This window comes from Hyperolius riggenbachi, chromosome 7 (assembly GCF_040937935.1).
Source record: "Hyperolius riggenbachi isolate aHypRig1 chromosome 7, aHypRig1.pri, whole genome shotgun sequence".
NCBI lineage: Eukaryota > Metazoa > Chordata > Amphibia > Anura > Hyperoliidae > Hyperolius > Hyperolius riggenbachi.
In genome coordinates this window covers 216,539,724-216,806,127 of record NC_090652.1, presented here as the reverse complement: position 1 = coordinate 216,806,127, position 266,404 = coordinate 216,539,724, and the positions used below count along the sequence as shown (strand labels likewise).

General features: G+C 44.9%; 4 protein-coding genes across 5 annotated transcripts in view; 2 read left to right on the top strand and 2 right to left on the bottom strand.

Moving 5' to 3' along the window:
• The first annotated feature begins 22,501 nt into the window (after positions 1 to 22,501).
• On the top strand, positions 22,502 to 36,536 carry SUMO3 (small ubiquitin like modifier 3). The gene is made up of 4 exons (XM_068245221.1): positions 22,502 to 22,644; positions 26,326 to 26,454; positions 33,898 to 33,969; positions 34,973 to 36,536. The coding sequence occupies exons 1-4, from the start codon at positions 22,624 to 22,626 to the stop codon at positions 35,033 to 35,035; spliced, it is 285 nt and encodes a 94-aa protein (XP_068101322.1). The 5' UTR covers positions 22,502 to 22,623; the 3' UTR covers positions 35,036 to 36,536.
• A 27,028-nt stretch (positions 36,537 to 63,564) lies between these two features.
• Positions 63,565 to 166,509, bottom strand: PTTG1IP (PTTG1 interacting protein). The gene is made up of 7 exons (XM_068245220.1): positions 166,274 to 166,509; positions 112,187 to 112,239; positions 96,868 to 96,976; positions 76,570 to 76,675; positions 72,835 to 72,900; positions 71,282 to 71,328; positions 63,565 to 65,563 (listed from the first exon to the last, which is right to left on the bottom strand). Exons 1-7 carry the CDS (start codon positions 166,338 to 166,340, stop codon positions 65,520 to 65,522), a joined length of 492 nt encoding a protein of 163 aa, XP_068101321.1. The 5' UTR covers positions 166,341 to 166,509; the 3' UTR covers positions 63,565 to 65,519.
• A 2-nt stretch (positions 166,510 to 166,511) lies between these two features.
• On the top strand, positions 166,512 to 187,949 carry C7H2orf69 (chromosome 7 C2orf69 homolog). Its single transcript, XM_068245219.1, has 2 exons — positions 166,512 to 166,929; positions 181,044 to 187,949. The coding sequence occupies exons 1-2, from the start codon at positions 166,696 to 166,698 to the stop codon at positions 181,869 to 181,871; spliced, it is 1,062 nt and encodes a 353-aa protein (XP_068101320.1). The 5' UTR covers positions 166,512 to 166,695; the 3' UTR covers positions 181,872 to 187,949.
• Positions 187,950 to 213,869: 25,920 nt separating this feature from the next.
• ITGB2 (integrin subunit beta 2) overlaps positions 213,870 to 266,404 on the bottom strand; it is a 242,965-nt gene continuing 190,430 nt past the window's right edge. For both annotated transcript variants that reach the window (XM_068245216.1, XM_068245215.1), the window contains 11 exons: positions 265,725 to 265,966; positions 263,453 to 263,608; positions 262,733 to 262,828; positions 260,522 to 260,611; positions 257,254 to 257,388; positions 239,269 to 239,453; positions 235,189 to 235,433; positions 233,903 to 234,116; positions 230,242 to 230,450; positions 228,173 to 228,339; positions 213,870 to 217,773 (listed from right to left, as the gene is read on the bottom strand). In XM_068245216.1, the coding sequence (XP_068101317.1) occupies positions 217,702 to 217,773; positions 228,173 to 228,339; positions 230,242 to 230,450; positions 233,903 to 234,116; positions 235,189 to 235,433; positions 239,269 to 239,453; positions 257,254 to 257,388; positions 260,522 to 260,611; positions 262,733 to 262,828; positions 263,453 to 263,608; positions 265,725 to 265,966 (1,811 nt within the window). In that variant the 3' untranslated portion in view covers positions 213,870 to 217,701. The remainder of the gene's footprint in view (positions 217,774 to 228,172; positions 228,340 to 230,241; positions 230,451 to 233,902; positions 234,117 to 235,188; positions 235,434 to 239,268; positions 239,454 to 257,253; positions 257,389 to 260,521; positions 260,612 to 262,732; positions 262,829 to 263,452; positions 263,609 to 265,724; positions 265,967 to 266,404) is intronic.

Genomic DNA, 266,404 nt, shown 5'->3' with positions numbered 1-266,404 from the left:
TTCCAGATGGTTTCTCTGCAGAAATCCACCAATCAAGCCTGTATGGTAGAGTGGCCAGACGACAGGCACTCTTTAGTAAAAGGCACATAGCAGCCCGGCTGAAGTTTGCCAAAAGGCACATGAATGACTCCAAGACCATGATAAACAAAATGCTCTGGTCTGGTGAGATTGAGCTCTTTGGTGTGAATGCCTGGCGGCACCGCTCATCATGAGGCCAATATCATCCCTAGTGATGGGCCGAACCTCCGATTTTAGGTTCGCGAACTTCCACGGAAGGTTCGGTTAGCGAAAAAGTTCGCGAACCGCAATAGACTTCAATAGGGAGGCGAACTTTGAAGAATAGAAAAAATTATGCTGGCCACAAAAGTGATGGAAAAGATGTTTCAAGGGGTCTAACACCTGGAGGGGGGCATGGCGGAGTGGGATACACGTCAAAAGTGCCGGGGAAAAATCTGGATGTGACGCAAAACAGCATTTTAAGGGCAGAAGTCACATTGAATGCTTAATTGCAGGCCTAACGTGCTTTAAAACATCTTGCATGTGTATACATCAATCAGGTAGTGTAATTAGAGTACTGCTTCACACTGACGCACCAAACTAACTGTGTAACGCACCGCAAGTTACCAGCTGTTTGTGTAGTGACGGCCATGCTGGACTACTGCGCAACATGGCGAGATTGCTCTTCCTCACTCAGTGATGTCAGGTAATGTGTGACTGCCTTATCAACTTTCCATGGCATTGTTAAAAAGCTTACGTTTTGTTTTTAAATTACATTTTCTACGTGCTGTGTACTTGTTCAGTACCGCTACAATGAGAATCCTATGGAGGCGGGCAAGTCTGGCATTGTGACCCCGGGTAATGGCCGGGGAATGAGGGTTTGAATCCGTGTGGAGCCTGAGCAACGGCTACTACTACACATCCAAGGAAGGCAGCAGGCAGGCATGCACGCCCGCCCCGAGGTAGTGACCAAAAATAACAATACAGGAGGACTATCGAGGGCTTGCTGTATTTGAAATGAATGTACTTTAAATCCTTTAACGAGAACCAGTTATGGCGGGCAAAGATGACACCACATTCCTTTCACGAGAATCATATGGAGGCGGGCAAGTCTGCCATTTGTGACCCCGGGTAATGGCCGGGGAATGAGGGATGGAATCCGGTGTGGAGCCTGAGCAACGGCTACCACTACACACCCAAGGAGGACAGCAGGCAGGCATGCACGCCTGCCCCGAGGTAGTGACCAAAAATAACAATACAAGACTCAGGAGGACTTTTGAGGCCCTAATTGTAATGAATCAACTTTAAATCCTTTAACGGGAATCCGTTATGGAGGGCAAGTCTGCCATTGTCACTAAGGGTAATGGGCGGGGAATGAAGGTTGGATTCCGGCCCGAAAGCGGGAGCCTGCTGAGACCCATGCTGTAGCTGCCCTGACCGTGCTGTGCAGACCAGGCATCTGTGGTCAGATGGACCCTTGACCCAGCGGAAGAGAAACCAAGTCGAAAGCATTTGCCAAGAATGTTTTACAGAGGGCAAGTTTTTTGCCATTTTTTTTAATTGTTTGAAACTGTAGATGGTTGTATTTTTCAATTGTTTTAAAATGTAGATGGTTGTATTTTTAAATTGTTTGAAACTGTAGATGGTTGTATTTTTAAATTGTTTGAAACTGTAGATGGTTGTATTGCGTTCCGGAGTTGGAGCCTGAGCAACGGCTACCACCACACATCCAGGCAAGAAGGGCAGCAGGCAGGCATGCACGCCCGCCCGCCCCAAGGTAGTGACCAAAAATAACAATACAGGACTCAGGAGGACCTTTTGAGGCCCTAATTGTAATGAATCAACTTTAAATCCTTTAACGGGAATCTGTTATGGAGGGCAAGTCTGCCATCCATTCAAGTGCAAGTTATGCACTGACTGCCAGGTATAATGTGCAGCCACAGATGCAGTGAAAGGTATGCAGTGACTGCAAACAGCCGTTTGTGTAGTGACGGCCGTGCTGGACTGGTGCGCACCGTGGAAAGAGTGCAGGTGATGGTGGCTTTTCAGCCCATATGGTCGCCCGGCTGATGTAGCTGAATGACAGAACAGTGACTGTACAGCTGATCAATTTTGGTCTGACCACAATGAAACAACGACCTTATTATCTTTGGTGTGCCACCCCCACCCGAGGCACTCATATAGCCGGCGGTCATTGGTTAATTGTGATACGCAAGCCCCTTCACTGCGGCAAGGTAATGATCACGAAGGGGGATGGGCACATGTACATGCCTTTTGTTTTTTTGTTGCAGCCGCCTGCAGTTCAGCAGAAAAATTAGGCAGGCATGTGCACGCCCCAGAAAATTAGTATAGCGGCCGCTGCTAGCAGCGGCCTTAAAAATTCTGGAATCCGCCTAGAGTCCTGGGCCCTGGTGGTGGTGGCGGATAAGGCAGTCAAGCGGCCTGCAGGCAGAGATGCTGTGTGTGGGGACTGACTTAGTCTTCGGTCGTGCAATAGCCCTCAGGGATCCATGCCTCATTCATTTTGATAAAGGTCAGGTACTGAACACTGTCATGACTTAGGCGACTTCTCTTCTCAGTGACAATGCCTCCAGCTGCACTGAAGGTCCTTTCTGACAGGACGCTTGCGGCAGGGCAAGAGAGAAGTTGTATGGCAAATTGGGACAGCTCTGGCCACAGGTCAAGCATGCGCAACCAGTAGAGCAAGGGTTCATCCTCGCTGCTCGCAGTCGCAGTGTGTACATTCACACTTAAGGCCAGGTAGTCGGCTACCTGCCGGTCCAGGCGTTGGTGGATCCCGAAGGGCTACTGCGAGGCGTTGGACTAAAGAATGTCCGCATGTCCGACATCACCCCGAGATCGCTGGAGCGTCCTGTCCTTGCCTGCGTGGACTGGTGAGGAGGAGGAGGATTACTGCCAGTGGTACCTTTATTGCGTTGTACTGTCACATCACCCTTAAATGCATTGTAAAGCATCATTGACAGCTTGTTCTGCAAGTGCTGCATCCTTTCCGCCTTGTGTTGAGTTAGTAACAGGTCTGCCACTTTGTGCCTGTACCGAGGGTCTAGTAGCGTGGCCACCCAGTATAGATCATTCCCCTTGAGTTTTTTGATACGGGGGTCCCTCAACAGGCTGGACAACATGAAAGAGGCCATCTGCACAAAGTCGGATCCAGACGTACTCTCCATATCCTCTTGCTCTTCCACAGTGACGTCACGCAACTCCTCTTCCTCCCCCCAGCCATGAACAATACCACAGGAACGTGGAGCAGCAGAAGCCCCCTGTGATGGATGCTGCGGTTGTTCTTCTGCCGCCGCCGCCTTTTCCTCCTCCACAGAAACATCTTCCTCATAATCGTCATCCGAGTCTGACTCCTCTCCTTCCCCACACGACTCCTCTTCTTTCTCCTCCTCCCCCCTCTGTGGTGCCGCAGGTGTCGAGGAAACATGTGGTTCAGATGTAAATCGCTCCCACGAATCCTCCTGCCGTAGCTGTTTCTGTTCCCACTCCTCCACAGCTTCATCCACCACTCTACGCACGGCACGCTCCAGGAAGTAAGCGTAGGGGATCAAGTCGCTGATGGTGCCTTCAGCGCAACTCACCAGGTTGGTCACCTCCTCAAACGGGCGCATGGTCCTGATTGCATTTCGCATCAGTGTCCAGCTGTTGGGCCACAACATCCCCATCTTCCCAGATTGTGTCCTTCTACTGTAGTTGTACAGGTACTGGGTGACGGCTTTCTCCTGGTCTAGCAGGTGAGAGAACATGAGCAGGGTAGAATTCCAGCGAGTTGGGCTATCGCATATCAAGCGTCTCACCGGCAAGTTGTTTTTCCGCTGAATGTCCACAAAGCGTGCCATGGCCGTATAAGACCGCCTGAAATGCCCACACAACTTCCTGGTCTGCTTCAGGACGTCCTCTAAGCCTGGGTACTTTGAGACAAATCTTTGCACGACCAGATTCATCACATGTGCCATGCAGGATACATGTGTCAGCTTTCCTAAATTCAAAGCGGAAAGGAGATTGCTGCCATTGTCACACACCACATTGCCGATCTCCAGCTGGTGCGGGGTCAGCCATTGCTCCACCTGTTTGTTAAGAGCAGCCAGGAGAGCTGCTCCAGTGTGACTCTCCGCTTTGAGGCAAGACATGTCTAGAATTGCGTGACACCGTCGTACCTGGCATGCAGCGTAGGCTCTGGGGAGATGGGGCTGTGTAGCTGGAGAGGAAGAAGAGATGGCAGCCCCGCTAGAGTTCAACTGACACTCAGCCAAGGAGGAGGAGGAGGTTGACAGCGAAGAGGATGTAGGTGGAGGAGGAGAGGAGGTGGCTGGAGGCCTGCAAGCCGTGGAGGTGTGACAAGTCGGTCCGCTGCGCAGCCACGTACTCCCTGCTTGCTGCCATCGGTCACCAGGTTGACCCAATGGGCTGTGTACGTAATGTAGCGGCCCTGCCCGTGCTTGGCAGACCGGGCATCCGTGGTCAGGTGGATCCTTGACCCAATGCTCTTCGCAATAGATGACACCACTTGCCTCTGAACTGCACGGTACAGTTTGGGTATGGCCTTTCGTGAAAAATAAGTGCGGTCTGGTATCTTCCACTGTGGTGTCCCAATGGCCACAAATTTACGGAAAGCCTCTGACTCCACCAGCTTGAATGGTAATAGCTGGCGAGCTAATAGTTCCGCCACACCAGCTGTCAGACGCTGGGCAAGAGGGTGACTGGCCGAAATTGGCTTCTTCCGCTCAAAGACTACCTTCACGGACACCTGGCTACTGCTGTGGGCAGAGGAGCAGGAACCGCTCAAGGGCAGAGGCGGTGTGAAGGAGGGTGGCTGTGAAGGTTCAAGGGAGAAAGCGGATGAAGACGATGCACCTGAAGGAGGAAGAGGAGAAGGAGGGTGGCTTGTCTTTTGAGGGGTGCTGCTTTTCCTCAGGTGTTCTTCCCATAGCTGTTTGTGCCTTTTCTCCAGGTGCCTTCGTAAGGCACTTGTCCCTACGTGAGTGTTGGCCTTTCCACGGCTCAATTTTTGGAGGCAGAGAGAACAGATGGCTTTGCTCCTATCTGAGGCACACACCATAAAATATTTCCAAATCGCTGAGCCCCCCTGGGGTGATGGCACTATGGTGGCATCAACAGCTGACCTTGAAGGGCATGTTGGCTGGCTGGCCATAGCTGGCGATACATGGCGCCGGACACTGCCCCCAGCTGTTTCTGAGGACGAGCTCCCTCTGCTTCTATCATGGAGTCGTCTCCGCCTACTCCTCTCTGGCTCCACCCCTCAGAAGTGTCCCGCTTGTCATCTCCTCTATTGGGAACATACGTGACATCCGTATAATCGTCATCATAATCCTCCTGCCCAGCTTCGCTTTCCTCAGACAACTCCACAACTGCACCAACTTCAGGTGGTTCATCATGCCCCTCCTCACACGTTACGTCCATACTATCGCCACCTAACTCAGACGTATGAGGTGGTCTACCTGCGCCTTCTTCTTGTTGTTGCAGTAGTGGCTGTGAATCAGTGATTTCACCACCACCACCACCAAATAACTTCTGCGAAGTGTCAAATGCAGCGGATGTGGTGCTTGTTGTAGCGCTGGTGGCTGCGGGAGATGAGGTGTTCTGTGTTAAATACTCAAGCACGTCCTCACAATTTTGGGAAGTGATGGCACGTGCCTTCTTCTGAGCACTGTACTTTGGGCCAGGTCTGCACGAAATCACAGCAAAGGTGCATCAGCAAAGTATTGAGCAAAGGCTGTGAATACTTATATACAGTGGCTTGCAAAAGTATTCGGGCTCCCTTGAAGTTTTCCACATTTTGTCATATTACTGCCACAAACATGAATCAATTTTATTAGAATTCCACGTGAAAGACCAATACAAAGTGGTGTACATGTGCGAAGTGGAACGAAAATAATACAGGATTCCAAATTTTTTCTTACAAATAAATAACCTCAAAGTGGGGTGTGCGTAAATATTCAGCCCCCTTTGGTCTGAGTGCAGTGAGTTGCCCATAGACATTGCCTGATGAGTGCTAATGACTAAATAGAGTGCACCTGTGTGTAATCTAATGTCAGTACAAATACAGCTGCTTTGTGACAGACTCAGAGGTTGTCTAAGAGAATATTGGGAGCAACAACACCATGAAGTCCAAAGAACACACCAGACAGGTCAGGGATAAAGTTATTGAGAATTTAAAGCAGGCTTAGGCTACAAAAAGATTTCCAAAGCCTTGAACATCCCACAGAGCACTGTTCAAGTGATCATTCAGAAATGGAAGGAGTATGGCACAACTGTAAACCTACAGTGTAGACAAGGCCGTGTACCTAAACTCACAGGCCGAACAAGGAGAGCACTGATCAGAAATGCAGTCAAGAGGCCCATGATGACTCTGGACGAGCTGCAGAGATCTACAGCTCAGGTGGGGGAATATGTCCATAGGACAACTATTAGTTGTGCACTGCACAAAGTTGGCTCTTATGGAAGAGTGACAAGAAGAAAGCCATTGTTAACAGAAAAGCATAAGAAGTCCCGTTTGCAGTTTGCCACAAGCCATGTGGGGGACACAGCAAACATGTGGAAGAAGGTGCTCTGGTCAGATGAGACCAAAATTGAACTTTTTGGCCAAAACGCATAACACTATGGGCCTGATTCACAAAGCGGTGCAAACTTTTTTGCGGACTTTTGCGTGCGCAAAGTGCCGCGATTCGCGCGATTGCGGACTTTTGCAATTGCGCGCGCAAATGCCCGCGATCGCGCGAATCGCGGCGCTTTGCGCGCGCAAAAGTCTGCGAAAAAAGTTTGCACCGCTTTGTGAATCAGGCCCTATGTGTGCCAGAAAACTAACACTGCACATCTGTATGAACACACCGTCCCCACTGTCAAATATGGTGGTGGCAGCATCATGCTCTGGGGTGCTTCTCTTCAGCAGGGACAGGGAAGCTGGTCAAAGTTGATGGGAAGATGGATGGAGCCAAATACAGGGCAATCTTGGAAGAAAACGTCTTGGAGTCTGCAAAAGACTTGAGACTGGGGCTGAGGTTCACCTTCCAGCAGGACAACGACCCTAAACATAAAGCCAGGGAAACAATGGAATGGTTTAAAACAAAACATATCCATGTGTTAGAATTGCCCAGTCACCGCCAGATCTAAATCCAATCAAGAATCTGTGACAAGATCTGAAAACTGCTGTTTACAAACGCTGTCCATCTAATCTGACTGAGCTGGAGCTGTTTTGCAAAGAAGGATGGGCAAAGATTTCAGTCTCTAGATGTGCAAAGCTGGTAGAGACATACCCTAAAAGACTGGCAGCTGTAATTGCAGCAAAAGGTGGTTCTACAAAGTATTGACTCAGGGGGCTGAATAATTACGCACACCCCACTTTGCAGTTATTTATTTGTAAAAAATGTTTGGAATCACGTATGATTTTTGTTCCACTTCTCACGTGTACACCTTTGCATTGGTCTTTCACGTGGAATTCCAATAAAATTGATTCATGTTTGTGGCAGTAATGTGACAAAATGTGGAAAACTTCAAGGGGGCCGAATACATGTGATTTCTTAGTTTTTTTATTTTTAATACATTTGCCAAAACCTCAGGTAAGCTTTTTCAGGTTGTCATTATGTGATGTTATGTGTATAATTCTGAGGAAAAAAACACTAATTTGATTCATTAACCTCCCTGGCGGTATGATAAATGCGGCTGCGCGGCCGCGGGAGGTTTTTTTTCAAATTATTATTTTTTTTTTAGCATGTAGCTAGCCTAGCGCTAGCTACATGCTTCCCCCCTCCCTGCGGCGTCTTCCCCCGTACCCACCGATCGCCGCCGGCGCCGCTTGCCCATAAGGAAATCCCGTTCTGAACGGGATTTCCTTGAGGGCTTCCCCCGTCGTCATGGCGACGAACGGAGTGACATCATCGACGTCACTGACGTCGTGACGTCACAGAGGATCCCGATCCACCCCATAGCGCAGCCTGGCCGCGATTGGCCAGGCTGCGCAAGGGATATGCGGGGGGCCTGTATCGCGGCGGGTAGCGGCGCATCGGCGGCGGCGATCAGACCAAACACGCAGCTAGCAAAGTGCTAGCTGCGTGTTTGACAAAAAAATTATGTAAATCGGCCCAGCAGGTCCTGAGCGGCACCCTCCGGCGGCTTACCCCGTGTCACACACGGGGTTACTGCCAAGGAGGTTAAGGAATAAGGCTGTAACGTAACAAACATTTGGAAAAAGTGATGTGCTGTGAATACTCTTCGGATGCACTATGTACAGTATTTTGTAGATAATAGACAAAAACAATTAAAGGGAACCTGAAGGGACATGTAACATGATGAGATAAGCATGTGCAAATACAATATCAATCCTAATAAGAACTAGCATGTGTTCCTTTTTATAATGTAAGGCTTTTCTTACACTATACGCTGAAAAACGAATGAAATGTAAATTTCCATAGCAACACATTGTGAAAAAGCTTTGAGGCTAGGTTTACCGTGGTCAATTGTATAGTGCACACGTTATAATGAGACTGGACATAGACTGCAATACAAAGTCTGCATGCAGCAAGTTAGAAAAATGTGATCAGTTACAGCGCACTACTGTGATCAGGCCCATAGAATTGTATGGGCAGTGAACTGACATGCAGAATTATTCTGCAATGCAACCGAGCACTGTGTACTAGCCTTCAGTCAACTCTTGTATAATGTATTCCCAGAGGAAGTCGGCACACCATCAGTAGTTGTGGGTGCTTGACAAAAGTGGCATAGGCAGTGCCACACACAAGTACAATTCTCCAAAGATTGTCAGCACACCACTGGATTATAGCACACCCTTTATTGTGCAAGTTTCCACAAAAAGTCCAAGAATTGTTTCAGGGGGCCATGCAGGGTACCCCTTTATCAAGGCATGTGGTTACGAAACGACATGCCTTGATAAAGGGGGACCCTGTGTGGCCCCCGAAACAATTTTTTTGTGTGGAAACTGGCACAATAAAGGGTGTGCTATAATCCAGTGGTGTGCTGACAATCTTTGGAGAACTCTTGTATAATGTAAACTGAGCCAAAGGGAAATATGGACATTTGTCAGTTGTCCTTTCAGCTATAGCTGCAAGCAATGGACCTAGTGTAAAAGAAGCCTTAGGCTAGGTTCACAGTGGTCAGTTGAATAGTGCATGTGTTATAATGACTGTGAACTGCAATGGAGACTGGACATAGACTTTAATACAAATCCTACATGCAGCAAGTTAGAATAATGTGATCAGTTACAACGCAGTACTGTGAACAGACCCATAGAATTGTATGGACATTGAGATGACAATGCAGAATTATTCTGCAACACAACTGACCACTGTGAACAGGGCCTAAAGCTGCACTCACAGCGGTGTGTTTCAGGGCTGGTTCTAACCTTTTTGTCACCCCAGGCAAGAAATCCTGTGTCACCCCGCTAGCCCCCTCCCCCACACATACACAAAACACACACATACACACTAGAGAATATAGACCATGTACCGTAGGTGAATGCATAATACAGAAAGGCCCCAAGATACAAAAAACCCGCCAATCCTGTCGCATTAGCTTGCATATTCCTCCCGCCCAGTGTGTAAATGCAGCGCATAGTACAGCAGAAGCTGTGCTCTCAGCTTTCCACCAGAGTCCAGTTCTGTGTTTCCACCTGTCCCCTCAACGCTCAGCCAAGGGCCCAGCATCTCCTACTGCATGTATCGTGATTACACGCAACATGGAGAGTGAGATGCCGGCACTAAAGGGAGCAGTAGACGGACTGGATGGTTGCACAGGCACAGCACTGGGCTCTGGCAGGAAGGTAAAGGCACAGCTTCTGCTGCTCTATACATTTTCACACTGGGCTGGAGGTGTAGAAGAGGGGGGCAGAAAATGATACAAAGGGACAGAAAGAGGAACACATGGGGACAGGAGGAGGCACAAAGGGAGACACAGGGAGCGGAGGTGGCACAGAGGGACTGAAGGAGGCACATGTGGATAAAAAGTGGCACAGCGGGACAGAAGGAGGCGCATGAGAATAAAAGGAGGCACAAGGGGACAGATGGAGGTGTAGGGGAATAAAAGGAGGCACAAAGGGGTGCAGAAGGAGACACAGGGGGCTACAGATGGAGGAACATGGGGGTAGAGGGAGGCACAGGGGGACAAAAGAAAGCACAAATTTGTACCATGAGGGGGGGGGGGGGTAGTGTTTCAACCGGGAGGAGTTAAATTTAGGGTCACGGTTTAACCCAGTGCCTGTCGTCCTTAGGACCAATAGCACTTCAGGCAATGGCCTGGAATGCCTTTGCTTAAAGATGGCCCTGGACCAGACATAGACGTTATTACAAACCTGCATGCAACAAGTTAGAATAACGCAATCCAGTACAACGCCAATACTTAAACAGGCCAATAGATTTGTATGGGCAGTCAGTTGACTTGCAGATTTATTCTGCAATACAACTGATGATCTGTAAACTAGCTCTTACGCTAGATTCAGAGTTGACACACACGTTATAATGCATTATAATGATTGTGGACTGCAATGGAGACTAGACATAGACTTTAATACAAAGCCTGCTAGCAGCCAGTTAGAATAATGTGATCAGTTACAACGCAGTACTGTGAACAGGTCCATAGAGTTGTATGGGCAGTGAGCTGGCATGCAGAATTATTCTGCAACGCAACTGAGCACTGTGAACAGGGCTTCAGGGTTAAGAATCCAGTGCTCTAAGGCCTTTTTCCCATTGCGTTCCCTTCGTGTGGTCGTTTGCGTTGGCCGTTTTCTTGACACTTTGTTTTCCGATTGCTGTGCGTTAGACGTTTTTGTTAAGCATTTTTCTAAGCGCTTTTGCAGAGTGATTGCGTTTTTTTACTTCCTGACGTCAGTGCGCCTGACGTCAGTGAACTCTTTGATCCAGAAAATAATAAATGTACTGTATTTTCATAGAGAATCAATGCACAATCACTTTCAGGTGATTTTGAAAATCGCCAGTGCTTAAAAAATGTCAAAAACGCCCCTAGTGTGAACAAGCCCTGAATGACAGTTTCTCTGCAAGGCAGAGTGCATAATTCTCACTGATAAGAAGAGGTCATAAAACACCTCTGAGGCTGAGAAAAATACTTCTTACAGCAGGTAACAGATTAAGGCCCGGTTCACATTAGCATTCCCTGTTCGGATCCGCCTGATCGGATCCGGACCGTATACTGTACAAACGGAACGTACGTTCCGCATAGCAATGCAAAGGCTATGCGGACGTTCACACGCGTCCGTTCTGTACAGTACGGAGCCGGACCGGATCCGGAGGCTTTTCCAACATGCGCTATTTTTTGGGTCCGGCTCATGCGGCCCACGCACCCGGAACGGATCCTGACTGCACCATGCGGATGTGGAAACCTATGGGGAACGGAAAGCACAGAACACACAGGATGCAAACACCTGATGTTCTACCCCACTTCCTATGCGAATTCTAGCGGCCATTTCGGATGGGGACACATGGGCAGCAGTGGAGCAGCAGTGACTTACGTGCTGGAGCGTGCTGGAGCTGTTTGGCAGTATGTCGGAGGTGGAGGTGAGGCCTACAGCGGAGGACCTGATTCTACAGGTGCACCAGGTGCACCTTCTGCAGACCCCAACAAGTTTAGGTACTTTTGTTATTTTTAATTTTATTTTTTTCCCCGGATCTGCATGGCAGCCGCGCTCACACCGCAAGAAATACGCATGCAAACGGACCGGATCCGCATCGCATGCGGATAGGTGCCGTATGGCTCCCATGCGTATCAGGTCCGGCTCCGATGTGGATCCGGTCCGTTTGCGTGACAGAATGCAAGTGTGAATGGGGCCTAACAGTTCAATAGTTCAAGATTTGTCTGTATAAGCTGAATAAGCATGAAAAAACTGCAGTCATGTACCTGATATAGTCAAAACGTTAAACGTAAATGTTTAATTAAAACCAAAATAACACTTCCCAGGCTAGTCCTGTTCAGGATTAAGACTATAATTACAGTTGTTTATCTCATCACCAGTTTATTCTCCCTTCAGATTTGCTGTAGGCTTGGTTCACACTACAACCAAAAACATCCCATTTTCCACAATGGAACACAACGGATAAATCAACTTTATGTTAACTCTAGGATCTTTGGCGTCAGAATGCAAACTTACAACAGTTCACAACTTTTCCAGACACAAACCGGACATGTCATAATAGCATTGCTGTTATGACATGTCCAATCCAATGGAAACGTGTGAATATGTGTCACGTTCCGTGGACGGTGACAGCATATATGCTGTCACCATCTAGGCACTGCATTGTGTAGAGTAGACCTATCCTTAACAATGTGATCAGGATGACTGAAACTTATATTATGATCAATTTCTTGTATACTCCTTGTATAACCACTTTCCCCACTGCTACAGTATATCTACGTCAGCTGTGGCACCCTCCAAGCCACAGCCACGTAGATATACTGACCTGGTTGCAGCCCTGCTGTGCACGGTCGCATGCGCTGCAGAGCGCACCCACCGCCACTGTCAGCTGCATTACTAATTGGTGGAAGGGAACATGTTCCCTTTTGGCCAATTAGTCCACCCCCCTCCCATGAACGATCGCTGCAGTAGTGAACTGCAGCGATCCTTCATCTGTCCCCGTCGGCGCACAAATAGTTAAAAAAATGCACAACCAATCAGCCTCACTCACCTTACCTCGGTCCTGCGACTATCCTGAAGCCTGATCCTCCGATCACCGCTCCGCAGTCAGCCGCATATTGCCGGAAACCCGGGTCCCGGCTTAATGACGTCAACAAGCCGGGACCCGGGTTACCGGCAATATGCGGCTGACTGCAGAGCGGTGATCGGAGGATCAGGCTTCAGGATAGTCGCAGGACCGAGGTAAGGTGAGTGAGGCTGCTTGGTTGTGCATTTTTTTTTACTATTGCTGCACGGAGGGGGGGGGGGGGCATCTGTCTATGGATTCTTGGGGGGAGGGGGGGATATGCAAAGGGGGTATACAAAGTTACTGGGGGACATCTTAGTAACAAAGGGGAGGGGGGGTTACAAATTTTGCACATCTGGGCACCTGAAGGGGGGGGGGGCCATAACGTAATACTGGGGGCACATTTGGCTATAATGGGGGGCAGCACTAATCCTGGGGGTACATCTGGCTATAATGGGATAATCCTGATCCCGGGGACACATCTGGCTATAAAGAGGGGCACTATTCCTGGGTTTGCATCTGTCAATCTATTCTGGGGCTGGCAAACGCAGGGGACACATCTGGCTATGCTGGGGGGCTGATATTGGGGACACATCTGGCTGTACTGGGGGGGGGGGTGATACTGGGGACACATCTGGATATTCTATCTATACTGGGGCGACTTTAACTGGTGGCACAGTTTTTATGTCAATCAAAATTGAGAAATAATGCATTTTTTTATTTTTCCCCCCTTTTTCCCATTAAAATGCATAGAGAGGAACATTTTTTTGGGACCAAATACCTCCCAATGAAAGCTTAGTTTGTCTTGAAAAAAACGATATATAGATCATTTAAAGGGAAGGTTCAGGGACTATCCCAAAAAAATAAAAATCCCCATCCACTTACCTGGGGCTTCCTCCAGCCCGTGGCAGGCAGGAGGTGCCCTCGGCGCCGCTCCGCAGGCTCCCGGTGATCTCCGGTGGCGCGCCCGAACTGGCCAGGCCGGCGGCCAGGTCGGGCTTCTTGTGCGCTCCAAAATTCGCCTCATGGCAGCTCAGAACTGAGCCTGCACAGTACAGCCCGGAGGACGTCCGATGACGTCAGTGCGCCGCCGTGAGTCGCATTTTGGAGCGCACAAGAAGCCCGACCTGGCCGCCGGCCTGGCCAGGTCGGGCGCGCCACCGGAGAACACCGGGAGCCTGCGGAGCGGCGCCGATGGCACCTGCTGCCTGCCACGGGCTGGAGGAAGCCCCAGGTAAGTGGATGGGGATTTTTATTTTTTGGGATAGTCCCTGAATCTTCCCTTTAAGTGGCACGAGTACAGGTGAAGTTATTGGTGATTAAACAGGGACACCGCTAAAGCGTAAGAACTGCTCTGGTCAATAAGGGGAAAACAAGGTCTGGATGCGAAGTGGTTAAAGGATACCTGAAGAGACATGTGACATGATGAGATAGACATGTGTATGTACAGTGCCAAGCACACAAGTAACTATGCTGTGTTCCTTTTTTTTTCTCTGTCTGAAAGAGTTAAATATCAGGTATGTAAGTGGCTGACTCAGGCCTGACTCAGACAGGAAGTGACTACAATGTAACCCTCACTGATAAGAAATTTCCCTTTTTATCTCTTTCTTGCTCTCGGAAGCCATTTTCTGCTAGGAAAGTGTTTTATAGTTGGAATTTCTTATCAGTGAGGGTCACACTGTAGTCACTTCCTGTCTGAGTCAGGACTGAATCAGCCACTTACATACCTAATATGTAACTCTTTCAGACAGAGAAAGAAAAAAAAAGGAACACAGCATAGTTATTTGTGTGCTAGGCACTGTACATACACATGTCTATCTCATCACGTCACATGTCACTTCGGGTATCCTTTAACCTCCTTGGCGGTAACCCCGTGTGTGACACGGGGTAAGCCGCCGGAGGGTGCCGCTCAGGCCCTGCTGGGCCGATTTACATAATTTTTTTTTTGCTGGACGCAGCTAGCACTTTGCTAGCTGCGCCAGCACCCCGATCGCCGCCGCCGCGTGCCCGATCGCCGCTATCCGGTGCGGCACGCGGCCCCCCCCCAGACCCCGAGCGCTGCCTGGCCAATCAGTGCCAGGCAGCGCCGAGGGGTGGATCGGGTCTCCCAATGACGTCCCGACGTCGGTGACGTCATCCCGCCCCGTCGCCATGGCGACGGGGGAAGCCCTCCAGGAAATCCCGTTCTTTGAGGGGTTGCCCTCGGCTCGCTACATGATTAAAAAAAAATATTTTTTTTTAAAACTGCTGCGCTTCCCCCTGGCGGTATTTTTCATACCGCCAAGGGGGTTAACAAAATAGCTGTTCAAAAGAGACTGCAATTTTTAAGCTGTTCTTACTGATTTAAAGAGCATCTGAACTAAGAATATATCTGTGAACTACACACACCAGGGTGTGTAGTAAAGGGTGCTTATACTTACCTGTTCATCAGTTTGGTTAGGGTCCCCTCCTCGGCCCCATCCTCACCTCCATTCGTACAGAGTGGCACATGGTCTGTCTACTCACACTCCCTGTAATGTCATGCTACCTCCCAGCTGTGCTCAGCAGCGACAGGTGGGAATGCTTCTGGACCTGCGTATGAAAGTACAGAAGGTTCCCACTCATGGCTGCTGTGCAGTTCAGGAGGGAAATATTACAGGGAGTGCGAGTAGAAAGAGCATTCATCACTCTGAGACCAGCTCCAGTTTGAACCACGAAAAAGAGGGCAGAGCAGCGCAACAGAGTGGACCTCAACAAAACCGATGGAAGGGTAGGTAACAGCACTCCATTACTACACACATTGGCATGTGTAGTTTACAGATTTATTCTCAGTTTAGTGGCTCTTTAAAAACTTTTTTTTTGCCATCAATGTGGAGAAAATATATGCTTCCCTTTACTATCAATTCAGTCATATTACAATTCATTCATTTAGCTCAGGGGTACTTTTTCGGCTCGAAAACTATTTTAAAATTTGCTGAGTCCAGGAGATCTACCAACATTTAGGTAGCTAGGTTTAGGGGCCTTCAGTATAGGTAGCCAGGCATAGTATAGTTAGGTATAGGTGCATTCAGTACAGATAACTAGGTGTAAGGGCCCTCAGTATTGGTAGCCAGGTATAATGTAATTAGGTGTAGGTGCCTTCAGTATAGTTAGCCAGGTATAGTGTAGTTAGGTGTAGGTGCCTTCAGTATAGTTAGCCAGGTATAGTGTAGTTAGGTGTAGGTGCCTTCAGTATAGTTAGCCAGGTATAGTGTAGTTAGGTGTAGGTGCCTTCAGTATAGTTAGCCAGGTATAGTGTAGTTAGGTGCCTTCAGTATAGTTAGCCAGGTATAGTGTAGTTAGGTGTAGGTGCCTTCAGTATAGTTAGCCAAGTATAGTGTAGTTAGGTGTAGGTGCCTTCAGTATAGTTAGCCAGGTTTAGTGTAGTTAGGTGTAGGTGCCTTCAGTACAGATAACTAGTGGGCAGGGGCCTTCTGTATAGGTAGCCAGGTATAGTGTAGATAGGTGTAAGGGCCTGGGACACTTACCTCCCTCCAGTTCCAGTGGCATTGTCTGGGGCTCATCCTAGTCTCTCCTCCTTCAGCTGCACTGGCTGGAGTGCAGATGGGTGGCTGAATGAACACTCCGGCGGACGAAGGGGGCGGGCAGCGTTTGTGGATGCATTGTGCCCAGCACCACCCCCAGCTGTGACGTCACAGCTTCCTCCTCTCCCGCTGGACCGCCTCTTTCCTCCCCTGCCTTCCCATTGGCCAGCGGCCAGCAGCAGAATCTGATGAGATGACGTTATAAAGCTGCCGGCCGCAAAATTTATTGTGACGCTATTTGGTAGATCGCGATCTACCAAATAGGCAGTCACGATCTACTGGTAGATCGTGATCGACCTATTGGGCACCACTGGGCCCTGATTTAGCTGTTCTGTTGTTGAATTGTTTTTGGCTAGTGGCAGCGTAACCATAAAGCTACCCATACATAGGTTGATATTAGCCTGATCCATGCATGGGTTGCAGGGGTAAACCCAGGATTTTCAAAGGAGGGATTCCTGATAGGTCTGCCTCAGCCATGCACAATATAATAATATGGTAGGATATCATGCTAAATATACACAATGCAATTTACCATCCGATTGACGGGATCTGTTTATTATTTCCGACATGTGTGATCTGCTCCTGATCGACAACGGGCTCGATCGGCAGCAGTTTGGATACAGATAATAATGAGGACAGCCGACATCTGTAATGAAGGGGAAAGTGAAGCATTCTGCAAGGTCTCAACTTCTTTCTTTACTAGCAACACAACAGGGGCATAGGGCAGTGCTCATACCCGGCTCTGTGCTCTGTAAAGTTCCCCAGAGCTGCTCCATGCTCTGTACACACGCTGCTGCTCCATCCAAAGTCAACTGTAGCAGGGAAAGAAAGGGAGCAGAGCTGTGAGCTGCAGGATGCCTGCAGACATTCTGGTGTCTCAACTTGTGCCTGTCCCCAGACACTGCACCAGCCCTGGTCTGGATTTTGGGCAACAGTTATCTCCTCCTAAACTTGACTATGAGTTGATATGGCCTGATCCAGCAAGTGACTTATTACTCCCTGATCAGAAATTAAATGTGTAGTAGTAATTGATGTACCACCTTGTCTTATGTGACTTCAATTAAATTCTAGCATAAAATGTGATTCAGAAAAAATGAACAGTACAAAAGCATGCACATCTACTGTACAGTATAACACGACAATGAGTACGCCCTCATTTTTGTTAATATTTTATTATAAATTTCATGAGTAAAGAAAACGTGCACCAATATGTCCTTATGCGACTGCGGTTTATTGCATCCTCAATAACATACATATATCCTGTTGTTTACATCGCTTATAGTATTCGCTGTGAGTCCTGGCGACTATGGCAGAGGCAGACTGGTGAGTGGAGGGGGGGGGGGGGTGGCAGGCACTGACATCGTAGACGCTTGATCAGGCTGCGTTCCACAAACACCGCCCCTTCTGGGTGGCGCATGATGAACATATTCCGGTTGTCTGCATCTTGTGTTTGTGGAACGTAACGCAGCGGTACCAAGCACCCAGGAGGACGCAAAACTTCCGTCGCTTGCTCGCAATTAATGCCTGCCACCCCACCCTTACTCACTAGGCTGCCATAGTTGCCAGCACTTACGGTGAATACTATGAGCGATTCAAACATCAGGGTATATGTATTTTATTGAAGAAGCAATAAATCGCAGTTGCATAAGGATGAATTGGTGCATGTTTTCCTTTCTCTTCTCATAAAATTGTTTACACATCTTTCTTCCCATTGGTCTACATGGAGCACACGTCCGGTATTCGGGTCAGAAGTCACTACAGCAGTGGTGAGAGTATCGGTTTTCATTACTTATTCGCTTGATATTGTCTATACTAATGAGAGTGCCGCACATCTCTGATCCACTCCAATCTGCAATATTTTATTATTTTTTTCATGGGACAATACTGACAATATGACAGCATGCATGTTGCTATGGTAACCTGCATTGCCGCTCCGTAGTAGCGCACTACCATAGCAATGATTGTGCTATTTGAGTACCGTGGGTCGCGCTAATAGCAAAATTCACTGTTCAAGGCTGCCAGTAGTAACAGTGCTCTGTCTGCGCACAGCAGTCTCACCACACTTTTGTGCATCAACTCCTTTGATACTTTGTGATGCAGTCAGTGTACAGATTGTATAACAGTGTAAATTTGCTGTCCCATCAAAATAAACCAACACAGCAATTAAAGGAAATGTTTGAGTAAAATCGAACGTAGCCAGTTACTTACCTGGGTCCAAGAAAGTGCTCCTGGTTCCTCGCTGTTGTTCCTCCACTGTCCCCCTGAATGCTGCACACACAGCCCTGTGCTGTATTTGCACAGTAAGTAAAAATTGCTACTGCCCATGCGCACAACACTCCAGGCCACGGGAGTGTGGCCAAGGAGGCGCATGCACAGTAGCTGGTGACTCACTGAGTCATCCTGCTTGCAGAGGGAGACACCGGGGGAAACGAGTAGCATGGAATGAAGGCAAGGGTCCAGGAGAACTTCAGAAGGCTGGGAGAAGCTCAAGGTAACTAACTGGCTACTTTCAATTTGACTTTACATTATCTTTAATGTCTAGACTGCAAAAGTGATAGCACCTCAGTAGAGGGAAACCTCTGGATGCTTCACAGGTTTTCCCAATTCCCTTTGACCCCTTTTTGCTGGCCGCAACCCTCTTGTTCTTCAGGGCTGCACTCCCCTTCGTGTACAAGGAAGGCCATACTAGGCATGTACGAGTACGGGCTGTGCCTGAACAGTAGTACATAGCCGCTTGTGCATGGAGGAAAAAGCTGTGCATGAACAGCTTCATGCTACTGCACAGGCACGGATTGTATTCTCACATGTGCAGTCCAGCCACGCTCGTACAGAGAGGGGAGCGCAGCCACAAGCAACATATTTGACAATACTGTTGGTCATGTTTAGAACAACTTAGGTAAGTATATATATTTTTTTATCAGGTAGTCTTCAAAGTAAACCTGAGACCAATGCAACGCAAGGACTTATACCTACCTGGGGCGTCCTCCAGCTCAGTGTTGGACTGGAAGGTAAATTTTTACTGCGGCGGTTCGCACCGCACAAGTGGAAATGCAGCCTCAAGTGTGTGATTCAAGGAGACCTGAGGTGAGAGGGATTTGGAGGCTGCCATATTTATTTCCTTTTACACAATACACATTTTCTGGCTAACTTGCTGCTCCTCTGCCTCTTAATACGTTTAGCCATAGACCCTGAACAAGCATGCAGCAGATCAGGTGTTTCTGACATTATTGTCAGATCTGACAAGATTAGCCGCATGCTTGTTTCTGGTGTTATTTAGGCACTACTGCAGTCAAATAGATCAGCAGGGCTGCCAGGCAACTGGTATTGTTTAGAAGGAAATAAATATGGCAGCCTCCATATTCTTCTCACTTCAGTTGTCCTTTCAGCCACTACTGCAGCTTAATGCTGGGCATACAGAGTTTGTGTTCTGTATCAATCGAGCCGCTGATGGTTCGATTGATAATATCCGACAGGTCCGATGACCTGCCGGATAGATTCCCCGCTCGATCCCGGGTGAGAATTCCGGTAGATTTCAGCATGAAAACCTGCTTGGCCACCCCAAATGTAAAATGTCCCCCTTGGTGCCCATGCTCTGTAAATCCTCACCTGTTCCACTGGCGCGACTCCCCATGTCCACCATTACCACTAATGCCTGTACAATGTGGTGCATGTAACACATGGCGCATGACTTCACACATATACGACTGGTGCCACGTGGTACAGGCACCTGCTCTAACGGGGGAGTCAGCAAAGGACTGGGAGTTGCACCAGCCAGAAAGGTGATAATTTACAGAGCACGTGCGCCGTTTAGGACATGAAACACTTGGGGGTACCGCCGCATATGTTGGTCGCTGCTATATCAAGATATTGGGCTCTATTCACAAAACCATGTGCGGTAACTCTTTTTTTGGGTGAAAAATTACCTCCAGTGATAATTCACTAAAAATAGTGAAAATAGTGAGTATTCACTAAAAATGTACCAAGTGTGATAAATGTTTGATAAAAGTGTGGTAAAACAGGTGATAAACAGGTGACAAAACAAAACAGGTGATAAAACTGTCAGTAATATGTACGTAAATAAAGCTTTTTTTGACCACTGTAGGGCAGCCCATATACCGGTCACCCATTACACAGAGACCACCCAGGAAAGCCTGTCACATTTAAAGTGGGACCTCAACTCTTGCACAGGACAGAAGGAAAGCATATAGAAATGCACCCTGTATGTATATAATTTAGCCTGTCTAATTCATCCTCATCTGTGAATAATCACAACTGTAATTTGAGCTCTCAGCTGTGCCAGATGGCTGCCTCAGCAGAGCAGCTAATGTGTAAACACAGGATGTTAACCCTATGTCTGCTTCCATGAAAGCAGGAAGTACATACACTGGAGATTTTTTGCTAGATTTGTATCAGCTGTAACAAAGAAATGTTTTCTTTAAAGGTAATTATGCTGTTGCTTATCTTTTAGAGCAGAGAAGAATTTCCTCCTCGGCATCTATTAAATCATCTAAAAGACTGTACAAGGTCTGAAAGTGCGCCTTGAGATTAGACACACTCGTCTTTTCTGCTTTCTATGTAAAATTGACGTAAACTCGAGCAAACAAAGCTCAAAAGGCTCCATCCTGAAGGCCAAAAGCAGAGAAGTGATAATTATCACTTACCATTTGTAGGTGATAAAAAAAATCCTTAATTAACACCAACTTTTCAATTGAGAATCTCAAATTGGAGATACATTTTGAGGTAATTACCACACTTTTACCTCACTTTTACCGCATGAGGTAAAAAAAAAATTGTGAATTTCAAAATGAAGATATTTTGGTCGGTGTTTATCACTACCTAATTTAACTCATGCGGTAACTCATTGAGAATAGAGCCCATTGTGTCTGACCTACAAATCCGTCCACAAAACCTATCCAACCTACATTTCTGATCTTACTCAGAGATACACACCAAGCCGCTCACTCAGCTCCTCCAATGAACTTCGCCTGACCGTCCCCCGCATCACCCAGTCCCATGCACGCCTCCAAGACTTCTCAAGAGCTGCTCCAACACTATGGAACTCCCTACCTCCACCCATTAGTGCAGCCCCCTCCTTCAACACCTTCAAGAAGGCCCTCAAAACTCACCTTTTCACTCTGGCCTACCACCCCTCACAATTGCTCTAAACCCACAGCCGAACTCTGGTCCCCTACCTCTCCCTCTAGATTGTAAGCCTTTGGGCAGGGTCCTCCTCCTTTTGTGTCCTACCTGATCATGCACCTCCATTACTGTGCACCCATGCTATGCATCTGAGTGAACCTAACTCTCCTAATCTCCATGCTCCCATCCAGTGACTGACTAAGCATTACCTTTTACTCATACTGTGCTGTGTGATCCGGTTTTCTTGTATTCCTGTATTGTCATATTGCTGTTTGTCACCCCTAAATATTGTCTGTAACCTAAATCAATGTCCAGCGCTGCGTAATATGTTGGCGCTTTATAAATACAATAAATAATAATAATATTGGGCGCCATTACCGCTACATTCTATATCGAGCGGCATTACCGCTGCGCACTGTATCAAGCAGTTTCGACCAAGATTTTCCAGCATGTCCAATTCATGTTTTTGACCAATTTTTGCCCCCCCCCCCCCCTCCTCCCAAAAAAATCCACTGAATCATCGATTCGATAAAATTATCAAATTGTATTGTCAATTGGGCTGGTCACTAAAATAAGTCCAGTTGTGCCCTGTAAACTGAACATGGGATTTCTTCTATTGCTTTGAGCTAAAAACCAGAAGCTGGTCTAGGCTCTTTGACATGTAGTAAACTACCAATAGCTTACATTACACGCCACATCATGTAATGATGTGGTACATCATTTGATTTAAAATGTGTTCATTTACAGATATAGTGAACAATGGCGACCATGACAACCTGTCCTGTGATAACGTCACTTGTCACGTGGCTGGAACTGTTTAGAATCCTTTCTATGAAGGTACCAACGTCCCTTTTCTAAACAGGCGGCAGAAGCACATGGCTGCGCTTCCCACTCATTGTCCCAATGCCTCCTTTACCACGAGGACATCGCCCCTCCCGCCCCCATAATACTCCACAGCGGTTTCCTGCTCCCTTCCCCCACAGCCCCGAGCGCGCTCCCGCACCCAAAAAGATCTGGGAGGGACCTGAAATGTTGTCGAGACGCGCGCAAGGGGAGGAGAAAACGACATGTGCACGCGCATCGTGCACGCGCGTGGCACCACGTGATAAAGGATCGCCAATCGCGACGCGCTATAATGTGGGGGTGACGCGCGCACACGAGATATTAGCGAGCGAGAGAGTGCTAAACCCGACGGAGTGTAAAAGAGCGGGAGAGACGCCACCATGTCTGAGGAGAAGCCTAAGGTGAGGGGCGACCTGGGGTCACCCATAATGCGGGACACAGACGCGCTGTGTGCCGTGCCAAGGAAGCCGGCTAATTATAAATGGGCCGACAGCCAAACGGAACCAGCAGGCCGCAGCCCGGCCGCTGGAGGCCCCGCCGGCAGCCTGTGGCCGACAATAGGGAAGCAGCATCGGGGCTCACCGGCGAGCTAGGCTGGGGAGAAATGGGGAGGAACCGGTGTGGGGAGAGGGGAGGGTCGGGGGGGAGAAGGGGAGGCCCGAGCGTGTGATTCATAGCAGCCTCTCCTCCAGTGTCCCTCCCGGGAGATTGCGCGCCAAAGCCGGCTCCCCCCTCCCTCTCCAAACACGTGTGTGTGCTTCGCCTGCAGCGCTCATGGTACCGGCCAGAGACTGGCTATTCTTATTACTTCTCGGGGTACAGGGGCCTCTGGGCTATCTAGCATCTCTGTTCTTATTACTGCTAGCTGCTGGGGGTACAGGGAGCTCACTCCATCCTGGGCTGCTAGCATCTCTGTTACTGTTAGCGTGGCTGTTATTATTGCTGCTAGCTTCTGTCTGCTGGGGGTACAGGGGGGACGCTCCATCCTGGGCTGCTAGTGTGTTTATTACTGCTAGCTTCTGTCTGCTGGGGGTATGGGGGGCTTACTCCATCCTGGGCTGCTAGTATATCTGACTTTTATTACTGCTTGCTTCCGTCTGTGGGGTACAGGTTTACAGCAGACTTGCTCTATCTAGGCTGCGAGTCCATTACTACTGCTAACTTATGTTTGCTGGGGTTACAGGGGATTTCCTCCATCCTCGGCTGCTAGTATGTATATTCTTGTTATTCGTATGTAGTGTCTATTCTTATTGCTAGCTTGTGTCTTGGGTGTGCATAGGGCTCCACTCAATCATAGGCTGCTCAGCATAGTATGTAGTGTGCCTATTATTGCTAGCTTCTGTCCTTGGGGATACACAGGGCTTACTTCATCCTTGACTAGCATGAGCTATGTAGCGCCTGTTTTTATCACTGCTAGCTTATGTCTGGGTTACAGAGAGCTCACTCTATCCTGGACTACTAAGCAAAACATGTAGTGTGTCCATTTGTATGCTGGCTCCAGTCTGTTGGAGATGCAGAGGGCTCACTCCATGCTAGTACAATAGATGGGACTGCTAGGCCTAGTATGTGGTGGAGCTCATAGAAAAAAAGCAGCACTTGGGAAGGGAGCTTCCTACATTGGGAAGTGATTGTTTATATAAATCTTAACAGTTTCTGTAATTTTTTTTCTTTGATCAGATATCAGCCTTGCTTTCTTAATCTTTTTACTTATCCCTTATTCCTGGTACACACCATGCAATTTCCCATAATTTCCGACAGGTCTCATCGGATTTCAGATAATTTTTCTGATTGTGTATAGAAGTGATTGGAAAAACTATTGGACCTGTTGGAAATTGATTTGACCGGTCAATCTGACCAGGGTATTGCATGCTGTGTACCAGGCATACGATTCTGCCTCATCCTATGCAGATTCTTGTACAGTAAAAAGTTAATGTATGGTCAGATTTTAAGCTTATCCTTGCCTTTTTATTTTATCATTTTTCTCTGGGCTTCTGGATTTTTATATCAGTGTTTGAGCTATTGGAACACTGTGGGATCAGGGCCCATTCCAAGGATTTCAAAGTAAACAGCCTTGCACTGCCTTCATATATTAGATAGTAATTAACAGGCCTGGACAAATTGCAGTAACCAGGTAGCCGTGGCAGGGTACCAGTATTCTTTAGTTTATAAACCATGCAGGTTACCTGGTTTCATGCTGATCTTTTGGCTTAAGTTTTTGTCACTACCTGCTACAAGCATGCAGCTATTGGAGTCATACCAGAGTCAAAGTACCTGCTTTGCATTCTCATTCTAGTCCAGTGCTATGAGTCAGAGCATCAACACAGAAGTCAGGCAACTGGCATTGTTGGAGAATGAAGATGGTAGCTTCAGTATTCATCTCACTTTGGGTTCCCCTAAGATTGCATCTAGTGCTTAAAGTGTCCCGGAGATGAACTATATTAAAAGACTTATACATACCGTGTATGAGGCTTAATATTTATTACACTGCAGACATTGCCAAGTTTGTGTTGCTTTATACAATGTAAAGTTATGCACCACCAAACATACATTGCTCCTGCCCTTATTTGTTCTGAACCCGCTCTATTAAAAAGACTCCTTTAAGGAAACCAGATATGAACTATATTAAAAGATTTATACATACTTGGGGCTTCCTCCAGCCCCATCTGCTCGGATCGCTCCCACAATGCCTTCTTCCTGGGTTCGAATCTCTGCTCTGTCTGTTCAGTAAGCCAGCACCTATTCAGTAGGAGACCTTCGGCAAGTCTCCCTAACGCTGCTACTGCCTATAGAGCGCGTCCTAGTGGCTGCAGCTCTGGCGCTTTGAGTCCGCCAGGAGAAAAGCGCAATATAAATGTTATTTGTCTTGTCTTCATTCTTTTCCAGCTCAGGTACCGGGTCCTGTAACAACATCAGCCAGTCTGTGCAAGCACAGCGTGCGCTCTCCGGCGGAGAATAGTACTTACTATTCTGTCAGAGTGCACTGAGCACGCTCAGACTTCCTGTGACTGTCTGAAGTTACGGGACCCAGTACTGGAGCTGGAGAAGACTGAGGATGGTGGCGTGGGAGCAATCCGTGCGGATGGGGCTGGAGGAAGCCCCAGGTATGTATAAATCTTTTAATATAGTTAATCTCTGGTTGCCTTTAATGAGTCTTGTTAATAGAGTAGTTTCAGAACAAATGAGGGCAGGAGCAATGTATGTTTGGTGGTGTGTAACTTTGCACTTTATAAAGCAATACAAAATTGGCAATGTCTGCAGTGTAATAAATATTAAGCCTCATACACATGGTACAATTTACCATTAGATCAACTGGAGACCTGATAAATTGCATTGTGTGTAGACATCCAAATTGTTTCCGATTGATTTTGGGTACTTAACGCAAAATCGATCGGAAACAATTTGGATGTCTACACACAATGCAATTTATCAGGTCTCCAGTTGATCTAATGGAAAATTGTACCGTGTATGAGGCTTAATATTTATTACACTGCAGACATTGTCAAGTTTGTGTCTGATCAGACCTTTCAGAAACTATCTAATAGATCTGACAGAAAATTGTACTGTGTGTACCCAGCTTCATGGTAGACAGACATGGTTAGATTCAATACGACTATTATGCTAGGTACACACTGAGATTTGCTGGCATATTTACTGTCAGATCGATTATTTCCAACATGTCCGATCTGATTTATGACCTTTTTTCTGTTCACTTCTATTGGAAATCAGTTTGGACATGTTGGAAATAACCGACCAGACAGTAAATCTGCCAGAAAATCTTATAGTATGTACCTACATTTTAAGTATACAAAACAGTCATAAATAAAGCCACAACTTTCGCCAGATTAAGTATGTTCCTGTATCTGGCAATTTAAGTATCTTGCATTAGAACTTTCATTTCTGCAAGTGTAAGCTTAGCGTACAAGAGTGTTGGTTTGGCCACATCCCTTTGCAGGCACTGATTGATCTCTACCACCTAGTACAATTAAGCAATGCCATTTTCACAAGATGAGCACAGCTATGTTGTATGATTCAGAACAACAAATCTGTACTTGCATTTACCGGTTTTTGTTTTTTCACTGTAGGAAAGCGTGAAAACCGAGAACGATCACATCAACCTAAAGGTGGCAGGACAGGATGGATCGGTTGTCCAGTTCAAAATAAAACGACATACTCCTCTCAGCAAGTTAATGAAGGCATACTGTGACAGACAGGTATGAACTGGTGAATTATGCTCATGTAGTCTGGTTTTTATTTATTTTTATTTAAAGATGTCTGAGTGTAATGTCCCTGTTGTCAAAATTAAATATTGATTGTATAATGCGGCTGCACCAACCACAGTGCTATACCTTTTTTTTTTTTTTGGGGGGGGGGGGGGCTATGCACACCTCATCACACACATATGCGTCCATTTCAGAATTTAGTGAGTGCAAAGGTATCCTTTAACAAAAAAAATTGCTCTTGATTCCATCAGAGTATACTTTTGTTTGCTACAAATGCTTCTGCATCCATAAACTAGAGCTATTGATATTAAAAAAAAAATTAGTCTTTTGTGCATGTGTCATATCAACTGTGAAATGTCTTCATGCTCTGAAGGTGGCCGTACACAAATAGATTTTATTTTTTCCTGTTGATTTCCAGCTGTTTCTCATTCCACTGTAACTGCTAAAAATCAATACCCCAACATACAACCATTGCTCTCCTCCTTTTCAGCACTGAGTTCACGGATGCTACTGCCACCAACACCAGCTTGTCACTGACTCGCGAACTGTTGGACCACTATCACAATGGTCATATCGCGCCCGTGGGGCATTCATTGGTCTCTCACGCAGACTCTTTTCCACTCCTTAGTTCTTCCCAACAAATACTATAGAGTATATACTTCAGAATAACTTTCATTGCGCAACATGTATATTAAAATCAGAGTTTATTCAACAATTGCACTCACATCATTCTCAAGTTAAGTCATCATGTTTTTGTTTTTTCAATGCACTTTACTGGTTTTAGCATCAGTTTTAAAATACTGGCATGTGGCCTCTACAATGTACAGTAAAGTTTTGTGCCTATATCATAAACTACCATCTGTTAATCTCCATTTTTAGAAAATGTACTTTCAACATATTCCCTTCTGTCTTCACTACATATCATCCCTGTACAAATGTTACCAGCCCTTCCACACGCACAAAGTACTGGAGTATCAACCAATAAGTTACTTCTTAGTGTAAACAGTGTAATTCACATGACAATTAAAAATGGTGTACTTACACATGTTAAGAAACAGAAGCATTTGAAACCCCTTTCATGTGAGGTAAAAAGAAATAGATGTGCACAATCAATTGATCATAATGGCGTCCATTCACCAGAGATTACCGAACTATTTATCACAGTCGGTAATTTACCTCATGTGATAACTCAGAAAAGCAATTCTCCAGAAATATAGGCTGAAATACCGACAGGTTGAAATTCGTGTGATAGTCGGTGGTAGTTCGTTTTTTCTCAGTCACAAATCACCAGGGGAAAATGGGGGGTGTGGCCATTCAATTTTTTTTAGATCTATTTATCACCTAAATGTACCCGGCGATATGTGGTTTTTCGCACAGCTGCTGCAGCTCTCTGCAGCTAGTTTACTAGCAGCACACAGTAACAGCTTATACTGTACATATTTCAGAGAGCAGCCCATTTACAATATTAAGCATTTATAAGAAGTGGATGGGTGGAACGAAGGAGGAATTTGGATACGTTTTTCATCGGGAGGGAGTTCGAAAATGTAACCAAATACCTCCTCCGTTTCATCCATCCACTTCATTTTGGAAATGCCTAATATTAAGAACGGAGGGATTTGTAATGGAAGGAGAGGGTAAAAAAAACAGGGAGGGAAACCCTCTGCGGTCACGTGCTGGTAATAACCTCCTCCCCACAATCCTTTACTTCCATCATCCAGAGCAGCAAAGTATCGCTTGCAAATCATTAACGCCGCATAACTACCGACTGGTTTTTTTTTTTTTGCTCGGTTTTTGCATCTATATCGCTCCATTATCGCCTGCTACTGAACACTCTAACTATCCTCGCACAGTGGTGAATTGCAAAAAGATGTTAATACAGCATGAGGTAAAATACCGGCCATTTATCACTTACTAACTCTCCTCTGGTGAATTGAGGCCATTGTCTACAAGAGCAACTTTTCGTGCATTTAGATGCATTCTTTAATTATCTCTTAACTTTGTCAGGGGAGGCCAGATATGCTCTAAAAGAAACCTAAAGTGATTGAAAAAAGCCATTTTAACTTAACTGGGGCTTCTACCGGCCCACTGCAGCTGCCCTGTGCCCACCCCATAATAAACCAATCCTCTGGTCCCCTGCAGCGACCTGCTTTCGTTTTTGATGACGAGTTGATGGCCACTGCGCAGCCCTGACGGCACGCGTCCTTGTTAGCACTCCTGTCGCTGGGGGGGTCCTGTGCATGTGGAGTATGTGGAAAATCTCATACTGCACATGCGAAGGATGCTTCTGGCAATGGGAGAGCGATCAAGGACGTGCAGGCGCCATCAACTCACTGAATCTGCAGAAAAAAGTGGGTCACAGGGCTGTGAAGTCGGTACAAAAATCTTCTGACTCCTCCGTTAATGAAACCACGACTCCGACTCTGGGTGCGCAAAATGGCTTTGACTTCACAGCCCTGGCTGTGGAGGACCAGCATATAGGCTTGTCACCTAGGCACAGGGGGGCTGTAGAAGCCCCAGGTAAGTTAAACTGTTTGGGGGGGGGGGTCCCCTCAATAACTAGGTTTCCTTTATAACATGTGTGCTTTAAAACTTCCCCCTTTGTCAGCTATGAGTATTCTGCATTTCACATCTCCAGATAGTTTTGACAAAGTATATTAGAATGTTCCCACAACCCACACAAAATGTTTTTTGTTTTTGTTTTTTTTACTCATAATGCCCCCTTTAAAGCAGGGCTGTGGAGTCGGGGAAATTTTGGGTGCTCAGTCGGGGAAAATGCACCTGCTCTGACTCCTAATGAATTTAAACTGTAATTAAAATAGAAAATATGATAAAACGTTCTATTTCTGAAATAATGGTCATCAAATTTATACATACAGTAATAGCTGTGCTTAGTCCACACAAATTAAATAAACCAATCAAAATTAGTTACTTGTGCTGCTTCAATAAAGCAGTCCCCGTATTTGTAAAGTCAGATATACACATCTGATTGTGACTGTGTGTGTGTGTGTGTGTACACAGGAATTATATATAATTAGATAGTCATCTATGCTGTAAGCATAAAGGCCCATACACACGTCGGATTTTTGCGAACGACCCGTCGTTTGAACGTTCCGTCGTTCACACGTCAAATCCGGCGTGTGTACAGACTATCGTTCGGGTGATGAGACTGGTTTTCAGCGATCCGCCGCCCCTTTTCCCCACTAGGGGATGTCCTGCTGGGGGGGTCTGATCGCCGCCGCACTGATGTGCTTTGCGGGGGGGCTCCTCAAAGCCCCCCTCGGCAGCGCGATTTCCCCCCCCCTCCCTCTCCCTGGCTCCGTGGGTGGTACAGGACGGCGATGCGTCCTGTACCGCCTCTGATAGGCTTCAGCCTGTTAGATGGCGGTCATCCCCGGCCTATAAGAGGCCGGGGATCGCCGATCTCCTTTGCGGTGCTGCTGCAGCGCCGTGCAGTGTAAACACCGGGGATTTCTTCCCCACGTGTTTACATTTTGCCTGCGAGCTGCGATCGGAGGCTCGCAGGCAGTTCACGGAGACACCCTCCGTGAACTGACATGGAACGGCAGTTTCCATGGAAACCCACAGACAACCATTTTGCGCCAATCGGCGTTAGCTGGTCATCAAGAGGTTAATACATACCTGGGGCTTCTTCCAGCCCCCTTCAGGCTAATCAGTCCCTCGCTGTCCACCTCCACCACCTGGATCTTCTGCTAGGAGTCCTGGTAATTCAGCCAGTCAGCGCAGTCCGGCCGCATGCCGCTTCCACAGCCAGGAGCATTCTGCACCTGTGCAATAGTGCTGCGCAGGTGTAGTACGCTCCCGGCGGCTGAGTGTGTGCATTCGCACTACGCCAGACTGGCTTAAGCATCTGGACTCAGAGCAGAAGATCCAGGTGGCGGAGGACGACAGCGAGGGACTGATTAGCCTGAAGGAGACTGGAGGAAGCCCCATGTATGTATAAAACTTTAATTTCATCTGTCTCAGGTTTACTTTGTTACACAGTAGTACTATACTCTACATATGTCAAAAAATAGGAAAAAGGGCACCCACACAGCAAATAACCTCAAATAGGTGATTTACATCACCTATAAAGTAATCTATATCAGAAAGAAAAATATACGTTATAAATTCCCACATGCACCATGTCAGTAAATTTAAATAGTAAAATTGAGAGAGATCAACTGACTCTTGGGTGCATTTGGGAATGGCTTTATTAATGTCAATATCCAAATATCAAAACCAATAAAAGTACACATATAATACAATACAGTGCCCCAAACATCAACCCCCCCTTAAAACCTAGCAAAACCTTGAGAAGAGAACATTGCACTAACACCCTGAGTTGCACACAGAAAAGGAGCTTATGGAGGCTGCAGTCCTCCTAGCTCTCCAAAAAAATTGTATATGCGCCAGCTGGTTTCTAGAGTTTCTCCTTGTAAATTGGAAAAAGGGGGTTCATTACAGGTAACAAAACCAGCATAAATCCAGCTAGATCGTTTGGCTGTTATTCCAGCAACTGTCAGCCCTGGACCCAAAAGCGGAACAGGAATATCTAGGAAACATCATAGATCATCAAAACATCAGAGGACATCCATCTCTGGCTATTATGCACACTTTGCTACGCATTTATGTCAATGTTGGACTCAATCGCAGTCCTCCAGACGATCATGCAGATGTAATCACATTACAATATGGTCACTTAGATTGCTCCTCTAAATTCCAGCTTAGACGTGTTTGATCATACAAGATGCGTGAAGCGGGACAGAGGCATGCAGATTAGCATAAAGCAAGCACAAGGTTATGCAGATTGACTGTATATTAGTGTCCATATATGTAGCCAGCGTTCAACTTTGATGCAGCTGTTTAGCTTAGATAAGGTCAATGTCATAAGCCATGCAAATTGTGATTCGTGATGGCAAAGTTGATGATAGACTTGATGTCCGTGTGCATATAGCTACCTGTTGTGCTAGACATCAACGCATAGTCCGGATTAGGACAGAAGCATAGTTACCAGCCTGGCGCGTTGGTGCGTGCAAATTCCTGTGGGTGTAGTGGTTAGCCTCAGACGCTATACATCTGACATGTTTCGCCGTTCACTAACACGGCCTCTTCGGAGAAAAGCGTCTGTTTGTATGCCGCGCTATGCGGCGTGCTTTCAATGGCGTTCTGTAGAATCCGCCCATCTCCTCCATCCCCGCTCGGCCAATCACAGCACATCTCGTCACGGGGCCTAAGTTCCGCCCATGCCGCCCGACTGGCAGCGAGAGTGTGCGCCAAGCGCTCCACAGTGGGACGCAAACAGGAAGCGACCCACTGCGCATTAGAGGGGGAGAAAGGGCCGGATACAGAACATTCTACTTCGTTATAAGAGCTCAGAAGCGGCTTATCTAGCTATATCTGTAGAATACCTACATTAAGCTAACAAATTCCAATCATATATAATAACTAAAGACTGAATATCATTTTTACATGCCTAACAAAACCCTCCACAGAAAAAAATAATATATATATTCATGTAGCAATAAAAATTGCAAATACACTGAGGCAAAATCAAAACACACTTATATAAAAAAATCAAATGTGTGAAAGACCATATATATAAACGAAATTATTAACGAAATTATTATTATATATATGCATGTGTGTTCCCATACGCTACACAGATCTTAAATTGGGGACACAAGGGACGCATTACTGCGAAAAAACAGTTTTTTGTGAGAGACAAGTAAAGGAGAGACAGGACTGACAGTTGCTGGAATAACAGCCAAACGATCTAGCTGGATTCATGCTGGTTTTGTTACCTGTGATGAACCCCTTTTTCCTTATCTAATTTACAAGGAGAAACTCTAGAAACCAGCTGGCGCATATACAATTTTTTTGGAGAGCTAGGAGGACTGCAGCCTCCATAAGCTCCTTTTCTGTGTGCAACTCAGGGTGTTAGTGCAATGTTCTCTTCTCAAGGTTTTGCTAGGTTTTAAAGGGATACTGTAGGGGGGTCGGGGGGAAAATGAGTTGAAGTTACCTGGGGCTTCTAATGGTCCCCCACAGACGTCCTGTGCCCGCAGAGCCACTCACCGATGCTTCGGCCCCGCCTCTGGTTCACTATTGGAATTTCAGACTTTAAAGTCTGAAAACCACTGCGCCTGTGTTGCCGTGTCCTCGCTTCCCCTGATGTCACCAGGAGCGCACGGTGCAGGCACAGACCATACTGGGCTTGCACAGTACGCTCCTGGTGCCATCAGCAGGAGCGAGGACATGGCAACGCAGGCGCAGTGGTTTTCAGACTTTAAAGTCTGAAATTCCAGAAGTGAACCGGAGGCGGGGCCGGAGCATTGGGGAGCGGCTGCGTGGGCACAGGATGTCTGTGGGGGACCACTAGAAGCCCCAGGTAACTTCAACTCATTTTCCCACGACCCCCCTACAGTATCCCTTTAAGGGGGGGTTGATGTTTGGGGCACTGTATTGTATTATATGTGTACTTTTATTGGTTTTGATATTTGGATATTGACATTAATAAAGCTATTCCTACATGCACCCAAGAGTCAGTTGATCTCTCTCAATTTTACAATACTCTACATATGCACTCTCCAGAGCTGCAGGGAATACACTGAGAATGTTGTGCACAATGAATACAGGTGTTGTCTATCACCCATAAACCTGGTTCAGATTATGCGTGAAGAATGTGTAATAGAGGAAGAATCTCCTCCTTACTCCCCTGCAGAGTACCTGCACATCACTCTTACATGTACCCACAGTTACATTGCCTAGGGCCTGATAGCTGTTGGTTGTTCCGGTCTGTACCTTTTTACCAAGGACAAGTTTTAGTCTGACTAAAGGGAATAAATATGGCAGTCTCCATATCCTTCTCAGTTGTCTTTTAAAATTCCTAAGCGTTGGCAGTTGAGACGAATTTCATGTTGTATACTTTCAATCAACATTGTAATATGCAAATTAGAGGAGTCGGTGGAATCCTAAACTGAGGAGTCTGAGTCTGTGGATTTTTGTACCGACTCCACAGCCCTGCTTTAAAGTGCTATCTCCTTCAGACTTTCTCTGTTCCAATAGAGGTCACTGAATCAGTATTTTTATATTCCCAGTAATGACCTATTTCCACTACACACAGATTGGATGCAGAAAAATTGACTCCAATGAATGTCTATAGGCCTGTTTCCACTAAACGCTATTTTTCTGATGCAGATTTTCTCATAGGCATTCATTGGAGTCAGTTTTTCTGCATCCAATCTGCGTGTAGTGGAAACAGGCCTTTAAGCTATGTCTCTAGCAAATCAACCAATGTTATTGTCCTGAAAGGGTGTGTGGGTTGGTTTGTTTTTTCCAGGGTTATGGTTTGACTATTTATCTTGAGCTGGAGCTCTATTTCTATCAAGATTATTAATCATGCTGTTGATTGTGAACTGTTTTTTTTATTTTCAGGGCTTGTCAATGAGGCAAATACGGTTCAGGTTTGATGGCCAACCCATTAATGAAACGGACACTCCTGCACAGGTATGGTTGTTGTGTTTAGACAGTTTTTAACTACTTAAGGATGATACTAATTGAAATCTACGCCCTGTTTGTTGCTGATGTGGCTGCCAATTTCATTGGCTCTTGACAGTATCAATGTAAGCAACTCCTATTGGCTTACATTGATGCACTGCCAGGAGCCAATGAAAGTGGCTCCTGACCGGCTCACAGAGCTCTGCCGTCATAAGTGACTGCAGAGTTGGTGGCCTGAGTTTCCCGGTGTGGGGCGATTTGTCGGTGTTCCACTGTTTCTGGTACAGTGGTCTCTGAACCTTAAAGTCAATGGGAATTAAAAGCCAGATACTTAACTAGGACCCAGAGCCTTTCCTGGGGTGCCTGTTCCAGTGCTGTCTCCCCCATAGCAGTATTTGACTGCATTAGTCAAATGAAAATAAAATGAATTAAGCAGCACTACAATACCAGTATCCTCACCATGCCCTACCTATGAAAGCACTTCTAAGAGCAGTACATAACTCTAGTGACAGTTGTAGTGGTAGTGTGTGTATTCTCTCGCATATAAGCCACCCCCCCCCCTTTTTACCTCAGAAATCGGTGGGGGGGGGGGGGGGGGGATAATTGATGAGCATGTAAGCGGAGGGTAGGAAATGCAGTGGCTCCTAAGTTTCAATAATTAAAGTACCAATTATTACATAGCACACAGGACAGCCTGAGCATCACATTGCTCATACAGTACAGTTCTCCTGCCTACGTACTTTGCCCAGCCAATCGGCATTCACTGTGATAAATGGATGAATAATCTAGCCATTCAGAAGCTGCAACGAGTGGATCTGAACTCAGGACTTAATCTCTGCTCTAAAAGATACGCAACAGCATAATAAACTTTAAAGAGAAACATTTTTGTACAGCTCATACAAATCCTGCAAAAAATCTACAGTGTTTCTACTCCCTGCTTTCATGGAAGAAGACATGAGATTGTACTGAAGAAGTATTTGCTATATCATGTGTATTGTCCTTTCTCTTGTAGCTGGAGATGGAAGATGAAGATACGATTGACGTATTTCAACAACAGACAGGTGGCGTGTGCTAAGCTCCCTCACCAGAGTTTCTGGAGCCCAGCAAGCCTTTGTGCACCAAACTTCCCACTTCTTTCCTTCATAACAATGAACATGCTGATCACACAACATTTCTGAAAACGTTAGCGGACTCTCTAGAAAATGTTTGATTTACCTGTTTTCTTTTTGCTCTGTTTGCAAGCGTTGGCAGTTTTGTTGTTAAGAGGGCCAATATCAAGAATGATTTCCTGCATATAAAGTGGTTTTGTTTCTTGTATTTTATTATATTTTTGTGTGGCACTGTTCATTTTTTACAGCCATTTTTTTTTTTGTTTTCTCCATTTGTAAATATTTGAACTATATCCTTGCTCCAGTAAAATTGACCTCTTCTGTGCCAGAGCACTCTATTTCTGTAATGTCATAGAAATAGTCTTGTTAGACAAAATCTTTGCAGTTTGGGATAAATCTCGAGGTGTTAGAGGAAGGTTGTGGTTTTATTTCCAGTAATAATGAAAATTTAGTTTGTAAGATTAATGCAGTTTTAATGCCCAACCTCTGCTCAAAAGTTGTAGTTTGAAAATGTGTTAAAACCACTTTCAAAGCTTTTGCTGCTGTACTTGTTGCAGAGCAATTGTCAGTCTCTCCAATCTAGACAGAAAGGGGGTAATCTCACATAGACGAAGTAATCATGTGTAGACTGGGCAGAAAGAAACTAAGGCTGGTACAGCTGTCTCTTTCCTGGTGAAACCATGGCCTTAGATTTTAGCCTTTGAAATCACAGGGCGGGAAGTAATCGGAATTCTTTCCAACAGAGACACCGACAGCAGTAGCAGGCAATTTTTTTTCTTTTTCTTGAACACCTTCTCCCCCTTTCCCCAGAACAAATTTTGACCAGAGTTGGGACTTGTAGTTTTGGATGCTTAGTAACATCAGGCTGGCACTCACTTGTGCTCATTTTAGTGACTGAAGCTTCAAATTTGATACTGCCATTTCTTAAAAAATAAGTTCTTTCCATTGTTAATTTGCCCTGAGTTAGGTTTTAATGGAGCAAACTAGTTGAGTGCTAATGCTAAAGTATTCAAGCCTTGTTTATGAACATGTTGCTGTACAAAACATGCTAGTAAAGGTAAATTTGTTAGCATATTACATATGTGATGTAAAGTACTAGCAGGGACTGTATATGACCCCTTTAGGGACTTAATTTTTCCACTGGTGAAATGGAGTTTTATTCCAACTCAACTGTACAATTTAAAATAAGTTTTAAAATATACCTTCTGGCTACAAGGGCATTCAGTAAACATAATGTCTTATTTCAACATCTAAATGTTATCCCAGTTTGTCCTAAGTTACTCAAGTACTTCAGTACTGACTATACATGCCACCTGAGTAATTAAGAATCTTCCTCACAATAGGAATCTTGTTTGTAATGCTCATTAGTCTTTAGAGTGTGGCCTCTGGTTTCTTTTAATCCTTATATCTGCTGGATAAATGTATTATTTCAATTACAAAATAAAGAAACATCAAAATATTCTCTAACCGTTTAACTGGTCATTTTGTGTATCGTTATGTTCAGTTCTTCAAACTATCAAACCGCTACAAATGAGGGTGACTTTTTGGGATGCGTAATTTCACAAGCTTGTAGATTAACCACAGATCTCACGGTTTCGTGTAGAAAAGCCACACTTTCAAATTGAGAAAAAATGTCCCCTGGGGACTGTCTTAAAGTGTACTTGCCTTGGGAGGGGGAAGCCTCTGGGTCAAAAAGACTTCCTCCATCCTGGGCAAAAGGGATCTAGTCCTGGGATCTCAGCAAATATGCTTGTCGCAGTAGCAGCTTCCTCTTAGGGCCTGTTTCCACTACACACAGATTCTGCATGCAGAAAACTGACTCCAATGAATGCCTATGGGAAATCTGCATCAGAAAAATCGCATTCAGTGGAAACAGGCCCATAGACATTCATTGGAGTCAATTTTCTGCATGCAGAATCTGCGCATAGTGAAAACAGGCCCTTATGCTCTGGCGGAAATGGCCGAGCCTGATTTGGGTTCCCTCTACTGTGCTGCAGAGCTGATCAGGCTCAGCTATTTCTGATGGAAAGACATACAGTAAGTGTTTGTGCAGGCAGGCCACTAGCATAACTTATTTTTATTTTTATTTTTTTTTCATGGGTCCCAGCAGTGGAAGGGGATTGCAGAGGATGACAGGGAAGCCTTGTTAGGATCCAGAGGCTTCCCTCTTGAGGTAAGTATCTGTTTTTATTAAGTTACAGGTTAAAGGAAATATGAAGTGAAAACAAACTTATGATATTGTATTTGTAGTACAGCTAAGAAATAAAACATTGTTAGCAAAGAAACCAGTGTCATATAGTTTACAGTACAGGAAGTTAGATTTCAGTTATCTATGCAAAACTGCTTCTCTGGGCTCTTTGAGCCAACAGGTCAGGGACAGTACTATTTTATGAAGCACTTCACCATCGAAACAGTGGGATAGATTTAGACAAGGCTTTACTTCAGGGGAGTTCGATGGGTCATTAGGGCTCTTTCACATCAGAGCTTGCGTTGGAGAACGCTCAAAGCATACGTTTTGTTGTATGCCTTTTACTGCGTTTTGATATGCGTTGCACTGCAGTGAGTGTGCGTTTTTAATCCGTTTTCAATGCGTTACTGCACATAGAAAAACGCAGGTAATTTTTTTTTTTTTTTTGTCAACTTTCTACATTGTTCCTCTGTTGCATTCTGGGACTGATTGCCTGCGTTAACGGATTAAAAACGCGCATAGTGTGCGTTTTACATTGACTAACATTGTAACGCATAAAGCTAGTGTTGGCCGAAAAACTGCGCCTGGGTGCAGTGTAACGCAACGCACAAAGACGCAGCGTTATATGTGAAAGCTAAAATGAAAGTCTATGGACTTTCATTTCACCTTGGGTAACGCAAACTTTTCCCTTTGCGTTGAAATGCAGAAAATCTGCCCTAATGTGAAAGAGCCCTTAGCTCTTCTCTGTTTCATACTTTAAAATAGTGTGGTCGAATTTCAAATATGAGAGAATTGCAATGTTATAAAAATTAAGCTGTATAACTGAAAATATAAATTAACTTTCTTTGCTATGAATGTTAATTATCTGTACTAAACATACAATTCGTTAGATCATACTATTTTCTCAAGTCCATCAGCTGGGATACCCTCTGAGTGATGGCTCCGCCCATCCTCTGGGGAAACACAAAAAAGAAAGTATAAAAAGCTCCCGCCCCCCTCCAACCTCAGTTCATTTGTGTTTCCGTCCGGAAACACACGGAAGAAAGCAGCTCCCATTTTATTATTTTTTTTTTTTATGGCCTCGCCGGAGGGTGAGAGGGTCATGGAGCGGGGTACCTGGTGGCTGGAGGTGGTGCAGGACGGAGACATCGGATAGCTGCCGCTGGTACCGCCATTACGCCTGGACGCCCACGGGTGGGATTGGGCTGTCCGGCTGCCGCCTTCCTCCTGCGCAAGGCAGTTTCGGGAGTTATGGCGACATCCGGCGGTGGCGTCAGTTCCGGAAGTCGTCATAGGAGGCGGGCCGGAAGTTGCATTGCGGACGGCGTGGTTTTAAGAGAAACGCCTGGCGTGTGGAGGTGCAGCATTATGGAGGAATCTTCTGTCCCGGCTGCTGCTTCCACAGCCCTGAATGCATCCACGGCATCTTCCTCATCCAGCGGAGCCGCAAGTCACGCACACGCTGAGGGTGGGGGTCGTTGATCCCTGAGTTCTTCTGAGGGATGCATGATTATGTTTATCCTAATCAGTCCTCTATCCTGTGTTATTTTTTTCAGGCTAGAGTGGAGTCTGGACCTAGTACAGGTTCAGCAGGGCGACAGAGGTCTAAAAAATGTTGCCAATGTTTCACTAAACTGTCTTCTAGCTATGCAAAAACTTTGTCAGGCATGTATAGATGCAGTGATTGCTTCTGAGTCATCCTCTATTTTTAAGAACATTATGATATCAGTTAAAGATATGAATGATACTTTAGAAAAATTTAAAGAGTCTATTTTACCCTCTACTTCGGCCACTGTAGCTGTTCAAGGGCCTTCTTCTGCGGCAGACACTGCTTCACCTGCCCCTATTCCAACAATCCCCCCAGTTCCAGTTGCACCTGCTCCTGACCTACCGCCAGTACCTTTTCCGTTAATTCCCGGGCTAGGAGAAGAGGAGGAGGAAGAGTTGGAAGGCAGGGAATATGTTTCAGAGATAGAGGAGGGTGAAAATATTTTTTCAGGGGAAGACTCAGAGGATGACACAAAAAGGGCGTCTAGATTTTTGTGTAGTACAGACGATATTAATGAATTATTAAAGGCTGTTTACGCCACGGAGCAGATTCCTGAGACACCAAAGGAGTTGTCAGCTCAGGATCTAGTTTATTCGGGTCTTGCCCATCAGTCAGGTCGGGTTTTTCCGTTCCATCAGTCAATCAAAGAAATTATTGAATCACAATGGAAAGAACCAGAGAGGAAACTTTTTATTCCAAAAGCAGCAAAAAGGAAGTTTCCCTTTTCGGAGTCTGATATCAATCAATTTATTAAGTGTCCGAAATTGGATGCAGCCTTATCAAAGTACTCCAAGGGTTCAGATCTATCTTTTGAAGATGCGGGGGTCCTGAAGGACACTATGGATAAAAAGATAGATCTCTTACTTAAAAAAGCTTGGGAATCGGCGTCTTTCGCCTTTTTACCAGGTGTTTCGGCTACTTGTATTTCTCGCAATTTAAGGGTATGGATGGATAATTTACTAACCCATATTAAATCAGGTTCAGACTTAAATGATTATGTGAAGTCCCTGCCAGTAGTCCTTAAATCGGTAGCTTTTCTGGCGGATGCATTAGTGGAAATAGTTCGTATTTCAGCTCGAACTACGGCACTTATTAACGCAGCCAGAAGAGCCTTATGGCTAAAAACTTGAAGGTGATTTAACCTCCAAAAACAAGTTATGTGCCATTCCCTTTTCAGGTGAACTTTTATTTGGGAAAGAATTAGATGAGGTTCTTTCTAGATCTGCAGAGAAAGGCAAACAATTTCCGACCAAGCGGAAAAGTTTTAAAAATAGGCCTCAGGGTCTTTTCAAAAAAACGATAGTGGAACAGCCAAAAAATCAGCCTCAGCAAAGGAAATGGTCCTTTTCTGGGGGTAAAGGTAGGGGAGGGTTTGCGCTTGCAAAACCAAATCCCCCAAAGACAACAAATGACTTTTTGCCCGTGGGAGGAAGGCTTCATTATTTTCAGTCAGAGTGGGAAGCAATCGAACCAGATCCGTTCATTTTGAAAATTATAAGAGAGGGATATTGTCCCCAATTTTCTGTTCGACCTCCTCCCAGGGTATTCATAAACAAACAAGTTAATTGCAAAAAGAGTAATTGTTTCAGTTCCTCGAATTCAGGAGCTAAAAGGATATTACTCTCATGTGTTTCTAGTTCCCAAAGCAAACGGAGAATTCAGGTTTATACTGAATCTAAAGTCCCTGAATCCGTTTCTGGTATACAAAAGATTCAGGATGGAAAACATATACTCTGTAAGGTCTCTTCTACAAGGAGGGGAATTCTTTGTGTCGATAGACCTACAGGACGATAATCTGCATATTCCGATTGCAGATTCCCACCAAAAATTCCTGAGATTTGCGGTACGAATAGAGAGGCAAACCTACCACTTTCAATTCCAGGCCCTACCGTTCGGGATTGCCTCGGCCCCCCGAATATTCACGAAAGTGTTATCGGAGGTCATGAAGGTGATAAGACAACAGGGGATAATGATTGTTCCTTACCTAGACGACCTTCTCATCTTTGTCAATTCAGAGGAGAAGGTCAGAATACACAGAGACTTGGTGATTCAGATTCTATCACGTTTGGGGTGGATTCTGAATTATCAAAAATCGAATCTAAATCCAACCCAGTCCATTGTTTTTCTGAGGTATGTGATAGACTCAGTGGGAGAAAGGATTTGTCTCACTACAGAGAAGATAGAGAAATTGCAGGAGGCAATAAGAGAGTTGTTATTGCTTCAAGAGATGGAAATCAGACAGATAATGAAGGTGTTGGGTCTGTTGACGGCTTCCATTCCAGCGGTTCCTTGAGCCCAGGCCCACAGTCGTGCTATTCAAAATTGGTTGTTGAAGACGTGGGACAAGTCGCAACTAATGTTAGTTCAGTCAGTACAAGTTCCAGCATATGTGAAACAAGGTCTTCACTGGTGGTTGCAAACCACACATTTAATGCAAGGGAGGATCTGGAGACAATCAGATCCGGTAAGAATTCATACAGATGCCAGTGCCTGGGGATGGGGGGCCACAGCAATGGGACATCATGCGCAAGGGAGATGGTTCAGACCAATAGCCAAGAAATCATCAAATTTCAGAGAACTGCAGGCAGTAAAGGAGGCGATTTTAGCCTTCCAGAACATGATCCTAGCCAGACATGTTCTCATTTTTTCGGACAATGTATCAGTAATAGCGTATATCAACAAGCAAGGGGGAACCAGATCGAGGATTCTGGGGCAGCTGACGGCAGAAATTCTGGTTTGGGCAGAGGAAAATCTCTTGTCATTAGAAGCGGTCCATGTCAAGGGCATTTTGAACCTGGAGGCGGACTATTTAAGCCACCACGAAGTGGATCATGCAGAATGGGAATTGAATCCAGAAATGTTTCTCTGGGTCACGGAAAGGTTAGGGAAGCCGGAGATAGACCTCTTCGCCTCCCCAAAAAACGCAAAGCTTCCGCAATTCTTCTCGATCCACGATTGTCCAAATTCTCTGGGGTTGGATGCCCTATCAATCCCTTGGACATTCAGCCTAGCTTATGCTTTTCCTCCTCTCAGGTTGCTTCCACAAGTGTTGGAGAAATTGCAGAAAGAGAAGGCAAATCTAATTTTGATAGCCCCGGCCTGGCCCAAGCGAGTATGGTTCTCCACTCTTCTCAGTCTTTCGGTTCAACCACCCCTGAGACTACCAGTCATGCCAGATCTATTGAAGCAGGGTCCATTGTTGCATCCCAGACCGGAGCTATTCAAGCTCTCAGCCTGGACCCTGAGAGGGTGATGTTAAATAAGGGTGTATCGGAGAAAGTGATTGAAACACTTCTCAAATGCAGGAAGCCAGTTACCCATAAGATTTATAGGAAGACTTGGAAAGTTTATTTGTCTTGGTGTTCCTCCAATAACAGAAATCAGAATGAGATTGGAGTAATTCTAGATTTTTTACAAGAGGGTCTAGAAAAAGGGTTGGCCTTAAACACTTTAAAAGTTCAGTGCTCAGCCTTGTCAATATTACTGGACAGACCTTTGGCACAGGAAAGATTGTTGAAGGATTTTTTTCGCGCAGTCCAGAAATCCACCCCTGTAAGGCAAAAAGTTTTGCCGCAGTGGGATTTATCCTTAGTTTTGAATGTTTTAACCAGGACTCCTTTTGAACCTATGGAAGAAATTTAACTTAAATTTCTTACCTTGAAAGTCGCCTTCTTGGTGGCGATTACGTCGGCCAGACGCCTAGGGGATCTTCAGGCTCTCTCAATTAAAGACCCTTTTCTTACCATTTTTCCAGACAAGGTTGTTTTACGTTTAGATCCCAATTACTTACCTAAGGTGTCTTCGGATTTTCATCGTACCCAGAATATTGTTTTACCTTCTTTTTGCAGCAATCCTTCCTGTGCGAAAGAAGCTGAATTTCATTCCTTAGATGTTAGGAGAGCAATCCTGACATATTTAGAGAGGACAAGAGAATTTAGGAAGTCTTCTCATTTATTTATTCTTTTTTCGGGGAAAAATAAGGGTCAGCAGGCATCTAGACAGACTTTAGCGAGATGGGTTTGTGAAAGTATTTCTCTAGCATATAAGGTCTCAGACTCCACTCCACCATCAAGCATCAAGGCTCATTCTACACGATCCTTGTCAACATCTTGGGCAGAGAGAGCTGGGGCCTCGATTCAACAGATATGTCAAGCGGCTACCTGGGCGAGTCCTTCCACTTTTATCAAGCACTACAGAGTGGATGTATTATCGCAACAGGATTTGGCAGAAAGGTGCTACAGGCAGTAGTCCCTCCCTAGGTGGGTGTGTTACTTGTTTATCACTCAGAGGGTATCCCAGCTGATGGACTTGAGAAAGCACCTGTTAGTCTTACCGATAACGGTGTTTCTGTACAGCAGCTGGGATACCGTCTACTACCCTCCCTTTGCCTGTCGCACTTCCTTATACCTGTCTTCTGTCATGAGTGGGTCACTAGGAGGTGCTTCGCTCCTCTTCTCCCGGTGTTTCGGTCTTTTACTTTTTATACACTGAGGTTGGAGGGGGGCGGGAGCTTTTTATACTTTCTTTTTTGTGTTTCCCCAGAGGATGGGCGGAGCCATCACTCAGAGGGTATCCCAGCTGCTGTACAGAAACACTGTTACCGGTAAGACTAACAGGTGCTTTTTTTGTCTTTTTTAACTATTTAATTGGGTATAATAAAATGTGGAAATGTAGTAATCATCTCTAGGTGTACAAGAGATGCTGGTTAGGGTACCCACATCAAACACTGTGACTGTAACCAGACCCTAAACAACCCTTCCTCTCTGGTACTACAGTACCTAAAATATAACTTTTATTAATGCATTAAAATGGCCATACAACCACCACCAATAGCCCAATTGTGGGAAAGGACCAATGCTACGTACACACTTGCGACTGTGATCATTACTAGCAGCAGCTTAACGATTGGTCTGCCGACAATCTGGTAAAGAACTTTACCAAACGATCATGCAGTACGACGAACAAATGATATCGATGTATGTGTGTGTGTATACAGTGGGTTGCAAAAGTATTCGGCTCCCTTGAAGTTTTCCACATTTTGTCACATTACTGCTACAAACTTGCATCAATTTTATTGGAATTCCACGTGAAAGACCAATACAAAGTGGTATACATGTGAGAAGTGGATTGAAAATTGTACATCATTCCAAACCTTTTTTTACAAATAACTGCAAAGTGGGGTGTGTGTAATTATTTGGCCCCCTGAGTCAATACTTTGCAGAACCACCTTTTTGCTGCAATTACAGCTGCCAGTATTTTAGGGTATGTCTCTACCAGCTTTGCACATCTAGAGACTGAAATCCTTGCCCATTCTTCTTTGCAAAACAGCTCCAGCTCAGTCAGATTAGATGGACAGGGTTTGTGAACAGCAGTTTTCAGATCTTGCCACAGATTCTCGCTTGGATTTAGATCTGGACTTTGACTGGGCCATTCTAACACATACATGTTTTGTCTTAAACCATTCCATTGTTGCCCTGGTTTTATGTTTAGGGTCATTGTCCTGCTGGAAGGTGAACCTCTGCCCCAGTCTCAAGTCTTTTGCAGTCTCCAAGAGGTTTTCTTCCAAGTTTGCCCTGTATTTGGCTCCATCCAAATACAAATACCGTTGGGACACCATTGATTATCAGGAAGATCGTGTCTATATGTGGCGTGACAATAGACGATTTGGCAGAGGACCTAGAGACCAGCCCCAACCAATTACTGGCTCCAATCAGAGTTCTGACAATAGTTCAGCTGAGGGCTCTTCTGCTTCAGGTGCTTTTTTTTTTAGGCCCAAACAGAAGAGGCCGGGGAAGAAGACTAGGCGTGGCAAGAGACGCCAGTTTAGACGCCCGTGTAACCACCTACCACTGGCTACACCAATCCCTGGCTGCCTATGCTGCACCACCTAGCACTGGCTACACCTATCCATGGCTACCTATGCTGCTACACCTATCCCTGGCTACCTATGCTGCGGCCACCTACCACTGGCTACACCTATCCCTGGCTGCCTATGCTGCACCACCTACCACTGGCTACACCTATCCCTGGCTACCTATGCTGCGGCCACCTTTTACTGGCTACACCTAACCCTGGCTACCTATGCTGCAGCCACCTATTACTGGCGGTGGGGGCACATTATTTAACCACTTAAGCCCAACGTCTCCCGATCCACCCCTCGGCGCTGCCTGGCACTGATTGGCTAGGCAGCGCACGGGGTCTAGGGGGGGGGGCGCGCCGCAACGGATAGCGGCGATCGGGCGCAGGCCGGCGGCGATCAGTGTGCTGGCGCAGCTAGCAAAGTGCTAGCTGCGTCCAGCAAAAAAAAAAAATTAGGTAAATCGGCCCAGCGTCACACACGGGGTTACCGCTAAGGAGGTTAAGTTCACCCTTGAATATCATCCATCTAAAATCCACTTCCTGGATGTAACGGTGAGTCTGAAAGACCACTTTTTACAGACCAGCCCATTCAGAAAATGGGCTGGTCTGCTTTGCACAATGGACGTCTCAAGTTTATATACCTCTATCCCACATGAGTGGAGGATGAGAGTTATAGAACAAGTCTTGAGCACCATGTTATTCACACCGCCTATGATGCATTTCCTGCTTGAACTGCTTCGTATTGTTCTGACTCGAATAGGGTTGTCACGATATACCGGTATCGCGATATATCGCGGTTTCAATGTGCATAGTTATCATACCATGCACATTGTCAAAATACCGGTTTTTCCACTTCCGCATTTACCGCCCGTCACCACTCACCGAGTCGGCTCTCAGGCGCCGGATATGACGCGCGTCCAGTGAGGACGCGGCTGCTGGAACGTACAGACTGCCTCCCGGGCTCCCACCAGCGGCGTACTATGCAGAGCACTTCTGAGTCCTAGGCTGGCGTCAATGACGCTCGTTCCTGCCCAGCGTCTCTGCATTCTAAGTGAATTAAGCACTTAGGACTGAGGACTTGGCTGCTGACAAGTGAGTATTTGTCTCCCTCTCCACCTAATTCTAGCTACACCTATCCCTATGCTGTGGCCACCTATCCCTGGCTACACCTATCCCTGGCTGCCTATGCTGCACCACCTAGCACTGGCTACACCTATCCATGGCTACCTATGCTGCTACACCTATCCCTGGCTACCTATGCTGCGGCCACCTACCACTGGCTACACCTATCCCTGGCTGCCTATGCTGCACCACCTACCACTGGCTACACCTATCCCTGGCTACCTATGCTTCACCACCTACCACTGGCTACCTATGCTGCGGCCACCTACCACTGGCTACACCTATCCCTGGCTGCCTATGCTGCACCACCTACCACTGGCTACACCTATCCCTGGCTACCTATGCTGCAGCCACCTACCACTGGCTACACCTATTCCTGGCTGCCTATGCTGCACCACCTACCACTGGCTACACCTATCCCTGGCTACCTATGCTGCTACACCTATCCCTGGCTACCTATGCTGCGGCCACCTACCACTGGCAACACCTATCCCTGGCTCCTATGCTGCACCACCTACCACTGGCTACACCTATCCCTGGCTGCCTATGCTGCACCACCTATCACTGGCTACACCTATCCCTGGCTCCCTATGCTGCACCACCTATCACTGGCTACCTATGCTGCGGCCACCTACCACTGGCTAAACCTATCCCTGGCTACCTATGCTGCGGCCACCTATCACTGGCTACACCTATCCCTGGCTACCTATGCTGCAGCCACCTATTACTGGCGGGTGGGGGCACATTATTTAATGTAAGGGGGTGGGGCCCAGGTCCAAATAATTGTTTAATACCGTATACCGTCATACTGTGGTATCTTTTTTATCTGGCAAGGGAACGAGACCGACCTGTTGCGGTTTAAGGAGGACTTGGATAAAGCAGTACCCACTATTAAGTTCACCCTTGAATATCATCCATCTGAAATCCACTTCCTGGATGTAACGTAGAGTCTGAAAGACCACTTTTTACAGACCAGTCCATTCAGAAAACCTACTGACCATAATACGTACTTATCTGCAGATAGTTTTCATCCCACTAGACTCAAACGTGGCTTACCATACAGCCAATTTGTACGCATTCGCTGTATTTCATCTGATGACAGTGTTTTCTTTGCAGAAGCTGGTAATATGTATAACAATTTCAGGAAGAGGGGATATAGTGAAGAGATCTTGAGGGATGCTCTGGATAGAGCATCGAGACTGAATAGGGATGAACTTTTGACTTTTAGGCCTAGTACTGATTCCTCCCGTATTCCCATGGTGCTCACATTTTCCTCTTTATCCCAACAGGCTGCTAATATAGTCCGTGGACATTGGCATATCCTGAGCAGTGACCCTGGCTTGAGAGACACCTTTGGGGAGCCTCCTATCTGCGACCATTGTAGTCCCTTACACACTCCAATGAGTTCTGGGTCACCATGAGCTTGCTGGTTAGTCTGTGCCTCTCGGATTCACAAGCCCTACTCCATAGAGCCAAATTAATCCATGCCATGCACTGATGAGGATCAAACAATCCGAAACAGTCTGTATGCATGTTGGATTATTATGGCTCTGTACAAATTAACAAGCTGACACATCATTGCATTCCAGCGGTTCTGGAGGTGTGTTTAGCTTCTAACGGTACAATGGTTAATTTGCATATATTCAGCAGTGTTGCTCTGGGAGACATCTCAAGCTCACTCCAACCTGAATTATCGCAAATTCTTTCTGTTTTAGGAAAGCAAACTTTTGTTTTTCTTAACATCTTAGTAAGGGGGCTTTTAGGACCATTGTAGTCCCTTACACACTCCAATAAGTTCTGGGTCACCATGACCTTGCTGGTTAGTTTGTGCAATTCGAGGGGGGTGATTTTGCGAGAAAATTGCTACAGAGAGAACTGTTTTGGATGTATAAGCTGGATTCTGTACATCCCCGTGGTCTTAATGAGGAAGCTATGCTGAGTTGCTTTCTCTGAATTGGACTGCTGTATCAGGTTGTCCACTAGGGGCATTTACACTGCCCTATTGATTTATATATTGTGTCTAGTTTTGGCATTCCAGTGCCTATTTATGTATTTATTATGTTCTGGATCTGTATATTGTGTATATATGTTATATACTTATATATGTCTTTGTTTGTTTATAATTGCAGTTTTGGAGCCCTCACACCGTCTACTCAACATCACACCATAATCGCTATCTTGGGGATTTGCCTGCTGTTGCTGCTGTGCTGCCGTGTTTCTTCTCTCCCCATTGGTTATAAGTTTGTCCCTCCCATCCCCATACGTAGCGCGGTGGCCATCTTGTGGATGGAGTAGTTATACTCCCCACTTATGCCAGCCATCGCTTTGGAGGTGGGCGGTGTCTGAACGCGCAGGGTGGTGACGCGGCGACGCACGACGCGTGACGTCACTACTCTGCTGGGCCGGCCCCGGTGTGATGGCTCATTTCCTCTTTCCGCATAGTGCGGTATTTAATCAGCTGGCAGCGTCTTCAAACTCCAGGAATTCACGCTTTGCCTCATTGCTCCGGTTGCCTCCTCTGCTTATCCCATTGAGAAAGGACATTCCGAAACGCCGCGTCTGGGTAATGCAGCGGTGTTTGTGCCCAGCTCTTACTCTGTCTCTCAGTCCATGTTGGACTCTATGTCAGCTTTGTTCATATTTTGATGTAACTTTTTACATGTTGGTAGCCGGCACATCTTGTTGTAGTTACAGCAGCCACTATATTTCTTCTGCTACTGGCTGTGCATTCATGCACGCTATATATGTACATTGCCACTTTAGCTGAACCTAGAGATGATGCTGATGTTTTGTTCACTATTGCACAATAACAATTTGTTTACATGTTTGTGACTGAACTTGTTGGTCTATTTGTATATAATATATCTCTTTTGCATTGGTAATCGCATGGTGTGCGTGTTTTTTTACATATTTATTGGCTATCTTTTTATACACAGCACCCGAGTTTTTATTAAGACTATATATGCTGATTTATAGGTGTGCACCCTCATGATTTTTCATTGCCTTATCCATCTTCCCATCAACTATGACCAGCTTCCCTGCCCCTGCTGAAGAGTTGCACCCCCCAGGGGCGTATCTGAGTAAAATAGCGCCTATGGCAAACACTGAAGTTGCGACCCCCCCCCCCCATCCCCCCCGTTGCCTGCCCAGTAGATTAGCCCTGCTTGGGCTTGGCTTTTTTCATCTAGAAAGCCACTACTGCATCTGCACTGGAGCAGGGAAAGGTACATATTGCAGGCGCTACTACGCTTGCGCCACAACCGCCACAGGCTGTCGGTAGTGGTTTCAGGAAAGCCAGCGCTGGAACACAGGAGGACGGGGGAATCCTCATTAGGATCCAGAGGCTTCCCCCTCTGGAGGTAAGTATCCCCAGAGGGATTTTTTTCAAGTTATAGTGTCTCTTTAAGATCCCTGACGACTGCAAAAGCCGCAAGCGCTTGACTTTGTAACGTTGCTTGTGTAACATTGCCCGCAGTGTAACGTTGCTTGTGTAACATTGCCCGCAGGAAGGTGGATTGGGGAACGCTTGTCATTTGGGGACTTCGCTGGATACATCTTCCTATGTTGTGCTGGTGAATATTCACCCTGAGACTTGGACTGAAGAGCAGTGAGTGAAGACAGTGAGTTGACCTAATACTGGGTACACACGTTGCGATTTCCCACTCGATCCGTGGGATTGATCGATTATTTCCGACATGTTCGATTGGGTTTCAATCAATACAGCAGTCGATTTTGCATGTTAAACATACAAAATCGACAGCTGTATCGATTGAAACCCGATTGAACATGTCGGAAATAGTCGATCGATCAGGAAATCGCAAGTGTGTATTCAGCATTAGAATGTTCAGTACCCTCCTCCTACGCCAGCATCTGTTTCCTTATCTAGTCATTGCTGGTCAGTGCTCTTATCAGAATGATCTCCTGCAGCAGGGCTGATAAAAGGAAAGGACCTGTGAGTCTTCTGACCTGCTGCTGTGTAGAGTGAGTCTGCTGAGAGCAATGTGGGCAGTGTAGACTGTAAATCTGACAATGCTGATATAGCAGCTCTCCTGAGGCTCACAGTGCACAGATGCTGGTGAGAAAATTCACAGTTCCTTTGCTTTTATAAACGCCGCTGCAGGAGATCATCCTAAAGCTAAGTACCCACGGGGGTACAATTGTAGCTGTCGCCGCACACGGGAGCGTGTGCGCGACAGGTCGGCGACAGCTCGTCGCCAAATCCCTCTGCATCCACACGGCAGCAGAGGGATTAGCGATGCGGCGTAAGCTGTCGCCGAGTTTCCTCCCCCCCGCCGGAAGCTCCGTGTGGTGTGTGTGGGTAGCTGTCGCTAGCCCGCATACACATGCGGGGCTAGCGACAGTTCCGGCGAGGTTGCGGCGACGACTGTAGCCGGCGATTGAACAGGTCAATCGCCTGGCGACAGCTCCGACGGGCGGCGGTTCGGGGCGCGCATCATACACACGGGGGAACTGTCGCCGCAACACGCGCGTGCCACGCGGTTGCGGCGACGGCCGTCCCCCGTGAGTATGGGCCTTAAGAGCACTGACCAGCGTGATGATCTCTCTCCCTGCCTGCAGTCCTCTGCAGTGTGTCCACTCACTCCATCCATTCTGCTCTGTGTCGTGTGTCACCTCGTGGCTGGCTGCTACACACACACACACACACATATTCCTCTCCTCTTCCAGCCCCATAAGCCCCAGCAGCACAGGCATGAGACCAATCAGGAGAGGGTTGTGAGCAGCGTTGCTGGGGCTAGGACAGTAGCTGGCAGGAGGGAGGAGGACGGGACAGAGTCCTCTCCCTCTTAGGAATGTACTATACGGCCACAGGTTTGGTTGGGAGGGAGGGGTGATTTGCTGATTGATGCGCCCCCTGGGAGGTGAGTCACAAGGGCGCCTATAGCAGGAGCCCCATCTGCACGGCTCCAGATACGCGTCTGGCACCCCCCCCCGAGCATGATGCTGCAACCACCATATTTGACAGTGGGGATGGTGTGTTCAGAGTGATGTGCAGTGTTAGTTTTCCGCCACACATAGCGTTTTGCATTTTGGCCAAAAAGTTCCATTTTGGTCTCATCTGACCAGAGCACCTTCTTCCACATGGTTGCTGTGTCCCCCACATGGCTTGTGGCAAACTGCAAACGGGACTTCTTATGCTTTCTGTTAACAATGCCTTTCTTCTTGCCACTCTTCCATAAGGGCCAACTTTGTACAGTGCATGACTAATAGTTGTCCTATGGACAGTCTCCCACCTGAGCTGTAGATCTCTGCAGCTCGTCCAGAGTCACCATGGGCCTCTTGACTGCATTTCTGATCAGCGCTCTCCTTGTTCGGCCTGTGAGTTTAGGTGGACTGCCTTGTCTTGGTAGGTTTACAGTTGTGCCATACTCCTTCCATTTCTGAATGATCGCTTGAACAGTGCTCCGTGGGATGTTCAAGGCTTTGGAAATCTTTTTGTAGCCTATGCCTGCTTTAAATTTCTCAATAACTTGATTCCTGACCTGTCTTGTGTGTTCTTTGGACTTCACGGTGTTGTTGCTCCCAATATTCACTTAGACAACCTCTGAGGCCCTCACAGAGCAGCTGTATTTGTACTGACATTAGATTACACACAGGTGCACTCTAGTTAGTCATTAGCACTCATCAGGAAATGTCTATAGGCAACTGACTGTACTCAGATCAAAGGGGGCCGAATAATTATGCACACACCACTTTGCAGTTATTTATTTGTAAAAAATGTTTGGAATCATGTATGCTTTTCGTTCCACTTCTCATGTGTACACCACTTAGTGTTAGTCTTTCATGTGGAATTCCAATAAAATTGATTCATGTTTGTGGCAGTAATATGACAAAATGTGGAAAACTTCAAGGGGGCTAAATACTTTTGCAACCCACTGTATATACACACATATATATATTTACAGCACCTGTCTGGCACGTAATTATACAACTTGAATATACAATTCTTTTACACCCTATTCATAAAACTAGATATGTATACATGTTCTTGCGTCCGGATATACACCATTATGTGCTTTTTGTCCCTAGTCGTGTGCTCCTATCCTTTATTGCCTGAAGAAGCGGGTTTAGGCCTGCGAAACACGATTCGATTAACCCCTGGAGTGTACCAATAAATGTACCTCGTCTTGAATACACAGCTTGTTGTGTCTGCTTGTAGGAGGTAAGTCCACCACTGCCTCCTAAGCAATTTTTTAAATATTTTAATTATTGATTTTATCCTTTTGGCGCCTCTGTTCTCTTTTACAATACGTTTAATATCCACCCTTGGTGGAGGGGGATACCTCTCTTCCTTCATGTCTACCGAGAGCGACTTCTTATTCTTGAGTGGGGACAGGACAATCTCACCTGCTTATACAGTGGTTGCCTGGAGGTAATCCTGGTTTGTGAGTATTACTCTATACTCATTCCATTTGATCAATTGCCTTGACATACTACACTATATTGGGCTCTCGGTTCTTTATTTACATATCTATATTTATATATTTCTTATGGAGTCTGGGGATCTCCAGTGCTGCATGCATGCTTTGCATAAAATTTGGTTTGTGCTGCTCATCCCTTGGTGTGTATGTGTCCACACACACACAGACACAAATTCTCAGCTTTTATTTACATTTAAGCAAAAAATGTCCAGTTCAAAATTATTCATACCCTTCTCAATAATCAATAAAAATATAAAACCAGTTATGTATAAAATGCAAAGGCAGCTCGCAGAGCAAAAAAAAAATGTACTTTGGGAACTTGCAATTTCTAAATAATACTTATGCACAAAAGCAAATATGATAAACCGTATGGCACATAAAAAGTAGGAATATTTTTATTGAATATTAAGTTAGGGTTTTATACCGTTTTAACCTGTTGCCGACCGCGTCATGCCGATGGGCACAGCCCCAGGACCACCTAATGCCGATTGGTGTAAAGTCCTGGGGCCAGCTAATGCAGGAGATCGCGCATCTCCTGCTTGGGGGGCGGAGCTCCGCCCTGCCTTCAGTCTCCGAGCGGCTGTTGCCGCTCGGGAGATTGTTAGATGGCGTGATCGCCGTCTATTTACGTGTACAGCGCTGCAATCGGCAGCAGCACTGTACTGGGGACAATCGTGTCACACGGCTGTCCCCCTGGGGGACAAGAGAGCGATCGGCTCTCATAGGCAGAAGCCTATGACAGCCGATCACCGTAATTGGCTGGCTGTGGGGAGGGAGGGAAGACCTTTAAGGAGACACTGAACCGAAAAAAAAAAATATGATATAATGAATTGGTTGTGTACTATGCATAATTACTAGAAGATTAGCAGCAAAGAAAATATTCTCATACTTTTATTTTCAGGTATATAGTGTTTTTTCTAACATTGCATCATTCTCTAATATGTGCAGATTACACAACACTAAGCTTTCAAAATGAGTCTTTCAGAGCAGTCTGTGAAGTAATGACTTCTCCTCTAGCAGATAAAAAGAAAACAGTTCACTTACAGTTGAGATAATAAAAGTCAGATAACAGCCCTCGCCACGACTAACTTAGTCGTAGAGATTAATGGCTTTTTTGCATAGAGATAACAACTGGAGTTTCTTAGGGCCCTTTTCCACCTGCAGTCGCTAGCGTTCACGCTGAACGCTAGCGATTGCTGAATCGCAAAACCGGCGATTCCCCGACGTTTTGCGGCCGCAATTTTGCTATGCTATGCACTGCATAGCAAAATCGTGGCAAATATCGCTCCGCCGCGCGTTCGCGTTCGGGTAAAAAATGAATCGCGGTAGTGGAAATGACCTACCGCGATTTCTATGTTAAAAAGCAAACCGTAGCGATTGTAAAATTGCTAGCGGTTTGCAACTTTGCGATTCAGCCAGCGCAAACGTGCTGGTGGAAAAGGGCCCTTAGCTCTTCCTGTACTGGAAACAATTAGACTGATGTATCTGATCTTAATGTTTTTTTTCTTAGCTGTACTACACATACAAATCATAATATCATAATTTTTTTTTCGCTTCAGTGTCTCTTTAAAGAAACAGCGTTTTTTTACTTAAAAAACACTAACAATAATATTTATTAATAAAAAAATTAACATGGGGGAGCGATCAGACCCCACCAACAGAGAGCTCTGTTGGTGGGGGAGAAAAGGGGGGGGGGGAATCACTTGTGTGCTGTGTTGTGCGGCCCTGCAGCTTTGCCTTAAAGCTGCAGTGGCACATTTTACTAACAATGGCCTGGTCATTAGGGGGGTTTAGCACAGCAGTCCTCAAGAGGTTAATGGCTATTACAGCAATCAAAGGCTTCCTATAATTGCAGACCAGCTTGTCTCCACAGGTATTTTTGCCCATTCATCTTTAGCAATGAGCTCCAAATCTTTCAGGTTGGAGGGTCTTCTTGCCATCATCCTGATCTTTAGCTCCCTGCACAGATTCTTAATTGGATTTAAGTCTGGACTCTGACTGGGCCACTCCAAAATGTTAATGTTGTTGTCTGCTAACCATTTCTTCACCACTTTTGCTGCGCGTTTTGGGTCATTGTCATGTTGAAATGTCCACCGGTGCCCAAAGTTTCTCTACAGACTGCCTGATGATGTCATTGAGAATCCTCATGTATTGCTCTTTTTTCATGGAGCCGTTTAATGTGATTAGTTTCCCTGGTCCATTGGCTGCAACCCCTCCCCCCCCCCAAAGCATTAGGTTCCCACTACCATGTTTGACAGTGGGGATGCTGCTCTTTGGGTTGAACGCTTCTTTTTTACACCGAATGAAAGAAACATCATTTTAACCAAACAATTAAATTTTTGTTTCATCTGACCAGAAGACGAGAAGTCTTCTTCTTTGTCTAGATGAGCATTTGCAAAGGCCAAGCGAGCTTTCGTGTGGAGAAGTGGCAACCTCCTTGGTCTGCATTCGTGGAACCCAGCATTGTGCAGTGTCCGTTGGATTGTCTACCTTGAGACATGCCACCAGCCCAGATTCACCAGGATGGCCTTGGTGGTGATACTTGGATTCTTTTTCACCTCTCTCACTATCCTCCTGGCCAGCACAGGTGTCACTTTTGGCTTCTGACCATGTTCTGAGATTTTCCACAGTGCGGAACATCTTGTATTTTTTAAATAATACTTTGCACTGTAGCCACTGGAACTTGAAAACATTTAGAAATGGTCTTGTAGCCTTTTCCTGACTTGTGAGCAGCCACAATGCGCTGCCGCAGGTCCTCACTACACTCCTTTGTCTTAGCCATGACTGTCCACAAACCGACTGCAGAGAACTGTGGTTTTTCACCTGTTGAGTTGATTAAAACAGCTGTTCCCAATTAATCAGGATATTTCGGATGCTTTAGAACAGCATGGATTATTTGGAAAGGTATACTGATTACAACAAAGAAAATGACTGCATCAACTAAGCAGAACCTGATAAATCTGGCTTTGCAAATTTGGCCTATTGACTAATCACAAGACATTGCTCATGCAAATATGCATTTACTTTCGCATTCCAAAATGTGCAGGGTCTAAAACGAATACCGCAAAGCGGTTGCCTTGCAGGGATTAGTTCATGCTACATTAGCACTATCCAGGAGCTAATTCCTGCAGGGCAACTGCTTTGCAGTATTGGTTTTTGACCCTGCATAATTTGTCATGTGAAAGCAAATGCATATTTGCATGAGCAATGCCTCATGAGAAGCCAATTAGGCCAGATTTGTCAGGTATAATTTGGTTTGATGCACACCAAATTCTCTGGAATTTGGAATGGTGTAGAACTTTGGATTTTCCCAGACTGTGACAGTCCAATTTTGGACTGTACACTTTTTGCTCAAATGTAAATAAAAGCTGACAAATGTCTCTCTCCTCCCTCCCCCCCTCCAAATAATGACTCTTGTACATAATATCTTTTGGGAGACACCTGTCATTTCTCATCAAAAAAATTACTTGATGGCTGAATAAAAGTAACATTAAGTCTAAATTTGCCAGAGTTATGAATAATTATGGGCAGCACTGTAGTCCTTATGTTTAAACTGTCATTTCCCACACTTGGTCTATTGGTGGTATGGCCCGTTGTACTATTTTAATGCATTAATAAAAGTTGTATTTTAGGTACAATAGTAGCGTTGAGGAAGGGATGTTCAGGGTCTGGTTACAGTCCCAGTGTTTGTTTTCCATACCCTATCCTACAATTGTAGTGAAGTGTTTCTAGGGTACCCACATCCAAGCAAAAGTGTGTCAGGGGAGTCAATTACTTAAGGTATCTGTATAGACAAGGGGTGGGGGGAATGGGAGGAGAGCGCACTCAGAAGGGTAGCAGTTGTCCCCTGGCAAGCCTGCCAGGGAATGATCTCACCTTTAGGACGGACTGACTGACTAACCCATATGGGTCTGTCAGCAGTCTAGCATTATCCCTCTTTATGCCGGGGACGCAGGCAGCAGTGGTGCTTTAACAGGTTCGGTCACATCAGCTGATCTCTATAGATGGCCGCTCACTGGGTCTTGCTGGATGTAGTGCCCGGGAGGCTATGTGTGCAAGTTTGTTAGCTGCACTCTGAACTCCCACTATGTGTGGGGATAGAGTGTGCTGCTGAAGGTTCCTGGAAGGTGCAGTCTGTGCAGAAAAAGGATACACGGCAAAGTCCGTGTTTGGTTGAAAAAATAATAAAATGTTTATTACGCAATGCGTTTCTGGAGAGAAGCTTTCTCCTCTCTTCAGGCGAAAACAAAAACAAAAACAAAAAAAGGGAGGAGAAAGTTTCTCTTCAGAAACACGTTGCGTAATAAACATTTTATTATTTTTTTTCAACCAAACACGGACTTTGCCGTGTATCCTTTCTGCACGCACTGCACCTTCCAGGAACTACATCCAGCAAGACCCAGTGAGCGGCCATCTATGGAGATCAGCTGATGTGACCGATCCTGTTTGAAAGCACCACTGCTGCCTGCGTCCCCGGCATAAAGAGGGACAACGCTAGACTGCTGACAGACCCATATGGGCTAGTCAGTCCTAAAGGTGAGATCATTCCCCGGCAGCCTTGCCAGGGACAACTGCTACCCTTCTGAGTGCGCTCTCCTCTCTCTCCTCCCATTCCCCCCACCCCTTGTCTATACAGATACTTGCACCACTATACAGTGGCTTCCAGAGAGCGGCACCACCACCATTTTCATCTTCAGCCTACACACTGTACAACACCACTACAGGACGCTCCCCTGTATATACAGAAGTCTTCTATATATACACTGCCCAGTGTATATGGGACACTACCTACTGCAAATTACTTAAGGTAGGCCACCTAAAAAATGTAAGGAGATTCTGTCATAATCCCCAAAAATCAGAGCACTCTCTCCCCTAAAGCACACCAAAATGAGTCCATAAGACCAGATCCTTAATGGCTTGGTACTGGTAAGGGTAACAAGGTGCAAGTGTTATACAAAAGTGTTAATGACCACCATGTTTCATCAGGGCACATTAACAGCAAACAAAACATGCAACACCCACCAAAACTCCAGCAATATTGGTTAAAATGCATTAGTATGCATCTAACGCTCAAGTCAGAGCTGTTAGCCGCCTTGTGAGCAGATCTAATATTTCTGGGGTTTTGGTGAGTGTTGTATGTTTTGTTTGCTGTTGCACCCTGATAAAGCCTTTATGGTGAAACATGTTGGTTATCACTTGCATGTCAACCCCAGTACCTAGCCATTGAATATCTGGTCTTGGACACATTTAATTGTGCTGTTTGAAATAGGGTTCTACTAATCCCCCCCCCCCATGGTGGTACTTGAGTATTTTACTCCCCAGACTCACTTTTGCTCGGGTGTGGACATCTCTAGTACTCCTAGAGATAATATTGCATAGGTGCGCGCCACATTTTACTGTACCTAATAAGTGTTAACAGTGTCTATAGATATTTCTTTCCTGAACTAATTATGCCTGCAAACTACTTTATGGACCATCAGTAATATCCACGTGGTACATACACTGTTTGGATGCTTCAGTTATTGCATGACACTGGTGCCAGATGTATGCTTCATACAAATTGGAGCTGGTAATTTACATTCTGCAATAATAGAAGTGCATTCACCCAGTTTTACCACTTCCATGATTTCCCGTACACAATTTGAGCATTGAAAATGCATGCAAATACTAATGTGTAAAACCAATTTGAAGAGATTACTTAAAGAGAATATGTACTGTGAAAATCTTACATAAATAAACGTACCAGCTTGTTTGTTGTCTTCTATCCCCCTGTGACATTTTTGCTGCTCCGGCTGTTTTCTTGGTGATAAAATCACTGTTTTATTCATGGTTTTTGTAAACAATGAAGATGGTTGCCAAACAGGATATGCATGATCAGAGCAAGTGCCTGTTCGCAGTGGCTCCTCTCAAGCCTGACTTGACTGCTGGAATGTTACTCCCAGTGTTGCCTTGGCACTCCAGCTGTGGTGGAACTACAAGTCCCTTGAGCCATTGCAATACTCTGACAGCTCTAAGCATAACTCGGGGAGGCAGAGGTATGAAGGGATTTGTAGTTTTGTCACAGCTGGAGTGCCAAGGTTAGCCATCACTGCCTTAGCTGCTGGCCTGGGCTTTGAACTGATCTTTCTGCACTCACAGCTGTTCTCAAGGTCACAGCTCTGTGAGAGTTGCAGACGCGCTGGTTATGAGCAGAGACCTTGCCTGTGACTCATACACTTAGCACACAGGAGAGCAGAGGGGGGCATGCATAACTTCTCCCTATCACAGCAGAGGCAGCACATTCCTCACTGGGTTGACAAAGCTTGACAAAGAAAAGAAGATTATATATATTACAGAGACTGCAACTAAAAAAGGCTGCAGTAATCCAGACCACATTAGAGTGGGTATAGGAACTTATAGGATAGAAGGAATAAGGCTGAACATTTTGTTAGAGTCTCTGTAACAAAGGTGTAATTTCCCTTTATCCATTTTAGCCTCAGCTACAGTATATCTGTCCTCTGTGACTCCATCTAAGCCATGAGGGCGTACATATAAGTCTTGTAGCTAAAGCACAATCAGTGCACGATTGTGCTTGCTCCTGTGCAGACTTCTGGCACTGTCTGCTGCACCATTAATTGGTGAAAGGGAATATATGATCAGAGCCAATAAAATTGATTTTTACCATGAAAAACACTTTTAAATTTCTTAGTTCATAGTAAAAAATACACTAGCATTATTTCAGAATGAAATATCCTCACCATAAATTGTAACAATCTTAGTTCTGGGAGAATAGCCAAACTTTATTTTTTCTACAGTAGCATTTTTATTTCTAAACTGGAATTGGTAAAGTTTTTTTGCTTTCAATTTTGTTCCCCCCCCCCCCCCCCCACACACACACACACACTAAAATGCATAGGAAAAAAAAAAGCAATGAAAGTTAGTTTGTCTTGGAAAAATATATATTATTTACAGTGATTTGGAAAAGTATTCGGCCCCCTTGACGCTTTCTACATTTTGTCATAATACTGCCACAAACATTAATCAATTTTATAGGAATTCCACGTGAAAGACCAATACAAAGTGGTGTACGCGTGAGAAGTGGAACGAAAAATCATACACAATTCCAAACATTTTTTACAAATAAATAACTGCAAAGTGGGGCGTGCGTAATTATTCAGCCCTGAGTCAACACTTTGTAGAACCACCTGCTGCAATTACAGCTGCCAGTCTTTTAGGCTGCTTCCACACAGGGACGTTACAGGCGCACGTTAGTGCAGCCTGTAACGCTCCCCCAACGCACAGCAATGTAACAAGTGGGCTGTTCACACTGCCCACGTTGCGTTACATGTAACGCTGCACGTTGTAGTGAAAGTGCAGCATGCTGTGTGTTCTAGCGGCTTTAGCCGCGTTAGACTGTTTGAACATGCTCAGTGGGGGGCGGAGAGGAGGCGGGGAGATGCCGCTACAGTAGCCGCGCACATAGCTACTTAATATGCACTGCACTGGGGGCCGCTGATTGGCCGGCGGGACCACGTGATGTGGAGTGTCTCACTCCGCATCACGTGGTCCCACCGGCCAATCAGCGCCACCCTGGGAGTTCCTTATGCGGATAGAGCCGCCTAACGCGGCTCACTCTACCGTCCTCTCCTGCACTACCATGCGTTGCGTTAGGGGCACGTTATGCGACCATAACGTCCTCTAAAACGCAACGTCTTGGTGTGTAAGTAGCCTGAGGGTATGTCTACCAGCTTTGCACATCTACAGACTGAAATCCTTGCCCATTCTTCTTTGCAAAACAGCTCCAGCTCAGTCAGATTAGATGGACAGAATTTGTGAACAGCAGTTTTCAGGTCTTGCCACAGATTCTCAATTTGATTTAGATCTGGACTTTGACTGGGCCATTCTAACACATGGATAGGTTTTGTTTTAACCACTTAAGGACCACAGTTGTTAACCCCCCTAAACACCAGGCCTTTTTTTCTGTTAATTGGCCACTGCAGCTTTAAGGCCAAGCTGCAGGGCCACACACCACAGCACACAAGTGATCCCCCCCCCTTTTCTCCCCACCAACATAGCTCTCTGTTAGTAGGGTCTGATCGCCTCCCCTATTACCATTTCCTTTTTTTTTTTTATTCCCCTCCCTCCCCCCAGCCATCCAAATCAGCTTTCATAGGCTTTTGCCTATGAGAACCGATCACTCTTCTGCCCCAGGGGGACAGCCGTGTCACATGGCTGCCCCCAGTACAGCGCTGCTGCTGATCGCAGCGCTGTACAATGTGTAAAGACAACGGTTTCGCCGTCTAACAGTCTCCCGAGCGGGAGACTGAAAGCGGGGCGGAGCTCTGCCCCTCCCCCCTCCCTCCCCCCCCCCTCCCAAGCAGGAGATGCACGCAATCTCCTGCAAACTGCAGACCCAAGACTTGACGCCATGGGCGTGACCCGGTCGTTATGTAGTTAAACCATTCCATTGTTGCCCTGGCTTTATGTTTAAGGCCCATACACACGTCGGATTTTTCCAAACGACGGGTCCGCCGGGCGGATCGCTCAAAATCAGTCTTATCACCCGAACGACATTCTGTACACACGCCTGATTTGGTGTGCGGACGACTGAACGACGGGACGTTCAAACGACCCGTCGTTCGGAAAAATCCGACGTGTGTATGGGCTTTAAGGGTCGTTGTCTTGCTGGAAGGTGAACCTCCACCCCAGTCTCAAGGTAACTGGTATTATTTTAAAAGGAAAAATCCACATGCTTCTCGGTTTAGGTTCCCTTTAAGGCTCTGAGTAGGAAAATAAATGAAGACAAAAAGCAACAAACTAGTACTTTAATTTTTATTGAATAAAAATATATACTAATCAGTACAATGTGGTCACCTCAAGAGGGATCAACGAACACATATGAACTGCCTAGTAAAGTGTTACTACTGGAAGTGTACCTACTGCGTGTACAAATAACAGCTTTTAGTTTATAGATTAGACTTATTTAACGGCACATTTAGATTAGGCACTAGAATACAGCATATAAAATCAAAGTAGTATAATATAAACCCTATTTACTTTATATAATAATAATAAAAAAAAAAAAGTTTAATTTGTGCGATCAGCCATTGTAAAAGATAAAGTTGACTTATTTCATAAATAAGGTTGTACCACAAGGCTCCTCTGAAAGGCAATGGAATGTCCTAGTGATCAGTGCATAGGATTATCTGAAATCTGAGCACAACAGCTTGTACAAGGCAAATATTTAGGTTGGCAACCTAAAATGGCTTTTTACATAGAAATCTCAAAAGGTTGCTGCTGCAGACACCCACTGTGAAGAATTCTCTCATCCATTGTTCTCTGTCAAAAGAGTTGTTCCCCATCCCTCCCAGTTTATTCATTAGCACTAGGTATGCTAATAACTCTGGTTTGCAATGCAAACAGGACAAATGCAACATGTTCAGCTTGGAATTGAATCAATTAAATGCACTTCCTCTTTTTTCACACTATACCTGCATTCAAAATAGGATTATTAGCATGTTATTGTCCATCTCTAGTCAGCTTCCCAGCTGGCCAAAACTGGTAAGAATCTCATTTCATAGAAAAAAGTACAAAAAAGTATTTTTATGAGAAAGTATGGATTCAGTTTTCCAATGTTTAATTTCTCAACTTTTTGTATTAAGAGTAATCAAACACATCCATCCATTTTTTTCTGCTCTCTTTCAAAAAGCAATCAGAATGTACTATTACTCAAATGATCATTTTTATGGTGGCCACATGTGTAACCTTTCAAAATTGCCACTGTCAGTTGTTACACACGTGCAACAAATCCACCTCAAACTTGGTAAATCTGGATAAATAATATAGCATTACAGAATATCAAACTGTCTAGAAAATGATCATTTGTGCGAGTACTGGAGATGGTCGATAGGAAGAGATATTTTGGATTGCATGCAACAACAGCTCGGAATTGGCAAATCCATTCCACCAACTGCTGATTTTGCTAGGCTCATTTCCAAGCTGCATACAAATTGTATTAAAAAGGTGCATGCAAGCTGGATTTAGCCTCTATTCTAATGAGTAGAAATAGTGTGAATGAGAAGCTAAGGGCCCCTTTTCCACAAGCAGTTGATAGGCAGTAAAAAGACTGTCGAACTCTCATAACTGCTTGCTGTTACCTGGCAACTACCTGCTGCCGCTTGCTAACTGCTCACTGAGCGTGTACTTCAGCCACCTGTGGAAAAGGGCTCTAACAGAGTTTGTTCAAATACAAATATATGCAACTTGGACCAATCAAATGCTGTATCTGATCATTTTGACTGCTCTATTTCCAAGCTGCAGAAAATGAACATAACATTTGCATCTCATCTTTACTAATGGGTACTATACGGATCATTGTTAGATCCCAGGTCTCATGTTCCTACAATAAAAATAGGATTGCAGGGTAAAAAAGTGAAAATCCCCTAGTGAGTATTATAAACACAGACAAGGTAATACACATAGGTGAAATGAAACAGCCATCAGCAACTGATGAACTACAAGAATATAAGAGAAGAATGTATGGAGTGTTTCAATAGGAAGATATACACACAACCTCATTGCTAGAAGAGTGAGCTCACAGTTATCAGCGTGGCAGCAGAACAGCCTTCACATATTTTTACATTGTACTTCCAGTAGCTACATATCAGCAAGAGGCTTCTTTGAAATACATTAACATTCATAAACGGAACTTATCAAAGGAAACAAGGTGCATCTCTTTCAGCAATAATCATTGCTGTATTGAGAGCTTAGAATGTGGAACTTGGGTCTAGACTTGGGATATCAAACCGGTCCTACAAGGGCCAAGGTCCTCACACATTTCTGACACAGCTCAAATTAACTGGTGGGTCTGAATCAGGAAAGGTGTGGTCCATCAGGTAGAACACATTCTTCTCTGTCTCAGTCTATCCTAAACACTGGCATGGATCTGGCCCTCCAGGCCTGGAGTTGACACCTTTGGTCTAGACAGTTCAGGCAACCCAATTGTAATCTACATAGTAAAGTGCAACTTAAAGTATCTGTAGAGGGGAAAAAAAAAAAAAAAAAAAGTTTCAAACGTCTCTGGTTCCAGATAAATCTTATGAGATGCAGAGAAGTCTTCCTTCTAAAAGCGTGGGCTTTCGAGTAGTAAAGTACTCAAATTCAAATATTCTAATGACTTCACCTGTGACCACGGGATGGGGGGTTAATTTACCCAGAAGTCTTCGGGTCTTCTGCGTTCCATTATGCGTGACAGGCGTAATAAAAGCAGTGTTCCACCACTCACTTCTGCGCTTCTTCCTTCCAGCTTGAAAGATGAAGCGTGGTAGTGAGTAATGCAACGCGTCTTTTATTACGCCTATCGCGTTGTAATGGAACACAGAAGGCCCGAAAACTTCTGGGTAAATTAAACCCCCCTACCCCGCGTTCACAGGTGAAGTCATTAAACTTCATTTGAATTTTGAATTAGAGTACTTTACTACTTGAAATCCCATCCCTAAGTGTGGTGAATGATAGAGTAACATCAGGAAAAATGTTAGTTCCCATGTCCCTCCTCTTCTGCTCACAGGTTCTATGAGAAAAAAAAGGCATAGATTTTGACTACCACTACCCTCTTACCTTGCCCAGAGATTCTATGACCAGAAGTATAGGCAACATGAAAGCATATTGGATGGGTGTCACTTACCAGCACTGTTACCATGATTTTTGGGCAGAAGACTATTTTGGATCTCAGAAAACCCCTATTAGGAACCAGTGACAGTAGGGCGAGGATGGAGCTTACTGCCAACAGGCAATCTTGAGTTTATGAATGTAGTTTGACTTGATCTACACAGTGTTATTAAACTGGCCTGTGACTATAGTACACATGTACAATCATAGGTTTGAATGTTTTTAAACAATCACATCCAGGGCCTCAGTCTTACTACAACCTTCAGCCTTCTTAAAAAGGGACTTTAACTCAGGATTCAACTTCAACCCAATCAGTAGCTAATAACCCAAAAAGGGTGTGGTTATAGATAAGGGTAGTTGCTGACTAGTTTTCCTCTTGTCTACCAGTAGTAAAGATGATGATGTGAAGGTTGACAGTGTATCAAACAACATGAATGAATTCCAGGGCGTATATCAATTTCTTAATCTCTTCTATTTTATAATCTCAGTTTGCAATGTAGTAATTTATTTTTTCTTCCTACTACTATTTTTTGGTACAGATACCTCTTTAAATGTAGCAGCTGGGGGGACATGCCACATTGGTTCACTTTGCAGAAAAGATGTTCAGGTCTCTGAAAAAAACAACTCAACACAGCTAAAGGTGTAAAATGGTTTCCAAAAGCCAAATTAAAAGAAACCGGAGATGATGAAGTAAGCAGCTTTTATACTTACCCAGGGCTTCCTCCAGCCCTATGCCGGCAATGGGTTCCATCATTGTTCTACTGGGCCCCTCTGTTCCTCCACTGTGTCCCCCGGTATATAGCTGAGTCGAGGCCAATTGTGGTTCACCGCGCATGCACGGCCGTCTCCGGGAGCGTTCTGCACGTGTGCAGCTAGGTCTGCGCAGGGGCAGAATAACCCTGGCCACGGGAGAGCGTGGTCGAGCTGAGTATGCGTGATGAACCACGACTGCCCGCGACAGAGCTATAAACCGGGGACACAGTGAAGGAACGGAGGGGCCCAGGAAAACGACAATAGAGCCCATGGCTGGCATAAGGCTGTAGGAAGCCCCAGGTAAATATAAAAGCTGCTTATTACAACATCTCTGCTACACTTTAACCTTTCAGCAGCCACAAAGTGAAAAAAAACTTTGTGGATGCAGAGACAAATTTTTTCTACCACTGGGGAACTGTCCCGGGTACAGTCCTGCAAAGCGGGGACTGCGAGAGGAACTGGAAGGCTCTAAAGGATACAGAGTCTTACCTCTGACTTTTTAATTTCACTACAGATTTGCTTTACACTCAAGATCTAAAGTATAAATAAGGAATATTCTGTGTTTCAATATTGGTTGCAATGACTGATGAAACTAGGGTGATGCCTTTATTTCACACATTCTAGAGCTCTCCTATAAATAGGACATAAGAGGTCAGGGGATGGGGGTAGATAAACTGAAGAAGCCCTTAAGGTTAATATTTTCAGTTCTGAAACAAAATCTAAGTCACAAACCCCTGAAACAGAAAAAGGATAATTTGAACAGCAATGTACGAGTTTAACAGTCACTGACTCAGCTGGCTATCAATAGAGCAAATGAGTAACTGAGTAGAGATGGAAGTTAACAATTTTTGCTTTGGCAATCTGAAGAAACTGAGAACTTGAACTTCCTGAGCTTAATTATCAAACTTTGAATAAGGATTATCTTCTTTAAATAAACCTACAACAAACAGAGAAAAAATAAATGTTACTAATGAAATGCAAAATATACTTTACCATCCATATAATAAAAAAAAAATATATAAAATCTAATATATATATATATATAGAATCTATTGACTTACAACAAACCTCAAGTGATAATAGATTTTGTGATGATTAAATTGCATGTGTTGTATTAAAGGGTTATCCAAGTATCATCATTTTCACTCTAGTGCCCCTTTTAGCCAGTAACTTGTCGTTACTGTTAATTATCTTACCGCCTTTTCAAATGTGCTTTCACTGGTACTGCAACTTTTTTTATTTGTACAAATAGAGATTAAAAAGGAAAAAAAAATCAAAAATAGAGATGATTTGGTTCATGGACGGATTTATGATTAAGGAGATAGGTAAGTGTATATTGTGTGCACATCCTACATTTATGTTTGCTGATGTGTTTAAGGGGTGTATCCCATTTTGTCATGTCATTTCCTGTTGGGGCGGATATATATGACCATGCTTTCATTTGTTACTTGGCATTGATAAAGGTCGGGGACGACCGAAACTGTCTGCTGTTTTGCAAGTTTATTTGCTCTAAATAAAGAGAAGATCTGTGTGCTACAACTCCACGTGCTTTTTTTCTATATACTTAGGGGTTTGGGCACCCCCAGTTGCGAGCATATTTAACCTCCAGCCTGTGATAGCTGCTGACCAGAATATATACACAAATGAAAAATGTAAACATGGAAACTATTGATATGCACCACAAGGTGGCAGATTTCACCATTTTTTTGGCAGGGAATGTAAAAACAAATTGTGTTTGTAATCCTCAGGGAAAAAACAAAACAAAACCAAAACAAATGAACCACACACACAAAAACACTGCATGCTTTTAATCTAAACTCCAGTTATTCTTCTTGCTTTGCCTAGAGAGAGTGTTATTTCACATTGTAGATGTCTGACCATGGCAGGGAGATTTTCCCTCAGTTAACACTTTAAAAGGATACCAGAGGTGAAAAACGTTGGAGAAACAGATGGAGCAGGCATTATTAGGGGGAGCTGTCCTGATGGCCATGCCCCCCACTCCCCCCCCCCCCCAGTTCTCCACTGACATCCCTCTTTCTTACCCAAATATTCCCCCCCAGCTTCTTCTGGGTCACGGGGAGTCGCTATCACTGCACAGATGTCGAGCCAGCTGCTTGCATCCTACAGCGCCCGGGAGCGCTCTGCGCATGCCTATGACGTCATGCTTCCCCCAACCCCCCCCCCTTTTCTCCAACCTTTTTCACCTCTGGTATCCTTTAAAGAGACACTGAAGCGAAAAAAATGATGTAATGAATTGGTTGTGTACTATGAATCATTTCTAGAAGATTAGCAGCAAAGAAAATATTCTCATACTTTTATTTTCAGGTATATAGTGTTTTTTCTAACATTGCATTATTCTATAATATGTGCAGATTACACAACACTCAGCATTCAAAATGATTCTTTCAGAGCAGTCTGTGAAGTAATGACCTCTCCTCTAGCAGAGGAAAAGTAAACAGTTCACTTACAGTTGAGATAATAAAAAAGTTAGATAACAGCCCTCTTCACAACTAACTTAGTCAGAGAGCTTAATGGCTTGTTTGCATAGAGATAACAACTGGAGTTTCTCAACTCTTCCTGTACTGGAAACAATTACACTGATGTATCTGATCTTAATGTTTTATTTCTTAGCTGTATTACACATACAAATCATAATATCATAATTTTTTTTTCGCTTCAGTGTCTCTTTAAGAGTACTCAGTTAAACAGTAAATCACTCCACAGTACATAGATGGGTGAAAAAGCGTGTCTATTAATAGCAAAAAGCCAATTACATAAGCTAATGTATCAATTCTTACACTGCCAAACGAATGAATAATAAGCGTTTCAACATACTGATCTGGCTGTAGTTGAATACAGATTTTATTAGCATATAGTCTGCTTGTCTAGTGGTAATATTACACACAGGTTCACTCTGCCTAGCTTGCTCACAAATTGCTGCAGGGGAATACAATATATCTATATTGATCTACTGTATATAACTGCAACAAGCTAGCCTCTGGCCAACCTCTCCTTGTAAGGATCTGAATAAGGATAGCATCCTCAAACCAATTAAACATAACCAACATTGTAACAAGGAGAAAAAAACTCTACCATGACCCCTTTAGTCACCCCTCTATATACAAAGAACAGGCTGTCCAACATGAACCAGTAAGGCATCAGTAATGTATATCATGGCAGAGAATTAACAGAGAAAGCACAGGATGCATCCCTAATGTGTGGGAGGAGGTGGTGAACCAGATATGGGAAAGGTTTAGGGAAGGGGCTTCATCTGTGCGGATCCTCGAATACAGGAGGATATTGCAGTGTAGAGTACGCCTATCCTCCTATTAGTATACCACAGTAATATAGTCCCTTTATTCAATTAGGAATGGATGGTTTTTATATTAGTAAAAAAAAAAAATAGTTATGTAGAAAATTTAAAAATACCCAGGAAAATATATAACACCTAACAAATTCAAATATCTATATTTAAATGTGCATTGTGAGGATTAAAAAGGACACTGGTAAAGATTACATAACTTCCTGCACTGAGTATTCGATCAGAACAAAGACGCTGCTAAGTGGCAGTATACAACCACCTCAGGTTATGTACCAGTCTCCAGGTCCTGACATCACACTGGTGGGTGTTATACCCACTCCCCTCATCTCATGCAGCCAATGAGGTGACAGAACGCAGAGCAAGTTGTGCATAGTAAGTTAAAGGGAAGGTCCAAGCAAAAAAAAAAAAATGAGTTTCACTTACCTGGGGCTTCTACCAGCCCCATGCAGCCATTCTGTGCCCTCGTAGTCACTCACTGCTGCTCCAGTCCCCCGCTGGCAGCTTTCTGACCTCGGAGGTCAGGGCCAAATTGCGTACATTTTTACACATTCCCGCTAGTGCAGGAACATTAACACATACATTTTTACGCGTTAGTGGTGAAACGCGTAAATTTTTGTTCCTGCACTAGCTGGAATGCGTAAAAATGTATGCAATGTGGCCCTGACCTCCGAGGTCAGAAAGCTGCCAGCGGGGGACTGGAGCAGCAGTGAGTGACTACAAGGGCACAGGATGGCTACATGGGGCTGGTAGAAGCCCCAGGTAAGTGAATCTTTTTTTTTTTGCTTGAACCTTCCCTTTAAGGGGAGTTGCGTGGTGACAGCTCTTAAAGAGGAGCTGTTAGGTATAAGGTCTCAGAGAAAATAAACACATATATCAGTAGCTAAAGATTGGCTGTACTTACATTACATATGCATTTCACTGTCCACGTTTGGATTTCACAGAATTTTTATATAGTATATGCAGAGAATGATGCTCCTGACAGCCCATGGCAGGTTCCCTGTTTGTGAAGCCAAATGTGTCGTCATGTCCTGCCTGCTTCTGATCACAGAGGAGCTCGTACAGAATAACACAGTGTGCAGTGAATATTAATGAGCCATGTGGCTAGGAACAATAGCTGACTCCTGCAGTGTACTCTGCCCCGGAGATTTATCTGTGCTGTGGCTGGACTGAGTTAGAAGCTGCTGAAACTTGATCCCCTCTTCTCCTTAGCAGCCGAGGGGAGGGCCCCAGAATGCTTTGCAGTATGGAATGCGGCTTGCGTCCTCCTTAGGAGCTTAGCTGTGCTGATAAGCACACATTAAATGTAAGAGAGATTTTTATCTTTAGTAATGTCTTTTTGGCTTCTGTCTAAACTGTTTAACACAGGAGAATAGAGGTTTAAATTAGCTTCTGCAGCCTGACAGTTACTCTTTAAGCCTGGTTCAATCTTAGGGGTGGCCAATTAGGGTTCCAGAGTCTGAAGTAATTTTAAAGGACAACTGAAGTGAGAGAATGTGGAAGATGCCACTTTTTTCCCTTTTAAAGGGGCACTACAGCGAAAAACTAAAATTTAAAATATCTGCAAACATATACAAATAAGAAGTACATTTTTTTCCAGTGTAAAGTGAGCCATGAATTACTTTTCTCATATGTTGCTGTCACTTATAGTAGGTAGTAGAAATCTGACAGAAGGGACAGGTTTTGGACTAGTCAATCTCTTCATAGGGGATTCTCTGGGATATATTTTCAAAAGCGCTGTCCAAAAAGCAAAAGCATTTTGCTCTGTCCAACTGCCAAAAAAAATGTGTAGGGAGCAGGGAAGCTGGCCAGCATCATTGTTTAAATCCTTTTTCAGGAATATCTTTATAAAGAATAAAAGCCTTGCTGAGAATCCCCTATGAAGAGATGGACTAGTCCAAAACCTGTCACTTCTGTCAGATTTCTACTGCCTACTGTAAGTGACAGCAACATAGGAGAAAAGTAATTTATAGCTCATTTTACTCTGGAAAAAATGTACTTCTTTGTATATGTTTGCACATATTTTACAGTTTTTCGTTGTAGTGCTCCTTTAAACAATACCAGTTGCCTGGATATCCTGCTGATCCTCTGCCCCGAATACTTTTAGCCACATAACCCTAACAAGCATGCAGCAGATCAGGTGCTTCTGAGGTTGTCAGATCTGGCATGATTAGTTACATGCTGGTTTCTGCTTTCTGTTAATCAGACACTACTGCAGCCTAATAGATCAGCAGGGCTGCCAGACAACTGGTATTGTTTAAAAAGAATTAAATATGGCAGCCTCCATATCCCCCTTCCTACAGTTCTTTAAGTGGTTATAGTACTCTGATAAGTACTCCACTCTCTGAGGTAGTAAAAGTGTTAATGATTAAAGTGACTTGGTTGGCGCTGTACGTGAAAGAAACCCATCATACAGCAGCATGGCTAAAGGGGTCCATATACTGGTCAATTGCAGCCATCGATTCTATAGAATCGATCGACGGGAAATCAATTCTATCAAATCAGGCGATCGATTTGTGGCCGATTTCAATCGATTTGATCTGACTGGATGGAAAATCTAAGTCAATCTGCTGCTGGCAGCAGATCGATGGCCCATAGAGTTGCATTGGATCTAATAATGCATTTAGATCGATTTACAATAGAATTCATTCTGTTGGAAATCTGTTCCTAGTGTGTGGCACAAATCAGATAGATTCCTGTCAGATTCGACTTGACAGAAATCTGATGGTTGAATCTGCTGCAAATCTAAAAATGTATGGCCAAATTTAAGGAGCACTCTATAGATAGCAATTGAGATAACACTCCAAAACCTGCTGAGCACAGCCAGTGGCAGAGAGGTATAAGCAGGGAACAATAGTCCTATTATCACTATTCACAGAATATACAGAGGCCATCATTACTAGCACAGCACTGGTGAAGAACTAATACAAAGGTTGAAGGAGTGCCCCACTGGTCCCAAGTGCCCTGGTGAGGATGCAACCTCTGCATGCCCTATTGCTATGCCACTGCTCTCATGACACTCCTGCTTTACTTGCTCAATATTAGTCACATGTCTTGACTTTTTTTTTGTATTCCCTTTTGTTCTCGAGCAGCTTCAGTAAACACAGCTTTTCTGTATCTATAAATAACAGCAATAATGCAGCAAGAAGAATTGATAAAATGGTAACAAAACCATAGCACATTTTATCTCTAGCAGTAACAAACATAAATGAATGAGATAATGCAGTGATAAATACACATAATGGCATCTCTTCAGGAATGTGCCCCATAGTGAAACGTTACCAATATCCTACTCAGATTGACAAAAGCTTGAAAGCTGAGGCAAGCAACATTTACCATATTTTTTCCTTATTTCATCATGTCGTGACTTCATTTGGACCCTCCTATTAAAAAAAAAAAAATAAATTTAAAAAAGTATATTATTTATGAACTCCCACAAATAAAAATTAGAATAACCAGAAATGGGTTTCTTAAGCATACGCCTGGATTTTCCGATTACTAACGTAGAACAACAAATACCGTAATAAATTGCTGTTGAGCAGTATGAAAAGATTCCAGACTTTCAATTTCCAGTCAACCTCAATATTTGGCCATGTTAAGCTGGAATTTTTTACTGACTTAAAAGTCGAACCAGTGATGTGAATGTCTGCACTTGGGATCCAGGAGGGGTTAATGGCTGCATTGTGTAAAGTATTGCAGCCATTAACCCCTCCCAGTCCCCATGTACTATTATAGGACTATTGACCTTTTTTGGTCCTGAAATGCAACCATTAACTCCTTGTGCCCCCCCCCCCACCTTGGTAATCTGTGTGGCCATTATTTATCCCCCCCCCCCCTTGATTAGTGCGGGCGGCATCCTCACTCACCTCCCAATCAGTGTGGCCAATAATCAGTAATCCCATCGGGCAGTATTAATTCGTCTTCTCCAAGGGCCACAGCCTCATGTCCCCCAGTGCCTATATGCAGAGCGACTGCCTCCCTCTTTTCCCATGTCCCCCAAGGGTGCCCACTTCTCTCCTCCCACCTACCTATAAGGGCCTATTTCCAATAGCCCGCATTGCGAATTTAAAAACGCATGCGTGTTTATGCATCACATGCCCAGCAGCTCCTTAGCATTAACTGCCTGTGTAGGCCTTTCCTGTGTATGTTGGGTTGTAGAAGGCAATGAAATGAAGCTTTGCATGCTGGGTACACTCGTGTTTGGAACGCGAATTTCCGCATTTGGAACGCTAACATATGCGGCCCCACTGACTTTCATTAGCCGCGATTCGCATCCAGTTTGCCACGGAATGCGAAAAAAAAGCAGCATACCATGCTGATTTTTTCTTCAGAGTCTAGAATTTCGCATTGAATGGAAATACTGTAGCTCCATTCACAAACGTGTTGCATTTTGAATGTGAAAATTCGCACTGCAAATTCGCATGTAGTGGAAATAGGCCCTAATGCAGAATGGGCATACTTTTTCCCTCACCAGGCCCTTTATCTCCTCCTAAGTGCAGCTCAGTCAGCATGCATTAGCGTTAGTCAGCTCCCTGTGACATCAGGAGCTGATGGAGGGAGGCTAATGTACACCAGCCACACTGAAGAGGAGGTCTCTGCGTGTAAGAACAGGGGAGGGGAGAGAGGCTAACACAAACGCCCTTGGGGAACATAGGGAAAGAGGTATTGTACCCCCCCCCCCCCCATAACAATTTTGCCAGCAGTCAGAAATTTAGGTCTGTCTCATAGATAACTCAACCCCCCCCCCCCCCCCCCCAAATTCTTGGCTATATGGTAAAACAAAAAACTCAAGGCAGATGCACAGGAACAGATTTGATAAATCAGTTTCATCCAAGCGGGCTCAACAGATCAAAATGGACTGGTGTTTACTGTAACAATATTTGTTTTACCTTTCTTCCTGGCGTACTTTTCTCTCCTCTTTTTCTCTCATTGATTTTTCAGTCTCCAGGCTGGAGCTATTGAAAGACAACCAGATCAATCATTAGCGGTTTGGCTGTTCTCGTTTCAAGTACTAGTAATATAAATGCCATTGTAATAATCAGCATTCTACAGAGGATGCCACTCCCACATCTGCTCCTGCCAACTCAAGCAAATGCAGTCTATGATACAAACATTAATTCACAGTCAGTCATGGGGTATGGTGTTGTAGGCCTTTAACATTCTAAGCGGTCTACACCCCAGGCTCTCAAAACACGGTATATGTACCCCAGAGGGATATTAAGCAGAGTTCAGAGGCTAAATTATCTTTTCCCAGTCAAGCCATTAGAATACATTCACAGAAGAACAGGAGTACCACTACGCTGCTATCTTCTATCACAATATTTTGAATTCTGTGGTTTGGTGCATCACGGTCAACCACCTAAGCCCTGAAAACACGATAGATGAAACTCTGCCAATAACGACCGCCTCTTCTGAGCATCTAGTGTGTGCTAGCGATGCGTCAGTACAGCCTAAGCCCTGCAATGTCACCTGTACCACTGACCCTGTGATCACTGATTAATTTGCCTCAAATAAAGGCTCCGAATGTCCTTAATGGGTTAGAGCCTTGCAGTTCTGACCCCCCCCCCCCCCCCCCTTTTTTAAACTGTAATAAACTCTCTGGTGCCAAAGCTTTAGGCTACTTTCCCACCAAGACTATGCGTTTTAGGGGACGTTAAGGTCGCATAACGTGCCCCTAACGCAACGCGTGGTGGTGTTGAAGTTGGACGTCAGATTGAGCCGCGTTATGCAGCTCTCAAAGCAGCCGCTCTAGGTTAGTGATAGGAAGTCCGGATCTTTTTTAAGGATTCGGATCATTTGAATTGGATCATTGAAAAGATCCGGATCTTTGAACCAAATCATTTGAAACATTGTACTAGGGAAGCAGACTGGGTGAAATGACTAGCAGGACAGGACTTTCCCTGCACTGTACATCCTGTATGTTCCTGTTTCTTCCAGACAGACATCCACTGTGAACCAAATCTTTCATTGTGATGATCCGGATGATTCGACTGTGAAGATCCGGATCAAATGAACGATTCGTTCATGATCCGGACAACACTACAGTCCCACCACAAGTCACCACAGTGCAGTGATTAATAATTAGCCATGTGGCTGGCCGCAGAGGAGGAGGGGAGACCTCCTCCTCTAACATTACTGAGCATATGCAAACAGTCTAACGTGGCTTAGCCCAGTAGAACGTACAGCATGCAGCACTTTGTTTAAACGTGCTGCGTTACTATGTAACGCAACGTGTGCACTGTGAACAGCACATTGATTTTTACAGTGCTGTGTGTTAGGCTGCGTTACTGGCTGCTGTAACATGGGACTTTAACGTCCACTGTGAAACCAGCCTTAACCTAACTTTAACTTCCCTGCCATCTTTCCATTATTAAAGGACAACTGTAGCAAGTGGGCTATGGCGGCTGCAATATTTACAGTGGTTTGCAAAAGTATTCGGCCCCCTTGAAGTTTTCCACATTTTGTCATATTACTGCCACAATCGAATCAATATTGGAATTCCATGTGAAAGACCAATACAAAGTGTACACGTGAGAAGTGGAACGAAAATCATACAGGATTCCAAACATTTAAAAAAAAAAAAAAATTGCAAAGTGAGGTGTGCGTAATTATTGAGCCCCGAGTCAATACTTTGTAGAACCACCTTTTGCTGCAATTACAGCTACCAGTCTTTCATGGTATGTCTCTACCAGCGTTGCACATCTAGAGACTGAAATCCTTGCCCATTCTTCTTTGCAAAACAGCTCCAGCTCAGTCAGATTATATGGACAGCTTTTGTGAACAGCAGTTTTCAGATCTTGCCTCAGATTCTCGATTGGATTTAGATCTGGACTTTGACTGAGCCATTCTAACACATGGATATGTTTTGTTTTAAACCATTCCATTGTTGCCTTGGCTTTATGTTTAGGGTTGTTGTCCTGCTGGAAGGTGAACCTCCGCCCGTCTCAAGTCTTTTGCAGACTCCAAGATATTTTCTTCCAAGATTGCCCTGTATTTGGCTCCATCCATCTTCCCTGTCCCTGCTGAAGAGAAGCACCCCCAGAGCATGATGCTGCCACCACCATATTTGACAGCAGGGATGGTGTGTTCAGAGCGATGTGCAGGGTTAGTTTTCCACCACACATAGCATTTTGTCCAAAAAGTTCAATTTTGGTCTCATCTGACCAGAGCACCTTCTTTCACAGGTTTGCGGTGTTCCCCACATGGCTTGTGGCAAACTGCAAACGGGACTTCTTATGCTTTGCTGTTAACAATGGTTTTCTTCTTGCCACTCTTCCATAAAGGCCAACTTTGTGTAGTGCACGACTAATAGTTGTCCTATGGACAGATTCCCCCACCTGAGCTGTAGATCACTGCAGCTCGTCCAGAGTCACCATGGGCCTCTTGATTGCATTTCTGATCAGCGCTCTCCTTGTTCGGCCTGTGAGTTTAGGTGGACTGCCTTGTCTTGGTAGGATTACAGTTGTGCCATACTACTTTCATTTCTGAATGATCGCTTGAACAGTGCTCCGTGGGATGTTCAAGGCTTTGGAAATCTTTTTGTAGCCCAAGCCTGCTTTAAATTTCTCAATAACTTTATCCCTGACCTGTCTGGTGTGTTCTTTGGACTTCAGGGTGTTGTTGCTCCCAATATTCTCTTAGACAACCTCTGAGGCTGTCACAGAGCAGCTGAATTTGTACTGACATTAGATTACACACAGGAGCACTCTAGTCATTAGCACTCATCAGGCAATGTCTATGGACAACTGACTGCACTCAGACCAAAGGGGGCTGAATAATTACGCACATCCCACTTTGCAGTTATTTGTAAAAAAAAAAAGGTTTGGAATCATGTAGGATTTTCGTTCCACTTCTCACGTGTACACCACTTTGTATTGGTCTTTCACGTGGAATTCCAATAAAATTGATTCACGTTTGTGGCAGTAATGTGACAAAATGTGGAAAGCTTCAAGGGGGTCGAATACTTTTGCAAACCACTGTATTTCCTTTTAAGCAATACCAGTTGCCTGGCTGCCCTGCTGATTGATTCTCTGTCTAATACTTTTAGACCCTGAACAAGCATGTAGCAGATCAGGTGTTTCTGACATTGTCAGATCTGACTGGATTAGCTGCATGCTTGTTTCTGGTGTGATTCAGACAATACTGCAGACAAATTAGCAGGACTGCCAGGAAACTGGCATGGCTTAAAAGGAAATACATATTGCAGCTTCCATATTTTCCCATACTGCTGTTGTCCTTTAAGCCTCCTAGTTTCTGGCTGATACCTTCTGTCATGTCTGTTGATGTGGGGTTATGCAAATTTACACACCTTAGAAATGGATCAATCAAATCCCACCAAGGTGGAATTCAATTGGTTCATTTTTAAGATGCATACATTTGCATAATCCTGCATCAATTAGGAAAAGAGGCTGGCTAATGGAAGAAAAAACAGTTTTCAGATGATGGTTTAATTTATCTATGTCCTCAATGTGATAGCTTTCCTTTAGGGCCTGCAGATTACACAAACTGGATGTCCCTTTAAAGGTTGCAGAGCTGGCTGGAGTGAACTGATTGCTTTAGCAACAATGTACAAGCCTGCAGCCTATACAAACAAAGCAGATTTCCTGTGGTCTAACTATACTTACTTTCTGTTCTTCTTCTTCCTACAACAGCAGTAGCAGCAGACTAGCAGAGACAAGATAATAATTCCTCCCACCACGGACATGGCAATGATCAAAGCTTCAAAGTTCACTGTGGAAAAATAGATTGTAAGACTAACTTTAGGCAACTTTCACACATCTAAATTATGTTTGTAACAGAAAAGCCTAAACTGAATCAGCTGTGAGGTAGTAACAGTTGTGTGTCATGCTGTGGTGTCACCTCTCATTATCAGAGAAAGGCTCCAGCCCCAGCCACACTCCTGTATTTACCATGGACTGACAATTCAATTCAAAACACAGCTCAGTGACAGTTTTTATCCATTCATTTTAGATTTTGAGGTTTTGCAGTAAGTATTACAAAATCTGTTTAACAGAACAGTGCGTATACAACAACCACATACATTTGGTGAAATTACGTGATTTATAATGCAAGAGACATTCACTCTGATAAGAGCTAAAAGCTGGAACAAAATAAAGAAAATCAGTTTAAAAATGGAGGTAGGTGTTGCTTAAGGGCCTGTTTCCACTACATGCAGATTGGATGCAGAAAAACTGACTTCAATGAATGCCTATGGGAAAATCTGCATCAGAAAAATCGCGTTTAGTGGAAACCGGCCCATAGGCATTCATTGGAGTCCGCTTTCCTGCATCCATTCTGCATCCAATCTGCATGTAGTGAACAGGTCCTTACTTTAACAAAGTTACTAACCAGCACTTTAGTAGACCATTTATTCAGCACAACAGGACACCACATTTCACAAGACATGGATCGATTCCTCAGGTACATTAAACCATGCCAAGCAGTGAAGCAGGCAAGGCATAAGCATCTCACTTACCTGTGTGTTGTCCTAAACAGCTATATGCTACAGGACACTGCATAAATTATACGTAAAACAGTAAAGAAATGCAAATCTCTTACCGTCTATACACGTCTAGTAGCTTAGATGGTTTGTCTCAGGTTTTCTGTTCAGCTTTACAGCTCAAATGCATATATTTCTAGCTAATCCCTGCTCCACCCAATCTAACCTACTAAAGGTACCCATCCGTAGGGGTGAGCAATGATACGCACATTTTTCAGAGTTTTTACAAATATATGCAACTTGAAAATGGACCAATCAATTTAAACATAAACACATGATTGGTCCATTTTTAAGCTGTCAACATTTGCATAAACTCAGAAAAATTTCCATATCATTGATCATCCCTACCCATCCACCTACAAACTCCCCATCTAACCGAACGAGGTACCCATCCACCTACAAAGTCCATGCCATACTCCATTAAAGGAGTTCTCAACCTCAGGGAGTAAGGGTTAGGTCATGTGACCCATTCCCTGAAAAAGCAACCACAAGCCCCCAGGTTAGAACATTGGCAATTTTTTTATAAAAGTGAACTATAACCACTTTGCATCCAGACCTTGTTTTCCCCTAATGGACCAGAGCAGTTTTGACGCTTTAGCGGTGTCCCTTTTTAATCACCAATAACTTCATCTGTAGTCGTGCCACTTAAATGATCTATATATCGTTTTTTTTCAAGACTAAACTAAGCTTTCATTGGGGGGTATTTGGTCCCAAATAAAAATGTTCCTCTCTATGCATTTTAATGGGAAAGAAGGGGGGGAAATAAAAAAAAAAAAAAAAAGCATTATTTCTCAATTTTGACCAATTTCTGTTTAAAAATAAAAAGTGCGATTGACAAAAACTGTGCCACCAGTTAAAGTCTCCCCAGTATAAATATCCAGATGTGTCCCCAGTATCACCCCCCCCCCCCCCCCAGTATAGCTAGATGTGTCCCCTGTTTGCCACGCCCAGAATAAATTGACAGATGCGCCCCCAGGAATAGTGCCCCTCTTTATAGCCAGATGTAGTACATAGAAAAAGAGACTGCTACACTCACATATAATATCCCAAGTGGGAGCAGGGAAATCCAAAGCCAGATGATCCAAGAGTAAGGGCCTGTTTCCACTACACGCAGATTCTGCATGCAGAAAACTGACTCCAATGAATGCCTATGGGAAATCTGCATCAGAAAAATTGCGTTCAGTGGAAACAGGCCCATAGACATTCATTGGAGTCAGTTTTCTGCATGCAGAATCTGTGTGTAGTGAAAACAGGCCCTAATGGTAAAAAATCCCACTGCACCAGATGGTAGGGTAAAGTGAAAAAATCTTTATTCCAGGGCTGTGGAGTCGGAGTCGTGGAGTCGGGCAATTTTGGGTGCCTGGAGTCGGAGTCGGGAAGAAATGCACCGACTCCTAATGAATTTGTAACTGTAATTAAAATAGAAAATATGATAAAATGTTCTATTTCTCAGATAATAGTCATTAAAAATAATGTATATATACAGTAATAGCTGTGCTTAGTCCACAAAAATGAAATAAACCAATCAAAATTAGCTACTTGTGCTGCTTCAATAAAGCAGTCCCCGTATTTTTAAGGTCAGATATACATATCTGATTGTGACTGTATATATGATGTGTACACAGGAATCTCTTATATATACTAAATAACATCTATGCTGTAAGAACAAAGCCTGATGTGTAGCTGTGTCACTAATAGAGATGGTCAACGACGAGATGGAAATAATTCTGCATTGATGCTGATTTATGCAAATGTATGCACTCCCTTTGCTGATGAAATCAAATAATTTGATATGTTGTAAAAATTTGGTTTGGTGACTACAAATTAAAGGGTAACTGAGACGGATGAAAAGTAAAGTTTTATACATACCTGGGGCTTCCTCCAGCCCCCTTCAGGCTAATCAGTCCCTCGCTGTCCACCACCACCCGAATCTTCTGCTATGAGTCCTGGTAATTCAGCCAGTCAGCGCTGTCCGGCCACATGCCGCTCCCACAGCCAGGAACATTCTGCACCTGCGCAATAGTGCTGCAGAGGTGTAGTACGCTCCTGGCGGCAAAGTGTGTGCATGCGCACTACGCCCGACTGGCTCAAGTACCTGGACTCATAGCAGAAGATCCAGGTGGTGAAGGAGGAAAACGAGGGACTGATTATCCTGAAGGCGGCTGGAGGAAGCCCCAGGTATGTATAAAACTTTAATTTCATCTGTCTCAGGTTTACTTTGTTACACAGTAGTACTATACTCTACATATGCACTCCCCACAGAGCTGCAGGGAATCCACTGAGAATGCTGTGCACATTGAATACAGAGGTGTTGTCTGTTTACAATCTCCTCATTCCCCTGCAGAGTACCTGCACATCATTCTTACATGTACCCACACTTACATTGCCTAGGGCCTGATAGATGTTCTTTGTTCTGGTTTGTACCTTTTACAAGTACTCTTACCAAGGACTAGTTTTAGTCTAAAGGGAATAAATATAGTAGTCTACATATCCTTCTCACTTCAGTTGTCTTGTAAAATTCCTAAGCATTGGCAGTTAAGAGACGAATTTCATGTTACATACTTTTAATCAACAAAATTGTAATATGCAAATTAGAGGAGTCGGAGTCGAGGAGTCGGTGGAATCCTAAACTGAGGAGTCGGAGTCGGTGGATTTTTGGACCGACTCCACAGCCCTGCTTTATTCTGTTACTCCATGTCAGTGTTACAAGTAAAAGCTCACGCGTATCGGAGTAGAAGATGGCTCCTTAATCATGATTAAGGAGCCATCTTCTACTCCGATACGCGTGAGCTTTTACTTGTAACACTGACATGGAGTAACAGAATAAAGATTTTTTTCACTTTATAACATCTGGTGCAGCGGGATTTTTTACCATTACTCTTGGATAGCCAGATGTACCCCCAGGATTAGCGTTGCCCCTCCCATTATAGCCAAATGTGCCCCCAGTATTAAGTTATGCCCCCCTCGGGTGCCCAGATGTGCCAAATTATTACCCCCCTCCCCTTGGTTACACAGATGTCCCCAGTCAGTTTAACCCCCCCCCCCCCGACATATCTTTCCCCCCAAGAATCGATAGTCAGATGCCCCCCCATCAGGCAGCCCCCTCCATGCAGAAATGGTTAAAATGCACAAGCAAGCAGTCACTCACCTTACCTCGGTCCTGCGACTATCCTGAAGTCCAAGCCTCCGATCCCCGCTCTGCAGTCAGCCACGTAATGCCAGTAACCCGGGTCCCGGCTTGATGACGTCATCAAGCCGGGACCCGGGTTTCCAGCAATATGAACATAGATGGTCACATCATGTAGGAGTGGGGTACAACTGAAACCATCATGGCTACTACAGTGAGGTGAAAAGGTTAGATCCATCACTACACATTCTTCCCAATGACAAACAGGTCCTAAAATAAGAAGGTTGAATGCACAGATATAAAGTTTACAAATAGCTAAAAAGCCTGTGCAGAAAAGATACTGCAACTTATATTTTATGCTGTTCTTAGAGGGATTTTTTAATTTATTTTTTTTAGAAAGCACATTCTCACTGGAAGAGCAGAAAGCCACCAGCACTGACTATTTTTAGCAGGTGATTACTGGCACCAGCATTTGCCAGCTCCATCACTCCAGCTGTAGTGTATTTTCCGCTGACTTCTATAAAAAAATCACAAGTCTTAAAAATGCCTGCAGTTGGATTTTCCAGCAAAAACAAGTATCTATCTTGCTGGAAGAAAAGTACCACAAAATGCCAAGAATCACCTTCAATGTAAACAAGCCCTTAGAATAGATTTCTATACCTGAAATAGCCACTGTAAATCATGTGGATGTCACAAGCAAGATGACAGCGCCCATGTAGGCAATATTTAAAGGGGAACTTCAGCCTAAACAAACATACTGTCATTAAGTTACATTAGTTATGTTAATTAGAATAGATAGGTCATATAATCTCTTACCCACCCTGTTTTAAAAGAACAGGCAAATGTTTGTGATTCATGGGGGCTGCCATCTTTGTCATGGGGGCAGCCATCTTTTTGGTTGAAAGGAGGTGACAAGGAGCAGGAGACAGTTCCAACTGTCCTGTGTCCTGATAATCCCTCCCAGCTGCGCTCGCTAGGCTTCAAATGTCAAATTCAAAAAAAAAAAATTTGCACCAAAACAGCAGAACGAGAACAACAACATCAGAAATCCCATCATGCTTTGCACAGCATCAGGGGAAAAAAGCCCGGGCAGTTTTCTTCTGTGCAGCTAAAAATGAGGCTTGGATAAGAGAAACAAAGTTCTGATGCTGTGAAACTGTTAAAGAAACACCAGGCCTTTTCAGTGCTGCTAAGTCGATTTTTAGTCCGGAGGTTCACTTTAACACCAAATCTAATTGATTAAGCACGAGGCTGAATGCAATACGCCCAGGTGGATTTAAACTCGTCAGGAAGAATGACTCAGAATGACTATGTTCTACATAACTGCATGCGCACTGCTAACAGTGCCTAAAGCAAATCACATGAGAGCACATGATGTGCGCTTAGGGGCCAAATCATTCTAATAAGAAATGTCCTGTATAACCCGAAAATAGTAAGCAAGAGCCAAAAAAAAAAAAAAAAAAAAAAGCTCACACAGATAACCAAGGCATAAATGGAAACAAGCACCATAAATGTGGGAATGGAAAACCGATACACAATACATCTTTATTTCTCCTCTTGATATGAAAAAAACAAAACAAAACCTCTCCAAGTATTCCATGGGTCAGAGGTTCTAAATTAAAGGCCAGGACTTTACTTCCCCTCACAGATACAACCTCCAAATCTCCAAAGAGGCCCATGACTGGGTTGGATGGTGAGAAACACATGGCTGACTTATGAACCAAATAGTCTATCCAAACACTGTGCCTTGCTAGAACTCTGTGGAGCCAATTTAGTCAGCAGTCTGAGTTGGTGAGCACCAAGACACGCACCATTGCTATCCTATCAGCAGGTGGTCTTGAGAGCTTTTTTCCAGATTGCTTCAAAAGGGGCACTCAGCAAAAAAAATGTAAAATTTAAAATATGTGCAAACATATACAGTACAAAGAAGTACATTTTTCCAGAGTAAAATGAGCCATACATTATTTTTCTCCTACGTTGCTGTCACTTACAGTAGGTTGTAGAAATCTGACAGAAGCGACAGGTTTTGGACTAGTCCATCTCTTCATAGGGGATTCTCAGGGATATATTTATTTTCAAAAGCACTTAGTGAATGGCAGTTGATCTGTCCAACTGCCAAAAACTGTGTAGCAAGCAGGGAAGCTGGCCAGCATCTTTGTATAAATCCCTTTTAGGGAATATCTTTATAAAGAATAAAAGCCTTGCTGAGAATCCCCTATGAAGAGATGGACTACTCCAAAACCTGTCATTTATGTCAGATTTCTACTGCCTACTGTGAGTGACAGCAACATAGGAGAAAAGGCAATTTATGGCTCATTTTACTCTGGAAAAAAACACAAAACAAAAAAAACAAACGTACTTCTTAATTGTATATGTTTGCACATATTTTAAATTTTACAGCTTTTCACTGTAGTGCCCCTTTAAAGAGGAACTGTAAGGAGAATAAAATATCCCCTAAAAATTAGTATATGACAGTAATTAGGTGTATAGATAGGAAGAAGTGACCAATACATCTAAACCCTGTCAGGGAGGTGCTGTAAAAATGCCATAGGCAGTGTGGGAGGATCCCTGTTTACTCCTGGCAGGATTAGCAAGTTTTTTCTTCTTCCCTCTAGCAGTTGAAAACACGCCCACAGTGAAGGTTGTTACACCCTCCCTCTTCCAACTTTTTTTTCCTAACTGACATAATTTGCAGAAGCCCAAGAAGTGTAATATGCACATGTGTAAGGCCCAGTTCACATTAGCGTTCCAGGTCCAGCTTCCCCGGACCCGGAACGCTCCGTACACAGCAGATGGTGAATGGATACATTGTTAATGAATGTATCCATTCACACTCGTGCGCCGTCCGGATCCGATCCGGGAACGCAGCTCCGGGACGGTCCGGCTTTTTTTCCAACATGCGCTATTTTTCAGTCCGTCCCGGTGCGGCTGCGGACCCGGGCCGGATCCTGACCCTTCGCATGCGGCCATGCTGTGCAATGGGAAACGGATGTTTCCCATCACACTGGCAATAGGACCGGATGCTTCCAGCACCGGTCCTATGCCACTTGGGGGGCCCGGACTACACGCTGGTATCCCCCATGCTTGCAGTGCCTTTCCGGCACTGCAATGTATCTAGTTCCGGCTACTTTATTGTAGCTGGAACTGATACATTCCGGATCCGCAACTTGTGCCGCCTTGTGGCCACCGCAGAGACCTGTACGGTCTCTTTGCGGCCACCGGACCCGGACACTTGCGGACTCGAACCACAAGTGTGAACGGGGCCTTAATAGAAGCAGACAGGGAATCAGCTGTAGATGCTGAGAAGTGTATTGTAATGTTTTAGCTCAGTGGTGCTCAACCTTTTTTGGCCCGAGGGCCGAACTTCAAATCAAGAAAAATTTCGAGGGCCGGAACACATGCATACAAAATTTCGATGTAAAACTTTTAACGTTTTTCTAGTAACAGTTAACATGGTGTTGGAAATGGAAAGAAAACGACAATATAAGAATTGTTGTACTCACCATTTGATGCACATTTTCTTAATGAGAAGTTTGCGGCTGTTTTTCAGAAACCAATTTCTGGATATTTGGCTCCAAATTTGTAACATTTATTCTTAATACAGAATGAAGATGATCATCTGTGATGCGAGAACGTGAGCCAGTTTTTGCCCTTTTCATCACTGAGAAAGTTTGCTCACAGACATAAGTACTGGCAAAAGTTGTGACCATTTTCAGGCCGTGTTTCTGCAAAAGGGGGCTGTCGGCTCTGTGCTGGCTGAGGGGGCTGTCGGCTCTGTGTGGGCCTGAGGGGGCTGTCGGCTCTGTGTGGGCCTGAGGGGGCTGTCGGCTCTGTGTGGGCCTGAGGGGGCTGTCGGCTCTGTGCTGGCTGAGGGGGCTGTCGGCTCTGTGTGGGGCTGAGGGGGCTGTCGGCTCTGTGCTGGCTGAGGGGGCTGTCAGCTCTGTGTGGGCCTGAGGGGGCTGTCGGCTCTGTGTGGGCCTGAGGGGGCTGTCGGCTCTGTGTGGGCCTGAGGGGGCTGTCGGCTCTGTGCTGGCTGAGGGGGCTGTCAGCTCTGTGTGGGCCTGAGGGGGCTGTCGGCTCTGTGTGGGCCTGAGGGGGTTCCCCGCGGTGTCCTGCGGAGGAGGAGAGGATAGGGTGGTATTGTGCCTTAGTAATTATGCTGAGGACGGAGGCTGCCCGCGGAGGGAGAGGATCGGGTGGTTATATGCTGAGGACGGAGGCTGCCCGCGGAGGGAGAGGATCGGGTGGTTATAGGCTGAGGACGGAGGGAGAGGATCGGGTGGTATTGTTACAGACCGTTATCCTTGCATCGGCATTCGGCAAGTAAGTAGTTCCGTGCATACACCCGCGTGTGCTGCGTATTCAGCCCCGGGTAGCGCTGGGATAGTTAGAAAGCCTTCCTCATTGGTTACTGCAGGAACCTTCCTCCAATAGGAATCAGCCTGATTCCTATTGGAGGAAGGTTCCTGCAGTAACCAATGAGGAAGGCTTTCTAACTATCCCAGCGCTACCCGGGGTTGAATACGCAGCACACGCGGGTGTATGCGCGGAACTACTTACTTGCCGAATGCCAATGCAAGGATAACGGTCTGTAACAATACCATCCGATCCTCTCCCTCCGTCCTCAGCCTATAACCACCCGATCCTCTCCCTCCGCGTGCAGCCTCCGTCCTCAGCCTATAACCACCCGATCCTCTCCCTCTGCAGGACAACTCCGCGCGGGCCACATAAACAGGCCTCGCGGGCCACAAATGGCCCGCGGGCCGTAGGTTGGGCACAGCTGTTTTAGCTGAACAGAGTAGGAGAAATAAGGTGGAAGTCATAGGAAATTATGAAAAATTTTGTGTATGTGCAAATGACGTAAATAGCTATTGGATATTGTTTAGAGGAGCCTAAAAGATGAGAGCGTGTTGTCTGTATATGTAAAGTAATGGAAGGGTGGGTGTAAAACTATTTTAGTCAGTAATGGTCACAGGGTAAATAAATGGATGTTTTATTATGAAGAACAGGAATAGAGTAAGCAGATCAAGGTGAAATTTGATACACCGAAATAGACCCGAAGGACAGTGCATGAAATAGTTGCTGCTTGTTTCACGTCCCCCCTCTGAATCAAGGCACCCTCCCTCACGTTAGACTGAAGATGCAAGCTTGGTGCATGAGTGAAAGGCTAAAGGTAGCCATAAGTCTAGTGATGATGGGCAGATTCGAACAAGACACACATTTTTTTTCTCATTGAATCTGATTAGAGAGAGATCTGTTGGCTGCCCATACACTGCAGACCAATACCCAATCAATTTCATGCTGAAATGGATCCGGAATCTGCCTTGTGACGCCACATATGCTGCCTTGCCAGCCCAACGCTGTCCTCTTAATGTGCCCCCCCCCCCCTCCCGTATACTTTACCTGTCTGTGGCCGCCGCTGGCTCTGGGCTCCTCTTTCCATACACGCACCCCACGTGGTTGCTAGCTTACACGTGGACATATGTATGATGTCACACATGTTCACATCACTCCAGCAACCATGTGGGATGCGTGTTGCTTGAGGCAAGCTTGTGAGGAGGTACTGAAGCATGCCGGAGACCTGCGCGGACACGGAGCAGCGGTGACCGGGGCAGTCGCGGCGGCGGAGCAGGTAATGTATTGCCGCTCTATTGCGTCGGTCGTCGGGCACTCGAACGCCGCTAGCGACGCACTCCCTACCCGCGGGCGATCGACGGTAATTTTCTGCACGGAGCAATCGACGGGATCGGACGAAATGGATCTAAATTCGGCGTGTAGCGCGAACGATTGGCAGCAGATTTGATCCCAGTGATCGAATCTGCTGTCGAAATGGCGGCAAATCGGGCCAGTGTATGGCCAGCTTTACTACAGAGCAGTGACTCTCTGAAAGTCTGTGTGTTATCAAGAAGAGATAATCAGCTAATCACAGCAGTCTGGGCTGACACTGTGCAGGAATCTTTCTTCCCTCTGCAGGGTGGACTCTTCTAGCCTTGGTGACATTGAAGTTTTCCCCCCTAACACAGTATAGGTAGCCATACACTAGTCGATTTGCCATTAGATCGACCAACTGACAGATCCCTATCTGATCGAATCTGATCAGAGAGGGATCGTATGGCTGCCTTTACTGCAAAGAGATTGTGAATCGATTTTAGCCTGAAACCGATCACAATCTGTTGAGCTGCTCCTGCCGCCTGTCTCCCCCCCGCCCCCCACGTATACATTACCTGAAGCTGGCTCCGGGTCCGAGCGCCCTCTATTTGAACTTCCTGGTCACTGGAGTGACACAGGAAGTTAATGTACGCTGGGATGGAAGCAGGAACAGAGCTGTGCAGCGCGGAGAAGATGCCCGGGAGCCAGCGTCAGGTAATGTATACTTGTATCGGATCGGCCGCCGCTAGCAACGCACTCCCTACCCGCGGGCGATCGACTAATTTCCAGCACGGCACGATCGACGGACCGATCCGATGTCGGGAGGAAATCGGATCGGCGGGTGCGTTTAGCGCGAACGATTGGCAGCAGATTCGATCCCAGTGATCGAATCTGCTGTCGAAACGGCGGCATATCGGGCCAGTGTATGGCCAGCTTAACTGCTTCTTGTGTCGTTTCTACAGGTCACTACCCATGAGGCAATTCGGGGTAGGGCTAATTAATATACTGCCGCGGATGAAGTCTTAGTGGGCGTGGCTTCAGACGTAAAGTGAAAAGAACAAAGAAAATTGAATTCAAATGAGAATCAAAGCCAGTTTTTTTTTCTATAAAGTGGATGTTCTCTACTCAAAGGCAGTGAGCAGTTAAAGGTTACAGTTCCTCTTTAAAGGGATAACTACTTTGAAAAACTGTAAAATGCATACATATAAAATTTACATTTCTCACAGGATAAAATGCTGTATAAAATTACCTTTTTCCTACGTTGCTGTCATTTACAGTAGACAGTAAAATTCAGATCTGACATGTTTTGGACTATTCCATCTCCTTATAGGGGATTCTCAGTATTACCTTTATTCTTAATAAAAGCAACCCCTTTTGCGCCTTCCCTACCTGTCTGCACACTATTTTGGCAGTTGGACTGAGCAGGTATAGTTCAGCAAGTCGCTCATGTAAAAGAAGAAACGCAGGGACGACAGGAGCCAGTTCTGGTGTAGTATGGTTAACAAGATAGGAAATAAATTGACTATTTCAGCCCGCAGAGATTTTTCACCTTATGCATCTGAGCAATTTTCACCTCCCATTTATTCGCTAATAACTTTATCACTACTTATCACAATTTATTGATCTAGATCTTGTTTTTCCACCACTAATTAGGCTTTCTTTGGGTGGTACATTTTGCTAAGAATTATTGTTTATAAATGCATTTTTAACAGGAATATTAAGAAAAAAAATGGAAAAAGTTAATTTTTCAGTTTTCCGCCATTATAGCTTTAAAATAATACAGGCTATCATAATTAAAACCTATGTATTTTATTTGCTCGTTTGTCTCTGTTATTACACCATTTAAATTTTATCCCTATCACAATGTATGGCGCCAATATTTTATTTGGAAATAAAAGGTGCATTTTTTCAGTTTTGCCTCAATCACTATTTACAAGCTTAGAATTTAAAAATGTTTGTAGTATACCCCCTTCACATACATATTTAAAAAGTTCAGACCCTTAGGTAATTGTCTTTAATTGAAATTTTTTTTTCCAAATAAAGATTTTATTTGGGTAATTTTTTGGTGTTGGGAAATAAACCGTTCATTTTTAATGTTATGTGTGTAAATGGAGTTGAAAAATGTATGTAGATGTAGTTTTACTATCTGGCCTTGAGTTTTTGATTTTTTCCTTGTGCTTCTCGCTAACCAGAAGCACAAGGAGGACGGGGAAATTTTTTTAGAAAAACTGCGGTCTCTGATAACAGTCGGTTTTTCTGCAGGGGACACGGATCGGTTAACGGGAACCATGTTCCCGTTCACTGATCTCTCGGCTACCGGGGGACAGCACGGGGACGCGATTGCATGCGGGAGAGCGCCACTGCACAAGAGCAGCCGCCTGACGTGAGGATCACGTCCGGACGGCTGAAATCTTTAAAAAAAAAAAAAAAAAAAAAAAAAAAATTAAGAGGATACTCATGACTCGATTGCTTAACCACTTCACCCCAAAGGCGTTTTTACCCTAACGGACAAGAGCAATTTTCACCTTTCAGTACTCAACCCTTTCATTTGCCAAAAGCTTAATCATTACTAATCACAATGAAATGATCTATATCTTGTTTTTTTCACCACCAATTGGGCTTTTTGGGGGATATTTGTTTTCAGCAATTACTTTATTTTCTATGCATTTTAAAAGGGAAAAAAGGAAAAAAAATGAAAAAATACACTATTTCCCCAATTTCATCCCCTATCATTTTAATAAAAACACTGCTACTGTGCATAAAACCCACACATTTTATCTGCCTATTTGTTCTGGTTATCATAACATTTTAATTATATTCCTAGTACAAAGTATGGTGACAATTTAGTATTTGGAAATAAAGGTGTATTTTTTCTTTGTTTTTTTTTTCACTATTTCCACGTGCACGCGCACAGCAGCACTGTCTGACTTATAAAAACGTCCTGCTAGAGCAGTGGTCCTCAAACGAAGGCCCGCAGGCCGAATGTGGCCCTCCAAGGCTTTTTCACTGGCCCCCAAAAACAAAATGTATAACATATATGTGGCACTCTGCACCTTTAGATGTCGCACCCCGCATATAGAATAGCAGTGCTAGCATCACCCATCCACATACTGTAGAAGCCAGCGAGCAGTCATTCGCTGGCTTCCAATTCTGCATCAGGTGACACTGCTGTCCAATTGAACGTCAGGGTGTCACCTGGATATGCTTAAGGGCTCGTTTCCACTATTGAGGTGCGGAATCGCCTGGATTCCACCACTGATGAAATCACATGCGGATGCGATTCCGCAATGCGTTTTTTGCCGCGAATTCGCATAGGTGAGGGTATATGCGATTTTAACCATGTCACTGCCTGTGTGAATTTACATTGGTACCTATGCGAATTCGCATGCAAATTCGCGGCAAAAACCGCATGGGAAAACGCATGCGATTTCCCTATTAAATACATTGTGTGCGATTCGCCTGCATTCCACACGCAGGCGAATTCTGAGGGCTCTGCCGTGCAGAAAAATCCTGCACAGAAAAAAAAAAACCGCACAGCAATACTGACAAGTGGAAACAGGCCCATCCATTTGTATTGGCTGTGCGAATCCGCATGCGGATTCGCGATAGTGGAAACGGGCCCTCACTGTCTGGTGCACAAAGACGTTCTTTGGGCGCCGCAAGACTGAATGCTGCTGCTGGGAGTTCTCCTCCGGGCATGATTGGGGGGGGGGGGAATCAATACATTGAGTCAATGTAATGTTTTTCAACATCATCACCAGTTTGCCGTTTTTTTTTGCCGGCAATATGAAAGGAAGGGAGGGGTTTCTCCAATATATGTAAAATATATTATATTTGTCATCATGCAGCTGAAAAAAGGCTGCTATTATTATAATTTAGAAAATAGATTTTATTTCTGAAATCTTGTATTTTTAGTTTGAGTCCACCTTAATGGTAGGATTTTCAAACTTTGCATAGCTGGTCACTGGGTGACTGAGACTACTATATTTATTTAAAAAAAAAAAAACATCCAGTTAGAAATCGTGAAACAGATGAATTTAAAGGCGATATAAATGCCATGGTAGCAGTGTTCGGGCTCAGCCTAAAGGTGGAAAATAAAAGCATGGTAATTTTACTTTACATCCTCTGATGGATGAAAGACTCATCACACTTGCTGCTAATGGAGTCAGATGAGGAGTAGAAACTGAAAGCGGGTCAAGTAAAAACTTTCAGTTGGCTAGTAGAGACAAGGGATGGGGCAATCGAGACATAGGATTTAACAAGGGTAAAGGGAAATGGAGTGGGGAGTTAAATGAAAGACTGAGGGTTTGAGAGAAAAGAGCACATAGGGGCCTCTAGCTGGTGGGAGGGAGAACACAGAAGACAGGTGAAAATATCAGGTTAGGAGGAATGAAGGTGTAGATATGTATGGATAGATGAATGGTTGGATGGCCTTTACAAGAACCTTTTTTAGGTTAGGTGGTGAATGAGAGGCTGAATGTGTTTATGTGAAGGTAGAATATCTAATGGGATGAATGGGATGGAACTATGGTGAGGGAGACAATGAGCAAGGCGTATCCATTTGAGGCTGGACAACTATGATTTATTATTATTATTATTATTTATTGTATTTATAAAGCGCCAACATATTACGCAGCGCTGCACAATAGATAAATGGGTTAACATACAGGTAGAACATACGGAAACTCACAACAAAACAAGATCATGCAAATGATTTGATAACAATAGTGTCATAGGTCAAAATAGAGACTGTTTGAGTCTACAAGAGGGGTGGTTGTGAGTAAGACTGCATAATCAAGCTGGATACGTTAGGGAGGAGGGCCCTGCCGGAGGCTTACAATCTAAAAAGTGGGGTGGAGACAACAGGTGCGTCTTTTGAGAGGGGGTCTAACAGAACATATTATGGTGCTGGTGTAGGGGGGTATGCAAGCGTGAAGAGGTGAGTCTTGAGAGCTTGTTTGAAGGTATTAAAGGTGGGGGCGAGTCTGACGGCTGGTGGGAGAGAGTTCCAGAGAGTAGGGGCAGCCCTGGTGAAGTCCTGCAATCGTGCGTGTGACTGAGTTATGCGTGGTGCGACTAGGCGCAGGTCATTGGAGGATCGGAGGGGGCGGGCTGGTATATGCCTGTGGACCAGATCAGAGATGTAGGTCGGGCAGGTCTTGTGCACTGATTTGTAGGCAAAGCACAGGATTTTGAAATTGATCCGAAAGCTGATGGGGAGCCAGTGTAGTGCTTTACAGAGCGGAGTTGTAGAGGCGCTGCGGTGAGAAGAATGCATCAGTCTGGCTGCCGCATTCATTACCAATTTAAGTGGGTCAGTACGGTTAGAGGGGAAGCCAGATAAAAGAGAATTGCAGTAGTCTAGGCGGGAGATGACAAGGGCGTGTATAAGGAGTTTAGTGGTGTCAGGACACAGGTAGGAGCGGATCTTGGAGATGTTGCGGAGGTGGAAGTTGCAGGATCCGGCAATACCTTGGATGTGGGCGGTAAAGGAAAGTTCAGAGTCCAGAGTAACGCCTAGACAGCGGGCTTGGGAGGTAGGGCGGATGGTAGTATTTTCAATAGTGACGTGCAGATCTGGGAGGGGTGCAGCTGTGCGGGGTGGGAATATTAGAAGCTCAGTCTTGTCCAAATTAAGCTTCAGGTACCTGGCAGCCATCCAGGAGGAAATGGATGTGAGGCAGGCAGAGACTTTGTCCATGGTAGAGGAGGAGAGGTCTGGGGTGTGGAGATATCTGGGTGTCGTCGGCATACAGGTGGTAATTGAAACCCATGGAGGAGATGATTTTGCCAATTGAGGCAGTATAGAGTGAGAACAGTAGGGGTCCTAGGACGGAACCTTGAGGAACACCAACTTAAAGGGGTGCAGGAGTGGATGAGGAGCCATTGAAAAATGTTGTAAAGGAGCGGTTGGAGAGGTAGGAGGAGATCCAGGCTAAGGCTAGGTCCTGAATGCCCATTAGCTGCAGGGAGTGGAGGAGAAGGGAGTGGTCGACAGCGTCAAATGCCGAGGAGAGGTCCAGGAGGAGCAGGATGGAGTATTTACCTTCGGCTTTGGCAAGGTCGTTTACCACTTTGGTGAGGGCGGTTTCTGTAGAATGGGCTGTGCGAAAACCAGATTGCAGGGGATCGAGAAGGGAGTTGGAGTTAAGGAAGTTGGTCAGGCGTTGGTGGGCCAGGCGTTAAAAGAATTTTTGAGGCAAAAGGGAGGAGAGAGATTGGGCGGTAGTTGGATGGCAGAGCAGGGTCAAGTGAAGATTTCTTTAGCAGGGGAAGCACAGTGGCCTGTTTGAATACGGAGGGGAAGATGCCGGTGGAGAAAGAGGTTGAACAGATGGGTGAGGACAGGGGCCAGATCAGAAAAATGTGGGCGCAGAGAATCAGATGGGACCGGATCTAGGGGGCAGGAAGTGGCAGGTGAAGTTGCCAGCAGCTGGTTGACTTCCTCCACCGTGACAGGATTGAAGGAGGTAAGGGAGGAGAAAGAGGCAGGAATCGGATGTGGTGGGGAGGCGGGGGCGATAGAGTGGAGGAGAGAAATATCCCTCCGGATGGTTGTAATTTTGTTGATAAAGTAGTTAGATAGGTCAGTGGCTGAGAGGGTGGAGGGGGGAGGTGTGGGGTTAAGTAGGGCATTGAAGGTGGCAAAAAAACGACATGGGTTGGAGGCTTGGGTAGTGATCAAGTGAGTGAAGTATATCTGTTTACTATCAGCGAGGGCAGTATGGTACGTCTGCAACTTGGTCTTGTATCCCAAGAAATCATTGTTGCAGGATTTCTTCCATTTGCGTTCTGCAGCTCGTGTCTCATTTTGTAGTTTGTGAGGGCAGTGTGCCAAGGTTGGGGGTTGGGGCGACTGTTGGTACGAAAGGTCAGGGGAGCCGCATGGTCTAAGGCTGCGGAGAGGTTGCTGTTGTATTGAGCTGCCGCTTTGTTGGGGCAGGTTAGGCTGGGGAGGGAGGAGGAGAGAGAGTGGAGGGGTGTGGCTAGTACATTGGGGTCAAGGTTGCGCAGATCTCTCTGCCAACGTCCAGTTTGGGGAGGGGGACAGAGGGTGCTGGATGGAGTGAGGGTGAATTAACTGTACATTTTGTCATTTACACTCTGCCCTTTTTTTTTTTTAATTAAGCAAACAAATTAATAAAATATGAAACAATGATGCAAAATGAACCCAACATAAGAGGGCTTCATCGGGGAAGCCATCTTTTTGGTTCAAAGGAGGTGATCGAGAGCATGAGACAGTTCCAACTGTCCTGTTTCCTGATCACCCCTCCCAGCTGCACATGCTAGGCAACGAGAACAACATCATCAGGAATCACATCATGCTTTGCACAGCATCAGTGGAATAATGCCCTTGCATATTTCTTTGATGGGGCGGAGCTTAGCTTCTGTGCAGCTAAAACGAGGTTTGGGTAAGAATAACAAAGTTCTGATGCTGTGAAACTGTTAAACACCAAGCCTTTTCAGTGCTGCGGAGTAGATTTTAAGTCTGGATGTTCACTAAGGATAAGAAAACAACAGAATTTGAATATAAATCAAACTTTAAACAATCACAGGAAAAACAACAGATGAAGGTTTGTGGCGAATACTACTTAACCCTCCTGGCGGTCTATTAAAAACCGCCAGGGGGCAGCGCAGCTTTTTTTTTTTTTTTTTTTTTTAAATCATGTAGCGAGCCTAGGGCTCGCTACATGATAGCCGCTGTGCAGCGGCATCCCCCTACCCTCTTTGATCGTCTCCGGCGATCGGCAATCAGGAAATCCCGTTCAAAGGGAGTCCCGATCCACCCCTCAGCGCTGCCTGACGCTGATAGGCCAGGCAACACACGGGGTCTGGGGCGCGGCGGATAGCGGCAAATCGGCGGCGATCGGTGTGCTCATGCAGCTAGCAAAAAAAAAAAATTCCGCAAATCGGCCCAGCAGAGAGGGGCGGGGGAGAGGTGGGGATCCACACGGCGATTGACATCAGGAGAGGCAGAGCTACAGCAGAAATCTCTGCCTCTTAGGGATGTTTGCCCGGGATTTGGGGGGGGGTCTAAAGCGCTCTTTTTGCAGCGGTTTACATCTAATGAGACTTCTGAAGCAAACTAAAAAAGGTAAAAATAGCAATTTTTGTTTGCTTCAGAATCTCTTTAAGTCTAAGACATTAAAAATAACTTCACAGTCACTAAAATTACAAAAAACTAAGACACAGCCAAGTCCTTTTTTGTTCTGAAAAATACAACTGTTTGGACGGAACTCGGCTGCTTTTCACAGCACTAAAGCATACACAACTCACTGGGCACATAATCAGTGGAGTGTAGTTTGGACTGCAGTCCATTACCTTTGCACAAGATTTCTCACACACACAAATGACAGTCCTGAGGATAGAGACCTGCCTGCAAGTTGCAGAAACTCCAGTAAAAAAAAAAAACAAACAAAAAAAACAAAAACAAAAAAAAAAGTGGTCTACTCTAGAACAACCTGGGCCAAAGCAGCCCCATGCAGGACACTGTTAGGCCGGAATGCTCTGCCACAATGCACCTGCCTGCTGTTCCTCCTGTGGCCAACCTCCATTCTCACCAACTGGCAGAAGCTTCCAGCGGGCATTCTCCTGGTTACTTAGCGGTAATGTGTCATATGTCAGTAACAAGGAAGCCGAAGAATGTCCCATTATTATGAATAGGCACAGATTCCTTAATTCTTATGACTTTTTCCTACCTTTTCTTACTTTCCTACACAAGTTGGCAGTTGACAATGGCATGGTACAATACAGCGAGCAATAGCAATTTTCCAAGTGGTGAAAACTTTCACCAGTGCAGCCAGTTTGAAGCCTGCCTGCCACAGTTCCTGTTCTGTGCTTCACCCTAAGCAGAGGTATACTCTTCCATCTGGAGATGTCTGTCGTCTGAGAAGCTTCACTTGACAGGCAGTGTTTTTGTAGAGACAGCAGTTAATATTGGTCTGTGTGCTTCCAGCCAGGGCTGTGGAGTCGGCACAAAAATCATCCAACTCCTCAGTTTATGAAACCTCTTACTCCAGGTACCCCAAATTGCTTAGACTGACTCCACAGCCCTGCTTCCAGCATATTCTGAAGTCCCACTATCATTATGATGTCTTTTTTTTCAGTGTCAGACATTAACTGGAACTTGCAGTCTGTTGGTCTGTGACAGAATGGCTTGCTTCACTGAAGGGAGGTGTTTATTGGTACCAGGTTCATATCGCCATCTAAACTTGATTTAAGCAATTGTAATAAGAAGAGTTCAGTTTATATTTAGTTTTCTTGTTACTGGTTTTCTGAACCTCACTATATCCACTATTATTATTAGCTTTGACTTCCCTCCACACCAACAAAATGAAATGTCAGCAAAAATGAACGCTACATTTCTTATGTCATTCGCAATATATTGTAACCTGTGAGCGGATATCGTACTGTGCAGTTGTAATTGATTCTCATGGTAGGATTGCTGTCAGACCAGCATATGTTTGTGTTGGAGTTGTAGTAGCTGTTGTCTGCCATCTAGGTCTGGTTATTAATATATTACTATAGTAAGGCTCTTTCACACTATATTCGGGCTCTTTCACACTATGCAACACATTGTAGTTTTAACAGTGCTGCGTAATATGCTGGCGCTTTATAAATACAATAAATAAAGTCATTTTTGCTGCAAGAAGCTGCTAAAGACTGGCCACATAGGCAAAATTATTTTACTGTGAAGCCTGGGGTGTGTGTATGCGCGCGTATCTGTAGCAAAAGCTGTCTGAGAAGCATAGGAGCAAAAGGGGACCGTAGGTAGTTACAGTGAGATAGCACCAGCTCCAAGGTGCATTATTTGCCATCAGCTAAACAGGGTAGTTGATGCACAGCCAGAAATATTCTGGGAAACAGTGCCAACAAAGATCTCTTAATTCCTGTGCCCAAAACACAGCTTTAAAAAGAATATATACGGTACATAAAATTCGCCATTTACAGGCACAGCAGAAGGAAGTAAATTCTTTCATTTCTTGTGTCAACTGTTTTGCGCTAACATATGCAAATCTTGCTTTTTAAAGATTGCTTCCTGAATTTTGCAACTGGTACCACTGGAAGAACTCGGACTCACTTTCTGTGGGATGCTGCCAGGGCATGGGAGACTTTTTTTGCAAAACTGTGTTGTGGTTGACCATACTGTGGGAATTCCTTAGGACATTCTATAGAAAACCATCCAGAATGGCTGCTGGAAATATAGGTGAACATGTACATATATTTAGTTGTAATATAACTGTACATTTTTAATATTAAAAAGTTCATCTTGCATGAACCAGTCATGTAGTTCCCATTTAATATTTTGATCTGTTATGCTAGTTTGATTAAAAATAATAATGATAATATTCCAAACAAACAACTAGGACAGACTAAAGACAATACACATCTGAGCTAAGTATAGAAATCTTGGTTGTAGAAAATGCCTGCTTTTCAGGCCTGCCAGGGCAAAACACCACCTAATCACTTAAAATGTGATTTTTTTTTTTTACATTTAACTGTGGATACTGTTACTCAAATTTAGTGGACTTAAATAAATAATAGATACCAATAAACAAGACCCTTAAAACTGTGGTATTTTTTTTTTCAAAAATCTACAATGAAGAATAAGGAACACACACATTCTGCAAATAAATATTTACTCACCCCAGCATATTCCCCAGCGGGCATCACTCAGTTTACATAGCGATGAGGGAGGCAGGATGTTTCTAACAGGATATTCTACACACTTTGTGTTTGTGTTGCACCAAAGACACTGAAAAGAGGAAATCAGAGACTTGGTAAATGCAATGACTAATCACAAAAGCTCATTATACAAAAGCTAACATAAGGTCACAGAAATAGCAAGTTTTAAAATACAGGCACCCAATGTTTCTATGGAGACAGGATGACGACATGGTGGACGATGGAGCGACTTCCAGCGGTTGGGGTGAAGAGGGCAAAGATGGGATCAGGCTTTGCTCAGATGTCATTGACATTAAAGAGCTTTTTGTAACATCAGGAGACACCTGTATACATGCTAGATTCTCGGTCAAGATGGTCCTAAACTGCTACCTCAGCGGAGTACATAGATGGTTGCTGGAAGGCACCTGCTCCAGCACTGCCCTATAGTGCCTCCTCCCTTCATGGACAGTACGTGCTATAGGCAAGCAACATGTCTGTACACGGTTTATACCTTGCAGTGTCGCCTTAGCGACCGCCAGAAGATGGATCGGGGGATGTGCGGTAACAACGCAGCAACGAATGATCGTTGCCTGATCCATCTTTGAAAATCATGCACTATGGAAACTGTCAGCATGAACGATTGTCAAAACACTAGCGTGGGAGTCCATAAGAATCGCCCAAAAGTGAACCAGCCCTTAGTCTATATATGTGAATATAATTTTAAACTCCAGTAACTTCCAAATAACGACCCGATTTGGCCATTACCTTGTTATATCCAGGTCTCTAGCTGATCAGGTCACCTGCAGCCAAGATATATGGGTTCTGTGTGGCCCAAAATAATCATGCACGGGTAACCTAAAGGCCCATACACACGTCCGTTTTTTGCGAACGACCCGTCGTTCGCCCTCTAAATCGGGCGTGTGTACAGACTGTCGTTAGCGTCCGCCGGGCGGATCGCTCAAACTCACTCTTAGCACGCGAACGATAGTCTGTACACAAGCCCGATTTAGCGGGCGAAAGACTGGACGGGTCGTTCAAACGACCAGTCGTTCGCAAAAAACGGACGTGTGTACGGGCATTTAAGCTGTGAAGATATCACTTAATTCCCTAGGCGTTGTGATGCATAATAGTTCTGTTAAGTTTCTCCTCGTAAAATATGCGGCAACACCAAAAAATTCTATTGTGTGTCTCAGTGTGTGGTCTGGATTTACTGTGTGAGAACATATCCTGTCATACAATTCTGCAGCACGCACTGGGAAAGAATGGAAGGCTGAGATAAGCTAATCTATACGTCAGATCACCGTAACAATATACGCAATAAAGGTTACTTGTGTCTCAATGTACACCTTACGACACCTACACAGCCCAGTACAACAACAAGTTGTGCACCAGTCACAGAAGCCAGCATGCAGAGCTCACTGAACAGCCTCAGCACACAGTCCATCACCACAGATGCCGGGTTAGGTCATGGAAATTACTGCTCGTTTTACAGAGGAAATGGATTCATGCAGTACAATATGGACAGGATCAAAATGATTATCCAGAAAGATTACTCACTACTGAAGCGAATTAACGCAACAGATTTTCCCCTGGATTTGGATACTGAGTAAGGCTTGGAACCCACTAGCAGCAAATTTTTAAAGCCTTTTCTGAGCGTTTGTGATTTGAAAAGCTCTTGCTAATGTAATGCTGTGTGTGTGATCCCACTTAAAAAAAAAAAAAATACCCATAGAATTACATTAGTAAGAGCTTTTCAAATCACTGGCACTTAGAAAAGGCTGCTAGTGGGTCCCAGACCATAAGAAAGAAACACTTAAAAAGGACACATCCGAGGTAAAAACAAAAAACACCAAGAACTACTTACCTGGTGCTTCTTCCAACCCCTGGCAGCCTATCTGTCCCTCGCCACAGCTCTGCTGCCCAGCCAGAGTCCCCTCTGTTAGAGAGGTTTTCTGCGCCTGCACAAGCGTGTGGCCACGCCGCGTGCGCGCTCATGGCCAGGAGCGTTCTGCACCTGCGCAGAAAGCTCCAGGCTACCAAAGCACAATCGTGAGTGGCGTGGCCGCAAGGCTGGCATCTGCAATGGAGGGGACCCTGTGACACCGGATGAAAGCAGAGCTGCAGCGAGGGACAGATAGGTTGCTAGGGGTGGAGGAAGCCCCAGGTAAGTAGATCTTTAAAGCGAACCTGAAGTAAGGCAACTCGCTTCAGGTTCAATACTCACCCAAGACGAGGGAAGACTGCATAGTACTTGTACTGTTCCAGAGTAGCTTTTCCATTCCTCTGTGCTGGCCATTGTTGCTGCGCCATGCCCAGTTAAAACTTCTTCGACCGGCTAGGTCGAATATCACTTCAGTTGTTTTGGTGAAGCCTTTGGAAATACTAGTACTCCCAAGCAGTTAAGACTAACGCATACATACTGGGCATACGCAAGCCCCGACTCCTGTGTGTGCAGTATGGATATGCTAATGTTCATAAATACTCGGTGATGTGCGTACTTCCAAAGGCTTCCCAAATACTACCAAAAACACTTGCAGGTCGAGGAAGTTTATCCCTCAGGTGACAGTTCAGGGCAGATTTCCATACAGACTGTTGCTATGGAAAGAGGAGGCTGGATGATGGTGCAGTGGACAAAGGAACACCCTCCTTGGGGAGGTCAAAACTCAAAAACTGAACCTTTTGCCAACTCCTTAGGGCAGCTGGACCCATGTTAGATTCTCAGCAAAGACACTAGCATGTGTACCAGCCTTAAAGGGTACCTAAAGCAAGGCTTCCATATTTAACTTCCTTTTAAACAATACCAGTTGCCTGGCATCCTGCTAAATCTCTCTGGCTGCAGTAGTGGTTGAATCACACGCCTGAAAGAAGCATCCAGCTAATCCAGTCAGACTTCAGTCAGAGCACCTGATCTGCATGCTAGTTCAGGAGTCTATGGCTAAAAGTATTAAAGGCCGAGGATCAGCAGGCCAGCAAGGCAATATGCATGGTTTAAAAGGAAATAGAATATGGCAACCTCTATATCCCTCTCGCTTTAGGTTCCCTTTAAAAAGGACCACCATCGTGAAAATCATAAAATGTAAAATATCTGTAAACACATACAAATAAGTACGTTTCTTCCAAACTAAAATGAGCCATTGCAAGGAAATGAACAGCGCTACTTAAAAACAGGCAAGTGCCTACCTGCAAAAAAGAGTGCAAGCCCTACTTGTGGGATATAATACACACAGAGCATACACATGACCTGTCTACCACTGGAGGAGGATGTTAGTTTCCTGTAACAGCTTACATGCAACCTATTAAGTACTCGTCCCTCCCACTGCGTAGAAGTCGATCCTCCATGGGAGGGCCTGTTACAGGAAACTAACATCCTCCTCCAGTGGTAGACAGGTCATGTGTATGCTCGGTGTGTATTATATCCCACAAGTAGGGCTTGCACTCTCTTGCAGGTAGGCACTTGCCTGTTTTTAAGTAGCGCTGTTCATTTCCTTGCTATGTACTAATTTATTTCGTTTTTGGTCAGCTGCTCCCACTTAACAGCCATGCTTTTGGTGTATATGCAGAGCTTCTGTTTGGGTTCAAGGTGCGTTTGTAGTTTCTGGGGGGGCTCAGCGCACCTCTGATTGGAGGCCATTCGGAGGCGGCCTGGTGTTGCGCTGGTCCACCTTTTGCGTAAAATGAGCCATTACTTTTCTCCTGTGTTGCTGTCACAGAGGCCTAGTGCACACCAGAGCGGTTCTGCTGCGGTTTGCGATCAGCTTGCGGGTGCGGATCCGCTAGGGTAATTATTTCAATGGGCTGGTGCACACCAGAGCGAGAGGCGTTTTGCAGAAATGCATACTCCCGGGCTGCTGCAGATTTTGGATTGCGGATGCGTTTCAGCCTCAATGTTAAGTATAGGAAAAACGCAAACCGCTCTGAAAAACTGCACTTCAGAGCAGTTTGACAGGCGTTTTTTGTTACAGTAGCTGTTCAGTAACAGATTTACTGTAACAATACATGAAATCTACTACACCAAAAACGCTTCACATAACCGCAAAATGCTAGCTAGAACGCTGCAGAAAAAGAAAAAGCGTTTCAAAATCTGCTAGCATTTTGCGGTTCTGCTAGCGGTTTTTGGTGTGCACCAGGCCTGACAGTAGGTAGTAGAAATCTGACAGAACCAACAGGTTGTCGACTAGCCAATCTCTTCAAAGAGGATTCTCAGGGTTTTGTTTATTTTCAAAAGCACTTAGTGAATGGCAGTTTCTCCGTCCAGCTGCCAAAAAAAGTATGCAGCAAGCAGGGAAGCTGGCCAGCATCATTGTATAAATCCTTTTCAGGGAATCTCTTTATAAAGATTAAGAGACTTGATGAGAATCCCCCATGAAGAGATGGACTAGCCCAAAACCTGTTCTTTTAGATTTCTACTACCTACCGTAAGTGATAGCAATATAGGAGATAAGTAATTTATGGCTCATTTTACTCTGCAAGAAAAATACTTATTTGTAGATGCTTACACGCATTTTAAAATTTTACCATTTTTCGCAATAGTGGTCCTTTAAGTGTGAAGTCATATGACTGCTCCCCGATGCATGACTCAATGATTGCAATGGAATGACAATATCAACAGCACCAGAAATGCAAGGGTGTGAACATTTCCAAATCAGATCCTTGTGTTCAGAAAGCTTGAACTTACTGAAACTTGTCTGCTATACTGCCAATTTTAAACAGCTTGTCGATATTCTTTCTTCATCAGGAAATAATTATAACTCTGGTGTGCCATTATTCTGTTAAAAGTCTGCTGTGTGCTCGCAATCCCTACTACAGGTCCTCGATATAAGTCTTTAGAAGTCTATTGAACGCGGCCATGACTGCAATTGTTCCACAGCCCATCTCCAGACAAAAATTTTTAGATTTAGTTAAATGTGCAAAATATACCATTTTGGGGTTTTACTGTTGTCTCCAATGGGGAGGTTCTTCATGAATTCCTCTCTCTAGCACCTCATGAACTTAAAGGGAAGGTTCAGTGAGGGCGGTTAAAAAATAAAAATCAATATCCACTTACCTGGGGCTTCCTCCAGCCCTTGGCAGGCAGGAGGTGCCCTAGCCGCCGCTCCGCAGGCTCCCCGTGGTCGACCCGACCTGGCCAGGCTCTGCTGCGCTCCATGGCCTGGCACTTCTGTGTCCCACGCGGGCGCGCTGACATCATTGGACGTCCGCCGGGCTGTACTGCGCAGGCGCAGAACTACTGCGCCTGCGCAGTACAGCCCGGCGGACGTCCAATGAAGTCAGCGCGCCCGCGTGGGACGCAGAAGTGCCAGGCCTTGGAGCGCAGCAGAGCCCGACCTGGCAGCCGGCCTGGCCAGGTCGGCCACCGGGAGCCTGCGGAGCGGCGGCGAGGGCACCTCCTGCCTGCCACCGGCTGGAGGAAGCCCCAGGTAAGTGGATATTGATTTTTATTTTTTTACCGCCCTCCCTGAACCTTCCCTTTAATGGCTTTAATATGAGCCTTGGTAGTCTTAGGGGCTGAACTTTAAAATACACACACTTAAGGGTTAACTTTCACCTAAAATTTTTGCTCCTGATCCAGTTTAGGGATAACCTATGTAGCCATGTTGCTTAGCTATCTGTCAAGCTACCTGTCAGTTTACCCTGCTGGATATTTTCTTTGTCAGTTAAATAAGGAAAGGACATATTCTCACACAATCTTCATATTTATTGCAGCCATTCTGAAGAAAAATCCTTGAAAAAAAAAAAAAAAACAGTCATGTGATGAGGGAGAGAGGGAGGGAGAGGGGCTCTCCTAACTAGTGAAACTTGCTGTGGCACCAAAAGTTTGATTGTTATTTAACTGGACATCTGGCATTGAAAGTGAACAATCTAATCTTCTACTGACCTGTTGGATTCAAAACGATAGTCAGGCATGTGTACAGCTGCCACCAACCCGTGAGCGATCTGCCTGGCGGCTCAACACACCACCGCGTTGGCCAATCACATTGCCTGCGATGCTGCCTCGCCCACCATGTGACGTCACGCACACACCACTCAGTCATCACTCAACACCCCCCCCTCCTGCTTAGCAAAGGATGTGTCATCCGCTACAAAGTGGACACGCGTCTGTACAGGCTGGCCAGCAATTTTGCCCTCGATGGGCAATGGGTGTATGCACCTTGAACAATGCAAATTTTCTGGCTGTACTGATCGTCCTCTTCCTTCAATAATTTTAACTATATACCCTGGACAAGCATGTAGATTAGTCCTACATAGGCAGCACGGTGGCATAGTGGTTATCGCTCTCGCCTTGCAGCGCTGGGTCCCCGGTTCGAATCCCAGGCAGGTCAACACCTGCAATGACAACGTATGTTCTCCCCGTGTCTGCGTGAGATTCCTCCAGGCACTCTGGTTTCCTCCCACATCACAAAAACCATACAGATAAGTTAGGGCCTAAATTAGCCCTACACTACAATACATACACTACAGGATACATACATAGACATATGACTATGGTAGGGATTGGATTGTGAGATACTCTGAGGGACAGTTAGCGTCAAGACAATATATACTCTGTACAGCGCTGCGGAAGATGTCGGCGCTTTATAAATACTAAATAATAATAATAACTACCATAGATTAGTTGCATGCTTATTCTTGGTGTGTGATTCAGACACTACTTATGAACTAGATCAACAGGCATGTGACATAGTTTAGAAGAAAAATATATAGGGCAGCCTCCATACACCTCATTGCAGGTTCCCTTCAACTCTTTGTTGCCAGCACTGTAGCTCAGAAGATTCTTTTTAGGAGTCTGCTGTAGCTGCAGTGCTGGTCAAAAATGTACAGTAAATACCTCAGCAGAGGGCAGGAGTAGGTGGGGTCAAGTGATCTGTACACATAGGAAGAGACAAGTTGCTGAACACTCATAGCTCCTCCCTGACTGATGATGGAACAGAGGGAGGAGTCTGGACAGCTTTCCAGAAAAGTTGTCAAAGGAAAAATTGCACTACTAAAGAGCAAACAATAATGCAAATTTACTACCTATATGATTACTAATGAAAAATATAGTGATGCGCTGTGCTTTTCACGTTTATGAGCAAGCTTTTTGCTGCAATTGGAAAGTGCCATTGAGTTTCCGGATGTGGGATTAAAAAAAAAAAAAAAAATGGAATCATAATAATAATAATAATAATAATATTATTATTTCTCTCAAATGGAAGTTCTTAGGGCAAATCACAGACAGACACATACTGGTACCATTAATATTACGCTTTACTCCTAGCGGACTCAAAGCGCCACATTTGCTCCGATTTGCACACGCTACCAAACTGCATCATATACTACATTTGCAATTAGATTAAAAATGGTTCGTAGCACTCTGTACGGGGCACAGCTGTTGCTATGTTATTCAAAGTGACCTTGGCAAAACATATGCGCTTTGAAATTCAGATCAAAGCACATGTGGAATTGTGGTTGGGCCCTTATTGTTATAAAGTGCATTGAGCATCCATTTATTTTTATTTTTTTTTACCCAATGAGGGAAGTTCATAATGCAGTATGTCTTTGGGGGACTGAATGAGAGAATACAATCATATCTTGATTTAGCCCGCTCCTAACCCAAACAGTGTGCTCCTATCTGTTGGTTTAGAGAAAGGAAGTAGTGCACTGGTTAGCTTTTCCCTGCAGACGTACATCAAGGAACAGTACAGAAAGCATATCAGTCATATGCCTAGTCATGCGAAAAAGTATGTACCGCCCATGGAAACATTTAACTTTTCAACAGAGAGGTTTGTCCCTTCATTATTGTTGAACTGAAGATTAAAGGTGACATTTGATCCTTCACCATTTACATGCTGAAGTCCACTGAACAGTTTAAACAATGAATGTAAATTTTGGATGTGGAAAACATAGGCACAACAATACACTTCTCGCCAGAGCCTCATATTAGCTTGTGCGCGCCGCTCGTGATCACGTGGTCTGGAGTGTTCTGCGCAGAACGCTCCAAGCCATATGAGCTCGATTGCGAGAGGCGGCCGCACAAAAGATGGCGACCTGGCGAGGTCAGCATCTCCGACGGAGGAGACCCTGGGACACCGGCTTGGAGGGGAGCTGCGGCGAGGGACATATGGGCTGCCAGGGGCTGGAGGAAGCACTGGATGAATATAATTTTTTGTTTTGTTTACACCTCGGATCTTCTCTTTAGAAGGACAACTAAAGTGAGAAGAATATGGAGGCTAGCGTGTTTATTTCCTTTTAAAAAAATACCACTTGCCCGGTAGCCCTGCTGATCTATTTGGCAGCAATAGTGTTTGAACACCAGAAACAAGCATGCAACTTTGTCAGATCCGACTATGTCAAAAACGCCTGATCTGCATATGCTTGTTCAGGGTCCACGGCTCAGGGAATTGGAGGAAGAGGATCAGCAGGACTGGCCAGGCAACTAATCTTACTTAAAAGAAAATAAATAAATGGCAGCCTCCATATCCCTCTCGCTTTAGTTGTCCATTAAACAATACCAGTTGCCTGGCTGTCCTGCTGATCCTTCATGCATCAGTGTTTGAATCACGCACCTGAAACAAGCATGTAGCTAAACTTGTCAGACATCAGTCAGAGCTCCTGATCTGTAAGCTTGTTTAGGGTCTATAACAGTATTAGGGCCCTTTTGCACTAGCCACGATCCACTTAACCACTTCCGTACCAGCAGTCTCTGCCCCCTTAAAAGCCAACTATCAAAGTTTACTGAAATTCTAAAATGTCACATATATTTCCAGTAATTACTAGCAAATAGCAATACAAAGCCTTTTCATGTGTTATGAAAAAAAAAAAAAAAAAAAAAAACTGGCTGTAATACTGTGAGTAGAATGTGTTCAGAATTATGTAAAGCAGAAATATACTGTAGCTTTAAATGAGCGTAAATGATCAGCTGCAGCTGTCTGTGTGTTCTGTCTGTCTGTCTGTCTCTCTCTCTCTCTCTCTCTCTCTCTCTCTGGCAGTATAAACTAAAGTTTACAGCCAGGTTATAGTTCAGCTCTGCATCCCCCTCCCCCCATGCTGACAAATGTTACATTTAGCTGGTACAGTATAAACAAAGCTATTTTTTTGCACAGGCTGTGCTGAGAGAACTCTGAAAAGCATTATAGTGTTGCTGGGTAAAAGCTCTATAATGGCTGGTACACATGAGCTACAAATGTAGCTGGTCGCTAGCACACGGGAGCGTGTGCGCGACAGATCGGCGACTGCTCGTCGCCGGGTCCCTCCGCATACAAACTGTGGAAGAGGGATTACTGATGCAACGGAAGCTGTCGCCGACGTCCCCCCCCCCCCCCCGCCGGAAGCTCCGTGAATTCCCTATTGGTTGCTGTCGCTAGTCCACATACACACGCGCACTAGCGACAGTTGCGGAAGCAACCGTCGCCAGGTGATTGACCGCGCCAATCGCGAGGAGACAGCTCCGAGTAGCGACGGTTCAGGGCGCGGGCCATACTCACGGGCGAACTTTCGCCGCAACATGCGCGTGCCACGTGGTTGCGGCGACAATTGTAGCCCGTGAGTATGAGGCTTAAGTATGTGGGGTTTACAGTAAAACTATTTGATAGTTCTTTAAGGACCAGAGACTGCTGGTACCAAAGAAGGTAGCCTCCCGATGAATCGCCGCACATACCCACCGCTCCTCCATTCCTGCAGTCACCTCTCTCTGCCTCCGCTATGACGGCAGAGTTGCATGAGCCGGTCAGGAGCCGCTTTCATTGGTTCCTGACTCTGTCCAATGTAAGTCAATGGGATTGGCTTACAGTGATGACAAAGTCAGGAGCCAATGAAATCGGCTCCTGACCGGCTCATGCAGCTCTGCCGTCACATAAATGGCAGGGCAAGTGATCTGTGGCGGGGAGAGAGCGTGACGCGATCGGCGGCGTGATAATTTAAAGCTACACCTTGGCAGCAGTAAAGAGATCAAAACAAGGCACATTTCATTCATCAAAGTCCGGAAGTGGTTAAAAAAGTGCTGGCGTTTTGCCGATCGCTAGTGCACAGTGATTAAAATGTAAATCATGATGTACTTCTCTATTAGCGCATATCAATTTTTTTTGCAAATCTCAATCATCGGGCTGCACAATTATTGGTGCGATCGCGTTTCGCGCCCAATCGCCGCAACTGAAGAAAAGCTTTTGCAAGCACAAATGCATTTGCGGTTGCAAATGGAAAAGGGCCCTTAGCAACAGTCAATGTGAATTGTTCCCTCTTACGGGCGATTCACACTGCAAGAGCTTTTAAGCACTAGTGGTTCACATTACAAGAGCTTTTCTAAGCGCTGTGATTTTAAAAGCTCATGGTAATGTAATGCTATGTGTGTGTTCACACTGGAGTGATGTGATTTTGTAAAAATCCCCCATAGCATTGCATTAGCAAGAGCTTTTCAAATCACTAGCACTTAACCACTTAAGGACCGGGCTGTTTTTCGCTGATCTGTGCTGCGTGGGCTCTCCAGCCCACAGCACAGATCAGGATAGAGGCAGGGCGATCAGACCCCCCCCCCCTTTTTTTCCCCCACTAGGGGGATGTCCTGCTGGGTGGGGTCTGATCGCCGCCGTTCTGTGTGGCCGAGCGGGGGGGCTCCTCAAAGCCCTCCCTCCGCAGCGATTCCCAGCCTCCGTGTCCTTCCGTCCTGCGCTGCCTCTGATAGGCTTAAGCCTATCAGAGGCCGGGGATCGCCGATCTCCTTTACGGCGCTTCTGGGCAGCAGCGCCGTATGATTTAAACAGGGGATTTCTTCCCCGCTTGTTTACATTTAGCCTGCGAGCCACAATCGAAGGCTCACAGGCTGTTCACGGAGACACTCTCCGTGAATCGACATGGAAAGTTTCCATGTAAAACCACTTACGACCTGCCGCCGCCTATCGGCGTTAGGTGGTCGTTAAGTGGTAAGTGGCCCTGAACTCTTGCATGGGACAGAAGGAAAACAGAGAAATGCACCCTGTATGCATTTAAAACTTTCAGCCTGTTTAAAGAGAATCTGTACTCTAAAATTCTTACAACAAAAAGCATACCATTCTATTTATTATGTTCTCCTGGGCCCCTCTGTGCTGTTTCTGCCACTCTCTGCTGCAAACCTGGCTTGTAATTGCCAGTTTTAGGCAGTTTACACAAACAAACCAGCTTGTGATATTCTTACAACAAAAAGCATACCATTCTATTTATTATGTTCTCCTGGGCCCCTCTGTGCTGTTTCTGCCACTCTCTGCTGCAAACCTGGCTTGTAATTGCCAGTTTTAGGCAGTTTACACAAACAAACCAGCTTGTGATAGGCTCACATAAGCAGAGTGTGCGAGTCATACAGAGCCTGCAGGGGGCCTGGAAAGGGTGTGTATAGCTTCTATCCTATCACAAGCAGCCCTGCACATTCCAGTCTGAGTGCCTCAGCCCGACAGAGGAGAGAAGATTAGATCATATAACAGAGATAATACAGTCACTGTGCAAGTAGGAAAGGCTGCAGTAAGCCAGACCACATTAGAACAGGCATAGGAACTTAAAGAAATAAGGATGAAAATTTTGTTACAGAGTCTATTTAAAGAGGAGCTGTCAGCCATACTATGCCACATTAAAAAAACGGCATATATAAGTAGATAACTAGCTCTACTTACATAACATGTGTATTGCACGGTCCAAGTGTTGATTTCAGAGAACTTTATAAGATAAAAATAAATAAAATAAAAAAAGGTAAATGGAGAGAATTCTGTTCGCTGGCAGGGGCCATCTTTACTCCCTCCAGCTGTAGCCAATGGTGAGGTAATTTCCTCCCTTACTCCCCCCTCCTCCCCACACCAAAAGCGAGACTTCTGTCTCAGGCAGGAAATCCCTAAGGAAATGGTAGCATGGATGCGATGCAATGTGGTGGTGGCAGCCACTGCCCACATGAATCAGGAGATGCCTGTCGGGCTGGAGTGTGGGGAGGGGGCAGACACGGACAGTTATGGGAGGCAGCCAATGAGAGGAAGAGGAGTGAGTGACACAGGCTGCAGCCAATCAGGCTGAACTAGCTGTGTCTGTGCAGAAACTCCCCCTGCCCCAGCCTGCACTGCAACTTCTCTTTTGCGGCTGATTACTGGCTGCGTACTAAGGAGCTGGGGACATGAGGATTACCGTAATCACTGCAATAAAAAAAGTAAGGCCTCTTTTCCATGAACTGTTTCTAGGCAGTGAAATGCCTCTCAAACTCTCACAACTGCTCACTGCTGCCTGGTAACGGCTTGTCGCTGCCTGGTAACTGCTCACTGCTGCCTGGCAACTGCTTGCTGAGCACACAGCTCAACAGTTCATGGAAAAGAGGCCTAAGATTGGTTTTAAAGTTATGCATTGCCTTTTTAGCATTTCTTTTATATGATCAACAGATAGGCATGAAAAACAAAATCATTTCTCTATTTCTAACAGTTACTCTTTAATTCTCCCTCATTTGTGTCTAATCACAAGTTGTAATTTGATTTTTTCCCTGTGTCATATGACCGCCATGGCAGAGATAGCAGATAAGCTTCATTTGAAAGCGCAGGATGTTAACATTATGTCCGCTTCCATGAAAGCAGGAAGTACAAAAAGAGCAGATTTTAGGATTTGTATCAGCTGTAACAAAAGGTTTTCTTTTGTTTAAAGGTCATTATGCTGTTAGGTACTCTTTTAGAGCAGAGGGGACATTCTAAGTTTAGGTCCACTTTAAAAAGCTCTTGCAGTGTGATCCAGCCCTTACAGGTTAATATTAAATGCTGTCCGTAGAGAGTAGAGGTGATCAATGAAATACTAATAATTTAGGATTGCCAAATCTAATGCAAAGCGGCTGTAGCTTAGAACTAGGCCAATCAAACTTCCTCACAACTGGTTGCCCCAATTCCAAACTTTATACAATTTGCATTAATTAAGCATGTAATCTGGAATACTTATCCCATTGGACATCTCTAGCAGTGAGCCACTATGTAATCCCAAGAACGCAGGATAACAAGTTATACAGGTTATACTTCAATACCTGCATGAATAAAAAATGCTGCAAGCCACATCTCTCATTCTTGCCTCTCCACAAATATTTTATTAAGTTCACATTTCTTTTTTCCAATAAATAGTTCAGAAATGAAGAAAAATTATGAGGTTCTTGTGTAGTGGGCTGTCGACCAATGTCGGTTCTGGATATCCCCCACAGAACAGTCTAGTGTCAGGTAGGATAGCGGCTGATTCCTCACTAAACAACCAGCTGATATATTCCACAGACGGCAGCTCAGTGCTGCCTGAGGAAGAGGAGACCCAGCAGGAAACACTATCCACGTCACCAACCCAATAGGTTTAGTAAAGTTGCCCGAAGTCCAGCGCCTTTATTAAGAGCACTGAGCTGCCATCCCTGGAATAGATCAGCCGTTTGTGAGGGGTTGTGTTCCCTGTAAAATCAGGAACTCATTGAAACGAGAAAGTCACACTGCACTGTGTTGCATACAGTCAGTGAAAAGTATGCTTCACTGTCACTACGCAAATCTATGGGAAAAAACACTGCTGACCACCTCCTGCATACGCTGGACACCTAGCTGCAATATTGAGCATTTTGTTGTAATACGCTGAAATGGTTAACCCGGTGTGGGTACTTCATCTGAAACCGGGGTCCCATTAGGAGCCAGAACAAAATACTCACACTATTACAACTAAATCAGTATAAAGGCGCGTACACACGCCGTATTTTTATAAATGACGGGTCCGTCGGACCCTCCCGCGGGGCAGTCGTTCTGCTGACAGTAGCACCTGAGTTCAAGGTGTTGGCAGACTGACAAGTGGCGGATCCTGTCCAACCAACGATGTGAAAATTGTTTGCATTGTCAATCAAACATGTTGCAAGATATTGGGCAGACTTGCTTGAACATCAAACGCAACAAAAACCCCAGCGCTGCCCCCCCTAATGAAAAATGTCGTGTGTCCCCACCCCCCCCCAGCATAAGGTATACATTACCTGTCCATGGCCTGCATTTGTCCCTCCGCAGCTCCGGGCGCATGTATGCAGAGAAGGAATCCTGGAAGCCAGTGGAGGACAGGTAATGTATACTTTACTGGGGGGGGGGGGGGGGCGGGAGAGAGAGGGGTGTCCTTTGAACGACATTTATAATTGAGGGGACAGCCTCAGGGTGGCGGATGTGGCGCACAAGGCTGATTTTAAATCGATTTCATGCTGAAATTGATCAGGAATTGGCCTGTGGTGTATGGGCAGCTGACAGATCTCTCATCACATTCGATAAAGCTATGTACCCACCAGGCTATGTAGCCACCTGCCGATTTTCCAGACGACCGGCGATTTTTACACAACGTCGCCAGGTGGGACCAGAAGCACGATTGCAAATGACACCGCGTGGCAAGATGACTTAAGACCGACAGTGGATCTTTAAGATTCCCGACGACACTGCACAAAGTACTGCAAATCGCTGGAAGTCTCGCTCACGCTGCCCTGTATGTCGTGTGACCTCCGCTTAACTAAACACTTACATATGACTAGTATGTTAATTGGCCTCACCTAGGGAGAAGTAGGGTTTAGCAAATGTCAGTTTCTAGCCACTGATTCGGTTAATAGATAACAGTACTTTTAAAGCAAGCTGCAATTTTCCTTTGTCCTCTAAACTGCAATTGGAAATGTATATAACTTCCCCTACTTCAGATGTGCTTATGTAGCTTTAATTATCATTGCCAGCTGCATCCCTGGTTCCTGTCCTGAGGTGTGAACAGTCTAGCTACACACTACTGCATATGCAGGAACTGCAATGTAAATCTTTGTTCTTGCTGTTGTCTGTGGGAGTCAGTGCTACAGTGATGCTAATTTGCAAGGTAGGAGAACTGTTCACTCATGGTTAACAATAGCAATAATTGGCGAATGGAGCAGATTTCATTATAACATTTCAATAAAATTTCCACTCAACCTTTAAAGTGGACCTGAACTCTTGCACAGGACAGATGGAAAACTGAAAAATGCACTCTGTATGTATTTAGAGAGTTTAGCCTGTTTAATTACTTATTTGTGTCTAATCACACGTTGCAATTTGATCTCTCCCATGTCATTTGACTGCCACAGCAGATAAGCTCATTTGAAAGCACAGGATGTTAATAGGTCTTCTTCCATTAACCAGGAAGTAGAAACAGTGCAGATTTATACCAGTCGCAACAAAGCTTTTTTTATTTTTTGTATTATTTTTTAAGTTTACTATGCTGTTTAGTATCTTTTACAGCAGAGAGGACGTTGTGAGTTCAGGTCCGCTTTAAGGGAAACACAAGCAATAGAAGAGCACCAGAATTAGCAATTTAATAATTTAAGTGAATTTACCTTGACATTCTTCAGACATGTCTCACAGCTGGTGTTGGACAACAAGGAGCAATCTGAAAGACATTTTATATGTGGTTTATGGAACCATGAAAATACTTTATTGTAGAAGACTTATAGCATGCTCCTGTACTAATAGAAAGCAATCATACCCAAGCGCTGGACTGTGCAAAATATGTTTGTCCCCTATAAAAAGAACTAAACCATATTTAAAACATTTTGTGAAAAAAGGACTTACATTCTCAAAATGAATGAGGAACTAATAGCCAATAGCATAAGAAAATAGACCCATTAACCTAACGTAATATATTCAATAATAACACCTCCCTGTAGGTTCTAGGTGGTTGGCTAAAGAACTGTACACCAATCCTATATAATAAAACCCCTCTGTCCCTGCGTCATCCTCCAATCCCTGTGTCCGTTTGTTTTAGCTACTGTACATGTGTAGCTGTTGGGACAGGATGACGACGGGGCGGGCATTTGCGCGCGCAAGTATGCAGGTGGGCGTGTGCACGCGCATGCGTGCTTACATGCGGCGATCATACGGGCGGGAGGGGGGTTGTAAGGGACTAGAGCCCATTATATTAACAGGCTTAGTTCAGTCTAGTAAGGATAGAACGTTTATATTGAAATGTTTGTACAGAGACTAATGAATTACATTGCCTACATTTTGTTACTCTGCTTTCAGAATCCAAGGAGGAAGGCACAGCCTTAGGTCTGCTTCACATTACAAGAGCTTTTAAAACGCTAGTGATTTTAAAAGCTCTAGCTAATGCAATGCTAAGGGGGATTTTTACAAAATCACATCGCTTCAGTGAGAACGAACACACACACACACACACACACACACACGTACACACACACACACACACACACACACTAACATTAGCAAGAGCTTTCAAAATCAAAGCGTTTAGAAAAGCTCTTGTGTGAATTAGCCCTTAACCCTCCTGGCGGTATGCAGTTTCAGTGGCTGCGTCTGCGGGAGGTATATTTTTTAATAAAATGTGTTTATTTATTTATTAGCTAGCACTTCGCTAGCTAATATGTGCACCAACATCCACCCCCCCCCGATCGCCGCCGGCAACATTTACCCGTCCGCAATCCCGCGAGAGCCGCAGCTTCACTAATGAGCTTCACTCGTCGCTATGGCGATGATCGGACATGACGTCAGACGTCATGCGCAGTCCCGATCCTCCCCATAGCGAAGCCTGGAGCTGATTGGGAGGCTGCGCCATTGCGGGATCCCTGGGGGGTACGTATAACGGCGGCGATAGGTGGGGACCGGAGGGACTTGGGCCACATGGTTAGCTAGCGCGGAGCAGTGCTTTTCAGCGCTGCTAGGTTTGGGCGCAGCCGGCGCCTCCATAGACTTCAATAGGAATCAGTGAGTAACGTCGGCTCCGTCAGAAGACGGAGCCGAAGTTGCTTAAAAACATAATAAATTCGGCCTCCAGCAATCGCTGGAAGCCGAATTATTTCATTCCCCCACTATCCATGGCGGCCTGGAGGGGGAATAGTAATTAAATCGGCCCGGACTTGTGCAGAAGCAGGATCAGCTATATATCGCTGTATCCTGCGCCCAAGTCTACCGGCGCCGATTTTAAATGTACTCAGCTAGCGAAGTGCTAGCTTAACAAAATGCAACAATTTTTATAAAAAAAAAAAAACTCCCGGGGCCATGTGATCCCCTGCGGCAGCTAGCCAGAGCGTAGGTCGGGCTTACCGCCAGGGAGGTTAATCACACGAGGAAATTTCATACTGTAACACTAATGCTGGATCCACACCGTACAATTTCTGGCAGATTTACTGAATTTTTTGGGCTATAAGACTCACTTTTTCTCCCCCAAAAGTGGGGGGTGGGGGGGGGGGGTGGGGGGGGAGTCACTGCCTCCTATTGTCCAAATGCAGGGAGTTCCTGACTTATGAACACCTGTCAATACGTACCTACAACCCGCCACAAGGTCGAGGACTGTGTACTGTGCCCATGCAGAGGAGGACACGGAACACAAAGGAGCATAGAGGACGACACAAAGGGGGCATAGAGGAGGAAACAAGGAGGACTGAGGCAGACACATGGGGGATACAGGGAGACAAGAGGTACAAGGGGGCATGCGGTACAAAGGTGGCTTAATCCACAAGATGCCCTTCACCATGGATGCACCAGGTCTGGTATAATTTTTTTTTACCCTGGTTATTGTCTTCTAAACTTAGGTGCGTCTTATGGTCAGCACCGTCCTATTGTCCGAAAAATATGGTACCTGCCATTTCCAGCATGTCCGATCTGAGAATCGATAGATTTTCTGAGCGATTTCTGTTCACTTTTATGGAAATCTATTAGAAAATTGATCCTCAGATCGGACATGCTGGAAATAATCGATCTGGCAGGTAAATCTGCCAGAACATTGTATGGTGTGGATCCAGCATAAGGCCTGGATTCATAAAGGACTGGGCGATTAAAATATTGAATGCGTATTATGACCAGATTTTTTTTTCACTTTTGTTTGCCAATTCATAAATTTTTTTCACAGGTGCGGTAGAAGTTTGGTAATTTACCTGCTTCAATTGACAAAAACCTGTTCGGTAACAGAAGAGCAGTGTGGAGTTGTCTCTGTGTTAAATGCTGCTACGTGCAGTGAGGGCATTACAAAAGTAAGAGGTATCCCCGACAGAGTACATAGGATTCACCTGCCGGAAGATTTGGGCACAGAGTAAAGCCGGTAAATGGTTTACTCTGCTCTTGCATAACTCCTGGCAGCGTTAATTACTATCCCCGCTCCAGAATGCCATGTGGTGAAACCCCTCCCACAGTGTGATGTCAGCGCCTCACAGCACTGAGGTGCTGACATACTATGGGAGCTTTGTTGCATTGTGGGAAACAACAGCCATTTCCAACTGCCAAAAAAGCAAGCAGCAGATACTTTCACTGACATCACCTGCCAGCAATAAAAATGTCACCATATGATAAAAATTTCAGAATGTAAATCAGGGAGAGGAAAGATTGGGCAAGCACTGACTAAATCATTTATAGGGAACCTAAACTGAGGATATGGCTTTTTCCTTTTAAAATAATACCAGTTGCCTGACTCTCCTGCTGATCCTGTGCAGTGTTGCCAACTCATCCCTTTAATTACTGATACATCTAAGTTATGCGGGTTCTGGGGCTACTTACACATAATCAGTGCCTTACCTGCATCTACCTAGCCACGAAACCTGTATAATTCATATGTGTCAGTAATTAAAGGGATGAGTTGGCAACACTGATCCTGTGTGTCTAATACTTTTAGCCACAGCCCCTCAACGAGCATGCAGATTAGGTGCTTTGACTAAAGCCAGACTAGATTAGCTGCATGCTTGTTTCAGGTGTGTGATTCAGCCACTACTGCAGCCAAAGAGATCTGTAGGACTGCCAAGCAACTGGTATTTAAAAAGAAACATCCATATCCCTCTCAGTTGAGGTTCCCTTTAAGGGCTCTGCCTCTGGCACCGGGGACCTGGGTTCAAATCTCGGCTCTTCCTGTTCAGTAAGCTGCACCTATTCATTAAAGGAGTTCTGTGGGCAAAAAAAAGAAAAAAAAGTTTTTTTTTAACCACTTGAGGACTGTGAAAATGGCCACTGCAGCTTTAAGGCCAAGCTGCAGGGCCGCACAACAGCACACGAGTCATTATCTTTTGTTCCAATCTCTCTCCTCCGCTGCCTAGAGGGTAGAAAAGCTTGACCCCCCCCCCCCCCCCCCCCCCAAGAAGGCTTCAGATACTATCAACATCCGATCAGCGGACTTGCAGGAGACGAGCTGTTTTTATTCACTGCTCCTGTCAGTCATAGGTAAGGTCCGTACACACGCCGGACTGGAGGCAACGACGGGTCCGTCATTACCTCCCACTGGGTGGGCGTTCCAACGACAGTCCGGCGTGTGTACGCACTGTCGGCGGACTGATACGGCTGTTTCTGAGCGATCCGCCCGGCATTAGAGAAAAACACCTACCTTAATCACGGTATATTCTTCACTGCTCAGCCTGCTTGTTATCAGCCCTGATAAAATCCCAGACCAAGCACTCAGTCTGGCTTTGCTCAGGAATCATAGCTGAATCTGTCTTGTCTGATGTCTTTGCAAGCCCAATCCTACCCCCTTCTGGCTCAGTCTGGGATTTTATCATGGCTGATTAGAAGCAGGCTAAGCAGTAAAGAATGAAAGAGAGCCAGGTAGTCGTTTTCTCTAATGTTCCCACTGATATGATAAAACACATGAGGGTGCTTCGTCTCTGGTTCACTTTAAGTCTGCAGTGCTGTAACTGGCAAGTGCTTGGATGCCTCACCAGCTACTTTAAAGAGAACCCGAGGTGTGTTTAAAGGGAAGGTCCAAGCAAAAAAAATAAAATGAGTTTCACTTACCTGTGGCTTCTACCAGCCCCATGCAGCTATCCTGTGCCCTCGTAGTCACTCACTGCTGCTCCAGTCCCCCGCTGGCAGCTTTCTGACCTCAGAGGTCAGGGCCGAATTGCGTACATTTTTACGCATTCCAGCTAGTGCAGGAACATTAACACATACATTTTTACGCGTTAGTGGTGCAATGTGTACATTTTTTTTTCCTGCACTAGCTGGAATGCGTAAAAATGTATGCAATGTGGCCCTGACCTCCGAGGTCAGAAAGCTGCCAGCGGGGGACTGGAGCAGCAGTGAGTGACTACGAGGGCACAGGATGGCTACCTGGGGCTGGTAGAAGCCCCAGGTAAGTGAAACTCTTTTTTTTTTGCTTGGACCTTCCCTTTAAAGAATGTTATCTGCATACAGAGGCTGGATCTGCCTATACAGCCCAGCCTCTGTTGCTATCCCAAACCCCACTAAGGTCCCCCTGCACTCTGCAATCCCTCATAAATCACAGCAGTGTTGTGAGGCTGTGTTTACATCTGTAGTGTCAGTCTCAGCTGCTCCCCCGCCTCCTGCATAGCTCCAGTCCCTGCCCCCGTCCCTTCCCTCCAATCAGCAGGGAGGGAAGGGATGCAGGCGGGGACCGGAGTTCTGCAGGAGGCAGGGAGAGCAGCAGACTGACACTATAGAGATAAACACAGCCAGCTCTGACAAGCTGTTTGTCAGCAGCGTGGCTGTGATTTATGAGGGATTGCAGAGTGCAGGGGGAACTTAGGGGGGTTTGGGATAGCAACAGAGGCTGGGCTGTATAGGCAGATCCAGCCTCTGTATGCAGATAATATTCTTCAAACCCACCTCGGGTTCTCTTTAAAAACGAATCTGTGATTATGAAAGTGAACTTTATACACAGACAAGAAGCTCTGCAATTGGGCAACTACACATAATGGTACAAAAAAAACAAAAAAAAAATCATGCCTGGGATGGCTCTACAAAATCTTGACCATCTTTCAGGGAACCTAGTGACAGGATACCCCGATGAGGATTTCCAATTTTCCCAAAATGTCATGGCTATTACCAAGCCAGATGATTCTCTATATGGGTTCTCCATCCCACAGAATAAAGCAAGAGTATGGCACCCTGCAAATCCGAATTACGATTCCGATTTTCCCTGGATGCTAACAAAAACAAAAGTGCAGGATAGACTATACTTTCGGGGATCATTTCAATAGTTTTTAACTGTCGAAATGTGCTCTAAAGTGTACAAAAAGTGCAGGGAAAAAAAAAAAGGCACAGCATGCAATACCAATTGAGAGAGATAGATAGAATATACATACATACATACATACATACATACACACATACATATACATACGTCGGAATCACATGTAGTGTGCAAGAGACCTAAAACTGATTTTTGAACTAGCATTTACAGAACCACCTTCTGATTTTAGACAGAGCATCTCCAAGTTATTTCAGGTAATGCTATCAATTCCACATGACCCATTTCCTAGCTTACAATCTGCTTTTAATGACTGAATAGTCTTCATTTTTAATTGATGAACGGAGTATGGATTTAAAGTAGGCCTGCAGTGCCCTGGCCCCAGATTTAATAATAATCAGCTATTCAGAGCCTGCTAGAAGATGCAAACCTGAACTGAAAATAAACAGATGAGATGAACAATTGTACCAAGCCTAAATACAAAAATAGGGAGTTTAATGCTGGGTACACACGGTACAATTTTCCTTGCGATAGATAGATCAGATAGATCAAATCAGTCATGTCCGATATTGTTCTCGATAGTTTCCGCGCTTGATTTCCCATAGCGGTGAATGGAAAAAGATAAGAAAAACGAATGAAGATAAGAGAATGGAGCGTGAAATAGAGTGTGGAATCCTGCTAAAAAAAAAATGATCGGATGGCAAAATCACATTAAAAAAATCTAACGTGTGTACCCAGCATAAGGAAAAAAAAGGTGTGGGCACAATCTGCCCATACAGGATGGGAGGCGGCAAGCTGTGGGTTAAAGTGTAACTGTCAGGCATAAAATCAAAAAAATCTATTCTTTGTTTTTATCTGGTAAACAAGTAATAATGATGATACTTTTCTTCTCCACAAAAGGTAATTCCTGTTTCCCTGGCTCTTATTTGGTACATCTCCCGCACAAAGGAAGTTGCAGGGCATGCTGAGTTTTCTTGGGCATGCTGGGTTTTCTTTTTTCCCTCTTTACTTCCCCCCTCAGACATAACTAATGCAGCCTGATTGGCTGAAACTTCTCATTTCCTAAGGTGCGTACACACATGCGACTATAGTCGTTTGTAACGATCGTTCCCCGATCTTTACCAACGACGATCGTTACAAAAAACGAACCACCGACTATTAAGTCTAACGACGAACGAGCCAAATCGCTACAAAAGAAAGTTCTGTCTCGGCGGATTTTAACCAACAACGATCGTTTGCAAAAGTAGTACATCGTTGGAAACGATCGTTTGTACCAGGCTGGACATGCGCATTTCACTTTTTCTCCAGGGAACTTTACAATTTTATGCGCAGGCGCATTAAGTGCTTTTACGTGGTGTAACGTTCGTTCTAACGATGTGATCGTTACACACTTTTTAGAACTAACTTTACTCCGGTCGTTCTTTCGTCAATTAAAAGATCGTTCGTCGTTAACAACGAACGATCGTTGTCGCATGTGTGTACGTAGCACTATTCTCATGCTTAAACAATGCACTTTCTACTGCAGAGCTGGGTGGGAGTGTCTGTAGACTGCGAGGAGGGCAGGCAATCCTATACAGAGACTAAAGGTGCATACACACAGACTATAGTCTTTGGAAAATTAAAGATCACAGACCAATCTTACCACCCTTCATGTAGTAGGAGAGCCATACTCTACACGGTCTTTTCTATGGAGCTGCACTCCACATCAGAAAAAAATCTTTGCAAGATGCTGCACAGTGTCTGTCAGTTAAATCATGTGTGTATGATGATCTGCAGATCTCAGACTATCATTGCAATTTGCAGGAATGGATTTTTGGCAGGAACAGATCTTTTGCAGATACTGATCTTTTGTGTCTGTACAGCATCTGTGTGCAGCATCTTGCAAAGATTTTTTTCTGATGTGGAGTTCAGCTCCATAGAAAAGACTGTGTACAGTATGGCTCTCATACTACATGAAGGGTGGTAAGATTGGTCTGTGATCTTTCATTTTCTAAAGACTATAGTCTGATGTGTGTATGCACCTTAAGGCCTGGAACCCACTGAAATCAGCAAACGCGAAACGCAACCACTAGCGTTTTGTCTGAGCGGTTTGCAAGCGGATTCATGCGCGTTTTCGGTCGCTTTTTGCAACAGTGTGTTTTTTTGCTCAGCGGTTGTGTAGCGTTTTGCGTTTTTATCCTGATTGGTCCTGTGAATTATTTTTAATTTTGTTACAGTGTGCTGAACCGCACAACGCTAGCAAAACCGCTCAGTTTAGGTTTTGCTGAGCGTTTCCGCCAGCGTTTCAATACTTTACATTGAAGCGCTAACGCTCCCAAAATGCTGCATGTCCTGCGTTTGCGTTTCTGGGAAACGCAAACGCTCCTGTGGAAGTTGCCCCATCCATTAACATTAGCCCAGCGTTGCGGCAAAGTGCTAGCGTATCGCAGCGCTGCCAAAACGCTGCCAAAAGCGCTCCTGTGGGTTCCAGCCCTAAGGGAGGAAATTATGTCAGAATTGGCTTCAAGATAGAACCAGTCAAAATGGAAAATTCTAAGAAGGATTTTCTCTTTGTTTACTATAGAAAAGTAACTAAAATCAAAATCTGGATAGTGCAATACATATGTAAGTAGAGCAAGTATTTATGTAACTTATGTATCTTTTTCTGATAGTATGGCTGAAACCTCCTCTTTAACCTCCCTGGCGGTAATCCAGAGTGTAGCTCGGGCTAGCCACCGGGAGCTCTATGCAGAGTATAGCACGCAGCTGGCGTTTTTACTCACCTCACTAGGGGATTTAGACGCCGGTAGCCGTTCTCCTTCCTGTCCTCCGAGGCTCCGATTCACTCTGGTGAGATTGAAGACATCGATCTCACTACAGCGTTATAGCGCCATAATTGCAGCGCTGGAGTCCAGGGAGGTGAGTTAGAGCAGAGGCTGCTGCAGAGACTCTGGTGGAATGATTTTTTTCTTGATTTTGGGGTCTGAAAAGTTTTTTTTTTTTTTTTTAAAGACACTAAAATCCGTATATAACCATACCGCCAGGGAGGTTAAGCAGTAGTTGTTGCTGTTATATGTCCTCTACAGCCTGTCCACGTGCTCAGGATAAGGAAATGTCAAAGTTCAGTATGAGCCTACTTCCACTACACACAGATTGGATGCAAAATGGATGCAGAAAAACTGACTCCAATGAAAGCCTATGGGCCGGTTTCCACTAAACGCAATTTTTCTGATGCAGATTTTCTCATAGGCATTCATTGGAGTCAGTTTTTCTGCATCCAATCTGCATATAGTGGAAACAGGCCCTTACTGTATAGGAAAGGAGGCGGTACATTTGGCACTGCTGACTATATTTATTCAAACAACATGCATGCGTGACATGGCAGGATATAAAAAGCATGCTGAAGTCCTACCAGCCATATTCAAATCAATGCGATTCTCCTACCATGCATCTGTAGGGGGAGGTGGTACAGTGGGTGCTGGGCACAGAATGGGGGCCTGACAGCAGTTTCGCACAAAGGGGTGCTTCCTCTGAGGCCTCAGTTGAAGAACACACTTAGTAAATGTTCGATTGTCATATGCCTTAATACATTTCGTATGGCACTTTATTCCTAATGCTCCCTATCATTTTGTACTTAGACTATTGTAACCTTTAATAGGGGAGATTGATACATTGTTAGGTTAGGTTGATATCCTGTTATTGTGTTTGGTGGATAGATAATTGTATCTAGTTTGCTACTCATAGGCCCCGTTCATATCTGAAGTAGCAAAACTCTAGCGCTTGCTTTTTGCGCAAGTGATTTTACCGAGATTAGCACGGTAAAAATCACTGGACACTTCCGCGATTCCAGAGCGATCACAGTCAGCGCTTCATAAGCACTGTACTGCGATTGCTCCAGAATCGCCCAGAAAATGCTGCAAGTGTAGGTGTTTTATTGTGTGAACCCAATTACACAGTCTTCAGTGTCTGGAGAGCAGCAATCTAGGAACTACAGAATAGCTAGCAGGGCTGTGGAGTCGGTACAAAAATCTTCAGACTCCGACTCCTCAGTTTCTGAAACCACGACTCAGACTCCGGGTACCCAAAATTGCCCCGACTCCGACTCCACAGCCCTGATAGCCAGATAGCTCATGGTGACCCAGAACCACTAGGAAGATATAGTGTGAGAGGACCGCAAGGCCTGGGACTCACTAGCAGCTCTTTTTTTAAGTGCTTGTGATTTGAAAAGCTCTTTCTAATGTAATGCTATGGGCGATTTAACCACTTCAGCCTTCAGTCGCTTTCACTTTATGCATCCGAGCAATGTTCACCTCCCATTCATTAGCCTATAACTTTATCACTACTTATTACAATGAACTGATCTAGATCTTGTTTTTTCCGCCACCAATTAGGCTTTCTTTGGGTGGTACATTTTGCTAAGAGCTACTTTACTGTAAATGAATTTTAACAGGAAGAAGAAGAAAAAAAAAAACCCCGGAAACATTTCTTAGATTTCGGCCATTATAGTTTTAAAATAATACATGCCTCCATAATTAAAACCCACGTATTGTATTTGCCTAATAGTCCCGGGTATTACACAGTTTAAATTATGTCCCTATCACAATGTATGGCGACAATATTTTATTTGGAAATAAAAGTGGATTTTTTCCAGTTTGCATCCATCACTATTTACAAGCTTATAATAAAAAAAAAAAAAAAAAAAAAAAGAGAAATATTTCATCTTTACATGGATATTTCAAAAGTTTAGACCCTTAGCTAAATATTTGTTTTTTTTATTGTAATTTTTTTTTTGAATTAAACATTTTATTTGGGTATTTGTGGGACGGTGGGATGTAAATAGTAATTTTTATACGTAAATATGTGTATTTTTTTTTTTTTTTTTTTTTTTTACACGTAGTTTTACTTTTAGGCCAAAAGATGCAAACCTTGAGTTTGTTTTCATGACGTCACTCAAGCTCAACACACCATACAATCTTGGTTGTACAGATTTACCAAATCTATGTAGTACAGGGGTCTCAAACTCGCGGCCCGCGGGCCATTTGCGGCCCTCGATACAATATTTTGTGGCCCTCGCCGGCAAAAGCTTCCTTATAGTTCGGCATTTCCTGGAAGGGGCAGAGCTTTCAGCTTCAGCTCTGCCCCTCCTGACGTCAATCGCTGCACAGATCGCCGCCTCTCCCCGCCCCTCTCTGTGAAGGAAGAGTGAGAGGGGCAGACAGAGGCGGCGATGCGTCACGATTGACGTCATGAGGGGCAGAGCTGAAGCTGAAAGCTCTGCCCCTTCCAGGAAATGCCGGCGGATTGCCCCTTGGGCGATTTGGGGGCTCTGCAGCCCTCGTTTTGCGTTGGGGACGCGGCGGATTACTTGTAATGGGAGCACTGAAGCGAACTATAAGGTAAAATAGGCAAAATAGTTCGCTTCAGTGTGAATTTTATTTTGAAATAAAAATTAATGCAAGGGACGGTGTGTGTGTGTGTGTGTGTGTGTGTGTGTGTGTGTGTGTGTGTGTGTGTGGGGGGGGGGGGGGGGGGGGGTGATTTGGGGTGGGCAAGAGCTGCTGATTGTGAAATCCCTTATGCGGCCCAGCCTCATCCTGACTTTGCCTCCTGCGGCCCCCAGGTAAATTGAGTTTGAGACCCCTGATGTAGTATAAGGGCCAACAGATTGAAAATACCTTGAATGATTGATTGGATAAGCTCTTATACTACTTGAAAGTGGTAAGATTGAACCACCAAGATTGTATGGTGTGTTGAGCCTAAGCGTAACATGTACGCTTAGAGGGACGTAGGGGGACGTAACAGGCAGAAAAAAGCGAGGCTTCCAAAAGAAGCGGTCGCTTTTTCTGCCGGGGAAAGGAATCATCGGGCCCCATGTCCTGATTCATTGATTTCTGGGCTAACGATCTGGGTCCGGGAGTGCGCGTGGCCTTCTGGATTTAGCCTCTACGTCCAGAAGGCTTAAATGGTTAAAAAAAAAAAAAAAATCAACATCCCACAAGCGGGATTGCTCACATAGCATTACATTAGCAAGAGCTTTTTAAATAAACGCTCAAGGGCCCATTCACACTTGAGCATTTTGCCGGCGATTTTGGCAACACGCTCAAACGTTAGTGCTTTTCAAAGTGTATGGGTAATAAAAGTCTATGGGCCCGTTCTCATTTGGGCGATTTGTACTAATCACTGCAAATCGCCAAAAAACGCTAAACGCAAACGCGTAGCCTGCACCTTTTTCAGACGATTTCTCAGCGATTGCGTTTTAGAGCTATAGAAGCGCAAAACGCGATCGCAAAAAAAAAAAAAAAAATCGACAGGTGTGAAGGTGATTTTTTTGCCGTTAATCGCCAAAAAACGCCGGAGCAAAACGCTAGCGTTTTGCGATCAGCAAGTGTGAATGGGCCCTAAGGGCTGGTTCACACTGCAAGCACATTTCTAAGCGCTTAGGATTTGAAAAGCTCTCATTAATGTAATGCTGTGGGGTTATTTTAATGACATCGATCAGGTGAGAACACACCCATAGCATTACATTAGCAAAAGCTTTTTAATAAATCACAAACGCTTAGAAAAGCACTTGTGTGAACCAGCCCTTAAAAAAGCACTGCTAGTGAGTTCTAGGACTTATGGTCCCACTAGGTCCCGACTAGAGAGAAACTAAATTGCATACCTGAATGTTTAACCCTTTCAGAGAAAAAAAAAATGAGCACAACCTATGCAGGAATGGCAATGCACATACACCTTTATTTCATGTCAGGTACTTGTGACTTTAAAAAAGGCAAACGTCAGATACTCACCTTAGTGGAGGATTATCCACAGGCTTCCCCCTTCCCGTTCCAGTGCTGGGACCCACCTTCAAAAGGATTCACAATTTTTGTCCTAACTGATCGATCATGCCGGATGGAAAATGTTGGTCAATTAATGGCAGGTAGGAAGTGAATGGGTAGCACCGTTCGATTTTGCAACTAAGCTACTCTTACCTGACCTTGGCACAGTTCCGGTCTCTCCTCTTCCCAAATGCTTGCTTCATCCTCTATCTTCTCTCCCGAGTCCCAGGGCGCCTGAGACGCAACAAATGGTAGAGGCCTCTAGTGGTCATGTCCGGTACATGCCACAGTGATCCCAGTGTTTGCGCTCTATAGCACTTTATAAATCACAGAAGCACCCTGGGACTCTGGAGAGAAGAGACAAGAAGGAGCAGCCAGCAGGGAGAAAAGGGCAAATACTAGGACTAGGATACCCAGAAGGCACATACAGATTTCCAGATCAGTTAATGATCTGAAAGGGATCAGATGGTCACAGGTATGCCATCTTTAGTTTTAATTCATAAAGTGCCAACGTATTTTTAAGAAGTCACCAGTGTGGTTTAAAGAGAAACTCCAGTGAAAATAATGTAATAAAAAAGTGCTTCATTTTTACAATAATTATGTATAAATGATTTAGTCAGTGTGTGCCCATTGTAAAATGTTTTATATCCCGGATTTACATTGACATTACATCAGGGCTGTGGAGTCGGTCCAAAAATCCACCGACTCCGATGTTTAGGATTCCACCGACTCCGACTCCTCTAATTTGCATATTACAATTTTGTTGATTAAAAGTATGTAACATTAAATTCGTCTCTTAACTGCCAACGCTTAGGAATTTTACAAGACAACTGAAGTGAGAAGGATATGTAGACTACTATATTTATTCCCTTTAGACTAAAACTAGTCCTTGGTAAGAGTACTTGTAAAAGGTACAAACCGGAACAAAGAACATCTATCAGGCCCTAGGCAATGTTACTGTTCATGTAAGAATGATGTGCAGGTACTCTGCAGGGGAATGAGGAGATTGTAAACAGACAACACCTCTGTGTTCAATGTGCACAGCATTCTCTGTGGATTCCCTGCAGCTCTGTGGGGAGTGCATATGTAGAGTATAGTACTACTGTGTAACAAAGTAAACCTGAGACAGATGAAATTAAAGTTTTATACATACCTGGGGCTTCCTCCAGCCGCCTTCAGGATAATCAGTCCCTCGTTGTCCTCCTCCACCACCTGGATCTTCTGCTATGAATCCAGGTACTTGAGCCAGTCAGGCGTAGTGTGCATGCACACACTCCGCCGCCAGGAGCATTCTACACCTGTGCAGCACTATTGTGCAGGTGCATAATGTTCCTGGCTGTGGGAGCGGCATGCGGCCGGACAGCGCTGACTGGCTGAATTACCAGGACTCATAGCAGAAGATCCGGGTGGTGGAGGACAGCGAGGGACTGATTAGCCTGAAGGGGGCTGGAGGAAGCCCCAGGTATGTATAAAACTTTACTTTTCATCCGTCTCAGTTACCCTTTAATTTGTAGTCACCAAACCAAATTTTAACAACTTATCAAATTATTTGATTTCATCAGCAAAAGGGAGTGCATACATTTGCATAAATCAGCATCAATGCAGAATTATTTCCATCTCGTTGACCATCTCTATTAGTGACACAGCTACACATCAGGCTTTATTCTTACAGCATAGATATTATTTAGTATATATAAGAGATTCCTGTGTACACATCATATATACAGTCACAATCAGATATGTATATCTGACCTTAAAAATACGGGGACTGCTTTATTGAAGCAGCACAAGTAACTAATTTTGATTGGTTTATTTCATTTTTGTGGAATAAGCACAGCTATTACTGTATATATACACACATTTTTAATGACTATTATCTGAGAAATAGAACATTTTATCATATTTTCTATTTTAATTACAGTTACAAATTCATTAGGAGTCGGAGTCGGTGCATTTTTTCCCGACTCCAGTCACCCAAAATTGCCCGACTCCGACTCCACGACTCCGACTCCACAGCCCTGCATTACATGGTGACATTTTTACTGTTGGCAGGTGATGTAGCTGCTGCATGCTTTTTTAGCAGTTGGAAATAGCCATTTCCCACAATGCAACAAAGTTCACAGACAGGAAACTGCCAGGAGTACCACGGTCCTCAGAGTTTCTTGTTAGAGATGATTCACCACAATATCAGTCATACAGCGCCCCCTGATGGTCTGTTTGTGAAAAGTAATAGATTTCTCATGTAATAGGGGGTATCAATTACTGATTGGGATTAAGTTCAAGTCTTGGTCGGAGTTTCTCTTAGGTGTCCATATACTATGCAATTAGTGACAGATCAAGTATAGGGATCAATATCTTCCAGATAGCCATCATCCATCTGTGCTAAAGGGGCCCATACACTGGTCGATTTCAGCCATCGACCGATTCTATGAAATTGATGATCGATTAGAAATCGATTCTATCAAAATCGATTTGCAGCAGATTTATAGATTTGATCTGACAGGATGGAAAATCTAGGTCAATCTACTACTGGCAGCAGATCGATGGCCCATAGAGTTACATTGGATCAAATGGTCCAATAATAATTTCATTCTGAAATCTATTGGAAATCTGTTCCTAGTGTGGGGCACACATCAGATTCCTGTCAAATTTGACTTGACAGGCATCTGACAGAAATCTGATGGTCGAATCTTCTGCAAAACTATAAGTGTATGGCCACCTTTTTACACTCTGCACTATGTTCTATCAGATTTCAGTAGAAGTTTTATATCAGTGTAACCGCTGCAGTTGTGAGCTTTGTACTGCCAAAGGAATTACAGAGTTACAGAAAGGTGATAAAGTACTGCTACTACCACACCTCCCCTGCACTCCTGCTGGATCGCACAAGACAAACATGTCTGTTCTATATTCTATCAATTGAAATATAGATTGCAAATAGCAGTTTTAACATATTTGCATTAGTTGTGATAAGGTTTTAAAAAGCAATCCACAACATTGACCATTGTGTACCATTAATCTGTAGACCAGCTTTGGGTAATAGGTGACCCACCACAGTGTTCTCCCCAGAATTTTTTTCCAGCCGGGTGGCATGAAAAAGTAGCCGGGTGGGGCGAGATGAGAGATTGCAGGGCTAGTGCTTTTCTGCACAACTCTGCTTACAACATAGAAGGAGGTGAGCCAATGAGAGCCGGGTGCTCACCAAAACTAGCCGGGTGGAGCACATGCTTAAAAGAGCCTGGGGGACTTCCGGTTCCGGCGCCTGTGATGGTGGACGCAGACTAGCGGAGCTCCGACAAGCCAGGCCGCCCGCGGTCATACTATCATATCAAATCGCTCGGATCTCTTACATCCGAGCTGCACACAGCCCCCGCAGCACGGGGACAACCATATGGACCGCTACGTTACACGCCAGACCCGCCAGACTAACTCCCGGGGAGACACGCAGGAACAGCAGTCACAAGGCAAGATGGTCGCCAGCGCGAGGAAGAGAGGAAATCGATCTGAGGCTGTCCACTCGCAGCAAGACTGGGAAGAAGACTCTGATGCCCCATCCGAGGAGGGTAAGCGCCCTACACCTCCCATTAACTATAAAACTATGGCCAAAGAAATGATGAAGCTGCTAGCCCCAGACCTGCAAGCCACCGTTGAGTCCGCTGTCTCCAGGTCTCTAGCAAGCGTGACTAAAGAGCTTAGGGCCCAAAGCGCTAGAATAGGAGAAGTTGAACAACGAATTAGGCAGTGCGAACAGGACTGTGACTTTAATATTTCCAAGATGGACTCTCTTATAAAAGATAACGCAGTCTTCCATGCCCGCATAGAAGATCTGGAGAACAGGTCGAGGCGTAACAATCTAAGGATTGTAGGCCTCCCTGAAACATGCTGCCCTAGCGATATCCCTGAGTTCTGCGAAAAAATCCTGCCGCAGCTGCTAAACTTATCGGGAGACTTCAGAGTGGAGCGTGCTCATAGGGTAGGGCCCCCGAAAAAGAACCCAGCTAAAGCAACCCCCCGGATGGTCATGACCAGATACCTGGATTACAATGCTAAGATCAGGATACTCCGGGCCTTTAAGGCCTTGACCGAACCTCTCCTATACCAAGAAGCTACCATCAAGCTCTTCAATGATTACTCTTTTGAAGTAACGGAAAAATGCCAGGCATTCAACAAAGCCTGCTCCTTCCTCGCGCTGAAGAAAATCAAATTCTCTTTACTTTATCCCGCCACCCTCAAGATCTTTGAGGATGAAGATACTTTTAAAATCTTCAAGCATCCCCGGGAAGCGGATAGTTACCTTACCACCAGATTTTCATCCTCTTCTAGACGATCCACTTCTCCAAACCATTCTTCCAATGATCCACCGGAATGAGGGTCTACCTGCCTCTTTAATAACTCTGACGTTATTACAGTCTGACATTCTGCCGCGGACAGTCCGTATAGGCTTCGGATGCTAGGAAGCTCGCTGGTGTCATTCACAGGGAAGAGGAGAAGTCAATCCCTAAAGGTTTAGTGGCAATACACGCCACCGTGTTTTATTATAAGCAGGAACCTCAGTCCCCACTACAGTGGGACTCACTACATGTGATGGAGTTAATCTACCAGTATTTTTCTCTCCTGCACATTCTTGTTAGTTATAGGTTTGTTTTTCTGTTTACAGGTACTTTGGGGTGCTGCTCTCTCTATCTGGGTCCACATTGTAATTTTTTCGCTGTTTCAGATAGTTATCTTGTACTTTACGATATATTCATCATCTGCATTTTGCTCACCGGTATCTAAGATCCGTATAACATGAAAATTATATCCTGGAACGTTAAGGGTTTACGTTCCCCCATAAAAAGATCTCAAATACTCCGGCATCTAAAATCCCTAGACACTGACATTGCTTTATTACAGGAGACCCATTTGGGCTCGTCTGAAATACAATACTTAAAAAAAAAAAAAAATGGGTATCCCACTGCTTTGGGTCACCTGCAATTAACAAAAAAGCTGGAGTGATAACTTTAATTAGCAAACATCTTAAAGGCACCGTTGAGCAAACCTATGTAGATACTGTAGGACGTTGTATAGCAGTTAAAATCACACTCCCAGGAGATACTCTCACTATTTACAATGTGTATGGGCCGCATGAAGGGAAAAAAAGTTTTTTCCAACGTCTAGGCACCCAGCTACTACTAGAACCACACCATTTAATAGTGGGAGGGGACTTTAACGAGGTCATGCACCCTCTCGAGGATAGAAGAACTGAGGGACGTGGGCCGTCCTCTCACGGAGCCCAAGATACCTGCCTTTTTAAACTTAGCAATCTCTTAATGCTACAGGACACCTGGAGATACCTCTAACCGAGTGAAAGGGAATTCTCGTTCTATTCCCATCCCCATAGGTCCCTCGAGGATAGACTACCTGTTCACTTCTCCAGATCTCACCTCTAGGCTAACTAAAGCCACCATACATGACGCAGTAATCTCAGATCATTCTCCTATTTCAATAGCCCTAAACGAGCTTACTCCCAGAGGATCCGATTATATATGGAGATTCCCGTCACACCTTTATAGTGATGAGGAGTTCCACCCTCTATTACAGAACTGGTGGCTTGAATTCAGTGATGACAACAAAACCCATAAAAATTACCCTCATTTATTCTGGGACACTGCTAAAGCCGTCCTTAGAGGACGCATCAAGGCATATGTTAGCTCCAAAAAAAAAAAAAATGGCAAAGGAATACTCTGCTCAGATTAAAAAAGTAAGACAGGCCCTGTTAGAATACCAGAACTCACACTCACCATCCTCTAGGGAGCAGTGGCTCAAAGCTAAAGTAATTGCAGATAAATGGCTCAAACAAAGGGAGCTCCTCACCCAACCCTACAAAAAGCTACAATTCTTCAAACACGGCAATAAATCGGGCAGACTTCTGGCTAGATTGGCCAAAGGGGGATATGACCCATCATCTCAGGTCTTCAGAATGACCTAGGGGAAATCAAGAATCACCCAAAAGATATTAATGATATCTTCCTCTCCTACTACAGGAACCTCTATACTAATTCTCACACCTTTAGTGAAGCTGATAGCACTAGATGGCTAGATTCTGCCCCTCTTAAAAAGCTTAATGAGGAAGACCTCAATGCCCTCAATGCCCCAATTTCCACCCCCGAAATAATTCAAACTATCAAAAGTCTGGCCAACAACAAAGCACCAGGCCCAGATGGCCTATCCTCAGAGTTTTTTTAAAATACTACAATTAGAAATTTCTCCTACCCTCTCTGAAGTTTATAATAGAATCTTGCGTGGTGAACAGTTTCTGCCCTCTGGAAATGATACCTACATTAAAGTAATTCACAAAAAGACAAAGGATCCCACTCTAGCTGAATCCTATAGACCCATTTCACTAATCAACCAAGATCTCAAGGTCTTAACCAAATTAATGGCCAATCGTCTGGCCATAGTCATGCCCAAGCTCATTCACCCTAACCAGGTGGGCTTTGTGAGAGGCAGGTCTGCGGTCACCAATATTAGAAAGTTACTATTAATTCTGGAGCAGGTAAAAGCGTACCCTTTAACCAACAAACAGAGTGCTCTCCTCTTACTCGACGCACATAAGGCCTTTGATGAAGTTCATTGGCAATGGCTGGATATGGTCTTAATAAAAATGGGTTTCACTAGTAGTTTCCTCAATCTTTTCAGATTAATGTACCAAGCCCCTAAGGCTCGTATTTATACCCCAGGTTTCCTGTCTGCATCTTTTCCCCTTCAGAAGGGGACGAAAAAGGGGTGTCCCCTGTCTCCCCTACTTTTCAACCTAGCCCTTGAACCTCTCGCTAGATTACTAGACAGAGTAATTGATGGAATCAAAGTGGGGGGGGGGGGGGGGGGGTCAGGACCACTCAGGCTCTATTTGCAGATGATGTTCTGCTATTTCTCGATGATCCTCTAGCTCAAGTACCTAAGATTTTACAACTGATAGCAGAAATAGGCAGAGAATCTGGCTTTAAAGTCAATAAAACAAAAAGCGAGCTTATGTTTCTTTCCAGCAAATGTAGTATTCCAACAGATATAAATCTTGGAGTCAAGATCACCAAAGGACCAATTACATATCTGGGAGTGCAGGTGGGTAAGGATCCTCAATCACTTTATAATCTTAATATAATTCCACTTATCCAAAAACTAGTCAACCAACTACGCAGCTGGGAAAATCTCCCCCTCAGCCTCTCTGGAAGAGCAGCCTTATTCAAGATGATTACTTTTGGCAGGCTCCTATACCCCCTGCAAGTACTCCCTTTTCTTCTGAAACACTGACATACAAACATTAAATAGAGCCACCTCACTTTTCCTCTGGAAAAAAAAGCGATCAAGGATAAAACTAAGCAGACTTCAGATTCCTAAGAGCCTGGGTGGTCTTGCCCTCCCCAATATTAGACTTTATAATTTAGCCTGTATGTTGCGTCACATTCGTGACTGGGTATCCCAAACCTCTGGTTTCTCCAACTATAAGCTCGAGGCAGCTCTAGTGGAACCCTGGACCCCAGTGGGTCTGCTACACTCCAAATGGTCTACTCTCCCTGTCCGCCTCAAATACAATGTCATAGTAAAGCAGGGGTCCCCAACCTTTTTGAGCCCGGGGCCCACTATCCCAACCAAACTTTTCTCCGGGGCCCGGGGGAGGCGGGGTAGTGGGTTGGGGGGGGGCGTGGTTAGTGGCAGCCCCCCCCCCCCCTTTTTTCCCCGATTTTGAGTGTAGTATATAGGTGAGTAGATATCTATATCTAGGTATAGTTAGCCCAGTGTAGCTACTACAGTTAGCCCAGTGTAGCTACTACAGTTAGCCCAGTGTAGCTACTACAGTTAGCCCAGTGTAGCTACTACAGTTAGCCCAGTGTAGCTACTACAGTTAGCCCAGTGTAGCTACTACAGTTAGCCCAGTGTAGCTACTACAGTTAGCCCAGTGTAGCTACTACAGTTAGCCCAGTGTAGCTACTACAGTTAGCCCAGTGTAGCTACTACAGTTAGCCCAGTGTAGCTACTACAGTTAGCCCAGTGTAGCTACTACAGTTAGCCCAGTGTAGCTACTACAGTTAGCCCAGTATAGCTACTACAGTTAGCCCAGTATAGCTACTACAGTTAGCCCAGTATAGCTACTACAGTTAGCCCAGTATAGCTACTACAGTTAGCCCAGTATAGCTACTACAGTTAGCCCAGTATAGCTACTACAGTTAGCCCAGTATAGCTACTACAGTTAGCCCAGTATAGCTACTACAGTTAGCCCAGTATAGCTACTACAGTTAGCCCAGTATAGCTACTACAGTTAGCCCAGTATAGCTACTACAGTTAGCCCAGTATAGCTACTACAGTTAGCCCAGTATAGCTACTACAGTTAGCCCAGTATAGCTACTACAGTTAGCCCAGTATAGCTACTACAGTTAGCCCAGTATAGCTACTACAGTTAGCCCAGTATAGCTACTACAGTTAGCCCAGTATAGCTACTACAGTTAGCCCAGTATAGCTACTACAGTTAGCCCAGTATAGCTACTACAGTTAGCCCAGTATAGCTACTACAGTTAGCCCAGTATAGCTACTACAGTTAGCCCAGTATAGCTACTACAGTTAGCCCAGTATAGCTACTACAGTTAGCCCAGTATAGCTACTACAGTTAGCCCAGTATAGCTACTACAGTTAGCCCAGTATAGCTACTACAGTTAGCCCAGTATAGCTACTACAGTTAGCCCAGTATAGCTACTACAGTTAGCCCAGTATAGCTACTACAGTTAGCCCAGTATAGCTACTACAGTTAGCCCAGTATAGCTACTACAGTTAGCCCAGTATAGCTACTACAGTTAGCCCAGTATAGCTACTACAGTTAGCCCAGTATAGCTACTACAGTTAGCCCAGTATAGCTACTACAGTTAGCCCAGTATAGCTACTACAGTTAGCCCAGTATAGCTACTACAGTTAGCCCAGTATAGCTACTACAGTTAGCCCAGTATAGCTACTACAGTTAGCCCAGTATAGCTACTACAGTTAGCCCAGTATAGCTACTACAGTTAGCCCAGTATAGCTACTACAGTTAGCCCAGTATAGCTACTACAGTTAGCCCAGTATAGCTACTACAGCTAGCAACTACAGTTAGCCCAGTATAGCAACTACAGTTAGCCCAGTATAGCAACTACAGTTAGCCCAGTATAGCAACTACAGTTAGCCCAGTATAGCAACTACAGTTAGCCCAGTATAGCAACTACAGTTAGCCCAGTATAGCAACTACAGTTAGCCCAGTATAGCAACTACAGTTAGCCCAGTATAGCAACTACAGTTAGCCCAGTATAGCAACTACAGTTAGCCCAGTATAGCAACTACAGTTAGCCCAGTATAGCAACTACAGTTAGCCCAGTATAGCAACTACAGTTAGCCCAGTATAGCAACTACAGTTAGCCCAGTATAGCAACTACAGTTAGCCCAGTATAGCAACTACAGTTAGCCCAGTATAGCAACTACAGTTAGCCCAGTATAGCAACTACAGTTAGCCCAGTATAGCAACTACAGTTAGCCCAGTATAGCAAGTACAGTTAGCCCAGTATAGCAAGTACAGTTAGCCCAGTATAGCAAGTACAGTTAGCCCAGTATAGCAAGTACAGTTAGCCCAGTATAGCAAGTACAGTTAGCCCAGTATAGCAAGTACAGTTAGCCCAGTATAGTTCAGTTAGTATATGAAACCTCTATTTGGGATAAGTCCCTAATAAACTTTGTGTTAAGACTGAAATATAGAAGGAATGGTGTGTATTTTGTTCAATCATGGATACCTTTTTACCTTTTTTAACCTCCCCAAGCAATCCACAGAAACACCATCTCTCTCTCTCCCAACCCCTAATCATAATTATGTGCAGTTTTTGATCCACCTCTTGCTGGCTTGTTTTTTGAAAGGTATCCATGACTGAATAAAATACATTATTATTCATTAGGGCCTAATGAATAATAATAATGCATTTTGTTCAGTCGTGGATACCTTTCAAAAAACAAGCCAGCAAGAGGTGGATCAAAAACTGCACATAATTATGATCACTGCAAAGTATTAAAATGCATGTACAATAATCCCAGGCCTAGGGCCTGCCCTATGCAGCACAGCAGTATAGTGAGGCTATATTCAAAGGAAAGGTAGTGAGGCTACATTCAAAGGAAAGGTAGAAAAACGCTGACTAATAGGCATATAGAAACTGACTTGTCAGCCGCCTTACCCAGAAGAGAATGTATCTGGAATACTCCGTCCGCCACGGCCACGCTATCTCCCTGTCTCACTGCCGCGCTGCCTCACACTGCCCGGGAAAAGCGCAGCTGCACAGGCTACACACGCTGACGCCACTCTCGAGAAAGATGGGATGGGCTAGGCGTGACTTCCGGCTTGCGTGGCTGCGCTCTGCATCTACAATGCGTACAGGCGGAAATATAGCCGCGTGCACATGGAGGGGGCGGGACGGTAGGTTTACACCAGGCACCAGTAAGAAAATCATTGTGAGGCAGGGGATTTGCCGCGGCCCGGCGCAAAACGTCCCGCGGACCGGTATTGGGCCGCGGACCGGGGGTTGGGGACCCCTGTAGTAAAGGATACCATTATCACATGGAAAGAATGCAGGAAGTTATTTCATTTGCCATGGAAGATCACTAAATATATGCCACTTTGGGGCGCCCCTGACTTCTCTCCAGGTATGCAACATAACACCTTCCTGGGTTGGGAGGCCAGGGGCGTCACCAAACTTAGTCAGCTCTTTAACTTCAAAGGTAGACGTTGGTGGAGCTTATCAGAGCTACACACCCTGTTTAGCATACCTAAAACTGACTTCTTAGCTTACTACCAAATAAAGTCCTATGTTAAATCACACTTAATTAACACCTCCTGTCTGATGGAGATCACCCCATTTGATAGATTCCTTTCACCGGGTACCGAGAGACTATCCCTTTCAACGCTACACAACGGCCTATTAGCTATCAATGCAGGAAAACTAGCACAAGATAACTTTAAACGATGGAACAAATATTTTGAGATTCCCTCATTAGAAAAAAAACTTATAATAGAAGGCATATCAACATATAGAAAAAGCATTATTAGCGAGAGCTGGAGGGACTCTCATCTTCTCCTTTTCCATGCAAAGTATGCTTTTAATATTAAATACTCCATCCCCCCTCAGGGATATTCTCCAGAATGCCCCAAGTGCAAACTTCCTAGTGCTGATATGGTACATTGCATATGGCATTGTCCTGCCATTTCACATTTCTGGGACCAAGTCTCTCGCTTCCTTAAAAGGCTCAAATGTAAACACACTGAGAAAGACCCCATACTCTACTTATTTCACAACAGGGCTCCCCCTCCTACAACTCCAAGTAAAGCCCCCTGTGATCCTGATATTCTTCACGTGACACTTGCAGCCGCAAAGAAAGCCATCTTAAATAGATGGATATATCCTACTAGCCCGACTATCCAAGATGTAAAAGATGTAATGTTAGATTTATATTCCATGGACAGATATGACACTTCTTCATAAAGAAAAAAGAGCCAAACGCTCCTTCAGTAAATGGAAACCTTTTATTTTAATAATGTTTAATCAGGAAGAAATTACTCAATTAGTTGAACCATTCAAATACTCTTCTTGGTACTGTAACGAAGATCTTCTTGGAACTCTGGGACCCTTAAAACTTCATGCCTAACATACCTATTAGCTCATTGATGTCATTTGACTTTTACCTACCTAAAGCCAAGTTAGGGTGGACCCAGTGGAGAGAGCACCCCCAGGGGGGGGGGGGGGGGGGGGACTGTTGGGGTTTATAATGTTGTTAGTGTTTAATTACTACAACTCCAAAGTGTCTTTACCCAGATTCGGACATGCTATCCCGCAGGCCTGTAGTATATACGGCCTCCCACGATGAAAGGACTCTTGTATTCTCAGGGGGGAAATACCCTCCGTTTCATATACCTCTGATGTGTTGTTATAACTATTCCTAACATCTTGGTGATATTTGACTAGTCTAATTCTGTGAAAACCAAATAAAAATTGTTTAAAAAAAAAAAAAAAAAAAAAAAAAAAAAAGAGCCTGGGGAGAACACTGCACCATTTCTAGACTATCTTACATTTTTACAATGTCTGGATAATGGACCATGTGAGGTCTGCAGAAAGACCTACAAGGCCAGTTAAATGTACATTCCTGATTATAGAAATAAGGCTTTATTCTTTCCATGTGGCCAGACTGAAATTCAATAAAGCATTATTATTAGAAATTGTGGTCATTCTACCCTGATATTTTCATCCTTCCAATTGCTTGTAAACTCCTGACGTCAGAAATGATCATTCTGGCTATCGGAGGTCAAACCGTTGTAATTGGGCGAGGCAGAATGCTTTGTCCCTGGGAGCTGCAAAGAGAGACTAATGCTTCTCTTTCCTCTCCCCACAGGGGTTACATGGCACTCAGCCCAGCCAAGAATGCATGAATTATCACAGGCTTTTAGCAGTGACATGAGTTGCAGGCAAGCATCTAGCATCTGTACAGGGCTTCACAAATGATCAGCTTATATCAAATTGGTTATCCAATGGTCACATAGCCTCACAAAGTATACCAAGTTGCCATTTATTGTATCAAAATTCAAAAGAGACACCAGGCCTCACATAGATGTAAACACCACAAAACAATTCATCACAGTAGAAAAAAAAACTCACATTTAAAAACAATGATCGGATTGCATAATTGACGCAGACTGCGTTATCAACCCACATAAATTTGATTGAGTGGATGTAGAGGCGAACCATATCTGGCCAGATAATATAATTCAGCCACACTCAACTTCCGTCCGCGCACTCATTCACCCCACACACACACACACGTGCCAGGTTTGTAAAATACGGGGGGCCCCCTTAAGGAATCAATTCTCCAACAGTTCAGTCCGCATAGAAGATGACATTAGGACTTGCAATGTCGGCCGTCTATTTCAAAACATGAAGGATTAGCTCTCACCCAACTTTAACATGGACATCCAGTCATCGGAATTCCGCTGCCACATGCAGTGTGGTCCAACCGCTTGGATAGCTCAAAGGCATGGTACTGTCAGCTCCAACTGAGCCGATCACTCCACCGCGGAGAACACCAAGCCGGAGTTCTGTGATCCACATGTGTGAATGGGTGCTGCAGGACACGCAGCCGCGTCAGCTTCGCCCACCGACGCGTTTCACTTCCGCATTGGACGTTTCATCAGGGTGTGGTCTTGCAACTAGACGTCACCTCTTATGTAGTACTACAGACTCCGCCTTCTGCATCATATCACCATGTCAACCATTTGTGTACATAACACGGCAAGATACACGTGACGCGGACTTCTTATGTTACGTTCCACATTGTAGCTGTATAATCATAGGTTAAAGGTGGGTGCTGCTCATACATCAGCACCCATATCGTTCTTATTCAGAACTGTTCATCATTTCACTTGATTTGCACAGAATGCAGTCCAACAATGCTATTTATAGGCAGAAATGGAAGGAAGGGATTCATGTCCATGACGTTCACCGTGTAACTCTCCATCGTTACATGTCCCATCACTACAAGCAGATCTGTTTGATAAAATCAGTACACATGGCTATCCAATGAACTTTAATGCTGTCATTCCTCATCATCTATCTATCTATCTATCTATCTACATACATATGAATGTAGGGATATTAACAGCAGGCACAATGTCCTTAAAGGCACCATCGTCATTCACTGCGGATCCATTTAGACGCCATGCTTTACCCATCCGTGTGGATCACTCAAGATAAGGGAGGAGACATATTCATAATGAGGAGTTCATTTCCATAGAATATATAATGGTACATAAGCCCTAAACTGCATGAAGTACAGTATCATGGGTGAACAATTTAGGATGTCAATACATCTGCTCTTCAGGTATATCTATTGGCTCTAAGGGAAGGGGAAAGATCCAGTTCAGCATTTAGACCACTGGGTACCACAGTGTTAAGTTTGAAGATCCACATTGCCTCCTTGCAATAAAGTATCTCATCAAAATCGCCTCGTCTATTTGATATTTTTAGTTTGTAGATTCATTGACGACGTGATGGTGGTCTGGAAGGGCACAGCTGTAGAATTGGAGCAATTTATACTCAAACTGAATAGCAATACAAAGAATATCTGTTTGACTTTTTCGTCCGGCACAGAGATCTCCTTCTTAGATCTCATGCTGAGAGTTGAGGGCGAAACGATTGTCACAACATCATATCGTAAACCGACAGCTGGTAACACTGTCCTGCATGCAACCAGCCACCATCCGTCGTCTCTGAAGAAGGGAATCCCATATGGGCAGTTCCTCCGCCTTAGGAGGAATTGTGGCAGGGATGAGGATTTCAGAAAAGAAGCACGCAGCATGTACCAACGTTTTCGCGAACGCGGCTATTCACATTCATTACTTCGAAATACTCTACGGCGAGCATGGGGTTTGGATAGAAAAAGGTTGCCAACGCCAGGAGGGATGCCGCCCAAGGCTGAGGAGGAGGGACATATGCGCCTAGTAACAGGGTTTGGAACCCACTGGAACAACTTATGCGAGCTACTTAAATTTTGGCCCATACTTACTTCAGATAAAGAGCAAAGTAGAAAAGTCCAGGTCAGCACACATTGTTTTGTTTGCACTGAGGAAGGGGACCCGCTGTGGCCCCGAAACAATTGTCAATTTCACGTGCTTATGAAGCAATAAATTGAAAAATTTGCACTTTGAAAAGGTGTGCTGACCTGGACTTTTCTACTTTGCTGTTGAATTCTTTGATGCTGGGGCTCAGCATCCACAGGCCATAGCACCCGCAGTTTGGGTAAGGTGTGCCACCTCTGCACCAGAACTACATACTTCAGATAAAGAAGTTGCCAAAATAGTGGGTCCTAGACCATTACTAACAGCTAGAGGAGCACCTAACCTAAAAGATCGATTAGTACATAGTGAACTAATAAAAAGGTCCCTCAACTTGGCTTGACAGTAGGAAACCCATGGGGATGTTCAAGTGCTCCAAGTGTAAGCTGTGCCCACATGTTGATCGTGCCGATGTATTTGAAGGTGGCAATGGTGACAAGGAATATTCCATTAAATCTTTCATTAACTGTGACACCACTAAGGTGGTGTATATGATACAATGTCCCTGCGGGCTGAAGTATATCGGCAAGACAAAAAGGGCCCTAAAGGAGCAAGTACTCGAACACTTTGCGAAAATAACCAAAGGCAAATCAATTGGGGTTATTTATGACCACTATAAAGAGCATCAGAATAGTTTAAGGGGGACCACAGTCAAAGGGATCTACAAACTAAAGATATCAAATAGACGAGGCAATTTTGATGAGATACTTTATTGCAAGGAGGCAATGTGGATCTTCAAACTTAACACTGTGGTACCCAGTGGTCTAAATGCTGAACTGGATCTTTCCCCTTTCCTTAGAGCCAATAGATATACCTGAAGAGCAGATGTATTAACATCCTAAATTGTTCACCCATGATACTGTACTTCATGCAGTTTAGGGCTTATGTACCATTATATATTCTATGGAAATGAACTCCTCATTATGAATAGGTCTCCTCCCTTATCTTGAGTGATCCACACGGATGGGTAAAGCATGGCGTCTAAATGGATCCGCAGTGAATGACGATGGTGCCTTTAAGGACATTATGTGCCTGCTGTTAATATCCCTACATTCATATGTATGTGTATATATATATATGGATATAAATGGAAAATGATAGGATGAGGAATGACAGCATTAAAGTTCATTGGATAGCCATGTGTACTGATTTTATCAAACACATCTGCTTGTAGTGATGGGACATGTAACGATGGAGAGTTACACGGTGAACGTCATGGACATGAATCCCTTCCTTCCATTTCGGCCTATAAATAGCATTGTTGGACTGCATTCTGTGCAAATCAAGTGAAATGATGAACAGTTCTGAATAAGAACGATATGGGTGCTGATGTATGAGCAGCACCCACCTTTAACCTATGATTATACAGCTACAATGTGGAACGTAACATAAGGAGTCCGCGTCACGTGTATCTTGCCGTGTTATGAACACAAATGGTTGACATGGTGATATGATGCAGAAGGCGGAGTCTGTAGTACTACATAAGAGGTGACGTCTAGTTGCAAGACCACACCCTGATGAAACGTCCAATGCGGACGTGAAACGCGTCGGTGGGCGAAGCAGACGCGGCTGCGTGTCCTGCAGCACCCATTCACACATGTGGATCACGGAACTCCGGCTTGGCGTCCTCCGCGGTGGAGTGATCAGCTCAGTTGGAGCTGACAGTACCATGCCTTTGAGCTATCCTAGCGGTTGGACCACACTGCATGTGGCAGCGGAATTCCGATGACTGGATGTCCATGTTAAAGTTGGGTGAGAGCTAATCCTTCATGTTTTGAAATAGACGGCCGACATTGCAAGTCCTAATGTCATCTTCTATGCGGACTGAACTGTTGGAGGATTCCTTAAGGGGGCCCCCCGTATTTTACAAACATGGCACGTGTGTGTGGTGAATGAGTGCGCGGACGAAAGTGGAGTGTGGCCAAATTATATTATCTGGCCAGATATGGTTGGCCTCTACATTCACTCAATCAAATTTATGTGGGTTGATAACGCAGTCTGCGTCAATTATGCAATCCGATCATTGTTTTTAAATGTGTGTTTTCTACTGTGATGAATTGTTTTGTGGTGTTTACATCTATGTGAGGTCTGGTGTCTCTTATGACTTTTGATACAATAAATGGCAACTTGGTATACTTTGTGAGGCTATGTGACCATTGGATAACCAATTTGATATAAGCTTACTGTTTTGGTTAGCCTCCTCTCCATAGTGAGATACAAGCTCCAAGGAAGAGACACTGCTTAGGCCCCGTTCACATCACAAACGAGGATGGCCACGCATGCAGAACGCAACGCATGCGAACGCACGCCATCCACGTTTGTGTGCGTTGCGTGGCTGATCCCATCACTGAAAAGTGAATGGGACAGCCACGCGTGTTTACAAAAAATGCGTACAGCATGCGTTCCCGGACCGCACAGGTCCGGAACGCATGCAGTGTGAACATCAGACATTGCACTCTATGCAATGTCTGATGTCATGCGTGTCGGCCACCTGCACGCATTTCCAAAACGCGGCTGGAAACGCGTGCAGTGTGAACTATTCTCAATATGTTAATGGTTCAAAAATGATCAGGCCAGACAAGTACACGGCTAACTCCATCCCCATGTGTACACAACTCTCTCTGCCGTCTGTCTGCTGTGCCTATGAAATGTCCTTTGAGCTTAAAGAGAATCTGTATTGTTAAAATCGCACAAAAGTACACATACCAGTGCGTTAGGGGACATCTCCTATTACCCTCTGTCACAATTTCGCCGCTCCTCGCCGCATTAAAAGTGGTTAAAAACAGTTTTAAAAAGTTTGTTTATAAACAAACAAAATGGCCACCAAAACAGGAAGTAGGTTGATGTACAGTATGTCCACACATAGAAAATACATCCATACACAAGCAGGCTGTATACACCCTTCCTTTTGAATCTCAAGAGATCATTTGTGTGTTTCTTTCCCCCTGCAGCTATCTTCCACTGAAGTGTCAGGCTGTTTATTCCTGCAGAGTGCAGACAGCTCTGCCTGTATGTAATTCCTCAGTATGTGAAAGCCCAGCGAGCTCAGAGGAGGATTTATCCAGCTTGTAAAAGATAAGAGAGAAGAGAGAAGCTGCCCTAATCTAAATAATACACAGGCAGTGTGCAGAGAGGGGCCTGGAGGGGGGGAGATGCATCACAGAACCACAACACTGAAGAACTTGGCAGCCTTCCAGACACAGGCCTGACAAGTCTGACAAGAGAGAGATAAGTTGATTTATTACAGAGATGGTGATAGTAGAACATGCTGCAGTAAGCCAGAACACATTAGAATAGCTTTTGGAACTTGTAGGATGATAAAAAACAGGATGCAATTTTTGTTACGGAGTCTCTTTAAAGAAACCAGGAAAAGGAGCAGTCAGTTTGGAGTGGAAAGAACACACCCTTTATGAACTCCTCTGTTCATCATGCAATTGTAATTTTGAATCACAATTTTAAACATAGAAACAGTATATTTTGAAATGCAAAAATTCATCCAATTTGCCTGAGAAAGTAGTTGTGGATAGCATACACAACTCCCTGCTCTGAGGAAACATGCTGGTTGCATGTGTAACACATAAGCACACTAATGCATATGGGGGGGAGGAGATCCTCCTGGGATGAGCAGTCTCAGGGCCCATTTCCATTGGAGCGGTTTCCGCTCCGAATCCGCAGTTTCCCCGCAGGCAAATCGCGCGGGGAAACTCTGCCACAGGAAACTATAGCGCCGCCGTCCGAATCGCTTACCCTAGCGATTCGGCCGACACTGCCCACAGTTTTCGCGTGGGAGGCTGCGAATCCCATAGCCGTGCATGGCGCGGCTTCTGAAATTCGCCTGCGCTACCGCAGACCTGGAAAGTGCCGCCGCGCGTAGCACAAGTGGAAATGGGCCCTGAATGTTTGGCAAGGTGGAGGTGAGATACCAGAATTTGGCAACCATATGAATCACAGCCTGCTGAGATGTTCAGCTGGAAACCCAATACACAGAAGTCCATGAGCGTTAGGTTACAGTAATTCAACTGCTTGGGACACTTTATGGATTCCCTTAATGCACCAGTGATGTTCGTAATCAGCCAATAAAAATTATGCGAAATATTGTGTACATTTTTGTAATTATGCTTGCCTATATGTAATTACAAATTGTTCAATTGATTTTGTATAATCATTCATAATTTCGCATTAATTTTCACGTCATTTCTGCGTAAATCTGTGGCAACTTTTGCAGAGAATAGCATGCTATCACCAAAATTGCTACATGTTAAAAAAAAAAAAAAAAAAAAAAAAAGTAGTGGGTACAAGTCAAAATGTTTTTTTTCAAAAAGACCTTGTATTTTAAGAAAATAGTTAAAAATGCAAAGAAAAGTGTTTTTTTAAAGAGAAACTCCGACCAAGAATTGAACTCAATCTCAATCAGTAGCTGATACCCCCTTTTACATGAGAAATCTATTCCTTTTCACAAACAGACCATCAGGGGGCGCTGTATGACTGATATTGTGGTGAAACCCCTCCCACAAGAAGCTCTGAGTACCGAGGTACTTCTGGCAGTTTCCTGTCTGTGAACCTTGTTGCCTTGTGGGAAATAGCTGTTTACAGCTGTTTCCAACTGCCAAAACACCATACAGCAGCTACATCACTTGCCAGCAGTAAAAATGTCACCATATAAATCAGGGATTTAAAAGATTTTACAAATGGGCAAACACTGACTAAATCATTTATACATAATTATTGTAAAAATGAAGCACTTTTTTTTATTACATTATTGGCACTGGAGTTCCTCTTTAAATTTCAGTTTAAAAAACATTTTTCTTTGCATTTTTAAAAATAGAATCTCAAAAACAAGGTCTTTTTGAAAAAAAAAAAAAATTGTACCCACAATTTTCCTTAAAGAGAATCTGTATTGTTAAAATCGCACAAAAGTAAACATACCAGTGCGTTAGGGGACATCTATTACCCTCTGTCACAATTTCGCCGCTCCCCGCCGCATTAAAAATGGTTAAAAACAGTTTTAAAAAGTTTGTTTATAAACAAACAAAATGGCCACCAAAACAGGAAGTAGGTTGATGTACAGTATGTCCACACATAGAAAATACATCCATACACAAGCAGGCTGTATACAGCATTCCTTTTGAATCTCAAGAGATCATTTGTGTGTTTCTTTCCCCCTTCTGCTCTCATGCACTGAAGTTTCAGGCTGCTCTTTTCTTCCTGCAAACAGCTTTGCCCTTGTCTGAATTTCCTCAGTATGTGAAAGCCCAGCCAGCTCAGAGGACACTTTATCCAGCTTGTAAAAGATAGGAGAGCAGAGAGAAGCTGCACTAATCTAAATATCACACAGGCAGTGTGCAGAGAGGAGCCTGAAAGGGGGAGTTCATAGCAGAACCACAACACTGAAGAACTTGGCAGCCTTCCAGACACTGGCCGACAAGTCTGACAGGGGAAAGATACATTGATTTATTACAGAGACTGTGATAGCAGAAAGTGTTGTAGTAAGCCAGAACACATTAGAATAGCTTTTGGAACTTGTAGGATGATAAAAAACAGGATGCAATTTTTGTTACGGAGTCTCTTTAAAGCGGATCCAAGATGAAGAACTATCTATAACAAGTAACTTGTCTATATATCTTATCTAAAGTGGTTTACACAGCAAATCTAGCTGCAAACAGCTTCAATAAAATATGATTATTTCTTCCTGTGATACAATGACAGCAGCCATGTTTGTAAACATTACAAACAGGGAAGCTTATCTGCATCTTCTGTGAAAAAAACCTAATCCCCCCCCCCTCCTCCTCCTCCCCTCTGCCCCTGAAATCTGTGGCTAGTAATACCTCCCCCTCCTCCTGCCCAGACTGAGCTCCCATGAGCCATTGCTACTGCCAAGGCTCTCTGAAAAACTGTGGGCGAGGCTTGTTTAGTTTAAAGGGAGAGTATTAAAACAAAGTATTTGGCTTGAGGAATGCTTTATAAACAATAGGAAAGGAACACAATTATGCAATGAGTAAAAGTTCATCTCGGATCCACTTTAAAGCGGTATTGTCACCATAAAAATCAAATTTCAACAGCAACTGGTCTGAGTGTATTAAGTGATAAAGATGCTAATCCTGCATTCCAAACTTTTTCTGCTGTTATGGTTTGTAGTTATCACTTTAGGAGCACTGACCCTGTTGCCAAACAGTGCCGAAGAGTTGAATGCTGGGAGTTCTTTTTATCTATTATCCATTTCTCCTCTTCCATTTCCCTGCCTAGCTGCTTATCAGAATCACCCTCTGATTACTTTTGTTTGCAAGCAAGGCTGAGGTGACTCAGTGATTGGATGTGTAAAAAGAAAAACAGTACAGTTAGTATACACCTCAGTTGGAGTGTCTGAAGACTCTGGGAGGAAGGCAGCTAATGAATACACAATGAGCAAGAGAAGGGGGGGGGGGGGACAAGAGTCAGAGGATATGATGTCAGCATTAGCTTGGCAAGATGGGCACTGCCTAGAATAGGATTTTCTGCTTTTCCTTTATAAAATTCACAGGAATCATTACGTGGATAGCACAATACATCTGTTATGTAAGTAGAAGTAGTATTACTTATGTGTTTTTTATTTCTAGGTTAGCATGGGTGTCGCTTGTTAGAACAATAATAAAGCAGCTAGGCAGGGAAATGGAAGAGGAGAAATATATTATAGATAAAAAGAACTCCCAACATTCAACTCTTTGGCACCAGGGCCAGTGCTCCTGAAGTATGTGATAACTACAAACTATAAAAGCAGAAAAAAAAAGTTTTGCAAGTTTGGCATGCAGGATTAGCATCTTTATTACTTATTACACCCAGACCAGTTTCTGTTGAAATTTGATTTGTATGGTGACACTACCACTTTAACATATGTAGCAATAGCATGTATGGGGGCTTTGCTATTAACCGCTAAAGTCGGCACAAAATTAGGCAAAAAATACACATTATTTCAATTAAGTTTTCCCTAAAAATGTAAATTACACATAGGCATAATTTCTGCTCATCACTAAACTGCATACATGGCTCTGCTTTGCTTTTACGGGACATGGACAGTCTTTTCAGGATTAACTTGTTGCCGACAGCGTCACACCGATGCGCGTAAAGTCCTTGGGGCTTGTATTGCTGGAGATCATGCGAGCTAATGCAGCTCCGCCTTCAGCCTCCCAGCCGCTAGGAGACTGTTAGATGGCAAAACCGCCGTCTAATTAGCTTGTACAGCGCTGCGATCCACGGCAGCGCTGCAATCCTCTGTGGGCTCGGAGGTGATTCGCTGTCATAGCTGAAGCCTATCACCGCCGATCACAGTGATAGGCTGGGTGGCGGACGGAGGGCGGGTGTACAGTGTAAATTTAAAAAAAATAAAATAAAAAAAAACCATGGGGGAGCGATCAGACTCCACCAACAGAGAGCTCTGTAAATGGGGAGAAAAGGGGGGGGGGGGGGGGGAGGGAATGGGGAGAATCACTTGTATGCTGTGTTGTGTGGCCCTGCAGTGACGCCTTAAAGAGAGTCTGAAGCGAGAATAAATCTCGCTTCAGACCTCATAGATAGCAGGGGCATGTGTGCCCCTGCTAAAACGCCGCTAGCCCACGGCTTAACGGGAGTCCCTTCACCCCCAAATCCCCTCGGTGCAGCGGGGGAGCGCTTCCTGGTTGGGGCAGGGATAACCGCCGCAGCCCTGCCCCACGCGCGTCTGTCAGCGTATATCTCCGCCTCTCCCCCGCCCCTCTCAGTCTTCCTTCACTGAGAGGGGCGGGGGAGAGGCGGCGATGCGCCGCTGATAGACACGACTGGAGGCAGGGCTGCAGCCGTTAGCCCTGCCTCCAGGAAGCAATAAATCACGACCAAATCTACAACCAAGTATTGCAGGGGTGAGTTTGGGGGTGAAGAGACCCCCGTTTAGCGGCGCAATAGCGGCAGTTTAGCAGGGGCACACATGCCCCTGCTAACTATGAGCTCTGAAGCGAGATTTATTCTCGCTTCAGAGTCTCTTTAAAGCTGCAGTGGTCCTTTTTGTGAAAAACAGCCTGGTCTTTCAGGGGGTTTAACACTGCGGTCCTCAAGTGGTTAACCTTATTGCACCAGAATAGGTTCTGGAACTGACAGTTGCTGGTGATTCTATAAGTGTACCAGAGACGTGATTAACGTGTGTATTTATACTTCTCTGGGGCTCCCTCCAGCCCCAGGAGGAGAGTAGGCTCCCTCGCCATCCTCTCCGGCTGCCCTGTTCACTTATCCCCTCCCCCGGTAATCTGGCCAGTCCCACGCCCTGCTCATGCCAGCCACGCGTGCACCACGCTCCTGTGCAGGGCACCTGGAATCGCCTAGGAAGAAAAAAAAAACACTTCAAAAAGCGCTGAGCGTTTGCAATTACACTAGCGCTTTTTGGTGTGCACTGGCCCTTACATGGATTTTTAATAGATGTCAATGTTTGGCAGAAGTCGCTCCCTCTCTGAAGAGATTTTGATCAGAGAGCAATCTATATTTTAGCAGGGCTGTGGAGTGGGTACAAAAATCATCCGACTCAGTTTATGAAACCTCCAACTCCAGGTACCCAAAATTGCACCAACGCCGCAGCCCAATTCTTACCAGGGCTGTGGGTATTAGAACAACAATCATCCAACTCCTCAGTCTTTGGCTCCCAACTCCACAGGCCTGTACTTTAGGCAAGTTGGGTACTGATCTACTAGTATGGCCACCCTAATGCTCCCCAAGATTACATACTGTTCATATATCCAATGCTCCGTTATATCCTATGGATGACTAAGAAGGTTCTATTTTAGATTTTCAAACTGAACCTATGTGTTCATGGAAGTTGAATTCTCAGCAGGATGCTAAATGAACAGCATATTCCAGAAGTTCCATTATTGCACTGATATGCCTCCAGAATCTGCAATTGCTCCAGCACAGCTGGTGAACTACACATCTCAAGATTCCCAGTGGTATGTTCTCACTAACACACTGGATAAACAAGTGCCAGACGTTCCTGTAGCAGGTTTAGGGCCAGGAACGGGTGAAGAAATAAAAAAAAAAAAAAAAAAAAACATGCAAACGAGCAGTTTTTGCATGCAAATTTGCATGTATAATTGCTTCATAATTGTTTACATTTCTATTGACATTACAGTAGTAGAAAAGTTTGTGTTTTTTTTGTAATTGACATTACAAAAACATGGAAAAAACCTACACCAAAACTGAAAAAAAAAAAATTGCATGCAGTGTGCAGAAACACACTGCTGTGCAGTTTTTTTCTGCATACAAATTATGAAATTATTGAAATACATTGCTTTGCGAACAGAAAGAAATGCAAACAAATTCGCTTGCAGTGGAAACAGGCCCTTAGGCCTGGAACCCACTGAAATCAGCAAACGCAAAACGCAACCGCTAGCGGTTTGCCTGAGTGGTTTGCAAGCGGATTCATGCGAGTTTTCGGTCGCGTTTTGCAACAGTGTATTTTTTTCCTCAGCGGTTGTGTAGCGTTTTGCGTTTTTATCCTGATTGGTCCTGTGAATTATTTTTAATTTTGTTACAGTGTGCTGAACCGCAAAACGCTAGCAAAACCGCTCAGTTTAGGTTTTGCTGAGCGTTTCTGCTAGCGTTTCAATACTTTACATTGAAGCGCTAACGCCTAGGTTCTCAACGTGTGGTACGCGTACCCCAGGGGGTACTTCTGATGGTTCCAGGGGGTACTTGGGCTTGATATATTTAACCAAAAATAACAAATTTAGAGTTTTTAGAAAATGATAACTTATTTACACAACATCAAATTAGTGTTTTAGATATTTAAAAACAATAGTAAATGCTTGGAAATTGTTTAGAACCAATTATCATAAACTACAATTAACTATATATTTGTCAGGGGGTACTTCTGATAATGTTTACTATGCTAGGGGGTACTTGGTGAGTACAGGGTTTTAAAAGGGGTACATACCAATAAAATGTTGAGAAACACAGCGCTAACGCTCCCAAAATGCTGCAGGTCCTGCGTTTGCGTTTCTGGGAAACGCAAACGTTCCTGTGGAAGTTGCCCCATCCATAACATTAGCCCAGCGTTTTGGCAAACTGCTACCGTATCGCAGTGCTGCCAAAAGCGCTCCTGTGGGTTCCAGCCCTTAGGGTTGCAACAATCAGCTGTAAGAGGGATATAGACACTAGTCAGATCCAGGAACTGGAAACTCTGTTTTAGGCATCGCATTTTTTGTAGGTCTGAGTCCCAAGGATAGGTTACGTGTACGCCTGCTTACGTGAACTACAGCAATGGATGAATGACAACTGGCTGAAACTAAATGCAGACAAAACTGAAGTCCTTCTGATTGGAGGGCAGAGCATGATAACAAAACAACTTAACTTGCAGTCTTCACCACTGGGAATAGGAGGCACGGATCTACGCAGCTCTGATCATGTGCGTAGCCTGGGAGTTCTAATTGATGGGGATTTAAACTTCAGAACTCAAATCTCTGCTGTGGTGAAATCATCCTATTTTCACCTGAAGAACATTGCAAAAATCAAGCACCTCATACCCCCAGAAGATCTGCCAACCTTAGTCCACGCCTTCATCACATCCCGACTGGACTACTGCAATGCTCTCTACACTGGCCTTCCAAAAAAGGTCTTGTACCACCTACAGCTGATACAGAATACTGCTGCCAGACTGCTAACCAACCAACCCCGTCACTGCCACATAATGCCAGTCCTGCATTCCCTTCACTGGCTACCTATAGAATGGAGGGTCCTATTCAAGATCGGCCTACTGACATTTAAATCCCTGAATAATCTAGGCCCTGGATACTTGAAAGATATGTTACAGCTGCGTAGCAATCCCCGCATTCTCAGATCCACAGGTTCTAATAATCTAGTCATACCCAGAGTCCAGTTGGAAACTTTTGGTCCCAGAGCCTTCTGTCATGCTGCCCCTATGTTTTGGAACTCCTTACCTCAACAGATCAGGACAGCCCCATCCCTGGATGTGTTTAAATCCAGACTGAAAACCCACCTGTTCAGTCTGGCATTTGCAGAATTATAACTTTTGTTGTGTGAATACTTCATCCTACTAACTACTGAATCTGAGAGAGCCTAAGCGCTTTGAGTCCTATGGGAGAAAAGCGCTATAGAAATGTTATTGTATTGTATTATTGTATTGTGTATATACCACACACTAACTGTACAGGGGTCCCCAACCCCTGGTCCGCAGCCCACTGCTGGTCCGTGGGCCGTTATGTGCTGGGCCGCGCATCTAGCCTGTTCTGTCTTTTTTTCCCTTCCAGCAGAGCAGCATGCATCAGAGTGTCAGTAGGTGGCGCTGTTCTCATTACAACATCAGTTGAGCTTCCTCTGAACAGCTCGATGCTGTAAAAAAAACCCTCTGCTGCATGCTGCTCAACTGAAAGGAAATAGAAGTTGCCAGACCCCCGCAGTGGTAAGGCTGACTGGGGATGGGGGGGGGGGGGGGCACATCTAGATAGATAACCTGGGAGGGAGGGTACAGAACACTGGGGTAAATCTAGCTAACTGGGGAGAGGGGGATACAGAGCATTGGGGGTAAATTTATCAATACTTGGGAGGGGACTACATGACACTGGGGGCAAATCTAGCCATCTAAACTGGGGAGGGGGCTACCCAATACTGGTGGAACATCTGTGCGGGATTGTTTTTGAGGCCCAGTGGTTTTCTATATGCCCGCACCACAGTCCTGTTCCCTGTCCAATTCAATTTGCTTTTTTGAGCTGTGAGCAGTCATCTCCACAATCTTACGATGTGGGTATAGGCGCACGATCACGAGCAGATCCGATGACTCCACGCAAAGCATCACGATCGCTAAACTTCCTGTGCTGAGCAGGAAGAGGAATCGCCGCACGCTCGTCATAAAGAGGACATCGCTGGACCTGTTGGGTTGTGAGTACTCAGCTTTAAAGAGACACTGAAGCGAAAAAAAAATATATATAATGAATTGGTTGTGTACTATGAATCATTACTAGAAGATTAGCAGCAAAGAAAATATTCTCATTTTTATTTTCAGGTATATAGTGTGTTTTCTAACATTGCATCATTCTCTAATATGTGCAGATTACACAACACTCTGCATTCAAAATGATTCTTTCAGAGCAGTCTGAACTAATGACCTCTCCTCTGGCAGATAAAAAGAAAACTGTTCACTTACAGTTGAGATAATAAAAGTCAGAAGACAGCCCTCTCCACCACTTTGAAAGTCGTAGAGATTAATGGCTTTTTTGCATAGAGATAACAACTGGAGTTTCTTAACTCTTCCTGTACTGGAAACAATTAGACTGATGTATCTGATCTTAATGTTTTATTTCTTAGCTGTGCTACACATACAAATCATAATATCAATTTTTTTTTCGCTTCAGTGTCTCTTTAAAGGGAACCTAAACTAAGAACGCTATGGATTTTTCCCTTTTAAAATAATACCAGTTGCCTGACTCTCCTGCTGATCCTGTGTCTCTAAAAGCAACGGGTATTGTTTAACCTCCTTAGCGGTATGGACAAGCTCAGCTCGTCCTTTACCGCTGGAGGGCGCCGCTCAGCCCCCGCTGGGCCGATTTGCTTAATTTTTTTTTCAAACACGCAGCAAGCTCTTCGCTTGCTGCGTGTCTATTCTGATCGCCGCCGCGATAGAGCCCCTCCCACAGACCCCGTGCGCAACCTGGGCAATCAGTGCCAGGCAGCGCTGCGGGGTGGATCGGAACTCCGGATGACGTCACGTCATCGCAATAGTCGTCATGGCGACGGGGGAAGCCCTTAAGGAAATCCCGTTCAGAACGGGATTTTCTTACGTGGCTACACGCCGGCGGCGATCGAAACTGCACGCTGGAAGCCGCAGGGAGGGGGGCATCATGTAGCTAGCGCTAGCCTAGCTACATGATTTTGAAAAAAAAAATAATTCAACAAAAACTGCTGTGCTGCCACCCTGGCGCAGGTAATAGAACGCCAGGGTGGTTAAAAGGAAACATCCAAATCCCTCTCAGTTAAGGTTCTCTTTAACACTGCCATGGATATGATTCTCAAGGACTGGAGTTGACCAGTCTTGGGTGTAGTGCAGGGGGTGTCAAACTCAAATACAAAGTGGGCCGAAATTGAACACTGGGACCAAGTCGCAGACTAACCTCAATGTCTACTGGCCACCTTCTAAAGTTCCCTTGTGTCTAACTGCCCCCTATGCAGTTCCCTGGCGTCTAGTGGTCCTCCTCTGTCCCCTATAGTTCCCTAGTGTCTAGTGGCCCCCAGCCTCCTCTATACAGCTCCCTGGTTAGCGCCTCCCCCTACCTCCCCCAAATGGCTTCCCTGGTTCTCTAGGACAGCGCTCCCCAACCCTGTCCTCAAGGCCCACCAACAGTACATGTTTTGCAGAAAACCACAAACATTCACAGGTGAGGTAATTAGTGTCTCAGCAGGGCAGATTAACTACCTGTGTGGATTTTCACAAAACGTGCACTGTTGGTGGGCCTTGAGGACAGGGTTGGGGGAACACTGCATCTAGGACTTCACCTCCAATATAGCTTCCCTGGTGATCTGGAGTGGGCCAAACATAATGCAAAGTGGGGAGACCCCTAGAGGGCCAAATTTGATGGCTCTGAGGGCAAGATTTGGCCCGTAGGCCGGAGTTTGACATGCATGGTATAGTGGATAGCACTTGCGTCTTGCAGAGCTGGGTTCCTGCCTTATATCTGGGCCAGAACACTATCTGCATGGAGTTTGTATGCTTTCCCAGTGTATGAGTGGTTTTCCTCTGGGGGACTCCCGTTTACTACCAATCACAAAAACATACATATAAATTGTCATTGGGCTGCATATACAGATATTAAAACGGTTTTGTCCATCACAAATTTAGTGTGTATATGCGCCTTAGCACTAGAGATGTAGCGAACGGTTCGCCGGCGAACTGCACCAGGCGAACTTTTGCGGAAGTTCGATTTGCCCCATGATGCACTATGAGGGTCAACTTTGACCCTCTGCATCACAGTCAGCAGGCACATTGTAGCCATTCAGGCTACACTAAGCCCTGGAGCCCCACCCCCCTTATATAAGGCAGGGTCCGGCGGCCATTAGCCTCACTCGTGTGCCTGCTAGAGAGAGGAAAGGGACAGCTGCTGCAGACTTTTTCTCCTAGGGACAGATTAGTTAGGTTCTAGGCTGCTTTGCTTGCTCCTGTCCTGACTGATTATTATTGCTTTTAAAGCACCCAGCAACAGCTCTTTTCAGAGCTCATCCTGTACATAATATTTTTTTCTGTGTGTCAAACTGACACTTTTGTTGCATGCACAGCCTTGCTAATTGATATTGTGTGTACCACTGCCAGCAGCCCAGCACATTCAGACTACCTGTGTGTGCGACAGGGAGCTGCACATTGTACTACCCAGTACTGCATATACCCCAGTACCTGTTGTGTTTACGTAACCCACCTCATCACTGCATATACCTAGCTTTGTGTTGAGTGAACCCAGCTCACTGCATCTAACTACCTGTTGTGTTGTGTGAGAACCCACCTCACTGCATATAGCTAGCATCCCCCCCGAGATGGACAAAATGGACAAACCAGGTAGAGGAAGAGGTAGAGGCAGACCCAGAGGAAGGCCACCAGGCACCGGCAGGTCTGTGCGAGGTGGTGTTGCTGTGATTTCGTGCGGACCTGCCCCAAAATACAGTGCTCAGAAGAAGGCACGTGCCATCACTTCCCAAAATCGTGAGGAGGTGCTTGAGTATTTAACACAGAACACCATCTCTCGCAGCCACCTGCGCTACAACAAGCGCCAGCCAATATGCCCTTCGTCAGCTGCTGATGCCACCCTAGCGCCATCACCCCAGGGGAAGGGGGGTGTTCAGCGGTTTGGACATTTTTTCACGTGTGTCTCAGATCGGAGCAAAACCATCTGTTGTCTCTGCCAGCAAAAATTGAGCCGTGGAAAGGCCAACTCTCACGTAGGGACAAGTGCCTTACGAAGGCACCTGGAGAGAAGGCACAAACAGCTATGGCAAGAACACCTGAGGAAAAGCAGCACCCCTCAAAAGACAAGCCACCCTCCTTCTCCTCTTCCTCCTTCAGGTGCATCGTCTTCATCCACTTTCTCCCTTGCACCTTCACAGCCACCCTCCTCCACACCGCCTCTTCCCTTGAGCGGTTCCTTCTCTGCCCACAGCAGTACCCAGCTGTCCGTGAAGGAAGTATTTGAGCGGAAGAAGCAAATGTCTGCCAGTCACCCACTTGCCCGGCGTCTGACAGCTGGCGTGGCGGAACTATTAGCTCACCAGCTATTACCATACAAGCTGGTGAAGTCGGAGGCTTTCCGTAAGTTTGTGGCCATTGGTACACCGCAGTGGAAGATACCAGGCCGCAATTATTTTTCACAAAAGGCCATACCCAAACTGTACCGTGCAGTTGAGAGGCAAGTGGTGTCATCTCTGGCACACAGCGTTGGGTCAAGGGTCCACCTGACCACGGATGCCTGGTCTGCCAAGCACGGGCAGGGCCACTACATTACATACACAGCCTCCAGCCACCTCCTCTCCACCTGCTACCACCGCTTCGCTGTCATCCTCCTCGGCTGGTGCCACAATCTCCTCTTCAGCTACACAGCCCCAGCACCCCAGGGCCTATGCTGCATGCTAGGTACGACGGTGTCACGCAGTGTTAGACATGTCTTGCCTGAAAGCGGAGAGTCACACTGGAGCAGCTCTCCTGGCTGCTCTTAACAAACAGGTGGAGCAATGGCTGACCCCGCACAAGCTTGAGATCGGCAACGTGGTGTGTGACAACGGCAGCAATCTCATTGCTGCGTTGAATTTGGGAAAGCTGACACACATACCCTGCATGGCACATGTGCTGAATCTGGTCGTGCAAAGATTTGTGTCCAAGTACCAAGGCTTAGAGGACGTCCTGAGGCAGGCCAGGAAGTTGTGTGGGCATTTCAGGCGCTCTTACAAGGCCATGGCACGCCTTGCGGACATTCAGAGTAGAAACAACTTGCCGATGAGACGCCTGATTTGCGATAGCCCGACTCGCTGGAATTCCACCCTGCTGATGTTCTCTCGCCTGCTAGACCAGGAGAAAGCAGTCACCCAGTACCTGTATCATTACAGTACAAGGACACAATCTGGGAGGATGGGGATGTTGTGGCCCAACAACTGGACACTGATGCGAAATGCATGCAGGGTCATGGAGCCCTTTGAGGAGGTGACCAAACTGGTGAGTCACGATGAGGGCACCATCAGCGACTTGATCCCCTACGCCTACTTCCTGGAGCGTGCCGTGCGTAGAGTGGTGGATACAGCTGTGGAGGAGCGTGAATGAGAAGAGTTACCGCAGCAGGAAGGGAGCCATTTACACCCAAACCCGATGTCAGGAATATATTGGGGTGCTGATGCTGTTAAGGATATAACAGTAATATATTTTCATTTTCCCATTTTTATATCTGCTGTGGTATGTCAAAGGTGTAGATATGCAGGCTAGATTCATGGACTGTTCATGTATTTGGGTGGGTGGGTCACTAGACCTACATTTGCATCTAAAGAGGTCTTCAGTGAAGAAGACCAGTCACCTTCAATAGGCAAGGAAGCGGCTCATTAGGCCACTAGCAGTCACTTTTGATCTGCTGTCTCAGGTGTGATTGTCTGCGTCTGTCTACAGGCAATTACAGGCAAACTGCTACCTGTAACCAAAATGCAATCTTTTCATGTATTTGCTAAAATACACTTTAACCTAGGAAATAATGTTGAGGAAGCGTTAATTGTCACCTGCCGGGGGGGTGGGAAGAGTCCTTTTTGATGATCTGAGAACTGAGACAGGAAAGGATGACGCGCGTTATGTAGGAAATTTAATTATTCCTGGATATGGACATGTGAGTGGCCTCAGGCCATCCAGGGGACTATATAATCCCAGCCTGGGATCGTCACAAATCGTAGTTCTTGGAGGTAGCTCACACGGCTAGAATTAACCTGGTTCCTGACCAGAAGTGCGTACCCCCCGCAACAACGCCAGATCGATACGCTGGTACGTTTATTTCCCCGTTTATTTTGGTAAGCAAAATCGCTTTGTGTGTATCTTTGTAACCTCCTATTTTTGTAACTTTTATCTTGTAACTTTTTTACTTTGTTTTTTGTAATCTTTTGTATATATTCTGTTCTGCATTGTTCCATGTTTTTCTGGAATATTAAATTATTATTTAATAAGCTTGACTTCTGCCGTACTAAACTAACACTCACAGCCTAGAGGAGACTGCAGTGTAGCTGTGTATAAGTCCATGCCTAATTGTATGTTTGAGCAACACTACCATATGAAATTGCAATTGCATTGTGTGTGTGTGTGGCACTTCTGCGCTCAACAGCCGAGTGGGAAGTCTAACAGTATCGTTCGGAACTACTGTTAGTGGTTTTGCTGCACGACATTGTAACTTGCATTACAAATTATTGTCTGATTGTGCTGTGTTACTGTACTGTGTGTGTGGGTGCATGGCGTTCTCGTATTCGGCCTAAGCGCGAAGCTGACCCAAATACGAAAACGCAGATTGCGTGTTGAGCCCTCGACAGCTGAGGGGACGTGTCTAGCAACGCTAGTGGTGGCAGTGGGAAGTGTTTGAGGGGTTCCAGCCTTGTTTGTAGCTTAAATGCTTAAATAAGGCTGTTCCCCGCTTAATCTGATCTAACCCGCAGTCGGGAACCGCATACGCAGGCGTGCCGCGGGCAGGTTCCTGACACCCAATGTTCCCACAACACCTGCGGCAGCACAGAGGGGGGAGGAGGAGGAAGAGGAGTCGTGTGGGGAAGGAGAGGAGTCAGACTCTGATGATGGTGATGATGAGGAAGGCGTTTCTGTGGGGGAGGAAGAGGCGTCGGAAGAAGAACAACCGCGGCAGCCGTCACAGGGGGCTTCTGCTGCTCCACGTTCCCGTGGTATTGTTCGTGGCTGGGGGGAGGAAGGAGTTGCATCCCGTCACTGAGGAAGAGCAAGAGGAGATGGAGAGTACGTCTGCATCCAGCTTTGTGCAGATGTCCTCTTTCATGTTGTCCTGCCTGTTGAGGGACCCCCGTATCAAAAAACTCAAGACGAATGACCTGTACTGGGTGGCCATGCTACTAGACCCTCGGTACAGGCACAAAGTGGTGGACCTGTTACCAAGTCAACACAAGGCGGAAAGGATGCAGCACTTGCAGAACAAGCTGTCGATGATGCTTTACAATGCGTTTAAGGGTGATGTGGCTGCACAACGCAATCAAGGTACCACTGGCAGTAACCCGCCTCCTCCCAAGTCCACGCAGGCAAGGACAGGACGCTCCAGCGATCTCAGGGTGATGTCGGACATGCGGACGTTCTTTAGTCCAACTCCTCGCCATAGTCCTTCCGGATCCACCCTCCACCAACGCCTGGACCGGCAGGTAGCCGACTACCTGGCCTTGAGTGTGGATGTAGACTCTGCGAAAAGCGACGATGAACCCTTGGACTACTGGTTGCGCAGGCTTGATCTGTGGCCAGAGCTGTCCCAATTTGCCATACAACTTCTCTCTTGCCCTGCCGCAAGCGTCCTGTCAGAAAGGACCTTCAGTGCAGCTGGAGGCATAGTTACTGAGAAGAGAAGTCGCCTAAGTCACGACAGTGTTCAGTACCTGACCTTTATCAAAATGAATGAGGAATGGATCACGGAGGGCTACTGCACGACCGAAGACTAAGGCCCAGTGCACACCAAAACCGCTAGCAGATCCGCAATATGCTAGCGGTTTTGGGAGCTGATTTCAGAGCGATTCTAGGTATGTTTAGAGAGGTTTTCTAAACATACCTAGCGGTTTTGCGTGCGTTTTTGTGTAGCAGATTACACATATTGTTACAGTAAAAGCTGTTACTGAACAGCTACTGTAACAAAAATGCCTGGCAAACCGCTCTGAACTAGCGTTTTTCAGAGCGGTTTGCGTTTTTCCTATACTTTACATTGACGAAACGCTTCCGAAAACCGCAAACACGCAGCAGGAGGCGCGTTTGCGGCTTGGCAAAAACCGCAAACCGCCGGTGTGCACCATCCCATTGCAATACATTAGACAAGCGTTTTTAGAGGCGGATGCGGCCGGCGGATCGCTCCAAAAACTGCTCGGTGTGCACTGAGTCCAAGTCAGTCCCCACACAGCATCTCTGCCTGCAGGCCGCTTGACTGCCTTCTCCGCCACCACCAACAGGGTCCAGGACTCTAGGCGGATTCCTGAATTTTTAAGGCCGCTGCTAGCAGCGGCCGCTACACAAATTTTTCTGGTGCGTGTACATGCCTGCCTAATTTTTCTGACTGCACTGCGGGCGGCTGCAACAAAAAAACAAAAGGCTTGGACATGTGCCCATCCCCCTTCGTGATCATTACCTTGCCGCGGTGAAGGGGCTTGCGCATCACAATGAAGCAATGACCACCGGCTATTTCAGTGTCTCGGGTGGGGGTGGCACACAAAAGATAATAAGGTCGTTGCTTCATTGTGGTCAGACCAAATTTGATCAGCTGGACAGTCACTGTTCTATCATTGAGCTACCACAGGCCGGCGACCATATGGCCTTGAAAAACGCCGCGGCCTACACTCTGGCCACGGTGTGCACCAGTCCAGCACGGCCGTCACTACGCAAACAGCTGTTTGCGGTGCGTTATACAGTGAGTTTGGTGTGTCAGTGTGAAGCAGAACTCTAATTACACTCCCTGATTGATGTATACCCATGCAAGATGTTTGAAAGCACTTTAGGCCTGCAATTTAGCATTCAATGTGATTTCTGCCCTTAAAACGCTGCTTTGCGTCAAATCCAGATTTTCCCCCCGGGACCTTGGGCATGTATCCCACTCCGCTATGCCCCCCTCCAGGTGTTAGACCCCTTGAAACATCTTTTCCATCACTTTTGTGGCCAGCATAATTTTTTCTATTTTTCAAAGTTCGCCTCCCCATTGAAGTCTATTGCGGTTCGCGAACTTTTACACGAACCGAACCTTCCGCGGAAGTTCGCGAACCGAAAATCGGAGGTTCGCGACATCTCTACTTAGCACCTTTGGGCTCTTAGGAAAATTTTCCTAGAGTGCTGCTTTAAAATGTTGACACATTGCAAGTAGTATTTATTCTATCATTTCCATAACAGGTTTCACAAGTGTTCAGCCTTTTACTAGATACACAATTATGACTGCAGTACAGCAGGTGTACATTGTAAAAAAACAACTTAGAGGTGGTCATCACATTATTATGACACCGTTACATTATTCACATTTGTGACAAGTCAGTGCAACATTTATTCTGCGTATGTCTAAGCAGGAAACGTGTGTGGCGTTATGACAAGTGCCACACTCCGCACCTAAGTGATTTATCTCAAACAAACACGCAGGTTAATGAGGTTAGCCATTTAAACAGATGGGAAATCAGAGCTCAAGATCAACAATCCTGTTGGTGTTTGTTTTGCTGTAGTTCTAATCCATTCTGATATAAACCACTAGTCTAATGAGAGCCATAAAATGGCCTTGGGGACTATGAAACCAATGTGCAAGTAGAAAGTCATGCACTAATCAGCTGTCCTAACTATTCACAGTAACTAAAGATAATAACAAACAAAGGGAGGTCAGACATGGAAGCACAACCTAACCACCCTCAGGAGAGTATCTCTGACTTCCAGCACACAAATAGGAGTCTGTTGCTTCTATGGGGAAAAAGAGAACATCAGCCCCCCCTTATCTCCATGGCGAAAACATCCATGCCCTACAAACAAGTGCAGATACTCATTTGACCCATTCCTGTTTGTTAATCTACAAGAAAAAAAAAACAAAAACAAACAAAAAAAAACATTTTTACCATTCCCACCAAGAGCCATTTTCACCTTTCAGAGCACCTCCCATTAGGCCATAACTTTATCACACCTACTGTATAAATACTCGTGTATAAGCCTAATTTCTCAGCATAAAAAAAAAATTGTTGAAACGTTATCCCCTCGGCTTATATGAGTCAGTGGAGAAAAACAGATGGTGGAACAGGTTTGGCAGAGGAGCGCAAGGATCGTGCACTAGTGATCCTGCTCTTGCCAGCTGGCTCCCAGCTGTGTCAGTGCACCCCACCCCCTGCAACATGGTGTGCAGAGTATGCTGCTCAAGACTACCTGTGTCCCCTGGCTTGTGGAGCAGAGCATGCAAGCAACGTGTCAGCAGCGCAATGATTGGGGATTCTTCCTGTGTGTCAATCACTGTGTCTCATATCTATGACGTCATCTAGTGGCTTCTTGAGACAGTTGTATGATCCTAGGGCAAATCTGGCTATGGGGAGGGGGGCTGACTTGTACTGGGGGAACATCTGGCTACTGGGGAGGAGCTATATTGGGGAAGAGGCTTATACGTGAGTCAATCACTGTTTCCTGGTTTCTAAGGAAAAAGTACACGGGTAGGCTTATATGCGAGTATATTAACACCATCGTACCTAGCCAGCTGACCAACAAACTCCATGCACTAGGTCTTGCTCCCTCCATATCTACTTGGTTATTGGACTTCCTTACTAATCGCCCTCAAACTGTCAGACTAGGAAAACAGACATCCTCCATCCTTACCTTGAGCACTAGCGTGCCACAGGGCTGTGTATTAAGCCCTCTCCTCTATGCACTTTTTACCCATGACTGCCAGCCTATTCATACCTCAAACACAATTGTTAAGTTTGCAGATAACATGACTGTCATTGGGCTTATATCAGACAATGAGCAAGCTGCATACAGAGAAGAAGTTAGGAACCTGACTGCATGGTGCGACATTAACAACCTGTTATTAAATACAAAGAAGACCAAAGAAATTATCCTGTACTTTAGGACCACTCATGTACCGCTAACTATCAATGCAGAGGCTGTGGAGAGAGTTTCCAGCTTCAAATTTTTGGGAGTCACCATCGCTGAGAACCTGTCCTGGGCTGACAATGCTTTAGCTTTAACTGGCAAAGCACAACAACGCCTCTACTTTTTGAGAAAACTAAGGAGCGCTGACCTCCCACAGAAGCTGCTGGTTAATTTCTACAGATGCACTATAAAAAGCATTCTGACCAATTTCATGACGGCCTGGTACAACAGCTGTACCAAGGCTACTAGAGAAGCCCTGCAGTGAGTTATTAAAACAGCAGAAGCCATTACTGGCACTGAACTACCATCACTGGAACTCTTGTACAAGACTCGCTGTATAAGAAGGGCCAAATACATTATAAAGGACAACACTCACTCTGGAAATGCCTTGTTTGAGCTCCTTCCATCAGGTAAACGTTTTAGATCAATACACACACACACACCTTTTTCCCATCCGCCATAAACTTGATGAACTCTGAATCCTCTCTGAAATAATTAACACTGTGTACAAATTGTTTAAACATCTGTAATACCTGGCATACTTGTATAATTTCTTCTCTTCCTTGCTACTATCACTATGTTCCCTATATGCACCGTGGGGTTGTCATGAAAAGTAATTTTGTTGTGTTACATAATGACAATAAAGTGAATTGAATTGAGTATATACGGTAAACTATCTAGATCTTGTTTTGTTTTTACCACAAATTAAGCATTTTGTGGGTGATAGTCATTTTCAGTAATTACTGTATTTTCTATGCATTTTAAAGGGGGGGGGGGGAGAACTAAAAATGAAATAAAAAAAATATTTCTCCAATTCCATGCCCTATAGTTTAAAAATAAACACTAATTGTAACGATTGTGGAACTTTCTCCGTGATCAGCGCACAACGCGTGCGCTGATACGGCAGAAATCCTCCACAAGCGTATAATTGCAGGAACCCAGCAAAAGGCGCTACGCACCCGTAGAGGGAAATTCCTGTCGGCAGATGGCGCTGAGGAGTGCAGAGGAACCAATCCTCTGTACCTCCACAAATGCCAGACAGGAATTGTACGAAGCGCAGAACGCAATCGCAAGAGAAGCGATTGCGAATGAGAACGAGCAAAGGGACAGGTTGTATGTGTGTGCGCCAATCTAGTCGCCACCCCGCGACAGCGCACACACAACAGCAGATACGAAACAGAAACGCATCCGCAAGAAAGGTGATTGCCAAAAGTGACACAAGGCAGATCAGAACAGAATACGAGGATAGCAAAGGCACAGCAAATCATACAATGAGGAGACACGGAAAACAACAAACGCTAAGTGAACGCGAACACCGCACTCATTCGCAACAGTGCACGCATTCATGCGTGGTCTCCACGTGATAAGCACAATAGAGACAAGCACGCCTAACTAACCATCGACAGACAAACATGCAACAGAGGACGCGAGCGCTTGCTTAACGGTTACCTCACCGAGCCTCCAGCAAGCGTTTGTAGCAGACAAGACAGACACACACAAACAGGGACAAGCGAGAGATAGGATCCACAGCACTAGCGAAAGTGGCTAGCGCGATCCAGGAAGACAGAACAGAAGGATCCACAGTACTAGCGCATGATGCTAGTGCGATCCAGGTACAGAGTAGCAGAACAGAAGGATCCACAGCACTAGCGGAAAGTGGCCAGCGCGATCCAAGGAGACAGAACAGAAGGATCCATAGCGCTAGCGCAAGATGCTAGTGCGATCCAAGTGAGACAGATCAGAAGAGATAGCTGGTAGCAACCGCTGCACCAGCTATACTCCAAGAACAGAGATCAGAACCATTTCCTGTCGACCACCGCTGGGACAGGACAATCGCAACAGAACAAACAAACAGATAAGCAATCCTAACTGCACTAAGGAAACCTGCCTAGTGCAGTTTTCCAGGAATTACTCTAAGCTGATCTTCAAACAGAGAGTAAGGCTGACACTCCTCCAGGAGTGTTACACAGGACTAAATCCTTATGACCAGCGAAGCATTGTGGGAAACACATAGTACTTATAGTACACGCCTCCAATGAATGTGGCCAGGCAATTTGCATGACAACGTATGCAAATTCCTCAGCAAGCACAAGCTGCAAAACTGACAGAAGATCTCCTTTCCAGAATCCTGCAGCATGCAAACCTAAACAATGGTCAAAAAGCTGCCTGCCTGCACAGGCAGCTGAGCAGATCATTACACTAATGTAGATAATACCCACACATTATATTCGGCAATTTCTCTTGGCTTATCACATTTAAAATTATGTTCAAAGTACAATGTATGGCATCAATATTTCTGGGGAAATACAAGTGCAATTTTTTTTTCTGTTTCTACTTTACCAATAATTACAAGCCCTTACTTTCTAAAATAACAGTCATGACATACATATTAAAAAGCTGAATTCCAAATTTAACTTTTTTTTTTAAATGTAGTCACTTTGGCTTTTTCTTTTTATACAAGTCTTATTTCGGTACCTGCGGGGAAGCGACGGGGCAGAAGGGATAAATAAAAGTGTGTGTGTGAGCGTATGTGTTGCATACACGTAACCTATCCTCGGGACTCAGACCTAGAAAAATGCAATACCTAAAGCCAAGAATTTCTAGTTCCTGGATCTGACTAGTGTCTACGGCCTGGTGCACACCAGAGGAGTTTTTCTGAGCATTTTGAGTTTTTAAATCTGCTGCTAATGTTATCCTATGTGTCTGTGCCCACTGGAGCAATGAGGTTTTGTAAAAAAAAAAAAAAAACCATAGCATTACATTTGGAAGAGCTTTTGAAACCTCTAGCCTTTTTTCCATTGTATCCATAATTTCATAATTTGTATGCAGGAAAAAACAAAACAAAACAAAACACTGCACAGCAGAAGTATTTGGTCATTTATTTTGAAATTTGTCTACACCATCATATGATGGACGTGTGTAAATGGCTTTTACGTGTACTTTCGTTTTTATGAATGAACATGGGCTTCTGATTGGGGCCATGTTTATTCATTGACAGCACTTTGACTGGCTTCAGGAATATATATTACTGTTCACCAATCCTACCGAGTAAGTCCCACCATGAACAAGCATCAGGAATGAGGGCTCTTTTCACCCAGGAACCGCAATCATGTTTCCTCATAATTTCCACTTCCATGATACTCTACTCACTGTGGACCCAAGTAGACTACTTATAATGCAATGCTATGGGGGATTTTTATAAACTCACATAGCTCTAGTGGGATGGCACCCGTAGCATTAAATTAGCAAGCGATTAAAGAGAGATGGAATAGCACCTCGGCAATCCTCTGTGGGTGTGCTGAACGGCTTGTAAAAGGGCATGTACCCCAAAACAGCGGGCTTTAGCTGCTACCAGGGCTGTGGAGTCGGTACAAAAATCCACCAACTCCGACTCCTCAGTTTAGGATTCCACCGACTCCTCTAATTTGCATATTACAATCTTGTTGATTGAAAGTATATAACATGAAATTCGTCTCTTAACTGCCAACACTTAGGAATTTTAAAAAACTGAAGTGAGAAGGATATGGAGACTGCCATATTTATTCCCTTTAGTCATAGACTAAAACTAGTCCTTGGTAAGAGTACTTGTAAAAGGTACAGGCCGTAACAAAGAACGTGTTGCGGCGACAGGTCGCCCGTGAGTATGCGCCGTCGCACGGGCGCGCACCCCGAACTGTCGCCCGTCGCAGATGTCGCCAGGCGATTGGCGCGGTCAATCGACTGGCAACTGTCGCTAGTCCGCGTGAGTACGCGGACTAGCGACAGCAACCTCCATTGAGGTATGCGGAACTTCCGGCGGGGGAAGAGGAACGTCGGCAACAGCTTCCGTCGCGCCGCTGGTCCCTCTTCCGTGTGTGTACGCGGAGGGACCTGGCGAGGAGCTGTCACCGGCCTGTCACCCACACGCTCACGTGTGCTGGCGACAGGCCACTTTTGCAGCCCGTGAGTACGGGCCATTAGAGCATTACATTAGCAAGAGCTTTTCAAATCACAAAGCGCTCCTAGTGGTTTCCAGGCCTAATGCTATGAGATTATTTCCAACATGTCAGATCTGATTTCTGAGCAATTTCAGACTGTTTTCCATTCACTCATCAGAAATTGATCAGAAAATGCTCAGATCAATAAAAAATAAGATCGGACATGTTGGAAATAAATCGATCTGACAGTAAATCTTCCAGAAAATCTTAGTGTGTACCTAGCATTGAGGAGCTTAATCACACCCAAAATGCACTAGAATGACGAATGTACTCAGCAGAAAATAAATCTGTAAACAGATCCTGCTAATGAACAGTCACAGCTGTCATAACTGTACCCTGCATTTTGCAATCAGTTAGTGTGGAATGGCCAGCAAAGCTATGTACATACATGGCCCACCAGAGAGGATTCTGTGTGAGAGTAGGGAGAAGCTAGGTCATAGAAAAAAAAATACATCAGTAAATATTACTGATATTAGTGTGAATGAAGAACTTATATTCTACTAGTTAGCCTACAAATAGCAAATGGTGAATTGACAAATATGTTGGTTAAAGAGAAACCGTGACCAAGAATTGAACTTCATCCTAATCAGTATCTGATGCCCCCTTTTAAATGAGAAATCTATTCCTTTTCACAAACTGATCATCATGGGGCTCTGTATGGCTGATATTGTGGTGAAACCCCTCCCACAGGAAACTGAGGACCATGGTCCTGGCAGTCTCCGGTCTGTGAACCTTGTTGCATTGTGTTAAATAACGGTTTACAGTGGTTTCCAACTGCCAAAAGCAAGCAACAGCTCCTTCCAGTGACATCACCTGCCAGCAGTAAAAATGTTAGATTGTAAATCAGGGAGAGGAAAGCTTTTACAATGGGCAAACTCTGACAATCATTTATATATCATTATTGTAAAAATAAAGCCCTTTTTTTTTTTTACATTATTTTCACTAGAGTCCCTATTTAAAGTCGTCTAACTTGTGTCAATGTATGCTACTTTGTTGGAACAACACGTCATTTTGCCACTTTTTGAAGGTGACACAAGGAAGCCGCAGGTTTCCTCAGCCCGGGATGAGCTGTAATGAGTCAGGGAGACAGGTGACAGTTGGAAGTGACTGCTGTGTGGTGGGTGATGTGTGTGGCGGAGACAGTAGGGCGGGCGCGCGCACTGGCAGCGGACACGGAAAAGTCCCCCAACTTGTTGCGTACGTCCTTCGCGCAAAGATTCCTCACACTCCAGATGTAAGAAGTGCCCATCATACTCTGAACTCCGCCTCTATCACTCACCGGTGTCGGCGGCGGTGGCCGCGGCCAGCACACACAGCAACACGGACAGACCACAGAGCACATCCATCTCCAGCCCGTACTTCGCGACCTCTTTCCCGGGACCAGCCGCCTATAGCACGTGATATTTCTCTAGCCCCGCCTTCTGGTGATACGCACAAACACACTGCCCTCAGTAACCAGCGTCCCCGCCCCCAACATTCTTGTTTCTATCATTCCCACCTACACCGCGTGATGTGCTGCTGTGTGACTGTCTGCTGTTAGTTATCGGACAGTGAGGGCAGAGCAGCAGCGCCACGCAGCGGAGGTTCTCTGTTATTACAAGTCTCACTAATGCCAGTCCCGCCGTCATTACGTAGAGCGCTAGGGGGACAGAGTGTAGCTGCAGAGAGGTGGAGGAGGCCTGTAACTTCTATAAGCTGCCCATGCGCACTATAGGCATCGCTCTGAGCTCCGCTCGCCGCCTGTTGCACACAGTGGCCGGAGTGCTCAGCATGTGTGCCGGGGTGAGCGCTGCCCGGAGAGACGCTCCAGAGCTGGTCAGGCTGCAGGCAGTGGTCGGGGCTGAGACCAGCAAGTGTAATGATCTGCTGTTCTCCCCGCCGCTGGAGAGAGCCCAGAGGCCGCATCATGTCATCTACTTCCCGGGAGATGTGCAGGTGAGCAGGGAGGGGCCATGCCGGAGGAGGAAGCCATACACGAGAATAGGAGGAGGCTTCTCATGTGCTCTGCACTCACATGATTTATCACTGATAAAAATGCAGCTTTGGACTTTATCAGAAAAGCCACTTACAGCTGAGAATGTTTATGACACAATCTTACCAAATGTAATTATTAGCAGGGTAAAGCGTGGCCGGGAAGGTTTGCGAAATTGCACATAGGGTTCACAGTTAAAATGGAATTCTGTTTACCTTTTTAAAACAAAAACTGCCACTCACCTGGGGCTTCTATCGGTCCCCTGCAGCTGGAATGTCTTGCGCCATCCTCTTTCGATGCGCTGTTCCCCGCCCCTGGTTAGTGAAAAATTTTGCTACCCATCATATTTTGCAACTTGCCATAGAGGACAGTGTATGACTGTGTAGGCGTGGCTCCTCTCTGTTAACACGCCTGTAATTTTTTGCAACCACAGATCCCATTGAGCTAGAAGGGGGATTGTTCCCTGGGGGGGGGGGGGGGGGGGGGGGGTTATTAGTTGAGCAAGAGGGGGGATTTTTCCCTCGGGGGTAGGTGGTTATTAGCTGAGCAAGAGGGGGGTATTGTTCCCTCCAGGGGGGGTTATTAGTTGCGCAAGAGGGGGGATTGTTCCCTCCAGGGGGGGTTATTAGTTGAGCAAGAGGGGGGATTGTTCCCTCCAGGGGGGGTTATTAGTTGAGCAAGAGGGGGGATTGTTCCCTCCAGGGGAGGTTATTAGTTGCGCAAGAGGGGGGATTGTTCCCTCCAGGGGGGGTTATTAGTTGAGCAAGAGGGGGGATTGTTCCCTCCAGGGGAGGTTATTAGTTGAGCAAGAGGGGAGGGTTCTGTGTGAGAATAGGGTTTGGTTGGGTTGCATTTTCTGCAGGGCCGGCCTTAGGTTTCACAGCGCCCTGAGCGTAACCAGATTTTGGTGCCCCCCCCCCCCCCCCCCCCCCCCCCCCCCCCGTTCATCCTCTCTACTCACACCACGCAGTGCATTGGGAAAAAGATTTCAGTTGAAACACGTTAAGCGTGAAAGGAGCCATAGGAAAACATGGGACTTACTTTGAAAATCAGTTTTCTTTCCGTTTTAACTGAGAGCAACTGATTTTGTAAAAGGGCCCCAAGTGTATATAAGCTGCTAGTCTTGTATATGTAGGCAGATCCCCCCTTTAGTGTATATATAGGCAGATATATACACCAAGGGGGGATCTGCCTATATATACACTGAGGCTTCTTGCACACCAAGACGTTGTGTTAGGTGGCACGTTAAGGTCGCATAACGTGCACCTAACACAACGTATGGTGCTGCAAAAGCCGACGGTAGAGTGAGCCGCGTTAGGCTGCTCGATGCCCATAATATCTCCCAGAGTGGCGCTGATTGGCCAGCGGGACCACGTGATGCGGAGCGAGACACTCCGCATCACGTGGTCCCGCCGGCCAATCAGCGCCCGCCAGTGCAGTGAATATTAAGTAGCCATGTGCGCGGCTACTGTAGCTGGCTCTCCCCGCCTCCTCCGCCCCCCACTGCGCATGTGCAAACAGTCTAACGCGGCTATAGCCGCTCCAACGCCGTAGCATGCTGCACTTTGCACAGGACGTGCAGCGTTACATGTAACGCAACGTGGGCTGTGTGAACAGCCCACTTGTGTTACATTGCTGTGCGTTGGGGGAGCGTTACAGGCGCACTAACGTGCGCCTGTAACGTCTTGGTGTGCAAGCAGCCTAAAGGGGGGATCTGCCTACATATACAAGACTAGTAGCCTATATGCACTAAGGGGGGATCTATCTATTATAGGCAGATCCCCCCCCCTTCCTTAGTGTATATAGGCTACTAGTCTTGTAGGCAGATCCCACCTTTAGTGTATATATATTAGGCAGATCCCCCCTTAGTGTATGGGTAGCACGGTGGCGTAGTGGTTAGCTCTCTCGCCTTGCAGCGATGGGTCCCTGGTTTGAATCCCGGCCAGGGCACTATCTGAAGGGGTTTGTATGTTCTCCCCGTGTCTGTGTGGGTTTCCTCCGGGCACTCTGGTTTCCTCCCACATCCCAAAAACATACAGATAAGTTAATTGGCTTCCCCCTAAAAAAATGGCCCTAGACTATGATACATGCACTACATAATACATACATAGACATATGACTATGGTAGGGACTAGATTGTGAGCCGCTCTGAGGGACAGTCAGTGACAAGACAATATATACTCTGCACAGCGCTGTGTAATATGTCGGCGCTATAAATAGTGTATATATAATATATACACCAAGGGGGATCTGCCTACTATATATACACTAAAGGGGGGGGATCTGCCTACATATACAAGACTAGTAGCCTATATACACTAGGGGGGGGGGGGGGGGGGAAATCTGCCTATTATAAGCAGATCCCCCCCATTAGTGTATATAGGCTACTCGTCTTGTAGGCAAGTCCCCTCCTTTAGTGTACATATATTAGGCAGATCCTTAGTGTGTGTGTATATATAATATATACACTAAGGGGGATCTGCCTATATATACACTAAAGGGGGGATCTGCCTACATATACAAGACTAGTAGAGCCTATATACACTAAGGGCTGGTGCACACCGAGCGGCTTTTTGGGCGTTTTCAGATCCGCTTGCGGCTGCGGATCTGCTTGGTCAATGTATCTCAATGGGGTGGTGCACACCAGAGCGGCAGGCGTTTTGCAGAAACGAAAAATGCCTGGGTGAGGCATTTTTTGGATTTCAGATGCGTTTCTGCCTCAATGTTAAGTATAGGAAAAACGCAAACCGCTCTGAAAAACGCCTGTTTAGAGCGGTTTTGCAGGCGTTTTTGTTACAGAAGCTGTTCAGTAACAGCTTTACTGTAACAATATATGAAATCTACTATACTGAAAACCGCAGCAGCAATCCGCAAAACGCTAGCAAAACGCCTCATAAAAATAAAAAAAAAGCGTTTAAAAATCTGCTAGCATTTTGCGGATCTGCTAGCGGGTTTTGGTGTGCACAAGCCCTAAGGGGGGGAATCTGCCTACTATAGGCAGATCTCCCCCTTAGTGTATATAGGCTACTAGTGTAGGCAGATCCCCCCTTTAGTGTGTATGTATATAGGCAGACCCCCACTTAGTGTGTGTGTGTATACTTAGGCTACCAGATCCCCCATTAGTTGCCTATAATATGCAGCAGCCAGCAGATGATATTCCCAGCTGAGCTGACCGCTGTATGATCAAAGATACACACACTCACACACACTCTCTTTCTCTCTCTCTCCCCCTCTCTCTCTTCCTCTCTCTCTTCCTCTCTCTCTTCCCCTCTTCCTCTCTCTCTCTGTGTTACATTTTGCTTTGATCACAGGGTGGTCAACTCAGCTGGGAATCTCATCTGCTGGCTGCTGCATCTATTATATTTCATCTCATCTGCTGGCTGCTGTATGTATATATATATATATATATATATATATATATATATATATATATATATATATATATATATATATATATATATATATATATATATATATATATATATATATATATATATATATATATATATATATATATATATATATATATATATATATATATACACACACACATCTCATGGCTGCTGCACATATATATATGGGATGGGGAGCGGAGCCTTACTTTTGCTGGTGACGTGGTCTGTCCAGTCAGTTGGGGTCTTGGGTCGATGGCCAGCCCGGGTCTCGAGGGACAGTCACCCACTGCCACACACAGCCAGGTCAAGGCAGGGAGGCTGGCACACGACGGGCTTCCATCCTCCTCCTATCACGTACGGGGCCAGCAGCGCGGGGCGGAGACTATCACAGACACTGCCTCCAAGAGGCTGCAGGCTCCAGCACTTGTTTCTGGTCTTCGCCCCCATCACCCCCAGCGGCACCAGAGGGAGACAGTCGCGCGGCGCAAGCCGCCGCAAGTGAGCAGATAAAAATTAACAATATGCGGCTGGGGGGCAGGAGAGCGGCGCCCCCCCTGGAAGCCGGCGCCCTGATCGGTCGCTCAGGTCAAAGGCCGGCCCTGATTTTCTGATACAGATAGGTTAAAGTCAATGGTTAGGTTGCACTTTCTGATAGCTATACCTATAAATAAGTGCAACCGGTTGCAAAATCTGATAAAGTTGCAAAAAATTTCACCACACCGGCACCGCTATAATTATTTGTGTGTGTGCGGCGGTGGCCGCGTGCGTCAGTGGGAGCTTACTGCGGGAGCTTACAGTCAAACTTCGTACTGCGCAGTAAGCTCCCGCTGACGCACGTAGGAGCATGCGGGCAGCCCCACTTCTCTTCTTCTAGTTAGACAAATAATTACATTGGTGCCGGTGTTCCAACATTTTAGCATACCCGACAAAATAGCATACAAATGCTACTGAGCATGTGCAAAGTCATGCAGGTCATACATTAACCCCATAATGCCCATCAGCAGCATTAACCTTTGCAACCCCAGTTAGCTGCCTGGGTGCTGATGTGCAATATCCACTATCCAAGTGGACATAGAGTTTCAATAAAAAGTTGTCTGAGCGAAGCGAGGACCGAGCCCGCAGCCCAGCGAGCGGGCAAGGGGACACTGATTCTACTAAAAAGGGGTATATCACTTTAAATGTATGCTAGTTAGTTTGAACACCGGCGGTGGGGAACGGTGCATCGTAAGAGGACGGCGCAGGACATTCTGGCTGCAGGGGGCCGATAGAATCCCCAGGTAAGTGGCAGTTTTTAAAAAGGTAAATTGAACCCCTTTAAAGCTCCTCGAAAATGCAGGAAGCGAATCCTATGTTAAAAATAGGACCTGCTTCCACTTGTTAAAAACAAGGATCCGTATGCCACGGAATGTAGAGTCTGAACTTTACACTTTTTCCAAGACTGGACAGGAAAATGTGCTCAATGAAAGCCTTATTAGGCTAGTCGCCGCATCCGTGTCACCCGGTTTGCTCACATCCATGCTGCAGTAACGTCATACGTGTCTCACCCCTGCTCGGTCCTTTTTGAACAGCCCTTGTGCCAGGGATTCTCCATTGAGCTACAGCAGACCAATGGGAATCCTCAGCACCAGGGAGAAGTCTCATTGGTTCATGTTGAACCAATGAAAACTCCCCCCTGTTGCTAGGGGCAATTGTCTTGCTGCTGCAGTTTATGGAAAGCCATGCTTCTGTTGGCCTCCTGGCTGCTGTTGGCACTGAGTGGCGACGAGACAGGTGAGCAGCAATGCGGACATGGAACGGTTCGGTATTTTGCGCAAGGCAGTTGCAGACTGGAGGGAACGCATCCGCGGTTGTGCGTTCCGTTTCTGCATCCGGACCAATGTGAACGGAGTTTTCACTAGGATTCACAAGCAGCTCCTGTTGTGCTGCACAGGCGCAGCCTGAAATGCTAAGCCGCGCCATGCACAGCTATAGGGAATCGTATGCGTCGTCCAGATATGCACAGCAGTGTGATGTGGACAGCAAAGCCACTGAAAAGATGGGCAATGTTTCCCTGCCCCTCTCGCCTGCAAGGAAATTTTTTTTATTTTATTTTTTTCCCAAAAAGCAATCACCGGACTTGCTACTATTGTGCTCCGTTTCCGATGGCTAGTGACAAATTATGCAAATCCACTTAGTGGGTTTGTTGGATGAGATGATCACCCAGTCGGTTAGTTTGGCATTGTAACTCCTGGCAGAATTTCTCCATATTGAAGCTACCTTATACACTAGCTATAATACAGTATATCATTGTTGTCTGACAATACTACTGTCACCCTGTGTGACAGATACAGGACTGGACACTTGTCAGGCTTTCATGGACTATCTTTTCTGTCACATAATTCTTGCTTTCCAAACTTATTCGCTGTAACAACTGTGTGCTTCCGCTGCTGCTATGCCGTTTGCGTGTACTGCACAGGATAAGCGCCGGTGTACAGATTGCAGCCCCAGCAGAAGCATTGAGGCTCCCATTGCTTTGCAACAAAATCAATGCAGATCCTCCCTCAAACCATAGAGGATTCTCATTGGTCTGTTGCAGTCCAATGGTAGCCTGATGCTTCTGACGGGATTCAGATTTGTATGTCGGCACTTCTTCCATGCAGTAGACGTGAGCAGTGGTGCCAGCAGCGACAGAGGACCCAAATGTGATGGCAGCAGGTGAGCAAAGAAATGGCAAAACCTGAGCAGCAGCCAGGGAAGTGAGAGCGGACACTCTGTTCTCATAGGCTTTCATTGTTTCCGTCGGCCAATCTGCAAAAGTCGTGCAGGACCCAAACATTCTGCTTGTCAGAAGGAATCTTCCAAACCTACTAATATGAATGGATCCCATTGCTATGCATAGAATCCATTCACATCTGTGCCGATCTGTTCCGCTAAGACAGGGAACACACTAACTGCGATTGTGTGCGTTTTCCCACAGACAGCAAACACACACACGATTCCACAAGCTATTAAAGTCAATAGCCTCACTCGGTGTGACTGTTCGTTCTTAGTTTTATATTTGCAATTTTCCACACGTTTTTAAATTGCACAGCTTTCTGCTTTTTTCCCATACAACGCGCTTGTACGCATATACAGTACATGCCACTGGAAATGAAAAATCGCACAACAGTTGCAGAAATCACAATCTCAAAAGCCGACAGAGACCCGTTAATTACAGGGGCTAACAGCCCTGTAAGTGTGTTCCCTCCCTAAAGTAAACTTTATTTTTTTTAATCTCATTGCAGTGTGTATCTATTTGTCTTGCATTTCATGTTTCTGAGATGGTTGTTAAACTCATGCTGTTCCGGCTATTTCAAATGGGATTTCCCCCTCTGTTTCAGGCTGGCAGTTAATGGAATTTGACAAGTGCATGGGGAATGCCTGATTACCTCAAGGCAAACAAAACATATATGCTTGAAGCTTCCAAAAAGCCTATGCAGCCAAAAGCTATAGTGCACAGTTCCCAGCCCTGTCCTCAAGGCCCATCAACAGTACATGTTTTGCAGAAAACCACAAACATTCACAGGTGAGGTAATTAGTGTCTCAGCAGAGCTGATTGGATTTCCACAAAACATGCACTGTTGAGGACAGGGTTGGTGAACACTGCTATAGTGAACATCTGATGGTGTCTTCTCCATAAAGTTGCCATTCAGGGTGCGTTTCCACTAGTGCGGTGGGGAATCGCCACGGATTCTCCGCGGACGAATTTGCATGCAGGAGCGAAATCGTATGTGAATTTTACCTCAAATTCGCATACGATTTCGAATGGATGACGCTGTGTGCGAATTTAACCATGGCAGTGCCTGTGTGCTTTTTCATTGATTTCATGCGAAATCGTATGAAAATTCGCATACAAAAACGCCATGCGAATTCCCTATTAACTACATTGTATGCGAATCGCATGTGGTGTGTGCGGTGTCCGAATTCGGATGGTTCTGCTGTGCAGATTTTTCCTGCACAAGAAAATGCTCCGTTTCCTGACAAGTGGACACAGGCTCATTAACTTCTATTGGTTATGCGAATTTGCATGCGGGGAACGCATTCAAATTCGCGTTAGTGGAAACGCACCCTCACACTATGCATGTTGTAAAGACCCGTACACATGTTCAACCTAACTGCCTGATTGTCATCTGAATTTGGTCTGTTGGAAAATAATCAGGCATGTGTATGCGTAGCAAATGACTAGATGAGCCACTGAAAACAGGAGGTTAGTCCGATGCATCCGGCGAATCAACTCTCACAACTATTTGGTTGATATTGTACAGTTGGCCATGTATGTACAACATCATTTGAACATCTTCAATGTATATAGGAAGCAACCTGCACTCTTGGATTAAAGCAGTGATGTGCCAGACTAATGGGGCTCACAGCACTCAGGTCCCAATCACGTCTTCAAGCAAAGATTCAAGCCGGCACCATCATAGTATTATGCTCTTTTTAGTTTATTAAAAGACATACAGACATAAAGTGCACTTTATGTCTGTATGTCTTTTAATAAACTAAAAAGAGCATAATACTATGATGGTGCCGGCTTGAATCTTTGCTTGAAAACATCTTCTTCGATGGAAGAAATTAGTTGCTGGCACTGGAAACAGCAAGCGCTACTTGCACGTCACAGCCCGATCACCCGTGCTCACGGCAGAACCAGATGTCTTGCAAGCAATGTAGAGAATGCCAGGCACTAAGTAAAAACTTTAGGCTTTATTTATCCCAATGGAAGGGCTTTGTATTACACCTAGTGTGATCAGCTACATTATATATTACAGGTATTGCTTTGGCATTCCATGAAAATCAACCTGCATAATGTGACAGTTAAAGCGGACCCAAACCAAACCTTTTTTTTAATTCAAAATATTTAGTTGCACCACTCTGACACATACAAAGATAAATATATACTCCTTCAAGCCTATGAGCATTTCAGTGCATGCTTTTCACTCTTCTCTTTCCATAACTGGGGTTATACAGGTGGCAGCCATTAGCAATTCCTCCTTTTCCGGACACCACCTACTCCACCAGTTTGCTGGATTCTGTCCCAGCAATATAAAAGGAAGGGAAGGGTTGCTCCAATAAATGTAAAATATTTTAGATTTGTCATCATGCAGCTGAAAAAAGGCTGCTATTTATCATTATAATTTAGAAAATAGATCTTATTTCTGAAATCTTGTATTTTTAATTTGGGTCTACTTTTAACCTTCCTGGCGGTAAGCCCAAGCTGAGCTCGGGCTATGCCGCGCAGGAGGCTATCTCAGCCCCTGGTGGGGCGATTTGCACCATTCAAAGTGCTGTGCGCGCAGCTAGCACTTTGCTAGCCGCGTGCACGGCTTGATCGCTGCGGCGATCGCCCGCACGCAGCGGCGGAAGAGGGCCCCCGCCAGAGCCCTGCGCTGCCTGGACCAATGAGTTCCAGGCAGCGATATGGGCTGGATTGGAGGCGTCTGACGTCCATGACGTCATTTCGATCGTCGACATGGCGACAGGAGAAGCCAAACGGGAACGCGTTCTATACGCGTTCCCCTGTTTGCTATTGATGCCGGCGACGATCGCACTAGAGGGACACATGCGCCCTCTAGTGGTGTTTCATGTAGCTACCCCTCTGATAGCTTTAGGGCTGGTTCAGACTGGCGTTTTTGTGGCGTTTAACGCAGCGTTTCAGACGCAGCGTTTTTTGGGATCTACTGCCATCCCATGCAAGTGAATGGGAGCGTTTAGAGCTGGCTTTTGCAGGCTTTCATGAAAGCCTGGCAGTAGATCCCAGCGTTGCGTCTAGTCTCAAAAGCAACCTGCTGCTTTCAGAGGCAGTAAACGCGAGGAAACAATAGCAGAGACCAGAACTGCTAGCCTTGAACGCTTTTCAAAAGCTTTCAAAAGCTAGCTTTTAAACGCTGGCGTTTAAACGCTGGCGTTTGAACGCAATGCCAAGCAAAAGCTCAGCAGACGCCCGTGTGAACCAGCCCTTACATGAAACAAAAAAATAATAAAAAAATGGATCTCTGCCTATTTGGCAGCAAAAATTAACCGCCAGGAAGGTTAAGCCAGGAATAAAAAATCAGTTTTACTTTTCTGGGGCTTCAACCTGCCCTCCTCCCACCGTCCCGTGCCCTCACAATCACTCACGGAGCCTCCGGTCCCCCACCGCCAGCTAATTTAGTTTTCACTGACAGGCCTGGCCACTCGTATTTTTCTTCGCTTTCCCGTTCGCAATAGTGTCCTGCACCTGTGAAGGACGGTATTGAGGACAGAAACATGAAGAAGGATACAGGTGGCCAGGCCTGTGCAGGCACAGAAAGCCCACTGACTCCCTGTCAGCAAAAATGAAACTAGCTGACGGCAAGGGACTGGAGGCTCCGTGAGTGACTGCGAGGGCATGAAACGGCTGGAGGGGGCAGGTAGAAGCCCCAGGTAACTAAAACTGATTTTTATTCCTGACTTAAGTGTCCCTTTAAGTCAGCTTAAAAACAATACATACTTCAGCAATATTACAAAGCTGCCTCGTGTTTCTAAGTTTAAAAAATATACCTACGTATAGAAATTGGTGTAAGCAAGGTTTTATAATACAGTATATATTTATTCAAGGCGATTGTCTTTTGGTTGAAGCCAGTTATTCATCTAATTTTTATATTGCGGTGGGGATGCGTTGCCCCTGCCTTATTACACCGCAACGCAAAAAAATGACTAACATAACTCTGCAACAAAGTGCGCCGACAGGGTCATATGCATATCGCTGCACGCTCCTCACCACTCCTCACCCAGTGATGTACTCCATGCTGGGCAGATAGTACGTCACTTGGATTTCCGGGGATCCCCTTGTTATGTGCAACGCTGGCGACAACCTTTTTATAAAAGGTATGCATTGACTTTTTTAATTGCTTCCGCCGCTGAGGAAGTCCAGCGGTAACGAGCTGTTGCCCTTGCGTCGGCCAAGTGGCGGATCAAGCAGTTCTAGTTCAACGTGACGTGGTAAGTGTGCTAGGCCCCATTGCCTTGCCGTTGTAAAACCCTGTGGTAAAACGGAAATGCAACGTACATTTGCAATGCAAGTGTAAAAGGGGCCTCAGTGTTCCTCTAAAGGTTCATACATACGTCAGATTTTTCCAAACGACCGGTCGTTTGGGTGTCAAATCGGGCGTGTGTACAGTCGGTCGTTCAGCTGATAACGCTGGTTTTGAAGATCCGCTAGGCGGATCGGTCAAAACCAGCATTATCAGCCGAACGACCAACTGTACACACGCCTAATTTGACGTCCAAACGACCGGTCGTTTGGAAAAATCCGACGTATGTATGAACCTTAAGCCTCCTGGCGGTTCAAATTTTTTGCCAAATAGGCAGAAATCCTTTTTTTTTTTTTTGTTTCATGTAAAGCTACCAGAGTGGTAGCTACATGAAACACCACTAGAGGGCGCATGTGTCCCTCTAGTGCGATCGTCGCCGGCATCAAGAGCAAACAGGGGAAAGTGTATATAACGCATTCCCCTGTTTGGCTTCTCCAGTCGCCATGGCGATGATCGGAATGACGTCAGCCGACGTCCTGACGTCAGACGCCTTCGATCCAGCCCATAGCGCTGCCTGGAACTCATTGGTCCGGGCAGCGCAGGGCTCTGGCGGGGGGCCTCTTCCGCCGCTGCGTGCCGGCGGGGGGGGGGCCCTCTTCCGCCGCTGTGTGGCGACGATCGGAATGACGTCAGCCGACGTCCTGACATCAGACGCCTCCGATCCAGCCCATAGCACTGCCTGGAACTCATTGGTCCGGGCAGCGCAGGGCTCTGGCGGGGGGGGGGGCCCTCTTCCGCCGCTGCGTGCGGGCTATCGCCGCACAGCGGCGGCGATAAAGCTGTGCGCGCGGCTAGCAAAGTGCTAGCTGCGCACGCAGCACTTTGAATGGTGCAAATCGCCCCACCAGGGGCTGAGATAGCCTCCTGCGCGGCATAGCCTGAGCTCAGCTCGGGCTTACCGCCGGGAAGGTTAAGAGCCTAAGTGGAATGTCCGAACAGCTTTTACTTGTATTTGACTGATAAAAGCACTACAAGTTGCAGGCCAGGCATATTACTCTCCATGGTGCTGAAGAGGCATGCTGTGTTCTAAGATTAGCACTTCAGCCTAGCAGTGGTAACCTGCATTGCTGGACGGCTGCCTTGGCTGTAATTGACAACTGCTATTGAATGCCTTTGAAATATTCTTGCTAGAGCTAAATATTTAAGTTCAATATATTTCTGGCCTCTCTGTATGCCTGCATATACTGTACTTTAGGACTGTATGTTTAGAAGTGGTGAAGGAGCATAGCAAGTACAACCTTGGGTAAGGCCTGAAGAGCAGCATCCATTGCTTTTGGCTGCATTAAAGTTAAACTGTAAGGGAGACAAAAACACTGTGGGGGATACTAACCTCGGGAAGGGGAAGCCTCATTAGGATCCAGAGACTTCTACCTCCCGAGGTAAGGATTCCCCACAAGGTTTTTTTCCTTACAGTTTTTAACATTCTCCTCCATCCCGGCTATCCAGCGATGGAAGCCCCCAAAACCATAGCTGACAAGGATGTCGGCTGTGGCGGGCACAGTAGCGCCTGCAGTGTTTAGTTCCCTATCTCAGGCGCAGTAGCAGCTTTCCTTTCAGGCTCAGGTAGAAATAGCCAAGCCCGATCGGGTCCACTCTACTGCGCAGGCGGGGGTAGTCTGCGCAATAGAGCGACCCGATCGAGCTTTGCTATTTCCACCTGTGCTGGATCACGGTAGGTAAACATTTCCCTCCCCTGTGTTCAGGGCCTTCCAGCGCTGGATTGCCAGGACGGGGGAAGCCTCCCCCCTCCCGAGGCAAGTATCCCCCAGAGGGTTTTTTTTTCTTACAGATTTTCTTTAACTTTAGGAGCATAAGTAGAAAAGGAAAACCCTGATTTTGGATGCTTTATTCTGTTTTTAAAAATCGTGTAGTATAATGAAAATTTCAGGTGTCAGCTATTACTCATTCACATTCATGGTTTGGCCCTCTACTTCCTGACGTTTTTGACAAACTGTTGGTTTCCCAACAAACTGTTGGGAAAATGAGTGCCATAGCACTCAAGGAGACGGTTGAGAACAGTTCACTTGCTGTGCTGTAAAAAGTACAAACTGTTTTCAAAGGTGGCAATCCACTTTGTAAATGCATACATTCAGGTAAATGTGCAAGTGGAGCACCCAAAAAGAGAAATGTATTTTTATTGTTTCTGTTAAATATGTTTGTACACTGCAGTGCCTGCCAGGGGAGGACTGGCCAGGGGGGAAGAGGGGAGATTTCCCCCCAGGCTGCCTCTCATTTAATGATTTAGGGCTGGTGAATGGCCTGTTGCATTCAGGTTATTGTATAAAGCAATGTGAACCACTAGGTTGGCTGAGGGAAATAAAAGCCCAATTAGCAATTAGAGGGCGGGAAAGTAAATATACACAGCATGATGCAGAGCAGAGGCTTGCCTGCAGGGTCTGTGGGAAAAAAAAAACTGTCTGCTCTCTTACCATCATAGCTCCCAACTTTCCCTCTTTTGAAGGGACAGTCCCTCTTTGGATATACAGTCAGTAAGTGTTTGTGGGAGGACCATTTGGGCTGAGGCTGCCATGAACATGGGCCTCTAGTTTGTTTTCCTCCCAGGCCAAAAGGTCCCAGTCCTCCCCTGGTGCCTGCAGTCAGTGTTTTCTACTCCACAGTGCCTGCAGTCAGTGTTTTCTACTCCACAGTGCCTGCAGTCAGTGTTTTCTACTCCACAGTGCCTGCAGTCAGTGTTTTCTACTCCACAGTGCCTGCAGTCAGTGTTTTCTACTCCACAGTGCCTGCAGTCAGTGTTTTCTACTCCACAGTGCCTGCAGTCAGTGTTTTCTACTCCACAGTGCCTGCAGTCAGTGTTTTCTACTCCACAGTGCCTGCAGTCAGTGTTCTCTACTCCACAGTGCCTGCAGTCAGTGTTCTCTACTCCACAGTGCCTGCAGTCAGTGTTCTCTACTCCACAGTGCCTGCAGTCAGTGTTCTCTACTCCACAGTGCCTGCAGTCAGTGTTCTCTACTCCACAGTGCCTGCAGTCAGTGTTCTCTACTCCACAGTGCCTGCAGTCAGTGTTTTCTACTCCACAGTGCCTGCAGTCAGTGTTCTCTACTCCACAGTGCCTGCAGTCAGTGTTCTCTACTCCACCGTGCCTGCAGTCAGTGTTCTCTACTCCACAGTGCCTGCAGTCAGTGTTCTTTATACTCCACAGTGCCTGCAGTCAGTGTTCTTTATACTCCACAGTGCCTGCAGTCAGTGTTCTTTATACTCCACAGTGCCTGCAGTCAGTGTTCTTTATACTCCACAGTGCCAGCAGTCAGTGTTCTTTATACTCCACAGTGCCAGCAGTCAGTGTTCTCTACTCCACAGTGCCAGCAGTCAGTGTTCTCTACTCCACAGTGCCTGCAGTCAGTGTTCTTTATACTCCACAGTGCCAGCAGATTTGCGATTCCTTTGAGGATCGGGAGTTTACTGGTTGAACAGAATAAGAGGGAATGTAGAGGATGATTACAGTACTGTAATCTCTGCTACAGTGATTTCTCTAATTTTCCCGGTAATAGTCCTTGAAGATTTCACCGTCTGGCACACTTTTGCCTGTATTTTTTTTTCAAGAATGTTTTTCCATGATATGAATTGTTGCCTCTTTGTTTCTTGTGCCACATGCAGAACTATCGCGATGTTATGTCGGCCCACCCTGAGAATTACCGATGGAAACAATGGAGCTTTGAAGATATTGCATCTATCCTCTCCCGGCGCTTCCCTGCCAGTTACATATGGATTGTAAAGCCTTCCCGCATGCACCTTCATAAATTCAGCTGCTATGACAACTTTGTGGAAAGTAACATGTTTGGCGCCCCGAAGCACAGCACAGACCTGAGAGCAATTAGACAGCTTCATTCCTTGCTTGTCAATGCTTTCCCAGCGGCACAAAACCTTCTCTTGTCTCAGAGTAACAAATATGAGCACAGGAACTACGATGTGTCTGAGACCCAGACGGACTCTGCATATTCCACAAATGGCTGCCATTCAGAAGGAGACTGTGTTAACCATTGTTCTAAGGACTCTTCACTGTATCTTGGCTCTCCGTCTGTAAAGGATTCCCTCTCTTTCACTGTGATTGGATTCAGCAAAGGGTGTGTTGTATTAAATCAGTTTCTACATGAACTACAGGAAGCTAAAAAAGAGAAAGATCTCAGCGTGTTTGTTGGCAATATTGAGTCTATGTATTGGCTGGATGGGGGACATTCTGGAGGCAGCAATACCTGGATAACGTGCCCCGATATTCTGAAGGTGTTTGCTCAGACACAGATTGCAGTCCACGCTCATGTTACTCCTTACCAAGTTAGTGACTCCATGCGATCCTGGATTGGAGAAGAGCACAGGAAATTTGTAGAGCTTCTGAAAGGTTACCATGTAATGGTGAACAACCACTTGCATTTTGGCTACGAAGTACCTTCTTTGGATAACCATTTCAGAGTCCATGAGTTTTTCTAAAGTTGAGCACCAGCTTAAAGTTGAGCAGGGCACCACCCAAAATGTGCTTAGTATTTCCATGCCAACTGCCCCTCTCATTACAAAATTTAGAGAATGAATTCTGATTCTTGATAAATGCAAGTTGGTTGAAAATTTGAGTACCTGGAGGGCCATAAAGGCCAAGCAATTGATCGAACCATGTCCGATTCTATTGAAATATTTTTGGGTGGCATTGTGCTTTACTAAGTTATTGTACTTAAAGGATATCCGTGCTGGGGGGGAGGAGATTAGATTTTCTTACGTGGGGCTTTTTCCTGCCTCTGGCAATCTATCAGGTATGTAGTCCTGCTGTCCCCTCCAAAATATCCCCAACCACAGCTGTGGATGTGGGCCACTGAGCATGTGCAGGAGCGTCTATGTGACTCTCGCACTGTGGCCAGGAGTGTTCTGCTCTTGTGTAGTTGAAGCCTTCGTAAATTGCACAAGTGATAGTGAGAAGCCTGTGCATGTGCAGTAGCCTGCGACCACAGCTGTGTTTTGAAGGGGACAGCAGCACCCTGGTGGACAGCAGAACTACGGTAAGGGGCCTGATAGACTGCCAGAAGCTGAAATAAGCCCCAAGTAAGTTAATCTATTCTCTCCCAATCCTAAGTTCTTAAAATGGAGCCCTGATCAATACACTCATTATTGATTCTAGTCCAGGCATGGGCAAACTTGGCCCTCCATCTGTTAAGAAACTACAAGTCCCGCAATGCAGGAGTCTGACAGCCACAGTCATGACTCATAAAGGCAAATGCATTGCGGGACTTGTAGTTCTGCAACAGCTGGAGGGCCTAGTTTGCCCATGCCTGTTCTAGCCCCTTTTGATAGTAGTGCCAAGTTTGCGGTTAGTAAACTAGCTACAGCATGTGTCATTCCCTGTTTAAAGAATCTGCTTTTGCCATTTTCCCAGATGCTTCTACCTTCAGTTCTCACTTTGTCTATGGTGCTTATCGCTGCTGTGCAGATTTTATCTGCACTCACATGTGTACTAGTGATGGGTCACTTCTAGTATTTTGTGAAGGAGCTAAAATTAGTGATTCAACTAACCAGAGTTTCATTGTATAGTTAGCTAAACATTTGAACTGCACTTGGAATGAAGGCATGCTAACAGTGATATGAACCAAGTGTACTTTTTGAATGTTTGATTTGTATGATGATTACATGGCTAAATATTCTCAATTGGTGGTGATGTCTTGAATTGGCTATCCTTGTACGCTGCATGCAGTATTGATGGATTGACTAATTGATTTGTATGCTTAAAAAAGCAAATATAGTAGATAAGACACCATCAGCTACCACTGTTTTACTGCTGGTTTAAAGTTGTTATAGGTAATTTCACATGCGATCTGGTATGCTAACCTTTCTGTTTTGCTGTTACAGAGCTCTGTAACATAGCTGTTTATATTTTACATTTTGTGCATTAACCACGGTAACTTTTCATGCCAAAACAGTGTGGCAGTAGTTTTTGCCATCATAATAAAAAAACATAAAAAATAGAAATGATAGCCAAGGAACTCTTTGACTGTTATACTGTATAATTAATGAAAAATAATCTACTGTTTCTTCAGAAAAAAAGTCAATCTTAGTCTTAAGTTATTAGCTATAGGTACTGAGGTTTTAATGGTAGCTCATGTTGGCACTGCTGCTTAGCAAGTTATATTCCCATAATGCAGCAGAAGCTCAGGAAAACTGGCACATAGGCAGTAAGTTAGGTTTTTCAAAGCAAATGAGTGGCTTTCTCAGTCCTTGTAAGGAAAATTGCTATGTAATAATTACACTAATCATGCCAAGTCCAAGGATACCATGTCAGCATTACAGCGCCACCCGGTGGTGGAAGAGGAGTGATGGAAGAGACTCTTCCATCTTCCCTCTTCCACCACAGGGTGGCGCTGTATCCTGATCATGTCATATCATGTGATCAGGACTCAGAAGACCTGCCAGAAGTTGAGTCGCAGGTGGAGGAGGAGTAGAAGCCATCAAGGCTGTGGAGTTGGTACAAAAATCCTCTAACTCCTCCATTTTTAAAACCACCGACCCCAGGTACCCAAAATAGGTTCGACTCAGACTCCACAGTCCAGTCAGGGCTATGGAGTGGGTACAAAAATCATCTGACTCCTCAGTTTATGGAATCTCCTACTACAGGTGCCCAAAAATTACTCCTGACTCCACTGGCCTGGAAGCCATCTAGAACCGGTAACTCACTGCTCCCTGCTGACCCTCATTTAGCTGCACTAGGCAGCCAAACCAGATATGCTGACAGAGGCTTCAAATGCACCAGCAGCTTTCAAAAAAAACTTCTGAAGCTGCTAATGGGTAAATAGGCAGTAGTTGTGTACAATAACTTTACGAGTACTGGAATTTGGCTTTAATTTAGTATAATATAATGGATTTTCTTTAGACCTTTTTTAACACTAGCCAATCCCATACAATGGGTTATGGGAACAACTTCTATAATGGATGAGGTTAATTTGCTCATTTTGATCGAAGAAAATATGAAATGCTACTATTGTTTATATAAATATCCATATAGGCAGCATTTTTGAGCTTTGCATATCTGACTGTAACATTCCATTTTGTATTGTTTTGATTTCTATTTTTTGTTATGTCAATTCCGGGATGGTCCTTCATGAGAGTTGGCCTCCTGTATCTACTTATGTATTATCTTTTATATTTCTTCTCTGCACTATGACTTCACACTGTAAACAAAGCAACAAGAGTATGTTTAGTTTCTTCCAACGCAGGAAATGTAGAAGGCACTGTACTGACTAGTAATATGATGTTCCAAGGCTTGACCTAGCAGCACTCTAGGTCCCCATGACAATTCTGTTCAGAGGCCAGCACCATCCACATAACATTCTTTATTAAAGAGACTCTGAAGTGTCATAAAATGTCTTTTTATGTCAGAATCCTCTTCAGTAGTCTCAGTCACGATGATTCACCACATCCCCGCGGCTATACAAGGTCTTTTTCCCTCCAAATCCCGGGGCAAAACCCTACGACTTTCAAAGTCACAGATTTTGCTGCCCAGGGAGGCAGAGTTTTGGGCTGTAGCTCTGCCTCCAGTCCATTTAATCATCGCTGATCGCCGCCTCTCCCCTATCCCTCTCAGTGAAAGAAGACTGAGAGGGGCGGGGAGAGGCGGCGAACGGCGGTGATTGAATGGACTTGAGGCAGAGCTACAGCCCACAGCTCTGCCTCCTCCAGGAAGTAACCAAGGATTCTGCCGGGGGGATTTCAGGAGGATAAAGACTTCGTACGGCCAAATCATCATGGCTGAGGCTACTGAAGAGGATTCTGACATAAAGACGTATTTTATGACGTTTCAGAGTCTCTTTAAAGGATAACTGAAGCAAGCGGAATATGGAGGCTGCCATATTTATTTCCTTTTAAGCAATACTAGTTGCCTGGCTATCCTGCTGATCCTCTGCCTCTAATACTTTTATCCATAGACCCTGAAAAGCATATGTAGATCTGGTGTTTCTGACATTTAAGATTAGCTGTATGCTTGTTCTAGAGTGATTGATTCTACTGTAGCCAAATAGATCAGCAGGGGTGCCAAACAACTGGTATTGCTTAAAAGGAAATGAATATCACAGCCTCCAAATACTTTTCACTTCAGTTGTTCTTTAAAGACTGAAAGTTACACGGCTTGTAACTGTGGCTTAAAATGAAGCACTTTGCTACTGAACTGCTGCCAATACGGCCCTACCATGTAACCTTACTAAAGGGTTCTAGTGAGTGTGCTGGAGACTATTAGTTGGTGGGCACCTTCAGGATGCAGCTTTGCACTGGGTCACCTTTTCTCACTGAGCACTTAAAGCCCTAGTTCACCCTCTCAGATTTGTTATTAAGATGAATAGGGCTCCGCGTCTTTTCATGTTTCATGCAGTTGTTCCAGAGAAAGTCCCTTATAAAAGTCCTGTGTAACCCAGGGATCTATGCACAATTATAGAGCTGCCAGCACCACTGGGGTTTCTTGCTTTGCACAGAGGTATCTAGTGATAACACCCACCCCCTACCTCCTTTATAACATAGGGAAGAGCTGGGAAGGATCAGCTCCGTGTTCATAGGAAGAGACTTGCTGGTATTCCCTACCAGCTCATGCCAGTCACTTAGTTTGTACAGGTGTAGAAGACAAGCAACAGATGTTTCTGATCTATGCAGCTGATTACTGCTGCAGGCGGGGAAGCTTCACTGCTGTCTGTACTGAAACCTAGTGCAACACCGCATACAGATTTCAGATTAGAAAATGAATACAAAGTTTTAGGCCTAGTTTGGGCTTTTGTGAGCGATTTTGTTAAGCGATTCCTGGCATTTTTAGAGCGATTTGCGTCCTTTTTTTGCAAGTGATTTTGTATGCATCTTTGTTTTGTGATTTTTGTGTGTGCACTCTTTGACCCGGGACTGAATGTCTTTTAAAACAAGTTTGATGGAAAAACACAAAATCGCTGTTCAAAACTCTTTTAAAGTGACCCCGATCAGAGGAATAAAATGGAACTTACCTGGGGCTTCCTCCAGCTCCCCGTAGCCTGCAAGTTCCCCGGCGTCCTCCACTGGTGGCTCCATTAGGTATTCAACTTCGTCCAAAGTCGTGCGTAATTGCACATGCGAGGCCCGTCCGCGCACCTGGCTGTGTCACGCGCCCGTCGCCGTGTTGCTGAAAATGCAATCAGCAATGCACAGATGGGGAAGAGTCCTGAGATTAATTTCCTGCTTGATTGGCCCAGTTTCCGATTGTATACAGTTTCTACACAAGCTGGAATTATTTGCATCTAAATAATACTTCTATTGTAGTGAATTCTTAAAGAGAACTCTACCAATTGCCATTGCACTGGGGGTTCTTAAAGACAAAAAAGGCGATCAGGAGCACCTTGACCTGAGAATGTATTTGTATTTTTATTCATGGTTCAGGCTAATTCCTGTGAGTTGAACCTTGTACACCAGCTAGATTAAGCTCTGCCAAGGGAGATAACTACTGCCTCTGCCAAGAATCTGATGTTTGTACAGCCTCTCCCAATCCCCCTCTGTGACTGTTCTAGCTGGCGGTTCATAAACAGCGCTGTCTGATGGGCACACTTATGCGTTGTTCAGCTGCAGTGTTTCTGTTCAGAGCTACCCCATTCAGTACCATGGAGACAGCAGTGCAGGTGCCATGTGTTTCTGTAAATCGCATGGCCATCTGCATTGCTGAGCATCATGAGAGTGGGCCTGGGCTTAATGCAAATTCTTGGGATTCTCAGTATGCTCTGCAACACTGCTGTGTATGACATACATGTGCTTCGTTGTATGCTGGATCATATACATTCTATTAAGCGTTTTATTGGCATGTGTCTACTGAATGTCAGTTTTCATCATTCCAAATGTTATTTCTTTAAAGGACACCTGAAGCAAGAGGGATATGGAGGCTGCCATATGTATTTCCTTTTAAACAATGCAAATTGCCTGGCTGTCCTGCTGATCCTTGGTCTCAAGTACCTTTTAGCCGTAGACCCTGAACAAGCATGCAGCAGATCAGGTGTTTCTGACTGAAATCTGTCTGGTTTTGCCGCATGCTTGTTTCAGGCATGTGATTCAGACACTAAGGCCTGGGACCCACTACAAAGCGCAAATCGCTATTGGAATCACAATGATTTGTGGTAGTGCTTTGTAAGTGATTTTGGAAGCGATTTGCCTGTTCCTATATTATACATTAGAATGGAAACGTTCCCAAAATGCTGCACGTCCTACGATTGCAATTTCCATAATTGCAATCGCTCCAGTGGGATCTGCTCCATCCACTTACATTGGCAAAGCTTTTGGGAAATCACTAACAATAGAAAGCGATCCCAAAACACTGCCACAATCGCTTTAGTTGGTCCCAGCCCTAATACAGTCAAAAAGATCATCAGGACAGCCAGGCAGGCAACTGGTATTGTTCATAAGAAAATAAATATCGCTGCTTCCATATACCTCTCAGTTCAGGTTTCCTTTACATGTTTCTTGCAATAGAAATTGAGTTCTGAACAGTTTATTTTTTCTTTTAGGCTTTGGGTAACAATAAAGACTAACAATATTTAACACTTGTTGTGTCTGTCTCATTTTTCCTGTGAAGGACGCTGGATATTTGTTCACAAATGGGATTGTTGTAAGTCAGAATTGCTTTTAGCCAGATATAGGGATACTGCAGATGCAATATGTTGTCAGTAAGTATAAATCCGAGTTCTGCTTTTAGGTACTCATTTCCTGTGTGTGCTGTTTTAAAGTAAACCTGTAGAGAAAATTTCAGCACGAGTTAGGTAACCTCAGAGTGAAACCTCTGGGTAGCTCTGAAGCGTCCCCATCCTTAAAGTGGATCCGAGATGAACTTTTACTCCTTGCATAATTGTGTTCCTTACATATAGTTTATAGGGCATTCCTCAAGCCAAATACTTGTTTTGTTTTAATACCCTAATTTCCTATAAACTAAACAAACCACACCCACAGCTTCTCCAGAGTGCCTTGGCGCTTGCAAGGGATTGTGGGATTTCAGTCTGGGCAGGTAAAAAAAGGTGTTACTAGCTATAGATTTCAGAGGCAGAGTTTTCACAATCTGAGAGCTGCAGTGCAGATACAGATCAGTTGCCTGTGTAATGGAGGAGATAAGAGTGGAGTTTTCACAGAATATGCAGATTAGCATGCCTAGATACAGATAAGCTTGCCTGTGTGTGTAATTGTGTAATAGTGACAAGCAGAAAACCTGTCTGCTCCCATTGTATCACAGAAAAAAATATTAATATACTGTTGAAGCTGTTTGAAGATAGATTTGCTGTGTAAACTATCTAAACTTTAGATAAGATATATAGACAAGTCACTTGTTATATTTAGTTTTTCATCTCGGATCCGCTTTAAGCTTGCCATTCCAGCCCTAAGCCCTCTGACGCAACTGGAGCTCTTATACCTGCAAACATTGTAAACAAATGGAGCGGCCGAGGAGGATGGCGAGGGAGGCAACGGAGGAAAGTACGAAGGCCAAGACAATTGTGTTCTGTACCCTTCCTTTTCCATGCTACTCTGTTGTGTGCTGTGCTGTCATCCCTCTGTAAAAATAGTATACGACGCTACACGTTTGTACTGAACTCGGCCCTGCACTGCTTGTAGAGTAAAAGTAAAAATACAGGGACAACAGCTAAGTCAAGCAAAGCCATCCTACCTATAAACTACAGATACCTCTTATATAGTGTCCCCCTGTGCCTCTTTTTGTCCCCTTGTGCTGCCTCTTCCCCCTGTGCATCCCTCTGCCCCACTTTGTGCCTCTTTTTCTGTCCACCTTTATGCTTCCTTGTGTGTGTCCCCCCCCACCCCCCCTGTGCCTCCTTCTGCCCCCCAGTGCCTCCTTCTGTCCCCCCTGTGCCTCCTTTTGTCCCCCTTTGTGCCTTATTCTAGCCCCTGATACTTATTCAACTGGATGAGTAGCTGTTAGTTACTGCATTCATTTCTTATCTATTAACCTCTATCCTTATGGGACATGGAAAAGCCGTATTTCACACAACGTAGCCACACACTTGCTATCGTTCTACTACTACCAATAGTTAATGGTAGTAGGAGGAGGTCAGCACCATCAAAAAGTAATTATAATGCTCTCATGTTTGTTTGTTTTTGCTTCGTAGACAGCAAATACGATGTTTTGGGGCGCCCACCCCTTTATCAAGTTGAACTGTGCAGGTTACAAAATACAGAATTAACGATACAAGTATTTATAATCGCAAAATATACACAATGCACCAATCAATGAACAGCAGCTCAGGTTGTCCTGATCTAATTGGTACGCATCAAAACTGACTTGACGGCGACTTCATACCTAATATGGGTGGGAGACCGATCCCCTCCCCCCTCTCCAGCACAGCCAATGGGAGATGGATAAACAGATGGGAGACGCTGTGTCAAAGTCCAGCCATCATGGGGAGAAAGTCCCAAAGCTGTTGATGGCCACTCCCACCAGCGTCCACTGTAGTGGACCTGATGTAATACAGTGACGGCACTGAAGAGGTGGAGTTGTAGTCAAGCACTCACCTTTCCCCTTCTCAGTACCCACAATCCAATGTGAGTGGTGCAGGAGGTCAGGCCTACTACACCTGACTATGGCAACCAGAGATGGCTCGCATATGTAAAGTGATAAATAATGGAGCAATAAGTTACTGTCACCTAATTTGCAAAGTAGAGGTCAGCTGGTCTTTGGGAGAGTTCTGGAGGCAATTGTTGCTTTGAAGTTGACTCCATGATTAGTGGTACAGCCCACAAGTGATGCACCTTAACTTGAGTGAAGAACTGCACCAAAGGTGCATGGTTTGTGTGCTGCAGAACTTATAAAGGTGTACACAAAGGATCTGCAGTTACATGGACTCGATCGGGATGGTATATTGTGCAGTGCAACTGCAGACCGTACTAGCGTTAGTGACATGCAGCGTGCTCTAAACTCACCAAACCATCCATGAAATAGAAGTGAAGACAGTCTGGCACTGTTTAATTATTCAAGTAAAGTGCATGTGCGTAAAGCGACATCAAATACAAAAAGTGAAGTATGCAAAATTGGCATTAAGGATGTACTTACAGCATCAGGTGGTCACTGAGTTATGGAGCTGCTGGTGAGCGCCAAAAACATGCTTCTCTCTAGCGCCCACCATCACCTCTCTACAGCCAGTGACCACATTCACATGCGATAAGTACATCCTTAATGCCAATTTTGCACAGCACGTGTTTTTGCATTTGATATCACTTTATGCACATGCACTTTACTGGAGTAAATATCAACAGTGCCAGAACTTGTAGAGACCCTGACTTCAAGGCTATGAGTCGGCTTCAGTTGGCTCCGGATGGCCTTATGTGATTGGTCAGCACGGTGGTTAGCGATGTCTGCATGGAGTTTGTATGTTCTCGTGTATGCATTGCTTTCCTCTAGTCACTCGGTTTCCTCCCACATCCCAAAAGCATACAGATAATTTATTTGGCTTCCCCTAAATTGGCCCTAGACTACGATACATACTGCAGTCTGCACATTACATGATACACAGACATGTAACTTTGGTAGGGATTAAATTGTAAGCCCCTTCTAAGGGACAGTTAAGTGACAAGACAATATATACTCTACACAGGGCTGTGTTAGATGTTGGCGCTATATAAGTACTAAATAATAATTTCCAGGATCAGTACAAGTAAATGGAGCTGTGAATTGGCACTTCAGGGTGAGGATGATTGGTGATCCAAGCATTAAAAATTTGTAAACCCAACTGGTGCAAAGTACAACGTTTTGTGCAATAGGATTGTAAGCCCGCCCACCACTTCCTGGTAGACTCTTTTAGGGCTGGTTCTGCACTACACCACGCTGGCCTACTCTGGTGCTAGTCACTCTAATAACACTACATTAGTTGCAATCTGTATACAGTAATTGACATTCATTTCTCTCTTCATTCCACTCTCCCGTCTAACTGCCTGGGGGATCTTCTGCCTTCCTTTCAATCCCTATGCCCCAATATCTGCCGCAAACTTAACCCTATATGTCTTGTCTGCACTCAGCAGAGAGAGACTATATTTGTGTTTTCCCAGCACTCTATTACACCCAGGTCTTAAGTGTGCAAGGTACAGAGACTGAAAATGGGCAAAGGCAGAAGTACCACCAGGGGCCAATTAGGACAGATATATTCTAACACTAACCTACTCCCTCTTCACACCTAACATGAACCTCTCTCTCCACTCATAACCTTCCCCCTCCTGTCCTAACACTACTCTCTCCACTTCTAACACTAGCTTTCCCCTCTCCTAACACTAACCCCACCTCTCCTGTGCCTAACACTCCCCTCTCCTCTTCCAACAATAACTTCCCTCTCCACTCTTAATGCTATGCTATCCTTCCCCTCTTCTCTTCTAACCCTAACCTTACCTTCTCCCTCTCCACTCCTAAGACTAGCCTTCCCCTCTCCTCCCCTTACACCAATCTTCCACATTTTCACTCCTAACACTAGCCTTTCCATTTCCTCTCCTAACACTAACCTCCCCCCTCTCTGCTCCTAACATTAGTTTTCCTCTCTCTACTTCTAACTCTAACACACACGGGCACTGCTGAAGATGAATTGAAGGCAGGGGCACCTCTAGCCATTTTGTCACTCCAGGCGAGAAAACCTGTGGCACCCCCCATGATACAAATGTAATACGGGCCGCATTTCACTCAAAAATAATTGTAATGTGGTGGTGTTTCACCAGAAAATAAACATATTGCGGAAGAGCTTCACCAGAAAATAATCTTAATGCAGCAAAGTTTCACTAGAAAATACATGTAAATGCGGCAGCGTTTCACCTGAAAATGCATAGGAGGCATGGGGACAGAAGGAGGCACGAGGGCAAGAAGTCGTCACAATGGAGAACAGGAGGCACATAAGGGGACAGAAGGAGGCACAGGGAGACAGTAGGAGGCACAAAGGGGGACAGCAGTATGCACAAAAGGGGTACAGAAGAAGACGGGGGTGTAAGGAGGCACAGGGAGGCAGGGGGGACAAACAGCCACAGGGAGACAGAAGGCACAAAGGGGCACAGAAAGAGGGACATAGGAAGGCACATGGGGACTGAAGTGGCACATGGAGACAGAAGGAGGCACAGGAGGACCGAAGCAGGCAGAGTGGGACCGAAGGAGGAACCACTCAAAGATAGCATAAGGGGACAAAGAAAGGCAGAAGGGGACAAAAGGAGGCACAGGGGGACAGAAGGAGGCAGAGACGACACAGGGGGACTGAAGAGGGAACATGGAGACAGGAGGAATAAAGGGACACCGAAGGACAAATCGGGTCACACATGGCACAAGGAGACAGAAGAAGGAACAAATGGGACAGAAAAGGCACAAAGGGAAAAAGGATGGACATGGTACAGAGGGACACAGTGGCAGTTACAGAACACCCAGGGACGGGGCTTAGTCTGAGGGCGGGGCTTCGTTTGGGGGGTTATTAATATAGCAACATAGCGCCCCCAAGAGCTATGGTATTCCAGGCAATGGCCTGTACTGCCTATGCCTAAAAGCGCTCCTGTGTGTGTGAACTTCAGTTGAGACGGGACACAGACTTTAATGCAAAGCCTGCATGCAGTGAGTTAGAATAACGCGATCTATTACTGTGAACAGGCTTATAGAATTGTATGGGCAGTGAGTTTACATGCAGAATTTTTCTGCAATGCAACTGAGCACTGTAAGCCTAGACGGCTCGGCGGTCTTAAGGTAACAAATGGCTCGGCGAGTCTTAAGGCAATACTCTCAAAAGTACTGGCAAAAGGCAGGAGCCCACACTTCCAATTCTAGTGTCCACTCTCACAAGTAAGCCTGAGTCTCTGATGAAACTTCAGAGGACAGAGGAGGACACAATGGGAACTTCAGCTGGACATGGGGTTGGAAGAGGACACAGCGATGCAGAGGGAGCAGCAGGGATAGCACTTGTTGGGGGACAACTTTGCACCGGTGCGAATTGTACATATTGGCCGTGTGCAATTAACTTTTTCACCTGAGTTATCTCCTGGGAAATAATGTTCATATTCTCTCTAAACTAAATTTTCAGCATTTTACAACTGAAAAAGTACAAGAGTTGATGAAGAGGTACTATCAAAATTATTTTGAGCATTTTCTTGATTGCTGTTGATTTAAATAGCATTTTATGACAACTTATGAAAATATCACCTAGGAGAAAACTCAGGTGAAAAAGTGAATTGCATATGGACCATTGTGTCTTATGGTCTGAAACATACGGTACAGTATGTTTCATCATCTTGGGCTGCAAAGCAACACAATTTGGGCATTCTGATTCTTTTCTATACCCACTGTGCCTAAAATATCAATTCAACGTTATGTATGATTTATTGTTGGTTTAACCTCACAACATACTACAATAAATTGAATACCAAAAATTCAAGTACTACCTGAAGTATATGTACCTTGTATTGTGAACCTAGGATCTAGCTCAGCAATGAAAGTGCAGGAGAGACTTCCGGTTCCGGCGCCCGTACATGAGGAGCTAGGTGAAGGAGCTCCGGCTGGCCGAGACCTGTAAAAGCCTCCACACCCCAGCAAGCGCCCAGCTACCTACCCGATCTGCACCCCCGAGGTCCCGGGGAGCCAGGACACTAATCCGCGCCGCTGAATGGACTGCTTCCTTACGCGTCCTGATAACACTACAGCGGCAGGCATGGCATCCAAGATGGCGGGCGGCAGCACAAAGAACAGGCCCAGGGACGGATCTAGACCAAGTTGCCCCAAGTTGCGCCTGGGGCAAGGTCAGGTTTTGGCGCCTACACTGCCATTCCCCATCCAAATTTTGCCGCCTTTTAAAGAATTCAACAAACTGCGCTTGGGGCAAGAGACCCGCTTGCCCCCCCCTAGATCCGTCCCTGAACAGGCCTGAAACTTCCTGCAAGCCAGACAAGCGCGGGCAGAGGCAAAAAGATCCGGCATCCGAATGCGACTCGGAGGAGGAAAGGCTCTCCATGGAGGGTAAGAGGCACGGCCCAGATATTGATTATAAAAAACTGGCAGCAGAGATGAAACGAGTCCTGCTCCCAGACATCACTGACACTATTCAAGATGCCATAACTATGGCACTTAAAAAGATTCACAAAGAACAGCAACTCCAGGGTAAAAGAATCACTGAGGCAGAGAAAAGAATAATAGAATGTGAGCAATCGCTAGACACTGCAAATGGTCGCATTGAAAACCTCACTAAGGCCAATGAGGAAGCACATGATAGAATAGAGGACTTGGAAAACAGGTCGAGACGTAGCAATATACGTATTGTGGGTCTCCCTGAAGACTATACGCAGGTCCAGCTTCACACCATCTGCTCTACAGAGATCCCTGCCCTGCTGGGCCTCCCAACTCCAATAAAAGTAGAGAGAGCACACAGAGTGGGCCCCCTAAAGCCTAACTCGCAAGCAAAGATGCCTCGCATGGTCATGGTGAAGTACTTGGACTTTGCAGACAAGGCAACCATCATGACAGCTTACAGAGCAGGCAAGCAGGACCTGGTTCTGCAATCCCACTCCATCAAGCTATTCAATGACTATTCTGCAGAAGTCTCACGCAAAAGGCAAGCTTTCAATAAAGTCTGTAATGCCCTCTTTCACAAGAAGCTGAAATTCACCCTGGCATACCCTGCAGTACTCAGAATCACAGACTTAAATAACAAAACGCATGTGTTTCATGCCCCAGATCAAGCCTTATCTTTTGTGAAAACTATCACCGCGGAAGAAAACGAGGAAAGCTCCTCGCAGAATGGCTGAAGGGGATTCCCCTTTTTGATAGTGTCAACGTTTAATATATAAGCAGCCTTCTACTATGCCCATTCGGGTAAATGGAGATAGAAGCCTGTGCATGATGTTTATCACATATAACTGAAAAATAAGACACGCTCAGGGATCGAAGTTATGTATAATCTGCTCTAATCCACTGCTTTTTCAGCTGTTTGTAAATGTTTGTAACTAGGAGGTTTTATTTTACTGGGTCTCGTGGCCCTCGGAAGTCAAGGAGATGAAGGTACGGGGAAGAAGTGAAGTCCTTCACGCAAGTTTATGGGTTCTAAGGTTAGGGAAGGGACGAGGGTATTTTGGGGAAAGGGGTTTAGTTTGCTGGGAAACAGGGATTGGTCTCTCTGCTCTACTGAAAAAGGGAAATGTCTTCTTAAGAAATATGTGTAATATCCTGCTATCTCTGTTTCATCTGAATTTTGGTTATACAAAAACATGAAAATAACTTCCTGGAATGTAAGGGGACTGAGATCCCCTAATAAACGCTCGAGGGTGCTGAAACACCTTTAAAAGTTGGGTACTGACATTGGTCTGCTACAGGAAACTCACCTAACGGTGGACCAATTTCAATACATGAAAAAACACTGGGTGGGCACAGTCTACGGGTCACCTGCGAGTCATAGAAAAGCGGGGGTGTTAATACTAATAGGGAAAAAGTTACAACACCAACTGGTGTCAACTAAATGTGACGCAGATGGTAGATGGATCAGGGTTGAGTTACAGATAATAGGGGGAAAAAACTACGTAATTTATAACATATATGGCCCAAACGGGGAAAACAAGGATTTCTTTGACATGCTATTGGCACAACTTAATAACGAGACAACAAATACATTAATAGTGGCCGGAGAAATGAACTCGGTAATACCACAGATGATAGAAACCCCCCCCTCCGAAACATTCTAGACGCTCAGACACTAGGCTCACGTCCCTGATGGAAGCTACGGGCCTAATTGACATTTGGAAGTTTCAACACCCCTTTGAACGTCAATACAGTTTTTATTCCCCGCCTACAAAATCCTTTTCAAGAATAGATCTATTTCTAGTGCATGAGTCCTTGTTAAACGAAACAGATGACACTTCTATAGAGGACATATTGATATCAGATCACGCACCAGTCTCTCTGAAGCTGGAAATGTCAATACATAAGACTTCGCAGTTCTTCTGGCGCTTTCCATCCCAACTTTATGGAGATGAAGCCTTTGAGGCAACACTGGTGGGTTGGTGGCAAGAATACTCCTATGATAACAGGCAACACAGAGACAATCCGTTTCTTTTTTGGGAAACGGCTAAAGCAGTACTGAGGGGCAGAATCACAGCATATCAGGCTACAAAGAAAAAAACATTAAGCAAAAACTACCAAGAAATGATCCTAAAAGCACGGTCAGCGTATCTACAGTTTTCTAAAACCCCCACTGAGGAAAACAGAAAACTGTGGCTAAAAGAGAAACTGGTGGCGGACATGTGGTTTAAAGCCAAAGCTGATATCAATAGGTCCTACATGGAGCTCAAATGGTTTAGACATGGGGAAAAAACTGGGAAAATTTTAGCAAATATAGCCAAGGCCCAGGACAACAGAAACAGAAAACCCATAACACTCAGAAATGATCAGGGCCAACTAACAACGAAACCCAAAGAAGTCTTGGATATATTTTCAGCGTATTATCAGAAAATATATGCCAAAACAAGACAAGCATCTGAGGGCCTGGAAAATTTCTTAAAACATATGAATCTCCCCAAAATCAGCCAGACAGATAGGGACTACCTAAACGCCCCCATAACTGAGGCAGAAATATTAGGTACCATAAAAAGTCTCAAAAATTTTAAGTCTCCAGGGCCCGACGGGTACACCGCAGAAGTTTATAAAATTCTTAAGGGAGAAATTGCCCAGCCATTAGCCGGGGTCTTCAATAAAATTCTAACGGACAAGCAATATTTACCGAAGGGTACTCTGGCCTATATTAGGCTCATACCTAAAGAGGGCAAAGATCCCATAGACCCGGCATCCTACAGACCAATTTCTTTGCTAAATCAGGATGCTAAAATTTTTTCCAAGATCCTGGCTGAAAGGCTGGCTGCGATACTTCCCTCTTTAGTTCACCCCAATCAAGTTGGGTTTATAAAAGGTAGAGCGGCGGTCACAAACATTAGGAAGGTTATGGTACTGCTGGAGCATGTTCGAGCCTACCCCAGGTCCAATAAAAACACAGCTGTATTATCACTTGATGCTGAAAAAGCGTTTGATAATGTGGAATGGGATTGGCTTGACATGCTAATGCAGAATCAGGGGTTTCAAGGGCCTTTTTTAAACGCGATACGAGCTATATATGACTCCCCCAAAGCCCAAATCTTAGGTCAAGGTAATTCCTCTAGCCCCTTTTCACTTGAAAAGGGGACTAGGCAGGGGTGCCCACTTTCTCCCCTCCTCTTTAATCTGGCAATAGAGCCCCTAGCTAGAATGCTGAGAGAAAAAGTGATGGGAATAAAAGTGGGGGAAAGAACAGTGCAGCAGTGTCTATTTGCAGATGACATCCTAATCTTCCTTTCAAATCCAGTAGTTCAGGTACCGGAAATTTTTAAAATCATACAAGAAATGGGGTACTGGTCTGGTTTCAAGGTAAACAAAGCTAAAAGCATCCTGATGCCGCTCTCGAAACAAGCAGATACCACTAACTGGGAGACTCTAGAAATCAATATCAACAAACTCAGCTTCAAATACCTGGGTCTAAATATAACTAGAGATCCCACCCAAATTTATAAAACTAATATAACCCCATTAATTAAAGATGTCCTAGCCCAACTGAAAAAATGGAAACATCTTCCACTGGGCCTGGCAGGTAGGGCGGCCTTGGTAAAAATGTTCACGATGGGTAGGCTTCTGTATCCATTACAGACTCTCCCACTATTATTCAAACATAAGGACATACAACTTATAAATACCGCCTTTGGCAAATTTATATGGAATAATAAGAAATCACGGATATCCCTACAAAAATTAAAAGTAGGAAAGGATCTAGGAGGTTTAAACCTGCCTGACGTTCGTCTATACAATTTAGCCGCCCTGCTACGCCATGTCCAGGATTGGATCTTTAAAACACATACATTCTCCAATTATGCTCTTGAAGCTGAGATGGCTCTACCTTGGAGCCCGGTGGGTCTATTACACTCCAAATTTTCAAATATTCCAATCCGTCTTAAACAAAATATAATATTTAGAGATACAATTCAGACATGGAGGGCAGTTAGAAAACTTTTCAAACTACCATGTCTAATTTCAAAATACATGCCCACTTTGGGGAACCCAAACTTCCCCCCAAGCATACAGCAGGAGACCTTTCACACCTGGGATAGCAAAGGCCTAATAAACCTTGGGAACATGTTTCATCTAGACAAAGGTACTTGGTTAACTTTCCCTGAACTACAACATAAATTTGGGATTCCCAAAGGGGATTTCTTAGCATTCTTACAAATTAAATCAATGACTGGAGCCAACTTACGGGACATGTCAAAGGTTGCTAGCCCAAATGCCCTGGATCGAATCATTGGGCCATGTACACCCCCCAGATCCTTATCGGACATTTATAGAGGGCTCAAAACATATACTACCAGGAATGCAAAAGACTTGTTAATTAAGCCTTGGAAAAAAGTACATTTGGGAGAAAATCCAGCAGAGATCTTATTAAAGGGCCATGAAAAATTCTGCTCGCTTATCACCTCGGAGAACTGGAGAACTGCAAATCTTCTACTGATCCACAAAGCCAAGTATGCATTCAACATAAAGTATAGATCCCCACCGTCGCACTACAACCCATGGTGTCCCAAGTGTAAAGAGCCAGATGCAAACATGATACACTGCTTATGGCAATGCCCTTTCATCGACCATTTTTGGGACAAAGTTTGCAGGTATGCCAATCTCATATGTCATAAAGATATCATCAAACAAAAAAGCTTGTGCATATTTAATTATGCTGAATCCAAAGATATTAATACTAAACTTATACCTTCAGACCTCTAACTTATAATACTAATTGTGGCAAAAAAGGTCATATTTCAAAAATGGATCAACTTGCATCCCCCCTCAATCTCCAACGTCAAGGAAGAACTCCTAAAATTATTTCTGTTGGACAAGCTGCACACTCTACAGAGCAAAGAAAAAAGAGCCAACAAATTTTTTAAGGTGTGGAAACAGTTCATCCAACATAATTTTAATCAGCAAGAGATAGACACCTTGATGGAGAACTTCAAATACTCTACGTGGTACTGCACTCAACAACTACTAGGCTCCCTGGGAAAGCTTCAGATCTCAAATACCTGTGACACTCAAGGATCAAGCGTTTAGTAAGAACTCAACAGATCTAAGTGCCCGCACATCTACTGCGTTATTTTGTGTCCAACATATAGTAGGAAATGAGACATGACACTTGCGCCCACTTCTTCTTCTGATGATAGGGTAGAGAGACCAAGGGTGGGTTAGGGTGGGAAGGGGAGGGAAGGGAGGGGACCTCTGGTTGAGTTGTGAAATTGAAATGTTAATCTGCAGATTATAACCAGTCTCTTTTCTGTTATATATGGAAATGTACAACAATTGATACCTGGCAGTGTCGCCTGATGGCTGGGCAAAAGGACACGCGAGGTATGGTATGTCAAAACTTTTCTGAAAATGTTCAATAAAACACTTTGGAAAAAAAAAAGTGCAGGAGAATATCCCATGATTTGCAGGGGGTGTTTGACCAAGGGATAGTGCCTGAGTGAGAGGGGTTGTGTTGGTTGGCGATCCTACCTTCAGCTCTCTCCTTCCCATTTCCTGTGTTGGACTGACCACTAAGGACATGTGTATTGTCTAAGATAAAGACAAAAAGATGTCCATAAGGTCAAGCTCCTTTATTTATGGACATATCCAAAAGTCAACACACATCACCAGCTGACATGTTTCGGACCTGTTGGTCCTTATTCATGTCTGAAGTTGATATGACACCAGGTACCCTTATATTCCCTCCTCTTATGGAGTGGGTGGTCCCTGAAACCAGGGACCCATCCATACCTCCACACACAGGAAGAGATATTCACAGTTCAATAATAACCACTATGAGTATTAATAGTTACTATAAATGTACATTTCAATACAACAGGGCCCTTTTTTATATCTAATATATTAGATATAAAAAGGGAAAATAAATAAGTCAAGTGTAAACAAAAGACATAAGAGCAGCAAGGAACTGAGGGGGGGCCAGGCATTATGTAATTAATGCCAAATCCCAGCGGGAGTTCAAAGGACCTAGGAACTCTAACCTGTCACGTCAGGAACGGCAGGCCCTCCAAAACCTTAAAGAGAACCTGTACTGAGTAAAAATATTTAAAATAAACGCATGAGGTAACTTCAAATGAAAATTGCATAGTTACCTTGCCATCAGTTCCTCTCAGAAGCTCACCATTTTCTTCTGACAATAATCCCTTCCAGTTCTGACAATATTTTGTCAGATCTGAAATATATCAGTTGCTGTCAGTAAAATATCAGTTGCTGTCAGTTATAGCTGAGAGGAAAACTGATGTACCAGGTAATGTCCATGTTTCCCTATGGCTCAAGTGGGCGATGTTAGAGTTTAACTGTGTGCTGACCAGAAAGCTGTTATGGGTAATGGCCATTTTCAAAATGGAGGACGGAAAATTCCCTTAATCACAGTGAACAAACAGGACGCGGGACAGGGGAAAGACACTGACGAGTAGACTACATGGAAGGTAAGTATGACTTGTGTATGCTTATTTTGACTTTTAATTTTCAGTTCAGGTTTTCTTTAAGAATAACTCCAATATTGTTATCCGTAATGAGGACAAGGGGGGGCGGTTGTCGTTCTTGACAGTGACAGCTATAGAGCAGAAGCCCTGAGACAATTGAGAGACCCTGCAGTCTATCAAAAGTTGGGGGAGGGATCCCATGAAGTCCTATTTAAAGGGAACTCCTTGATCTGCTATCCTTTGGTTAAAGCCTGGGAGTTTTGGACCAAAGGTTGTTCGACTACTTGGGGGTTACTCACCCCATTACCCCGATTTTTCATCATCTTCCTAAGATCCACAAGCCGGGCGTCCCCCAGAGGGCAGGCCAATTGTGGCTGGGATTGGCTCTCTGGGGGAGCGCCTGAGCGAGTGGATTGATTGCATGTAGCAACCACTGGTGGGGAGGCTACCAGGCTTCATTAGAGACTAAACATCTCCTTGCAAGCCTAGATGGTTTCACTTGGAGGGATCAATACATGTGGATAACCATTGACGTCAAGGCGTTGTATTCATATATACCCCTAAGTTTGGCCATTAAGGCGATTGAATACCACCTTGGGAAGTACTCGGCCTATCCTGAGGACCTCCAGACTTTTATCTACCTGCCCGTCAAGTAACTCCTGACCCGCAACTATTTCATGTTCAATGGCGGCTTCTACCTCCAGAGATGTGGCGCCTCCTTGGGGGCAAAGTTTTCTCCGTCCCTGGCAAACCTCTATATGGGATGGTGGGAGGGGTGCCACATCTTTGGGGGCGGGGCTGCCATCTGATCTGGGGAATGTTGCGTGGTACATTGCTGACCTTTTTTTTTTTTTTTTTTTGAAAGATGAATACTGATTGTATATTTGTGTATTTGTGTATGACTATATTTGAGTATGTGGTATTACTGTCATTCTAAAGTTTTTCCTGCCTTTCTTCTATGTACCGCTCCATTGTGCCAAACCCAATTTCGGGCTTGACCCAGTAATGCTTGGCGAAATAAAATGATTCTTGTAACTAGCGCAGCCGCAGCAGACTGCATCGCCACCGCGGCTGCTTCTGGGCCACTGTCCGTCTCTCCGGCGTCTAGGACGCCGGGGACGGAACTATCTTTCCCTAGCAAGGTTGCTGTCTCGCGCGAGCGCATAGACAGGACCTTTATTCGAGGAGAAGGCAAGTCAGCTGACCTGCTGGTCAGCTGACATCAGAGGAGACTCACGGCGCCCCGGATTGGCTACAGCAGGGGGCGTGCCGGTGAGGTCTCCTCTGCTTCTTAAGCCTTCGGGCTTCACTCCAGCGCTGTCTGTTGTCGTGAATGCTTGCGTGTTAGCGCTCAGACCTTAGACTAGATCCCTGGTGTTGATGCTAAGGACTTCACACCTAGTCTAGGATATTGCTTCATTGTTACTGTTTATTTGTTAGAATAGTTCCGGTGTGTTTGATCTGGGAGGAAACCAGGGATTTCACACAAGACTAGGAATCCTGTTTATTGTAGTGAGGTTCCTGTGGATGATAGATGTATATGCAGTGTTTGCAATATACATATATCTATAGTTAGTTCATTATTGTATTATTCTGTATTGATCTCCTGTGTATGACTCTTAGCTAGTACTCTGACTGTGATCCTGCTTTCCGATCCTGTACTTTTGCCCGTCTGCCTTGTTAGTTGCTGAACCTCTGCCTGATTACCGATTACGCTCCTGTCTCACGATTCTGTACTGATACTTACCTCTCTGTTGCCGAAACTTGCCTGTCTGACCACTCTACTCACCAGTGGGCCCTCGCCACTGGTGAGGTGCTAGCTTCACCTGTGCCTCTGGTGAAGTTATTCTTTAGCGCAGTCCTGGTTGTGTCTCCTAGGCTGCAGTACAGTCTGACTCTCACCCGCTTCTAGGGTGATCACTCGTCTGCAGTACAGTCTGACTCACCTGTTCCCAGGCAATTACTAGTGCAGTATTGGTTGTGTCTCATAGGCTGCAGTACAGTCTGAATCGCCTACTCCTTAGGCGACCAGTAGTTGCAGCATTGTCTGTGCCTCCTGCTCCTAGGCTGCAGTACGGTCTGAGCCGCCTACTCCTTAGGCGGCCATTAGTTACAGCTTTGCCTGTGCCCCCGCTCCTCGAGAGATTCTATCCTAGTTTCAGTATCCCCAGCTTGCTGGGGTTTGTACTTTATTATACGGGTGGTCAGTGTATCTTTTGTACCTCACCAGCATCTCTGGTGAGGTCTTGCCAAACTACGAGGTCACCATATCCGTTAGTGTGTTCACAGAGCCCCGGAGGTCCGGCCGTATTTAGTAGTGCCGTGTAGCTAGTGCCAGCCAGCACCTCTGTAAGGGCCTAGCCTATGTGGCTCTGAGGCTCATCAGCTCCACTGATGAGCACTCGTTATTTATTTATTATCCTCACTAGCTTCACTGGTGAGGTGTTGCCTAGTGATTGAGGGGACCTTCCCAGCTTCTCTGGAAGGTTCAGCCAAAACCGTCTGAGTCACTAGTATCACCTTTCCAGCTCCCCTGGAAAGGTCTGGCGTAGCTTTCTTGCTACCAGTCAACTAGTTCCTTGCCAGCTCCTCTGGTAAGAACTAGTCTGTCCATTCCTGCAGATGCCTGGTAGATATTCCAGGCCATCTGGTAAAGCTCTGTTAGTACCTGTTTGAGTGGTTCTTGTCTCTCACCAGCACCCCTGGCAGAGACCAGCTATATTACCTTTGTATTTTCTGTCTGTACCTTTCCCAGCCTCACTGGGGAGGTTCTGGTCTAATCTGTCCTGTTTAGTTCTGATAAAACTATTAAAGTTATGGTTGCACCAAATCACTACACACTCAGCTCTTTGTCTGCTATACTAGTATTATTGGTGATTCTGCAGATCACACATAATCAGGTATAGCGTCTGCATTGTTGGTGATTCTGCAGATCACCAAATAATCAGATGTCTGAGTGGTGGCACTAAACCGTCACAATTCTGTTTCGGATTCTTTTGGTGTGGAAGGGAACTCCGGAGAGTATTCCTGCATTTATGAGTTATTTAAACTCTAACACTCTTAACTTACAGTTCACCTCCAATTGGGGGGCCAGCTCCATTGATTATTTAGATGTCACCTTAGTGGGGGACACCATTCAGGGAAGAAAAAAAAAATTCAAAAGGGCCACACACTCAAATGAACCAATTTCCTGGTTTATTTAAACAACGTGACACCAGTCCACTCCATAAACCGACGACTCATTTCGGGGCCCCGTGGGGTCCCCTTTGTCAAGGTAACACAATACAGAATGGTAACGTTACCATTCTGTATTGTGTTACCTTGACAAAGGGGTGTGCGATTCTTTTTTGGATTTTTTTTACCATTCAGGGAAGGGTACACTCAAGGACCTATCGTAAACCCTGTAGCGAGAACACCACCCTCCGAGCGACTAGATGTCATCCGAAGCACACTATACGGGGGGTCCCTGTCGGTGAGTTCATCAGGGCTCGCCTTAATTGCTCGGAGGCGGCTTGGCTCGGAGAGGAGTTTGAAAAAGTGGAGGCTAGACTAAAGGATGGGGGTATTCCGATTGGATGATTAGAAGGGGAAAAACCAGAGCTGTCTCTAAACCCACGTTTGTCACAACCTATAGTGATCAATTTAATAAAATTGTTTCCATCCTTAAAAAATACTTTCCTATTTTGGAGGGTGATGAGGACCTACGTAGCATTCTACAGCAAGGGGTATGCTTTGCGAGCAGACGGGCTCCCACCTTGGTCCAATCTTTGTCTCCAAGTCTCTATGAGTCTGGGGCCAGGTCTTCAACCTGGCTGAATTTGTTGGGCTCATACAGATGTGGAGTGAGGACATGTCACTACTGCAGAGTACACACAAAAACACAGGTGGCCACATTGGTTTCAAACAGGCGCAGATTGCCATTAAGCAATTCATTAATTGCCGGTCGCCGAATGTAATATATCTCATTACTTGTGGTGTTTGTGCCCTACAGTATGTGGGTTGCACCACAAGACCACTACGCGCCAGAATAGGGGAACATTATTGCGGCCCGGGATGGCTCAGTACGAATATTTCTAATGTGACAAAGCATTTTCACTAAGTGCATCATGGTGACATGTCCTCTTCTGCCTTTGATGGATTGGAGAGGGTCCTACCAGCCCAACGAGGAGGTGATATAACTAAACGCCTTATGAGCCGTGAGGCTTTGTGGATATTCAGGTTAGGCACGAGACTCCCCAAAGGTTTGAATTCCTGCTGGGATTTGGCATTAGTTACGTAATGCCCGGTCCCCCTCAGTTCCTTGCTGCTCTTATGTCTTTTTGTTTACACTTGACTTTTATTTATTTTCTCTTTTTATATCTAATATATTAGAGGCATGTTGGATTTTTTACGTTGTGTGCTTTAAAGAGGAGCTGTCAGCCATACTATCTCAGGAAAAAAACAACAAATATATAAGTAGATAAATACTTGCTCTACTTACATAATAACATATGTATTGCACTGTCCACATTCTGATTCCTGTGAATTTTATAAAGGAAAAGTAGAGAATCCTATTCTAGACAGTTTCCATATTTACTGTTGCTATTTTGAAACCAGCCGTGATGTAATATCCGCCCTTAGTCTCCTCTGCCTGATTTACCTGCCCTTCGCAATATAAAGTGCATTGTTTCAGCCTGAGAAATTTTGGCCAATCAGAGAGGAACAGAGGTGTGGGAGGGAAAGGGGCTTCAGCCAATCAGGCTGCATTAGTTAAAGAAAACCTGAACTGAAAATTAAAAGTCAAAATAAGCATACACAAGTCATACTTACCTCCTGTGTAGTCTACTCCTCAATCTCTTTTTCCTCTCCTGCATCCTGTTTGTCCACTGTGATCAATGGATTTTTCCGTCCTCCATTTGGAAAATGGCCATTACACCATAACAGCTTTCTGGTCAGCACACAGTTAAACTGTAACATCGCCCATTTGAGCCATAGGGAAACCTAGACACAGCAGTTCTCCTCTCAGCTGTAACTGACAGCAACTGATATATAACCGACAGCATCTGATATATTTCAGTTCTGACAAAATGTTGTCAAAACTGGAAGGGATCATTGTCAGAAGAAAATTGTGAGTTTCTGAAAGGAACTGATGGCAAGGTAACTATGTAATGTTCATTTGAAGTTACCTCATGTGTTTATTTTAATTAATTTTACTCAGTACAGGTTCTCTTTAAGTCTGAGGGGAAGTAGAGAAGCATAAAAAGCCAACCCAGCATGCCCTGCAACCTCTCTTTTGTGTACCAAATTTTCTGTGTACCAAATAAGAGTCATGTAAACTGGGGAATAATTTATCAACAAGAAAAGTAATAGTGATTTTAACTTTTGGATTGTCTGATTAGCATCCTTATTACTTGTTTACCAGATAAAAATAAAGAATTGTGATTTTGACAAATTTATATCTCCACACACAAATAAACTGTTCCTTTCAACAATACAATCAAGCCTACAACAAATTGGTATCACAAATAAGGCCTTTCACAATTTGTCTCGCTGGTCGAGAGATATTCCGGTGGAGGAAATTGAGAAAAAAATGATTGAAGGGTACCGCATGTCTTATAAATTAATTTCAGGAGAAAACTGGAGAGAATCACCGCTAAAACTTATACATAGGGCCAAATACGCATTTAATATAAAGTACAAAAATCCTCCTGCTCACTACTCTCCAGTTTGCCCAAAGTGTGCCCTTCCGGAAGCGGATTTGTTTCACTGTTTGTGGACTTGCCCAGTAATTTCAGCTTTTTGGACCAAAGTAGTAAATTATATTGACACAATTAGCAAAACCAAGCCAGAAATTAATCCACTATTGATGCTATTTCATTATACTCCACCAAGAGCTCTTTCCTCGGGAAGTCCCTCGACAGCTGATGTTAACATGTCCAGGTTACCACATTTAATGGTAATGGCTGCTCGTAAGGTGATCTTTAACAAGTGGATATATCCTAGCGCCCCAACGGTGTGGGACGTCAAAGAAGAACTCATTCAGCTTTTTCGAATGGACAGGTTGGAGGCTTTGACACATAAGGATAAAAAAACAAAAAAAATATTTCAAAACCTGGAGACAGTTTATTACGAAGACCTTTTCTAAAAGATAAATAACTGAGATAGTATCACCTTTCAAAGATACAAAATGGTATTTAACCACTTCAGCCTAAATGGATGAAAATTTTCGTCCAGTTAGGCTGCACGCACTCCTGCGAGTCGCGCGTGCTCCCGCGGGCCCCCCCTTGCGCACCCCCGCTGCTGGCCGTTAGCTCAGCGATCAATGAAAGGGTTTATAAATCCCTTTCACTGATCGGACTCCCCCGGAGAAAAGCCGTGTCGGCGTCTCTTCAGACGCTGCGGCTTTTCTGAGCTCTGGCCTTCTTTTTTCTTCCTGGGAGGGAGATCGATCGCTCCCAGGACTTTTTGACTATGGCCATCTTGTGGCCAAATAGCAAACTACAGCAAAAACACACTTTGTATTAAATAAATACATTGTTAAACATGAAAAATCCCCTGTTTACCTCCCACACCAAAAAATACCCACATACAAGTTTTAACTAAAAAAAAAAAATTACAATAATAAAAAAAAACCATAAATAGTTACCTAAGGGTCTGAACTTTTTGAACTTTTTAAATATTCATGTCAAAAGAGTATATCAATATGATTTATTAAATTATGGGCTTCTAAATAGTGATGGACGCAAATTGAAAAAATGCACCTTTATTTCCAAATTGAATATCGGCGCCATACATTGTGATAGGGACATAATTTAAATGGTGTAATAAGCGGGACAAATTGGTAAATAAAGTACATAGGTTTTAACCACTTGCCGACCGCGCACTCATACCGCGCGTCGGCAAAGTGGCAGCTGCAGGACCAGCGACGCAGTAATGCGTCGCCAGCTGCAGGCTGATTAATCAGGAAGCAGCCGCTCGCGCGAGCGGCTGCTTCCTGTCAATTCACGGCGGGGGGCTCCGTGAATAGCCTGCGGGCCGCCGATGGTGGCTCGCAGGCTAAATGTAAACACAAGCGGAAATAATCCGCTTTGTTTACATTGTACGGCGCTGCTGCGCAGCAGCGCCGTAAGGCAGATCGGCGATCCCCGGCCAATCAGCGGCCGGGGATCGCCGCCATGTGACAGGGGACGTCACATGGCGGCGGAACACCAAGGGGGCCAGGTAGGAGAGGGGGGGGGGATTTCGCCGCGGAGGGGGGCTTTGAGGTGCCCCCCCCCCCCCCGCAACACCGGCAGGCAGGAGCGATCAGACCCCCCCAGCACATCATCCTCATAGTGGGGGAAAAAGGGGGGCGATCTGATCGCTCTGGATGCACCCTGATCTGTGCTGGGGGCTGTAGAGCCCACCCAGCACAGATCACAAATAACAGCGCTGGTCCTTAAGGGGGGGTAAAGGGTGGGTCCTCAAGTGGTTAATTATGGTAGCATGTATTAATTTCAAACTATAATGGCCAAAAGCTGAGGAATAATGATTTTTTTCCATTTCTTTCTTAATATTCCTGTTAAAATGGGTTTACAATAAATTAATTCTCAGCAAAATGTATCACCCACAGAAGGCCTAATTGATGGCGGAAAAAACAAGATATAGATCCATTCATTGTGCCGAGTAGTGATAAAGTTATTAGCAAATGAATGGGAGGTGAAAGAGTCTCAGATGCAAAAAAAATTTCAACCCTGTAGGCTGAAGTGGTTAAAGGGACTCCAAGCAGTGCAGAAACTATGGAAAGATGCATATCATTTTAAAGCTCTCTTTCTCCTCTTTCACCTAGGAGAAAACTCAGTGAATTGAATTGCAAAAGAATTGCGAAAGTGAATTGCATATGGGCCCTGGTGTTATATAAAATTCAGCTATGAATAAGGAGCAACAGGTCCAAAACATGTCAGCTGGTGATGTGTGTTGACTTTTGGATACGTCCATAAATAAAGGAGCTTGATTTTACGGACATTGTGCGGCCATCTCTTCGTCTTGGTCTAAGTTTGGAGTGGCTGTCCTGGTCCTGGCACTGTCCTGCAGCTGAGTGAGCGGTGCTCTCTGGTTCCTTTCTTTCTATTCTCATTGATTGAAAGATAGATACACACAATTACTGTCACCCACAAGGATCGGGACATGATCCATGGGGGCGACAGTTTGGGGTTGATTACTATACAGACAAATTTCCAGGCTAGAGGCTAGAGACACCTCTGTTGTTATGAAGAGAGGGGGGAGGGATGAAGAGGATGGTGTGAGAACAATAAGCTTGGGGGTAATTTGGGCATCCTTGTCGCTAGAGATCCTGCATGCCTGATCTTTGGGTGTTTTCTGGGGGCTCCTGTACACACACTTGATTTTCAACTGACAAGGTCCTTAATAGCTGCCTAGACGGAGTGTCATCTAGCCTGTGTAGGCATCTGCTACCTCCAATGCTGCTTTCTGATGCTGAAGTTTGACAATGGACATTCAAGTCAGTGCGGACTGTTGATAGAAGTTCAGGCCATAGGTTCTGTGACGGAATGCGACAGCAGGAGATAGAGATGCACAGCGGCGGCTGGCAGAGGAAGCTTCGGCGCTGGAAGTCTGGAGTGAGGTGAGTGACTCCGTTCCCGCAGCCGCTCAGAGAGGAAGGCAATGTCCGCACTGGATTCAACTTTTTTTTTCTTTTGACGACAGTGTCTGGTTGCGGGCCGGGGGGGGGGGGGGGATGCGGTGCAAAGGGTCTAAGCACCTATACTAAAGCCTGTGTGGAGGGGGGTGGGGGGCACAGTATCTGGCTGCCTATACTAAGTGCGGAGGGGGGGGGGGGGAGCGAGCACAATGTTGAGCTACGTATAGTAAAGGGGAGGGGCAGGTGGGAAAACATCTAACTACCTATACTAAAGGGGGGGGGAGGGGAAGCACCTGCCTGTCTAATTTGGGGGGGGGGGGGCAGCACTTAGCTACCTATACTAAAGGGGGGGGAGGGGCAGCATCTGGCTGTCTAATTTGTCTAATTGGAGGGGGGGCAGCACTTAGCTACCTATACTAAAGGAGGGGAGGGGGGCAGCATCTGGCTGTCTAATTTGGGGGGGGAGGGACAGCACTCAGCTACCTATACTAAAGGGGGGGAGGGAGGGGGCAGCATCTGACTACCTATACTAAGGGGGAGGGTGCACAGCATTCAGCTACTTATAAAGGGGTGGGGGAGGGTGACAGGGGAAGGCATCTGGCTACCTATACTAAAGGGGGGGGGGCATTGGGGGACAGCGTCTGACTATTTATACTAAAGAGGCTGGGTGACCAGGGACCACATTAGGCTACCTATACTAAGGGGGGGAGGGGCATAACATTTGGCTACCTACACTAAAGGGGGGGTAAAGGAGAACAGCACCTGACTAACTATACTGGAGGGGGGAGCACCTGTCCCACCTATACTAAAGGGGTGGACATAATATATGGCTACCTGTACTGGGGGGTCATGAACATATTCAGCCCCCAAATGCTGCCAGGGACTAGCTTTTCTCATGGCTGCACTCCCATGTACAAGTGCAACTGTAATGGACATGCACGAGTATGGTCCTCACATTCCCATTAGTCCAAAGTTACTTGTGCACAGAGGAAACAGTCATGCACAAAAGGGTTTGAGCTACTGGGCATGTGCAGACCATAGTCGCACAGATCCGGTACAGTTGCACACAGACGGGAGTGCAGTCACAAGGAAGAAGAGGATCCCAGGCTGCAGTGGGTCTGAATATGGTCACAGGGTCCCAGTGAAGGAACAGTGGACACCGGGAGGATCTTTTCTTTTTTTTTTCTAAGGCTTTTTACTCGGGGAAGAAAAGTGTGTATAAGTTGGGGGGGGGGGGGGGTGTCGAGATGAGGGAGGGAGGGCAGCTGGTCATAGTGGGCCTTGGGCGGTAAAAGGTACAAATCCGGCCCTGAATGCGGTCACCCTCCAATACCTACTATAGCCACTAGAGAGGGCTGTGTACATGGCAAGTAACAGCTTCCTCTACCAAAGCAGAAAGGATTTGGTGCTAGAAGTAGAGCTGTAGGAAGGCTTCCCATTTCTTATTTTCTAGAACAAGTGTCACGTTTTTATTTGTAGTCTCAACATGTAGTCCCCGGCCCTACCACAGCAATCCCACCGGTGCTCTGTCAGTCTCACATCTCCTCCCCCCCCTCCCCCCCCATAGCCGTTAATGTAAACCTCTGTGAAAGTTCTGAAACGATGTACGTTCTCACCCGTAAATCATATGTCTGAAACTCCCCCAACCCCCCCTTCCCCTGGCAAAGCCACTGTGGCAGTTTTTGCCCAAAGCATCTCCGAAGCACCTCCTTGGGAAATCGCTGTCATGTTTCCATAGTCTGTTATTCAGAAATCTTTGCCTGTGTTGTCATGGCCCATCTCCAAGCTGAAGGTGGGCCATGGCAATGTAGACCCTGGCACTCATCGACCCTTTCAGAACTTTCACAGAGGAATTATGAACCACGCAGGTGTGCGTTTCCGCAGGTACACAGTGAAAGAAAAAGCTGGTGAATGAGTGCTTGGTTTCGCTGTACGGTTCAGAACTGTTCCTGTGCAGTTCTCAATTGCGCCTTGCCGCTCGGTGGAACTTCTTGGCTTTAGTATTTCACTGGAGGATTCCATCGAAAACTGTGAGGGCAAGGAACAGGGGGAGGGACTGGGAACACTCAGGAGGACTGGAACTAACCACTATGGACTTCATTTATTTGGGGGGGTGGGGGGGGTGGATCTTGGTTCAGAGGTACTTTAAGCTCTCTTTCATTCTCACTTTTTTACAGCCTTGGTCCTCTTTAAGTATTTATACACAATTTGAGATTATCTTGTTCAAGTGGTTTTAGAAATGGGGACATTTGGCGGTGGACACTGCCAGAATTACTTGCAAAGTTATACAAAACGGTGATGCTAGTAATTTAGATTCAGCTGAAGTAGAAGAAACGCCTTCTGTTTGTGCTAAAATCATACCCAAAACTGTTCAGCCCAAATCTTTTCATGAAGCTACAGAACAAGTTAAACATATATCCTAGGCTGATTACAGCCATTGATTCCTGAAGAATGTTGTAAGTACTGTACATTTTTATCTATTGGAAGGAATTACTATTATTTAGTATTTATATAGCCCCAACATTTTCTGCAGTGCTTTACAGTAAATATATATATATATATATATATAATATATATATATATATATATAATATATATATATATATATATATATATATATATATATATATATATATAGTCTTCATATGTCAAACGCAGTCTAGGGTAAATTTTGTCGGGGAAGAGGGCAATTAGCTTTATGTTTTGGGGATGTGGGAGGAAACCGGAGTGACCAGAGGAAACCCAGTCAGACACGGAAAGAACATACAAACTCCATGCAGATAGTGGAAAACGAATGATGGAGGCACACAACTGTCGATAATTAAACTTGCGTTTAATCGATAAAGCTGCTCAACACGACATGTTTCAGGGTTTCCCCACTTCCTCAGGTGCATGCAGATAGTGTGCCGGCTGGGATTTGAACCAGGAACCCAGCAGTACCCAATCCCTTGGGCGACATTGGAGAGCAGACACTGTAGAGACATTATGAAAAGTCATAGAGTCGCTCCCTGCTTGCAAAATGCTTGTAATAAGACACTTTTTGTTATGTGATCTGAGGAATTGTACTGCAATCTGTGAAATGCATTATCATTAACGTGTCTAGTTTCATTTTAAAGTTTTATAATTTTATTTGGGCTACCCCTTTCTTTTAGAGATAAGCCCATTTATTTATGTTTTATCCAGCTGACATTATCCCTTCCACACAATCTTGGGGCGCCTTCTCCCTCCCAGTAATATCCCACACCAGCCCCCTCAGCTCGGGGTGTTGGCCGTGTATGTTGGTTCCTTGGAAGTCTTATACCCCTTTTTCTGTTCCTGGAGAGCAACCTACATTGTGGAAGACTAAAGAACCCAAGTGAGGACAGGCTTTCTTCACCAGCCGTCACACTGTGGTTGCTGGTCTTGCAACCTATTCTTGTGAGTATTCTGCACATACCTTAGTTGAGTGTCCCAAACCCTCAAAGTGCTACACTATTAGAAGCTCCTGGTGTCCCTGTTTCTTTTTTTGTCGCTAGCTAGTGTTCTGTTACTATGTGGGGTTGGGCACATAATGGCATGGGAATGCCACGCCAGACGCCACAGATGGGGATGGGCGTAGAGAACAATGCTCTTGGCCAAATCACCAGACTGATTGCTATCGGAGGCGTCGGGGAACATCAGGAGCTGCTGTACACACACTGGCTTCTTGGCATAGTCTTTATTGGCTGCCTTGGCCCAGTATTATCTAGGATGTGTACAAGGCTTCACATCAAGACATCAGGTTTCCTTTGTAAACTTTTCTTATCAACTTACAGTGGGGGGGGGGGGGGGGATTTTTGCACTCTACACTGTGTTCACTTCGGGGTGAAACATGTTGAAGCCTGTGTAACTTTATATATTTGCCCCTATATGTAATCCCACATCTTAGTTTTAGCAGCTGAGTCTAGGCAGCACAATTCAGGGCTCGTGATAGGCGCCGCCAACTCTCGGCCATTCCTGCCTACTTGGCTGCTTTATAATTTCTGCTCTCGTACGTGTGTGAGATAGCTAGACCCCTCCTAGGCTATGAATCTGTAGGGAGGTGGGGACCAGCAAGGATCCAATCACATGTAGTATGTGTACAGGTGTCCCCAGCATCTTCTTCCTCCTCTTCAGTGATCGGCTACTTTGGAAAATACTGGGCTGCCTGCTACTGTAATTCTTGTAAGCTGTAGTGGGGCATCTCTACACATCCTCCTTGCTCCCTTCTCCATAGAAAAAAAAATAAGCAGCAGCTTATCTGTATACTGATTGCGGGTAAACTGTTGTCCAAAGTACATGAATGTGCAAAGAAAAAAAAACAGAAAGTAACAGCAACATCATAAAATATCACAAACTTTTATTAGAATTTTATTTTAATATTGAAGAGTGTGTTGTCCTAAAACCCAACGATTTTCATTTATATTGTAACACATTGCATATTTCTGGATAAAAGAAAAAAAAATCTGTAGCAAAAAATTTTTTCACACTTTTTATTTTCTTTTTATTTTAGAGAACCCTACCTGTTTCTATTCTATTAATGCTGAGATCAAGCTCAAAGGCATTTGCAAGTAAATAGCATGTGGGAGATTTGGAGATTCTGTCTAAGGGCCGGTTCACACTTGCAGTGGACCAAAATGGATCCATTTAAAACGGATCCGTTTTTTGAAAACAAACCCGTTTTCCACAGTTTTGTGCTTTTTGTAGTACAGTATACGTTTTTAATGTATGGTAAAAAAAAAATATACTTCCTCATGGGTGTTTTTAATATGGTAATGAACTTTTTTTTGACCAATAGGAAGAATTGGAAGTAGCAATTTTTTACCCATATGGCCTTGTTTATTGTACCACATTGTTTTGAATGTACCATTCAATGTTGATGTACCATTTTATATGTTTACATATTAATGTACCATTTAATGTACCGCCTATTTAATGTACCGCCAAAATAATTCTTGGTCGGCATGTTTGAAGTCCTGCTCGAGCCTTGCTTGTAAACAGGAAGTCCGTAAAAATGGCTCTGAGGGGAGGAACAGGAAGTTTAGGCTATCTGCTTTGGCATACAATTTGAGACGAGCAAAGTTCAGTGTGGGAACGGAAGATCTGTTTAGCATTGGCTTTCATTGCCTCTGTGGGATCGCTCTCCATAAAAAGTGTCAGAGAGGACTCTCCACTCAGTTTTCAGGAACATATCCAATGGATCTGTTTTTATTTGCAGGTCAAGATGGCCAGTATTTTTAACATTAAGATCCGTTCCTCCTTTTTGTCCGCTCCAAAAAGCCTACCAAATGTTTACATTTTTATGTAAATAAGAAGGAAAAGCTTTTCTTTCTTGATTCTCTGTGAACGACAGCAGAATGGCTTGTCTATTTTAGTTAACAGGAATATGTACATAAGATGGTCATGATGGAGGATGGAAAATCAGAATATCGTACTTGAGCTTAAAGCACACCTGAAATGACATTTGACTGAATGTGATAAACTGAGATCCATGTAGTATTAGCTGTACTAGGAAATTGTCTGAAACACTATATATATATATATATATATATATATTTATTGCAAAATAAAGAGAAATCACTACAAAATAGACACATAATTGGCAGCATTTCCCAAAAAAAAAAAAAAAAAACATAATGTGGCAAAGTTGTTACTCAAAGTAAACATTATTAGGCAGCGTTTGACCCAGAAATACACATAATTTGGCAGCATTTACCCTTCATAAAATACACATAATTAGGCAGCGATTTACAAAGAAATGCACATACTTGGCAAATAATTCTCCACAAAATACACATTATTAGGCAGTGGTTGACCCAGAAATACACATAATTTGAAGGATTTAACCCGAAAAATATGCGCAATTAGGCAGCAGTTGCCCCCCCCCCCCCCCAAAAAAAAAAATATACTGTACATAATTAGGCAACATTCCCCACCCTTAAAATGCTCATTTCGCAGCGTTTTCCCATAAAACATATTTATTCATTTAGAGTTCCCCTTTGATGTTATTATTTCACTTTTTCCCGCAGATAGTGTCCCCCAATATTCCTGGTGTCAGTGAGGGCACCTGACAATAAAAACTAATATACTCACCTGGCAGGTGACTCTTCTCCTGTTCTCCAATGCTGCTCTCTGATCTTCATTGCAAGCCTCCTGACAGGCAGAGCTATAGGAGAATGGTGGCCAGAGCCCAGCACTGGAGACACAAATAGATTCTGTGCTGGGCTTCAGACGCCATTTTCCCATAGCCCTTCTGCCAGACCTCCACTGAGAGTCCCACAGCCGTGCCAGATGGCACCTACACACCTGGGACAAGATCCGCCATTTTGTTTACAGCCCCAGGGGGACCCCTTGACAGGTGCTAATGTACCCCCAGGGATCCACAGACCCCAGATTGAGAATCACTGCCAGATAATCTTTAGCATTAGAGAATGTTTATTATTGACACAGGTTTCATTGTTTGGATCTGACGATTCTTGGTTTACTATATCTGTACAAAGACAGTGCTATTGCCATTCTGTGCCGGTTGACTGTGAAGCACTTGTGACTGTAATTTGCGGTTTAGTTAATAAAAATATATTATTAAAAAGTAAAGAACTCTATAAATGCTTCTCATAAATAAACTCCCCACACACCTGCACTTGCTGAAGGTCATGATTTTACAGTTATGCAAAATCAATTTTTTTACGTACACAACCTTTGCCTTCTCTAAATTAGCATTTGGATGCTTAAAAATGCAGCAACATAGCTGTATTGAATGCATGGTGGGCCTGTAACTTCTACTGGACGCCTTATAGGTGTAAGGGGCTAGAGCAACGTGTTACATAATGGCTGACAAAGTGCATATTCTTCCTATGAATTTAGAAAGGGGGTATATTGTACACAACCACTCTACTTAGAGTGTTCCGTGGCACAGGATATGCTCCCAAGAGTCATAGTCATAGGAAGTAATTACCCCACTTCAAAAAAGGTATGTTGCTTTTTCATGTTTTACAAAGTCAAACAATCCCTTCCAGGAGTTTAGGCAAACATTGCATAAATACATGAATTACATTAATTTAGCCGTTAAGCTGCTGGTTGTGTGACTGCTGACTACACTTTCCAGATATCGCTCTATTTATTTTGTTGGTTTAGAGAGGCTAATCTGAGGCTAGCCTCTCTGAACCAAATGGGCAAAGACCAATAACCTCTTTATTTTCTAAGTCAGGGATGTCCAGTCCTCGAGGGCCGAGGTCCTCACACATTTTTAGCACAGCTCAAATTAATTGATGGGACTGAATCAGGAAAGGCATGTTTCATCAAGTAGAACATATTTCCCAGTCCATCCTAAGCACTGGCATGGATATGGCCCGCGAGGACTGGAGCTAGACTGATCACTGATCTAAGTGGAGACTGTCCAAGGTTGGTTAGCACATCATAAGTAGTTTGCAGAAGTATGTATTCCTAAATGCATGAGTCAACACAAAGATTGACAATTACTTTGGGACCACGGTGGGTCCCCTTCATCGGAATGTGCAGATACACTGTATACATATTGTACTTCTGCAATCTACTTATGGTTTGCTAACCAACCTTGGACTATGCTTACTGTACTGGGTGTTTCCTTTGCACCCTGGTTATGCACCCAACCACATACGGCAAAGTGTGCCACTTCCAAACATCCTACCTCACTAAGTGGAGACTGTGTGTGCTTCAAGAGAACCTGAAATGAGAGGGAGGCTCACATATTTATCTACTTTTAAACGATGTAAATTACCTGGCTGTTCTGCTGATCCTCTGCCTCTAATACTAATACCTGAACAAGCATGCAGGTCAGATTTTGGCGTGTGTGTTTCACATACTACTGCAGCAAAAGAGATTAGCAGGACTGCCAGGCAACTGGTATTGTTTAAAAGGAAATAAATATGGCAGCCTCCATATACCTCTCACTTCAGATTCCCTTTAACTGGTGATCGAAAGCTGAAAGAGGTCTCTACTCCAGCAGTTATGTGACTTCTGTTCTTACTGATAAATGATAGAATAAAATATTATATATTAAAAATTAAACATGGATTTGTAAGAAGGATGTTGGTGTGATGATTATGAAATGATGGGGTTCTGCTGAAGTGTCACTTGAAATGTCAGAGAACAAGAACGGCGATGGTAAAATGTTTGTGTTGTGCTAATTGTTTTGCATTATTCTTCTTCATCATCAAAGTGTGGGTTCTTCACAGTGGTGGTGGCAGTGGTGAATATCGGGTTGATGTCCTAAATAAGAAAGAAAAAAGTAAAAATGGAGGTGTAAACAGCATATGGTAATCTAATTGCAATGACACATTTCCTAAGATTAGAAACAGTCAAAGTAACATGTAGAAACTGTATTTGTGCAGATCATTATATTCTACAGTCCTGTGAACATGAACGCTATATGAAATAATAAGAGTTTTGGATCCCTACCGGTTGTTGTCCTACTTCTACCATCTCACCTTGTAGTCAGTGGTTCTAGTGGGGAGATGGATTGGTAAAAGTTTTTAGGGTCTATTTCCACTAGAATATTACATTTCCCATAAGTTTTCCCCATATGCAAATTTTTGCGTTCAAACGCAAATTTTCATATGCGTCTAACAATCATTAAATGAGAAACGGAAGCGCAGTGTAGAAATCTGCAGCATGCCATCCATATTTTTTCTGCATCGTACCGCATGCGACTCCATTGACATTTATTGGTAAAATTTTCAATGTGACAGTTTACTTAGTGCCCTCAAACTGTTAAAAAACCGAGCATATAATGGGGCTAGCCATCACCAAAGTGTCCAGGACTATCTTGTGAACTAATAGAGTGATCTGAGATCTATAGGAGCTGGCCACTCATTTAATCACAAGGAGTGTTTGGTAATGGAGGCAACCTATTGAATACAGGGTTGAAATCTGGGTAAGTCAAGAAAAAGCTGCTCTAAGGGATTGTTGACACTATGGGCCTGATTCACAAAGCGGTGATAACTCAGTTATCACGCCTAAAAGACTTTAGGCGTGATAACCTTTGCACTGCTGAGTTAGCACCGTTTTGTGCTCTTTATCGCGCGCAAAGTCCCGCGCGCAGCTCCCATAGGGTTTAATGGGCGCATCACGCGCACTGCACCGTGCGCCGCGCGATTGCGCGCGCAAAAGTTTGCGCGCGGGAATTTTGCGCGAGTTTCATTTTAGCACGCCTAAACTGAGTTTAGGCGTGATAAAGGGCTTTTCACAGGCGTGCAAACACTTTGCATCGCTTTGTGAATCAGGCCCTATGAGCGTTTCTGTTTTTTTTTTTTTTTTTGAAGTGCTGGCGATTTTAGAAATCGCCCTAAAAGTGCTTGTGCAATATTTTCTTATGAGAGTGTTCACAAGTGAGCGTTTCAATTTCTTTGAAATCGCTCATTTTCTGAGCGCTTCGGCTCAAAGGAAGGTAAGCACTTTGTATAGTGATTTCCTGAGCGTTTTTATGAATAAATACATTGAACTTATTCATTTCCGGGTCAAAGAGTTCACTTCCTGACGTTAGAAAAAATGAATCGCTCAGCAAAAGCGCTTGGAGAAACGCTTTTCTAAGCACAAAGTGCAGGGAAAAGCACTTTGAAAAAAGCTCTTTGAAATAAATCGCTCAGCGATTGCGATAGCGCTGGCAATTCATAATGTGAACAGACTTACATACGGAAACTGAGCAGCAGACAGCAGCGGCTGCACTGTTTTTTTTTCACATATGTGTTGTCTTCTGCCTCATGTTTGTTCTGTTAGCTGTTCTGTTCTATTTTCCAGTTTATACTTTTACTGCATTAAGCGATAAAATGCTAATGTTGACAGCAGTTTGAACAGTCAGGTTTCTGTTCATAATTTGATCAGGATCAAGTATCAAGACATTCAAGGAGGTACATTAGACTTAAAGGACACCTGAAGTGAGCATGTCTGCCAGTAGTAAATATGATTACATGCAGGCTGATTGTGGATCAAACAATATGAACAAATGACATGGTCAAAATCATTTCTTGATCCCTCTTCTGTTTTTTAACTTGTCAGTTTGCAATGCATTGGTATATATTTTTTCCCTTTTCGCTAAATTTCCTCTTTAAATGGCAACTGAAGCGAGAGCGATATGGAAGCTGGCATATTTATTTCCTTTTAAGCAATACCAGTTGCCTGTCTGTCCTGCCGATCCTCTGCCATACTTTTAGCCATAGACCCTGAAGCATGCAGCAGATCAGGTGTTTCTGACATTATTGTCAGATATGACAAGATTAGCTGCATGTTTGTTTCTGGTGTTAATTAGAAACTGCTGTAGCTAAATAGATCAGCGGGGCTTAAAGGCAGCAGGGTGTAAAAGGAAATAAATATGGCAGCCTTCCAGGGGCGTAGCAATCGCTATAGCAACCATAGCGTTGCCATGGGGCCCCTACGTCACAGGGGGCCCGCAGCAGGATGCCCCGCTAGGTGCTGGAGGGATGGCAGCGGCAGATACATACCTTCTGTGCGCTCCAGCGCGGATGGTTCTCCCTCTAGTGTCTGACACGACTTCCTGTTTATACCGGAAGTATCTACCGCCGCTGCCTCGCCGCCTGCATACAATCTTTATTCAATGCTGGAGGGAAGCTCAGAGGGGAGAGCCCCCACCGACGTGCCATCAAGCTCTCCCCTCATGCTGCCACCCCTCCAGCCCTCAAAAACGGCCCTGAGCGGGCCCGGGGGAGGGGCAGCCTAACCTGGGGGGTGCCGCCCGTCATTCACTACCTTCCTGGGAGTCCCTGTCACTCACAACCTAACCTGGGGGGCGCCTGTCACTCACTACCTAACTGGGGGTCCCTGTCGCTCACAACCTAACCTGGGGGTCCCTGTCACTCACTACCTTACTGGGGGTCCCTGTCACTCACTACCTAACCTGGGGGGCACCTGTCACTCACTACCTAACCTGGGGGGGCGCCTGTCACTCACTACCTAACCTCGGGGTCCCTGTCTCTCATTACCTAACCTGGGGGTCCCTGTCACTTACTACCTAACCTGGGGGTCCATCACTACCTAAACTGGGGGCTCCTGCCACTACATACACTGGGGGTCCCTGTCACTACCTGAACTGGGGGGTCCCTGTCACTACCTGAACTGGGGGTCACCTGTCACTGCCTGAACTGGGGGGGCTCCTGTCACTACCTAAACTTGGGGACTCCTGGCGCTACCTTAACTAGGGGGCACCTGTCACTACCTAAACTATCCAGGTCAGCCAGCCCAGCATCACCACCAGCCAACCAGCCCAGAATCACTGTCAAAAAGGCCACAGCATCACCACCAGTCAGACCAGCATTTACTTCAACCAGCCAAGCACAGCCCAGCATCACCACCAGCCAACCCAGCCACAGCATCACCGCCAACCCAGCCACAGCATCCAGTACAGGAGAATTCAGAAGCCAGGTGAGAGGTGTCTACCATATTAAGGGGGCATTCTGCCTATTTATGTGAAATGCTGTCTATTTATGTGCCTCATGATTGCTGAATTTGTCTTGTTGGGGGCCTCATGATTGCTGAATTTGCCTTGTTGGGGGCCTCACGATGGCTGAATTTGTCATGTTGGGGACCTCATTTTTGCTGAATTTGTCTTGATAGGGGCCTCATGACTGCTGAATTTGTGTTGTTGGGGGCCTCATGATTGCTGAATTTGTCTCGTTGGGGGCCTCATGATTTGTTGGGGGCCTCATGATTGCTGAATTTGTCTTGTTGGGGGCCTCATGATTTGATGGGGACCTCATGATTGCTGCATTTGTCTTGTTGGGGGCCTCACGATTGCTGAATTTGTCATGTTGGGGGCCTCATTTTTGCTGTATTTGTCTCGATAGGGGCCTCATGATTGCTGAATTTGTCTTGTTGGGGGGTCAAATGATTGCTAACTGCGAGACTATGGGAAGAGTTGAATCATCATCATATGAGACAATAGCATTAAACCTACTTTTTTAGCTTTTTTTAAAACAGAAAATAAAACTGGGAGGTTGTAAAAAAATGAATTTATTTTTCAGGAATAGGATGGATGAAATTGTTTATTTTCACAGTTTATTTTCAACTTGGATTTTCCATAATGTTCATGTATGAGTTAAAACATTTGTACAGTATTTAGTTTAAATTGCTGTTGCCTTAAGGGTGCCCAGTGATTTCTAGTTACGCCCCTGACTACTACCTAAACTGGGGACACCTATAGACCTGGCTACTTATACTGTACTTAGAGGGGTGTGGGAATGTTGGGGTGGAGGGTCCTGGAGGAATGTTTGGATGGGAGGTCCGTGGGGTTGGAAGGTCGTGGGGGGGAGGGGCATAAAAGTGAGGGTTCCTGTCTCTACCTAAAACTGGGGGGCACCTGTCACTAAACATGGGAGTCCCTGTCACTACCTAAACTGGGGGGTCCTTGTCACTACCTAAGCTGGGGCTCGTCCCAGGAGGCGTCATGCAACACAGCCCAAAAAATGTGTTTGCTGCCTCGTATCTCTGGGTCTGGGTATGCCAGTGAACCCAAATTTGGGGTGCTCTCTCCCCAAGGGCCCCGCACACCAATTTGAGGGTGCCTGTTTTACTTGGATTGGGAGATGGAAAAAAAAGCCACCTGCCAAAAAAGAGGAGTTTTAGGTCTGCTCCACCTGAACCCAAAGGACCAGCATCTCCCAACTTAGGGTGCGGGTAACCCCAACCCTGGGGCATCTCTGACCCAAATTTGGGGTCAATGGCACTGACAGAATCAGAGTTAGGGCCGGAAAATTCAAAAAATCATCATTTTTCAACTGTGATTTTCTAACTGAATCTTTCCAACTGTCATGTTCTAACTGCCATTTTCCAACTGTCATTTTTCAACTGCCATTTTCCAACTGTCATTTTTCAAATGTCATTTTCCAACTGTCATTTTTCAACTACCACTTTTTAACTGCCATTTTAAACTGTCATTTTCCAACTGCCAAATTTTAACTGCCATTTTCCAACTGCCATTTTTCAACTGTCATTTTCCAACTGTCATTTTTCAAATGTCATTTTCCAACTGTCATTTTTCAACTGCCATTTTCCAACTGTCATTTTTCAACTGCCATTTTCCAACTGTCATTTTTCAACTGACATTTTCCAACTGCCACTTTTTAACTGCCATTTTAAACTGTCATTTTCCAACTGCCAAATTTCAACTGTCATTTTCCAACTGCCAAATTTCAACTGCCATTTTCCAACTGTCATTTTTCAACTGCCATTTTCCAACTGTAATTTTTCAACTGTCATTTTCCAACTGTCATTTTTTAACTGCCATTTTCCAACTGCTATTTTCAATTGCCATTTCCCAACTGTCATTTTCCAACTGTCATTTTCCAACTGTCATTTTTCAACTGCCATTTTCCAACTGTCATTTTTCAACTGTCATTTTTCAACTACCATTTTCCAGCTGTCATTTTTCAACTGCCACTTTTTAACTGCCATTTAAAATTGTCATTTTCCAACTGCCAAATTTCAACTGCCATTTTCCAACTGCCATTTTCCTACTGCCAAATTTCAACTGTTATTTTCCAACTGCCATTTTCCAACTGCCAATTTTTAACTGACATTTTCCAACTGCCAATTTTTAACTGACATTTTCCAACTGACATTTTTCCAACTGTCATTTTCCAACTGACATTTTTCAGCTGTAATTTTCCAACTGCCATTTTCCAACTGCCAATTTTTAACTGTAATTTTCCAACTGCCATTTTCCAACTGTCGATTTCCAACTGTCACTTTCCAAATGTCACTTTCCAACTGTCATTTTCCACATGTCATTTTCCAACTGCCATTTCTCAACTGCCATTTTTCAGCTGTCATTCTTTAACTGCCATTTTAAAGTATAGGAAAGTGGAAAACCGCCCTGAAAAATGCTAGATCAGAGCGGTTTTCCAGGCGTTTTTGTTACAGAAGCTGTTCAGTAACAGCTTTACTGTAACAATATTTGAAATCTGCTACACAAAAACCCTCCAAAAAACGATAGGCATGTTTAGAAAACATGCCTAAAATCGCTCTCTAAATCTCCTTCAAAAACCTCTAGCGTTTTGCGGATCTGCTACAGGTTTTTGGTGTGCACTGGGCCTGTAAGGTATTTTAGATGTGAGGATGGAGCTTTTTGTATTTAATTATGCAGGAGTTTAAAAAAGGAATATACCGAAAGGACAATTCCTGCGTCTTCGCAGAAATTGTACAAATATTGCTGACTATGAAAACCAGTCTTTGGTACTAAAACAAAGGTTTGTGGAAAAGGGGTATAGAACAGCAGATTTGGAGAGGAAAATAGAGGGGGTGAAGAATAGGGATAGAGCAGATCTCATAAATGGATAGAAAAATGGGGACAATAATAACAAATATGAGTGTGCGTTTATTATTATTATTAATTAGATTTATATAGCGCCAATATATTACGCAGCGCTGTACAATAAATAAGGTTACAGACAATGATAACAGGGGTGACAGAACAATACAGGTAATAGACAATAGATACAACTGAATACAGGTAATAGCAAAAAGATACACAACACAATGCAGACAGTAGTACAATGCCAGATTATAAACTGGAGTGGTAGTGGTAACAAGTGCACACAGTTATGTATGATACACAAGGGGAGAGGGCCCTGCCAAAGGCTTACAATCTAGAGGGAGGGGTTGGTGACACAAAAGGAGGGGGGTGACACAAAAGGAAGGGGGGGATCATTATACAGGATATAATGATCAATATAAGAGCCTTCAAGGCATAATACAGAAACATTGGGGGGTATTGACAACAGACCCCATGCTTAGGGGACTTATACCAGAAAAGCACAAATTTATATACAGAAAAGCAAGATATTTGAGAAATATGTTAGTACCTAGTTGTGTTGAACCTCCCAAAACTAGTTTAGTCCCTAAGGACTGGCAAAAGCCGGGGTTTGTACCCTGTAGATCTTGCAAAGCATGTAGGGAATGTAGTCCAAAGAAAACTGATGGTTTTGTTTCCTTTGCCAGTGGGAAGTCATTTAAGATTAAGCAATTCATAACTTGCAGTGATCGTTATGTGGTGTACCTAGCCTGGTGCCCTTGCGGGTGGCAATATGTGGGTCGTACCACATGCACCCTAAAGGAGCGGATGGGGGAACAGCCACGTAACATAAGAGAAGGTTTTGCCAACCATAGCTTATCAGCACATTTTGGTGAAGCTCATTCATGTGATGCGGAGCTATTATCTTTTTGTGGTATATTTAAACTGACCCCTAATTGGAGGGGATGTAATAGGTTACGCGCTATCTCCAAAGGGGGAGACAAAATGGATATACAACCTTGGTACATTGATGCCAGGGGGGTTAAACATTGATGTAGATATTATCTGTTTTCTGGGTGAATAGTGACCTGGACCCTTTAACATCTATAGTTTATGATGCAGTATAACCCTTTAATAGTAATAATGTATTGCTTATGATGTGGTATAGAGGTTTTGTACAAATTTCCTCTTAATCTTTCCAGTGTAGTGATTATGAAGAATAGTGTTATGCTGACCTTATAGGAATAGTGTTATGCTAAAGGTGGCCATACATGGTACAATTTTTCAATTAGATAATTTAGTTCGATTATTCCGTTAGATCGAATCTAAAGATTTTTCCAGCATGTCCGATCATTTTTCCCGAAAAAACGGGATAATCGTTCGAATTTCTTGATCGAAAAAAAAAATATTTTCAACTTTCATTCAATTCGATCATTTAGATCGAATAAATGGGAAAATCGAATGTTTTTATTGTACCGTATATGGCCACCATAACCTTTATATGTAGTAGTTGATAGGATATGGGTAGGGTAATGGGTAAATCTTATTTATGTGTGAACTGCTACCTTTTTGAATACTGTAAACGGAGTTTTCCTCGTTATATTGGGCATGGCAGTTTTTTAGTATAATTTTTTTTATAACTTTAAGTCATTTTTCCTCCTTTTATATATAAAGTTTAATTGTGTAGTCATAAGCGGAAGGGATTGTAAGTGAATGCACAGCCCGGTGGAATATCAGCGTGCCTGGTGAGGTCTTTTGGGACATATGCCCCTCCGTAGTTTAGTGGAGTGCAGGCTGCCTTTTTGGAACATATGGCTCTCTGTAGTTCATTGGAACGCAGGTTGGCACGCACAGACAGGACGCAGTGGGCGTTCATCTGGTTGCCGTTGCTGATTGGTCATGCTGGGGACGCATGACGCGCTGGGTTGAATCCAGTGGCTGATTGGTCTTAATCTGCACACGCACAGAGAGCTGGTTTATTCGTCTTGGGGGGGCGGAGATAGGTGTAACGTAATGAGGTCCCCATATTGCGCAGGCGCTGGGGAACACATGACGCGCTGGGTGAATCCAGTTGCTGATTGGTGCATATAGGCTGCCACCATGATCGGGGGCGGCTCCGTTTTTTGGGGGGAGGGAGTGCCGGGAATCCTTGAAAAGCTCTCTATCCACATAGTAACCTTAGCTTCTGATGAGTCAATACGACGAAACATGTAAGGCGGGGTTACAGAATGCGGAAGTGAGAGCTGATCCACGAGGGTAGTCGAGCGGCATCCTTAGCTGTGGTGATAGTGGTAGTGCACGCCATTTTGATTACAGCAGAGGGACTACAAGTGCCAGCCGGGGCCCAACAAAACGGGGGACAGCCCGTTCCCAAAACTCTATGCTGACTTTAAAAGTTGTGGATATCGTGATTCCTCTGCAGATGTAGACTTGTTTTCATTGAACCTTTTTGTGAATAATATAATTTTATTCATACAAAAATAGCTGAGATAGCGCCACCTTCCGTGGAAAAGGAGTTTAATTGTATCCAGAGGAGAGCTCGTCAGAGAAGGATGTCAGTCATTGCTACTCGTATCTTTAGACCTCGTACGGTAATTAGGGTTTCTGGCGTTCTGGCACGACTTGCATGTGGTGAGCCGCCCCCTGCCGCCGCGTCCACCTCACACCCTCACTGCACCTTTGCTGCATTGTGCAGCGTGGACTCCATACCGTGTATCCTCCTGCAGTGTGGATCCTTTACCCTGCACCCGCTGGATCTCCACAAGTCTCGATCCAACACTACCCTCAAGCCACAACACGGCGTTTCCTGGACTCACCATCATCGGCCAGGAGGCCTTTATTGATAGCTACATAGCGACTCTACGCGGTCTACCCGCAGCACGCACGGAGACATCTCACTGGAGCTATTCTATGATGCTGACACCGTGGAGCTGGTAGAGTATGCTTATACCCCCCAAGAGTGCATCATGCCGCTTATGCTGCTGCTTTTATGAAGTACATTACTGAACGGGCTTGTGATTGGAGCCTCCTTTTGCTTCCTTCTTTTCGCTTCATTGCTTGGATTGCTGTTGCTCTACCAATAATTACTGTGGCTATCATAAGTCTATGAGGAACATTACCTTTACTTTTGCCAGGAGAAATTAAAGGTGCACTGCATACATGGGAACACCTGTTTTTTGAACTGAGTGATCACCTTAGATGAACATTTCCTTCCCCCCTCCCCCCTTTTTTTTTCCCCTGTTGCATGTGTGGTTGAGTGGTGGGTGCGGTGAGTCAGGGGGTCGGCCGGCCCCAGTGCAGGCATAGTGCCTTTTATTGGAATTTACTTCCTTTTAAAATTGTTGATCTCAATAATAAAATGTATATGTTTATAACCTAGTTAATACATTGTGTTCTTTGGAGTGTACTCTACTCTAGTCTACCCTTCAATGCTTTCTTGACTCGTACGGTAATTAGACCTAATTACTGAAGGTTTTAGACCAAGTCTAAAGACAGGTGTAAAACATTTGGTAATTATTCGTGAATTCCCTTTTGATGCGACTGATTTCTGGTTTACACCAAACCATCAGCAGACTAGTCTAAACTGCTTAGTAAATTGAGGCCAATGGCACTGATAAGATCGAATTTAGGGCCCGAAAACTACCCAAGATCGTCATGCAAAACAGCCCAAAAAAGTCAACAATTTTTTTGCGCCCTCATATCTCTGGTTCTGGGTATGCCAGTGAACCCAAATTTGGGGTGCTCCTTCAGCTGACCCCAAGGGCCCCACACACCGATTATGATTCGTCTCATAGAGTTGTAATTTTAAAAGCTATTTATATGTATCTCTTGTAATGATGAAATGTGTACCCGAGGAAGTGTGGGGAGAATGCCCCCATAAAACGCATTGTATTGAACTCCTGTAACAATAAACTACGCTTCTACTTAGCATGTACAGCAACATTGTTTATGTGTCAGCTTGCCGCTTGCTATAGCGTGCATGCATAGGCATCCGCACATAGGGGCAAAATGGGGCAACCCCTCCTGGCTGTCACCCTCCCACCCCCCCTTCCCTAGTTGGCCCAGCTGCCTATCACGTAATAGGTAGAGTGCCAGAAGCCAGCATCCGACCTCCGATCAGTCGTCAACCAGTGAGAAGAGGGTGCTAGGACCTCGCGGACACTGCACTGATATGTGGAAGTGACATCACCATGCGCCTTTTTGCCACCCCCTGGAAAATAGTCTGCGGACGCCCGTGATAATGCTGCTTATCTGGATCCTTGCATCAGGATACCTGCCAGCTTTCTAACAGAGGACCAGGAGAATGTGTTGCTTCCTGCTTTATTTCTGTCCAGAGTTCTACTTTAAACTGCTAATAATATGTCTTACCCCTTTCCATGTGGCCTGCTGCCTTTCCTTCTCAAATCGCTGGTACTCCTTTCGGTCTTTCACTTCAGTTATGAATTTCCAGATGAGCAGAAGGATCAAACCAATAAGGAGCACGCCACCAATTGTGCCTCCCACAATGGCAATAAAGTTAGGAGCTTCAGGGCACTCTGCAAAAAGAATTATCAATTAAGGAAGGTGTGATGAAAACGCAGCATAACACTAGTCAGCTGATTACATGGTTTAAGTGGGAAGCTACTTGTGTCTTCCCCACCTCCTCTCTATAGGAAATAGCATGTTTGTTCAGCTAAAACATATCAGTGGTGGTTTATACTTAGTTCATTCAGCTACCACTGAATGTAATCTGTACATAGCTTTAATTTCAAGGGAACCTCACGCATTCCAATAAGCAGATCTCAACTTCTCTGAAAATCCGACCCACTATCTGTCCCAGGGAGAACAGTAAGCGTGCTCCTATTCCTTTGATACTGTAGGTTTTGATGTGCTGAATGCGTTCATGTTTGTGCTATGCATGTTACAGGGCCCGAGTTAGGACACATACAACACTTGGCTACCTCTACGCGGTGTATGTGACTACGCAAGAGACTTTATTTTTGTAACGAAGATCCCAGCTTTTAACTTAGCTGTAGGGACAGCATTGATTGCTGCATGATTTTTGTGAATTAATTCACATGAGAATTTGCATGAGTGTGCGGAGGTTGATTTTGACTTTGCTGCTTTGCTTGCCACACCCCTTCCAGCACCTCCCTATTACATCTGCAAGCGTTTAAATGTCCTAGCTTGAAGTGAGTTTTTTTTTTATATAGCAAAATAAAACAGCCTGGTTATTAATATTTTTGTACTGTGCATAGTATCTCGCCATGTCCAATCCAATCCAAAAAAGCTTTATTGGCAGGACCAAATACATTTAGCATTGCCAAAGCAAAACAAAACATTAACATGGGGAGGGAGGGTTGTGGGAATAAGGGAAGGATATAGGGGGTTGGGGTATATAGACCATTGGTGTATGGAGGGTGTAAGGGACAGTATGGGGAACTGGGAAATACAGTCCATAGGAGGTATTGGGGTGTACAGTCCATGTAGTATCATGTTCCTCTCAGTTGTCACCTCTCAATATGTCACATATTGCTTTAGGTACACTTTAAGTTAGAACACCCACCCAGTAGTTACATGTTAACCCTACGGTAAAGGTTAAAAATTCAAGATGGTGGCAAGAATCCTGGAGCCAGAAGTTAATGTAAATGTCGCAATGGCTAAGTAACCGTGCTTACAGGTATGTGAATTAACACTTTGCATAGACCCTAGATCTTTGCATAGACCCTAGAAGATTACACTGAGTGGGACGTTTGTTATAAGATAGATTATAGCATGGTATATAAATGGTTTAATGTCCCGTGTTCCTCAACATTTGGGTGAAGAGCAGTTCACAAGAGGCAGAAACCTTTTCACCCCCTCCTGCAAGATACCCCCTCAATGTTAAAGGCATGTGGCTGGGTAAGGTTCAGGATGGTGGGGACTACCCTCTAACACCCTGTAACATTTGTATAGCGCTTTTCTCCTGTTGGACTCAAAGTGCTCATGAGCTGCAGCCACTTAGGGCTCAGACACACTATAAGAGCTTTTCTGAGCGTTTGCGATTGCTGAGCACTTTCTGAGCGTTTTAAAAAATTGCTCACATTCACTTGCATTAAAATTGCGGTAAAATCGCGTACAAATCGTCGCGATCGCTTACGTTTTTACACGTCCGTGATTTTACGTGATGGTGGTGAGTTTTACGCAATTTTTACCGTGATTTTATTGCAAGTGAATGGGAGCGATTTTTTAAAAAGCACTCAGAAAACGTTCAGCAATCGCAAACGCTCAGAAAAGTGTGTCTGAGCCCTAAGGGTGTAAATTTTTAAACTTGTATCGATTAACAAGAAAACCTAAAAATTCAATTTTGCAATGTCAAAGTTCAGAGACTTTTTCTACTGGTTACTGTCACTACTGCATACTGAGCCTCTGCACCACTGCAGCCAGTAAGAGACATGTGCTATCCTGCTACACCTTACCTCTCTTCAGGGTGTATGTTATGGTGTGCTTGTCCTCTCCATCATTCTCATATAAAACATATTGCATCCAGCAGTTATCTGAATCCTTCTCCTTGCAGAACGTTTGTTCTGTGATTTGCTCCACCTTTTCAGCTGTGACTCCGGGGCAAACATGCGAGCAGTTGCCGGAGGTCTTGTCTCCTTGCTGTATGTAGCATTCAACACAAGGTCTGGTGCAGAAGATGAAAAATAGAACGTTTATATTATTTATTCTAAACAGTGCATCCAGCCAAAAACAAAATCATAACATGTAAATTACTAGACACTTTTTATTATTCCTCATTTCTGAATCTTAGGTATTTTCCTTGTATTGGTCTGCATAAATCTTTTCTAAGGAGCACTTATGATTATAATGTTTATTTTATCTAGCTTATACGGACCAGATCATTGCCGCACTAGGATCAGTCGGCTACAAAAAGCGGCCATTTGGGCACCGGGATTAGTGTTTGGTATTACAGTGGGGGGTTGTTATAGTTAGTTTCAAGGAGGAGAGAGATAGTGTTTGGCATTAGATGAGGGGGTTAGTGTTAGGCACCAGGAGTTAGTGTGAGAATGGAGGCCAGGTTAGTCTATAGTAAAATAGTAATATAAAATACCAATATTTTTAATAGCATCACCACTCACTTTAAAAATGGCTGTAGGGAGAGTGGGCACCTCGATACACTATAGAGGCGCCCTTGCTCCATACAGCCATTTTCAAAAGGCACTTGTCTTGTCTGTGTAATTGACCTGAAGAAGCGGACCAAGAACCATGAAATGTGTTGTCAATCTCAAAATTGTGCTTGAATAAAATCCTTTCCAATTATTTGGTGTTATTCATCTGGAGAGGTAAGATTAATCTAATACAATCAGTTTATATATATTGGGCACCTCCATCCCCTTGTCAGTGATCTCATAGTATGTCTCTGCTTACTCCTATTTTATTGACAGAAAAAGCCAGAGTTACCATAAGGCACTGTAGGCTTGTGTCTACAGGTGCCTGATGATGGAAAGGCTCACTTCCCTCCTTAAGTGCCACCCTCCTTTCCTATGCAGAGTCCCAAGTGGAGCATAAATGAGAGGAAACGCACCCAGATCTCGTCCACTGATGAGATCTCCCTTCAGTCGGGGGCACTTCTAGTTACCTAATACCAGGGGACACCTCTAGCTACTTAGTATTAGGTAGCCAGAGGCACATTCAGTATTAAGGTACACCTGTGGCTACCTACACCAGGCAGAGGAAGTAAGAGAGAAGTGGCAGCGGGGCCAGCCAGCACATTTGTGGTGCAGTTCAGTGGGTGTTTGTAGGTTCGTGGAAAGCGAAGCGTAGGGTGCTAGATTATCTGTGCCTATAGGCACCTGTGATGTAAATCCGGCCTGTTGACAGATCTTTCTTGTGCTTCTTTTAATAATAACAAAGATTCTTCTTTGCTTCATAAGGAGTAACAGAAGAAATAAATTATGTTAGTGTTAATAGTAGGAACTGTTTGCTGAATGTGTGGAGAATACATATGTAGAGGTCTAAGCTAACAGCATGGCAAGGCATGAAGTCCTATACCCTGAGTAATGATGCTTACTTGCTAAATATACATCGTGGTTATTGAAGCGACACCATTTCCGCTCTGGTAGCGGTATAAGGGACCAATTAAATGAGGTTGAGTTAGGCAGTCTACTTTGAAAGTATTATGAAGGCTTACACCACCCTGCCCATAATGCTGCAATTCTTTTTGAACAGTGTAGGTTTGGAAAAGTTTTCCATCTAATTATAGTTTTCTGTTATATGTGAGAAGGTCCACGCTGGAGTGCTCCAGAGAGAGATTAAAGTGAAATGGGGCCCTCGGCAAGTAACAAATTCTCAACCTTGACCTTGATTCTTGGTAAGATTTGGGTTAGCATCAACCAGGTCCCTAGACTCTCTCCAGGCCCTAGGCACAAGCCTAATTTTGCCTTGTGGATGATTTGAGGTGCACTGATATTATGCATGGTTTTTGGCATGCGGACACCAAGCATGCTTATTATATGATAATATGTGTGACTGTCCACAGCAGCACAATAGAAAATGAAGAATGCTCGTGATGTCCAAGGGAACTGAATGTAAATTGCACACGGAATGTGAACGCAATTTCAATGAGAACAGATGTGAGCCACTAATTAATTTACATTGGGTGTTTAACCTTTTGCCAACCGCGTCACGCCAATGGGCGCGGACGCGGCAGCAGCCCCGGGACTGCCTAACGCTGATTGGCGTAAGGTCCTTGGGGTGGGGATTGCAGGAGATCGCATGCGCCGCATGAATGACAGAGCAGGTGATCGCCGCTCGGAGACTGTTAGACGGCGAAACCACCGTCTAATAGACCTGTACAGTGCTGCGATCTAAGGCTGTACTGGGGACAGCCGTGTGACACGGCTGTCCCCTCCATTGGCTCAGGGGTGATCCGCTGTCATAGGCTGAAGCCTATGACAGCAGATCACAGTGATAAGCTGGCAGAGGGAGGGAGGGGCCAGTGCAAAAATAAAAAATAAATACACATTTTTATTTAAAAATAAAACAAATATTTATAAAAAAAAAAAAAACACTGGGGAAAAGGGGGGGATCACTTGTGTGCTGAGTTGTGCGGCCCTGCAGGGAGGCCTTAAAGCTGCAGTGGCCCAATTTGATAAAAATGGCCTGACCTTTAGGGGGGGGTTTAATACTGCGGTCCTCAAGTGGTTAACGTTGTGTGTTAGTTTGCGTTTTCTGATGCAGTAAAACTTGACTGTGAAGCCTGACCAACAGTTGTTCGCTAAAGCCAGATAAAGTAGAGTGACAACCACAATTGGCACACTGCATTTAAAGGGATACTGAAGTGAGGAAACTCACTTTAGGTTAAATACTGTACATACCTAAGAAGAAGGAAGCCTCTGGATTCCATAGCGCCTTACTGGTCCGTTCCATCAATTCTGTGCCATCCCCCATTGAAGTTATTCAACAGTGCTAGATCGAATAGCTCTTTTACACTTCTCAGGCAGCCCTTGCAAATACTCGCGTCCCCAAGTAGTTCCGAAGACGAGCGCATTTATATTGCAAATGCAGGAGTCCAGGCTCGTGCATGCGCAGTACGGATGGGATTGTCTTCAGAATTGCTCAGGGATGCAAATAGCACCAAAGGCTGCCTGAGGAATGCCCAAGACCTAGAGCAAGTAGTGATGTCTATACTAACAAGACGATAAACTTCTGTAGGGGACTGCTAAAAACAAAAACAATGGGACGGAAAAAGGACCAGGAAGTCTCTATGGTATCCAGAGCTTTCCCTCTACTAAGGTAACGATCACACCTGAAGTGAGTTTCCTCATTTCAGGTTTGCTTGAAAAGATGATCGGCCAGATCCAATTCACTTTTTCTCCTACGTTTTCTCCTGACCTATGCGATATTTTTTCATCATCTGTTTAAAATATCGTTTCCATTCAGCAATTAAAAAAGTACCAAAAAGTCAGTGAAAAAGTTCTGTCAAAATTATTCTGAGTATTTTCTTTCTTGCTGGTGGCTAAAAGGCATTTTATTTATAAGATGAAAATATCACCTAGGAGAAAACTTGGGAGAAAAATGGAATTGAAATACAATACTCTACAAAGTGTTCATAATCGAATAACTATGGGTACTTACCCAAAACGTGGACATTGAGAAGGGCAGCCAGGACATTTCTCACAGAATGGTGGAATATATCCTCCTTTACAGGTGCATTTGTTACACTCACATGTCCCACGACCACTGCATATGCTTCCCCTGCTATTTCTGCAGCTGTCTGTTGATATTTTGCATTGGCACGCACTTCCTTCATAGCCACTGAAACATTTGCAGGTGCTGCAGTCACACTCCCCTGGAAATTAAGAAACATCAAAGATCAGGCACAGATAACACAACTTTCTTTATTGCCTTTCTGCTTATTAGAGATCCTACTGTTTATAGTCCCATTGGTCAAGAATAGCAAATAAGGCAATCTGTCCTGGTTCTTGAGCCCTCAAGGTTGTGCGTGTTGCGGATTCACAAAAGCTTACCTCAGTTGTAACGAGTCATTATTTCAGTCAACATTGCTCTTCTATCAGCTTGAATCAGTCGGCCCATTCTCCTCTGACCTCTAGCATCAACAAGGCATTTTTACCCACAGGACTGCCGCAAAGTGGATGTTTTTCCCTTTTCACACCATTCTTTGTAAACTTTAGAAATTATTGTGCTTGAAAATCCCAGTAACTGAGCAGGTTGTGAAATACTCAGACAGTCCCGTCTGGCACCAACAACCATGCCACACTCGAAATTGCTTAAATCACCTTTCTTTCCCATTCTGGCATTTAGTTTGGCGTTCAGGAGATTGTCTTGACCAGGACCACACCCCCCTAAATGCATTGAAGCAACTGCCATGTAATTGGTGGATTAGATAATTGCATTAATGAGCAATTGAACAGGTGTTCCTAATAATCCTTTAGGTGAGTGTATATATTTAAGTGTACCTGAGATGAGCAGGAGAGAAAATTTATATGTACCTGTGGCCTCCTCCAGCCCCCTCCAGTCTGATCACTCCCTTGCCATCCTCCGTCGCCTTCTAGATCTTCCGCAATCAGCCACGGTAAGTCATCCAGTGGGAGCCAGTCAGTGTAGGCTCCCCCTTCATGCTCTCGTTGCCAGGAGCGTTTTGCACCTGCGCAGTACACCCCAGACCGCAGGAATTACCAGGGCCAATTACGGAAGATCTAGGAGGTGGCGGAGGACGACGAGGGAGAGATCAGCCTGGAGGGGGCTGGAGGAAGACCCAGGTATGTATACATGTTTTTCTCCTGCCCCATCTCAGGGCACTTTTTTCATTTTGACATGATTTTTATTTTAAGTTCCATGCTATTTTAACTGTTTAAATGGCACATTAATAATAAGAAAAGTATAAACTAGACTTCACTCACCATTTCCTCCACACACCATACCGTTAAACATCTCACAGTTCCAGTTGTCACACTGACAATATCGACCATAGATTTTTTTTGCAGGATCTTCATTGGTGTGGCAGACACACTGGTCACATATGCACTCCCCAGCTCCAGAGCACACAGCTGAGCTGTTATCCTTCCTGCAGTTCTGTTCCAGCTCGTGGCTTGTCCTCCCTCCAGTCTTGCATTCACAGTTCTTCCCCACATAGCCTGGATTACAACTGCAAGTAATAGATGTAAAAAAAAATAGATGTAAAACCAGCCTCAAGGACACCTGAAAAATGAAAGGGATATGGAGGCTGCCATATTTATTTCTTTTAAAACAATAGCAGTTGACGGGAGTCCTGCTGATCTTTCTGGCATTAGTAGTTTCTGAATCAAACACCTGAAACAAGCATGTGGAAAATTCAGAACATCTGATATGCATGCTTGTTCAGGGTCTATGATTAAAAGTATTAGAGGCAGAGAATCAGCGGATCAGCAGGAAATCCAGGCAATTTGTGTTGTTTAAAAGGAAACAAATATGGCAGCTTGCATATCTCTCTCACTTTAGGTGTCCTTGAGTTACCCAGCGAGCTCATGGTGAACCAGAACTCATTGGAGTGTGTAAGGGGCTACAATGGACCAAAAAGCGCTCTTACCAAAATGCTATGGAAAACAAAAGTTTGCTTGAAAGTTTGCTTTCTTGCAATGAGGGCTGGTGCACACCAGAGCGGTTCTAGAGCGTTTTTAAAACACTTGCAGGGGGAAAACCGCTTGGCTAATGAAAGTGAATGGGACGGTGCACACCAGAGTGGGTCGTTTTTTCCACAAACGCAAACTCGGGGGCTGCAGCATTTTTTAGATTTCTGAGGCGTCTCTGCCTCAATGTTAAACTATAGGAAAGTGGAAAAACACTTTGAAAACCGCTAGATCAGAGCGGTTTCCAAGCGTTTTTGTTACAGAAGCTGTTCAGTAACGGCTTTTACTGTAACAATATTAGTAATCTGCTACACAAAAACACTCCAAAAAACTCTAGGCATGTTTGGAAAACGTCTCTAAGCATGCCTAGAATCGCTCTGAAATCTGCTTCAAAAACCTCTAGCATTTTGCAGATCTGCTAGAGGTTTTTGGTGTGCACTGGGCTTAATTCAGGTTGGAGTGAGCTCCTAGACGTCTACCAGTGCATCACTGCTGAAGTATGCAAATTATCCATTGTTGTCCATGTAAGCTAGCCACACTTCCAGATCCGCTGGAAAGCAATGACGTGTCAGCTTGTTAATATTACAGAGCCGCAATAATCCAACATGCATACAGACTGTTTCAGACTTGTATGGGGTAGGGCTTGAAACACCCAGAGTTACTGAGTACCCGGCAAGCTCATGGTGAACCAGAATTTCTAGGCACTTGGTGTAATCTAGACTCTATTCTGTTATATACTCCCCCCTTTTTATTGCCTGATGAAGCAGGATCACACCTGTGAAACGTGTTGCAACATTGTATTCGGAGTATGTCAATACATTTGTCTTTCTTGAATCTGACAGTCTATGTGTCTGCTTCAAGGAGGTAAGTCCACCATTGCCTCCTTAGCCTTTTTAAGAATTTTAGTAAATGTTATCCTTTTGGCACCTCTGTTCGCTGTATACTATACCAGTGTCCACCCCGGGTGGAGGGGTGTTTTACCCCCTTCTTTCTTCTGATCTACTGAGAGCGACTTCTTAATCCTGAGTGGGGACAGGTCTAATCTCCCCACCTGCATTTACAGTGGTTGCCTTGGAGGTAACCCTGGTTTGTGAGTATTACTTATCTACTCTACATTCACCCATCCGTACCAGTACGTACTACACTATATTGGGCTCTCGGTGTCGCCTCCTCTTTATATTTTGTTTTCAGGTGTACTTGAGATGCAATTTAAACAAGTATAACAAGTGTAATTATTATCATTTCAGGGTTTTTTTTGTCCTTGAAAGTTATCAGTTCTAAAAGCTTTTAGTATTCCATAAGCCCATTCATGTAATAAATACGCCTGGAAAAAGGGCACAGGGGATTGCCACTAGTAGAATAAACCAATATTCTACTACTTAAGTCTACTAATTAATTCTGAAAGTGAAAGATCAGTCATTTTTGCCAATATTTTCCCATGACTTAACCCTACTCTCCCACAGAACCCTCCCTCTACAGATGCCTAACCCTTCTCCCTCCCGCTATGATGCCTATTGCCTAACCCTTAACCCTTGTTCTACCGATGTCTAACCCCTAACCCTCCCTCTACTGATACCTAACCCTTAAACCGCACCTGAACTCAGAACTACCTCTCTGCTCTAAAAGATACACAACAGCATAATAACCTTTAAAGTGGACCTGAACTCTTGCACGGGACATATGGACGTATTTAGAGAGTTTATCCTGTTTAATTCCCCCTCATTTGTGTCTAATCACTAGTTGTAATCTGATCTCTCACCTGTCACATGACTGCCTATGGCAGAGATGGCAAAAAAGCTAATTTGAAAGCGCTGGATGTTAGCAATATGTCTCTATGTTTTCCTTCTGTCCTATGCAGGAGTTCAGGTCCACTTTAACCCTCCCTCTACCAATACCTAACTCTTAACCCTCCCTCTACCTGTGCATAACCCTTAACCCTCCCTCTACTGATACCTAACCCTTAACCCTCCCACTATCTATGCCCAACCCTTAATCCCCTCAGGTGGCACCTAAAACTTAAACCTCCCCCTGGTGGCGCCTAACACTTAAGCCCCCACCTTCCCCGTTGCCTAAACCTTAACTTACCCCCCTGACGCAAAGTCCCGATTTGCGGCAATGAGTGGAAATTTAGGCACCCAGAGGCACCTGATAAAATAACGGGCACTATGCATATTCGGCATTGCAATTTTATCACCTCCATGTTATATAAGAACTTAATAATACAGTACAATCTCTTCATAGTATTGAAAATCTGTTGGCCCTCATACTACATGGAAGTGGTAAAATTGGTCAGTCATTGGCCAATCAACATTGGATGCATAGGCACCCCAACACTAAACTTGTGCAGCTTTATCAACACCAAATCGTCACCCCTGAACTTATTTGTGTAACATAAAATTGGCCTCCTCTATTACTGCTGCATCTTGTGCCATGCATACATGATGATGTCATCAGTTTCAGGCTCTTCTGACACTCCTGCCCTGACCTCTGCACCAGTGAGGGGAAGGAAGAATGTTCGGGGGGAGGGGGGGGGATCACCTGGAGAGAATAACAGCAGACTGAGCTACAGTGACAGACACGCACTTCCTTGACAAATAGAATATAGGTCAGAGCCTAAAATCTATTTGGCCAGGTAGGTGTGCATTTTTTTGTAAACCTTGCCCCGTGCTGTGTCAAACTCATCACTGCGATGCACCTGCGGGCTGCGGGACTACTTGTTGGATATATTCCTGGGGTCCATGTGCAGCAATGCTGGTCTCCAGGAGGACACGAACAGTGCCGGATTTTTGGAAAGCCCACAAAGGCCCAGGTCTTGGGCGGCTTCAGCTAAAGAGGGGATCTGGACATATGAAAGAGGAGGCTGAAAAGGGGAAGCAACACATGAAATATGGAAACTGATAATTAAAGGAAACCAGAGTCAGAGTGGCCGCGACTGGCTGAAGTTACGGGACCCGGGTACCGGCGCAGTAGAAGACTGAGGGCGGTGGCGTGAGAGCGATCCATGCGGATGGGGGCTGGAGCCTGGAGGAAGCCCCAGGTATGTATCACACTTTTTACTCAGATCTGGTAGACTTTAAGGAAGCTGTTCATGAAAGAAAGGAGCTGCAGTAAATGGATGATACACATATAAAAGGGGGCTGCACATGGAATGGGGGGCACTGCAGCACAAGAAAGGGGAGCCACAACATGCTTGGCCTAGGGGCTTTATGGGTGGCTGCGCATTGTTTTTCTATTATACATTTTCCCATAATGTTTACAAGTCTTTCCCATAACGTTTCTATTATTATACATTATTTAGCACCAACATATTTTCTAAAGCTCTTTACACTGTACATTAAACAACTCGCGTCACTGTTTATCTGATGTTATGTTTACCTGCAGATGCCGCACATAATTGTCCCACTGGAGTTGCATGCACCAGGCATAGGTGGATCGTCACAAGAACAGTCACATACAGTCGTGATGCTCACTGCCACTTGGTCTGTAAATCCCAATGCACGAATTGAGAAGCTTTGGTCCGGGACACACTTTTTTGCTGTCACCTTAACTTTAAAGCTAATCTGAAAGAAAAAAAATGTAATAATAGAAGAGAAATAATTATGCTGTTCAATAAATAATGTATTCTGGTGTACTGACTTTACTTACACTTTCCCAATTCCAGCTACTTTTGTTTGTTATATTTTTTAGTATGGGTTAATTTACGAACTTCGTAATCGAAATCGCGGCCACAGCAATTTCGATCGCGAATATAGCGAAAATTAAAAGGCGTAGGGTGGCAGTTTATCTATCATTGGAAAGAGGAGAAAGAGAGCTTTAAAATGATATGCATCTTTCCATAGTTACATTGTATTACACAGGATGACTTTTCTACAAAGTCGGCAGCTCGATTCAGCACAGTGCAATGAAATATAAGGAACCCCGGGGGATATAATTGCAAACATCATGCTGGTAGGTGTGAGGATGTAATTAGTTAGTTGTGGGTATGCTTAAAGGCATACCCACAGGCACTGCTCGGAGTCCCTTTAAGGGCTCTGCCTCTGACACAGGAGACCAGGGTTTGAATCTCGGCTCTGCCTGTTCAGTAAGCCAGCACCTATTCAGTAGGAGACCTTAGGCAAGTCACTCTAACACTGCTACTGCCCATAGGGCGCGTCCTAGTGGCTGCAGCTCTGGCGCTTTGAGTCCGCCAGGAGAAAAGCGCGATATAAATGTTATTTGTCTTGTCAAATGATGCCGTGCGCTGCTGATTGTCTTCAGAGCCAGGCTCTCCTCCTAGGTCCCCCTCCTGCTACTGTGCGCTCTGCCACTGCCCACTCCTCCCTCCCTTCCCACAGAGAACCACAGCTGCAGCAAGAATGATAGCAGCAGATAGCAAACGCTCACTCACCTATCCATGATCCAAGTGATAGAGATCCCATCATCTGAAACCCATCTGTCTCTTCTACAGTGCAGCCGCTCGCTCTGAACTTCCTGATTCTCAGATCAGACAGGAAGTAGGAAGTAGTAATAGTAGTAGTAACAGAGCGGCAGCACTCTAGAGGAGACAGATGGGCTCCGGATGACGGGACCTCTATTGCTTGGATCGCAATAGGTGAATGTGAGTCATCTGGTGCTGTCATTCTCCCCCGCTGCGGCTGCCTTCTCTGCTGGACTATCGTATTCACTGGGATGGAGGCTGCATGGTGGCTGTCTAGTTTGGGAGGAAATCGGTTGTTCGGTGGTGGGGGTGGTTAAGTAATTCTGTCTGGGGAATGGCTTCCGGTTTGGCGGTATCCAGAGCTTTCTGCTATTGCCAGGCTGGAGATGCAGGGGGAAAGTGCTGCTGCTGTGATATCTGGCGCCCTCTTCACAGGGGTGCCCCAGCCCCTGAGTGCAAATGTCCCAGCCATTCATCTCTCACTCTGCATTTTGCCGCTGCTATTCCCTGCATTGTACACCCACAGAGTAAAGCGGGCTGTTGCCCATAGCAACCAGTAGCTCGGCAGCCCCGGTGTGTGCGGCATGTTGCTGTGCAGCTGCATCTTCTGATTCTATTACGACATGATGGGGGGGCCCAAATCAGTTACTTTGCTTAGGGCCCCATTTAGCCTTAATCCGGCTCTGCTCCAGAAAGGCTGCTTGCAGACAGTCCCTAGACTCCAGAAGAGCTGCTTGCAGACAGTCCCTAGACTCCAGAAGGGCTGCTTGCAGACAGTCCCTTAGACTCCAGAAGGGCTGCTTGCAGACAGTCCCTAGACTCCAGAAGAGCTGCTTGCAGACAGTCCCTAGACTCCAGGAGGGCTGCTGGCAGGACTTGTGTGCGAGATTGGCAGGGACAGGAGTCATATTACAGGCAAGTAGCCTCTGTGTGATGTGGCTGCAATACAGATAAGCTCTTTGCTCCATCTCAGGCTATTCTCAGTCTTTCTCCTTCATTCACCTTTGTTCCCCCCCCCCCCCCCCTTCCCCTAGTACTGGCTGGTTGTGTCTTCTTGTAATACAGGAAAGCTAAGGTGGGCATATTTGAGGGATTAGTAGAGATGGTGGTGGATGAGGGGGGGGGGGGGGGGGGGATGAGCCTTGGGGAATTAAAGTGGCCATACATCTCTCAACTTGAGGGCTGATCCACCACCCTTTTTTATAATTATTATCGAATCGGATGAAAATCTGTGCCGCCACAAGCATGCTCAATCGAAGATTTGACTGATTTCGGGTGGAAAGTGTTTGAATGTATCGATCTGAGATGCTGAGAAATCTCGGGCCAAAGTGGTGGATCAAGTGTGTTAATCACGAACGATGAACGCGACTGAAACCCCGGCCATTGGAACTCAAAATGTATTATGTTCCCCCCCCCCCCCCCGGTGCCAATACATTTACACGTTACCTGTCACGCTGTTCCTTTGAGTGTCCTTGCTCCATATCCCATGTGGGTACTGGTATATAGCACATTGGTCACGTGTGATTTCCTTTGGGCTGGGCCTGCCATGAAAACGGGCCTCTAGTTTGTGTTTTCCCCCCAGGCCAAAAGGTCCCAGACCTCCCCTGGGCTGGGGACATGTGGCATGGAGCGAGCAATCAGATGAGTTAATTAAACACAGACCACTGCTCCAACTCTGCAGCCCCCCTCCCCACTGCTTCCTGGGGGACAATATGCCCCAAAAAACATACTAGGTACATTGTTGGCAGTTGGAGTCCTTGCCTGCCAAAACGCACCAAGCACGTGCTTGGCAGGTAAAGTGTTAAACAACTGTAAAACCATGAAAATTTGGGAACAGGGGGAGAAAAGTAACTCCCATAACTCCCAACTGTCTAAAGCTAAATATTCACCTGACAATGGTTGGGGAACCTCACAGCGACCCCGAAGAACGAGGTTTCATGATCCATCTTCCTAACCTGTGGAAACGCGCGTCGTCATGCGATGGGCACACAATGGGGTTGATTCACTAAACTGTGCTAACTCATAGCATGGCCGCGCTAGCGTCTTGAGCTTAACGGTTTATGTGCGCAAACTCAAATTTTCATGTGTGGAAACTGCCACGTTTGCGCGAAATTTCACACTTGCTTGCGAATCAACCCCAATAAGTTCAAATGATTGTGGCACTTTGCAAAGGAGTTGTCGAAGATCTCAAATATCCGATACGCCGTGACAATCATTATCGCAACGCATTGCAAAGCATAATTCGTCTATTCGCGCACTCCTACCCACCTCGTGAGATTGTGGAAACAAGACATTCCACACATGCAGAACTTATTATTATAAATTATAAATTTAGATGCAATGGTATATCTATTGTAACATGGCATTATTTATTTATTTATTTATTTTATTTATTTAAGTATTTATATAGCGCTGACCTATTATGTAGCGCTGTACAGAGTATATTGTCTTGTCAATAACTGTCCCTCAGAGGGGCTCACAATCTAATTCCTACCATAATCATATGTCTATGTATGTATTGTGTAGTACATGCATCGTAGTCTAGGGCCAATTTAGCGGGAAGCCAAATAACTTATCTGTATGTTTTGGGGATGTGGTAGGCAACCGAAGTGCCTGGAGGAAACCCACACAGACATGGGGAGAACATACAAACTCTTCGCAGATGTTGATCTGGCTGAGTTTTAAAAACATATGTTGCGCACAGATGATGTTTTGGCCACTAGAGGGTACTGTTCACCAGTTTATGTAGCAGTCTACTGATAGTGAACCTTGGTGTATAAAACAGAGTATAACAGATGATTAAAGCTATAATGTAAGGACAAGTAAGGAATATGATTGTATGCATTTATAATTTGTTGTTAGCTGCTTTAAAATGTAATCATGATTACAGATGTGAGCATAATCCACCCAATGATCAATAATGATCCAATTTGTTTGTCTAATCTTACCAAATCTATGAAGAAATTAAGAAGTAGGGTAAACTGAATTCATATATTGAATGGATACTAGGCAGTCCCTTATATTACATAAAAATGATAAGATTGGGGGGGGCGGAGTCAGCCATGGCCGCGTGAAGACGCTTGCTTCAGAGCTCCTCGCCCAAGATCGCAATATAACGCTGATTGAAGTGTTCCTGCCCTTCTACTAAGCCATAAGGGGATGGCCAGTGGACCCCGGAGAAGCAAGAGACACTCTAAACATACTGGCAAAGCACATCGGCGAACCTCCGCCGAAAATACAACTCCGCGGGCCCTCGAGCAGACTCTAACTAAGATGGCCGCCAGCTCTCCACCCAAAGATGCACCCGCCAGAGAGGAAGACTCTGCTGCCATGATCTCTAGATCCCTGAAGGAGATATGGGATTACTTACACAGCCTTCCCACCAAAGAAGATCTATCTGACCTGGCGGACAAAATCACCTCTGCCACGAGAGAGGAAATAAGAGGGATCCAGGACGATCTTACTGTCCATGATGAGCGGCTTACAGCCCTGGAGCGAGACATGGGCCTACTTCAGACCGAGGTAGGGAAGCTAAAAGAGGCGAATTCACAACAGCGCTCACTTAACATTGCGCTCCGGACGGGAATGGAGGACCTTCAGAATCGCAGCCGCCGGAATAACATAAGGCTCCGCGGCCTACCAGAGTCGGTCCCTCCACAGCAGCTTGAACCTACCTTGATAGCTATCTTCAATGGCATCCTCCGGAGGCAGGCGGACAACCCTCTGAAGATAGACCGGGTGCACCGTGCCCTGAAACCTAAACCAGCGATTGATGAGCCACCACGGGATGTCATTTGCCGCATCCACCATTTCGCTGTAAAGGATTCCATCATGAGAGCGGCACGCCAGCTAGATTCCATTGACCATGAGGGATCTGCACTCTTGCTCTTCCAAGACCTGGCGCCTAGCACCCTGATACAACGCCGGGCGCTCCAACCTCTGATCAAGATGCTGCGGGACAAAGAGGTCGCTTATCGCTGGGGCTTCCCTTTCCAGCTTACTGCGACAAAAGATGACAAATTAGCTACCATCAAATCTCCGGCGGATCTTCCAGAGTTCTTCCAGGCGCTGGGCCTACCGGCGGTTGAAGTGCCTGACTGGCAGCCAGACGCAATCTTCACTGGCCTACCCCAGCGACCTAAGCAGCGGAGACAATTCCGCAACCAACGGTGACTCCTCTCCTGTGCCCTGTGAACCGTACCGGGACTATATCCTTTAATCCAGATAAGTGACGATTAGATTTAAGTTGTTCTTTTGATGCGAACATGGATTCCCCTTTCAAAAACTATACCTAAAAGTTTTGAACTATGGTGTGTGCTGGTGGCTCTCTCGGGCGGTTGCTTGCGGGCTTGTGTATGTCTACATGCTTAACAATACTTGCCTTACAGCTTTCTGCTACTTAGCTCTGGCCTGAGGACATTGTTGGTATTCATATATGCTCGTAGTATGTGTGTAAGGGATGGGTTGGGTGGTGATTTATAGGTGGGATGCTGTGAGATACTCAAACGAATGCATGTATATATAGATTGCTGCTACGTCTAGGTTGCCCCCCATCAGGACTTTACTGTGCACCAGATATATGGGAACTCCCGCTGATGAGATCTAGGTATAGGCTCGCAACATTTTTTATAAAAAATCTTTATGGCATACACAGGAGGGCCCCCAAATCAGCGCGCAACCCCCTTTCCCGCTCATCCCTGTGCTAGCTTTACGCGCCCGTACCCCTTGAAAAAGATGGAGCCTGAGTCAGGCACTGATTTTGCTAACACTGTACCGTATGACTAACAATGGCATTCTCCGTGAGAATGGTATAAATAATTCTATGTTTCCCACTATGTGGGACTACCCCCCCCCCCTCCACTGTCATAAATATAGCCTACGGCTGCTTACACACCCCTACCCGGGTGTAATGCGGGTGTCATGAGTGGAGTGTGTGCATTAACATATAACTTTATTCGCGAGCTAATTCTAAATCATGGCCTGCTCCTGCCGGGCCTGTTGGTGTACGCGCTCTGCGATGATGTGCGCATGAGAGGCCTACGTAGCGGGGAAAGACTTAAAAAACCCCTGACACCCCTAGACTTTGTAGCCGTAGCCACACAAGCATATACGTGTACCCTAAAACACCCCACAACATTAGCGGAAAGGGATACAGAAAGCCTGACCCCATGACCTTAATGGTGAAGCCGTTGACTTGATTCTTTCGCCTATATACTACGTCCTCCCCCCCTTCCACCCCCAGTGAGGACATCAGATAAAGGGCTTTTACATCCTTAACTGTTTGAAGCAGAGTCTGTGAACATCACTGGTGAGACATGACAAGACCTCCACTCTTTTCCTCTGTGAGGAATAGGCTAAAAGCTACATTATTCCCACTATGTGGGAGTGTCTTTTCTACGCTATCATGGGTTTAGTACAGGGATAACCCTATGTACCTGTGTACCCTATAAGTACTGCTTCCCCTGTTGGGGTGCAGCGTACGCGGCCTATGTTGTGGGGCGCTGTTATATTCCACACCGCCCTGCCACGCAACCTATACTTCATTGATATTTAACGCAGTGGAAGGCGAATCTTCAGTGATCTGCACGCGGCTTGCTGCCGCAGCCGGAGAGAGCTCACACACTCTGCTTTAACTACACCACCGGAACTATTTTACACCATAAGGAATCCACCAAATCTGTGCAATCTGGTCTATACATATAGGACCATTCCCGGGGGTCGCTGGCATGAGACGGGAGACACCCTCTTTCCTGAAATAGGGCAGGACACTCCCCTTATTTAGGTATCTAATTGGGCGGGGGGAATCTGGGCTCTTTGGCGAAAATGGTTCCTTCGCACCCACATAGGAAAGTCCTTAGGGCTAAGTACCTCCCCAAGGTAATACCTAGTTATGGGTGTGAGAGTTTCACACCTATATGTTTGTTTATAATGCTTTTGTTGAGTTTTGGGGTCTGTTGTGGAGGTCCGACATATGTTCTATTTACTCCAAACCAATGGTGTCCTTGAAGGTGTTATCCGTTAACGCTAGAGGGCTTAATATCCCAGAGAAGAGGTCAATGTTATTACATGATATGCATAAACAACGAGCAAATGTTGTGCTAATCCAAGAAACTCACTTTAAAGGGGCCAACCCCCCCAAACTAAAAGATAAACACTATCAATCAATCTATATGAGTAATTCCCCTGACTCCAAAACTAAGGGCACAGCCATACTATTCCATAAGGACCTCCCGGTCAGTGAAGTGGAAACAAAAACAGACGACAAGGGTAGGTTTATACTACTAAAATGTAAGATTGCTGACTCGAGATACACTCTCTGCTCCGTATACGCCCCCAACATAGACCAGGTATCTTTTCTGCTACGCTTCTTCTCGGCTCTAGACACATTTGTTGATGGCAGTGTCATTATTGGAGGCGACCTTAACATCCCATTAAATCCAACCCAAGACACCTCTCATGGTAAATCTTCCATCTCTTATAGTAAACTCAATAAACTTAAAAAGGCAATGTATGAGCGACAGTTGGTAGATGTGTGGAGACTTCTTAACCCAACAACGAAGGACTACACTTTTTTCTCCTCAGTACACGCAATCTATACTAGGTTGGACTATATCCTCATCTCTCACAACTTGCTCTCTGACTCGCCAAGTGCAGACATAGGAATAATGACATACTCTGATCACGCACCCATCTCATTGTCATTAAACTGCAGATCACGTAAACAGAGGCCCTTTAACTGGAAATTCAATACCTCCATGCTAGAGGATGCTGGGGTGGCCTCCAAGATTGAAGGGGAAATCGAAAGATATTTTACTAACAACAACAGTGAAGATATATCCTCACCTATTCTTTGGGAAGCACATAAATGCATGCTACGGGGATACCTTATACAACTAGGCTCAAGATTAAAAAGGGAGAAAGAACAGAGAATGGCCGACCTCTCCTCGGAAATACACACATTAGAACTTAAACATAAACGCTCTCTAAACCAATCAGATTTAGATAAACTCACTGAAGCCAGAGAGTCATTTAAAAAAATCCTGAGCGATAGAGCCCGACTTGCCGCACATAGATGCCAAAACCTATTTTATACACATGGTAATAAATCTGGCAGATTACTGGCCAGGGCCTTGCGTCAACAACAGCGTAGGAATTATATACCCCAAGTCATAGATACTCACCTGAAAAAGCACATACGTAGCGAATCCATTGCTAATACATTCAGGGGCTTCTATTCGTCACTCTACAATCTTAAAAGCAAACCTACAGAAGACCCACAAGCGCTGAGGGAAAAAATACGGGGCTACCTGGCAGAGTCTGGAATGCCTCGCTTCCCTCACGAGACAGCTGAAACAATAGATGAGCAGATCACTGAGGCAGAGGTGCTAACAGTAATAACACAAATTAAACCAGGCAAGGCACCGGGCCCGGATGGCCTGCCTATCGAATATTATAAAAAATATAAACAGACCCTCCTTCCACACCTATGCAGGATGTTCAATGATATCCTAGACCCTGATAAGGTAGCTTCCTTTACCCCTCAAACATTAGAATCGCACATCTCGGTAATACATAAGTCAGGAAAGGACCCCAATGCCTGCTCCAGTTATAGGCCTATATCTTTGCTCAACCTGGACCTGAAAATCTTCGCTAAGCTGATAGCTAATAGAATAGCACCTTTAATAGGGGAAGTGGTAAATTGGGACCAAGTGGGATTTATTCCTGATAGAGAGGGGCGTGACAACACTATCCGAACACTGGATCTAGTACAGTTTGCCCGGTCGAGGGATATTCCATGTATGCTTTTATCTACGGATGCGGAGAAGGCCTTCGACCGGGTAGACTGGACGTGGATTGACGAGGTTCTCAGTCATATTGGCTTGGGCCCTAAAATGCTACGGGGTGTATCCGCCCTCTACTCTCGGCCATCTGCACGGGTTAGGACAAATGGGGTCCTCTCCGACCCCTTTCAAATATCCAATGGCACCCGGCAGGGATGCCCCCTCTCCCCGCTCATTTTTGCAATATCGCTGGAACCACTCCTGTGCCATATTAGAGAAAATCCAGATATAAACGGGATAACAATCTCCTCTAAAGTACAAAAAGTGGCCGCATACGCGGACGACTTGCTCTTCTACATTACGAACCCTCTGATCACCTTACCTAATCTATTGTCGGAATTTAAAACTTTTGGAGACCTAAGCCTATTCAAAGTCAACTACGATAAATGTGAGGCTTTAAATATATCCCTCTCACAGAGTTTACAGTCGCACTTGGCGACCCAATTTCCTTTTCGATGGTCCTCTACCCATATTAATTACCTAGGTACTAAAATTACCCCGGACATAAAAGATATTTTTCATATGAATTTTCCACCCATACTCGAAGCCCTAAAGGCAGACCTGACTAGATGGAACTGCCCTCATTTCTCGTGGATGGGCAGAATCGCAATTTTAAAAATGAACATTATGCCTAGGCTTCTATACCTATTCCAGGCTCTGCCAGTACAAGTCCCTAACTCCTTTCTGAAATCCGCCCAAACGACATTTGGTAAATTCATATGGAAGGGGAAACCCCCCAGGCTTAAGAGACTTATCTTACATAGACCTAAACAAATGGGTGGACTAGCTGCACCTGACATTACAAATTATTACTATGCAGCAGTCCTCACCAGAATAGTAGACTGGCACAGACATCATACTACTAAACAATGGGTCAATATTGAACATCACATCTCGAAATACCCCCCTACTAATCTGCCCTGGTCCTCTCCCAGACCACAACGCGACTGGACGGACTCACACTTAATATATAATACTCTCAGAGTGCTCTCTACCACCAGGCAAAAAGAAGACATCTCACCATGGCCTCCCCCCAGAATACCACTATTTGACAACCCTGAATTTGAAATGGGCTGCCATTCTAACCACTTTAGTATTTGGAAAATGGCTGGTATTATTTTCGCTGATAGTCTTTGGAGTCAGGGGAAATGGCTAACAATTGAGGAACTGAGAAACAGAGCTGGAGTACACACCTTAGATTGGCTGGGTCTGGCGCAGCTTCGTTCTCTGTGTAGAGCGTTGGGAATCTCACCGAGTCTCTCTAGACCAAAATCTGCTTTCGAACTGCTATGCGGATCGGAAGGCCCATCCCGGAAGACCTTATCAACAGTTTATTCCCTATTGATTAGCCAATCACATGGCTCACTTACATACTTCAACAAATGGGAAGGGGACCTCCGGTGTACGTTTTCTGATGCTCAGAGAGCCAAGATGTGTATACTCACCCAGAAATCCTCGATAACTGTTAAGTTGCAGGAAATCAATTTTAAGATCCTGTCTCAGTGGTACCCTACTCCACAAAAATTACATACTATCTTTCCAAATAGAGACCCTAAATGCTGGAGGGGCTGCTCCTCTGTAGGATCCTTACTACACCTGTTTTGGGAATGTCCTCTGCTCATCCCCTTCTGGAGAAAAATAGAATGCTTAATCAGGAAGATGACAGATAGAGAGGTCCTCTTTACGCCACAATTCTTCCTTCTACACTGCAATAACTGGAGTATAAGGGCTTGCAAAAATTCTATAGTAAAGCATATCTTAAATGCAGCCAAGCTACTCATAGTACGCAAATGGGGAACTCCTACTATACCTACCCTAAAGGAACTAGATCAGGAGCTCTGCCATACTAGCGGGATGGAAAATACAATAATGACCCTTCAAAACCGAACTGAACAATATGCCAAGACCTGGAGATTTTGGAATTATTATAGAGAATCAGAGGAGTTCAAACTTCTCTTGATATAGCTCTTAGTATCCCAGGTGATGACCGCCCTTCTCCCTAGCCCTCTGGCGTTGATCAATTGACAACTGCATATACCTTAAGTCTGAAATGGTGTCGGATACTCCACAACCGGACCCCACGAGTTTAATTCTTCTGTTATCTTTCTTCTTCTCATTATTATCTTCTCTCTTTCTTCTTCTGGAGCTATTGTATGGCTCTGTCTATTTCTTTTCTTCCTTCTTTAAGTTCACCCTGATACACCGCCGTACTGAGGGATATTCGATGTGTTATTTAGAGATACACACTGAATGTATCTCAGATGAGGGGTCTATCTTATATAATATGTGAAAATCAGTAATGATATATGTCAACGTGATATATGGAGCCACTCATTGTGCATCACCTCTAACGGACTCTATTTTTGGTACTCACTCCGGATACTGCAACATCCTGTTGGACTCGAGTGGCCCCATTAAGGAGATTTCATTCCACGAGGCTATATATACCCCTCTGAGTACATGTGTACAACCTTTTGTATAACCATATGATGACACTAATATCTGATTGTATATAAGCATTCGTATGACGGTGTGAAGTTCTCCTTTTCTTTATTGTGTATAAAATCCTTGTACAAATAAAAGTATTTGAAAAAAAAAAAAAAAAAAAATGATAAGATTGGACAGTGAATCCCACAGCTCCAGTCTAATGATTCCACTGCAATCATGGTGCATGCCGCATTTTCCGAGTGGTTAAATTCAGGGAATTCAGGCCCAACATTGGAAATCACTCTGTTTTTAGTGGTAAAACCTTCTCAAAAACACTAGCAATTTCTAGTCGGTCATAGTCCTTACACCCTGGCACTTTTGCAGTGCGGTGCAGCAAGGAAGCAGGTGGTTTCGCCGCATGGTGCTCAGCACTGGGTAGGACGCCCCATAGCAGCAATGTTATGCTGCGCGGGGTGCATAAGAGTAATTCAGGGCTCCGGCTATCGCCGATTCGCCGGACCCTGAATTACACCTCCCTCCGAGTTGCGATGACTCGGAGGGGAAATAGTATTTAACACCGCCAGGGAGTTAAGCGACAGCAGGGAGAGCCATCATTCAGCTCGCCCTGCGCCCAACTCACCCACGGCACACTAATGTACGATGCAACAAATTCTTTCATAACAATGCTGCACCGAATAGCATACATCTATGGACTGTGTGCTCCAGTGTATGCGTTCCCCTATGATGGCCGCTGTTCGCTCCCATGCATGTTCTCGCCGTCGCCCGTTAGAGGGGAGATGAATGAATCATTCATCTAAGTCCCCGTGTCAATGATCACCGGCATCAATGAGATGCTGCGGTCCTTGTAACAGAACTAAGTAACCCACCAACGCATTACTTCCTGTTCACATACTTACAGTATGCTAACCGGAAAAACTGTGAAAGGACATCTCGTGGCCAAATAGTAGAATTACACCTACATACATTTATTTAAAAAAAACTACTCACACATACTGTACACACTCTTCCCACACTCTCCGATAGTTACCTAAATAAATCACATGCATACTTCCCACACTCTCCGATAGTTACCTAAATAAATCACATGCATATAAAAAGAAAATGACAATTAAAAAAAAATATATACATAGTTACCTTAGAGACTGAACTTATTTTTAGTATGTATGTCAAAAGGGTATTATTAATGTTATTTATGAAGTTATGGGCTAGTAATAAGTGATGGATGCAAAATTAAAACTCTGCATCTTTATTTCCAAATAAAATATTGGCACCATACATTGTACTAGGACAGGGGTGCCTCTAGCCATTTTGTCACTCCAGGCAAGAAAACCTGTGGTGCCCCCCATGAAAATAATCGTAATGCAGCAGCATTTCACCCCATAATAATTGTAATGTGGCAGTGTTTCACCAGAAAACACATATTGCGAAAGCTTTTCACCAGAAAACAATCGTAATGCAGCAGCGTTTCACCAGAAAATACACGTAAATGCGGCAGCGTTTCACCAGAAAATACGCGTAATGTGGGCAGCGTTTCACCCACACCGCACTCCAGGCGAGCAGGGGGACAGGGGGAGGCACGAGGGTCAGAAGAAGTCACAATGGAGGACAGAAGGAGGCACAAGGGAACAGAAGGGGGCACAGTGGTGGACACGAAGGAGGCACAAAGGAGGACAGAAGGAGGTACACAGAGGGGCATCGGGAGGTATAGGGGGACAGAAGAAAGCATGAGGGCCAGAAGGAGGCACAAAGGGGGGCAGAAGGAGGCACAGGAGGAAAGGAGGAGGCACACAGGGGGCAGAAGGAGGCACAATGGGGGACAGAATAAAGCACAAAGGGGGGCAGAAGGAGGCACAGGGAGACAGTAGGAGGCACAAAAGGGGTACAGAAGAAGGCAGAGGGGGATGTAAGGAGGCACAGGGGGACAGACAGAGCCTCAGAGAAACAGAAGAAGGCACAAAGGGGCACAGAAGGAGGCACAGGGGGCAGAGGAAGGCGCATGGGGACTGAAGAGGCACATGGAGACAGAAGGAGGCAGAGTGGGCCCGAAGAAGGAACCACTCTGAGGTAGGATAAGGGGACAAAGAAAGGCACAAGGGGACATAAGGAGGCGCAAGGGGACATGAGGCAAAGTGGGACAGGAGGCACAAAGGGGCACAAAAGGAGGCAGAGGTGGCACAGAGGGACTGAAGGCGGAACATGGAGACAGAAGGAGGCACAAAGGAAGACAGAAGAAGGTATAAAGGGATACAGAAGGACAAACGGGGTCAGACAAGGCACAAGGGACTGAAGGAGGCACAAGGAGACAGAAGCAGGCACAAATGGGACAGAAGGAGGCACAAAGGGGAAAAGAAAGATGGACAAGGCACAGAGGGACACAGTGGCAGTTGCTTGCAACTTACACTAAGCTGATACAGCAGAAGCAAGTGATAGAACACCCAGGGGCAGGGCTTAGTCTGGGGGCAGGGCTTCATTCAGGGACAGGGCTTAATAGAGCAACATGGCGCCCCCAGGACCAATGGCACTCTAGGCAATGGCCTGTACTGCCTATGCCTAAAAGCGCCCCTGACTAGGGAAAAATTTTAAACGTTTTAATAACCAGGATAAATGAGCAAATAAAATGTGTGAGTTTTATTTATGGCAGCATGTATTATTGTAAAAGTATAATGGCCAAAAACTAATATAAATATTTTTTCAATTTTTTTTCCTATTTTTCCATTTAAAATGCATTTAGAATAAAATAATCCTTAGCAAAATGTACCACCAAATGAAAACCTAATTGGTGGCAAAAAAACAAGATATAGATTGTTTTGTTGTGATATATAGTAATAAAGTTATAGGCAAATGAATGGAAGGAGCGCTGAAAGGTGAAATTTGCTCTGATACAGAAGGGGAAAAACCCCTAAGTAATGAAGTGGTTTAAGAGGACCTGAAATCTTGCACAGGACAGAAGGAAAACAGAGAAATGCACTCTGTATGTATTTAGAGAGTTTAGCCTGTCCTCCTCATCTGTGTCTGATCACAAGTTTAATTTGATCCCTCAGCTGTGTCAGATAAGCTCATTTGAAAGCACAGGATGTTAACAATATGTCTGCTTCCATGACAGCTGGAAGTAAACAAACTGCAGATTTATTGCAGGATTTGTAGGATCAGTTGTAACAAAGACATTTTTTTAAAGGTTGCTGTTGCAGAGAAGCAGTTCTGAGTTCACAAATAAATGTGGCAGCCTCCATATCACTCTCACCTCGGGTTCACTTTAACTTGTGATTGAAAGCTTTATTTACTTGAATGAAGAATTAGAAGTGGGGAATGGGTGTTCATTAAAGAAAAGGCATTAGCCACATGGGCCCATATGCAATCAACTTTTTCACCCGAATTTTCTCCTAGGAGTTAATTTTCATATTCTCTTTACCCTCCCTGGAGGCTAATTTTTTTCTGGATTTATGGGTCTAAAAGCAGTAAAAAAAATGTCAAGAATTTTAGGCCTCTAATTCTTAAGTCATAACTCATCAAAATAGGTCAGAATAAAGGTAGACATCCCGCGTATAATAAAAGACTAGAACACAAAATTGTTGAAATAATTTAATTTATGAATAAACTTAAAAAATAGTTAAACTGTACAAATAAGGCACTAAAAATTCAGGAATCCACCTGGAGTCCTGGACCCTGTTGGTGGTGGCGGAGAAGGCAGTCAAGCAGCCAGCAGGCAGAGATGCTGTGTGGGGACTGGGGACCGACTTAGTCTTGAGGCAGGCAGTCACACGGTGTGCAGGCAGAGATGCTGTGTGTGGGGACTGACTTAGTCTTCGGCCAGGCCTGACCGTGCTTTGCAGACCAGGCATCCATGGTCAGATGGACCCTTGACCCAATGCTGTGTGCCAGAGATGACACCACTTGCCTTTCAACATCATGGTACAGTTTGGGTATCGCCTTTTTTGAGAAACAATTGCGGCCTGGTATCTTCCACTGCGGTGTGTGGCTTTGCTTTTGTGTGTTGCTTTTCCTCAGGTGGTTATCCCATTGCAGTTTGTGCTTTATCATCGTGTGCCTACGTAAGGAAGTCGTCCCTATGGGGGTCTTGATCTTTCCACGGCTCAATTTTCGGTGGCAGAGAGTACAGATGGCATTGCTCTCATCTGAGGCAGACACACAAAAAAATTTCCACACCGCTGAGCACTAGGATGATGGCACTTTGGTGGCTGCCGACTGAGTGTTAAGTGGGGTGCCAGAATCAGAGCAGGAGGAGGAAGATATGTCACGGTTCCGTGCGGAAGCTGAGGAAGATGAGGTGTTCTGTGTTAAATAGTCAACTACGTCCTGACAATCTTGGGGGTTGATGGCACCTGCCTTCTGAACACTGTACTTTGGTCCAGGGCTGCACGAAATCACAGCAGCACGACCTTGAACAGACCTGCCGGGTGGCCTGCCTCTGCCTGCTTTGTCCGTATTGGGGGGGATGAAGCGAAAGGTAAGCACTGACTTGACTAATACAATGTGCAGTCACATAGGTGCAGTGAAAGGTATACACTGACTGCTGGTATAACAATGTGCAGTCACACAGGTGCAGTGAAAAGGTATGCAGTGACTGCTGGCATGGTATAACAATGTGCAGTTACACAGGTGCAGTGAAAGGTATGCAGTGACTGCTGGTATGGTATAACAATGTGCAATCACACAGGTGCAGTGAAAGGTATGCAGTGACTGCTGGTATGGTATAACAATGTGCAATCACACAGGTGCAGTGAAAAGGTATGCAATGACTGCTGGTATGGTATAACAATGTGCAATCACACAGGTGCAGTGAAAAGGTATGCAATGACTAGTATTACAATACAATGTGCAGCTGTCACACACACAGGTGCAGTTAACAGGTATGCACGGACTGGTATATAAAACAGCGTGCTGTCACACAGGTGCAGTGAAAGGTATGCACGGACTGGTATTACAATACAATGTGCAGCTGTCACACACACAGGTGCAGTGAAAAGTTAGGCACTAAATGTGCTGGGCCTGGCACAGTATAGCAATTAGCAAAGGCCAGCTGCGACAGACAGGGCTGTATATGCAAGTGTCAGTGGGCCACACAAAAAAAAAAACACATCACAAGAACATTAGCTCTCAAAAGAGCTGTTTTGGGGTGCTTTTTAGCAATAAATATAAGCAAGGAGCAAGCTAACAAGCCTAACAAGAGCCTAACTAAGCTTTCCCTATCTCTGCAGCAACCTCTCTCCCTTCTCTCACTAACACAGCAGCACACAGAGTGAGAAAATGGCTAACGCTGCTGCCTTTTATAAAGGGTGGGAGGCTCCAGGAGGGAGTGCAACCTGATTGGCTGCCATGTGTCTGCTGACTGTGATGTAGAGGGTCAAAGTTTAGGCCAATGATGTAGTATAGGGGGCGGGTTGAACTCGCATAAAGTTCACGTTCGATGACGAACGCAAACCAGCGATGTTCATGCGAATAAGTTTGCGTGCGAACCGTTTGGGCCATCACTACTCTGCATACGCGGGCCCCACTGTATCACGCGTGGTGAAATACAACTACATTAGCTGCAGGGTGGGTTCTGAGCTTTTTGCACCCGATTTCCCCCTCCCCTTCTCACTCACACACACTCAAGTGCCCCACTCCCAGCAGTACTAACTGCATTTATGTAATGTATGCTGTGCAAGTAGCGCAACCCATGTTATATAACCAAAAAACGTTTTGCCTGCATACCATGTGTTAAACAAATAGTGTAACACAAGGTGCATGGGCAACGCATTGTGTTCATAACATGGGTTGCGCTACTTGAGCAATGCACATTTTATAGATAGTATAAATACTGTTAAACTGCTGTGCGCTGTAAGCACATACGGTAGCAAATTTTCCGGCGTTTTGTAAACAACCTAATGTGCCCAGATGAAAAATCAACCCATAAGGCATCTTTCACAAATGGGGGTAAATGTAAATCCTTCACCTCTATGCTATTACCGTGCACCTGCCACCCCAATGTGAGCAGGCACCTTGTGCACTGCCGGGTGAGAGCAGTCATTGGTTGGTGGCGATGGAAGTGCGCACACATAGAACGCACCCGCGCCAACCATCCAGAGCAAGCCAGCCATTGGTCTAACAGTTGAACGGGGCCTGGTGCACAGACACTATTAGATCACGACCAAACACCCCCCACCTTGGCGTTTTTTAACTGCATATCACCATTGAGCCAAACCATCTGTGAACAAGCACCGCCTTGTGTGAAACTATTGTCAGAGGAGGGGTTCTTTGTGTGTGGTGACATCGAGATGGGTGAAGTACCATGATGTTTTTATCCATGTGCAATGCTGTTATCTAAGTTTTACACACCTAAGTGCAAGTAAATGGCAAGTGGTTTCTGAATATAATGGTGCCCACATTTCTGTATTGTTACAATTGTGATTGTCTCATACTACTGTGGATGCACAGTTGCAGAATAACAAACATTGATTGTGTGGATTATATCCCTGAGATTGTGAAGTACCGTATGTGCAGGGAAGCTTTTCTATTTATTCTCAATAAGCAAAAACATTGTGCAAAATAATTGTTATGGATGAATTTTTCAGCATAGTAATGGAAGGGAAGGACATTGTCCTAGACTAGAGAGAAAAAATGATAAATCTGACCCTGGTAATGATGTTTGCTTACCTCCTCATTAATCTTCACATCACTGCAAGTTCCTTTCGGCTGGTTTAGTTTACCCTTGGTGCAGTTAGAATCATACAGAATTTCCAGGAAGTCTGGTGAAACACCATGATCCAGAATAACCTCAGAGGACAAATCCTGCAGGAAAATTGAAGAGGTGTTAAAAAAAAACAATTCTAACATTTTAATCAAGTGTACTATGTCTATATTATCTTTGTCTAGAGAAGCTGGTCCTACTGATGCTGCTATAAATAGTAGACACCCCCTTGTTTGCTGGATGTTTTTTTATGTTTTACCAAAAATTAAAGTGACTATGGAATGATAAATGTTCATTATTTCTCCCCTGGTGGCCCAGTGGTAAAGTACATCTTCCCCCGCCCCCCTATACTGAGTCATCTCTCCTCTGCCTGTGCATTCACACCCTCTACCCTGAACAGTATATTATACTCTTGCTCTAAACTCAGCTCTTCTAAAATTTATTATTTTCAATACTTTAGCCAGGGATCAAAGTACAGCCCCAATAGGACTATAAAGGGATCCCTAATCAATATGCACAATATTTAATGTTACTATACAAAAGAAAAACAACAGCTAGCTCTTCCCCTACATAATTAGCTAGTGTTTCCTCCACAAAATTAGCCGACTCTTCTTCCTGCGGTACAGACTAACCAGCAGGCTCATGGTGAACCAGAACTCGTTGGGGTGTGTAATGGTCCTAAAAGCCACCTTACTAAAATGCTATGGAAAGCAAAAGTTTGCTTTCTTAAAACAAAAAGTATTTGCGATAATTCAGGATGGAGTTAGCTCTATGTCTCCCAGTGCATCACTACTGAATATATGCAAATTAACAATTGTCATCCTTAGAAGCTAAACACACCTCCAGATCCGCTGGAATGCAATGATGTGTTAATTGCACAGAGCAACAATAATCCAACATGCATACAGACTGATTCAGACTGGTTGGTCTTCATCAGTGCATTGCATGGATTAATGTGGCTCTATGCAGTGCAAGTGTGGGTATCAAACAGTGCCATAAAGGCACTTTATTGTATTCCTGCAGAATTCACTGTGTTGCATTGCTGAATCAGCAACCCATTATATACTGTAAGTGTGAATCAGCCCTAAGGCCCGGTTCACATTAGCGTTAAAAAACAGACCGTAAGCAGAACAGATACTGTACAAACGGATGGGATGCGTATGGATCCAATGTTAACCTATGAAACCATTCACATGCGTCCGTTCGTACAGATCCATTGCGTACGTTCCGCTTAACGGACCGCAACTTTGCTGAGCCCAGCGGACCAGAAACGGAAGATGAAGTCCTGCATTGGGCGCAATGAGAGAACGGAATGTTTCTTCACACTAGTGAAGAAACGGACCATTAGGGAGCAAAATCCACTGGGGGTGGGTGTCTAGGGGGACGTGAGGCCGTACCTGAGCGGGTGTGTGAGGGAGGGAGGGTGCAGCACCCGGGCAGGCAGGCGAGGGAGGGTTAAAATGTACCCAGGCTTCCCTCTTCATTTGCTGCCAGGCAGTCTCTTCCAGGCTTCAGTCTTCTTCCGCCTCAATTGCGTCCCACTCCCACCTTGCGTCATGTGACTACCAGCTTCCTCCTTCAACCCGGAAGGAGGAAGCTGGCAATCACATGATGGGAGGTGGGACGCAGTTGAAGCGGAAGAAGACTGGAGCCTGGAAGAAACCGCCCGGCAGCAAATGAAGAGTAAAGCCTGGATACGTTTTAACCCTCCCTCACCCGCCCGGCTGTGGCAACGGAGTGAAAACGGATCTGATCGACCAGTGATCAGATCCGTTTTCACTGATCTGTTTGCCAATGTGAACCAAGCCTTACGGATGCGGTGAAGTGGAAACCGGATTCATTTTACCGGATCCGTTTGGCTTAATTGCCCAATGTAAGCCAGGCCTGTTTCTCCCACAAAATTTTCCAGAGTTTCCTCCACAAAAGGATACTAAATTGCACAGTGTCCCATCCCCTCCATCCCTTCACACTCACTAAAAATGGTCAGTGCTCCTCCTTAACCCCCAAATCTAATTTCTAATGCGGAGGGGGCCTGAACTTTTCTACCCTAACCTAACCCCCTTCAGGGCCCCCTCCAGAAGCCATACTGCCCCTCTCCTCCCTTCCACAACAGACCAGGGCAGCGTGTGATATGTCATCTGATTCCAGCATGGGAGTCCTCTCTTCTATGTATGAACCTAAAGCTCTCTGATCATTCTGGTCTACCCAGGGCCGGTTCTCTCATGAAGCAAGGCGAAACATTTGCATCAGGCACAGAGATTACAGGGGCAGCATGTTTGTACTGTGTTTACATTAACAGCATGCAGTCAGACTAGGAGGAGAAGCAAGAGTGAGGTGAAGAGGTCATCATTGGGTAAAAGCAGCTTGTTGTGCTGTGTGAGAAGTCTGACTGTGAGTGAGGAGGGGGGATGCAGGAGAGCAGCAGTGTTTCATTTGACTTACACAGCAGAAGGAAGGAGGTGGCACTGCTGTCCTAGCTGAGGAAGAATGGAGTGGCTGAGGGTGAGTAGTTTATTTGTCACAGACTCACAGCCAGCCAGTGTGCTATTGGGTTGAGCTGCAGCATGTCATGTGAGAACATTAAATGAAGCAGAGTAAATTGGCCAGTGCTGTGTGGTCATTCCAAATCTGGAGGGGGGCGCTTTCTCACTTGATTGCCTCAGGCAGCAAAAAGTCTCGAACCAGCCCTGGCTCTACCTCCATCTATGCCTCGGTCTTCCTTCATGTCACATGAGTTCACCCATCATGCAGAAAAGTCTGAAGCACAGACAAACCGAGAGCTACAGGAATGGTGGGCTGTAGGAGAGTGCAGAGAAGAAAAGACTTCCATGCTGGAATCAGGTGAGATCTCATAGACTCTGCGCCCATCTGCTGTGGAAGAGATGAAGAGTGGCAAAGTGGCAAGTTCTGGGGGATGGGTTCCAGAAAGGGGAGAGAGGATTAATGTTATCACACCATGTGGGCTGCCACTGGTGGAATCCCTGCTCATGGTTACAACGGGTGCCTTCAGACATGGTGCTACTGCTGTGCTTTGGTACTTCCCAAAAGGTTTTGCAAACTAAACAACTAATTATGCTCATAGTAAACGACTGTATCTAACAGAATGTTTTAACAGTGATAGCTTATACTACATGTTAAACTTACGTTTGTCAAATTGTAAGCAGACCAGATTGGTAAAAGCAATTGTTGTAAAATCTCCATATTTTCCCCTATAAATGGAACTAGGCCACTTACCTGATAAGCCTTTTCTATCAACGCGACAACATTGTTTGAATCATGAGATAGTGTGCCAACAACAGATTTTGGAATTAAGTCACTGAGATCCTATAACAAAAGGAACAGGTGGATATTAAAGGGTTAAAGAAAGAGAAAAATTATCTATAATGTACTCAAATTACGTAAACATGACGAGGGAAGATCATTTCAGACAACTTTAAGAAGTGGCATAGAAACTGCCATAGCATTCGTAGTGACTGCTAAGGGGCCCACAGTCCAACTATAGGGTTTTCCGCAAGCCAGGGTCACTTCTCACATGTCCCACCCCAGATTATTTCCACCAGCATCTTTCGTTACCTTATCCAATAGGCTGCTTCCCACCACTCCTTCATAGTACAGCTCAGCTTTGACAGATCTCACCTTTCCAAGCTCCATGATGTTCAGTGTGCAGCAGGAGTTGTACAGCTGTATCTGCAGGATGTGGGGCCTGCGAAGGTGAGCACTCTCACTGGTGGATTTTGGAGAGCAGGAGTGGTAGGCAGTGAGCTACTAGAATGGTACAATTATAAACTGCCACCCAATGTGGCAAAATATTGATTGCTCTCTGCAAGGGTATTGTTTCCTACCACACACTGCACATTGATTTCCAATAGATTACAGCAGGGAATCGAGGAAACTGCAGCTGTAATGAAACGCGGAAAAGCCGCGGCCTCTCAAGGTGAGGCGGTTGTTTCCGCGTCCAGCAGGACGCCACAACGCGGAAAAAACGCTGCATGCCGCTCAGGCAGAGCGGCGGAATCCGCATTGGGAACGGCGGAATCTGCATTGGGAACGGCGGAATCCGCATCGGTAACGGCGGAATCCGCATTGGAGGCGGCTCCCGCACTTGGTTCACTAGATACATTGCAAAACAGTACTGGTGTGGCTGGGACTGATAGTCCACCAAGATTCAGACTTACACGCGCGCGAGCACAGAGGCTGAGTTTAAATAACAGCCAGAAGTGAGTCAGCTGACCAGGCTGGTCAGCTGACATTTTCCACAACTTTCATTGGTCCAGCAATTAGGGAGGTCCTGGAAAGGTCCTTGAGTATATATACTGCTGGCTGTTCACTTGCTCTTTGTCTGGCGTTGCAATGTACTTAGGCTCCGCCTTTGCCTACTGTATCTGTACTTTATCTGTCCGTGTGTTACGACCTGGCTTGTCCGACCTCGAGAACCGACCTCACTAGTGGAGGCGGTTCCCCGTCCTGTTAGTGACACTTCCTCCTGAGTGTCACTCTCGGACTTTCCTTCCTACTGTCAGTCTGACTCCTCCCGTCTTGGAGAGCTCAGGTCTGCGGAAGGAATCTGTACAGTACTCCTTGCTGCACTGAGGCCTAGGCCTCCAAGTGTTACTGTTACACCAAACACTACACTCTACTCAGGTGAACAGAGGTTAGTTAGTATATCGGATTATCGGTGATACTGCAGATCACGTTTAATCTGGTATACATCTGTATTTCCTGTGATACTGCAGATCACTGGTAATCAGACCCTCTCTGTGCTTCACCGATCGTTACAGCAGCATTGCACTGTTCAATGTAGTGCAATGCCAGGGGCTGTTTTATTTTGCCTCGCGTTTGTCAAGATATTCATGCTTCTGTGATTACGGTTGTAAAATTGCATCTGAATATTTACTATATTTGTGACAATATCATCTATACTGTTCGGTTCTAACTCTACCAGAAGTTCCAAAGCATGTTTGCCACATTCCTGAAAATGTTGTTCCCACCTCTGAGGATCCGTTCGACCTGGGAGCAGCTAGCCATTCAAGTAAAGGAAGTGCTGCTCCCCTTCCTTCACTTTAATGGCTAGCTACTTCCAGGTCAAATGGACGTTTGCATAGAAGTTAGGGTCCTTCCAATAGGATGACTCCACTGTGGTGGAAGGGTATGAACATTTTTACATGCAAACTGTTTTGGAAGCTAACATCCTCCGTTAGTGTAAATTGTAGCACCTGTTTCAGATGCAATTGGGAGCATTTATGCCTTTAACAGGCTCTGCACACCTTCTTCCTGTTAAGTCATTCAGATGCAGCCTGGTTTCGGATGGTCTGCCATTTCTACCTACTGTGTACAAAAGGGAGAACATTATGCTGATCTGAAAGTCTTCCATCCATTATGGGGCACATGTCTGTAAACCTACGTGATCTGGAAGGTTCCATCCCAGAAGATTCCAGATTTTCTTACCTTATATGTTTTAAACACAGATGAAGTGACTGCAAACACAACCTGTATGTTGTTCTTCGAGAGCATCTGTGCCAGTTGCCCGACTGAAGGATAATCCTGTTTAAAAGCGAAAAAAATCTAGTTTAAAATAGACTATTCTAACACTTCAGAGCTGTGTTATTACAAAATACTGTATACCACGCCATGGAAGATGGCATTCACATGGAAGCCCCAAAACACACACACACACACACACACACACACACACACACACACACACACACACACACACACACACACACACACACACACACACACACACACACACACACACACACACACACACACACACACCATGCTGTCCACAGCTGAGAAAAGTAGGAGCTCTTTGGACAACCCTTCCCCAGTTGGGTTTGTGACAAGCACATGCCAATACCATCTTACTATGCCACAGTTGCCATACAGGTCTCATCCACTAGAGGCTTCTGTAGGCGAATCCACTGTGAGCAAAGTAAATGCAATATTTTAAGGCCCTTATATTTTTCTCACTTTATGTGTATAATACCTTATTGCTATACTTTGGCTGTTTTTTTAAGACTACAGAGTATTAGACTTTTTTAAGACTACAGAGCCAGCAGTTACAATCAGGAAAAGTAATATCTTCAGCAGGAACTCTTCTATCTAGTCAGTAGTGAAAGATCATCAAAGTATATTAAAAATTAATTGGGGAAATAAACTTACAAACTCAGCATTCCTCTTATATACATTGTCATCCAAGTGACATTCTCCATCATTTGGTGTAAGAATAGCAGCAAGTTTTCCATCTCCAGCAATATGAAATCCATCATCAGTGGCATACACCAAAAGCCTTGTGTTGTTCCTCCACCCAATCTTGTCCTATGAAAAGGGAATATCAACTTAAAGTGAACCAAGCATCATTTTAGCACCTAGGGCATCTCAATGGCACATTAAAATGCATACTATCAATGTTGCTCATTACTTCATTACTAAAAAAAATCCACTCTACCTCTCCTTTTTACATTAAAATGTTTGGTAGAGGCTTTTACTGCTCTACTTCCATTGCCTGATATTTAGAGAAAGAGCAGAAAGATAAGGATTTCTGTAATTAGCAGTGGCAATTAGCAAACAAATGCTTTCATCAGCAGGGGGTACAGAGATACAGTAGGACACTGTACTTCAAACATTTCAGAGAGTCACACTTGATTATATTCACATCTTTCCCTGGATAAAAAAGGGAGGGGTGCAGCTCCTACAGCTATTAGAAATCAGGGCAAACTGCAGAAAAAAACTGAGGTTTCTATAGTGACAACTTTTTGATTATCTCAACTATCAAAATTTTGTTGTGATGAGGATCAGATCGCAGTAATGAGATCATTGAATCAACCAACCCCATTGAAGGCTGATCCCTAACTTACTTTTTGGGATTTTTAACACTTACAGTAAGAATAAAAAATAAAAAGAAACACTAGCTAGTTATATGTAGGATGGAGAATGCATGACATGTGACTACACTTCAGGTACCTTATATAAGATTACTCTTCTAAACATTACATGCAAGTTGTGTAAATACTGTATAATACTGTATGTTTTATCAAATAGTGAATAGCTGTTTTAGACGTATTTGTTTGTTACAACACTTTACTATTGGTTGATATGCAAATAAAAAAATCTTTCAATGGAACTATCCAATCATTTTTAGTACAGTATCAAAAATGAAAATGAAGTTAAAAAAAAAAACAGAAAAAGAAAAAAAACATTTACCGGTAACCAGAATATATGATAAAAGATCATGTTCTAAGTACTTCTATATACATATGAAATTGTAGATGACTAGCTTCGCAGTGGTCAGTTGCATAATGCACGAGGTAAAATGTGTGTGAAATGCAATGGAGACTGGACATAGACATTAATTCAAAGCCTGCATGCAGCGAGCTAGAATAACGCAATCCGTTATAATGCAGTACTGTGAACAGCCCCATAGGGTTGTATGTGCAGTGAGTGGTCATGCAGAATTATTCTACAATGCAACTGAGCACTGTGAACCTAACCCTTAGGCCCCCTGCACACTGCAAATCCGATTTGCGATTCCGATTTTCCCTGGATGCTATCAGAAGAAAAACACAGAAAAAACACAGCATGCAGTACCAATTAGACATCATATCGGAATCGCATGTGAAAATCGATTAAAAAATCGCAAATCGGAATGGCATGTAGTGTGCAAGAGGCCTTAGGCTGGTTTTACACTGCACCAAATGAAAAACTGATCCTGTAAGGCTTTGTTCACATCTAAAATTGCAATCGCTGAGGCCAGCATTTTGTGATTTTGTGAGTGATTTTTTTAACTCCTCCCGTCACTTACCTGCGTGGTACGATTTTATTCTGAAGCGCTTTTCTAAGCACTTTTGCAGAGCGATTTGTTTGTTTACTTCCTGACGCAACTCTTTGACCGAGAAAATAATAAATAAAATGTCATTATTCTTAAAAGCGTTGGGGAAATCGCTATACAAAGCGCTTTTTCAAGCGTTTTGTGATTTCCCTATACCTTGCATTGAGGCAAATCAGCCCAAAAATGGTACAGGCAGCGTTTTGGTGAGCGTATCGGAATCGAACCGCTCATGTGTGAACACTCTCATAGGGAATCATTGCACAATCGCTTTTAGGGTGATTTTGAAAATCGCTGGAGCTTAAAAAAAGGCGAAAACGCCCTTAGTGTGAACAAGCCCTAAAAACTGATTTGTTTACTGTTTTAACAGATCAGTTTCTTACAGTGGCATCAGTTTTTCACCCAGTTCTGATCATTTCATTTTTGCGTCGCCATGGTGCCTGGTATCTGTCACTGTCAGGTTATTCCTTCTTCTTTGCCCTTCAGGTACAGATTCCCTTTAATCTACAAATATTCATGGTCGCGTTTTTGCCATGGAAATACAATTATAGTTTAACTTTTTTGCATTTGCCTGCAGGAACCTTTACAGTGAAAACAGGTTTTACTTACCCCACATACTGCCACCTGCATCATAGCATCCAGACCTCCCTCTGGTGAGTCCAGGTTTCCAGAGATATACTGATTCCCAACGTGTTCTTTAAAACTTTCTCCATTTCCAGTAAGATTGAGGACATGTTTGAAGGCAAAGGGAGGCTGGCAGGATATAGTTTTATCTGGGCATGGATTCTTCAGTTGTTCTGGATGTGTGCTTACAAATGGCAATACTGTTTTATCCACAAAGGAGCCAAAACCTGAGCAGGAAAAGTAAAATATATGCAGTGAATGATACACCATATTTAATGTGGAACTCTGGGGCTGGGCATACCTTTTTTTTCTCAATCAACGCACCTATGCTAATTATTCTACACTTTTGCAATCAGTTTAAAAAATATTAAATAAATTCATCTTTGTGTCTTTGTGTTGAAAAAGCAGTCACGTGATTGATTTCCTCTAAAATTGTAGTGTCTAGCAGTGGCCCTAGGCATAACCCCTTTCCAAAATCAATTGGAACATTTTCCCCTAGGTACTAATATTATTATTTAGCATTTATATAGAGCCGACATCCTCCGCAGAGCTGCACAGAGTATACTGTCTTGTCACATAACTGTCCCTTAGAGGGGCTCACAATCTATTCCATACCATAGTCATGTGTCTATATTGTGTAGTGTATGTATCATAGTCTAGGGCCA

Excerpts from the sequence above, each read along its gene's own strand:
- PTTG1IP (XM_068245220.1), bottom strand. The coding sequence starts at position 166,340 with ATGGATGTGCTCTGTGGTCTGTCCGTGTTGCTGTGTGTGCTGGCCGCG. Across the intron at positions 112,240-166,273 it reads GGCCACCGCCGCCGACACCG|ATTGCTCCTTGTTGTCCAAC; the intron begins GTGAGTGATAGA and ends AATGTCTTTCAG. Across the intron at positions 72,901-76,569 it reads AGGAAGAAGAAGAACAGAAA|CTCCAGCCTGGAGACTGAAA; the intron begins GTAAGTATAGTT and ends GTCTTTCAATAG.
- SUMO3 (XM_068245221.1), top strand. The coding sequence starts at position 22,624 with ATGTCTGAGGAGAAGCCTAAG. Across the intron at positions 26,455-33,897 it reads AGGCATACTGTGACAGACAG|GGCTTGTCAATGAGGCAAAT; the intron begins GTATGAACTGGT and ends TTTTATTTTCAG. Across the intron at positions 33,970-34,972 it reads AAACGGACACTCCTGCACAG|CTGGAGATGGAAGATGAAGA; the intron begins GTATGGTTGTTG and ends TTTCTCTTGTAG.
- C7H2orf69 (XM_068245219.1), top strand. The coding sequence starts at position 166,696 with ATGCGCACTATAGGCATCGCTCTGAGCTCCGCTCGCCGCCTGTTGCAC. Across the intron at positions 166,930-181,043 it reads ACTTCCCGGGAGATGTGCAG|AACTATCGCGATGTTATGTC; the intron begins GTGAGCAGGGAG and ends TGCCACATGCAG.